At 43.3% G+C, this 288,358-nt stretch overlaps 1 protein-coding gene across 1 annotated transcript; it reads right to left on the bottom strand.

Annotated features, from left to right (window-relative positions):
* Positions 1-103,750: 103,750 nt before the first annotated feature.
* Positions 103,751-285,640, bottom strand: PRG4 (proteoglycan 4). Its single transcript, XM_040408297.1, has 31 exons — positions 285,573-285,640; positions 285,345-285,437; positions 248,328-248,450; positions 247,228-247,344; positions 245,942-246,049; positions 237,997-238,059; positions 230,078-230,185; positions 228,988-229,146; positions 225,293-225,376; positions 220,465-220,554; positions 215,637-215,726; positions 214,864-214,935; positions 203,238-203,324; positions 194,789-194,875; positions 181,110-181,196; positions 158,633-158,740; positions 156,828-156,923; positions 152,667-152,771; positions 145,255-145,350; positions 144,972-145,067; positions 123,916-124,017; positions 123,293-123,415; positions 122,750-123,151; positions 114,764-114,922; positions 113,840-114,625; positions 111,206-111,286; positions 110,432-110,568; positions 108,496-108,652; positions 106,666-106,854; positions 104,340-104,465; positions 103,751-104,154 (listed from the first exon to the last, which is right to left on the bottom strand). The coding sequence occupies exons 1-31, from the start codon at positions 285,595-285,597 to the stop codon at positions 104,054-104,056; spliced, it is 4,257 nt and encodes a 1,418-aa protein (XP_040264231.1). The 5' UTR covers positions 285,598-285,640; the 3' UTR covers positions 103,751-104,053.
* Between the last annotated feature and the right edge of the window lie 2,718 nt (positions 285,641-288,358).

Here is a 288,358-nt window from a genome sequence, read left to right as displayed (position 1 = left end):
TGAATTAACTCTTATGTATATATAGTATAAGTATTTTAGAAGTATTAAGATTATCTGTCTGTGTGAGATGTTGGCCGGGTGGTAAGTTTACGGTCGCATCCCGCTTTGAAATCATTCTGTTTCCATCACTGCCAACATGTAAACTTTGTTGCACGGTCTAGTCCCACAAATTATTTCCTAGTTAACACATGAGTAGACAATTGGGCAAGATGTGAGAATTGACAGTTAAAAATGTGAAACAGAATGTTATGCCAGGCTGGCAGGATTGAAAAGCTGCAAAAAAATCTGTTAGAAGCTTACAGACAGTGTACATCAGAGCTCCTGTGATTGTGAAGGGGGGCTATAGTGAGTGACAAGACACAGCAGAGTCAGGAAGTTAATTCATGGCAAGGGAAAAAGTGTCTCAGTGTTTGCAATTAGAAAGGGCTTGTGTTAAACGTTCAGAAATGAACTGGTTAAGTTTTGTTGCCCTAATGATCTGTGTGTGTTTAAATAGTGACGATTTATAGTCCTAGAATTAGAGATTACAGCACTAAAAGATGGACAGTTAATGCATAAGTGTATTGATAGTTGAAGAGAGAAGTTGTTAAAGGATAATAATAGCCTGGTGCAAGCTGAGTAATGGTGAAAAAGTGTATATGGAAGTGACTGAGAGAACTTGAAGTTAGAGAAATGAAATGAGCAGCATTTCTTATTTCAAGATGGAGGATTTTGAATCCTATAGAGAACAAAGGTTGCCATGAGGCATCCCTCCCCCCCACCACATTCCAAAATGTCACTTGTAGTACTACAAAAAAACTTCTTCCTGTCCTGTTTGAGATGTGTTTTCAGAGAGAACTCCCTCCCATCTCACCCCTCTCCTCTGCTCAGGAATTTCATATGGGGGTTGAGGGGGGAGGGGGGGCTGCTAATTGGTAATGCATAAGCAGCAATGTGAAGATACTAACCTGTGTTATCTATAAGATATTCCAGACAGGGCTCCAGTATTGATTGTATCTTTCCAAATTGTATGTTCCGATGGTTTAAAATGTGCCTGCAGTGATGATGCTAATTAGAAGTGTCCACTCGTATCAATCTAAGGTTGCACCCAATAAGTTCTTATTCAGATGTGAGTAAAAGTTTGAGGAACATGTGGTACAGCTGAATGTCCTTGATGTATTGCTTTACTTCCCCTGTTTCAACACTCCTGAAATAGGAGACGCAAGGCAGAGGAAATGGGGGAAGTGTTAGTTATATACAATCAGTGGCGATGTGTGTAACACTAAAAAAAAAAAAAAAAACAAAAAAAAAAAAAAAAAAAAAAAACCACATGGCATATAAGATGATTTGTTAATTTTAACAAAATGACTGTATGATTAACATGTATATTGTTTTACAGTGACAGACCATCAGCAATTGCTGTGTTTGTCTGTGCTGCAAGTTTTGGGATGTAACAAAGAGATTGTGTGATTGGGTGAAAGATACATGATTCAGTGGAATGTGAATGGGTGTGGCTCTGAGTTATATGTACGTAGCAGAGCTGTGTGTGTAATTCATATTTTATGTATAAGGGCGTGGTTATGAGCTGGTTTGTGAAGATGAGTACATGAAAATGTATATGAATGCGTATGGAATACGGTATTTGTTTTTAAATATGCGCATTAAGAATTTTATTTTATTTTATTGGAAGTTTTTGGGTTTTTTATTGGTACCAACAGCATTGATCAAGCTGTACATTTTTATTTCAATGAAAAGTTTTTATGGGCCCTTTGTGTGTTCATGTCTGTATTGTCAGATCTGTTTGTTTCAATGTTTGCAGTTACATGTTACATGTTCAGTGTTGTGCTTAACATCAGAGCTCTGCTCGTATGGACAGCTAAGATACTAATGGCTGAACAGAAGACAGACCAAAGCGTCCACCAAAAGGGGCGGACTTAGGTGACTCAGAGTGTCAGGAAGGAAATGTGAGCCCTCTATGGGAATAAATGGGGTACTGACAAGGACATACAGAACAGATTCCTTACCAGTAGAAACCATGGACAGGGAATACATCATGTCATGTATTTAGCATTATACTAGATTACCCAGTCAGCCTATTAGGGAGAGATTTGTTCATTAGGCTTAACTTGCAGGTATCAGCAAAGAATCAGGACATAAGAATACACTCAGGTCTCATTCCAGTCTCTACACCAGTGCCACTGATTCTTGCAAACATACAGGACCACCCAGAATAATATTAACCCTGCATTATGGTCCTCAAATGAATATGACACAGGATTCATAGATTGCACACATTACACAGCTACTGTGAAACCAGGTGTCATCTCAGTGTTCCAGAAACAATACCTGCTGTTAAAAGAGAAACTTGATGGGCTTAGGCCAATGATAGAAGAATTCCTACAAAAGGGAATCCTGGAAGAGGTGATTTCACCCTACAGCACGCCCGTGAATCCAGTGACAAAGGCAGATGGTGCTGCACGCTTTGTACAGGATTTAAGGGCCATCAACAACATCATTGTGCCTATAGCCCCTGTTGTACCTGATGTCACTTAATTATTATCTGCCATTCCAGCAGACGCTGTTTGGTTCAGTGTGATAGATCTGAAAAATGCTTTCTTTTCTATCCCAGTTGATAAGATAACCAGACTACTTTTTGCTTTTTCCTTTGACAGACGCCAACTGACCTGGTGCAGAGATGCCCCAGGGATATGCTGATTCACCTGTAGTGTACAGCATAGTCCTCCGAGCGATGTTAGAGTCATGGTACATCCCCCCAAGGTTCTGTGCTGCTGCAATATGTCGATGATTTATTACTGTGTAGCATGTCAGCGGAGGCCAGCATTCAGGATGGTTTATCACTGTTATAATGGTTGTCAGGATGTGGTCACAAAGTGACACTTAAGCAAATGCAATGGTGTAAAATGCAGGTTGAATACTTGGGCTTTGTCCTCACAAAAGGTGAACGGAGAATCAGCGCAGAAAGAGTCCAGTCTATTGCGGGTTTGGTCGCCCCGCACACCAAGAAAGAAATGTTATCTTTCCTTGGTATGATAAACGGTAGACAATGGATTACTGGTTGCTCCCACTATTGACAATGTTTTGAGACAAGCCACTCTGGATGGAAATCCAGATTTGATTAAATGGTCTTCTGAAATGTACAATGCATTTGATTATCTGAAATGTTCGCTCATGTCGAGTCCAGGGCTGGGCCTCCCTGACTATAATATGCCCTTCCACATGTTTGCACGCCAAAATTGTAAAACCATGGCGGGTGTACTGACACAAGAAAACGGAGGCAAGTTGCGTCCTTGTGTGTTTTTCTCAAAGGTAATGCCCACCTCTGTCCAGGGGATGCCGGCATGTCTGCGTTCTCTTGCAGCCTGTGCTATGATGGTAGAGTCGGCAAATTCTTTCACAATGTGACATTACACCATTTTGCACACCACTCATGATGTTGTAGGCCTACTCAAGGACATCCGCACTCAACACAGCAGGCAGCTGAGCTTATTGCACTCACTAGGACATGTATTCTACATGCTGATAGACCTGTCACCATTCATACTGAGAGTAGGTACACACATGGGGTAGTGTGGGACCATGATATGATCTGGCAGAGGAGAGGATTTACGGCAGCAGATGGTAAGGATCATGTCTCACAGGGCAATGCGCTGGCAGTTAAGATGGCGAAATGAGTTGCCAAAAGCAACCTCACAGGTTTGTATAACCATTGGGAGATGCCATGTTTGGCATCTCCAACCCCTGAGATGCTGCAAATACTTACTGATCTTCAGTGGTATGTCACTGAACAGGAACAGCAGGACTGGTGTTATCCAGTATTGCAGAAAAATCCTGAGATAGGATTAGTCTGCGAAGAGGGGAAGTTATGCATTCCCCAACACAGTGCTTCCATCTTAAGTAGCACATTTCCACAGAGTAGGACATTCCACAGAGTAGGACATAAACAGCATTGAGATACTCATGGGTAGGCCTTTCCCCACACCATGGGCAAGACGCCCCCTGGTGGTGCAGGAAGGGGACTTGGACCTGATCAGAGAGAAGTACTAATCTGATCAAAGTCCTCAGTAAAACTGAAGAAAAAGTTGTTTGTAAGTCTCCTTCTCTTTCACAGGAATCAACCCGTTCATTCCGGATAGGCAACCAGGTGATGATCAAGATCTTAAAGAAGGGAAAGGAACCAGGAAGTTTCACCTACGGACAACCCACCGAGGTAGTCGCGATCACCAGAACAGCGGTCCTCACTGAACAATCGCCCACGTGGATCCACGCCACAAGGATTAAGTTGGTGAAGAAAAGAGAGGTACTAACGGGGGCAGACAGCCCTGACCTCCAACGAGGCCCAGAGGTACTAACGGAGGCAGACAGCCTTGACCTCGAAGAAGATACAGAAGGGGTACTAACGGAGGCAGACAGCCTTGACCCCCAACGAGATGACGCAGTCGGGAAATTCCTCGAGATGGCTGAGATGTAGTGCCTTAATAATTGTAATTTTGTGTCTCCTACTTACTGTCCCATGGCTGTGGAACAGACAGATATACCTGGAAACAGAATGCAGAGGGGAAGACAGTCTATGCAAGACAAAGGAGAACTTATGGCTGTACCTGGCCAAAACTCTGAACTTAACTGACTTTTGTCTCCAAACCACTTTATCGGCATCTAACATTTTGGAGACATGTCTGGTAGCAGTCCCCACCCCACTAGACGTATGGACGGAGCTCCTACGTTCCCAATGGAATGACACAGACTTGGAGGATCATGATGTTAAATATGGATATGTAAATCCTTATCATGCTTGTTATGACTGTCCTACATATGAGAATCTGCAGAGTAATATGATAGAAATAATTACAGGTCTTGTCACAGCAGCAGAAATATGTTATAACTTCACCTGTGATGAGACACTATTGCCTCCCTGCATACAAGCAAAAATGCAGAATAAGATTAAGCCAAATATTTGTGATAGAGATTTAGGTAGTTGTAAAAAGATAATATCAGGAAAGAATATGCAATGTAATATTACAAAAACAGTACCATCCCTAGACAAACATGTACCTCTACCAACAGGATGGGTATTGGCCTGTGGGAATACTAGTTACACATACATACCGGCCAATATTACAGAGGGACCCTGTACAATAGCCAGGCTGACATTAGCAATGATACCACTATTTCCAGCAGTGCAGACACGACACACGAGAGACACTTCCCTACAGTTACCGGAAAATTGTGATTATAATGTGAATCTCCTCTCTAGATCAGAATATATGAGTTTAGGGGTATCTTTGATAGGAGTACCAGGGTTGGCCATATATAACCACAGGACAATATCAAAACTTGCCTGTTTTATGGTAAAACAGATAAATGTCACTAGTGCAGTTCTGCAAGATATGCTGCTGGATATACAATCGTATGAAAAGGCTATCTTGCAGAATAGGGCAACTATTGACTATTTATTGTTCCAACATGGTGTAGGATGCTCAGCGTTCGCAGGGATGTGTTGTTTCAATTTATTAGATCACTCCCGTGGAATAAAAGATAAAATAGGCCAATTAGAGGAGATGAGAAAACATATAAAACAGGATGTTGACCAAGGTTGGTGGGACTGGCTTTTTGGCTGAATACCTGACTTTGGTCAAATAAGATATGTTTTAGGAGTGGCACTCGCCGTGGTCGCTGCAATAGTGGGTCTCTGCTGTTGTCTGTAGTGTGTGCCCTCCCTTCTTACCATATGTCAAAAAGGTGGCCGAAAGAGGGGTACACTCAACATTCCTCTATACTCCGGTAGAGGTAGAAGAGGTAAACCCAACCTCAACAAAGCCTGAGGATTATACTGCTGAAGGGTATATGGATTACCTAAAGGCTTATAAGCAAACCAAGGAAGAGCAGAGAAAGAACCATATAGTATAAGGTATATATATAAGGTTCTAAGAGGGGATTTGATGGGATATATGTGACTCCATTTTGTCTCATTTAGCCACGTGTATTACATTTGGTTAGTGCACTACAAAACCTCCCTCCCCCCTATGGAATGTGAGACACTTCCTTAAACTGTTTCATGAAATCCATACATGTTGAAAGTATGAACAGCCTTCTAGCCATAAAAGGACATCTGACTCAAGTGTCTGCTAGCCTATGTGTATATACCTGATTGGTCAAATGCTGTTACTAGGAGTCAGCTATGATGTTAATGCAGAGCTTATGTGTGACCATACTATTGGTCAAATACTAATGCTAACATATGATTGGATGTAAAGGAAGCTCAACCCCCTCTTTTAAAACTGTTTGCCAGCTGTGAATAAACCAGAATGGATTGGAAATAGACATGTGTTCATATGGTCTATCTTCTTCATTCTCCCGGTACCGGTAAGGCTTAATTCAAGCTGGCCACTGAAATCATGTGTTAGGGACACACCGTTAGGGAAGAGAGTAAAAATTTCCTTACAGTAGGCATGGCTATGATGGCTTCTAAGGGCACACGAGTTAAACACTTATTGATTGGTTGCCCTGCAGCCTTTCAAAAAGCGCCATTAAATCGCCGAACACCGGACTCAAACCCGAACTTTTTCTGAAAAGTTCGGGTCCGGGGTCCAAAAATTCTAAAGTTCGTTACGAACCCGAACTTTACAAATTGGGGCTCTATGCTGACAATCTGGTGCTCTTTATGTCAGAGGCAGAGGACACTCTCCCTCAAGCTATTTCTCTAATTGATACTTTTGGTCATTATTCTGGTCTACGGATAAACTGGTCTAAGTCCACTCTATTTCCATTATATGATACTGATTGGGCCTCAGTGGAGAATTACCTGTAGTCTCCCACTTTAAGTGCTTAGGAATAGCTATTACTAAGGATGCCGCCTCTCTCCATACTTTTAATATTCAACCTCTCCTGGATCTTTGACGGAAACTCCCTGCAGACAAATCTGCTCAAAAGGAGAAAGGGTAGATAAAGCTAATGAACCTATGGTTGTTTGGCAATAAGGAATTTGTTGATAATGCAAGGCCGAAGTCTGGCTGTTTGTATTTTTAGAGGTAAGATCCTGAATCAAAATAATCCATCCTGTGCATGGGTCTATTAAAAGGGGTTTTCTCATATCAGACAATGGGGGCATATCTCTAGGATATGCCCCCATTGTCTTATAGGTGCGGGTCCCACTGCTGGGACCCGCACCTATATCCAGAACGGAGCCCCGAAAGTGAAGGAGAGCATACTGCGCATGCGCAGCCGCCCTCTATTCATTTCTATGGGGCCGCCGAAAATAGCCGAGCTCTGCCTCATAGAAATGAATGGGAGCATGGGCCGCGCATGCCCGGCAGACTCCCATTCACTTCTATAGGAGAGGCGGGGATTAGCGCTTGTTGGTGGACGGACCCTGATAAATCTGGGGTCCTCCAGCCACAGCCCTCTCCGCTCTGTTCTCAATATAGGTGCGGGTCCCAGCGGTGGGACCCGCACCTATCAGACAATGGGGGCATATCCTAGCGATATGCCCCCATTGTCTAAGATGGGAATACCTCTTTAAGTCTCCTGAAATCTAGGGCTTAGCCATTATGGAAGTGGCACTGTTGGGTAGGTAAGGGATAAATATAAATGGTGAAAGAAAAGATTGAAGGAGGGTGGCTAGTTGGTATCAAATTCTTCCCCTACCAAATATCCATAGTGAAAGCCATAGGGCCCAGTAAGGCACAGGTGGTATCTCAGCTGGACAACCCCATGCAGTGGCCTAACTATAGGGGTTGTAGTAGTCTCAATTGCGACCAGGGCAGCCCTACGTATTGCCCTCCTTAGGACAGCAATTCAGTTAGATGCAGCGGTGGGACATAGGAGCGATGTCTCCCCACCTTTCCCTCTGGATATGCTACAGGCACTATGCCTGAAGCCTATTAGAGGCCCACACAGGTGGCGTGATCGCGTACTGTAATAATAATTGCCTGAGCCTTGCAGCGCAGAGCTCAGGAAACAAGCCGGTAGATGCTTGCACTGCTGACTTGTCACCATGCTGTTGGGCAGTATGGTGGGGGAGGGTAGTGGAGAGCAGTGCTATGGGGGCATTGCTTCTACTGGCGGCAATAAATAGGGGCATTTTGTACTGGCACATTATGGGGGAGAACTATGGGAACATTGGATCTACTGTGGGTACTAACGGGGCATTTTTGTACTGGCGCAGATAATTTTGGCCTCGACAAAGACATTACTATGAGAGAGAATGTCCTCCAACCAGGTGGGGACACGAAGAAGAATAAATTTGACTCTCCTTGACTCCTCCTCAGTGTCTTCCTGTCCCTCTTGGCAGGGAGAGGTCTTTCTCACAGCATCGCTATGAAGACGTGCTCTGTGTGCACAGCAAGAACATATGTGGGGCCGACATGTACCTGGTCCTAGGCGAGGGACTCTGCTGTCTGAGCAGCCTCGCATGTGGGATTGGGTGCAGCTCATATGTAAGAGCTGCACGGCTGCCTTCCTATTGATTTTGCTGGGCACTGGAGCAGGGAATCCATGTATGGAGCCCCATATCCTCTCAGCTATCTGCCATTGGCATTGCTGGCAGTAACGTCAGGAGGGAGTCTAGTAGAGGTGGCTATGGATATGCCAGCTGGTCTCCGACGTATGGGAGGCCCAGCGCAAGAGGACATCAGCATGGAATACTCAGAAAAGGACGTGGGGTGTCCTTTGAAGCCGTTAGGCGCATGGTTCATGGCGGATGTCGCCCTCTGATCAGGGGTCTGAAGGTAGGATTATTTAAAGAGGTATTGGGCATTTCTCCTTCCTGCCAGCAGTCATGTCTGAACTGTGGGTAGGGATGCAAACCGCTCTAGGCTCCACAGTTGTATCACACCCTTAGAGATTGCCAACAGCTATTGTGGTTTAATCTAATCTAAGTTCTACTATTGTCTCTTTGCTCTGCTGCATGCATGTTAGAGTGAGAAAGAGAGCTCTCATAAACCTAAACCTGTTCCCAAAACCAGGAAATGTACTATGTGTTTATCCAAAATTACAGAATCTGGCGACAATAAAATCTGCAAAAAATGTACTTCTTATTTAGCCAGGGACTTCCCTCTTTTAAAAGAGGAATTAAGGGATGTCATCAGGAAAGAGATGCGTCTGAACCATCATGCTCTAAACGCAGAGTGTGTAAAACACACTCTTCAGATTCCTGGTTGGTTTCTTCTGATTCAGACTGAGGATTTTTCAAGAGAGTTGTAATCAGATGAGTCTTTTGATTCAGACACAGAGTTAAAAAAATACCTTTTTTCCATTTCATCCACCATGATGACCACAAGGAGATTGGACCTTGACCTCTGTAGGGGCAGGAACACAGAGAGGGAGAGTTTAAATTACCCCACCCACCCCTCCCCTCAGTGTTTCCTGTCCCTACATGGGTCAGGTCAGAGAGAAGCATCTATGATGAGGGAGGTGAAGAGTTTATTTTTATTCCAGGATGAGTCTATCAGGGCTGGGAACCCTCCTTCGATTTACCTGTGCAACGTCCTGGATCCCTCTGCCCTCCTGCGGCCTGTGCTACGGTCGCCATGAAGAGAGTCACGTGACAGACGGCATGGCGTCATGGAGGGGGTGGAGTACGGTCCGACACTTCCCTCCGGAAGTGTGGGAGGGCCGGAGAAATGACGTCAGACTCCGGCACCATGCCCAAAAGTGCGGGCAAGCAGCAGGAGAACGGGATTGTCCGTTCAGCATGTCTGCAGCAGGGGGGCGTATGGAGAACCCAGCCCACCCGCAGTGGCTCCTTCCGCGAGTTCCCCAAAGAAAGGGGAGAAAAGTTATGTATACATATACTCTGCAGTATAGTAATGCAAGGTTGTTCTATCTGACTCTCTTAAATAGGGTATAGAGTCAAAGACAAAACTTAGATCTCTAAAATGTGCTACATGCACAAAAAGACTGCCTGAAAATTACAAGAAAAAAGTATGTAAAGAATGTATTCAGGATCTGTTGAAGGAACAACCATCTATTCTATCAGAATTAAAAAAATATCATCCCCTGTTTCTATTAAAAAAAAACTGAATTTCTATCCCATCATCTTCTGATGTAGAAGATGACGACTCTTCATCCAAATGTTTTGGAGAAGACCATCTATCTGAAGGGGAGTTAATTGAGGACGAAAGAAAATAAACATTTTCTATGGAGGAGATGGACGAGCTCTTGAGGGCGGTCAGATCGACAATGGGTATAGAAGATTTACAGAAGCCTAGGAGTGTTCAAGATGAGATGTTAAGGGGCTTAAGAGTTAAAAAAGCCAGAGTTTTCCCTATACACAAAAATATTAGAGACATGATATTGGATGAATGGTTGGATCCTGAGAAGAGGTTGGGAGTCTCCAGAGACTAAAATATTCGATGAGACACCAAAAATTTGCATCCAGGTGGCTAAAGTAGTCAAAAAGACTTTGCTACCTTTTGAGGACTTCTCACAGCTACGGGATCCTATGGACCGTAAAGCAGATAGTCTGCTAAAAAAACGCCTGGGAAGCTTCCATGTTTTGAGTTAAAACAAACATTGCAGCTACTTCAGTCACAAGATCCATGTATCTTTGATTAAACGAGCTTGAGGAACATTTATACAAATAAGACACCAAGGGAGGAATTAATAAATTCCAGCCCTCTCTTAAAATCGGCTACAGCATTTTTAGCGGATGCTTCTGCCGAATCTGTAAGATTTGCCGCAAGGGACGGGGCCCTTTCTAACTCCGCTAGACACGCCTTATGGATGAGGTACTAGTTGGGAGATAAAACATCAAAATTATGCTCTATAGCCTTTTCTGGCTAGTATGTTTTCGGCCCTGTTCTTGATAAAATATTAGAGAAAGCGGCAGATAAAAAGCAGGGGTTCCCTGAGGATAAAGAGAAGAATTGACCCTTTCGTCAGTTTAACCCCAGTATAGATCCTTCAGGGGTAAAGGAAAAATGGGTGTTGGAGCTACCTGAAGGGAGGTAGAGGGTTCCTCCTTAACCCTCAGAACCGTCCACAGAACAGACAATGACTCCAGAGTGGGGTGAGGATGAATTTATTTCTTCCCCAGTGGGAGAACATAACCACAAATCCCTGGGCTTTGCAAATTATAAGAGAGGGTTACAAAATATAGTTCTCCTTAACTCCCCATTACAGGAGTCAGATTACCTCTCATGTGGCACCTGTTTTAACAAAAATCTGGATAGGAATTCAAAACCTACTAGAAGCAATAGTCATTATACCAGTTCCACAAAAAGAACAACGGAAAGGGTTATATTCAAGATTATTTTTTAAATCTGAAAGATCAAAACAAGAGAATCATATACAAAAAGTTCAAGATGGAGTCAATATCCCCAACAGTACCATTGATTCAGGAAGGTTCATTCATGACGTCAGTAGATCTGAAGGACTCAAATTACCATCTTCCAATACACAAAAACTATCAGAAGTATCTAAGATTTGCTATAAAAAACGCAGCAGGTGCAATTTATCACTTCCAGTTCACCACACTGCCATTTGGCATTTCAACCGCACCAAGGATCTTCACGAAGTTAGCAGTGGAGATGATGGCCTTCTTCAGAGAGGAAGTTTTAACAATTTTTCCTTATCTAGACAACTTCCTGGTAATAGGAAGGACAGAAGCAAAATTTCACAGACACTGAATTTTTTTATAGAAAACCTGGAAAATCTAGGTTGGATAGTCAACAGGAAGAAATCCTTTCTGAAACCAGCAACAAGAAGGAAATTCCTCGATATTCTTCTAGATTCGGTTGCCGAAAACTTCGTCTCTGCCAGAAGAAAATTTATCAGACCTGAAAAAGTCCTTTTCAATAAGAGAAGCAATTAGAGTTTTAGGTATCATGACTTCATGCATAACTTCAGTGGCCTGGAGTCAGGTGCACACAAGGGTATTTCAGTCTTGAATCCTACAAATTTGGGACAGGAATCAATTGTCTCTAGGCAAGAAAATACTCATTCCCATATCAGTGAAGTTAAACTTGAACTGGTGAAAATAGAGAATGAACCTACAGCAGGGAATTCTTTGGCACAAATATCCAGAAGTTATATTCCGGGCAGATCCCAGCAAGGCTGGTATGGGTGCGATAGTAGGAAACCAAGCTTTTCAGGGCCTTTGGCCAGAAGAGATGTCTTCAGTCTCTCGAATTTCAGAGAATTACACGCACTTTGGATAACATTAAAAAAGGCTCAACATCTAGTGAAAAGATGCCATGTGAAAATACTGTCAAACAACATTATGACTGTGGCCTATGTAAAGCACCAGTAGAGAAATGAGGAACCGCACTCTGTTTAGAAGTAATATCACCGGTGCCAATCAAGGGCTTATAAGGCCGTATCCAAATGATAAAAATTTGAGGCACTCAGTCCGTAGGTTTTGCAATTCAAATAATTTTTTATTTTAATTATTTTTTCATGTTTTCTGCATCATCCATATGCCCGTAAAAAATAAGGAATGACAGATTTTTTCTGACCAGACGTTTCGGTCACGGAGGACCTTCATCAGTGGTCATGTTATCTGGAATATACATATTAGAATATTTTTCATATAAATGGAAGGCAGAGCATGAAGTCACAAAATTAACAAAATAACATAGAACAATAAATAAATAGATAACAAGCAAAATTTCACAGCGTTTATCACAGCAGAGTGAAGAATGTCCAGGGGTTACTGAAAACACCTATGTGTGCAAAATCATGAAAAATTCATATGTTCATAGCAATCAAATAGTTCGTTAAACATGATTATTAAGATGTAGACTGGGGAGGTGTAGCACATATTCATAGATTTATGGCATACATAGTTGTGGCATAGCAAAAGCAAGACCAAAATATCAGGTATAGCAACCTGTTGTCTATTCTATAAGGGATGTCATGTGGGCATGTGGACATATTCATGGATTCACATATTCATAGATGTATGGCATACATTATTGTGGCACAGCAAGAAAAAGACTATACAGTTCCCTGAGCAGCATCATCCAGATATACAAAGATACACAGGAATAGATACACATGAGTCACATGGACGCAGCATACTGGATCCAAGAGGTTAGTGGATCGAATTTCACAAAGGTAACCCGCTGTGGACAATTTCAGTGCGTCTGTAGAGAAAATGAGAGACACATATGTTAACAAGCATCAACATTTTTACAAGTTTATAAAGAAATCACATTCGCGATTCAATCCGTGTGGTGTTAATGTCCCCAGTTTATGGATCCAGAAAGCTTCCCTTTGTCTAAGGAGGAGCGTCCGGTTTCCTCCTCTCCTTGGCTGGTCAATTTGCTCCAAAATTTGAAAACGTAATTGAGAAATTTGGTGTTTCTTTTCAATGAAATGGTGAGGTATAGGGAGGAAGGTATGGCCTAATCTGATCGTGGATTTATGTTTGCTTATCCGGTCCCTGATGTGTTGTGTGGTTTCGCCGACGTATCCGAGGCCACATGGACATTTTATTAAATAAACAACAAAGCTTGATTCGCAGGTGTAAAATCCTTTAATTGCCATCGCTTTTCCGGTGCGTGGGTGTGTGGCGTATTCGCCTTTAATAACACTGGAGCAATGGGCACAGTGTAAACACGGATATGTCCCTTGTCGTTTACTGCGTAGGAAGGTTTGTTTTAAAGGTCTTGTAAAGCTACCTACATCCGCTTTAATCAGTTTGTCTTTAATGTTAGGTGGTCTTTTATAACAAGTCAGCGGATATTGTTGGAACTCTTTGATGTCCGGATAAGCCTTGGATAGTAGTGACCAATTCTTTTTGAGGGCCTGCTGTATTTTGGGCATAAGGGGATGGTAAGTGGTTACGCATGCTATCCTATTAGAGTTGTCCTGTTTTGTTTCCGGTAACGTGGGTGGGTTTTTTAGATCCAGGAGAGTTTTGTTCAGAATTGCCGACGGGTAGCCTCTTTGTATAAACCTGTCGGTCATGTTCTCGAATCTAGTGTTTTTAGTGGTGGTGTCTGTAACGATCCGATTTACCCGTGTGTATTGGGACCGTGGTAATGATTTTTTCGTGGCTCTAGGATGGCAGCTGTTGTAGAGGAGAAGGCTATTTCGGTCCGTGGGTTTATGGTACAGATCTATGCTGAGAGATCCGGATTGATCAATTTGGATTAGGGTATCGAGGAAACTGATTTCCTCTTGACTGATGTGTGAGGTAAATCCTAGTTCGTTATGGATGTGATTCAGGTCCTGAATGAAGCTGTCTATGGTGGAGGTAGGTCCCTTCCAGATACAAAAAATATCGTCTATGAAACGAAGCCATATGTGGGCGTGTTGTTGGAACAGGGGATGTGTGTAGACATGATCTTCCTCAAAGTTAATCATGAACGCATTTGCGTAGGGCGGGGCCACGTTAGACCCCATGGCGGTACCCCTCCTCTGGCCATAGTAAGTGTCCCCAAATAGAAAAAAGTTTTTTGTCAATACAATTTCAAGTAGTTTTAGGCAGCATTCCTGTTGTAGGTTACTTAAGGTGGAATGTTTACTGAGGAGAATAGCTGTGGCCAGTATGCCTTTCTCATGTGTGATTGAAGTATAGAGGCTGTTTACATCCAATGTAAGTAAATGGCAATCTATTGGGACATCAGTATTTTTTAATTTTTGTAAGAAATCAGAAGTGTCTAGAATGAAGGATTTTGATGTTTTAATCAAGGGGGTCAGAATTTTTTCTAAATAAATTGCTAGGGGAGAGAGGATTGACTCGGTGGAGGCTACAATAGGGCGCCCTGGAGGTTTAGTAAGGTCTTTATGGATTTTAGGTAGTGTATAAAAAACCGGAGTGATGGGATCTTGTTTGGTTAGGAAACTGGCAGTTTTGGGGTCTAAGATACCCAATACCGAGTATGCATCAATAGTATAGGAAATTAACTCCCGTATCTGTGGCGTAGGGTCTCTTGGCAATACTTCATATGTGTCGGTATCGGATAACTGTCTGTTGATTTCTGCAAGGTAGTCCCTCTTGTCCATGACAACAAGAGCCCCACCTTTGTCCGCGGGTTTAATGGTTATGTCTTTATTAGATTGTAGTGAGCTCAATGCTATTTTCTCCTCCTGAGATAAGTTATTGGAATGTCTAAAGTGGCCCTCAGTATTGGCCATAAGGATGTCGCCTACCAGTTTTTGGGTAAGAGAAATATACGTCTCAATGGGATGCTTGTTTTTAGGGGGCATAAAGGAACTTTTGTTCCTGAGTCCCAGGTTTTGGATGGAGAGGGGTCCCGGCGAAATGGTAACGGTCGGTCGTTCCGGTGTTAGCTCCTGGAAATGGGCTTTAAGTCTCACAGTTCAATAAAATTTTTGTAATTCCTGTTCTAACGAGAACGTGTTAAATGTAGGTGTGGGACAAAAGGATAAACCTTTCTGTAGAACCGTGATTTCTATTGGTGATAGGTTGGAAGATGAAATGTTAACGACTAGGTTGTCCTCCTTACCTGGGAACGAGTCTGGATGCGTCCTTCTTGATTTCCTCCCGCCCCTCCTGGTCCTCCTCTTCTTGATTTGCCCCTCCTTGGGGCGTTGCCTAAAAAACGCGGTTCGTAGTGCCCGGATCTGTCGCTGTCCGAAGAGCCGGAGTAGTGTTGATGTCTGTATCCTCGATAGAACTGTTGTTGCTGGTTTCCCTTCCAACGATAGACCCTGTCTAGTCTGTAGTCTTCGGCGTCCCGTATAAATTTCTGTCTTTTCCCTTGCTCTGCGTATTTTTTGTATTCCAGTAGCTGTTTGTCGATCCTTTCTTTGGTTGCAACTAACTCTTCTCCTGGTGTAGTTGAGGTCAATTGGGATTCGGTAGTCTTGATCTGTGAGGATAATTCGGTGGTTGAGGTCTGTAGTTCTAAAAACAAACAGATCCCTAGAGGCCTGAGATCTCATCTCCGACCAACACTCTTCGCGGAGAAGAAAGAATTTTGCGAACGCTTTGAGAGCATTCTAAATAAATGCTCCCTCGACCTCATTCTACTGACCATAGAAGAACTACAGACCTCAACCACCGAATTATCCTCACAGATCAAGACTACCGAATCCCAATTGACCTCAACTACACCAGGAGAAGAGTTAGTTGCAACCAAAGAAAGGATCGACAAACAGCTACTGGAATACAAAAAATACGCAGAGCAAGGGAAAAGACAGAAATTTATACGGGACACCGAAGACTACAGACTAGACAGGGTCTATCGTTGGAAGGGAAACCAGCAACAACAGTTCTATCGAGGATACAGACATCAACACTACTCCGGCTCTTCGGACAGCGACAGATCCGGGCACTACGAACCGCGTTTTTTAGGCAACGCCCCAAGGAGGGGCAAATCAAGAAGAGGAGGACCAGGAGGGACGGGAGGAAATCAAGAAGGACGCATCTAGACTCGTTCCCAGGTAAGGAGGACAACCTAGTCGTTAACATTTCATCTTCCAACCTATCACCAATAGAAATCACGGTTCTACAGAAAGGTTTATCCTTTTGTCCCACACCTACATTTAACACGTTCTCGTTAGAACAGGAATTACAAAAATTTTATCGAACTGTGAGACTTAAAGCCCATTTCCAGGAGCTAACACCGGAACGACCGACCGTTACCATTTCGCCGGGACCCCTCTCCATCCAAAACCTGGGACTCAGGAACAAAAGTTCCTTTATGCCCCCTAAAAACAAGCATCCCATTGAGACGTATATTTCTCTTTCCCAAAAACTGGTAGGCGACATCCTTATGGCCAATACTGAGGGCCACTTTAGACATTCCAATAACTTATCTCAGGAGGAGAAAATAGCATTGAGCTCACTACAATCTAATAAAGACATAACCATTAAACCCGCGGACAAAGGTGGGGCTCTTGTTGTCATGGACAAGAGGGACTACCTTGCAGAAATCAACAGACAGTTATCCGATACCGACACATATGAAGTATTGCCAAGAGACCCTACGCCACAGATACAGGAGTTAATTTCCTATACTATTGATGCATACTCGGTATTGGGTATCTTAGACCCCAAAACTGCCAGTTTCCTAACCAAACAAGATCCCATCACTCCGGTTTTTTATACACTACCTAAAATCCATAAAGACCTTACTAAACCTCCAGGGCGCCCTATCGTAGCCTCCACCGAGTCAATCCTCTCTCCCCTAGCAATTTATTTAGAAAAAATTCTGACCCCCTTGATTAAAACATCAAAATCCTTCATTCTAGACACTTCTGATTTCTTACAAAAATTAAAAAATACTGATGTCCCAATAGATTGCCATTTACTTACATTGGATGTAAACAGCCTCTATACTTCAATCACACATGAGAAAGGCATACTGGCCACAGCTATTCTCCTCAGTAAACATTCCACCTTAAGTAACCTACAACAGGAATGCTGCCTAAAACTACTTGAAATTGTATTGACAAAAAACTTTTTTCTATTTGGGGACACTTACTATGGCCAGAGGAGGGGTACCGCCATGGGGTCTAACGTGGCCCCGCCCTACGCAAATGCGTTCATGATTAACTTTGAGGAAGATCACGTCTACACACATCCCCTGTTCCAACAACACGCCCACATATGGCTTCGTTTCATAGACGATATTTTTTGTATCTGGAAGGGACCTACCTCCACCATAGACAGCTTCATTCAGGACCTGAATCACAGCCATAACGAACTAGGATTTACCTCACACATCAGTCAAGAGGAAATCAGTTTCCTCGATACCCTAATCCAAATTGATCAATCCGGATCTCTCAGCATAGATCTGTACCATAAACCCACGGACCGAAATAGCCTTCTCCTCTACAACAGCTGCCATCCTAGAGCCACGAAAAAATCATTACCACGGTCCCAATACACACGGGTAAATCGGATCGTTACAGACACCACCACTAAAAACACTAGATTCGAGAACATGACCGACAGGTTTATACAAAGAGGCTACCCGTCGGCAATTCTGAACAAAACTCTCCTGGATCTAAAAAACCCACCCACGTTACCGGAAACAAAACAGGACAACTCTAATAGGATAGCATGCGTAACCACTTACCATCCCCTTATGCCCAAAATACAGCAGGCCCTCAAAAAGAATTGGTCACTACTATCCAAGGCTTATCCGGACATCAAAGAGTTCCAACAATATCCGCTGACTTGTTATAAAAGACCACCTAACATTAAAGACAAACTGATTAAAGCGGATGTAGGTAGCTTTACAAGACCTTTAAAACAAACCTTCCTACGCAGTAAACGACAAGGGACATATCCGTGTTTACACTGTGCCCATTGCTCCAGTGTTATTAAAGGCGAATACGCCACACACCCACGCACCAGAAAAGCGATGGCAATTAAAGGATTTTACACCTGCGAATCAAGCTTTGTTGTTTATTTAATAAAATGTCCATGTGGCCTCGGATACGTCGGCGAAACCACACAACACATCAGGGACCGGATAAGAAAACATAAATCCACGATCAGATTAGGCCATACCTTCCTCCCTATACCTCACCATTTCATTGAAAAGAAACACCAAATTTCTCAATTACGTTTTCAAATTTTGGAGCAAATTGACCAGCCAAGGAGAGGAGGAAACCGGACGCTCCTCCTTAGACAAAGGGAAGCTTTCTGGATCCATAAACTGGGGACATTAACACCACACGGATTGAATCGCGAATGTGATTTCTTTATAAACTTGTAAAAATGTTGATGCTTGTTAACATATGTGTCTCTCATTTTCTCTACAGACGCACTGAAATTGTCCACAGCGGGTTACCTTTGTGAAATTCGATCCACTAACCTCTTGGATCCAGTATGCTGCATCCATGTGACTCATGTGTATCTATTCCTGTGTATCTTTGTATATCTGGATGATGCTGCTCAGGGAACTGTATAGTCTTTTTCTTGCTGTGCCACAATAATGTATGCCATACATCTATGAATATGTGAATCCATGAATATGTCCACATGCCCACATGACATCCCTTATGGAATATACAACAGGTTGCTATACCTGATATTTTGGTCTTGCTTTTGCTATGCCACAACTATGTATGCCATAAATCTATGAATATGTGCTACACCTCCCCCAGTCTACATCTTAATAATCATGTTTAACGAACTATTTGATTGCTATGAACATATGAATTTTTCATGATTTTGCACACATAGGTGTTTTCAGTAACCCCTGGACATTCTTCACTCTGCTGTGATAAACGCTGTGAAATTTTGCTTGTTATCTATTTATTTATTGTTCTATGTTATTTTGTTAATTTTGTGACTTCATGCTCTGCCTTCCATTTATATGAAAAATATTCTAATATGTATATTCCAGATAACATGACCACTGATGAAGGTCCTCCGTGACCGAAACGTCTGGTCAGAAAAAATCTGTCATTCCTTATTTTTTACGGGCATATGGATGATGCAGAAAACATGAAAAAATAATTAAAATAAAAAATTATTTGAATTGCAAAACCTACGGACTGAGTGCCTCAAATTTTTATCATTTATGTAAAGCACCAGGGCGGGACAAAGTCTCCAACATTGGAACGACTCACCTCAGAAATCGACCTTTTGCTTCCAAAAGGGAATGCAAAGGGTGGTAGATGCCTTCTCCCTGGTATGGATCTAGCTTATACCTTTCCACCTTTTCCTCTAATAGCCAAGACAATTCAGAAGATACTTCGGGACCCGGTGACAGTAATCCTAATTACCCCTTACTGGCCCAAGAGGTGTTGGTTCCCGGTTCTAAAAGAACCCGGTTCCCGGTTTCAATCAAAGAACCCTGGATATTGCCTCACCAGGAGGATATTCTCAGGCAGGGACCAGTTTATCATCCAAACACAAAATTCTTCATTCTAGCAGCCTGGATCCGGAGGGCGACATCCTTAGACAACAGGATCTCTCTGACAGAGTAATTGGTGCCCTTAAAGCTAGCAGGACGAAGGTTACTTCTGCTATTTACCTTAAGATCTGTAAAAAAGTTCTGTAGCTAGTCGCGACATCCAACTCCTAATGGATCAAAACCAGTCATTCAGAGGATCCTAGATTTTTCACAGCAGGGTCTGGATCTGGGTCTTAGAGCCAGCAACTTAAGGGTTCAGATATCCGCAAGGATACCGAACTTGCGGACCATCATTGGATTAGGAGGTTTATTACAGCAGCATCTAGATTAAGACTTTGAGTTCCTCAGTGCGACCTTAATATTGTCCTAAATAATATTTCCAAACCTCCCTTTGAACCCATCTCAGAGATTTCTTTAAAACACCTTTCATTAAAACCGCCTTCCTTATAGCCATCACCTCTGCAAGGCTGATAGGGGAGCTTCAGGCTCTGTCCTTTAGGGAGCCTTACTTGACTATAACAGATGACAGGGTCTCCCTCAGATTAGAGCTGGGGTTTTTACCAAAGGTAGTTTCCACTTTTCACAGAAATCGGGAAATCATTTTACCCTTGTTTTGTAATTAATCCAAAAAATTTAAAAGAACAGTTTCAATTATTGGATGTTAGAAGGGCAATTATACAGTACATAGAGACCACAAAGTTATTTTGTATAGATACAAACCTTTTAATCCAATTTCCAGGCAGCAATAAGGGTAAAAAACTATCTAAAGCTTCTATAGGTAGGTGGATCAGATTCACTATTGCAATTTGTTATGCTTCCCAGGGTCTTCCTTGCCACCCAGGTATTAAAGCACACTTTAGCAGGGCAGTAGCTATAGGTTGGATGTTTCAAGTTCTGCTAATTTAATGTTCGGAAGATGTGTTTTACAAGCTGTTACCCCCCCCAGATGAGTTATCTGTTAGTTCTCCTTGTGGCCATCATGGTGGATGAAATAGAAAACCGGAAGTAGATTTAACGGTAGTTGTTTCATTAAATCCACCATGATGGCCCCTACTTACCCTTTCCCCAAAAAAAAAATTGGGGTATGAAGGAGGGGGAAAAAAAATCCGGACACCCACCGGGATAATCAGTAAACCCTGAGGGGAGAGGGTAGGTGGGGTAATGTAAATTTTCTCTCTCGCTCTCTGTTCTTGCCCCTACAGAGGTCAAGGGTCAATCTCCTTGTGGCCGTCATGGTGGATTCAAGGAAACCGAACTACTGGTAAGTCTAATTCCGGTTTTTCCTCTAACGACACTAAGGAATTGGTTAAAGCAGTGAGAGCAACAATGAATTTAATTGATGAGAAAGGGACAGTTCATGATGAAATGTTTAGTGGACTGGATCAAAGGAGGATGAGAAAGTGCTACAAAATTATCCAAAAGTCTCCTTGTCGAAATAGAAAATATCCAACACTGTTCCCTTTTGAAGATATGGGCACATTAAAAGACCCAATCGGCAACTGCATTTTAAGCCTAATTTAGCCTCCACATTGGTGTCCAAATCTTTAAAGAGGTGGTTAGTCCAGCTTCAATCCTTAAAGGAAAACACTCCTTATGATGCGTTAAAGGGCTCATTTCCGCTAAAAGCAACAGATTATTTTTTTTTGTCTCACGCAACAGCATAATCTGTCAGGATAGCGTCTAGATCCTCCAAAAAAAGGGGATCAGAGCAAAAGGGGATTCCTGTTTAATCCTCAAAATACCGAGATCGCTAAACAATGATGCCAGACTTCAAGTAGGGAGAAGGTTGAAAAATGTTATACATCAATGGAAAGAGATCACAGAAAATATGTGGGTCCTGAACATAATAAAAAAGGACTACAGTATAAACTCTCATATTCCTCCCCCTCTTCCAGACTTCAAAGTTACTCTGTTACAGAATTCTCCAACAAATATTGGAAAAAGACATATTAAAGCTACTACAGAACCAGGTTATAGTGCCAGTTCCTCAAAATCAGCGCCGGGTGCTATTCAACAGTGTTTCTAGTAAAAAATAAAAAATAAAAGCCAATTTTTAATCATTGAACAAGTACATAAAGTATGACAAATTCAAGATGGAGTTGATAAAATCCACAGTAACTATCTTGAAGAAATTTTTTTATGGCCACTTTAGACCTTCAAGATTCCTACTACCATGTGCCTGTATGTCAGTCAGATCAAAAGTATCTCAGGATTGCAGTACACCTAGCAGGTCAGATTTCCCACTTTCAGTTCCAAGCATTACCCTTCAGAATAACATCTGCTCCAAGGGTATTCACAAAACTAATGACAGAAAAAGTTGCCAATTTAAGAAGGTTGAATGTAATTATAGTTCCAAACTTAGATGACCTTATCAGCAACTCAAAACAGACACTGGAAAACAATGTGTTTTGGACTTGTCAACTTCTGTACAAGTTGGGATGGATTGTCAACGGGGAGAAATCCAATCCCAACCAGAGTCAATAAATAGTGTTTCTGGGGATCCTTCTAGATTCCCTAAGCCAAGAAAGCCTCCTTCCATTCCAAAAAATAGAAAAAGTTACAAAAATTATCTGGAAGCCTTTCTCAGTCTTCCCTATTGCATGATCAGGGAAGGAATGGCTCTGCTAGGAACCACGACAGCCTGTATTCCAGGGGTCAAGTGTGCACAGTTCTACTCCAGAGTTCTACAATGAGTAATTTTTATCAAGTTGGGACAAAATTACCATTTCTCCCTTTATTGGTGGATGTCTGTTTCATTTGAAACAAGGGGTCTCCTGGATAAAAAAAAAGAACTTGCAGGTGATAACAGAAGTCGGTGGAGTTGGGGAGCTCATTGGCTATTTGCAAGGGGAGTGGTCCAGAGCCCAAGCAGAGGAATCTTCAAATTTGAGAGAGCTGTGTGGGAAACATTAAAAGCCTTAGCACCAGAAACAATGGACAAAGATTTCCAGATAAGAACCGACAATACCACAGTTGTGGCCTATTTAAATCGCCAAGGAGGTATCAGGAATGTGTGTGCATGCATAAGATAGCAGAGTTGTTCTAATGGGCTATTTAAAAGGGGGTACAAAACATAGAAGCAGATTTCCTGAACAGCTTTCGTCTGGATTCAGGAGACTGGAGTATCAGTATGACTATTTTCCAGCAGATCGCAAGGAAATAGGGACTTCCTCAGATAGACCTGTTTGCATCAGCCCAGAACAAGAAACTTCCAATGTTTTACTCCCTCACTCTGGAGGATGGGAAGGGAGGGGGGGGGGGGGGATGTGCTGGCCCAGTCCTGAAATTTCCAGCTGGGTTATGCGTTTCCACCTCTCCTGACCAGAGTCTTGAAGAAAATAAGGAATGAGTTCAGGTTATCTTAATAGCCCTAGTTTGGCCCAAAAAGTCCAGGTTCCCTTACGTCCTACCAACAGCACAGATGGGGGTTAACTGCCGCTGTGGACTGGTAGGACCGGCGGAATTTTAATGAGCCCAAAGAACCAATAAACGATCTTCAGCTCCCTGAAAGGGAGGAGATCACCCCCCAGCCCACCGTGTTTTTTTCTGTCCTCTGGACAGGTGGACTGGCGGTGTCGCTCCCCCTCTGGGAGCTGAAGAGTGCTAGGGGCTCTATTTTTTTGTTAGATCTAAAGTTTGCCCTCCATGGCCTCTCATTGCCTTTATTATAGGCTGATCGGCGTTTCTATCTGGGGTACCGTCGGGGTGAGGGGTGTCCCCTCCCCTCTTCTTTGAACCAGCTGTGGTATCCCGTCCTCCCTCGCCGCATGTGAGCGGCGCTATGGCCGTCGGGTGCCGCTGGGGTACTGTCGGGGAGGGGGGTGTCCCCTCCCCTCTTCTTCCACTCGAGTGCTGCGGTATCCCGTCCTTCTCTCGCCGCATGTGGCGGCGCTATGGGCGCCGCCATCTCCGGAAGTGACGCGCACTAGGTGCGCTACGTCACTTCCGGTTTTTCCATAGCGATGCCGTGAGGGTTTAAACCTCACTACTTTTATTAAAGCTTTCTCCCCATGTCACCCTGGGATCCAGGATTAGGTGGGGCAGACATTTAGGGCTTGCTGAGCCTGTTTAGGCTCTGTTATCCCTCTGGGCTAGTTACGATTGAGGCCCCGCCCAGTGCTCTGGTTGCGTCGCTTTCACAAGTTAGCTCCAGAGTTCCCTGTGCCTTGAGATATTTAGTATTGCTTGGCTTGGGATTGTGGTTTCCTCTTTTACAGCTCTATTTTCTGCTAGTGCTGGTGGGCCCCCATAAGGTCTTGTTTCACCACCTCCAGGTAATATTGTAGGTGTTATGACCTGTGTTCTTTCTAATTACACACTATGGCTTCCCCTAAGGATCCGGATCAGCGTAAAGCTGGGGCCAAGAGGAAGCATCTGGCGTGTTACGAATGTAACACCCCCTTAGACGACAGCTGTCCGTACTCTAGATGTGAGAGTTGTCGCACGGCATCCACAGAACCCACGATGCAAGAAATGTTTCAGTGGACGAAGACATACGTGGATGACTCCATTAAGGGAGTGGTGCAGCTGCTGAATGAGAGGCTACCAGGACCCTCTCAGACTCCCATGGAGGTGGTCGCACCGGTCGAAAGACCTACCCCCTGTTCTCCGGGGTCTTCTTCTTCTGAGGAAGAAGAATCTACTTCTTGCTTTTTCCCTCCAGAAAAGACGCAGAAGTTACTCAAGTCCATCAGGTCGGGGGACCATGATGTTGACATGGGGGAGTCCTCCGATCCCGCCGGACGGACACAGCGTGTTTTATAGAGCGGATGAGACCCTTCTCTCCGTGATGCGCACGGAATGGAGAAAGCCTGAGAAAGGTCCAGTTCTCACTAGAAAATTCAAACTGATGTACCCGATGGCTAAACCCTTGGTGGAATCGTGGGGTTCCGTTCCCAAGGTGGACATGGCTATTGACAAGTTGTCCCGGCGCACTCTAGTTCCTGCAGACGATGGGTCTAGTCTGCAGGACCCTCTAGACCGGAGGGCAGAGTGCACCCTTAGGAGGAGTTACGTGGTGGCTGCTGCCTCCGCATCAACTTCTATTGCGGCCACGGAGGTAGCCACCTATTTACGCTCTAAGCTTAACCGAATCCAGACGGATGTTGATCAGAGCGTATCAAGGGATGATATCCTGGCAGCCTTCAAGTCGGCCAATCTGGCCATGGACTTTCTGGTCGATTCTACCCAGATGCAGCTGAAGCTGGCCGCCAAAACTATGGCCCTAGTTTCGGCTGCCCGCAGACCACTCTGGTTGAAACCTTGGATCGCTGATAACGCGTCCAAGTTCAATCTTTGTGGGCTCCCCTTCGAACCGGATAGGCTATTCGGGTCCGAATTGGACAAGATAATGAAGGGGCTCTCCGATAAAAAGGGGAAGAGCCTCCCCCAGCAGCCCTTTCGGGGACGCCCCAGGCAGGCGAAGAAAGGCGGAGGTCGTCCAGGGCAGCAGTCTAGGCGCAGAGATTGGGGGGGACCATCTCGTAAATATTCGAGACGCTCCCGTAAACCCACCAGGGAGGCAAAACCCTCCTGACTATGGGCCTCTTCGAGGCTCTTGGATAAGCCCTGCTGCCCCTGCAGTATCTCCCCTAGATTTTCCCGTACCCCTCCCCCAGATTCCCGTGGGGGGTCGTCTTACCCATTTCAAAGACTCTTGGAGCCGGTTGATTGCAGACCCCTGGGTCCAGGACATAGTTTCCCTCGGGTACCGGGTAGATCTTATCTCTCTCCCCCCAGAGAGATTCATCGCCACACGAAACTTCGGGTCTGCCAAACAAGTGGTCCTAGAAGCTTACATTCAGGACTATATTTCCAAGGGAGCCCTAGAGGAGGTGCCGGCAGGGGAGAGGGGCCTAGGGATTTATTCACCAGTGTTCCTGGTTCCCAAAAAGACGGGAGATCTCCGGATGATCATCGACTTGAGATTTCTCAATCGATTTATAAGGAAAACAAGGTTTCGCATGGAAACCATAAGGTCAGTCAGCCATATCCTCAACCCTGGGGACGTCATGGCTACTCTGGACCTCAAGGATGCGTATCTTCACATTCCGATCCATTTCGCGTCCCGGAAACTCCTCAGGATCGCGGTCCAGATTTCAGGGGTTCGCAGGCACTTTCAGTTCGCCGCGCTTCCCTTCGGAATCTCTTCTGCCCCCCTTATCTTCACCAAGGTGGTGATGTCGGTGGTGGCAGCTTTGAGACTTCAAGGACTGACTATTATTCCTTATCTGGACGATTGGCTTTTCATAGCCTCTTCAGTTCCGATCCTTACCCACCATCTTCAGGTCGCAATCTCTTTTCTCTTCCGCCTAGGCTGGATTATCAACTGGCAGAAGTCGAATGTGAGCCCATCGACTTCAATCCATTACTTAGGATTCGTGGTCGACTCTGTGGAGATGTCCCTCCGGTTGACTCCAGAAAGGAGAGCGCGGATTCAGGACCTAGCAAAGGTCCTTTATGCCCCTCGTCGAGTCTCTATCCGGACTCTCATGAAGATGCTGGGGCTCATGTCAGCGGCTGCGGATGCAGTCCCTTGGGCGCTATGGCACCTCTGTCCTCTTCAGTCGGAGGTCTTACACCTATGGAACGGCAGCCCTGCGGGGCTAGATTCCCTGTGCTCCCTGTCCGGTCAAACCCGTAATTCCCTCAGATGGTGGTTTCAGCTACCACCAGGGAAGTCTATGACCCAACCAGCTTGGGTCATATTGACTACAGACGCGTCCCTTGTAGGCTGGGGCGCTCACCTGGACGGATCCCCAATACAGGGATCTTGGTCTCCTCTGGAGCGGCGTCTTTCTTCCAATCTTCGCGAGATGCGAGCTATCCGGCTAGCCCTCCTTCACTTTGCCCCTCAGATCCGGGGCAAAGCAGTGAAAGTCCAGTCAGACAATATGACTGCAGTTCTCTATATAAACAAACAGGGAGGCACAAGATCATTGCCCCTTCTGTCAGAGATCGGGGTGATTCTTCGGTGGGCAGAGACGAACCTTTCCCATCTATCTGCCGTTCATATTCGAGGCTCCCTCAATATGATAGCGGACCGCTTAAGTCGAGGATTACCGACCATGGAGTGGTCTCTGCATCCGGAGATCTTCAGGCAGCTAGTTCACAGATGGGGTATGCCAGAAGTGGATCTCATGGCAACCAGGTTCAACGCCAAGGTGCTGAGGTTCTGTTCCCTCTACAGGGAAGACAACCCCCTGGCGATAGATGCTCTGTCAATACCGTGGAGGTTCAGGCTGGCTTACATCTTCCCTCCGTTTTCCATGATACTGAGGGTATTGATGAAAATCCGTCAGGATCAGGCCTCGGTAATAGCCATCATACCGTTTTGGCCCAGAAGATCCTGGTTTACCCAGCTCATTCAGATGAGTCGGGGACAATACTGGAGACTCCCCCCGGAGCAGACCCTGGTGTCGTGGGACACTCACCTCTGCCCAGATCTGCACAGGTTCAACCTGACAGCCTGGAGGTTGATCAGTCCCTTCCCAACATAGAAGGGCTTTCCGAGTCGGTCCTGAGAACTTTGTCGCATTCCCGAGCAGAGTCTACAAAGAAGGCCTACTCCAGGATCATGAGAATCTTCGTGGCATGGTGTGATTCCAGACAGGTGGCGTCCGCAGATCCGCCCCTTCCTGCGATACTTCAATTTCTTCAAGATGGATTAGATAGAGGCCTATCTCCAGCTACCTTGAAGGTACAGGTTTATGCCATCTCGGCCTGTCTCAACAGGCCACATTCTCGGGACCCACTCATTAAACGCTTCCTGAAGGGAGCTGAAAGACTAAAGCCTACTATACTGAAACCTATCCCCCAGTGGGATCTTTCAGTAGTGCTCAGGGGGCTAGCATCTCCCCCCTTCGAGCCCTTGGAGGAGGTAAATTTCAAATTTTTGACTTTAAAGATGGTCTTTCTTCTGGCTATAGCTTCAGCCAAAAGAATTTCTGGATTGCAGGCTTTCTCTGCAATTCACCCGTACATTATTTTCCTACAGGATAGAGTACTCCTGAAGTTTTTACCCTACTTCAGGCCTAAGGTGCCTACTTTCCAGAACATCAATCAGGTAATCTCTTTACTAGTTTTGTTTACAGCCTCCTCCTCTGATACTCCAGCTAGAGACCCGCTGGATATTTCAAGATGCCTCCACATCTATGTGGATAGATCTAGAGAGTTCAGGATAGATGAGAATCTTCTTATCCTGTTTGCCGGTAAGTCTAAAGGCCATAAAGCGTCTAAAGCTACCATTAGTCGCTGGATTAAGGAGGCCATTATGGAAGCTTTCGTCTCCCAATCCTTAGATCCTCCTGAGTTTGTGAGAGCCCATTCTACTAGGGCGGTCTCCACCTCGGTTGCGGAGAGAAGACTCCTCCCCTTAGAGTTGATCTGTAAGGCGGCCTCCTGGAGCTCTGAGTCAACCTTCATCTCCCATTATAGGATAGATGCTAGGATGGCAGAGTTTTCGGCTTTTGGGCAGACTGTTCTTAGTTCTGCCAGGCATGAGGACCCTCCCTAGGGGATTCTTCTTGCTATCTCCCCATCTGTGCTGCTGGTAGGACGTAAGGGAATCGTTAATTTCTAACGATAATTTGTTTTCCCTTAGTCCTAACAGCAGCAGTCAAATATCCCACCCTAAATACATTATGCTTGTTAAAAACACGGTGGGCTGGGGGGTGATCTCCTTCCTTTCAGGGAGCTGAAGATCGTTTATTGGTTCTTTGGGATCATTAAAATTCCGCCGGTCCTACCAGTCCACAGGGGCAGTTAACCCCCATCTGTGCTGCTGTTAGGACTAAGGGAAAACAAATTATCGTTAGAAGTTAACGATTCCCTTTGCTAAAATTGTCTATCCAAAATCCTTGGATACTACCCCTGGGAGACCCAAGGTCCGATCCTACATCCACAAATAGAAGCACTTCAGCTAGCAGCATGGTTAATTTAAAAAAAAATATATGTCTCTGATCAATTCATAGATACTACACTGCTCAAAAAAATAAAGGGAACACTTAAACAACACAATGTAACCCCAAGTCAATCACACTTCTGTGAAATCAACCTGTCCAGTTATGAAGCAACACTTATTGTTAATCAATTTCTCCTGCTGTTGTGCAAATTGCACAGACAACAGGTAAAATGATGCAATTTGCAAGACAACCCATATAAAGGAGTGGTTCTGCAGGTAGTGACCATAGATACAAACTAAGAAAACAGGTTGGCATTAGCAGGAGGTGCTTCAAACCCACATGCAGTTGTGCATATATATAGGGGAGCAAATCCTGCACTTGTGGCCCGTTGCTAATGGCAATCCCCAGCAAAATGCATACAATGGAGGATGCCCGCGGCGAACCACAAGTACCACAATAGACATCCTACACAAGGTAACAAGTGCGGATGTAATAATTAATATAACAATATAACAAAACAATAACAAACACAGGTGCACTCTGCAGTATCACTAAATCCTCAAACTGATTTTAAAATTGAGAGATTAGTCAACATGTCCTACGGTGTAGAACATGTCTAAGCCCGGACACCGCGACAAGGTTTCTCAAGTAGCCCGGGACCCTACACTCTCCTACCTGAGCCGTATGGGCGATACCAGGAGCCAGTGGGCAAATTACAGGAGCATAAGGCCGACTCACAAACAACTCACCAGTTACCTCCAGCATGTGGCCATGCTTGCAATGGGAGGAGGGAGGAGTCTGTGAGTCCCACTTAAGACTTGCTGATATGTCCCAGGCCTCACAGGTGCACCTAAATGTGACCTGTAGATGGAAAACAGGCACATTTAAATAGGAATCAAAAAGGAGTATAGTAGGGTACACCAATATCTGGTTCCACACGGACAATTAGTATAATAATATTTATTTTAGCAATATACACTATTAAATACACATACATAAAATATCACACTATAAAATAGTAAAATACATAAAATACATGCAGTAAAAACCATATATCTATATAAATATTTCTATTAATTTCTATAGGTTTTCTGCATTTTTAGTACAGTAGTGTCCTTCCAACTAATTGCCACACTTAATGTCCCAAAAATATAGTTATAGAGATGGGAATGACTGTTTAAGTTTTTGAATGCGGTTTTTGAAGTAGTCACTTGTATTGTTGCGACTTAATAGTCGTTGCGTATATATTGTCGCTCCAATCTCGCTGTCTGTTAATAAAGATAAGCCGAAGCTGTTTTACTCACAGTTTGAAGTAGTATCGGCTTTTAGTAAATCACTGGTGGCGTCCCACGTGTGATGAACTTTTTACAAGCTGCGGTTTGTAGAGATGGTGTAACTTCGGGATCCTCGGTGATCATAGGCGGCGGTGCTGTCTTGGAGATCAGTCGGTAATATACTCCTTCTGCGTTTTGGATGTATATCGCAGGAGTGGACTTTGCCAAAAAAACGACTCTCCAGGAAAACAGATGTCCGGCTTGACTTTACTTTTAAAGATAAAGATTCACCGATCCCTCACTTTTTTCTTTTCTTTCAGCGCTTTCGATCCTCCGGTAATAAACTGTGTTCCATGCGGTAGTTACCAAACGCGTTTCGGAGTGGGCTACGACTCCTTCTTCAGTGGCTAGTTTACCCATGGAATTGACTAACTTTTATACCCCTCAAACAGGTGCGGGCTAATTCATTTAATTTTGAATAGGAAGTGACGTACATTCCTCTTCAATTAAGGATAGCAAGCATGTTGCCTACAAATTCAATCTAAAAACGAATTAAATAGTAGAATAGGTATATCACTTTGAAGAAACTATATAAAATATGTCCATATAAGGTTACAAACAAAAATAGACCCATATGTGTATATATACACACATGGGACCACAAGGTCTTCCTAAAGTATTTAATATTTTTACAAAGTATCCTTACACAATAAAATTCATTCTCCTATAAATAGGGTTCATTCATGCACATAAATATAAAATTGCATAAGGATAGGGGAAATTAGAAGAAACGCATAAACTATGCGGTTGATATTTCCATACATTGCGACTTCATTGCGTCTTTTCTTTTATTCAATTCTTTTTTAATTTTATATAAATAACCGGTATATTAATGAACATATAATATTAATACATATTATTTAAGTTACATGTAATTTAAAAAATTTATATATTATATAAAAAGGGGCTTATTACATAAAAAATAGAAACTTTTTGTAAAAAGTTAAAAGTTGTATATATTACCAACAATTACACATACTAATAAGAGTTGGACAGGTGAGATTTATTTGATTCGACTGAAAGGAGATTTGTCGATTGAGGATATTGAGGAGGGAGTTTATCACCCGGGGAAGACCCGCAGATAGGAAATACTCACGGATCTCCCCCCGGTGAGGAACCCCCTCCCCTCTTAATATCTAGCTATAGAAATCCATATAGTTCGATTTCAGCATTTAATCCTGCCGGTAATAGGGTGTTGAAGTCAAAGATATGTCTTGATTCAATCCTTGACATTCTCTTAATGTGGTCTCCACCTCGCCAATCTACTTCTACTTTTTCAAGAGCCGAAAAAACAAGTCCTTTAGGGTTTTGATTATGTATATTTTTAAAATGATTAGACAGGGTATGTTTTGTATAGCCTTTTTTTATATTTGAGATGTGTTCCGCTATACGAACCTTCAATTGTCTTTTTGTTCTTCCCACGTACTGTCTTTTACAAGGACATTGTATAATATAAATGACGCTATTAGAATTGCACGTAAGGAAGTCTTTGATTGTATGTTGGTGACTGTTTGTTGTAGATTTTTCTATCGATGTCTTTTTAGGGAACAAAGTGTTTCTACACCCCATACATTTTCCACACCGAAAAAAACCTGTGGTATTTGTCCATTTTTGTATGGACAAGTCTACTTTATTTTTATTAATTTTTGGGATAGTAGGTGCTACCATCAGTGCTAAGTTGGGTGCTTTAGTGAACGTAACTTGTGGGAATTGCGGGATTAACTGGCCTATTATTTTATCTTTATTTAAAAAATGCCAGTGTTTTTTTAAAATATACCTCATTTGTTTGTGTTGGGTGTTGAACGGTAAAATTATTCTCATACCTTCATCTTTCTGTTCCTTTTTTATTTTTGTATCAAAAAAAGAATTCCGATCTAATTGTCTAACCGCATTTAAAGCGGTCTCTAAAATTTCTGTGGGATATTGTTTTTCAAGAAATTGGTTTTTCATAATTACAGCTTCTTCTTCAAAGACTTCCAATTTTGAGCAGTTTCTCCTAATTCGTCTGAATTGGCCTGTTGGTATATTTAAGAGCCATTGTGGCAAATGGCAGCTGTTATACAAGATATAACTGTTTTTTGATGTTGGCTTCCGAAATGTATTGCAAATTAGTTTGGATTCTTCTATTTTAATTTCCAAATCTAAAAATTCCACCATTTTTTGACTGGTCTTTCCTGCAAACCGTAGGTTATAATCATTTTTATTAATATCCTCTAAGAATTTATCTAGTGATTCCTGATCATTTTTCCATATGAAGAGGACATCATCGATGTACCTCTTCCAGAGCACCAGGTCTGTCCCCAGCTTGGGATCGATGACCTCCTGCTCCCAATTAGCCATAAATAAATTAGCATAGCTGGGGGCAAACCTGGTGCCCATTGCAGTACCACATATCTGCAGATATATATTCGAATCAAACCAAAAATAGTTGTGGTCCAAAATATATTGTGTAACTGTCTGCAGATATTCAATCTGTTCCATAGGTATCTGGCTATTTTGTTGTAATTGCTGTCCCATAGCTTTTATTCCTTGTTTATGATTTATCACTGTGTATAGGGACTGCACATCCAATGTTCCTATAATCCATCCAGGACTATACTGTATTTTCTCAGCCATTTCTATTATTGAAGTTGTGTCTTTTACATATGATTTAATTGTTTTGACTACAGGTTGCAGTAATTTGTCTATATAATGTGACAAATTTGCTGTAAGCGATCCTATACCAGAAATTATTGGCCGACCTGGGGGATTAATAGGGTCCTTGTGTATTTTAGGGATACAGTAAAATACTGGTAATCTACACTGGCTATTGGTAATATAGTGGTGTTCCTGTTGGGATAGAATACCTAATTTTTGACCCTGTTCACATAAATTTATCAATTGTTTGTGAAATTCTATAGTAGGGTCAATACGTAGGCGTTCATATGTAGTTGTATCAGACAACTGTCTGATACATTCCTTATTGTAGTTATCTTTATCCCATACAACTATAGCTCCCCCTTTGTCTGCTGGACGTATTATTATTTGTTGATCCTTTTGCAATTGTTTAATTGCTTGTATTTCGGCTTTTGATAAGTTATTATCTCTACTATTATTGATTTTTATTTTCCTGATGTCGGATTCTACTGCTTGTCTAAAAGCTGTCATCTCCTCACTAATTTCTTGACGTGGGTATTTGACCGATTTGCTTTTCACATCTGTATGTACATATTTTTTCTTTTCTATTCGGTTACCTCCATTCAATATAGGGTTTTTAATGAAGTATTTCTTCAGGCATAATTTTCTAATGTATTTTTCTATGCCAATTAATGTATCAAACTTATTTAAATGGTTAGAGGGTGCAAATTTGAGTCCTTTATTTAATAATTTTATCTGTGAGGGAGTGAGGGTGCTCGTGCTCAAATTAACAATTGCATCTTTGTCTTCTAATTGTAGTGATTGTTGTGTTTTTTTCGATTTAAGTCCTCTACGTAATTTCCTTTTTCGTGTCTTTGTGATCTGTATTGGTGTCTTTGTGTATTCTGGGACTCCCCGTGTCGTGTTGTTTGTCGTGGTTGGGGTGACTTGTATTGTTGATAAGTTTTGTGATAGTGTTGATCCTGGTTGGTGTCCCTGTGTCTTAAATTGTATCGATGTGTTGGGGATTCTATCTGTGTTGGATATAACTGTGGTGATCGTCTTGGTGTTTTCTGTCGTGATCTTACTTTGTGATGGGGTGGAGTTTGATCTAAAAAATGATTCTCCGTAAATACTTCATATCTATTGGAGGTTGGTATATTATATTCCCCTTGGTCTAAATTCTCTCTTTCTGTAATTTGTTTTGTATGTTGACTATTAGTCTTTTTTTGTATTTGTTTTTTCGGCTCTTTTTTTGCATTTTTAGCATTCCAAATTTTCTTACTTTTTTTAGAGATTATATCATACTCAATTTTATCTATATTTTTACAAATCCTTTCCTGCCATAATTTGTATTCATCATTTTTAGGTAGATTTGTCATAGTTACTTTTAATTCCTCAATCTGGATTGTTAGTTGCTCCAAAATTTGCGATCTCCTCTTTATAACCATTTCCATTAATACAATGGATTGTGTATATAGGAAATCGTCCCATTCTTTTTCAAAATCAATATTATACAGATCGTGTGCTGGGGTTTTGGACAACAACAATCCAGTTGGTATTATTCCTTGTATGATATACTGTCTAAGGGCTCTAATTTCCCATCGTTGTCTTAACTGTTTCTGTAGTAAAGATTCCAGTTCTCTAAATGTGTCTGCTATTGATTTTTCCTTAGTCAAACTCATATGTCCTTCCTCATCTTTTTCAAACATGAAAGTCTCTACCTTCAAACGTTTGTTTTCCATGTGGCTCCAAATATCCATTATTCGAGAAACAGGGAGCTCACTCTCAGTGGGTGGGAATAAATAGTTAAATGCAAGTGTTTAGAGAGGGCTCACCTGGATACTCAAAAATGGAAATTGGTGCTCCTACAAAGAGGATTCACCCAATCCTCTAAAAAAATTGGAATCAAAAAGGAGTATAGTAGGGCACACCAATATCTGGTTCCACACGGACAATTAGTATAATAATATTTATTTTAGCAATATACACTATTAAATACACATACATAAAATATCACACTATAAAATAGTAAAATACATAAAATACATGCAGTAAAAACCATATATCTATATAAATATTTCTATTAATTTCTATAGGTTTTCTGCATTTTTAGTACAGTAGTGTCCTTCCAACTAATTGCCACACTCAATGTCCCAAAAATATAGTTATAGAGATGGGAATGACTGTTTAAGTTTTTGAATGCGGTTTTTGAAGTAGTCACTTGTATTGTTGCGACTTAATAGTCGTTGCGTATATATTGTCGCTCCAATCTCGCTGTCTGTTAATAAAGATAAGCCGAAGCTGTTTTACTCACAGTTTGAAGTAGTATCGGCTTTTAGTAAATCACTGGTGGCGTCCCACGTGTGATGAACTTTTTACAAGCTGCGGTTTGTAGAGATGGTGTAACTTCGGGATCCTCGGTGATCATAGGCGGCGGTGCTGTCTTGGAGATCAGTCGGTAATATACTCCTTCTGCGTTTTGGATGTATATCGCAGGAGTGGACTTTGCCAAAAAAACGACTCTCCAGGAAAACAGATGTCCGGCTTGACTTTACTTTTAAAGATAAAGGTTCACCGATCCCTCACTTTTTTCTTTTCTTTCAGCGCTTTCGATCCTCAGGTAATAAACTATGTTCCATGCGGTAGTTACCAAACGCGTTTCGGAGTGGGCTACGACTCCTTCTTCAGTGGCTAGTTTACCCATGGAATTGACTAACTTTTATACCCCTCAAACAGGTGCGGGCTAATTCATTTAATTTTGAATAGGAAGTGACGTGCATTCCTCTTCAATTAAGGATAGCAAGCATGTTGCCTACAAATTCAATCTAAAAACGAATTAAATAGTAGAATAGGTATATCACTTTGAAGAAACTATATAAAATATGTCCATATAAGGTTACAAACAAAAATAGACCCATATGTGTATATATACACACATGGGACCACAAGGTCTTCCTAAAGTATTTAATATTTTTACAAAGTATCCTTACACAATAAAATTCATTCTCCTATAAATAGGGTTCATTCATGCACATAAATATAAAATTGCATAAGGATAGGGGAAATTAGAAGAAACGCATAAACTATGCGGTTGATATTTCCATACATTGCGGCTTCATTGCGTCTTTTCTTTTATTCAATTCTTTTTTAATTTTATATAAATAACCGGTATATTAATGAACATATAATATTAATACATATTATTTAAGTTACATGTAATTTAAAAAATTTATATATTATATAAAAAGGGGCTTATTACATAAAAAATAGAAACTTTTTGTAAAAAGTTAAAAGTTGTATATATTACCAACAATTACACATACTAATAAGAGTTGGACAGGTGAGATTTATTTGATTCGACTGAAAGGAGATTTGTCGATCCTCAAACTGATTTTAAAATTGAGAGATTAGTCAACATGTCCTACGGTGTAGAACATGTCTAAGCCCGGTGTCCGGGCTTAGACATGTTCTACACCGTAGGACATGTTGACTAATCTCTCAATTTTAAAATCAGTTTGAGGATTTAGTGATACTGCAGAGTGCACCTGTGTTTGTTATTGTTTTGTTATATTGTTATATTAATTATTACATCCGCACTTGTTACCTTGTGTAGGATGTCTATTGTGGTACTTGTGGTTCGCCGCGGGCATCCTTCATTGTATGCATTTTGCTGGGTATTGCCATTAGCAACGGGCCACAAGTGCAGGATTTGCTCCCCTATATATATATGCACAACTGCATGTGGGTTTGAAGCACCTCCTGCTAATGCCAACCTGTCTTCTTAGTTTGTATATATAGATTCCTGGAGGTGTATAAACTCCTATTTAAATGTGCCTGTTTTCCATCTACAGGTCACATTTAGGTGCACCTGTGAGGCCTGGGACATATCAGCAAGTCTTGAGTGGGACTCACAGACTCCTCCCTCCTCCCATTGCAAGCATGGCCACATGCTGGAGGTAACTGGTGAGTTGTTTGTGAGTCGGCCTTATGCTCCTGTAATTTGCCCACTGGCTCCTGGTATCGCCCATACGGCTCAGGTAGGAGAGTGTAGGGTCCCGGGCTACTTGAGAAACCTTGTCGCGGTGTCCGGGCTTAGACATGTTCTACACCGTAGGACATGTTGACTAATCTCTCAATTTTAAAATCAGTTTGAGGATTTAGTGATACTGCAGAGTGCACCTGTGTTTGTTATTGTTTTGTTATATTGTTATATTAATTATTACATCCGCACTTGTTACCTTGTGTAGGATGTCTATTGTGGTACTTGTGGTTCGCCGCGGGCATCCTCCATTGTATGCATTTTGCTGGGGATTGCCATTAGCAACGGGCCACAAGTGCAGGATTTGCTCCCCTATATATATGCACAACTGCATGTGGGTTTGAAGCACCTCCTGCTAATGCCAACCTGTCTTCTTAGTTTGTATATATAGATTCCTGGAGGTGTATAAACTCCTATTTAAATGTGCCTGTTTTCCATCTACAGGTCACATTTAGGTGCACCTGTGAGGCCTGGGACATATCAGCAAGTCTTGAGTGGGACTCACAGACTCCTCCCTCCTCCCATTGCAAGCATGGCCACATGCTGGAGGTAACTGGTGAGTTGTTTGTGAGTCGGCCTTATGCTCCTGTAATTTGCCCACTGGCTCCTGGTATCGCCCATACGGCTCAGGTAGGAGAGTGTAGGGTCCCGGGCTACTTGAGAAACCTTGTCGCGGTGTCCGGGCTTAGACATGTTCTACACCGTAGGACATGTTGACTAATCTCTCAATTTTAAAATCAGTTTGAGGATTTAGTGATACTGCAGAGTGCCCCTGTGTTTGTTATTGATTTGGTAGTGACCATAGACCATTTCTCTGTTCTCATACTTTTTGGCTGTTGTTTTGGTCACTTTTGCATTTTGTCATTGCTCTCACCCCTCGAGGTAGCATGAGGCAGTGTCTATAACCCAAGCAAGTTGCTCAGGTAGTGCAGCTCATCCTGGATAACACATCAATGCGAACTGTGGCAAGAAGGTTAGCTGTGTCTGTCAGCACAGTGTCCAGAGCATGCAGCAGATACCAGAAGACAGGCCAGTACACCAGGAGACGTGGACATAGCCGTAGGAGGCCAACAACCCAGCAGCAGGACCGCTACCTCCTCCTTTGTGCAGGGAGGAGCAGTGGCAGAGTCCTGCAAAATGATCTCTAGCAGGCCACTAATATCCATGTGTCTGCTCAAACTGTCAGAAACAGACTCCATGAGGGCCCGACATCCACAACTAGTTGTTGTGCTTACAGCCTAACACCATGCAGGGCGATTGGTAGTTGCCAGAGAACACCAAGATTGGCAGATTTAACATTGGCGCCCTGTGTTCTTTACTGATGAGAGCAGGTTCACACTGAGCATTAGTGACAGAGTCTGGAGACACCATGGAGAACATTCTGCTGCCTGCAACATCCTCCAGCATGACCGGATCGGCAGGGGGTCAGTAATGGTGTGGGGAGGCATTTGTTTGGAGGACTGCACAGCCCTCCATGTGCTAGCTAGAGGTACACTGACTGCCATTAGGTACCGGATGAAATCCTCAGACCCATTGTGAGACCATATGCAGGTACAGTGGGCCCTGGGTTCCTTCTGATGCATAACAATGCTAGGCCTCATGTGGCTGAAGTTTGTCAGCAGTTCCTGCATGATGAAGACATTGATGCTATGGACTGGCCTGCCTATTCCCCAGACCCAAATCCATTCAAGCACATCTGGGACATCATGTCTCGTTCCATCCACCAACACATTTGGAGGCCACTGGAGAAGGGGGACAGTGAGGGGCCTTTTAAACTCTCTCGCTTTCTGTTCCTGCAGAAACCCATAAGCACAACCTCCCATGTGCTGTCATTTGGACTCCTGGTAAGACTAATTACTGGGTTCTGCACAAGTGACAGGAAAGGAGCAGGAGGAGCTAGAGGGCGATGAGGAAGACCAGGCAGATGAGCCTGACACACCATCGCAGTATGCAGTGTAGATGGAGGCAGGGAGTGCCTCCGAGTCCCTTGCACAAATGGCTAGACGCATGCTGAGTTGCTTGCGTAGTGACAGCTGTATTATCACCAATCGGCACAGGGATGACTACTGGCTCTCCACCATGATAGACCCTCGCTACCACTCCAAAATTGGGGGCCTTTTTTTCCAGCCACTGAGAGAAAGGATAAACTCAACTACTATCGAGACATCCTATGTAGTCGGATGGCCACTGCCTGTGTGTGCAATCGCCCAATCTAATGAAGGTCTGACCAAGGGGGCCCTCTGTGCTCACGTTCCACGGTCATGACTTCTAAAGCAGCTCCATCAGCAGCAGCTGAAGTCTCTAATGAACACTTCTTCACCTGCCTACTGAAGAAATCACCCACCAGTAGGAAGACATGGAGCAGAACCTGAACCAGCAGGTGGTGGCATATTTGGACGACATCCTGCCACCCCACATCCAAGATCCCCAAGGAGAACTCACCTTTCCACCCAAAATGTGGAGAGACTGACCTTTTGTAATGATGAATCAGATGTGGATCAGCCAGTGCCTGATACATCAGACTAGATCATTTGGTGCCACACCAAAAATTTGTGAAAAAAAGACCTGTTTCTTCTGGCCACCTGCTTCAGCCACTGTTCTGATGCTATGACTCACCTGATGCCACACGCCTGCTGCCATGTTCCCCTACTGCCACCCATCATCTTGTGTTGTTATTGCCACTGCTGTTTTCCCCCCACCTTTCCACTCTGTAACCGGGCCATTGTGTTGACTCCTCATGTGTTTGCCACCTCACCACTCTGTGACTGGGCCACTGTGTTGACTCCTCATGCAGTTGCCACCTCACATCTGTGACTGGGCCATTGTGTTGACCCCTCATGCAGTTGCCACCTCACCACTCTGTGACTGGGCCGTTGTGTTAACTCCTCATGTGTTTGCCACCCTCACCACTCTGCAACTCGGCCACTGTGTTGAATCCTCATGCGGTTGCCACCTTACCGCTCTGTAACTGGGCCACTATGTTGACTCCTCATGCAGTTGCCACCCTCACCACTCTGTGACTGTGCATGCGAAATGGGAGTTAAAAAAAGGCAAGGGTTAATCAGATCTTAAGGGATAAATTAATCCAAAAGATAGGAGAAACTGGAGGCGCCAGTAAGATGGAGGTATTCGTGGTGTGTTTAAAGGAAAGATATAGTGAACAAAATAAAGATGAACATTCAGGGTGTATAGCAAGGCAGATACTGGGGTGGCAACGTAGATGTCAGGCTACATGTAAGGACATTAGATGAAGAGTAAACTGAGACATTAAAGAATGGGTTCATCAACTGTACCCATCGATTTTGCCATTTCCGTTTTTGTTTTTAACCGCAAGGGTGAAAGCGCCAAACCCTATTCAGTGGAAATGGTGTATAACCGATCAGATCCAGAGTATAGTCTGTAGATATAGTTCAGATAAAGTGCCGTGGGTTGTTATAGTCGTCAACCTTCTTACAGTTAATAATACCAATGTTGAGATTAGAAAGGAATGATTTGATGAATATATAGAATAAAATCAGATTAAAATAAAGTTAATAATTCACTTTACTAGGGGGTGGCCCGTAGGATAAAGCTCAAGACACTTGCGCGGCTGAAAAAAACCCTAGCCAGAATCACCTGTAGATATTGATGGCAGCACCCTTGGTGGCTTCAGATCAATTTCTTTATTTAGAGATTCTTTTCAACGCATTTCAGGGGTATAGGCGTTCCCCTTCTTCAGGAGCAATAAAAACAAATATAAAAACAAATAGCAGCCCATTTGGCTGTCACTACGCAAGCGGACAGGTATGAGAGAAAAAATGTAGAGGGTTAATAACGAGACTTACTTGGAACCAAATCCAAGAAGTTTATATAATTAGTTGCAGGGCGCCAGAGGAGGTAGGAAAGGAGTAAGTAGGACAAAGAATTAGGTCAAGTGCTTGATAGGCAGCCAGATGTGGTCAGTAGTGTGAACTACACTGCTCAAAAAAATAAAGGGAACACTTAAACAACACAATGTAACTCCAAGTCAATCACACTTCTGTGAAATCAAACTGTCCACTTAGGAAGCAACACTGAGTGACAATCAATTTCACATGCTGTTGTGCAAATGGGATAGACAACAGGTGGAAATTATAGGCAATTAGCAAGACACCCCCAATAAATGAGTGGTTCTGCAGGTGGTAACCACAGACCACTTCTCAGTTCCTATGCTTCCTGGCTGATGTTTTGGTTACTTTTGAATGCTGGCGGTGCTTTCACTCTAGTGGTAGCATGAGACGGAGTCTACAACCCACACAAGTGGCTCAGGTAGTGCAGCTTATCCAGGATGGCACATCAATGCGAGCTGTGGCAAGAACGTTTGCTGTGTCTGTCAGCGTAGTGTCCAGAGCATGGAGGCGCTACCAGGAGACAGGCCAGTACATCAGGAGACGTGGTGGAGGCCGTTGGAGGGCAACAACCCAGCAGCAGGACCGCTACCTCCGCCTTTGTGCAAGGAGGAACAGGAGGAGCACTGCCAGAGCCCTGCAAAATGACCTCCAGCAAACCACAAATGTGCATGTGTCTGCTCAAACGGTCAGAAACAGAATCCATGAGGGTGATATGAGGGCCCGACGTCCACAGGTGTGGGTTGTGCTTGCAACCCAACACCGTGCAGGACGTTTGGCATTTACCAGAGAACGCCAAGATTGGCAAATTCGCAACTGGCGCCCTGTGCTCTTTACAGATGAAAGCAGGTTCACACTGAGCACATGTGACAGACGTGACAGAGTCTGGAGACGCCGTGGAGAACGTTCTGCTGCCTGCAACATCCTCCAGCATGACCGGTTTGGCATTGGGTAAGTAATGGTGTGGGGTGGCATTTCTTTGGAGGGCCGCACAGCCCTCCATGTGTTCGCCAGAGGTAGCCTGACTGCCATTAGGTACCGAGATGAGATCCTCAGACCCCTTGTGAGACCATATGCTGGTGTGGTTGGCCCTGGGTTCCTCCTAATGCAAGACAATGCTAGACCTCATGTGGCTGGAGTGTGTCAGCAGTTCCTGCAAGATGAAGGCATTGATGCTATGGACTGGCCCGCCCATTCCCCAGACCTGAATCCAATTGAGCACATCTGGGACATCATGTCTCACTCTATCCACCAACGTCACGTTGCACCACAGACTGTCCAGGAGTTGGCAGATGCTTTAGTCCAGGTCTGGGAGGAGATCCCTCAGGAGACCGTCCGCCACCTCATCAGGAGCATGCACAGGCGTTGTAGGGAGGTCATACAGGCACGTGGAGGCCTCACACACTACTGAGCCTCATTTTGATTTGTTTTAAGGACATTACATCAAAGTTGGATCAGCCTGTAGTGTGTTTTTCCACTTTAATTTTGAGTGTGACTCCAAATCCAGACCTCCATGGGTTGAAAAATTTGATTTCCATTTTTAATTTTTGTGTGATTTTGTTGTCAGCACATTTAACTATGTAAAGAACAAAGTTTTTCAGAAGAATATTTAATTAATTCAGATCTAGGATGTGTTATTTTTGTGTTCCCTTTATTTTTTTGAGCAGTGTAGTTCAACACGTACATGGAGTATAGGAGGAAAGAAATAGGGTGAGGGACCACAATGTGGGGCGCCAGTCAAGGTAGGGAAAAAATAACAATAACAATATCTATAAGGTAGGTATATTCAACCCGTACGGATCAATACTGATAGTCGCACTAGAAGTATAGAAGGTTAGGACCAGTTCTTGGTCACTGAATAACGGTGATAACAGTGAGAGAGGTAGAAGACTGGATTAAACCCTAAACATTCAGATCCTGGGTAGGTATCGTACTCAGAAATCAAATAGTATTAAAACATTTTTTAGTAAAAAGTATAAGAGTAAAAGCACACAATGGTACCAACAGGTTTCAGACCCATTCAGTACCTATGCATATAAATGGATATAAATGCATAAACTTGATAAAATCAATGAATAATAATGGTCTCCACTCACTTCACAGGGAGGAAATTTTGAGGGATAAAGCTCAAGACACCCAAAAAAGTTTCCTCCCAATCCTGGATCGCTTCAAAGATCTTAGGAAGAGGCGGCAGTTCCCAACTCGGTACTTCTTGCAAATTCCTTTATTTTCAAAAAGCAGGAAAAAAGAGCTCTACGCGTTTCGGGGCACAGAAAGAGTCCCCTTCATCAGGAGCAGAATATTATTACATAAAACAAACAGACATTTTATATATGAAGTGTGGGATCAGACAATATGGTGTCCTGTAACTTGAGTGATGTCACTTCCGGGTCAAACTTTACAGTAATCATTACCTAGCGTTCTTTACAGGGAACAGATGGTGTATATAGATCATATAGTGCAAGCCTATTACCTTAAAAGCCTTTAGATTTGGAAGTCAGAGTGACGGAGCGTGCCGGGGGACTACTTCCGGTATGTGGAACGCACCGCTGGAGCGCACGCTGGATTAGTGCGCATGCGCCAAGCCAGGTACCGGAATTGCGGCGAATATGTCAAGGCTAAAGGGAGATGTGGAACGCATAGTGCGTTCCACTTACGGCATCGCTATCTTATGGGATTAGGGGACTTGGATCTAATGTCTTACAGATGGACATGTATATAGAGCGAAGCCAGATTAATAGAAAAGGGATAAATGAGTACATATAAAAGGGAAATTGGACCACTGTATGCACATATCTCGTGGGACAGTGATGTTAATAAATACCATATATAAAACGGCATTATACTTGCACATATATGAAAAATATGAAAAAATAAATAAAAATCTGTCTCTTTATGTTCGAGCGGTGCTCGTTCATACGTTCCCTTAGGGTCTGTGTTGTTCTTCCTACATAGAAGAGCTTACATGGGCATTCTAGTAGGTAGATAACAGATCTTGTCCCGCAGTTCATGTTATGTCTCACGGTATAGGTATCATGAGTACCTGGGATTTGGATCTCTTTTATCCCATGGGCTATCATCTGGCAGCATTTACATCTTTTGGTGTCACATTTGAATACCCCTTTGGTGATGTCTCCATGGTTGGTTTTTTTATTTTTTACAAAGTTCGGGCAGTACGGGGCCAAAATATTCTTTAGGGTGGGGGCCCTTCTGAACGTGAGGGTCGGAGTGGCAGATAAGATGTCTTTCAAGATGGGATCTTTTAGGAGGATGTTCCAATGTTTGGTTAGGATTTTTCTGATTTCTGTGTGTTTATTGTTGTACTGGGTGATAAGATTGAACTGCGGTGCTTTACTTGGAACTGACATGGTTTTTTTTCGGCAACAGAGCTTCAGTTTGGCTTAGCTTTAAGGATCTTTTCATAGAATCCTGGACTAAGGATCTAGAGTAACCTTTCTCTTTGAAACGGGTGTGAAGAATAGAGAGTTGCTCACGTAGAGCTTGATTATCGGAGCAATTCCTTCTGATCCGTTTCATTTGACTAAATGGTATATTTCTTTTCCATTTAGAGAAATGACAGCTCTTGAATTCGAGGTAGCTGTTGGCATCTACGGCATCGCTATCTTATGGGATTAGGGGACTTGGATCTAATGTCTTACAGATGGACATGTATATAGAGCAAAGCCAGATTAATAGAAAAGGGATAAATGAGTACATATAAAAGGGAAATTGGACCACTGTATGCACATATCTCGTGGGACAGTGATGTTAATAAATACCATATATAAAACGGCATTATACTTGCACATATATGTGTGCTTTTACTCTTATACTTTTTACAAAAAAATGTTTTAATACTATTTGATTTCTGAGTACGATACCTACCCAGGATCTGAATGTTTAAAGTTTAATCCCGTCTTCTACCTCTCTCACTGTTATCACCGTTATTCAGTGACCAAGACCTGGTCCTAACCATCTATACTTCTAGTGCGACTATCAGTATTGATCCGTACGGGTTGAATAAACCTACCTTATAGATATTGTTATTTTTTCCCTACCTTGACTGGCACCCCACATTGTGGTCCCTCACCCTATTTTTTTCCTCCTATACTACGCAAGCGAGCATGCATCGGGCCATTTGTGCAAGTAACTCGGAGGGACTCCCTGCCTCCATCTCCACAGTGTGTCTGGATCCTCTGCCTCATCTTCCTCATCGTTCTGTAGCTCCTCTGCTCCTGCTCCTCCTCTTCTGTCACCTATGTGGAAAAACCATTGCTTGTGCTCCAATGTCCTCCAGTTCAGTCTCCACAGGGCTCATGTGGTCATGAGATCTAGGCGCCACGTCTCCAGTCCCCTGACCAGCCAGATTTTACCAGCATCTGTTCCAGGACATGAAGCAGTGGAATGACGTTCATCCCATAGTCCTGGCAACTAACAAATAACGTGGTCTCCTCTAAGGCCCTGAGCAAATGGCAGGTGTCACGCAAGAGCTGCCACTAGCTGACATCGAAGTTACACAGGGGAGTGCTCCTGTCCGCTTGGATCATCAATTTTTTTTAAATAGCTACAATTATGGTGTGATCATTATATACCGTTATATACCACTGCGAGAACACAACCCACACCTATACCACCAACCCCATTTCCACAAACCACACATATTCAACCCAGATACCGAGTGCCTCCCACATCTATATCTTGCATTTCTTACCTATTTTCTCCGACACAGGGGTGAGTCACGTGGGAAGAGCACCACACCACTGTTTCCCATAGGTGCAGCCACTAACTCTCTATACCAAGAAATTGTTTATGGCCTTTCTCTGTTTGTATAGTCAGTCCAACATAGGGAGGGTGGAAATGTTGTATATCAGCCTATGTTGGGGGATGCTGTTCTGCCACTGCAGCTCAAGGAGGGTGTGCTTTGCAGTGTTCGAGTGGCTGAAGTGCATGCAAAGTTTCCTGGACATTTTTAGGATGTCTTGCAGATGGGTGGAAGACTTCAGGAACCGCTTGACAACCAGAATGAACACGTGTGCCATGCAGGGTGCATGGCTCAGCCATCCTTGACGCAGCACCGACACCATGTTCTTCCGGTTCACCATCTTTTCGATTTTGAGTTGTTGCCGAGAAAGTCAGGATTCACTTTCTTGATGAAGGACACCGAGCTGTTTCTCCCCTGTGTGACTCCGTTCACCCAGGCAAACGAGGTGTAAAACAGTGTGACACTGCTGTGCCCTGCACATGTGGTATGCTGGAGGACACTGTGAATTCTCCCTGCAGTGGAGACTGAGGACACAGTGGAAGATGAGGATGTAGAGGCGGACATTGTCGCAGGATCAACGGCGTGAGAATGTGGAGGCGGAAGCAGCGACACCTGGCCAAGTTGCTGGTGTGGCTGGGCAGGAACCACATTTACCCAGTGGGCCGTAAAGGACATATACACCATAGCTATAGCTACCGACCAATTTTACCCATAAAGGCTGTTTTACAAAAAAAATTGCACCAATGAATGGCTAATCAACGTAATTCGGTCCGTACAGCAAAAGGTCTACAGTCGCCCATCAGTGTTCCCAAAAAAGGCTGTTTCACAAAAAAAATTCACCACTGAATGGCTAATTGACGTAATTCGGTCCGTACAACAAAATTGTCTACAATCACCCATCAATTTTCCCAAAAAAGGCTGTTTCACCAAAAAATTTCATTACTAAATGACTAATCTATGTAATTCGGTCTGTACAGTAAAAAGGAGGTCTACAATCACCCATAAATTTTCCCAAAAAAGGCTGTTTGACAAAAAAAATTCACCACTGAATGGCTAATCGACGTAATTCAGTCCGTACAGCACAAGGAGGTCTACAATCACCCATAAATCTTTCCCAAAAAAGATTGTTTCACCAAAAAATTTCACCACTGAATGGCTAATCGACATAATTCGGTCCAAACAGCAAAAAGAGGTCTACAATCACCCATCAATTTTCCCGTATTCTTTTTCCCATTAATACAAAAATAAATACAGAAATCACAATTCACCACAGAACGTCTAATAGGACGTATGTATCTAACCTATTAATACACCCTGTAAATGGCTGTAGTACAATGGAACTTCACCACTCAATGGCAAATATATTCATTTTTTGCCACAAATACACGCCAAAAAGGGCTTTAGAACATATAACTGCACCGTTGAACAGCAAATATATTTTTATTTTGGCACTAATACACGACAAAAAGGGTTTAGAACAGGGGTGGCCAACCTTACAGACACAAAGAGCCAAAAAAAATAACACAAAAAAAGTATGACTACCAGGAGCCACAAGCTATACACTTACACATGAGTCACCGTATTTTTCGCCCTACAAGATGCACCTAGGTTTTAACAAAGAAAAAAAAGAGACAAAAAGATTTTTCATCTGATAAAAATAATTTTTTCTTATTTTTCATTAGAGAAAAAAATAAAAATATATATTTTTCATCAGAACTCAGATCAGACTCCTAAATCAGATCCCCAAACCTCATCAGACCTCCAAATCAGACCCCCAAAATAAGCCCGCAATGCTCGGATCAGACAACACAAATCAGACTCCCAGTGCTCAGATCTTCCCCCATGCTCAGATCTCCCCCCTTCTCAGATCTGAACCCCTATTGCTCAGATCAGACCCTCCCATGCTCAGATCAGACCCCCGTTGGTGAGATTAGAACCTCCCATGCTTAGATCAGAGGCCCATGCTCAGTTCTATAATTTAAAAAAAATCTCTTCCCTCTCCTGATCAGGCACTGGGCTCCTGCTACTTTGCAGGTCTGACACGTTCCCCACTGTGACCTGATGAGCACGTCGTCAGGTCATAGTGCGTGCCTCCACGTACTATGTTCTTACACTGTGTGCATCAGGACATAGTGGAGAGTGAGCTAGAACTGCAAAGTAGCACCAGTGCCCAATCAGGAAAAGAGATCTGAGCATGGGGTGGAGAGTGAGCCGGCCTGACTGCTTCCCGGCTCCACAGTTAGAGCCGCACTTGAAGAAGCAAAGAGCCGCATGCGGCTCAAGAGTCAGAGGTTGGCCACCCCTGGTTTAGAACATATAACTGCACAGCTGAACGGCAAATAGGCCCTTATTTTTTCCACTTATACATGCCACAAACGGCTTTAGGACATATAACTGCACCGCTGAACGGCAAATATATTTTTCTTTTGCCACTAATACACAACAAAAATGGCTTCAGAACATGTAACTGCACCGCTGAATGACAAATATATTTTTCTTTTGCCACTAATACACGCAAATAGATCACTGCAAATGGTGCACCACAATAGTATGCGACTGACAATACAAGGCTAAACCCTCACACTAATGTTAAAAAATGAGATTTTAGCCAATATATTGCTGTCAGGAACATATCAAAGCCCGCGCACCCCGCCAAGGTATCTCAATGTAGCGCAGGACCTACCGCTAACCTAACTATAGTGTGTGAACACAGGGCCGGCCGGTGTTCAGGCGCCCTGTGCGAGCTAACCTTGGGGTGCCCCCCCCCCCCCAAAAAAAAAAAAATAACACTGCTTGTTGCTGGCATCATGGCATAGGCTGGCTGACTATCCAACCAAGTAGTTACCAGCCCGCACACCCCAAAGGCCGGTGTAATGCTATACTTCCCTACTTCGTGAGATTTCCCTACCTTCGTCACTTCCGGTCGCACCGGACATGACGTGAGGAGGTGTGCAGTGCCGCGCAGGCGCACAACGACAGGTTAGGGAAATTTCACAGCAGAGTGCGCATGCGCCAGGAGCCTCGCCGGCGGTTAGGGTAGGGAAAAACTATGGGCCAGTGCGCAGGCGCAGTGATCGGATGGATGTTCTCAGCTGGACACCGGCCGACACTGCGCATGCACCGGGAGCCTCACCAGCGGTTAGGGAAGGGAAAAATTACGTATGGGCCAGTGCTTTTTCCCTACCCTAACCGCTGGTGAGGCTCCCAGCGCATGCGCAGTTTCAGCCGGTGTCCAGCTGAGAACATCCATCCGATCACCGCACCTGTGCACTGGCCCATAATTTTTCCCTACCCTAACCGCCGGCGAGGCTCCCAGCGCATGTGCACTCTGCTGTGAAATTTCCCTAACCCGTCGTGCGCCTGCGCGGTGCTGAACACCTCCTCACGTTATGTCTGGTGCGACCGGAAGTGACGAGAGTAGGGAAATCTCACGAGGTAGGGAAGTATAACGTTACACCGGCCCTGGTGTGCCATCATTAATTTACCCTACTTTTCCCTCCATGGGCACAACAATGTTAGCACCTGTGCCTATAACATAGTTCAGAAGGTGCTAGAAAACACAATGGGAAGATTTATCATTCCCCCTGCACCAGAATTGTGGCACTAAGAAGCCACACATTTTTGCACAAGCTTTGTTTTGCTCAAACAATTGTGACTTTTTGCTCAATCTTGCCACTTTGCTAAATTGGACAGGGTATGGATCAGTTTTCTAGTGCATGTAAATTACTATAAGGTAACTTACCTTATAGTCCGGTTCGACAGTCTCTGGAGCAGTCCTTCAGTCTGTCTGGGCTGGGGCGGGCTGTAGTCGGCAGACCTTGACGTGGTAAGTGACACAGGAACAAGCGGGATGCGAGTGGAGCGCCTGCTGCTCCAGTCCTACACACTGGTCAATCAGCAGCAGGATCTTTGCGCTGCGAAAAGCTGATTGGCCAGTGTGAACTGTGAAATGGTGCAGACGTGCCAGCATGGGTGTAGGAACCCCCAAAAATCTGGGGGGGACAGCATTTTTGCTCGCCGGGTATATTCTTATTCAGTAAACTGCGAGTTGTTTATATCGCTACATTTTATATCGTTACATTTTAGTTCCTACTCCTCTCACCAACTATTCACCACCTTAAAGATGCACAAATTTAGATCCGACTACTCTGCTGCCTCTGGAGGGTGGTGGGAGTAATAATGCCTTCCTACCTCTCCTTTCCACCTCTAAAAATAAAAATTCTAATTCACATGACTGTCTCCAATTAATAACCACATTTTTGAGTTTCTGGTAGATAATTTCAGGTTCTTGGAAGATGGATCATCTCAGACAGGAGATGCTGTTCCTACTTAATCTGATGTTGTTAAGAAAGAACCCCTCCCTCCAGCAATGTTAGTGCAGGAGACAGAGCTGAAGACACTCCCTGAGGTTTGTAAGATGGCTGAGGGTAAGACTGCTAACATCAGTGTTCCATGGATGGCGCAGGCAGTGTGTGGGGCAACGTTGATCGGCCGGAGCGCGGTGTGATGATTGCTCTGCGCACCGACCAATTCTAGCGCCCGTTATTGTAACGGGCATAATGTCTAGCTATTTATAAATATGTTATTGTAGGGACAAACAGCTGAAATAAATATCCATGTGTCAGTTATTCATTTATAACTTAATTTTTAGTAAGAAATAACAGAGGAACAATATAGAGTTCTAAGGAAAAAAAAAAAAGGAAACAGCCTTGGTATTTCATGAGGAATACGAGTATTCAGTAAAAAAAGGCACTTCATGAGACCTCTTTAACACATATTAGCTTTTGACGTCATTTTTGCAACGTTTTTAAGTGCCTGCTATCACTGGTATGTCCTAGCGGTTTATGCAATTTTAACTAACCAAGATAGTGTATTTATTGTCAAAAGAAAAACGGCATACATTTTTATTTGTTTTACATATCTTTGTTACAGAAAGTTTAGTTATCGTTGTAAATTTTACTATGCCTGTATATAAAAATGTATTTGTATGTAATGTCTGATAATGTTTTACATAACTTTGTTACAGACGTCTTGGTTAACGTTGTAACTTTTACTTTGTATATAAAAATGTATTTGTATGTAATGTCTGATAATGTTGTTATTTGTTTTGCATATCCGAAATATTGAGAAAAACAGTACTACGCAACAAAAGCTATCGGTTCTTACAGAGGCATTGAACCTTATTCAGAATTTGGAATAAGAAAAGACACTGTAAAAATTTGTGCTGCTCGTGCATTAGGCTGACTATACCGTACATTGTAGATTTCTAAATTTGTCAGGTGTTTGTACAAAATGATCGCCAGCTGGCTTATTAGAAGATAGATAGATCTTTTAAAGATTCTAAGAGGTTTGTGTGATTCATACGCTTTTATTTATAGCTTCATAGTAACAGGAGTCGTCCTGGAAGATTGGAAATTGGCAAATGTCGTGCCCATTCACAAGAAAGGTAGTAGGGAGGAATCGAGCAACTATAGACCAGTGAGTCTGACATCAATAGTAGGCAAATTAATGGAAACCCTATTAAAGGATAGGATTGTGGAACATCTAAAATCCCATGGATTGCAAGATGAAAAACCACATAGGTTTACTTCAGGGAGATCATGTCAAACAAATCTTATAGATTTTTTTGACTGGGTGACTAAAATAATAGACGGTGGAGGTGCAGTAGACATTGCATATCTAGATTTTAGTAAGGCTTTTGACACTGTCCCACATAGAAGACTTATCAATAAACTGCAGTCATTGAGCATGGACTCCCATATTGTTGAGTGGATTAGGCAGTGGCTGAGTGACAGACAGCAGAGGGTTGTAGTCAATGGAGAACATTCAAAACAAGGTCATGTTACCAGTGGGGTTCCACAGGGATCTGTACTGGGACCAATTTTGTTTAATATCTTCATAAGTGATATTGCAAAAGGCCTCGATGGTAAGGTTAGTCTTTTTGCTGATGACACAAAGATATGTAACAGGGTTGATGTTCCTGGAGGGAAACGCCAAATGGAAAAGGATTTAGGAACACTAGAAGAATGGTCAGAACTCTGGCAACTGAAATCTAATGTGGATAAGTGCAAGATAATGCACCTGGGGCGTAAAAACCCAAGGGCAGAATATAGAATATTTGACACAGTCCTGACCTCAGTATCTGAGGAAAGGGATTTAGGAGTAATTATTTCAGAAGACTTAAAGGTGGGAAGACAATGTAATAGAGCAGCACGAAATGCCAGCAGAATGCTTGGATGTATAGGGAGAGGTATAAGCAGTAGAAAGAGTGAAGTGCTTATGCCGCTGTACAGAACACTGGTGAGACCTCACTTGGAGTATTGTGCGCAGTACTGGAGGCCATATCTCCAGAAGGATATAGATACTCTAGAGAGAGTTCAGAGAAGAGCTACTAAACTAGTACATGGATTGCAGGATAAAACTTACCAGGAAAGGTTAAAGGACCTTAATATGTATAGATTGGAAGAAAGAAGAGACAGAGGGGATATGATAGAAACTTTTAAATACATAAAGGGAATCAACTCGGTAAAGGAGGAGAGCATATTTAAAAGAAGAAAAACTACCACAAGAGGACACAGTTTTAAATTAGAGGGGCAAAGGTTTAAAAGTAATATAAGGAAGTATTACTTTACTGAGAGAGTAGTGGATGCATGGAATAGCCTTCCTGCAGAAGTGGTAGCTGCAAATACAGTGAAGGAGTTTAAGCATGCATGGGATAGGCATAAGGCCATCCTTCATATAAGATAGGGCCAGGGACTATTCATAGGATTCAGATATATTGGGCAGACTAGATGGGCCAAATGGTTCTTATCTGCCGACACATTCTATGTTTCTATGATGGGATTTAATAGCTTCGGGAAAGATGGGTACTTCAAAGAAACCTGCTAGATAATAGATAAATAGATAGCTTGATAGATAGATAGATAGATAGATAGATAGATAGATTGTTGGATAGATAGATAGATAGATAGATAGATAGATAGAAAGTAGATAGATAGACAGATAGAAACATATATAGATAGGTAGATATATAGATAGACTGATAAAAAGATAGAAATATAAATAATCAAAAATATCCATGGCTCTTCCTTCAGTAAAAAAGTGTAGATTTATTCACCAGTAGCAACGTTTCGGTTCACACACTGGAAGCTTTTTCTCAAGCAGTGATACAATCAATGGGTGCATGTAACATATTTTAAAGGTGATCAATATCAATCAATTACATAATTTACGTGAGAAAAGTGAATACAAATACAGTGTATATCAATACAAAACATGATTGAGAGCATGTGATAATGTAGTACAAAATATGTGCATGATTGTGAAAAATATATAATAAAATTCATAGGTATACAAAACCAAAATTCATGCTGCAGTGTTAATAAATTCATAATTAGTGCACAGGTGTAGCAATAAAAATGATTCAAATCATAAGTTGAACACTGATAACCTGACCCGGATCCTTGCTTCACACGAGATGCTGGAGTGGTAGGAGCACAATCGCGCATGTGCGAGATTACTTCCGCATTAATTGAAGCGCATAGATAGAACGCTCGCACAATATTGTATTTCCGGTCATATGTCCACAGGATCAGGTGGCTGTATATATTGCGATCACATGGCCGGCCTCAACAAACGACGCCAAGGCAACGGCCATGTGGCCACACATACCGAAGTCACATGACCCGTCGCTATCACTTACACATCACCAGAATCTAAAGGGTAAATCGCTGCATCTCATGACAATGTCATTTCATTTAATTAGACCCGCCAATCTAGTTAATTTTGTTGCTGATTCCCCCCAATCCAGTTCATATAAATAATAAGTTGATACATAATGTTAGAAAATCCATATTGGCCAGCAGATTGATGAAACTATACATAGGGGGGAAAGGTACAAAATTATAAAGAGGCAACTACTTCAATTGTGATATATCTATTACAGATAAACATCAAGCATCCTCATGTGTCTCAGGGATCCGTTCCGGTCTGTATTATTCAGTGTTCAATAGTTTTTTATCTGCAAGAGATAAAAATAAGAATATACATTAAAGTTGCACCCCACATATAATCACAGGATGACATAACAGAAAATCTGTGATATGCAAGGCGGTACAGCTTACGTGCAAATCCACGGTCTGAAATCAACATTCAATCCCATCGGTTTAAGTGTATTTAATTTCATAATCCAAAAGATTTCCCTTTTTTTAAGGCTAATACCCTATTTCCGCCTCTACATGACACGGGAATATGGTCAATAGGCATCCATTTGATGTCTCTTTCTCTATGACCCGCTTCTGTAAAGTGTTTTGACACCGGTAGGTCCATCCGTTTTTTGCGGATGGTGTATCGATGCTGATTCGGCCTCAATGCTTTGTACAGGCTCAGTCCTAATACTTCTATGGAATGCCTTCCCTGATCTCATCTCATCACATGGCTTCCGGTTTTAGTGCTCTAAGATACCGTGATCACATTTAACCATGGCATCTGAAGGATTAAATGCATGCAATTGCATTATCGCCAATAGCAGACATTAACCACTGGGTCTCTGCTTAAAACAGCACCCGCTCCACTCTCGAGTGGGCGCCATATTTAAAGGTTGGACTTCTACGGTACATATACAGCGGAGGTCCAGTAGGGGTTAAGCTTTCTCTTGGACCACAAGATTGTCATTATTATTATTTATTTGAAAGCGCATAACATAGTATATAAGGCAGAAAAAAGACATTTGTCCATCCAGTTCGGCCTGTTATCCTGCAAGTTGATCCAGAGGAAGGGGAAAAAAACTGTGGGGAAAAAAAAATTCTTCCCGACTCCAATAAGGAGAATAAATCCCTGGATCAATGACCTATCTTTAGTAGCTATTGCCTGTAATATTATTGCACTCCAGAAATACATCCAGGCCCCTCTTGAACTCTTTTAGTGAACTCACAATCACCACCTCCTCAGGCAGAGAGTTCCATAGTCTCACTGCTCTTACCGTGAAGAATCCTCTTCTATGTTTGTGTACAAACCTTCTTTCCTCCAGACGCAGAGGATGTCCCATTGTCACAGTCCTAGGGATAAATAGATGATGGGAGAGATCTCTGTACTGATCCCTGATACATAGTAATTAGATCTCCCCTCAGTTGTCTTTTTTCTAAAGTGAATAACCCTAATGTTGATAATCTTTCAGGGTACTGTAGTCTTCCCATTCCAGTTATTACTTTTTTTTTTTTTTTTTTAATATGTCTTTATTAATTTTAATGGATACAAGTATATCAGTAGTTAACAATCTTTTTCCAATTATTCCAGTTATTACTTTAGTTGCCCTCCTCTGTACCCTCTCCAGCTCTGCTATGTCTGCCTTGTTCACAGGAGCCCAGAACTGTACACAGTACTCCATGTGTGGTCTGACTAGTGATTTGCCCCTTTTGATGCAACCCATTATTTTATTGGCCTTGGCAGCAGCTGCCTGACACTGGTTTTTACAGCTTAGTTTGCTGTTTACTAAAATTCCTAGGTCCTTTTCCATGTCAGTGTTACCCAGTGTTTTACCATTTAGTATGTACGGGTGACTTGCTTTATTCCTTCCCATGTGCATAACCTTACATTTGTCAGTGTTAAACCTCATCTGCCACTTCTCTGCCCAAGCCTCCAATCTATCCAGATCCATCTGTAGCAGTATACTGTCCTCTTCCGTGTCAATTACTTTACACAGTTACCAAAATTAAATAAGCATGAAACTATTAACAGACTGGTACAGAGGGGAAGAAGACTGCTATAGACACAATAGATAGGGGACCACATTGACTTCTATGGGAGAGTTTTCTAAGCATGCACTGTGGCCTGTGCAGAGGTCAGGAGTAAGCCTACTTTCACATCTGTGTCTTTGCTGAATCTGGCAGGGATCAGCAAAAACGCTTCCGTTATGATTAGAGATGAGCGAATTTTTCAAAAATGTAATTTGCGGGGTCACAAATTGTTCTGAAAAAATTTGGTTCGATCCGAATATATTCGCATCGATTTACGTTAAAAAACGGCTATTTCCTGGCTGCTGAGAGCTTTATAGTGGTGTACAACGCTGTGCCTTGTAGTAACACGCATAGGGAGTCTGCTTTGGAAATTAAATAATGCTGTGATTCCATATGACATGCAGATGACAGGCGTTGCTCTTAGAATCACTGCACACTTCACTTATTAGGGCAGTCACGGGGCCAAAACTGACCAAATAACTCAAGTATGAACTCAACCTTACAGGACGATGTTAGTGCCAAGAAAAGCGCACTCCTTTTACAACGTCGCCAGCTGATTCCACATAGATATTATCAGAACCTGTTCTATTAAATGCTTATACAAGTAGAGCCCCCCGGACAGAGTGGAGAGGGTGTCAGCAGTAAGTTTGTGTTGATGTCACTGATTAATTTGCCCTTCCTCTAATCCGTCAGAACAATAACCCACAAAAAATGGATCCTGTCTGTGGAGCATATGCCTTCACTCGGTTAGCATTTGCTCAATAATACATCAGTATTGCTAATGCTAAAAAAAACAGGACTGGATCTAAAACAGATGACACATGAATGGAATATTTACACTCCTGTACCTACTCCTGCTTTTGGCTACCAAACCATAAGCCAATTCTGATGTGACCATAAAGGCCTTACAGCTGCTACACACACAGGATCCATTATGCGTCTCATTTTTCCTTCCTTCGGAGAGATCAGAAGAAGGGTCAAACAAATTATGTCAGCCAGGCTGAAAGGCAAAATAGTGGCCCAGTCATGAAGTGGGGAGGGTGGGAACAGCATGAGGAGACCACAGAGTGGCCCAATGACAGGGTCTGGAGGTTGCAGCAGCATCAGGAGGCCACTGAGTGGCACAATGACAGAGTCTGGAGGTGGCAGCAGTAGCAGCATCAGGAGAAGGCCACCGAGTGGCACAATGACAGAGCCTGGAGGTGGCAGCAGTATGAGGAAGCCACCGAGTGGCACAATGACAGAGTCTGGAGGTGGCAGCATCAGTAGGAGGCCACCGAGTAGCACAAAGACAGAGTCTGGAGGAGGCGGCAGTAGCAGCATCAGGAGAAGGCCACCGAGTGGCACAATGACAGAGTCTGGAGGTGGCAGCAGTATGAGGAGGCCACAGAGTGGCAAGGTGACATAGTGTGGAGGTGGCAGCAGCATGAGGAGGCCACAAAGTGGCACAACGGCGAGGGATTGCGGAGGTGGCAGCAGCATGAGGGGGCCAGAGAGTGGCACGACGACTAGAAATTGTGGATGTGGCAGCAGCATGAGGAGGCCACAGAGTGGCCTCTTCGTCTATTCATTTATAGGGAATATGGAACAGGTTAAATTTTTGCAACTTTATAAAGTGTTCCTTAGTTCTCCGGCACTAAAAGCTTGGCAAATTGATTGTCCTCGAATTTTCCTCGAAGATTGGGATAATATATTGGCGATTTTAAGTTTACTTTCTTATAATTTTAATCAAGTTTTGGTTCAATTTAATATTCAATATTTAATAAATTCAATGATAAAAATTAAGTGTTGCCTAAGGCAGGAGAGAATCCGCCAGTCTTCTGTTTATTCAACGACGTGGATACGATGGAGAAAGCATTCCAAAAAACAATTTTTCTCCACCTGGAGACGAATCCTGTCAAGATTGATGCAAGTGCATTATCGGCTGCTCATCGACCCAGATACTTCTGGGGGAACCTGCCTGGCATGAACAGGCCTCTAGTAGCTACAGACAATGAGAAGACTAAGCGTCAAGATAGCTTTGAGCCCGGAAGAGTCGCGAAGTTCATCAAGACACGTCACTAAAGATTTTACCGCATATAACCGCAGCGCTGAACGCTGAATAAAATTTTTCTTTTCAACCGAAATACGTCAATAAAGATTTTACCACATATAACTGCAGCGCTGGACAGTGAATAAAATTTGTTTTTCAACCGAAATACATCCCAAAAGGTTTTACCACATAGAACGGAGATGGAGAGGGTCTTCGGATTCCCCCTGCACTATACGGACGTCTCAGAAATGCTCCCGACAGCAGCTCCTGGGAAGGTCATGGAGCGTCCCAGTCAACCAGCATCTATTCGCCCCGCTGAAGGATTATTTAGAAGCCACACAGGGCCCCCATGCTGCAGATTTATCATGGAGATTTTACCGCATATAACTGCAGCACTGACCGCTGAATACATTTTGTTTTTCGACCTAAATACTTTAATAAAGATTTTACCACACATAACCGCCGCCGACGTGAACTGAAAATGTATTTTTCTTTTTGTACTAAAATAGGCCACTAAACGCTTTCAAGACATATAACCGCTGCAACGCTTTCAAGACATAAAAAGCCGCCGCCGAAATGAACTGAGAATGTATTTTTTTTGGTACTGAAATAGGCCACTAAATGCTTTCAAGACATATAACCGCCACCGACGTGAACTGATAATGTATTTTTCTTTTTGTACTGAAATACAAAATAACACATATAACTGCCGCACTGACTGACTGCTACCACCACTACTTCCGTGAACCCCTGGACCACTACTTCCCGGGTAGGTAGGCTGCTGCAAAGCAGGTGGTCTACCCCGGTCACGTTTGGCTTTGTCAGCTTTGATTCTCTCATCTCTAGTTATGATAATACAACCAGCTGCATCCGTTCTGAACGGATCAGATTGTATTATCTCTAAAATAGCCAAGACGGACCAGTCTCTAAAACAATTGTAAGTCAATGGGGGACTGATTCGTTTTCTTTTGTGTCTCTGTGGTCTCTATACAGAAGTGTTACTTGTAATTGTAATTCTGCCTGTGGTGATAATGATAATATCTACTGAAAAGTTACCTGTACAGAATGCAAATCATGACCTATTATTAGGCCTATTATTCTGTGAAAATTGCAGGATTATATACAATAAAAAAAAAATAATTGGTATAGATAGTGACATGGAAATAAATAAAAAAACTCAACAAAACTTCTAAAAAAATATATGTTTAAACATAACATGATTTGAACTATAGTTCATTTTCTGATGACATATTCCCTTTAGGGCTCATGCACCCAACCGTATGTATTTTGCGGTCAGAAAACGGGTGACGTCCGTGATGCATCCGTTTTTTGTAAGAATGCCTGTCCTTGTTCGCAAAATGGACAAGAATAGGACATGCTCTATTTTTTTTTTCGGTACGGACTTGCGGACATACGGTACAAACGGTGGGGCACATTTACTAAGACTGCCGTTTTAGACGCTGGTCTTAATAAAGGCCCATTGCTGGTGGACTCTCCCCCGAAGTTATGAAGAGGCGCTGGCCTCTCCATAACTTTAGCACATCCACTTCTTTTTTTTTTTTTTTAATCAGATCATTTTTATTAGCAATTTTTCCCCAATGTACATATAGAAGAACCCCCCCCCCCAAAAAAAAACAAAAAACAGCACATCAAAGGATACATAAATTGGTAGATACATTCCCATTGGACATTTAGAAAATTATCAGGACATCTTCATATATCACATCCAACTTTTGATACGCAAAGTACATGATACAGAGAAATACCCCTACAACTGTAGTACATATTAATATTACATAAACCACCCCAATCCCTCTCACCCACCCCTCATCCAGCGATGAGACAAGCACAGCACCACTAATATAGGTATAATGTGTCAGAGCACCGAGAAAGATATTGCCAACTCTCTACCTATAAGCCCCACAACCTTCCTTTCCAAGATAAACTATTCACTAAGCTCCTTCTCTCCGGGTCACCCATCACAATTTCCCATCCCAGTTCCGGTCTCGTGTATGCCTGGTCCAAAATCACACATATCTCTGAGGCCACTCCTCCCAACAACTTGTCGTCAAAACAACTTGAACAAGCGGAAATGGCGATACTTAGTAGAGGTTTATCCTTTGTACCTACTTCAACATTTAATTTGTTTAACTGGGTCAAGAACATCAGTCTTTTTGTGAGGAAACTGAGATGGCATAAACATTTTGCTCTCATTAATAAACGGGAGAACTGGGCATTCCACCAGACATCCTACAGGATGTTCAACTGTTGTTCAGTTTCAGTGAGAGTACCCCCCAGGAAGGGAAGGGCCAGTTTACTAGATGCCACTGTTGGGAGACCCTTCTTATATATATGTCTTTATCAATCAGGTCTCCCAAGAATTGGAGAACCTGATGGTAAAGAAACCCATTTTTAACTGTATGAAAGCTGAATTCAAAGCTTTGGCAAATCTCGAACGTTACAAAAACATAACAATCAAACCCTCTGATAAAGGGTGCAACATTGTTATTATGGAATGGACACAACAGAATATAAAAAGATGTGTCTAAATCTATTGTGGGATAGAGACAAATATGAGAAGTTAAAATCTGATCCGACATTGATTTATCAGAGAGAATTGGTTAACATCCTTTGTGAGGCCAAATGTGATGGTCTCAAATCAGAAGAGGAATTTGACTTTATGTACAAGAAACACCCCACGGTGGCAAGGTTCTATAGTTTACCAAAAGTTCACAAGGGGACAACCCCTTTAAAAGGGTGCCCCATTGTGCCTGGAGTGAATAGCCTTAGTCAAAACATGGGGATATATATTGACAGAATTTTTGCCCCTTTTGTTAAAATGCTGCTCTCCTACATCAAAGATATAGGCGAGCTATTGGATCTCCTGGAGGGCGTCTTTCTGGAGGATGACACATCACTGGCATTGATTGATGTGAAGGCGCTATATTCCTCCATTCCACATCACCTTGGAATGAAGGCGGTAGAAACGTTTCTTGCCACTAGGGGATGTCAGTTTCAAGCACATAATCGTTTGGTATTAAAACTTTTGGAATCTACATTAACATCGAATTATTTTTTATTCAGTGGCACCTTTTATCCCCAGTTCAGGGGAACTGCAATGGGGAGTCCTTGTACCCCATCGTATGCTAACCTGTTCCTGGGCTGGTGGGAAAATACCATTGTATTTGGAGACTGATATTCATATAATGAATGTGGTCATATTGACCAGATTCATTGATGAAATTTTTTGGAAAGGTAAGGGGGAGGAATTTGCTGAATTTGTGAATGCTTTGAATATTAACAACATTGACTTGAAATTTACATTTGAGATAAAAAAAAGATATACTTCTGTTTTTGGATACAGTGATTGCAAGGAGTCGTCCGGGTTAGATAAAAGAAAAATTGTTCAGGAAACCAACTGCCACCAATTCATTATTGAGTTGGGATAGTCATCATCCCTTGCCCTTGAAAAGGGGCATTCCAGTTGTGCAGTACCTGAGGATGAGGAGGAATTGTTCCACCTTAAGTGATTATAAACAACAAGCTGGGGACCTTCGAAAAAGGTTCAGTGAAAAAGGTTACCTTGACTCCACCCTTAAGAGAGCATATCAGAGAGCCCGTGTGAATAATCGAACAGAGCTATTATACCCAAAACAAGAACAGACTGCGACCAACTCCATACGTTTGATAGCTAAATTTGATGAAGCAGCGAAGGAGGTGAGAGAGATGATATCTAAATACTGGGGAATTTTACAACTTGATCCAGATATTAGAAATGTGAACTTGGAGACCCCTCAGATCACCTATCGGAGTGCTCGCAGCTTGCGTAATCGTTTGGTCCACGGCCATTTCAGTGAGGCACCAGACAGAATGGGAATGTGGCTTCAACCCGTCTGCGGGTGTTACCACTGTATAGCGTGTGTGTTTGTCACTCAGGGCCGTGAATTCACGAGTAACGTCAATAGTAAAAGCTACACTATTAGGATTTTCATTAATTGCCGTTTAAAAGGAGTCATCTATAAAGCAACTTGCCTTTGTAGTTTGGAATATGCAGGCAAAACAATTTTTGAATTCCGGATAGGTGAACACCTGGGTGACATGCAGCATGGTAGGGACACTCCCCTGGCCAAACATATTAAATTGAGTCATGATGGTGACTACTCAGGAATAAAGTTTATGGGTGTAGAGGTAGTTCCTCCATCAATAAGAGGAGGGGACTGGGATAAGAAGATTATGCAAAGGAAGACATTACATTTAAAATGATACCCCATCTCTGCTTGAAATCCATATAGAAATAATGCTAATACCCCCAGCCATAGTATCCCCCAAATCCACCCTCGTCCCTGGGGCCATGTGTTGTAGACACATATCATCTGAATATTTGATTCCTTTTGATTGATGTGATGAACACATAGGCTAACTGAACAATTGACCTATGGTTCATTTTTTGTTTGTTTAATTGAGAGATGTGTGTATATATATTTTGCTCATGTGAGCCTAACTGAATATACCTTACCAGTATATTGACTGTGAACCGGCCCTTTAAATATTCTAGTTGCTCCACCAGCTAAACTTGCCTGTTAATTAGCACAACTGTCACGGCTGAGGATGGGGGAAATCCTCAGCCGTGTGAAGCCCGGTGATGTTACGGCTGCTTGGCCATGAAGACAGGATTAGGGAGCAGGTCACCTCCTAAGGCATCCCTAACCTGACCCTAGCTCCTAGCTACATGGGCCAACCTTGATGGTAGGAGGGCCCATGCTCCGGAACCTAAAAGTCCCTGCTAGCCCTCAAGATGACCCTCACCTAGGAGCTGAGTAAGACAAGCCCACTCCTCCTAGACACGGAGGAGCAGGAGTCTCAACGGCCAAGCTGCAGGAAAAGGGGAGACATAAACAGCTCTATGGATATGGCAGGTGAACAAGGAGTTCCACCTACCTGCCACAGCCTTGCTGACTGGATCCCTGTGTTAGCAGGGTGCAGATCACAAGCGCATCCCTACACAGGGACCCAGATCCATAGCTGCACAAAATCACATATAAAACATCACACGGACATCACACATAACTGGAAATAACTAAAGCACAATATGGTTATGACATTAAGGTTTATGACCACAGGGGTGGCTCTTACTGGCAGGTAACAAATACATGAGGCTGCTCTCAGCTAAGCATGGCTGAAGCAACCCGCAGGCCTACAAAAGCAATGAGGCTTTATAGGCCAAGAAGCCACACCCCACAGTCGGACACACCCAGTGATCACACACACTAGGAAGGGGATTAACCCTTCCAACACCAGGGAAGGGAAAACACCACTTAAAGGGGACGTGCACACAATAACATAAAACACAGTGCACACATCCACACATCACACACAAAACCGCATGCGCAGCGTAGCGAGCTGCATGGCACAGCTCAGCCTGCTACGCTGCCACATACATACTGTTGCCAGCGGCAACCACAGGTGAGGCCAATACCACAGCCCTCACCTGTGATTGAACACCAATGAAAACCGCTGACAACCGCATGCGGTTCAGGAGTCACGGTCATAGCCATGGCCGTGACAACAACACAATGTATTGCTGTTTACTTGTGCAGCCGGGGGGCGTGTTTGTCCTATTCCTTCCTCCCCACTCCCGCCCACCTGTGACGTTACCCTGTGAGATGTGCCTGGGCCACTTATGCCCGCCTTTTTTTTTTCTAGGGGGCATGTGTGAGCGATGCAGGCGCGCCCCCCCTGGATTTGGTGCCGATCACGTGACTAGTTTGGTCATGTGGTTCGTCACATTATCAATCATGTGACTAGTTTGGTCATGTGGTTCGTCACATGATCAGTCATGTGACTAGTTTAGTCATGTGGTCGCACACATGGTAGGAGGGGTGGTCCTTCAATTAGTCAGCGCAGGTTTAAAACCAGCCAGTACGGACACCTACACTGTCACTGCCGCACGCAGGATGTGAACCAAGCTTGAGCCATGGACATCAGCGCATGGAGAGCTAAGTATTGATAGATGCAGCGATTGATCACCGCTGACTTTTTATTTCCCAATTGCTCATTTATTAGCCCAGGGTTTGCTAGGGCTTTATTGAGTATTTGGTTACAATTGCTGATTTACTAGCCCAGTATGTACTAGGGCTGTATTGAGTATTTGGTTACTCTTGGTTATTACCTTTAAAGGAAGTCTTTCACGCAGATTCACCCTATTAACCTAATAACAGTGTTATGTCCACCCTATTAAAACTTAGCTTACCGTTAGTTCCTTACTAGCATCGTTGTGCAGAAAAACACTTTTAATCCGTATGCAAATGAGGCTGTGAAGGTGCCCAGGGGCGGCGTTACAACGGCCAATGCCCAGGCCCCTGGGTCATTTTCATATGAAGCCACTCCCCCTCCGCCGCGTCTGCCCGCCCTTAGTCTCTGCTCTAACCTCCCTCCTCCCGTCCGTAATCCCGCGCATGCGCCGATGAACGAGCACAGTCGGGCCGGGGCATCGCAGTTTACCGTGCGTTATCGCGTTTATCGGCGCATGCGCGGGATTACGGACAGGAGGAGGGAGGTAAGAGCAGGGGAGTGGCTTCATATGAAAATGACCCAGGGGCCTGGGCACTGGCCATTGTAACGCCGCCCCTGGGCACCTTCACAACATTTGCATACGGAGTAAAAGTGTTTTTCTGCACAACGATCCTAGCAAGGAACTAATGGTAAGCACAGTTTTAATAAGGGGGATGCCGTGGACATAACACTGTTATTAGGTTAATAGGGTGAATCTGCGTGAAAGACTCCCTTTAAATATACCAGTCCCCTGATGATTTGGCCGCTGGCAATTGAAACGCGTCGGGACGTATTGTGGAATTGGTATGAGTGTATTCTTGGTCTTTGGTCTCCCTGACGAAGCTGGGCAGTCATCTCCGTTATATAGGGATGACTAGGGACATCTGGAGAGAGGTGGTGTGTGGAGCAAGTTACAGGGATTTATAGGGGAAGAGACCCAGTACCTGTGTCCCTCTAACCTTCTCTTTCAAATACCCTATTACATTATAGCCTCCTCTCAGTATTCCTAAATACTCTTATGCATTTTTTTGTCTTCTGCGTATGCGTGATTAATTTATGCATACATGTATTTTTAGTAATTGAGATTTATTGAATGGGCTTATCTTAGTGTAATTATTTATTAAAAGTAAAGTTTTAACAAGGTCACCCACCTAATTGTTAAAGGGTTTCTACCACCAGAAATACTGGAAACAAAGAGAGGATTTGCACCAACAAGAAATGCTACTGACTAAACAGGGGAGTCATACATGCAGATATTAAAAGCTGAGACTTCCGCCAATATGTTCCAGTCAGGAAGATATCAGAGCCCATCACTGCACCACGTCACGGTCACTCAGCATGGCAGAGGGTCCTAGCCGCTGCTCTAACTATGGTGTGAACACAGTCTGGGGGTGTTGTAATTCAGCACACAGCCAAGCCTCCACACAAAGGCCCAGCATGAATACTGTGGCAGTGCAATGTGAATGAGGCCAGGCCGTGAGCCACACCTATACCAGACCATGTGATGGAGGTTACCAGGTGCAACAGAGTGTCCAAACACACCCAAATCTAACAAGACAAAAACACAGAAATGAAGTGGCAATTCTGGAGGAGCTGCTCAGCCCCTGACACTGTGGCGTGTCTATTTAATGGAGGAGCAGCCCCACCGCATGTGGACCGCAATAATCGACTAACCCCAGCAAAATATGCATACAATGGAGGACGTCGACGCGGTCCACATGCACCACAAGAGCAAACTACACAGAATGTAGTAAATAAACATAGGAAACAAAGAGAGGATTTGCACCAACAAGAAATGCTACTGACTAAACAGGGGAGTCATACATGCAGATATTAAAAGCTGAGACTTCCGCCAATATGTTCCAGTCAGGAAGATATCAGAGCCCATCACTGCACCACGTCACGGTCACTCAGCATGGCAGAGGGTCCTAGCCGCTGCTCTAACTATGGTGTGAACACAGTCTGGGGGTGTTGTAATTCAGCACACAGCCAAGCCTCCACACAAAGGCCCAGCATGAATACTGTGGCAGTGCAATGTGAATGAGGCCAGGCCGTGAGCCACACCTATACCAGACCATGTGATGGAGGTTACCAGGTGCAACAGAGTGTCCAAACACACCCAAATCTAACAAGACAAAAACACAGAAATGAAGTGGCAATTCTGGAGGAGCTGCTCAGCCCCTGACACTGTGGCGTGTCTATTTAATGGAGGAGCAGCCCCACCGCATGTGGACCGCAATAATCGACTAACCCCAGCAAAATATGCATACAATGGAGGACGTCGACGCGGTCCACATGCACCACAAGAGCAAACTACACAGAATGTAGTAAATAAACATAGGAAACAAAGAGAGGATTTGCACCAACAAGAAATGCTACTGACTAAACAGGGGAGTCATACATGCAGATATTAAAAGCTGAGACTTCCGCCAATATGTTCCAGTCAGGAAGATATCAGAGCCCATCACTGCACCACGTCACGGTCACTCAGCATGGCAGAGGGTCCTAGCCGCTGCTCTAACTATGGTGTGAACACAGTCTGGGGGTGTTGTAATTCAGCACACAGCCAAGCCTCCACACAAAGGCCCAGCATGAATACTGTGGCAGTGCAATGTGAATGAGGCCAGGCCGTGAGCCACACCTATACCAGACCATGTGATGGAGGTTACCAGGTGCAACAGAGTGTCCAAACACACCCAAATCTAACAAGACAAAAACACAGAAATGAAGTGGCAATTCTGGAGGAGCTGCTCAGCCCCTGACACTGTGGCGTGTCTATTTAATGGAGGAGCAGCCCCACCGCATGTGGACCGCAATAATCGACTAACCCCAGCAAAATATGCATACAATGGAGGACGTCGACGCGGTCCACATGCACCACAAGAGCAAACTACACAGAATGTAGTAAATAAACATAGGAAACAAAGAGAGGATTTGCACCAACAAGAAATGCTACTGACTAAACAGGGGAGTCATACATGCAGATATTAAAAGCTGAGACTTCCGCCAATATGTTCCAGTCAGGAAGATATCAGAGCCCATCACTGCACCACGTCACGGTCACTCAGCATGGCAGAGGGTCCTAGCCGCTGCTCTAACTATGGTGTGAACACAGTCTGGGGGTGTTGTAATTCAGCACACAGCCAAGCCTCCACACAAAGGCCCAGCATGAATACTGTGGCAGTGCAATGTGAATGAGGCCAGGCCGTGAGCCACACCTATACCAGACCATGTGATGGAGGTTACCAGGTGCAACAGAGTGTCCAAACACACCCAAATCTAACAAGACAAAAACACAGAAATGAAGTGGCAATTCTGGAGGAGCTGCTCAGCCCCTGACACTGTGGCGTGTCTATTTAATGGAGGAGCAGCCCCACCGCATGTGGACCGCAATAATCGACTAACCCCAGCAAAATATGCATACAATGGAGGACGTCGACGCGGTCCACATGCACCACAAGAGCAAACTACACAGAATGTAGTAAATAAACATAGGAAACAAAGAGGATTTGCACCAACAAGAAATGCTACTGACTAAACAGGGGAGTCATACATGCAGATATTAAAAGCTGAGACTTCCGCCAATATGTTCCAGTCAGGAAGATATCAGAGCCCATCACTGCACCACGTCACGGTCACTCAGCATGGCAGAGGGTCCTAGCCGCTGCTCTAACTATGGTGTGAACACAGTCTGGGGGTGTTGTAATTCAGCACACAGCCAAGCCTCCACACAAAGGCCCAGCATGAATACTGTGGCAGTGCAATGTGAATGAGGCCAGGCCGTGAGCCACACCTATACCAGACCATGTGATGGAGGTTACCAGGTGCAACAGAGTGTCCAAACACACCCAAATCTAACAAGACAAAAACACAGAAATGAAGTGGCAATTCTGGAGGAGCTGCTCAGCCCCTGACACTGTGGCGTGTCTATTTAATGGAGGAGCAGCCCCACCGCATGTGGACCGCAATAATCGACTAACCCCAGCAAAATATGCATACAATGGAGGACGTCGACGCGGTCCACATGCACCACAAGAGCAAACTACACAGAATGTAGTAAATAAACATAGGAAACAAAGAGAGGATTTGCACCAACAAGAAATGCTACTGACTAAACAGGGGAGTCATACATGCAGATATTAAAAGCTGAGACTTCCGCCAATATGTTCCAGTCAGGAAGATATCAGAGCCCATCACTGCACCACGTCACGGTCACTCAGCATGGCAGAGGGTCCTAGCCGCTGCTCTAACTATGGTGTGAACACAGTCTGGGGGTGTTGTAATTCAGCACACAGCCAAGCCTCCACACAAAGGCCCAGCATGAATACTGTGGCAGTGCAATGTGAATGAGGCCAGGCCGTGAGCCACACCTATACCAGACCATGTGATGGAGGTTACCAGGTGCAACAGAGTGTCCAAACACACCCAAATCTAACAAGACAAAAACACAGAAATGAAGTGGCAATTCTGGAGGAGCTGCTCAGCCCCTGACACTGTGGCGTGTCTATTTAATGGAGGAGCAGCCCCACCGCATGTGGACCGCAATAATCGACTAACCCCAGCAAAATATGCATACAATGGAGGACGTCGACGCGGTCCACATGCACCACAAGAGCAAACTACACAGAATGTAGTAAATAAACATAGGAAACAAAGAGAGGATTTGCACCAACAAGAAATGCTACTGACTAAACAGGGGAGTCATACATGCAGATATTAAAAGCTGAGACTTCCGCCAATATGTTCCAGTCAGGAAGATATCAGAGCCCATCACTGCACCACGTCACGGTCACTCAGCATGGCAGAGGGTCCTAGCCGCTGCTCTAACTATGGTGTGAACACAGTCTGGGGGTGTTGTAATTCAGCACACAGCCAAGCCTCCACACAAAGGCCCAGCATGAATACTGTGGCAGTGCAATGTGAATGAGGCCAGGCCGTGAGCCACACCTATACCAGACCATGTGATGGAGGTTACCAGGTGCAACAGAGTGTCCAAACACACCCAAATCTAACAAGACAAAAACACAGAAATGAAGTGGCAATTCTGGAGGAGCTGCTCAGCCCCTGACACTGTGGCGTGTCTATTTAATGGAGGAGCAGCCCCACCGCATGTGGACCGCAATAATCGACTAACCCCAGCAAAATATGCATACAATGGAGGACGTCGACGCGGTCCACATGCACCACAAGAGCAAACTACACAGAATGTAGTAAATAAACATAGGAAACAAAGAGAGGATTTGCACCAACAAGAAATGCTACTGACTAAACAGGGGAGTCATACATGCAGATATTAAAAGCTGAGACTTGTGGCTCACGGCCTGGCCTCATTCACATTGCACTGCCACAGTATTCATGCTGGGCCTTTGTGTGGAGGCTTGGCTGTGTGCTGAATTACAACACCCCCAGACTGTGTTCACACCATAGTTAGAGCAGCGGCTAGGACCCTCTGCCATGCTGAGTGACCGTGACGTGGTGCAGTGATGGGCTCTGATATCTTCCTGACTGGAACATATTGGCGGAAGTCTCAGCTTTTAATATCTGCATGTATGACTCCCCTGTTTAGTCAGTAGCATTTCTTGTTGGTGCAAATCCTCTCTTTGTTTCCTATGTTTATTTACTACATTCTGTGTAGTTTGCTCTTGTGGTGCATGTGGACCGCGTCGACGTCCTCCATTGTATGCATATTTTGCTGGGGTTAGTCGATTATTGCGGTCCACATGCGGTGGGGCTGCTCCTCCATTAAATAGACACGCCACAGTGTCAGGGGCTGAGCAGCTCCTCCAGAATTGCCACTTCATTTCTGTGTTTTTGTCTTGTTAGATTTGGGTGTGTTTGGACACTCTGTTGCACCTGGTAACCTCCATCACATGGTCTGGTATAGGTGTGGCTCACGGCCTGGCCTCATTCACATTGCACTGCCACAGTATTCATGCTGGGCCTTTGTGTGGAGGCTTGGCTGTGTGCTGAATTACAACACCCCCAGACTGTGTTCACACCATAGTTAGAGCAGCGGCTAGGACCCTCTGCCATGCTGAGTGACCGTGACGTGGTGCAGTGATGGGCTCTGATATCTTCCTGACTGGAACATATTGGCGGAAGTCTCAGCTTTTAATATCTGCATGTATGACTCCCCTGTTTAGTCAGTAGCATTTCTTGTTGGTGCAAATCCTCTCTTTGTTTCCTATGTTTATTTACTACATTCTGTGTAGTTTGCTCTTGTGGTGCATGTGGACCGCGTCGACGTCCTCCATTGTATGCATATTTTGCTGGGGTTAGTCGATTATTGCGGTCCACATGCGGTGGGGCTGCTCCTCCATTAAATAGACACGCCACAGTGTCAGGGGCTGAGCAGCTCCTCCAGAATTGCCACTTCATTTCTGTGTTTTTGTCTTGTTAGATTTGGGTGTGTTTGGACACTCTGTTGCACCTGGTAACCTCCATCACATGGTCTGGTATAGGTGTGGCTCACGGCCTGGCCTCATTCACATTGCACTGCCACAGTATTCATGCTGGGCCTTTGTGTGGAGGCTTGGCTGTGTGCTGAATTACAACACCCCCAGACTGTGTTCACACCATAGTTAGAGCAGCGGCTAGGACCCTCTGCCATGCTGAGTGACCGTGACGTGGTGCAGTGATGGGCTCTGATATCTTCCTGACTGGAACATATTGGCGGAAGTCTCAGCTTTTAATATCTGCATGTATGACTCCCCTGTTTAGTCAGTAGCATTTCTTGTTGGTGCAAATCCTCTCTTTGTTTCCTATGTTTATTTACTACATTCTGTGTAGTTTGCTCTTGTGGTGCATGTGGACCGCGTCGACGTCCTCCATTGTATGCATATTTTGCTGGGGTTAGTCGATTATTGCGGTCCACATGCGGTGGGGCTGCTCCTCCATTAAATAGACACGCCACAGTGTCAGGGGCTGAGCAGCTCCTCCAGAATTGCCACTTCATTTCTGTGTTTTTGTCTTGTTAGATTTGGGTGTGTTTGGACACTCTGTTGCACCTGGTAACCTCCATCACATGGTCTGGTATAGGTGTGGCTCACGGCCTGGCCTCATTCACATTGCACTGCCACAGTATTCATGCTGGGCCTTTGTGTGGAGGCTTGGCTGTGTGCTGAATTACAACACCCCCAGACTGTGTTCACACCATAGTTAGAGCAGCGGCTAGGACCCTCTGCCATGCTGAGTGACCGTGACGTGGTGCAGTGATGGGCTCTGATATCTTCCTGACTGGAACATATTGGCGGAAGTCTCAGCTTTTAATATCTGCATGTATGACTCCCCTGTTTAGTCAGTAGCATTTCTTGTTGGTGCAAATCCTCTCTTTGTTTCCTATGTTTATTTACTACATTCTGTGTAGTTTGCTCTTGTGGTGCATGTGGACCGCGTCGACGTCCTCCATTGTATGCATATTTTGCTGGGGTTAGTCGATTATTGCGGTCCACATGCGGTGGGGCTGCTCCTCCATTAAATAGACACGCCACAGTGTCAGGGGCTGAGCAGCTCCTCCAGAATTGCCACTTCATTTCTGTGTTCTTGTCTTGTTAGATTTGGGTGTGTTTGGACACTCTGTTGCACCTGGTAACCTCCATCACATGGTCTGGTATAGGTGTGGCTCACGGCCTGGCCTCATTCACATTGCACTGCCACAGTATTCATGCTGGGCCTTTGTGTGGAGGCTTGGCTGTGTGCTGAATTACAACACCCCCAGACTGTGTTCACACCATAGTTAGAGCAGCGGCTAGGACCCTCTGCCATGCTGAGTGACCGTGACGTGGTGCAGTGATGGGCTCTGATATCTTCCTGACTGGAACATATTGGCGGAAGTCTCAGCTTTTAATATCTGCATGTATGACTCCCCTGTTTAGTCAGTAGCATTTCTTGTTGGTGCAAATCCTCTCTTTGTTTCCTATGTTTATTTACTACATTCTGTGTAGTTTGCTCTTGTGGTGCATGTGGACCGCGTCGACGTCCTCCATTGTATGCATATTTTGCTGGGGTTAGTCGATTATTGCGGTCCACATGCGGTGGGGCTGCTCCTCCATTAAATAGACACGCCACAGTGTCAGGGGCTGAGCAGCTCCTCCAGAATTGCCACTTCATTTCTGTGTTTTTGTCTTGTTAGATTTGGGTGTGTTTGGACACTCTGTTGCACCTGGTAACCTCCATCACATGGTCTGGTATAGGTGTGGCTCACGGCCTGGCCTCATTCACATTGCACTGCCACAGTATTCATGCTGGGCCTTTGTGTGGAGGCTTGGCTGTGTGCTGAATTACAACACCCCCAGACTGTGTTCACACCATAGTTAGAGCAGCGGCTAGGACCCTCTGCCATGCTGAGTGACCGTGACGTGGTGCAGTGATGGGCTCTGATATCTTCCTGACTGGAACATATTGGCGGAAGTCTCAGCTTTTAATATCTGCATGTATGACTCCCCTGTTTAGTCAGTAGCATTTCTTGTTGGTGCAAATCCTCTCTTTGTTTCCTATGTTTATTTACTACATTCTGTGTAGTTTGCTCTTGTGGTGCATGTGGACCGCGTCGACGTCCTCCATTGTATGCATATTTTGCTGGGGTTAGTCGATTATTGCGGTCCACATGCGGTGGGGCTGCTCCTCCATTAAATAGACACGCCACAGTGTCAGGGGCTGAGCAGCTCCTCCAGAATTGCCACTTCATTTCTGTGTTTTTGTCTTGTTAGATTTGGGTGTGTTTGGACACTCTGTTGCACCTGGTAACCTCCATCACATGGTCTGGTATAGGTGTGGCTCACGGCCTGGCCTCATTCACATTGCACTGCCACAGTATTCATGCTGGGCCTTTGTGTGGAGGCTTGGCTGTGTGCTGAATTACAACACCCCCAGACTGTGTTCACACCAAAGTTAAAGCAGCGGCTAGGACCCTCTGCCATGCTGAGTGACCGTGACGTGGTGCAGTGATGGGCTCTGATATCTTCCTGACTGGAACATATTGGCGGAAGTCTCAGCTTTTAATATCTGCATGTATGACTCCCCTGTTTAGTCAGTAGCATTTCTTGTTGGTGCAAATCCTCTCTTTGTTTCCTATGTTTATTTACTACATTCTGTGTAGTTTGCTCTTGTGGTGCATGTGGACCGCGTCGACGTCCTCCGTTGTATGCATATTTTGCTGGGGTTAGTCGATTATTGCGGTCCACATGCGGTGGGGCTGCTCCTCCATTAAATAGACACGCCACAGTGTCAGGGGCTGAGCAGCTCCTCCAGAATTGCCACTTCATTTCTGTGTTTTTGTCTTGTTAGATTTGGGTGTGTTTGGACACTCTGTTGCACCTGGTAACCTCCATCACATGGTCTGGTATAGGTGTGGCTCACGGCCTGGCCTCATTCACATTGCACTGCCACAGTATTCATGCTGGGCCTTTGTGTGGAGGCTTGGCTGTGTGCTGAATTACAACACCCCCAGACTGTGTTCACACCATAGTTAGAGCAGCGGCTAGGACCCTCTGCCATGCTGAGTGACCGTGACGTGGTGCAGTGATGGGCTCTGATATCTTCCTGACTGGAACATATTGGCGGAAGTCTCAGCTTTTAATATCTGCATGTATGACTCCCCTGTTTAGTCAGTAGCATTTCTTGTTGGTGCAAATCCTCTCTTTGTTTCCTATGTTTATTTACTACATTCTGTGTAGTTTGCTCTTGTGGTGCATGTGGACCGCGTCGACGTCCTCCATTGTATGCATATTTTGCTGGGGTTAGTCGATTATTGCGGTCCACATGCGGTGGGGCTGCTCCTCCATTAAATAGACACGCCACAGTGTCAGGGGCTGAGCAGCTCCTCCAGAATTGCCACTTCATTTCTGTGTTTTTGTCTCACCAGAAATACTGTTATGTAGCTGACTGACATTAGCGATGCGCTAATGTCAGCACTACATAACAGTATGTTTTTTTACATTTCTGCCTGCAGCCGTTGTATAATATGCTAATGAGCCTCTAGGTGCTACGTGGGCATAAAATCAGCACCTAGAGGCTCCGTCTACTCACCCTTTATCCCGCACAGGTCCCCTGTTCTGCCCGCCCCGCTCTTCTTGATTCATGTCACGGTTTGCAGCATCGCTCACGAAATCCTGCGCCTGCGCCGTTCACTTCTGTATTCGGCACAGGCGCAGTGAGTGAAGGCCGCTCTCCTGATGCCGGCTTCCTCACTATGACGTAGTTGGCGCAGGCGCAGTGAGGAATCCGGCACCAGGAGTGCATCACTCACTCACTGCGCCCGCGCCGAATACAGAAGTGAACGGCGCAGGCGCAGGATTTCGTGAGCGATGCTGCGAACCGTTACATCAATCAAGAGGGGCGGGGCGGGCAGAACAGGGGACCTGGGCGGGATAAAGGGTGAGTAGACGGAGCCTCTAGGTGCTGATTTTACGCCCACATAACACCTAGAGGCTCATTAGCATAATATAAAACGGCTGCAGGGAGAAATGTAAAAAACATACTGTTATGTAGTGCTGACATTAGTGCATCGCTAATGTCAGTCAGCTACATAAAGGGTTTCTACCACCAGAAATACTGTTAATTAATGAATTCACTCCTCCCAACACAGCCAAAAGATCCATAAGCCAAACTATATCGCCATGGTCCTATACTCTACCCATTTGTCCCAAATTTTGGTAAACTTGGCTAAGCATTGCCTTTTAGTTTATACACTTTTTTCCAGGCGAAGGATTTCGGCCATTCTGTTCAAAAATTTGGCCCCAGATGGGGGCTGTGGTCTAAGCCAGTATTTAGCAATTCATTTCCTTGCCTGGATGAGCAGACGCTGCACTCCCAGGCGTGAATTTCGGTTTTTAATGTCCAATATTCCCAACACACGCCCTCTGACCAGGCGGGATCACAATTTTATATGCGTCTTTAATACAAGTTAGCACGCCTGTCCAAAAAGTCCTAAGCGCCGTACACTCCCAGAATAAGTGTATCAGGGATGCAGGACTCTCCCCACATCTAGGGCAGGAGGCATCGCTCCTAACCCCGATCTTGAACAAAAAGGATGGAGTCCGATATACCCGGTGAACAAGGAATAATTGGGACATACGCTGGCCCTCGCACAGTGATATCTGAGGTGACAGTGCCAATATTGCTTTCCATTGTTCCTCTGAGATAGAACCAACCTCCCTCTCCCATTTTTGTTTGACCACTAAGGAATCATGTTTCACAGATTTCACAAACAGGTTCCTATATATGGATCATATTAATCCACTCGAGGTGTCACTGGTAAGAATCTGTTGTAACAAGGGAACTGTTGTGCATGTAAGCGACACAGACTTTGCCTGAGCCTGGAATGCGTGTCGTAACTGCAAAAATTGATAAAAGGTAGTATGGGGAGGGCAAACTCATCTCTGAATTGCTCAAATAATTTAAGCACACCATCTCTTTGCAGCTAATACAAAAATCTCACACCCTTTCGTTCCCAAAGAGAGAACCCTTCCAGGCAAAATATTTCAGATAAGGCTCCATTCACACATCTGCAATTTCGTTCCGCATTTTGCAGAACGGAATTGCGGACCCATTCATTTCTATGGGGCACTTTCGGGTCCGCACTTCCGTTCCGCAAAAAAATAGAACATGTCCTATTCTTGTACGCAATTGCGGACAAGAACAGGCATATTCTATTAGTGCCGGCAATGTGCGGTCCGCAAAATACGGAACGCACATTGCCACTGTCCGTGTTTTGTGGATCCGCAAAACACGTTGCGGACGTGTGAATGGAGACTAACTGAGGATTTCTCCATAGAGGAGTGACCGGAGTGAAGCCCAGTCTCAACAGCAAGGCACGACACCTATGCCAAACCTTATGTATCAAATTAGATGTAGGATGTCCCATCAACTTGTCAGAGAGACTGCTATGTTCCAATAGGGATTCACGAGAATCATTTTCTATGATGTGTGCTATCAACCGCGCAGATGCGTTATTCCCAGGAGTCCTCCACCAACCCCTCAAGTGCTGCATCTGTGAGGAAATAAAATATAGCCAGGGATTAGCAATAGAGAGACCCCCTGCATCTTTCCCTCTGTGTAAAGTATCCGGATCATGGCCCGTTTTTTGCGCCATAACAGGGTTCTAAACAGCGTTTGTATTCTAAAAAAGATTTGTTGTGGAATCCACACAGGGGAGTTATGTAGAACATACATAATCCTTGGCATAAGAACCATTTTGAAGAGATTACTTCTACCTATTTCAGACATTGGTAGTTTACACCACACATTGATTTTTTCAGACATTTTGTTCAGGAGTGGATCTATATTTTTCACGTAATGCCCAATGCTTGATAAAACCACGATTTCCAAATACTTGAAGTTACGGGCAACCTGCAGCTGGGTGGACAAGAGGGAGAGGCCAGCAGGGATCGGGTCTAACGGAAACAGAACTGACTTGTCCCAATTTATATGAAGACCAGACCTGTCTCCAAAATCCTGTATAAGGGACATTATGGGGCCCAACGACACTTCCACATCTCCCACATATATGAGCATGTCGTCTGCATACAGGGACACGCGTTGCTCTCTGGCTCCCACAGGGAATCCCACAATTCTATCCAAAGATCGGAGTAGGCATGCAAGTGGCTCAATTGCAATGGCAAATAGAAGGGGGGACAGCGGGCATCCCTGACGTGTACCTCTTCCCAACTCAAAGACTTCTGATGTACCACCATTAGCTCTGATCCTAACTTTGGGACCGCAATATAATAGTTGGACCCAAGATATAAAGGTGTTCCCAAATCCCATGATTTGCAGCACCTCCCATAGATATTTCCATTCGACACTATCAAAAGCTTTGGCAGCATCCAGGGATAAAATGGCCTGAGCTCCTTCCGATTCTGACCGCCTCTGAATGTTAAGAAATAACTGTCTAAGGTTAATCGAGGTAGATTTATCAGGCATAAAACCAGCTTGATGACTATTAGAGATGAACAATTTTTTTTTTAATTCGATTTGCCAGTTCGCCGAATTTTTTGAAAAAATTAGGTTCGAGACAAAATGGCTATTTCCTGGCTGCAGAGAGCCTTTATAGTAGTGTAGAACACTGTGCCTTGCAGTAACACGCATAGGGAGTCTGCTGTGGTAGTGAAATTATACTTTGAGTCAGTATTACATGCAGATGACAGGAGTCGCTCTTAGAATCACTGCACACTTCACTTAATTGGACAGTCACGGGGCCAAAACTGACCAAATAACTGAACTCAACCTTACAGGTCGATGTTAGCGTCAAGAAGAAGCGCACTCCTTTTACACCGTTGTCAGCTGATTCCACATAGATACCTACAAAACGTGTTCTATTAAATGCTTATACAAGTAGAGCCCCCCGACAGAGTGGAGAGGGTGTCAGCAGTAAGTTGGTGTCGACGTCACTGATAGTGATGGGCGAACATCGGCCGGGACGATTCACGAACGCGATCAAATGTTTGTGAACTGCAAGTTCGCAGTGGGCCCATTCACTTTAATGGCAGGTGAACCTGAAAAACCTTCTGGTCATATTTGCAGCCACCAAATACTTACTAGAAGTGTACAAATCATTCCACAACATGGACAGTGACATACCAGAGGGGGATCAATGTCAAAAATATGTATTTTAATCAGGGGTCATTTTTATGCGTCTTAAAGGGAAACTCTCAAAAATGTGCCCTGCTGGAGCCTAGAATTTTTTTTATTTTAGGCCATGGGAGTACAGGCCTCAAACATTAGACATTCACCGGACAGAAAACATCAAGTGATTATGTGGCTGGAGGTACATTAGCGGTCACCGTACAACAAGTTTGCGGTTGGCCAGTTAGATTACAGGCCCCAAAAATTATGCATTCACCGTAAAGAAAAGAACAAGTGATTATGTTGCTGGAGGTACATTAGGCGGTCACCGTATAACAATTTTACTGTTGGCCAGTGTGGCAATGTGAATGTGATGGGTGCAGTAAAGTCCCGGGGAAGCATGAAAAAGGGGTGTTGTTTGCACCAGGAGCGTGTCACCAAAGGGCCCGGCCTTGGTGGAGTAAAGGCCCTAGATATACAGTAGGTGGCCATCAAGTTAGTTGGTGGACACCAAGACAGTTAGCTTACCTGGCTCCAGCTAGTCCGGGGCTGGCTTTTACTGGGAACAAGCAATGTATTGGGTGGGTGCCTGTTCCCCATGCTCCAGTCCGGGATTTTGGAATATGCCCATGTCCAGGGATGGTATTTTATCCTGTTGCTGGACTTGGGTGTGGCTCCCAGTCTGGGGAAGGAGACAGAGTTTTTGTGAAACCCAATCCTGCTGGAGGCTCTGTGAGTGTGGACTCAGCTGGACAAGGCTGAGAGACCAAGAGGCTGGGAGATAGTCTGGACTAACCGTGCTACAGCCTGGGGGCTGGTGGACTACTGGCTGAGAAAGCCGCACCAGAGACAGTGTGTGAACTGCGCTCTGTATAGATAAGTCAGGGATTTATGTTATATGTTTAGGTAGAGCCCAGACGGGCAGGTTATCATTTTGCACCGTGTTTGTTGGTGCTGGTGTCAAAAATAAATGGTTGTCAGCGAGTATTCTGTGACTGAGACCCTGGAGATAGAGCTACAGACCCCAAAAATTATACATTCACTGTACAGGAAAGATCAAGTCATTATGTGGCTGGAGGTATATTAGACGGTCATTGTATATCAATTTTACTGCAGGCCAGTGGAGTACAGGCCCCAAACATTAGGCATTCACCAGACTAAAACATCAAGTGATTATGTGGCTGGAGATATATTAGACTGTCATTGGATATCGATTTTACTGCAGGCAAGTACAAATACTGTATATGTCAAATACATATGTTTAAAAGAACTAAAAATATAAAATTGGATTAAAAACATGGCTAATGAAATCCCCCCTCTTGAAAAAAAAAAAACAATGGTAATAGGTGAAATTCACATGTGTTGAATTCCTCCGAGATCCATGCCTCATTCATTTTTAGAAATGTGAGGTAGTCCACACAACTTGCCTAGATCAAGACAATTTGTCACGATCCCCCCTGCTGTTCTGAACGTCCTTTCGGACAGGACACTCGACGAGGGGAAAGCCAAGAGTTCCATGGCAAATTGTGCCAGCTCTGGTCACAGGTCAAGCCTGCACACTCAGTAGTCAAGGGATTCCTCGCTTCTCAGAGCGCCCACATCAGCCGTTAACCCGATGTAGTGGGACACCTGTTGGTCTAGGCGTTCCCTGAAGCTGGATCCGGAGGGCAGCTGTCGATGGGTTGGCTGCAAGAATGATCTCATATCCGAAGTGACCAACACATCTTCAAACCGCCCTCTACTTGCATGCACTGTAGGATTGGTACCCGGAACTGTTTCTCTGTGGGTGGAAATTCCTCTGCCAGCGCCCGCAACAGCAGAATGCAGCATCTCTCGAAGCAAGGCCTGGAAATGCTGCATTCTGACAGCCCTCTGTGATGCTGGTAACATGTCCGCCATTTTGTGTTTGTACCGGGGGTCTAAGTACGTTGCCACCGAGTACAGGTCCTTGCCTTTTATGCTTTTTATACGGGGGTCCCTCTTCAAACATTGGAGCATGAAGGCCCCCATTTGCAGTAAATTGGAAGTGGTGGAGCGCCCTGGCTCCTGCTCATTGCCCAGGAGAATGTCGTCCTCGGTCTCTTCCCCCATCCACGGACAACACCAGCGATCCCAGAAAAGTTTAAAGCCTGCTCTTGCTCCTCCTCCCCCCAGGAACCATCCTCCTCTTCAGACTCCTGATGACTTGTCTCAGATGGAGTAGCCCCCCTGGGAATTCATTCAGCATTGCGACTTCCTCATCTTCCTGCTCCTGCTCCTCGACGGCTTGATCAATGACACAACTCAATGCATGCTCCAGAAAGAAGGCGTAAGGTACGATGTTAATGATGGTGCCCTGGCTGCGACTGACCAGTTTGGTGATCCCATCAAATGGCCGCAGAAGTCTGCATGCATCGCGCATGAGCAGCCACTGGCGCGGTGAAAAAAAAACAAGCTCCCCAGAACCTGTCCTGCCGCAGAGTTCGTGCAGGTAGTCGTTAACGGCACGTTATTGCTGGAGCAGCCTATCAAGCATATACAAGGTGGAGTTCAAGCACGTCGGGCTGTCACAAATCAGACCTCTGACGGGCAGGTGGTGTCGCCGCTGAACCTCAGCAAGGCGAGCCATGGCCGTGTAAGATCTTCTAAAATGTCCAGAGATATTCCTGGCCTGCCGCAAGATGTCCTGGACCCAGGGGTATTTGGCAACGAATCGCTGCACGACTAAGTTCAGGACGTGTGCCATGCACGGCTTGTGTGTCATTTTGCCCTGTTTCAGCGCGCTCAACAGATTAGTACCATTGTCGCACACCACTTCACCAACTGTCAAATTGAGCGGGGTTAGCCACTGATCGGCCTGTGACCGCAGAGCTGAAAGGAGTGCAGGACCGGTGTGGCTTTTGGCTTCTAGGCACAACAGCCGCAGCACAGCATGGCAACGTCTCACCTGGCACGTCGAATAGGTTCTGGGGGGGTGCAGCGGAAAAGGCAGTAGCAGTGGAAAAGGAGGAGTCAGTCGAGGAGGAGGAGAAGAAGAGGCAGGCCTGCATGCAATCCGTGGCGATAATACCAAATCCACAAGGGTGCCACATGTTGCATGCTTGACAGTCGTCAGAAGGTTCACCTGCCCGTGTTTGATAGACCACGTGTTTGTGTGCCAGAGACACAATCACTTGCCGCTGAACATGGTCATATAGCTTTGGGATGCCCTTCTGAGAGAAATATTTCCTTTAGGGGACCTTCCATTGTGGTGTGCCAATGGCCACAAATTTTCTTAAGGCCTCCAAGTCCACCAGTTTATATGGCAGTAGTTGGTAGGCTAGTAGTTCCGACAAGCCAGCAGTCAGCTGTTGGGCAAGAGGGTTATCCAGCGTCATCAACTTTTTACGTTCGAACATTTGGGCCACGGAAGCCTGCCTTTTGCCAGATGAACGCGATGATGGCACTGTGGAAGGTGGAGTGGAGGACAAATGGGAGGAGAGAGGAGAAGAGGCAGGATGTGGAGCATCAGGAGTGTGGTTTTGTGGGTTCTGACAGTGTTGCTCCCTCTGGGCTCGGTGATGGGAGGCCCGGTGCCTTCTTAAGGCAGTCATCCCTAGGTGAGTGTTGGGCTTACCGTGACTTATGCGTTCACAGCACAGACTGAAGATAGCAACACTATTTTCAGCAGCTGACACGTTAAAAAAAGCCCACACTGTGTAGCCATGTGCCGGCGTCCTGGGAGCACCAGATGTGACCGTGCATGGTGGATGACTCGCTCCAGATACATATGCAGTCTGCTTTTTGCCTTTTTATGCACTGAGAGTTCTGCCTGCTTCTCCTCCTTCTCCTCCCTATCTGCTGCTCCATCTCTCAGTCTGAACTCCCCTCCTCTTCCTCTCTTGTGGGCACCCATGTGACGTCCATCGACACGTCATCATCATCACCTTCACCACCACTGACATTATAGATCTCGGAGTAGGCAGCAACAGCGGGGACCACACTCTTCGGGCTGATCTGGGTACTGTCGTCAGACCGCTGGGTGGCGGCCGTTGCTACCTCCTCTTCTGATCCGATGCCAAGAATAAGATGGGAAAATAATTCCTCTGACTCGAGTGGAGGGGCTATGGTTGGAGGTGTCTTTGGGGGTGCACACAGCAGAGAGTGAGGAGGGTGCTGATACAGAGAATGAAGATATTGCAGAAGGGAAGGCTCAGTGAGCAACTTAACCGTCTCTGGTGCGTCCTTTAGCGTAATCACATGCACCTTCTCCAACTTCACACTTAGGCTCCGGCCTGGTGCACCTGCCCGACCCCTACCACCCCTGCGGAATGGCCTGCCTCTTCCTCTGCCTGTCATTTTCTAAATTACCCTTTGACAAAGTCCCTATAAAAGAGCAGTATTTGTGAAGCAGATATATAGAACCCCTTAATGAATATTCGCTGGTAGCAGGTATATCAAACCCTTTAATAATTTTTTTTATATATGGTATATCACGCCAGTTGCAATTAGTTGTTCCAATAGCGTTTGTCCCTCTGTATAGCTGCGGTATTTCAGCAGAACCGCACACAACTTCTGCACAATTCAAATGCACTATATAGAAATTATATTATAGGTATATCACACCCCTGCCTCAATCAGTTTTTTTTTGGGGGGCAACTGGTATATCACACCAGTTGCAATTAATTGTTCCAATAGCATTTGTCCCTCTGTATAGCTGCGGTATCTCTGCAGAACCGCACACAACTGCTGCACTATATAGAAATTATATTATAGGTATATCACACCCCTGCCTCAATCAGTTTTCTGGGGAAGGGGGGCAACTGGTATATAACACCAGTTGCAATTAGTTGTTCAAATAGCATTTGCCCCTATGTATAGCTGCAGTATCTCAGCAGAACCGAACACAACTGCTGCACAATACAAATGCACTATATAGAAAGTATATTATAGGTATATCACACCCCTGCCTCAATCAGTTTTTTTTGGGGGGCAACTGGTATATCACACCAGTTGCAATTAGTTGTTCCAATAGTGTTTGTCCCTTTGTATAGCTTTGGTATCTCAGCAGAACCGCACACAACTGCTGCACAATACAAATGCACTATAATATACTTTCTATGTTAGAAAGTATATTATAAGTATATCACACCCCTATGTATAGCACACCTATACCAGTCCTTAAAAGGACTTTTTTGGCCCTATTAGCTAGCGTTTGGTGTCCCTAACAGTCTGTGCCTGCTCCACACAGCAACCTCTCCCTACACTGGCAAAAGACTAAATGTAAAATGGTGGCCAGATTGGGTTTATTTATAAGGTAGGGGTTATGTCCATGTGCTGAAACATCTCAATTGGCAGTCCTGTCCCACCTGATGGATGTGTTATGGGTCAAAGTTCTGCACAATGCAAAAGAATATGGCGCCGGCAGACATCGTCATATGTTCGTCGAATCGCAAATGAGCAAAGTTTGCCACGAAACAAACGCTGGGTGAACCGCAAGGCCATCTGTAGTCACTGATTATTTTACCCTTCCTCTGATCCGTCAGAACAATAACCCACAAAAAACGGATCCTGTCTGTGGAGCATCCGGCTTCACTCGGTCAGAATGTGGTCAGTAATCCATCAGTGTTGCTAATGCCCCCGAAAAATGTGCATTTCTTCTGTGTTTTGTACCCACTCCTGCTTTTGGCTACCAAATCACAAGCCAATTCTGATGGGACCATACAGGCCTCACAGCTGCTACACAGACAGGAATGGTTGTGCGTTTCATTTTTCATTCCTTCTGACAGATCAGAAGAAGGGTCAAATAAATGATGATGTCAGCAAGGCCGAAAGGCAAAATAGTGGCCCAGTTATGAAGTGGGGTGGGTTGGAACAGCATGAGGAGACCTCAGAGTGGCCCAATGACAGAGTCTTGAGGTGGCGGCAGCATCATGAGGAGGCCACAGAGTGGCACAATGACAGTGTGGAGGTGGCAGAAGCATCAGGAGGCCACAGAGTGGCAAGGTGACATAGTGTGGAGGTGGCAGCAGCATCAGAAGGCCACATAGTGGCAAGGTGACATAGTGTGGAGGTGGCAGCAGCCTCAGGAGACCACCGAATGGCAAGATGACATAGTGTGGAGGTGAGTGGCAATACCAGTAGCAACTGAAGATAGTGGGTGAAAGAAGGAGCTCTTAGCATCAGGCGGGTGGCTGCATCAGAATATTAGCTGAGGCAGTTAGCCAGAAGAAACCAGTCTCTTTTGTCAAAGTGTTGGTGTGGCACCATGGATGATCTAGTCTGATGCATCAGGAATTGGTTAGTGGAAATCCTGGCTGATCCATGCCCAATTCATCTTGACAATGGTCAGTCTCCACATTGAGGTAACTATGGCCCCCGCCGCACTAAACACCCGCTCTGATGCCACACTACTGGCCGGGCAGGACAGCCTTTCCAGAGCAATCTCAGCCAGTTTCAGCAACAAATCCCATTTGGCTGCCCAGTAGTCCAGCGGATCTTCAATGACAGCTGGCAGGATGCACTCGAAGTATGCCACCACCTGCTGGTTCAGGTTCTGCTCCAGGTATAGATGCTGCTGCTGGTGAGTAGTTTCTTCCCCAGGCGGGTGAAAAAAGCTGCTCATCAGCAACTCTAGACTCAGGCTGCTGCGGATGGAGCTGGTACTGCTCCTGCCACCTCACCCCTCCCCAGCAGCAGCTATGGCAGTGGAACGTGAGCACAGAGGGCCTCCCTGGTTAGACCTACGAGAGGATGGATGATGGTGCAGATTGGAGAGTAGGTTGTGTGGGTGCTCACCAATCTTAATATCATGCAAGGTGCTCTAGGTCTAACTGGCTCACCCAGCCAGTGACAGAGTTACAGAGTGATAGGTTTGAAAGACGGACCGGCACACTCAATATCTGGGATCCAGTGACGGAAGAAGAATGAAAGGCGGAGAGAACTAATTTATTAACCTAAAATGGCATTAGAGGTAGAATGCCAGGGGTACCGATAAGGGTGGGTATACAATTAAATAAAATAAAAATGGTAAAAAAAATCGTATAAAAATCATATAAAAATAGTACAAAAAGTACAAAATTCCGGATAGAGATAGTCTTATAGTAGTCCAGGAAAAATTTATAGTATTCCGGAAAGGGGGGAAGAAGAAGAGACAGTCTTAGTGCATCAGCCGTGTTTGGTGGTTAAAGTGATCTGTGCCTGTATGGCGAAAGACCCGCTTACAGAGGACACCGACCACCATTAGGAAGCGCTTCCCTATCATCTTTCCAGCCGGCATATCCCTCACAACAGGATTCACTTACAGCGGTCCTGAATCACGTGGGAGGCCGCTCGTTTTGGACCACGTGGGACGCCGATCACACATCACGTGAGATACCAAGACCACGTGGGGCGTCAGAGTCCATTGTGCACTCCGTTCACAAGCCGGATACAAGGAGACCTGCACACCCGATCTGCCTGCCACATAACTTTTTAACAAACTCTCACCACCTTATACGACCTACTTGCGATCTTATGCATTAATCTTTGCAATTTAAACGCATCTATCTATTTTGTATGCAGCAACCGCTATTGACATTATGCATTAATTTATGCACTATATATTGTCCCTGCTGCACCACAAACAGTACCTCACACTGTGCACCACAACTACCACTCCAACACACTATACAGTGGATTATTCTCGGACATACAGGCACAGATCACTTTGATCACCAAACACAGCTGATGCACTAAGACTGTCTCTTCTTCTTCCCCCCTTTCCGGAATACTATACATTTTTCCTGGACTACTATAAGACTATCTCTATCCGGAATTCTGTACTATTTTGCAATATTTTTGTACTATTTTTATACGATTTTTATACGATGGTGCAGATATGCAGCGGCCAACAGACTACATAGGATGTCTGTATAGTAGATCAGTTTGTCCTCCCTCTAAGCAGCTGTAAAAATGGCCCCCACTTTGGACCAGTAGCGAGGGTCCAACATGGTGGAGAGCCAGAAGTCAACCCTCTGCCGAATGGTGACCCAAGCAAGTGAGCATGCAGCGTACCATTTGCGCAAGTGACTCGGAGTGACTCCCTGCCTTTATCTCCACTGCATACTGCCACGGTGTGTCTGGGTCTTCTGCATCATTCCCTGTAGCTCCTCTGGCTGGTTCTGCTCCTCCTCTCCTGTCACCTATGTAGAAAATCCAACCATTTTGCTACACATTGCTTGTGCTCCAATGTCCTCCTCCAGTTCAGACCCCACAGGGCTCATGTGGCCGTGAGATCTAGGCTCCAGTCCCCTGACCAGCCAGATTTACCAGCATCTGTTCTAGGACATGAAGCAGTGGAATGACATTTAGCCCAGCTCAAATACAATTATTACAGAGGGGATTGTCATTTAGTACTACCGCAACTCTTGATACCTTTAATTTGGACATGGACCTTCAACGCTTCTTCCGGTCTATGCGGTTAAAAGCTCACTTTTCTAAGGAGGGGGAGACCACATCACAGGACATTAGACATTCTGACGAAACCACTGGTGAATTAACCTTGAAACAATTTGGTTTACGGCTGAAAAGCCAATACATGCCTCCTAAAAACGAACACCCAGTGGAAACATATGTTGCCTTAGTAAAAAGGGATATAGATGCATTGTTAATTCAATTTAAACAAGGGGGACATTGCCATCTACACCACAACCTTTCTATTTTAGAAAGACAGACCATCTAACCATCTGTTAGATGACGATACACTTATGTTTAAACCCGCAGACAAAGGGGGAGCCTTAGTGATACTAGATAAGGATTACTATGTACAAGAAATTTTGGGCCAATTATCTGACAAGGATACATATGCAACTCTGTCTAGAGATCCAGTATTCGATATCAAACATGAGTTACAATCCCTTATACGGGAATGTGAGGATAAGGCCATTATAAATCAGAAATTAGGAGAATTCCTAATTAAACAACGCCTGTATGCTACACTCTCCCTAAGGTGCATAAGTCTATGGAGTGTCCACCTTGGCGACCCATAGTTGCGGCATCAGACTCAATACTGACCCCCCCATCTATTTTCCTTGAAAAAATCTTGACACCTTGACACAAATTGCTCCCTCCTATTTGAGGGATACCCAACATTTTTTAGAGGACCTTTAAAAAAATGAATATTGATATAGAATGTGTTCTGGTGACCTTTGATGTGTGTAGCTTATACACCTCTATAACACACACTAAAGGCTTAACTGCTGTGCAGACACTGTTGGATACTAGCGATTACACATCACAGCAAAAATATTTTTTTCTTGCCCTTTTGACCATTGTCCTAAAACGAAACTATTTTCTTTTTCAAGATACCTACTACAAACAGTGCCGCGGGACCGCGATGGGGTCTAACGTCGCACGGCCATATGCAAATTGCTACATGGCTCAGTTTGAACAGGATTTTATATATCCTCATACTTTTATTGACGATGTGTTTTGCATATGGCGGTGCGACGTAGAGACCATCCAGGAATTTTTCTTGTATATTAACAATATATGGCCCGAGCTAAAGTTTACGGTACATTATGATTTTTTTAAAATACCTTTTTTGGACACTTGGGTCATAAAAGGCCAAGATGGTAAATGTATCACAGACCTGCACACCAAAGATACAGATCGTAACAGTTTACTTAGATATTGTCACGGAACCATGAACCAGACGTACAACAAGAGATAAGTGAAAATAAGAAGGCTTTATTGAAAATAAAGCTGTAAAGCAAAAGTCCAAACGGATGGTGAAACCGAGCAGAGTCTTTGCGAAGCCAGAGGTCAGGAACCAGAAGGGTAGTCAGACGAAGCCAGGATCAGGAACCAGCAGGGTAGTCAGACGAAGCCAGGATCAGGAACCAGCAGGGTAGTCAGACGAAGCCAGGATCAGGAACCAGCAGGGTAGTCAGACGAAGCCAGGATCAGGAACCAGAAGCAGCAGCAGTCTTAGAAGCATGTGAACACAAGAGGACCAAGCAAGGAACTGAAGCCACAGACCTCCTATATATATGAGCTAGGCATCCAGCTCCTCCCAGGGGAAGGAGGAGCCGCAGGGTGGAAGGCTACAAGAAACCCAGAAACCAAGATGGCCGCCAGCACATGTCAAACGAAGGAGAGCAGCAAGCAGGTAAGACCATGACAGTACCTCCCCCTCAAGGGCCCCTCCTCCGCGGAGCACAAAACGGTTTCTGAGGGAAGCGTGCGTGGAAGGCTTGGAGCAAGGCAGGAGCATGGACATCTGCGGAGGGAACCCAGGAACGCTCCTCTGGACCATAACCACGCCAATGGACCAAAAACTGCAACCGACCGCGGACCAGGCGTGAGTCCAGGATATTGCTCACCTCATATTCCTCACGATTGCCCACTTGGACCGGACGAGGCCGAGGAACCGAGGAAGTGAAAAGATTACACACCAGTGGCTTCAACAGGGAGACATGAAACACGTTGGAGATCCGCATGCCAGGAGGAAGCGCAAGGGCATAGGCTACCGGGTTTACCCTGCGAAGCACTCGGAAGGGACCAACAAAGCGAGGCGCCAGCTTGGGAGTGGGCACTCGAAGGTTGAGGTTGCGGGTGGACAACCATACACGGTCTCCGACCTGGTAGGAAGGAGCAGGCGCTCGTCTGCGATCAGCCTGGAGTCTCTGGCGCTGCGCAGAGACCTCAAGGGACTTCTGGATCTGTACCCAAGAAGCACGTAGGACGGAAAGGTGATCCTCCACAGCCGGAATATCCTGGGGAGAGAATACCTCCGGTAACACGGCAGGTTGGAACCCATAATTGGCCATGAAGGGAGACGTCCCAGAGGAAGAGTTCACCGCCGTGTTCCTGGCAAACTCAGCCCAAGGCAGGAGGTCAACCCAATTGTCTTGGTGATCGGAGACATAGCAACGAAGGAATTGCTCCAAGGCCTGATTGGATCGTTCTGCGGCCCCATTGGACTGAGGGTGGTAGGCCGAGGAGAAGGAGAGATGAATCCCCAACTGGGAGCAAAAGGCGCGCCAGAACCTGGACACAAACTGACTCCCCCGATCCGACACAATCTCCTTAGGCAAACCGTGCAACCGGAAGACCTCCCTGGCAAAAATCGTGGCCAACTCTTGTGCAGAGGGTAACTTCTTGAGAGGAACACAGTGGCACATTTTGGAAAACCGATCCACAATCATGAGAATGACCGTATGGCCTCGGGATGCAGGGAGGTCCACAATGAAATCCATCCCCAGGTGTGACCATGGGCGCTCCCCGGTGGCTATGGGTTGCAGAAGGCCCAACGGAAGGTGCCGAGGGGACTTACTCTGGGCACAAACGGAGCATGCCGCTACATATGCGGCGATGTCGGAACGTAGGGAAGGCCACCAGAACAGACGTGAAACAGCCCAGGACAGCTGATTCTTTCCAGGATGCCCCGCGGTCTTGGAGTTATGGTAGGTTCGCAACAACCGAGTGCGCAACTCCTCAGGCACAAAACATCTGCTGTTGAGTCTCCCAGAGGGAGCACCAGATTGAGCCGCCAAAATCTTCTCACCCAGGGGAGAGGTCAGGCTGGTGCGAATGGCGGCCAGGATCTGATTCGGAGGTATGACCGAAGTCGGAATCGACTCCTCCCTGGACAGCTCGGAGTACTGCCGTGATAAGGCATCCGCCCTGATGTTCTTGGAACCGGGTAGGTAGGAGACCACGTAATTAAAACGTGACAAGAACAGAGCCCATCTGGCCTGACGTGGTGTCAATCTCTTGGCCTCAGAAAGGTAGGTCAGATTCTTGTGGTCCGTCAGGATGAGAACCGGAACCACCGAACCCTCGAGCAAGTGCCTCCATTCTTTAAGGGCCTGCACGATGGCCAATAACTCCCTGTCACCAATCTGATAGTTGCACTCCGCGGAAGACAGTTTCCGGGAGTAAAACCCACAAGGAAGCAGAGGACCCTCTGGTGTTCTACGCTGAGACAGAAGGGCGCCTACTCCCGTCTCTGACGCGTCCACCTCGAGGACAAAGGGCAACCCAGGGTTGGGATGCGACAGAATCGGAGCCGACACAAAGGCGGACTTTAGGGCCTCAAAAGCTCGGATGGCCTCGAGCGGCCAGACCTGGGAATTACTGCCCTTCCTGGTCAGATCCGTGAGAGGCTTGGCCAGCATGGAAAAGTCCCTGATGAACTTCCGATAATAATTGGCGAAGCCCAAAAACCGCTGCAGGGAACGAAGACCACTGGGCTGGGGCCACTGTAAGACAGCCGAAACCTTCTCAGGATCCATGGAGAACCCCTCAGCGGAAATGATGTAACCTAAGAAGGTTACCTGGGATCGGTGAAATTCGCATTTCTCAAGCTTACCGAACAGCTTGTTCTCTCGTAACCGTTGCAACACTCGTCTGACATCCAGAATGTGGGCCTCCATGGATTCAGAATATACCAAGATGTCATCCAAATAGACTACCACACACTGCTGCAACAGGTCACGGAAAACATCGTTGATGAATTCCTGAAAGACTGCGGGCGCATTGCACAACCCAAAGGGCATAACCAAGGATTCGTAATGACCGGTCCTGGTGTTAAACGCGGTCTTCCACTCATCGCCCGCCTTGAACCTTACCAGGTTATATGCCGCCCTCAGGTCGAGTTTGGTAAAGACCGTGGCCCCTTTAAGGCGATCGAACAGCTCGGAAATCAAGGGTATCGGGTAAGCGTTCTTGATCGTGATGCGATTGAGACCCCTGTAATCGATGCAAGGCCTCAACTCACCGCCCTTCTTTTTCACAAAGAAAAATCCAGCCCCTGCCGGGGACGAAGATTTGCGAATGTGTCCGCGTGAAAGCGCCTCCCTCACGTACTCCTCCATGGCCTCATTCTCCGCTACCGACAGTGGATAGACTTTGCCACGAGGAGGAACGGCACCAGATTGTAACTCTATGGCACAATCGTATGGGCGGTGCGGAGGTAGGGCAACCGCGCGCACCTTATCGAATACATCCCGGTACTCCTCGTATTCAGGAGGCAACAGAGAGTCCGAGGAAGTACACAGCAACTTGACAGACCCATGGATGCAACTAGCCCCACACTGCGGTGACCACGAGAGGATCTCGACCGATCTCCAATCGAAAGTCGGATTATGCTTCTGGAGCCAGGGGTACCCCAAGACCACCGAGTAGTGTGGAGACGAAATAACCTGGAGGCAGACCGACTCTCTGTGAACAGCACCAATGGCTATCCCCACTGGAAGGGTCTCATGAGTCACGTGTGGCGGCAGAAGGGGTCTGCCGTCTATCGCCTCAAGAGCCAGTGGGGAACCTCGAGCCTGCAGAGGAATGGAATTGGCGGCAGCGAACACACTATCAATGAACAAACCACCAGCACCAGAGTCCACCAACACCTGGGTCGTCACCGGGCCCCCGACCCAGGAGAGGACAACAGTGATCAGTGGTTTGTCAACACGGGAAACCGGGGACGAGGAGACTCCACCCAAGATCTGCCCCCGACAGGATCTCAGGGTACGAGCGTTTCCCGGACGGTTCGGACATGCCAACCGAAAATGCCCACCGAGACCACAGTACATGCATCGGCCCTCGCGTCTCCGGAGTGCCCTCTCCCCCTCGGACAGGCGAGCAAACCCCAGCTGCATGGGTTCACCCCCAGACAAGTCATCCCCAGGAGGCGTGGGAGGAGAGGGAGGCACGGGTGGGACAGCAAACGTAGGCACCAATCTGTTAGAAGACCTCCGCAGGTTCTCCTTAAAGGAAGGTCTCTCCCTGAGTCTGGTGTCAATCAAAATCAGGAAAGAAATAAGAGACTCGAGCTCAACTGGTAGGTCCTTAGCTGCAACCTCATCCTTCAAGGCATCCGAGAGACCATGAGAGAAAGCAGCGACCAGAGCCTCATTATTCCAGCCCACCTCTGCTGCCAGGGTACGAAACTCAATGGCGTATTCAGCTACGGATCGTGAACCCTGTCTGATGGACATAAGGAGCTTCGCAGCAGAGGAAGCACGAGTCGGCACATCGAATACCTTCCGAAGAGAAGCAACAAAACCGGAAAACTCGGCAACCACCGGATTGTTGTTCTCCCATAAAGGGCTGGCCCAGGCCAAGGCCTTGTCCGAGAGCAGCGAGATCAAGAAGCCCACCTTTGATCTCTCAGTAGGAAAGGCATGTGGCAGCAACTCGAAATAAATGCCCACCTGGTTAAGGAAACCTCGGCACTGAGTTGGCTCTCCCCCAAAGCGCTGTGGAAGAGGGGCAGAACCGGTCATACCCCGAAACACCGCAGGCGCAACAACAGGTGTCGGGGTAGACTCTGGCGCAACAACCGGAGCGGCAGTAGGAGCGAGCCCAGGAGCGACAACCGACCCATCGGCAACGGGAGCGAAATGAGCCGTGCGTTCAAGCAGGGTTTGCAACGCCACAGCGAACCGACCCAACAGGTGATCCTGCTGATCAAGTCTGGCAACCAGCGTGGGTAGCGAGGATGGCCCTGTACCGTCAGAATTCATGGCTTGGTCCTAATGTCACGGAACCATGAACCAGACGTACAACAAGAGATAAGTGAAAATAAGAAGGCTTTATTGAAAATAAAGCTGTAAAGCAAAAGTCCAAACGGATGGTGAAACCGAGCAGAGTCTTTGCGAAGCCAGAGGTCAGGAACCAGAAGGGTAGTCAGACGAAGCCAGGATCAGGAACCAGCAGGGTAGTCAGACGAAGCCAGGATCAGGAACCAGCAGGGTAGTCAGACGAAGCCAGGATCAGGAACCAGCAGGGTAGTCAGACGAAGCCAGGATCAGGAACCAGAAGCAGCAGCAGTCTTAGAAGCATGTGAACACAAGAGGACCAAGCAAGGAACTGAAGCCACAGACCTCCTATATATATGAGCTAGGCATCCAGCTCCTCCCAGGGGAAGGAGGAGCCGCAGGGTGGAAGGCTACAAGAAACCCAGAAACCAAGATGGCCGCCAGCACATGTCAAACGAAGGAGAGCAGCAAGCAGGTAAGACCATGACAGATATGAGAGTAATCATCCACCAGCTACCAAAAGGTCCTTACCCTACTCACAGTTCCAAAGGGTGAACAGAATTGTCAGTAACCCCTCCACCCGTAGAACCCGTCTTGAATAGATGACTAACAAATTCAGGCAAAGAGGATATCCAGAATTGTTATTACAACAACAAAGAAATAAATGTGAGACAGCACCAGTAGGTGATGCAAGAATACCTCAAAAGAGACTCCCCCTACTTGTACAATATCATCCCTGGATTAACCGTGTAAGGGCCATTATCAATAAACATTGGAATGTAGTGACCAGGTCCTATCCGCAGATTCCAGAGTTTCAAAGCCCCCCAATGCTATGTTACAAATGGGCTGGCAACTTAAGAGATGAAATCATTAGAGCAGATATAGGTACCAACAGAAAGGGCCCCCGATAAATGGTATTGTCAACAGTCAGGAAAGGCACCTTTTCTTGCTTAAGCTGCATCCATTGTTCTAGCATAATAAAAGGCCCCTACATCTCACATCCACACACTGGGGAACAAATCCCAATAAAGTGGCATTTCACCTGCAATAGTACTTTCATTGTAAATTTGTTGAAATGTCCATGCGGCCTCTGCTACATAGGTGAGACTATGATGCGCATGAAAGACCGCTTCGCAAAGCACAAATCAACAATTCGCAATGAAAACTTGCTATTGCCCTTTCCACTACACTTTCATCAACAGAGACACAATGTGTCTCAACTTTGCTTTCAAATCATTGAAGAAGTATTGCCACCTAGAAGGGGAGGTAATAGAGTTGAGTTGTTACTTAAACGTGAGGCTTACTGGATCCACCGCCTACAAACGATGACACCTAAAGGGTTAAATCGAGAGTATGCGGTGACCAGCTTTTTGTAATGTCTCACATTTAATACAAGAGTATTATTGTTCCATATATTTATCTTCGTTGCCTGATTTATGTAACTTATATTCTACAATATGTCTCTGCAGTGTAATTAATTTACTTACCGCGATCATCGAGGAAGCGGGAGGATCGCAACTATTAATTGTATCTTTGCATGAGATTAGCCATGGTGTTTGTAAACTATTTCAGTTACCTTGCCAACATGATGTCATAGTCACATGACTTGAATGCTTTTATCATGTGATCGAGGGCGGGCCCTTTAAATACATGCCCATGTTAATTTTCATGTATCTTGCTGCTCAATTGTGTTTGACAAAGGCACTTGCATGTGCCGAAACGCGCATCCACTTTTTTCATGAGTGGCGAATAAAGAAATTTCTATTGCATCGCAAGGAGTGCCGGTCCTGTTTCTTATTGTTCATCCCGTAGTCCTGGCGACTGACAAATAACATGGCCTCCTTAACCACCTCCGGACCGCTGTACGCACAGACGCGTCCTGGAGGTGGTTGTTTCATTCCGAGTGGACGCGCCGGCGCGTCTTCTCGCGAGACGCGAGATTTCGGTCACAGCCGGCCCGCGCATGCGCATCGCGGGCCGGCAAAAGTTCGAGGAGAGTTGCATCAGCAACCTGCCAGCCAATGATCGTCGCTGGCAGGTTGCTGATTTTTAAAAAATCGAATCACAAACCAGATAACAGATCATATTAGTAAATATGATCTGTTATATGGCTTCTCTGCTCCTCTGCTGGTCCTTTTCGTCGGTTGGATCCAGCAGAGAAGCAGACTTCACAGTGAGTACACCAAACAGCACACCTTAGCCCCAGATCACCCCCCTGCACCCCAATTAACCCTTTGATCACCCCTTTGATCGCCCCTGTCAATCACTAGTGAAAGGAAAAAAAGTGATCAGTGTAAACTGTCACTTTTTTTTTTTCACTGGTATTGGCTGTTAGGTTTTAGGGATAGTTTAGGCCCTATGGTTAGGTAGTTAGCGTCAGTTAGCGCCCACCCCACCGCACCGCAGTCACTTTTATTCGCTGATTAGCGTATCGCTAATCAGCATTTGTACTTTTATAGTATCTGTAAGTGATCAAAACTGATCACGGTCAGATCTATAATAGTATTAGTGTCACTTTAGTTTGCCCTCCACCCAAAACGCAGTGTTTGCCCGATCAGGCCTGATCGGTCGCCCACACGTGCGTTCACCCACGCCCGCCCCACCGCAGTGACAAAAAATTATTATTTTTTGATCACTGCACATTCACTTTACACGCACTGCGGCGATAAAAAAATCTGTTTTGATATTTTTTATCAACCGCAGCGGCCTCCGGTACTTCGCTAGCCTCCCCTTTGTAAGACAGGTTTGCTTTTTTTCTTGGGTAGTCTCAGGGAATACCCCTAAATTTAGTAGTCCAAAATGTCAAACAGGGGGTATTCTTCTGAAGAGGCCTACAGGATTCTGACCCAGTCGGATGAGGAGTGGGAACCCTCATCTGACGAATCTAGCGGGTCAGAATATGAACCTGTAGAAAGCAGTGGCTCTCTGACCCAAAGTTCGGACGAGGAGGTTGAGGTCCCTGGCAGCACCAGGCGTACCCGGCCCCGTGTCGCTAGACCACAGGTTACGCAGGATCCGCTTCAAGAGCAGCAGAGTGGGGCTGTCGCTGCCGGATCACGTGGTGAGGCATACACCAGCAGCGCAGCCCTTCCTGGACCTAGTACCAGCACTGCCGTACAACATGGTGAAGTAGCGAGCACCAGAAGGGCAGTTGAAGCTGGTACGGTGGCACGTGCAGTAGTTACCCCGTCGCAGCCACCGCGCAGACAGGCCCGTAGACCCCCTAGAGTCCCTGAGGTGCTGGCAAACCCTGATTGGCAGTCACCAACTTCAGCCGCACCTGTAGTTCCCCCTTTCACCGCCCAGTCTGGAGTTCGGGTTGAGACGGCTCAAATCGCTTCGGCCCTGGGATTTTTTGAGCTGTTCTTGACTGCGGAGCTCTTGGACTTAGTCGTGGCAGAGACCAACCAATATGCCACACAATTTATAACCGCAAACCCGGAAAGCTATTATGCCCAGCCTTTCCGGTGGAAACCAGTCCAAGTTTCCGAACTTCAAATTTTTCTGGGCCTTCTCCTCAACATGGGCCTGACAAAAAAGCATGAATTGCGGTCATATTGGTCCACGAACCCAATTCATCACATGCCCATGTTCTCTGCTGCTATGTCCAGGACACGATTTGAGACCATCCTGCGTTTTCTGCATTTTAGCGACAACACCACCTCCCGTCCCAGAGGCCATCCAGCTTTTGACCGGCTCCACAAAATTCGGCCCCTCATAGACCATTTCAACCAGAAATTTGCAGATTTGTATACCCCTGAGCAAAACATCTGCGTAGACGAGTCCCTAATACATTTTACCGGGCGCTTTGGCTTCAAACAATACATCCCAAGCAAGCGTGCCCGGTATGGGGTCAAATTGTATAAGCTCTGTGAAAGGGCCACAGGCTATACCCACAAATTTCGGATCTATGAGGGAAAAGATCAGACCCTGGAGCCGGTCGGTTGCCCTGACTACCTGGGGAGCAGTGGGAAGACAGTCTGGGACTTGGTGTCACCCTTATTCGGCAAGGGGTACCATCTTTATGTGGACAATTTTTACACAAGTGTGGCCCTCTTTAGGCATTTGTTTCTAGAACGGATTTGCGCCTGTGGCACCGCGCGAACTAGTCGCGTGGGCTTCCCCCAACGGCTTGTAACCACCCGTCTTGCAAGGGGGGAGAGGGCTGCCTTGTGTAACGAAGAACTGCTCGCGGTGAAATGGAGAGACAAGCGTGACGTTTACATGCTCTCCTCCATTCACGCAGACACGACAATCCAAATTGAAAGGGCAACCCGTGTCATTGAAAAGCCCCTCTCAGTCCACGACTATAATGCGCTCATGGGAGGGGTGGACTTCAATGACCAGATGTTGGCTCCCTATTTAGTTTCCCGCAGAACCAGACGCTGGTATAAGAAGGTGTCTGTATATTTAATTCAATTGGCGCTGTACAATAGTTTTGTTCTCTACAGTAAGGCTGGGAGAACAGGATCCTTCCTCAAATTCCAGGAAGAGATCATCGCGAACCTCCTTTACCCAGGAGGTTCCGTGGCCCCATCCACCAGTGTAGTTAGCCGTCTACACGAGCGACATTTCCCCAGTGTCGTTGCTGGTACCTCAACCCAACCGCCACCCCGAAAAAAATGTTGTGTCTGTAGCAGGAGTGGAATAAGGCGTGACACCCGCTATTTCTGTCCTGACTGCCCTGACCACCCTGCCCTATGCTTAGGTGAGTGTTTCCGGAAGTACCACACACAGGTACACCTAGCATAGGGATTGCATCTCACAGGACAGGCACACAGGGCTATTAGGGCCCTTTTACTCACAGCTGCTGCAAACCTCTCCTTTCACCTGGGATAAAGTGCATAACGTACTTCGCCACATCTTTGGGCGATTTGCGCTTTGCACATTGTCCCATGGGGAAGGAGAGGTTTGTTCTATAAAGGTAAAAAAAACTAAACAAAAAAAAAATTACCGGTAAGTAAAAAAGTTACAAAAGTTAAAAAAAGTTAATATGTTCTGTTCTAAAGTTAATAAAGTTATTGCTTTGCGGCCTGGTTTTTTCTTTTTTTTACCTTTCAGGTGGACCAACCGATCGACTAGCTGCAGCACTGATGTGCATTCGGACAGAAGCATTGCGCTGCTGTCAGATTACACGCAAGTCGGTGTATGCGGCGCTGCAAGACGAGATTTCTCCTCTGCAGTAAAAGATACGTTTGCCGAGGCATATGAGCTGAGGAGGTGGCGGTGTTCATATACTTTGGCAAACACTTTGTATATATAAAAAAAAAAATCCCGGCAATGATTTATTCATCCACATCGATTGATGTGAATGGAGAAATCGGGTTTGCCAGGGCATACGAGCTAAGTGGGCATGGATGTTGGGCGGAGCTCCTATGTCCTGGCAGACGCCTTTCCCCTCCTTTTTCTTTTTTTGGCAGAGATTTTTTCATCCACATTGATCGATGCGAATGAAGAAATCTGTGCCGTTCATTTTTTTCTTTCAGCCCAGCGGCTGAACGGAAAAAAAAAATCTCATTACCTGTATGCTCAATATAAGGAGAATAGCAGAAACTCCTAATGCTGGGCATACATGTAATGATTGCGGAGACCCTCAAATGCCAGGGCAGTACAAACACCCCACAAATAACACCATTTTGGAAAGAAGACACCCCAAGGTATTCGCTGAGGGGCATATTGAGTCCATGAAAGATTGAAATTTTTGTCCCAAGTTAGCGGAAAGGGAGACTTTGTGAGAAAAAAAAATAAAAAAATCAATTTCCGCTAACTTGTGCCAAATTTTTTTTTTTCTATGAACTCGCCATGCCCCTCATTGAATACCTTGGGGTGTCTTCTTTCCAAAATGGGGTCACATGTGGGGTATTTATACTGCCCTGGCATTTTAGGGGCCCCAAAGCGTGAGAAGAAGTCTGGTATCCAAATGTCTAAAAATGCCCTCCTAAAAGGAATTTGGGCCCCTTTGCCCACCTAGGCTGCAAAAAAGTGTCACACATGTGGTATCTCCGTATTCAGTAGAAGTTGGTGAATGTGTTTTGGGGTGTCATTTTACATATACCCATGCTGGGTGAGATAAATATCTTGGTCAAATGCCAACTTTGTATAAAAAAATGGGAAAAGTTGTCTTTTGCCAAGATATTTCTCTCACCCAGCATGGGTATATGTAAAATGACACCACAAAACACATTCCCCAACTTCTCCCGAGTACGGCGATACCAGATGTGTGACACTTTTTTGCAGCCTAGGTGGGCAAAGGGGCCCACATTCCAAAGAGCACCTTTCGGATTTCACAGGTCATTTACCTACTTACCACACATTAGGGCCCCTGGAAAATGCCAGGGCAGTATAACTACCCCACAAGTGACCCTATTTTGGAAAGAAGACACCCCAAGGTATTCCGTGAGGGGCATGGCGAGTTCCTAGAATTTGTTTTTTGTCACAAGTTAGTGGAAAATTATGATTTTTTTTTTTTTTCATACAAAGTCTCATATTCCACTAACTTGTGACAAAAAATAAAAACTTCCATGAACTCGCCATGCCCATCAGTGAATACCTTGGGGTGTCTTCTTTCCAAAATGGGGTCACTTGTGGGGTAGTTATACTGCCCTGGCATTCTAGGGGCCCAAATGTGTGGTAAGGAGTTTGAAATCAAATTCTGTAAAAAATGACGAGTGAAATCCGAAAGGTGCTCTTTGGAATATGGGCCCCTTTGCCCACCTAGGCTGCAAAAAAGTGTCACACATCTGGTATCTCCGTACTCAGTAGAAGTTGGGGAATGTGTTTTGGGGTGTCTTTTTACATATACCCATGCTGGGTGAGAGAAATATCTTGGCAAAAGACAACTTTTCCCATTTTTTTATACAAAGTTGGCATTTGACCAAGATATTTCTCTCACCCAGCATGGGTATATGTAAAAAGACACCCCAAAACACATTCCCCAACTTCTACTGAATACGGAGATACCAGATGTGTGACACTTTTTTGCAGCCTAGGTGGGCAAAGGGGCCCATATTCCAAAGAGCACCTTTCGGATTTCACTCGTCATTTTTTACAGAATTTGATTTCAAACTCCTTACCACACATTTGGGCCCCTAGAATGCCAGGGCAGTATAACTACCCCACAAGTGACCCCATTTTGGAAAGAAGAGACCCCAAGGTATTCGCTGATGGGCATAGTGAGTCCATCGAACTTTTTATTTTTTGTCACAAGTTAGTGGAATATGAGACTTTGTAATAAAAAAAAAAATAAAAAAAAAAATCATCATTTTCCGCTAACTTGTGACAAAAAATAAAAAGTTCTATGAACTCACTATGCCCATCAGTGAATACCTTAGGGTGTGTACTTTCCGAAATGGGGTCATTTGTGGGGTGTTTGTACTGTCTGGCCATTGTAGAACCTCAGGAAACATGACAGGTGCTCAGAAAGTCAGAGCTGCTTCAAAAAGCGGAAATTCACATTTTTGTACCATAGTTTGTAAACGCTATAACTTTTACCCAAACCATTTTTTTTTTTACCCAAACATTTTTTTTTTATCAAAGACATGTAGGACAATAAATTTAGAGCAAAATTTATATATGGATCTTGTTTTTTTTTGCAAAATTTTACAACTGAAAGTGAAAAATGTCATTTTTTTGCAAAAAAATCGTTAAATTTCGATTAATAACAAAAAAAGTAAAAATGTCAGCAGCAATGAAATACCACCAAATGAAAGCTCTATTAGTGAGAAGAAAAGGAGGCAAAATTCATTTGGGTGGTAAGTTGCATGACCGAGCAATAAATGGTGAAAGTAGTGTAGGTCAGAAGTGTAAAAAGTGGCCTGGTCTTTCAGGGTGTTTAAGCACTGGGGGCTGAGGTGGTTAAAGGGCCTGAGCAAACGGCAGGTCTCACGCATGAGCTGCCACTGACTGACATCAAAGTTACACAGGGGAGTACTCCTGTACGCTTGGATCATCAGAAAATAGTTTATGGCCTTTCTCTGTTCGTACAGTCGGTCCAACATATGGAGGGTAGAATTCCAATAGGTAGAAACTTTGCTTATCAGCCTATGTTAGGGGATGCCGTTCTGCCGCTGCAGCTCAAGGAGGGTGTGCTTTGTGGTGTACGAGTGGCTGAAGTGCATGCAAAGTTTCCTGCCCTTTTTTAGGATGTCTTGCAGATGGGTGGAAAACTTCAGGAACCGCTTGACAACCAGATTGAACATGTGTGCCATGCAGGGCGCATGGCTCAGCCCTCCTTGACACAGCGCCGACACAATGTTCTTCCCGTTGTCTGTCACCATGGTTCCGATTTTGAGTTGTTTCCTGTGTGACTCCATTCGCCCAGGCAAATGACGTGCCCTGCACATGTGGTATGCTGGAGGGGCACTGTGAATTGTCCCTGCAGTGGAGGCTGAGGACATGGTGGAGGATGAGGAGGCAGAGGCAGACATTGTCACAGAACCAACAGCATGGCAATGTGGAGGCGGAAGCGGCGTCACCTGGCCAAGTTGCTGGTGTGGCTGTGTAGGAACCACATTCACCCAGTGGGCCGTAAAGGACATGTATTGTCCCTGACCATAGTTACAGCTGCACACTTCGGTGCTGCTGTGCACTTTGGCAGACACCGACAGGCTCAAAGACTAGCCCACCTTCTGTTCTACATGTGTGTGCAGGGCTGGTACTGCCTTTTTGGCAAAGAAATGATGGCTCCGGACTCTCCACCTAGGCTCAGCACACTTGGAAAGGTTGGGACTGCAACACCAGCAACTTGGACAGGAGCACGTTCAACTTCTGCGCCATTGTTTCAGTGCACCCATACTGTTGTCTCTTGGCAATCGCTTCAGTGATCGATTGCTGACAGGATTCCTGACTAGGAGGAGCAGGAGGGCGATGAGCAGGAGCATCAGGACCAGCAGATGATGGGAAGGACAGACAGCTTCCTTCGGCTGAGGTGGTGGAGCCTTGACTGCCTGAAATCAGGTGCGTGTCACTGGGTGATGCAGCAGGCTGGACCACCACATCGGAGCAACGGTTCTCTCAGGCCACTTTATGGTGATGCTGCATATGTTGATGTAGGGCCGTAGTGCCAACATTGGCACCCTGGCCACGCTTCACCTTCTGCCTACAGATTCTACATATGGCTGTATTCACCTCCTCCGGCGGCTTAACAAAAAACTGCCACACCGCCGAGTAGGTGATTTTACCCCCAACACTATGCACTGACTGACTGCTACCGCCGCTGCCTCCGTGAACCCATGCACCACTACTTCCCGGGCAGGTAGGCTTCCGCGAAGCAGCTGGTCTACCCCGGGCACGTTTGGCGCCCAACCTTACCCTGCTGACTCCCAGCCACACTAGCGACTTGCTAGTTCTGCTGCTGCCTCACAGGAAGCTGCCACCCTCTTCTCCTGATGATGATGAAGCCCCTTCATTACCCGCCTCCCAAGTGCGATCGGCTACATCATCATCATCGAGTACTGTCTGCACATCACTGATGCCCTCCTCAACCGTCTCTGGGTCAGGAGCCTGACCGCTCGCAACACCAGCTCCCATGCTACTCTCCTCAGCACTACTTGTACGCCTTCCACAGGAAGCGGCGGATGTCTCCTCAAGATCTTGGCTGGGCAGTAGCTGCTGACTCTCCTCTAGTAGCTTTTCCTACAGCATATAATACTTAATAATACTTATAATACGCTGAGTGACCTGAAAATGACAGAGGAAGGTTCAGGACAGGTGGGGGCAAGGGGCCTGTTCCCTGGCCATGCCAATGAAGTGTTGTGTCAAAGAAACCCACCGACTCCTGGCTGGGGGTGTCTGATGTCACTTGGGATAAAGTGGATGACCGATTCAACTATTCAAGACCCACTGGGTTGCTGGTCAAGCCACGACCGCTAGTTGACACCGGGAGCTCAGTCCTCTCGCTGCGACCCCTGCTGCCATGCCCACTTTCACTGCTGTGACCTCTGCCTGCACCAGAAACATTTAGGCTTCTGCCACTCCCCTGTGCAGGGCCTGGCACTTCTCTGTCTGACATATTGTTAGATCTAATAAATAAATAAGGAAATTAAAACACCCCAAAATAAATAAGGAAATTAAAACACCCCAAAAAATTCAGTAATTTTCTCACTTCAGCACACAACGGCTAATAAGCCCCTTTTTTTTACCACTAATACACGACAAAAAGGGCTGTAATTTTCTCACTTAACCATACAATGGCAAATACTTTTTTGTGCCACTAATACATGCCAAAAAGGGCTTTAGAACATATAACTGCACCGCTGAGCTGCAAATATATATTTATTTTTTCCACTAATACACGCCGCAAAAGGCTTTACGACAGATAACTGCATTGCTAAGCGGCAAATATATATTTTTTTCTTTTTCCGCTAATACACGCCATAAAAGGCTTTACAACAGATAACTGCACCGCTGAGTTGCAAATATATTTTTTCTTTTTCTGCTAATACATGCCAAAAAAGGCTTTAGAACAGATAACTGCAGCGCTGAGCGGCAAATATATATTTTTAATTTTCCACTAATACACGCCACAAAGGGCTTTACAACAGATAACTGCACCGCTGAGCGGCAAATATATTGTTTCTTTTTCTTCTAATACACGCCACAAAAGGCTGTAATTTTAGCACTTCACCACACAACTGCTAATAAGCCCTTTTTCCCACTAATACAATCAAAAAAATGCTTTAGAACATATAACTGCACTGCACGAGAGCAAATAAGACATATAAATATTTCCTTGTAATAACCCCTTTTAATGCCTGGATCAATCAACACTTGCACCCTAATAAGAACGGTTTGCTGGAATTACAGAGCTCTATAATGGCAATTTGGATCCCCAGTCAGTGCTGCAAGGTGTAATAGGAATGTTCCTATTATCCAGGCTGTAACCTCTCCTACTGAACCCTTTTCAACATAAAAGCTGTGGAATGATTCCTCCCTATCCGTTCCCTACACCTTGAATAATCTTTCCCTGCACTTGGAAATAGTTTTTTTTAGCACAATGAAGTCTTTCCTAGCACTGTCCCTAGCGCCTGCAGATGTCTCTCCTTGCACTAAGTACACTGGTAAATGGCAGAATCTAAGATGGCTGACACAATTTATAGGGCTGTGACATTACAGGGCTGGCTGGCTGCTGATTGGCTGCATGCATGGCATTATGGGTGATCCAGCCTTTTCAGAGTTCCTTTCTCCATGTCCTAACACGTGTAGCAGCCATTTTAGGAAAAAAATTGATTCGTTAGCATGAAGCGCGAGGAAATTCGGCTTCGGTGCGAATCAAATTTTTCCTGAAATTTGGATCAGCTTCAATTCGCTCATCCATAATCACTATGTATAATGGTCAAGAAGATATCTGCTTGCAACCTATTCGCTAGGACCTTTGCCAATATCTTAACATCAGAAGTTAGCAAGGAGATCGGTCTATACAACTCTCAGCACATCCACTTCTAAATGTAAGACAGCTTCTGATCTGTCTTACATTTAGACCATTTTCTATGCCTAAAACAGGTGTGGAAAACAATGAATAAGACGAGACTGCCGGCCCGTCCCCTTCCCAGCCCACACCCATCCTCCAAATTTTAGACCTGGCGTGAGCGGGCCAAGTTGCAGATAGTGGCGCAACCAACCGTTGCGCTGCCATGTGCACCTGAAATACACCTAATGTAGTCGTATTTCAGAATAGTAAATGACCCCCGATATGTTTGTGTACATGAGTCCTTAATGTGTGAATGAAGTTCTGCCTTGGAGAAACAGGATATATGACTTGCAGGATCTGTATTATGTTCTATTGACTATGGCAACCTGAGTGTCAAGAGAGATGAGGCGGTAAAGAAAGTTATGTACAGTGCTTGGGACAAAATGTGGTTAAGCATTACCAAGTATTCTAGAAGAAAAGCTCTGGGAATAATTGTGTTATGGGCATGATATGCAGAGATTATGAGGCTTATTTTACTAGCACAGCTTAACTGATAGAAATAGGAAAGGAAATAAGATAGACATATAGGGCATTGTTTAATTCAGCTTTTATTTCTTTTGCCTGGAATGTGCCTTTAAACATGACTTGTCACCAGTATTTATTTTATGTTCATGGGTTCCCCATTTGTTAGATGCAGTCCCCTTTAGTCTTTAGTCCCTATACTGTATGTATCCAGGGTAGTATGCCAAGGGGGATCTACAGGCTGTTTTCTCCTAGGTGCAGTCATGCATTGCTCTGACTCTGTCCAATTAGTGGGGACAACATCAAAGCAGCATCTTCTCGGTTGGAGTAAGTAAGGCAACAATCCATGAGCCTCCATTTAAAGTACCATCAGTATTCCCCCCAAACACAACAGTGCAAAATTGCCTCTTATTGCTGCATAAGTTAATCTATGGATGGATACATAACAATGCATGTGTGCATGCTGTTTTAAACACAAGTGACTTTTTGATTGCATCTAGCACTGCACATTAACATGCAAATACACATACTAATCCATAGACTATCATTCACAGTAATATCACACACATGCATTTTGTTGTGTTTATGAACTTCATTCCAGTTTGAAGTTGGAAAAGTACAAAAAGGCACAGGTTTAATAAGAGAATTTTTACTGCTTAAGTTTGAGTGCAGAAGAATCAACAGTACATTTATGAATCTTTTGTTTCACAGGCTATACATAATCAGGAAATATTGCAAAATAATGGGACCATAAACTAAACAATAATGTCTGATAGTTATTTATAAAAATCTTATTCCAAATTGTAGACATTGGGGAGGACTACTTTTATGGTTTCATAATAAATAGTATTCTTATTTTCAGAATTGATTACAATATTACATTGTTGTCAAAGTAAAAAGCAAAGTACTTTATTGATAATGTATTTGACTGTTATATTAGGAGCCTCACGCGCCCTCTCATTCTTTGCATTTGTACCAGTCCTTTGACGTTTTTTGCTCAGAGCCAGGTGGAGGTTTCACTGCTGTTTTGCTTGACATATTAATGTTGTAGTATTTATCTGGGGAAAAAACACACCATTAAATGTGTACTTTTAATAAGTGAAAATGGAAACAACCCCCCTTTTCCATCCAATGAACTGAGAAAAGGGTTTTCTGGGGCTGCATTAAAAAAACTGACTTCTTTAATAAGTATTTTTTTTCTAATTGTCAATAATATTTCATACTGGAAATATATAATATTTACCTTTACTGAAGACGTAATAGTCAAAGCCATCCTGCTTTTTGGAATTTGGCAATGATACGGCAGACATAATGTTATTTGGAATACCTCTCCATGTTGAACTTATTAAAGTCTGTTCATGAAGAACACCTAAAGATAGACATTAAAGAACTGTAAGTACTTACCCTAAATACATATAATTAATGCTGCAATGGCCAGTTGATGTTAGATAAGTAATATTTGTTTTGTTTTCTGAAAATGATGGCAAAACCATAAAGTATGAACAAGGCAATAGGACTAAGGCCATATTCACACGACAGGGAAAAACAGATGTGTGACTTTTTTTAACGGACTTCTATAACTGGGCGTGTATTTTGCTAGGAAAGCAAAGAGAGAGAGCGCATCATAGGATAGTAGGTTCCAAACTGGTGGAACAATTCAAGAGATTAAAAATTGGAGGCTCACCTTATAAAGTTGTGCTATAAATAGGCACAACTCTACTGTGCGTTTGTCGAAATTACGTGTCCGGAAGTCGGGTATCCAGCCGTCCCGCAGGTTCAGAAGATGAGGCCCAGTCTTCTCCAAAGGAATTTGCAATGTGAAAAAGTAGCCGGACTGCAGTATGGCACAACAACACCTTGCAAGATGTTGTTGCGCCATACTGCGGTACTACTACTTTTTCACATTTTTGTTTACGGACGTCACACATCCATTTTTATAAACAATGCTAGTCTATGGGGTTATTCACATTGCCATTTTTTTTTTACGGCCAGTGAATAACAGACATAAAAAATTTGAACATGTTCTATTTTGTCCGTTTTCATGGACTGACAGCCACCATACAATTGAAGGGGACCGTTTTTCAGAAAGGTAACAGTTAAAAAAAAAGTCTGTTAAAAACTGACTGTTTTGCAATTTTTAAGCTTTTTTTGTTACTTTCATGTGAATGTCATCTTAGACAGTAGATCCTGTTAATAGGGTGCAGCTTCACACAGCTTACATCTTAAACAATCTTATGGAGACTTTAATGAACATCTGTCAGCATGATAAACCCTAATGACCTGTTATACTGTATGGTATGGTTGATCATGTGCAACAACCTCTGTCTTGTAGCAATCCTATATGTCATTTTGGAGTAAATACTTCTCTTATAGTATGTCCAGGCTCGGACTGGCCCACAGGGGTACAGGGGAATCCCCCGGTGGGCCCCTGGGCAAAGTGGGCCCCTAGTCTCCCACCACCTGCTCAAGTGGCACATAACACATTAGACTTGCTGCACTACATATATATATTTAATGTACAGCACCTCCACCAGCCTATGTTCATATAAAAAACGTGTTAGATTATTTATTATATTTGAATGTATCCGTATGGTGGGTCCCCAAAATAAATTTTACTGGTGGGCCCTAGGTACGCCAGTCCGACACTGAGTATGTCTATGCTACTGAGGTGCTTGGGACACCATTTAGAGTACCACATCACCTCTGCTTTTCAGCCTTAATCACTCCCTCTATTCCAGTCATTGACAAGGCCAAGCATCATCACTGTTCAGGTGCATGGCCTTGTAATCGCACACGTTTAATAGGTGCATGAGCAGTAGATCTCATTCAGCTGTCCCTGCTCCTGAGATCCAAACTGTGCCAACTGAACTCTTTGAACAGCTGGAGAGGAGTGATTAAGGCTGAAAGGCAGAGGTGAAGCAATGCTTTGAGCACCTCATTAGCATAAAAGTATAAGGCTACATGCACACGACTGTGCAGCTTTTTGCGGTCCGCAAGCTGCGGATCCGCAAAAAACGGAATCCGCCCGTGTGCCTTCCGCAATTTGCGGAACGGGCGGCCCATTGTAGACATGCCTTTTCTTGTCCGCAAAACAGACAAGAATAGGACATGCTATATTTTTTTTCCGGGGCCTCGGAACGGAGCATTGGATGCGGACAGCACACGGAGTGCTGTCCGCATCTTTTGCGTCCCCATTGAAGTGAATGGGTCTGAACCCGAGCTGCAAAAACTGCGGCTTGGATGCGGACCTGAAAAATGGTTGTGTGCATGAGGCCTAACACACAGGTTGTTGCACTGAGCATGGAGAACAATACCAGGCTGAAAGCCTGGTTTACTAGGGTTGATCATGCTGACAGATGCTCTTTGACATTGATGTGGCCGTTTTTTGGAATTCAGATTCCAAAATGCAATGATCTAACATCCACAAAGGTTGTGACCTACCTGAATGCATCTAGAAGTATATCAATTATTTCATCTTAAAAAACGTGTAACAATAATAAGAAGCAGCATAGCAGCTATGGGACATTCATATATGTTTTATGTTCTTTTTCACAACCCAAGCAAATTACCTAAAGGTTGCTGTACAGCAGTGAAAGTCCGATGTATCTGGATCCGATGTCTTACTACATCCCGTGGAAAACGATACCTTACAGTCTGAATGTTTTGTGGGTAAATGGGATATTGAATGCTAGGACGCTTCTTCTTTGTGCATCTTTTGGCTTGTTCCTGCCGGAATGTGTATTTTTGAACATTTCCACCTATGGAACAGTAATATTATTCATAGGCATGATTATAAAGTCATGGTATTGGAGTTTTATTTATTTATTTTTTGAATTATCTTAATGGATGTGAGAAGTCCAACATAACAGGTTATTCTGTTGTCTCATTTACTGAGATGTGTCCTTTATAGATGTGATAAGAAGAGATAACCATGACATGTGGACTATCAAATTTCAAAGAGTGTATGTCATGACATTTTAGTTTTTTTGTGTCTTAGGAGCAATTATTTTAAAATCATATGAGAAATATATTCTGCTACATATATCTTAACAAAATGACTTCTCAAGGGTTTCCTTGCTTGACCAACCTTCTTACAATGCAGAATTTAGTAGCTGATTGGCTTATTATAGAGATATTACATGCAGCGATCTCCTCCAGAGTATGGGTAATCGCCAAAAAATAATATAAAGTATCAGGGCACAGCCAATGTTTCAGTTTGACCCGGACCTTCGTTACAGCCGATCAGGCGCCATTCACTCCCCATGCTGCAACAGATCTGAACCAAAACGTTGGCTGTGTCAACTAATTAATTTTGGATGGAATAAAAACCTAAGGCCCCTTGCAGACGAGCATGTCCGGATTAGGCCCGGATGCGTTGCGAATGCATTCAGTGAAAAATGCGTGATTTCGCAGGCAAAGTCATTCAGTTTTGCCTGTGATCGCATTCTGTTTTTATCGCGCAGGTGCTATGCGTTTTGATGCGTTTTGCACACGCGTGATAAAAAACTGAATGTATACAAACAACATCTAGTAGCAACCATCCGTGCAAAACGCATCGCATCCACACTTGCTTGTGGATGCGATTTGATTTTCATGCACCTCCATTCACTTCTATGTGGCCAGCGTTGCGTGAAAATTGCAGAATATAGAACATGCTGCGATTTTCACGCAACGCACAAGTGATGCATGAAAACCAATGCAAATGTATACAGCCCCATTGAAATGAATGGGTCCGGATTCCATGTGGGCGCAATGCGTTCGCATCATGCATTGCACCCGTGTGGAATACTCACTCGTGTGAAAGGGGCCTAACAGCCTGTCTCTCTATGCTGACTGCTACTGAAGGAAAATATTTTGTATGTCATTTTCAATATCATTGAGAAAAAGTACTGTAAAACTGAAAGAAAAAAACTGCCGAAAAAATGGTTTCTATTAATATTTAGTATAAATATTTGTGACAGAAGTGTCCCTTTAATTCTGTTTTGAAAAATAAAACACAGGGGTCGTTGATCCAGGGAGTTATTCGGATTGCCTGATTGGAGTCGGGAAGAAATTTTTTATTCCCCTGAAGTGGGGAAAATTGGCTTCTACCTCACAGGGTTTTTTTTTGTTTGCCTTCCTCTGGATCAACTTGCAGGATAACAGGCTGAACTGGATGGACAAATATCTTTTTTCAGCCACATAAACTATGTTACTATGTTACAACAATGATGGCTTCGATTAGTGAAATGTCTCTACTGTTAAATGAGAATAATCCATCAAATGACTTTTGTTGAAAAGCTCACTCTTTATATAATGCACTGTATGTTCATTACACTCCCTGCTCTGCACATGGCAAGTTGTCTTGGACTGACCAGACAGTGGGTTGCACATACAAGTATATAGTATATTCTACTTACCTGGTTTGAAAAAATAAACAGACTCTGGCCTTGTTCTGTATCCAGCGACGGGCAGTATAGCAGTTACTTTACCTCTGAGTCCCCCAAACCCCTTAATACTTTCTTTTGGATAGCCTTTGTCCATAACATCATTAGTAAAACGCCAATATCGAGAATCCTATCCAATAAAGAAAAACAAACCATGAATAAGAACTTTCACCTTTTTGCATTATGTATTGCTTACAGTCCTGAATGCATGGCAGTAATGTATGTTTTCATTGTGGACATAGCTACAGGTAGCAAAATGTATATGCTGGATGTGCACTGTAGTTTATTATGTAGATAAATTATACCTGGTAAATTTCTGTGAGTGCAAAGAGGGACATGGTGAATGCTTAGTGTGCTGCTGCAGGTTTATCAGACTTTGTCCTCTCTAGTAATGCAGCATCCCACATATGTGTGTAAAAGGGACACTTTAAAAATCTGCCTATGTATTTGCTTTGTATGGTATTTCCTATTATCGGGCTGGCATTGTCATTTCACCCATTCGCCCCTAGGTGGTGCTGGCACCACATAATATATATAGCTTGGGTGTGTTTAGTACAGGAAGTGAAGTTAGTAAGTACAGTGTGTACGGAGGAGAGAAACGGGCATCGTCCACCATGTAGTCTGCTATTTCTACCCCTTGGTCATGGCCAGGCTAAGGGAGTACAGCGAACATTTATCTACAGCAGGCAAGCACAAGACCATAAGTCTATGTATAAATATGAAGCAAGCCTAGTGAGGGTTACAGCTAAGTCTAACCGATGGACCTCGCCAGCACAAGTGCCTGAGAGCAACTTTCCAAGTGTCGGGACATGAATGGATAATTAGTGCGCAGAATTGTACTTATTCACTAGAAGCCTTCCGGGATATAGTGGAAACCTAAATCCTTCAGGAGAGCATCCTGCAAATAATGTAGCAGAAGACTGATGCCTGCCACAAGGGAGAACACGCTTATTGGATAGCTCAAGATAAGTAGAAAACAGCATATTTAGTACCAGAATGCTATAGTTGGGACTTAAAGTAAATATACTCAGTCTTTGCCTGTCAAGTAACAGCATTACATAAATAAATCCCTCTATTGATAATTGCCTAATCCTGATATAAGGATTACAATTACCTTAACATCTGAATCATTACTGGTGCCATATGAATGCACTTTATTGATGGACTGTAACATCTGCCTTGAGACTATTGATTCAAGTAAATGTTCAATTGTTTTACAACAACTGACTCTTCATTACTACTACTACACTCAACATTTGCACCTTACGGTGCTGGCGTCACGAACACAGGGGCCCAGCCACCAAAGCACCTTAAACACCTATACCATCAAGGGCACCTCAACTTCCATCTGGCTGGTGTTCCCTGCAATAGAGAGTGCCCCAGAGAATTTTGTGCTGTCTTCCCATCCACTGCACTGCCGGCCCAGGAAGGCTCTGCTAACTGTGAGTACATGAACTACTACCCCCATCGTCCCACTGTAGCCTCACATGTTTCCCCTGTGGACCCAGCTCGTTGCAGTAATTTCTGTGTGATTGTTAGGGATCTGACTGCTGTTTTTGCTTTTTTACAATGAGTGGGAGAAATTTGCAAAGCAGAGTGCTCTTGTGGCATACCTAATCAGAATGTTGTAAATGTCTCTAGTGAGAAAACCCATTTAATATTTTGGTGTGCGTGTATTAATGATCAGGACTGTCTTCTGTATTCACCCAAACCATAATTATAATACAATTAGACATTATAACATCTAGCAAAAGTAGATAGCCTTTTTTTTCTAATCTGTATAATAAACCATAAAATGAGTGCAAAATAGGGTAATGGAAATATATTAGATGGGTGCTAGATTTTACACTTCCTGACCTTACTGCCAATGGCATTAGGGACTCCTTTTTGAACACGTCAAAATTCTTACCTTGAAAAAGAAGGTTTTGCCACCACAATTACATCTAGTAAATACTGTGTCAATTGGCGATGGAATACCCCATACTTCGGTAATTTTGCGTGGACACCCCATTACACCTCCTTGATTTAGAGTCCAAAAGTAGTGACCTGAAATTACCCAACATTTTATCAGAAAGAAATGGTTAGCATGGGATTTTATATGGGTGCTTATGCACAGTAAGGTTTACTAGACTAGACTAGTTATATACACGAATATGCAATTGTTGAATTCTTAAAAAACATTTTCTGGTACACATATAGTATATTACAAATTATCCATATGTACAAGTATTAATAAACTATGAGAGCTGCCGTTCTTCTTTGGACTAAGGCTACTCCTAAGGCCGCATTCACACAACCGTTGTTTTGGTCCCCATCCGAGCCGCAGTTTTGGCGGCTCGGATGCGGACCCATTCACTTCAATGGGGCCACAAAAGACGCGGACAGCACTCCATGTGCTGTCTGCATCCGTTGCTCCGTTCCGTGGCCCCGGCAAAAAAATATAGCATGTCCTATTCTTGTCCGCGCTTTGCGGACAAGAATAGGCAGTTATATTAAAGGCTGTCCGTGCCGTTTCGCAAATTGCGGAACGCACAGGGACGCCATCCGTGTTTTGTGGATCTGCGATTTGCGGACCGCAAAACACACCGGTCGTGTGTATGTAGCCTAAGGCTTATAGTAGTGAAACCTTTTTTTCTATAGGGTAGACAATTTGATAGCTATCTCATAAGATCAAGTGACATACCTCGAAAGACCACCATGGATCCATTCTGCAGAGTAGTCATTCCATCTGCTGGTGGCCCAATGCACAAATTCTTCTCCGGATCTAGGGTTTAATATCAAGATGTTTGTTAGATATATTTCACTTTCCTGTTGGATGGAATGTGCAGCCACTAACTATATTTGATCTGGTGTTTGGGAGATTTTTCATAATATTACATAATAGTAATGATAACTCGTAGATTGTAAGCCCTTGTGGGCAGGGCCCTCTCTCCTTCTGTACCAGTCTGTAACTCATCTTGCTCATGCTTAGTGCAACTGTCTGTATTATGTATGTGCACCCCTTATCATATGTACAGTGTCATGGAATGAATTAATAATAAATAATAATAATGTGATCTAGTGTCATTTTTCAAAAGGCCACATAATATGATTTACCATCTACTCATAGGTTCTTACAGAATTGATAGGTTACAGTTATATTATGTTTTAAATTATTAGTTTTTATCATTTAGAGGGGTGGACTGGCCATAGACACTACAGGAAAACTTGCTGGAAGGCCATTGCACAGGGGACTACTTAATATGCCGATTCCACTTTTCATTTTTCAGGGCTCCTTTGAAAAATGAAAGGTGGGATCTGATTGATTGCTATGGGCAACCAATTTACATCAGTTTTAATAAATTTCCCCCATGGTGTTAAATGGTAGTGTTGATCGTGAATATTTTAATCGCAAATTTTTATCGCGAATATCGCCACCTTGAGAATTCGAGAAGATGTAGAATATAGTGCTATATATTCGTAATCGCGAACATTCTAGATTTTATTTTTCATCAGTAACCTCCCTTCTTGCTTGTGGGCCAATGAGAAGGCTGCAATATCTTTGTCTGAGCTTAGCAACATCCCTAGCAACCAATAGGAAAGTTGCCTACCCCTTACTATATAAGAACCTCCCCAGCAGCCATTTTCTGCTGTTTTTTTTTTTGCAGTTCTGAGAAAGAGAGAGAGAGAGAGAGAGCAGTGACATTGCTGTGCTCTGTGCTTTCATCTGGATCCTATTCCTTATCCAATTACATTAGATAATTAGCTCATATACCGTATATAATACAGATAGTGGGAGATAGTCAGTGTAGGTTAGATAGTGGTATAGTGTAGCTGATAGGTTCCAGTGCAGGGTGTTAAGCAGTGTGATAGGAATCACTGTTTCTCTGCTGTCCATACATACATGCTACAGACATAGTGCTGTGATGTCACAACAATACTTAGTGCACCAATCAGTAATATCTACTCAGACATGATAAAATGTGAAGTTTCATGTACTGCGCAAAAAATATGCGCATCATTAGTGCCGATTTGCGCAATCGCGAAAATAATGACTGGAAATCACGAATTCTAGAATTTGGTAATTTATGCGAATATTATGCAAAAAAAAAGCAAAATATAGTGAAAACTAATATTGCCTATGCCGCTCATCACTATTAATTGGCAGCAAGATTTATAGAATCATGAATAATTAAGAAAGATGAGGAAATAGTATTGGGCTCTGTTCACATTTGTGTTGAGAGTCTCCATCAGGGACTCGGTTTTCACCCTTTACAGTGTTTTGATAGCAATGGGTTCATCAAGGTTTGCGACTATCATTCCCCAGTTATAAACAGAATTCATGATGCAATGTAAGGCTATTTTCACACTTGCGGCAGTGTGATCCGGCGGGCAGTTCCGTCGTCGGAACTGCCCGCCGGATCCGCCAATCTGCATGTGACTGAAAGCATTTGTGAGACGCATCCGGATGCGGATCTGTCTCACAAATGCATTGCAAGAACGGATCCATCTCTCCGCTTGTCATGCGGACAGATGGATCCGTCTTGTATCTTTTTTCACATTTTTACCAATCTGCGCATGCGCAGACCAGAAGGACGGATCTGGCATTCCAATATTTTGAATACATTCCTATGGAAGAAAAATGCTGATTTCGGCAATTCTTCCATTTTTTTCGCTGGAGATAAAACCGTAGCATGCTACGGTTTTATCTTTTGCCTGATCAGTCAAAATGACTGAACTGAAGACATCCTGATGCATCCTGAACGGATTACTCTCCATTTAGAATGCATGGGGATATGCCTGATCAGTTCTTTTCCGGTATAGAGCCCCTGTGACGGAACTCTATGCCGGAAAAGAAAACCGCTAGTGTGAAAGTAGCCTAAACCGAGTCTTACCTGTCAAGCAAAATGAGCTTCTCAGTAACACAAAGGATATGATAGATATATGAAGTATAAACAGTCACATCCAGTACAGACTTTTCTGTGGTTAACAATGTGAATGAAGTCCCACAGCTCCTCTGTATTTCTGGGGTGCCATGCCCCCTTTCATATAAGGAACATTGTGCTATATGCTCTCTAGACTCCTATGAACTAAGCTCTGAACTTGGGATTGATAACGGCTGAGAGTGTGTGGAAAGTGAATATAATGAATACCAGTAATGCTAGTCATCTGTACTTCTGTTAACTGGTACAGAAGAATGAACTTCAGCTAGATACATATTTATATTTCATATCTTGATGCACATTGAAACCTCTAAAAATGGAAAAAGGAGGATACATGAAGTGAAAATATTTTGAAAAAGTTAGAAATGAAGATAGCAATAGAAGATTGTACTTACCATTTGAGCTTTTGATTTTATTAAGCAGCAATAACCATTTTGATGGCTTATGTATCGTGTAGCCATGTACTACTGTGATATTCATCACTGGGGAACTATTCATCCTCCGATATATTTCCTCCACTATCTGAATGATTCTTGTTCCTGGTTGTTGGTTCCAGTTAGGTGTTATCGGATGTGGGTAGCTGGCGGGTATATTTCTATCATCTGCATTAGGCTGCTTTATATCTGGAGATGGTGTACTTACAAGTGGATACTGATACTGTTGCTGCATCTCAGTACATATTTCAATGATATGTTGAAGGTCATTATCTGATATTCTCAGTTTTATTGCTTCGTCTTTCAACAAATCACAAACATGATATTGGTTAGTTGTGGAAGGCTTGGTGGATTTAGTATTCTCCATCTCTTCAGGTTCCGTTGGTTTGTACGTAGGAAAACCTCTAGGGTATGGTCTTTTTGTTGGATGCATGGACTTCGTGGACATCTCGGTGTCATCCTCATCTGTATGTTTAGTTGTTTGAACAACAATACTTTTGGTTGTAGTTGGTCTGTCATTACCAGTGCTCATTGTTGTAGAAATCTCAGATTCATCTTCAGATTTTTCCGTTGTTACTTTGACCAATTGCTCTGTTGTCGGTTTCTGCTGTGGTTCAGTACTTGGCTCTTTTGTGGTGGTTTTTGTAGTGTGATCTGAATGCCGTGTAGTTGATTCTGTAATCACTGTGATATCACTGTAGGCTATTGTTTCCATGGTTTGTGCTTGTTCTCTTTTCTGTGTTGTAGCTGTGGTAGAGAAAGGCATTATATTAGTATGTGCCATGAAATAGCCAGTGCTTTGGTCAAGTGGGTTATCTGTAAATTCAGAAGGCACATTTGCATTGTGCCATGTACCAGTCGCTTGTTTAGAACTGATATATTTACCATCATAGGTGATAGGAACTGTATGTTTTGTTGGATCCACTGGTTCACTATTAAAGGACAGTGTATTTGTGGTTCCCTGGAGTTTTCCAGAGACTGTTATAAGAGTTATATCACTAGAATCGACTGTGCTTTGATCCTGGGGAGTTTTCAATTTGCTCACTGTAAAATTAAAAGAAGGGTCATGTAAATTCATGTATGATGTGCTTGTAAAATGTTTGCTTGTGTGCTTAGAATTTGTGACATTAGGCTCAATTACTGAGGCAGAAACTGCATTTATAGGGACATGTTGGTCAGTACTACCACCCCAACCTTGCCTACTAGAGCTAATACCTTCAAATCCATGTTTTCTGCTTGTGATATAAGGAAGTTGTGAATACTTTGGACTTACAGAGCTATCAAGAGGTGTCAGTCCATAAGCATTCCTTATTCTGCTAGTATCTATATCAAGAAGAGTACTCAGTAAGTAGTCCTTTCTTGTAGCTGAAAACGCTTCAGTAGGTTCACTGGTTACTTGTTCATTTTCATTATTTGTTTCCCCTATGTGTAAACCCTGAGCTCTAGTGGTGTCCATAATAGACAATGTCTTGGCTCTAGAAGAATCTGCAGTCCCTCCAGTTGTGTAATATTTGTCTAACAATTTAAAAGATGTGGACATTGGTGTATCCTTGTTTGTTGTGGCTACAGTGGATTTTGTCAGGTCTGCTGTCGAGGAAGTAGCATAAGTAGCTGTATCTCCCTGGCTACTGAGTTGTGTTGTCAAAGATTTGTTTTTTTCAGTTGCCATTATAAAAATTCCTTCTGCATTCCTCGTCATATAGTTTGAGTGGCCATCACTGGAATCTTTATCCAATACAGTAGTTAGAACATTAGCATCCTCAGTAGTGGCAATGTGTTCTTTTGCAACTATTGTGGAGATGCTAGTTTCCAGTTCTGCATTGGTATCCCCTGTAACCAATTCTGGCTTTATAGTATCTTCATTTGACATAAATGCATGGTTGCTTGTTCCTGATAAAGACATTCTTGAAATTAGACTAGTTTCCTCACTGTCTTGGGTACTAAACAATGTAGGAGCTTCAGTAATTGTTGACATCTGTTCCTCACTTAATGGCTGTTCTGCTACTGTGTTCGTTCCAACATGGGTTAGCATAGGTTCCTCATTTGTCACAATTGGTAGAGTAGTGCTTGCTTCCTCTCTAGTCATGCTACTAACCATAGTGGCACTGGATAATGGTGGGTCAGTTACATTTGTAGAAAAAGGTTTTCTCTCAGACTGCTCTGTGCTAACCTCAGTGTGTGGCCATTGGGTCGCATGCACAGTTTCAATCACTGTAAGTGCTGTAGTGTCTTTTTGTATCTGTGTTATTTTGGCAAAAAAAGGAGAAGAGCTGGATATGCTATGTGTGAATGTTTCTTTTGGCACTAGAGTGGTTACTGTTATACTTTTCATACTGTCAGAACTAGTTAATAGGTCTTCAGTGGGCCTTATATAATGCATTGATGTTTTTACTGAAGCTAAGTCTACTGTTTCTTGTGTTTTAACCAGTACTTGTTGTGTTGTTTGCTGCAATGCATTATTTCTATTTGGTATTGTTATTATTGGGAACTTACTTAAACTTACATTTCCAGTGACAATGTTGTCATCCCTATTGGTGATAGATTGGGAATGAGTTATCTCATCAGGAGATTGAAACTTTGTGCTAGTTCCTTCAATTAATTGTGTAGGCTGTTCTTCTACATTAATCAATGTGATATCTATAGACTTATCTTTTTGGCTAAATGTTAATGGTGCTCTTACACTTGATGTTGTGCCATCACCTGGCATTACACTAGAAAATATTTCCTTTAGAGGTTGTTTAGTTTCTTCTTTAAGCAATGAATTTGTAGGTGACACATCTGGCTTTTGGTATTCTGAAACATCTGAGGGTGTTGGTGTGTCTGATGTAGCTAAATTAAATTGAATATCTGTAATTCCCATTAATGTGATAGTTGCTGAGTCTTTTACAGTTTGTGCACTTACTGTTTGCTTCTCGTGCTCTGTTTCATTGGGATTTTTTGGAGTATAATCAATATCATTGGTAAGTGATACTGTAGGATTATTAGATTCTTCTACTGTAGATGGCGTTAATATTTGATCTGTCTTTAAGTCATTGGGTAATGAAGTAGGGTATGTAGAGCCACCATTATGGTGGTCTGTAGTAACTGAGAGCAATGAAGTTTGCATGGTGGTTCCACCTAAGCTTTCTTTCTCTATTATAACATCTTTTGGTGTTTGGGAGCTTTCATACATTCTCTCTGTCTGTCTTCCATTTGCTGATTTAATTTCTGAAGCTGAAACTTCTTTATCAGAGAAAACAGTGCTATAAATATTATTACTGTTTGTTGGAGCTGTAGTAAGAGTAAAGGTCTGCTCCCTGGAGGATAAATTATGACTGCTTTCACTTGATGTAGTACCTTTTCCTATTTCTATATCTTCAGCAGTTGTAGATAAATATATTGCAGTTTTTTGACTGGGAAATACAGTCGACTGAATGCCACCTGTGTTTTGTTGTTTAGTGTTGTCTGTGGTCTGCAGTGCTTGTGCTGTGTTAGATGTTGCTATTATATTGTCTTTAGATGTATGTGCAAGATGAATTCTTTCCACTGAGAAAGATTCTACATTCTCTACTGTTGACAAGCCTTCTACTACAGTTGAGAGTATGTACGTAGCTGGCTTTTCATCAGGTCCCTTTACAGTAAATTGTGAAACTGTTTTATTATCTACTTCTATAGCTTTAGACAAAACTTCTGTCGTTTTGGTGGGAGTTGGGTGAGCTTCTGTTGACTTTGTCCCTTCCCTTACTTCTACTCTTTGTGTAGGGAATTTCTCTGTGTTTGCTGTGCCAGTTAATAGAGTTCCTACCAGTATATTTGTGGTCTTATGTATGGTGCTTGTAGGTATCACATCTGGTGAAACTGTGGCATCTTTAGACATTGTGAAATTTGTGAAATGTGTACTAGTTCCTTGTATGTTTTCACCATCTTTTTCCCTTGGTGCTTCATATGTTCTGAACTCTACTGGAAGTGGAGTGTTGTGTAACTGATTTGTACTTTTTTCAGCTTCTCCAGATGAGGTGACAATTGCTATGTAACTAATTGCTGTTGTCTTTTCAGTAATTAAATCTACATTATTTAAACTTGTTGGACTAAGGATCTCGTTTGAAATGTCTGCAGTTTGTGATTTAGTAGTTATTTTGCTAGAATATGTTGTCATCTTAACGTCATTTCCGTCAGGACCTTCACTAGTGGAATAACCATTTGTAAGACTGTTTGGTACAGAAGATGTAAGTAAGGGTTCCGTACCTATTCTTTCCACTTTTGTTATGTCAGTGGCAAGTGTTCCTATATGATTTTTAATATCTTCTGTTAAAGACTTACTTTCTGCTGTCACACTTACAATGTGACTCAGTGTATATTCAGTTACTGCCATGTCAGAGCTTGTTTTGACCTCTGTTGGACCTACAGTTTCAATGAGGTCAGTGACCGTCCCCTTAGTAATTTCTGTTCCTACAGTTTGCCCTGTACTCTGTGTTATTGTGGTTTTTACGGATGTTGCATCAACTGATGTTTGTTCTTCCCTCAGCGTCTCAGATGTTGACTGTACCTCCCTCACTGTAGTTAAGGGTGTCACCTCGGTCATTGATTTAGATTGCTCTGAGCTTTCTGCAGTAAAAGTATTGTTTGATATGATTTCTGCTGAGGTCTTAATGAGTCTTTCAGACTCTGTGATTCTTGTATTAGCTGTTGATGGTACTGTATTTATGTTGATACTCAAAGTAGTGGCCTCGGGATCTATAGTGTCAGGGAATATGTCACTTATTGATTCTGATGTATTTTGCTTTTCATTAACATTTCGAGCTTCAGTAAAAGTTGATGGCTCAATTGGAATTGTTTCTACAGTATTCAGTGTGGTCCCTATAGGCCTCCCATCTAAAACTGTGACATCTTTAGACATTGTGATAGTTGGGGGGGAGGTGTTAGTTCCTGGTATGTTGTCATCAGATGCTTCCATTGGTGCCTCATGTGTACTTAACTCCATTGGAAGTGGAGCGCTATGTAATATAACTGTACTTTTTTCAGCTTCTGCAGATTTGGTAACAAATGATGTGTAACTAATTGGTATTTTCTTTTCAGCAGTGGAATCACTCTCGGACTTGCTCTGTGTTGTATGTTCAGTTACTGCCATGTCAGAGCTTGTTTTGACCTCTGTTGGACCTACAGTTTCAATGATGTCAGTGACCGTCCCCTTAGTAATTTCTGTTCCTACAGTTTGCCCTGTACTCTGTGTTATTGTGGTTTTTACGGATGTTGCATCAACTGATGTTTGTTCTTCCCTCAGCGTCTCAGATGTTGACTGTACCTCCCTCACTGTAGTTAAGGGTGTCACCTCGGTCACTGATTTAGATTGCTCTGAGCTTGCTGCAGTAAAAGTATTGTTTGATATGATTTCTGCTGAGGTCTTAATGAGTCTTTCAGACTCTGTGATTCTTGTATTAGCTGTTGATGGTACTGTATTTATGTAGATACTCAAAGTAGTGGCCTCTGGATCTATAGTGTCAGGGAATATGTCACTTATTGATTCTGATGTATTTTGCTTTTCATTAACATTTGGAGAATCAGTAAAAATTGGCTCAATTGGAATTGTTTCTACAGTATTCAGTGTGGTCCCTATAGGACTCACATCTGAAACTGTGACATCTTTAGACATTGTGATAGTTGGGGGGGAGGTGTTAGTTCCTGGTATGTTGTCATCAGATGCTTCCATTGGTGCCTCATGTGTACTTAACTCCATTGGAAGTGGAGCGCTATGTAACATAACTGTACTTTTTTCAGCTTCTGCAGATTTGGTAACAAATGATGTGTAACTAATTGGTATTTTCTTTTCAGTAGTGGAATCACTCTCGGACTTGCTCTGTGTTGTATGTTCAGTTACTGCCATGTCAGAGCTTGTTTTGACCTCTGTTGGACCTACAGTTTCAATGATGTCAGTGACCGTCCCCTTAGTAATTTCTGTTCCTACAGTTTGCCCTGTACTCTGTGTTATTGTGGTTTTTACGGATGTTGCATCAACTGATGTTTGTTCTTCCCTCAGCGTCTCAGATGTTGACTGTACCTCCCTCACTGTAGTTAAGGGTGTCACCTCGGTCACTGATTTAGATTGCTCTGAGCTTGCTGCAGTAAAAGTATTGTTTGATATGATTTCTGCTGAGGTCTTAATGAGTCTTTCAGACTCTGTGATTCTTGTATTAGCTGTTGATGGTACTGTATTTATGTAGATACTCAAAGTAGTGGCCTCTGGATCTATAGTGTCAGGGAATATGTCACTTATTGATTCTGATGTATTTTGCTTTTCATTAACATTTGGAGAATCAGTAAAAATTGGCTCAATTGGAATTGTTTCTACAGTATTCAGTGTGGTCCCTATAGGACTCACATCTGAAACTGTGACATCTTTAGACATTGTGATAGTTGGGGGGGAGGTGTTAGTTCCTGGTATGTTGTCATCAGATGCTTCCATTGGTGCCTCATGTGTACTTAACTCCATTGGAAGTGGAGCGCTATGTAATATAACTGTACTTTTTTCAGCTTCTGCAGATTTGGTAACAAATGATGTGTAACTAATTGGTATTTTCTTTTCAGTAGTGGAATCACTCTCGGACTTGCTCTGTGTTGTATGTTCAGTTACTGCCATGTCAGAGCTTGTTTTGACCTCTGTTGGACCTACAGTTTCAATGATGTCAGTGACCGTCCCCTTAGTAATTTCTGTTCCTACAGTTTGCCCTGTATTCTGTGTTATTGTGGTTTTTACGGATGTTGCATCAACTGATGTTTGTTCTTCCCTCAGCGTCTCAGATGTTGACTGTACCTCCCTCACTGTAGTTAAGGGTGTCACCTCAGTCACTGATTTAGATTGCTCTGAGCTTGCTGCAGTAAAAGTATTGTTTGATATGTTTTCTGCTGAGGTCTTAATGAGTCTTTCAGACTCTGTGATTCTTGTATTAGCTGTTGATGGTACTGTATTTATGTTGATACTAAAAGTAGTGGCCTCTGGATCTATAGTGTCAGGGAATATGTCACTTATTGATTCTGATGTATTTTGCTTTTCATTAACATTTGGAGCATCAGTAAAAATTGATGGCTCAATTGGAATTGTTTCTACAGTATTCAGTGTGGTCCCTATAGGCCTCACATCTGAAACTGTGACATCTTTAGACATTGTGATAGTTGGGGGGGAGGTGTTAGTTCCTGGTATGTTGTCATCAGATGCTTCCATTGGTGCCTCATGTGTACTTAACTCCATTGGAAGTGGAGCGCTATGTAATATAACTGTACTTTTTTCAGCTTCTGCAGATTTGGTAACAATTGATGTGTAAGTAATTGGTATTGTCTTTTCAGTAGTGGAATCACTCTCTGACCTGCTCTGTACTGTATTTTCAGTTATTCCTATATTGGAGCTTGTTTTAACCTCTGTTAGACTTATAGCAGTGATGTCACTGACAGTCCTCTTAGTAATTTCGCTTCCTATTGTTTGCCCTGTACTCTGTGTTAATGTGGTTTGCATGGATGTTGTATCAACCAATGTTTGTTCTTTCCTCAACATTTCAGATGTTGAATGTAGTTCCCTGCCTGTTGGTAAGTGCATTTCCTCAGTCATTGATTTAGATTGCTCCGAGCTTGCTGCGCTAAAAGCATTGTTTGACATGTTTTCTGCTGTGGTCATGCTGAGGTGTTCAGACAATGTGATTATCAAATTAGCTATTGATGGTGATGTATTAAAATTGATACTAGCAGAGGTGGTGTTAGGTAAGACTTTGCCTATTGACTGTGATGTAATTTGCTTTTCATTGATATTTTGAGTTCCAGTATAAGCTGGTTGCTTGGATGGGATTGTTTCTACATTATCCAGTATGTCTAACGTGCTTATCTTTTCCTCTCTATGGGTATTTCTGTCTGTTTCAGTTTTTGGCTCTTGACTTGGCTCTGTTGTTATCAAAGTACTTAAAATATTATTTGTATTTATTTCTGTAGAAATTATGCTGTCCTTCAATCTTGTCCATGTAGAGCTTTCCAAAATTATATTTGTTGAAACTCTAGAATATGCTGGTGAAGACACATCATTGGAAGGGGTCGTATGAGATGCTCTAGCAGAAACCAGCAATCGATTAGAAGCATATTCTGTTGCATCAGTGGTAGCAGGTGGTAAATCATATGAACCTTCAGTCAAACCTTGTGGTATATTTTGTGCCTCAGCTAAAGTATTGAATTGTTCAGTTTTATGCATTTCATCTGAAACTGTTGTACTTAATTTATGTTCAGTATCGGTAGGTTCTGTAGCCATGTTAAACATGCTGGTGGAACCAGGTTCTACAGAAGGGGATTTGTTCTCTTCAGTTAATTGCATTTTCTGCATTGTTTCATTTTGTGTGGGTGTTTGTGTGACTTCAGGACTGATCAACTGCTTATTTACTCCTGATGGAGTTGTTTGTATAAATCCTCTCATTTCTTCCATTGTAGATTTCATATCTTCTGCATTGCCTTTTTCAGACACTGTATTGGCTGTGCTTTCAACAACTATGGATGTTCTTGCTGTTGATTCTGCAGTATTATATCTAGCTATAGGATATGGTGACATTTCCTCTTTTGCTTCTTCGGGTGTCTCATTATTTGATACACTGTCTGTTTTAAGTTGTGTAATTCTTGGGGTTAATGTACTTTCTATACCTTTTTTACCATCAATTGTTTCTGTTGCAGCCATCTCCATCAAACTTGGAGGATTCAGAGAACTAGTTATGTCTTTGCCTACAGTATCATTGTCCAGCTGTTTCACAGTAGGTCCATCATCTGGTGATGACACTGTGGTTACCTCATTTATTTTTCCAGCTACAGTATGTGTTACAATAGCTGGTGCTCCCAAATCATTAATTGCAGTTGTGTATTTAAGAATCTTACTTTGTTGAAGTGTAGTATCTGTTGTCATGTCTTTTCCTGTGGTTGTATCCTCTGCTATTGGACTTTGAGTGGAGGCATTCATCACATTTGTGGTTTTTTCAGGTCCTTCTTTGGTTGGCTGAATATTCGGTGTAGTAGATCTTCCATTGTCTAAAGTTACATCAGGAATTTTTGTTGCTGACTTTGATGGATTTACTGTGCCTTCAGTCTGATTTTTTTCCCTTGTAGTCTGTGATAATGTGGTTGTTGAGTGGACAGTTGTTGTTGGGGTAGTTGTTGACAAAAAGTCCATTCCACTGCCATCATCTCCAGAACCTTCATCTTTAAATGTGGGTACAGGGGTTGGAGGTGACCCTTTGTCTTTTTTTGTTTTTGGTGGCATTAATGGATCTTCTGGTATGTCTTGTTAAAGAAAAAAAAATATGTTAAAATAGTATACATCTCGCATTTCCTTTTTATAAAAAATTTAGATGCATTCCCATATGATTATTACAAGTACAGCTACAGTAAGTGTATGTTACCACAATGTGTGCCCTTTCTTACCAGGAGTCTTCTTTTTGTCTTTAAGTTTTTTCTTGTTTTTGCCTGTTAACCTTCTGGTAGATTTACTTCTAGTATGTGAGGATGATGACTGGGAAGAACTTGAGAATGCACTCTCCACTGTTTCTAAAATCAGTGATTAAATAAAATAGCAAAAGTTACAAATTTAAGTGCATGTATTAGGTAAAGCTGCCAGCTTACACTACCTAATTCTTCAGGGCAGTGGTGGAGAACAGGCAACCCACGTGATCAACCAGTAGTCCCTGCCGCTTATTATCCATGTGCACTGTCACCCTCTTTTTTAGTGAACAAGGAATATAGAAACTCCAATTTATTCTCACTGATCTGCTTCTTTATTTTAAATGCACATTAATTAACAATAACTGCAAGTCTGGCCACCTCTTTGCTGAAACGGGACACAAGACATTAAATGCAATATACCGGCAAATAATGGAGTCAAGGACTACATCTGAAACTCCATTAGTGAAATAGGTTGGCCACTACGAAAATAGACTGTTCCCCAAATTTGTGAAATTACAGAACTTGCCAGAACTTGCTACTATCTGTTTTATACACGGTTTTCATTTAAAAAAAAAAACAACATAAAAATCCTAACCCTTTATTACCTTGTCTTTCTTCTTCTGAGTCAATCTTCTTTTTTAGTTTTGTATTTCCTTTTGGATTAGGCTTCTTTTTCCGGTTCTTTTCTTTTCCAGGTTTTGATGGCTCTGGTGGAAAACTCAGATGTCATTACAATTTTCATCTCATGGTTTCAAATCAAAACACAATTATTGGCAATATCACTGGATAGGAATTAGATTGAAAGGGTTTCCCATCTTATAAAAAGATGGTATATCTCTTCAACACTGAAAATTAAGGGGATGCAGTGTTGGTTAAGCACTGAACCCGTTTACTATTTTTCCCCTACAGAGCGGTGTCACTGTCACAAGTGAGGGGTGCTGGAAAAACATAGAAGAGAACAAAGCACTTAACTATTACTGCACCCATTCATTCTCAGGATTTATTAGGATCCCTAAGATCCCACACCAATCATAAAGTAGTGGCATATTTCATCAACTTTATAACATGAGAAAGTCCCTTTAATAAAATAAAGATTTTACTAATAACTATAATTATATATATATATATATATATATATATATAAATATATATCAATCAAAGAAAATCATTTACATAAACTATAATAGCTATTTATTATAAGTAGAGATAAGCAAATTTTAGAAAAATTCGTTTAGGCCGGTTCGACAAATTTTTTGAAAAAAATTGGTTCGATCCGGATTTATTTGCAGTGAATCGCATTAAAAAAATGACTATTTCCTGGCTGCAGAGAGCCTTTATAGTGGTGTAGAACACTATGCCTTGCAGTAACACGCATAGGGAGTCTGCTGTGGTGGTGAAATTCTACTGTGGGTCAGTATGACATGCAGATAACAGGCATCGCTCTTAGAATCACTGCACACTTCACTTATTTGGGCAGACATGGGGCCAAAACTGACCAAATAACTCAAGTATGAACTCAGCCTTACAGGTCGATGTTAGCGCCAAGAAGAAGCACACTCCTTTTACACCGTCATCAGCTGATTCCACATAGATGTCTGCAGAACCTGTTCTATTAAACGCTTATACAAGTAGAGCCCCCCCCCCCCCCGACAGAGTGGAGAGGGTGTCAGCAGTATAAGTTTGTGTTGATGTCACTGATTATTTTGCCCTTCCCCTGATCCGTCAGAAAAATAACTCCCAAAAAACGGATCTGTTGAGCATCCGCCTTCACTCGGTCAGCATTTGGTTAGTAATCCATCCGTATTCAATTGTCCCTGCAGTAGAGGCTGAGGACACGGTGGAGGATGAGGAGGTAGGACCAACAGTGTGAGAACGTGAAGGCGGAAGTGGCGTTACCTACCCAAGTTGCTGGTGTGGCTGGGCAGGAACCACATTAACCTAGTGGGCCGTAACGGACATATATTTTTTTTGACCATAGTTACAGCTACCGACCAATTTTCCCAAAAAAAGGCTGTTTCACTAAAAAATTTCACCTTTGAGTGGCTAATCGACGTAATTTGGTCCATACAGAAGAGTCTTCAATCACCGATCAATTTTCCCAAAAAAGCTGTTTCACAAAAAAACTTCTCCAACGAATGGCTAATCGACGCAATTTGGTCCCATACATCAAAAAGAGGTCTACAATCACCCATCAATTTTCCCAAAAAAGGCTGTTTCACAAAAAAAGTCACCACTGAATGGCTAATTGACGTAATTCGGTCTGTACAGCAAAAGGAGGTCTACAATCACCCATAAATTTTTCCCAAAAAAGGCTGTTTAACAAAAAAATTTCACCACTGAATGGCTAATCGACATAATTCGGTCCAAACAGCAAAAAGAGGTCTACAATCACCCATCAATTTTCCCGTATTCTTTTTCCTATTAATACACCCCAAAAAAATAAATACAGCAATCACAATTCACCACAGAACGGCTAATAGGACGAACGTATCTATCCTATTAATACACATTGTAAATGGTTGTGGCTGTAGTACAATGAAACTTCACCCCTCAATGGCAAATATATTAGTTTTTTGGAACTAATACATGCCAAAAAGGGCTTTAGAACATATAACTGCACTGCTGAACGGCAAATAGGCCCTTATTTTTTTCCACTTATACACGCCACAAAAGGCTTTAGAACATACAACTGCACCGCTGAACGGCAAATAATATATATTTTTTGGCACTAATTCATGCAAAAAAAGGCTTTCGAACATATAACTGAACGGCAAATAGGCCCTTATTTTCTTCCACTTATACATGCCGCAGAAGGCTTTAGAACATATAACTGCACTGCTGAACAGCATATATGTTTTTCTTTTGCCACTAATACACGCCACAAAAGGCTTTAGAACATATAACTGCACCACTGAATGGCATATTATATATATTTTTTTGCCAGTAATATGTGACAAAAAGGGCTTTAGAACATATAACTGCACCGCTGAACAGCAAATATATATTTCTTTTTCCACTAATACACACAACAAAAGGCTTTAGAACATATAACTGCACCACTGAATGGCAAATAGGCCCTTATTTTTTTTCACTTATACACGCCACAGAAGGCTTTAGAACGTATAACTGCACAACTGAACAGCAAATATATTTTTCTTTTGCCACTAATACACGACAAAAAGGGCTTTATAACATGTAACTGCACCGCTAAGTGCCAAATATATTTTTTATTTTGCCACTAATACACGACAAAATGGGCTTTAGAACATATAACTGCACCGCTGAATGGCAAATATATATATTCTTTTGCCACTAATACACGCCACAAAGGCTTTAGAACATATAACTGCACCGCTGAACAGCACATAACATTGTGAAATCTGATCTAGCCACATCCAATGTCTGTGTCAGTTTCCCTGAGCGCTCGAATCCCTTTCATTTGGATTCCAACAATTATAGGATAAAGGGATATTTCCCTAACAAAAACTTAGTGCTCAACATGGGGCTCGACTAAAGGACACTTCATCTGGTCTCCGACAAATTGGACGTTCTGGTCCGGGATTTGCAGATATAAGAAGGTTTTGATTGGTTAAGAATCTCAGTAACAGAATACACTAGGTAAATATAGTGGGGAAATTCTGAGGAAACTGAGGGAAATGGACATCTGAATAATTGTTTAACTTTCTGTGGAAAAAGATTGACATACAAAATGGGGAACAATTCCAGTATACCAGAGAGTAACAAAACAGCTAAGACTTTAGTTAGTCAAAGAGAGGGAAGAAAAAGAATGTTTGAAAAATATTGACAGGGTGTTGAAGAAGGAATGAAGCATGGAAATTTGAATGTGGATACTTGGGAAAGATTCAGAAGGACACATTGTGGTTGGATAAAGGATCATGGATGTGAAGAAGTAGTTAATACCTGGGTTAAAGTGGCAGGGGAAGTTGAAACTGAGGGGTGGCAAGAAGAAGTAGTCAGAGGTAGACTGTTGTATAATCAAAAGACAATGACGCTGACGAGCGACCTTCTTTATATCCAACTGCCCCTAGACCTCCAAGAGGGAATGGACTGGCAGGATGGACTTATAATGTCTGTGGCAATCAGAATCCAGACTGGGCCGAAGCATGTCGAGCCTGTGGTGCCCCCCGACCCCACAGACCTGTAGGACGCTACCCTGTTTTGACTAAGACAAGCATCCTACCCAGACCCACAACAGGACAACAGGGGGCAACGGGAGGAGGATCTGATACAACCTCAGGACCACCCGGACATGTCATTGGAGCGACCAGCCGGAATCAGGAACCTGAATTTCTTTACGCCAGTGTGACTGAGTACCACCCCTGGAGTCCGAAAGACCAACTCAGACTTTTGACCCGACTGCCCGACCCTCTGACGAGCCTTATGTCTACTTCTAGGACTCTTCAACAGATACAGGTGAAGTTATGGGGCTATGTGGACTGACTTGAAGGATCTGATGTTTCTGAAGATGGGCGAGTCACAACATCAAATGGTGAATGACTATATGAATGAACACAGAAATGTCCCCATGGATATTATGACTAGAGACTGGGTCAAGGCTTTACAGTCTGGGACTGAATTTGTCAGGGTTTTTACAGAATAGGCATGTACAAGGGAGGAAGTAAGTTCCTGAAGTCTTAAAGACATAGTACAGGGTCCTCAGGAGACTGTAGAGACTTATGCTGCAGGACTAAGGACTATCTGGACCGACATGGGTTGGGATCAAGCTGGAAACATGGGAGAAAAACTGTTGACATGTGCATTCATGGAGGGGCTTCGACCCGCCCTCTAGGCTAAGCTGAAAGCTTGCAAACCTGAATGGCATGTGACCCCTTTAACCCAATTAATTGCTGCAGCCAAAGCGTTAGAACTAGACATGAAGAAAATCCCTGCACGGGTCCCAAACCCAAATGTGATTTTAAATGTTACAATTACGCAGTGGCATTGCGAGGGGGGTGCAGCGGGTGTGGGCCGCATCAGGTCACACCAGTCTGATGGGGTAAGTCACCCGCCACACCCAGTGGTGGATTATAATAGGGGTGTTCAGGTCGGTAGCCCCGGGCCCGGCATCCCTGGGGGGTCCAACGCTGACCCGAACGCCCACATACTGCGGCGAGGCACGGGAGCGAATAGTTCCCTGCCCCGCCGCCGATCATAGCCATAGGCTTCAGGCCTTGTAGGTCTGAGGCCTATGCGGTAGTGAAATCACAGCGTAGGCGTGTGTGATGACGTCATAGCACACCTGTGCCGGAAGGGACGCAGGACAATGAAGAATGCGCGCCTGCCTCACCATGCCGGACACAGGTAAGTATTATCTTTTAATTGTGTTTTTTTTTTTTCTGTGTGTACCAACTTTGGGGGGGCAGAGGAGGACATGGGTCAGTTTGGTAGCAAATCAGTTCAGTGGGGGCAGATTATTATTAAATGGGGGCAAATCACTTCACGTGGGGCAGTGTGGGGGCAGATTATTACTTGGGGCAAATTATGTAATGGGGGCAGTGTTGGGGTAAATTACTTTATGGGGGGGTGGGGGGGCAAATCACTTCAGGGGGTGCAGTGTGGGGGCAAATTCTTCATGGTGGGCACGCAGTGTGGGGCCAAATCCCATTAGCAATAATGGTGGAAACGTGGAGATAGTTCAAAGTTTCAGATTCTTGGGAGTACATATTAGTCAGGACCTGTCATGGATAAAAAACAGAACAGAAATTACCAAAAAAAGGCCTTCAGAGGCTTTATTTTCTGAGGAGTCTGAAGAAAGCACAACTCCCAAAACAGCTGCTAGTCAATTTTTACAGGTGCACCATAGAATCTTTTATCACATACTGCATTACAGTGTGGTACTCCGGCTGCTCTGAATCAGTGTGTATACAGTTGCAAGAAAAAGTATGTGAACTCTTTGGAATGATATGGATTTCTGCACAAATTGGTCATAAAATGTGATCTGATCTTCATCTAAGTCACAACAATAGACAATCACAGTCTGCTGAAACTAATAGCACACAAAGAATTAAATGTTACCATGTTTTTATTGAACACACCATGTAAACATTCACAGTGCAGGTGGAAAAATTATGTGAACCCTTGGATTTAATAACTGGTTGAACCTCCTTTGGCAGCAATAACTTCCACCAAACGTTTCCTGTAGTTGCAGATCAGGCGTGCATTCCTCTTTACAGAACTGTTTTTAGTTCAGCAATATTCTTGGGATATCTGGTGTGAATCGCTTTCTTGAGGCCACAGCATCTTAATCGGGTTGAGGTCAGGACTCTGACTAGGCCACTCCAGAAGGCGTATTTTCTTCTGTTTAAGCCATTCTGTTGTTGATTTACTTCTATCCTTTGGGTTGTTTTCCTGTTGCAACATCCATCTTCTGTTGAGCTTCAGCTGGTGGACAGATGGCCTTAAGTTCTCCTGCAAAATGTCTTGATAAACTTGGGAATTCATTTTTCCTTCGATGATAGTAATCCGTCCAGACCCTGATGCAGCAAAGCAGCCCCAAATCATGATGCCCCCACCACCATACTTTACAGTTGGGATGAGGTTTTGATGTTGGTGTACTGTGTCTCTTTTTCTCCACACATAGTGTTGTGTGTTTCTTCCAAACAACTTAACTTTGGTTTCATCTGTCCACAGAATATTTTGCCAGTACTGCTGTGGAACATCCAGGTGCTCTTGTGAAAACTGTAAACGTGCAGCAATGTTTTTTTTTGACAGCAGTGGCTTCCTCTGTAGTATCCTCCCATGAAATCCATTCTTGTTTAGTGTTTTACGTATCGTAGATTCGCTAACAGGGATGTTAGCATATGCCAGAGACTTTTGTAAGTCTTTAGCTGACACTCTAGGATTCTTTTTCACCTCATTGAGCAGTCTGCACTGTGCTCTTGCAGTCATCTTTACAGGACGGCCACTCCTATTGAGAGTAGCAGCAGTGCTGAACTTTCTCCATTTATAGACAATTTGTCTAACCGTGGACTGATGAACAGCAAGGCTTTTGGAGATACTTTTATAACCCTTTCCAGCTTTATGCAAGTCAACAATTCTTAATCGTAGGTCTTCTGAGAGATCTTTTGTTCGAGGCATCATTCACATCAGGCAATGCTTCTTGTGAAAAGCAAACCCAGAACTGGTGTGTGTTTTTCATAGGGCAGGGCAGCTGTAACCAACACCTCAAATCTCATATCATTGATTGGACTCCAGTTGGCTGACACCTTACTCCAATTAGCTCTTGGAGATGTCATTAGTCTAGGGGTTCACATACTTTTTCCACCTGCACTGTGAATGTTTACATGGTGTGTTCAATAAAAACATGGTAACATTTAATTCTTTGTGTGTTATTAGTTTAAGCAGACTGTGATTGTCTGTTGCTGTGACTTAGATGAAGATAAGATCACATTTTATGACCAATTTGTGCAGAAATCCATATCATTCCAAAGGGTTCACATACTTTTTCTTGCAACTGTATATACTCATAAGTAGGGATGAGTGAACCCGAACTGTATAGTTCGGGTTCGTACCGAATTTTGGGGTGTCCGTAACACGGACCCGAACATTTTCGTAAAAGTCCGGGTTCGGTGTTCGGCGCTTTCTTGGCGCTTTTTGAAAGGCTGCAAAGCAGCCAATCAATAAGCATCATACTACTTGCCCCAAGAGGCCATCAGAGCTTTGCCTACTATTGGCATGGCTGTGATTGGCCAGTGCAGCATGTGACCCAGCCTCTATATAAGCTTGGGTCACGTAGCGCTGCACGTCACTCTGCTGATACAAGCGTAGGGAGAGGTTGCAGCTGCGACGTTAGGGCGAGATTAGGCAGATTAACTCCTCCAAAAGACTTCATTCAGTGATCGATCTACAGCTGTGGATCATTGAAGTGCTGATATTCAATTGCTCACATTTTTTAGGCTGCCCAGAGCATTTTTATATCACTTTTTTCTGGGGTGATCGACGGCCATTTTGTGGCTTGTGGTGCGCCAGCACAAGCTACCACCAAGTGCATTTAACCATCAATAGTGTGGTTATTTTTTGCTATATCCTACATCAGGGTCAAGCTTTCATCAAGTGCATTTAACCATCAATAGTGTGGTTATTTTCTGGCCATATACTACATCAGGTGCAGGCTGAGCCTGTGTCACCCAAGTGCATTTAACCATCAATAGTGTGGTTATTATTTTTTGCTATATCCTACATCAGGGTCAAGCTTTCATCAAGTGCATTTAACCATCAATAGTGTGGTTATTTTTTGGCCATATACTACATCAGGTGCAGGCTGAGCCTGTGTCACCCAAGTGCGTTTAACCATCAATAGTGTGGGTATTTTTTAGCCATATACTACATCAGGGGCAAGTTGAGCCTGTCACCCAGCGCCTCAAAAATAGGCCTGACATTTATATTCCTCCAAATCAGTACTGTTTTAGCTGGTCAAGTTATTTTTAGTGACCGTAAAAGCACAGTTTTTGTTCTGGGTTGAAAAACAATTCCCAAATTTGCCATTCTCAAAATTAGTGGTTTCTGCTGTATCAGGCCTACTTTAAATCTATCCCTCAAAGGGTATATTAGATTCAAGGTGCTGATAGGGTCATTCTGAAAAACTTAACACACACGCTACAGTGCAGATACAAGTCTAATTCTGTGATTAAACGTATTCCTGTCACCCAACGCCTAAAAAATAGGCCTCACATTTATCTTCAGCTAAATCTGTCATTACTGGTGTGCCTGTATTAGTGTAATACGGTACCTAAATAGATAGCCAGACAGTGTTAGGTGTCTGTAAAAAAAGGCCTGAATTTTAATTCAATACATTGGCCCGAATAATATTTTTCTTATTGTGGTGAACGGTAACAATGAGGAAAACATCTAGTAAGGGACGCGGACGCGGACGTGGACATGGTCGTGGTGGTGTTAATGGACCCTCTGGTGCTGGGAGAGGACGTGGCCGTTCTGCCACAGCCACACGTCCTAGTGTACCAACTACCTCAGGTCCCAGTAGCCGCCAGAATTTACAGGGATATTTGGTGGGGCCCAATGCCGTTCTAAGGATGGTAAGGCCTGAGCAGGTACAGGCATTAGTCAATTGGGTGGCTGACAGTGCATCCAGCACGTTCACATTATCTCCCACCCAGTCTTCTGCAGAAAGTGCACAGATGGCGCATGAAAACCAAGCCCATCAGTCTGTCACATCACCCCCATGCATATCAGGGAAACTGTCTGAGCCTCAAGTTATGCAGCAGTCTCTTATGCTGTTTGAAGACTCTGCTGCCAGGGTTTCCCAAGGGCATCCACCTAGCCCTTCCCCAGGGGTGGAAGAGATAGAATGCACTAACGCACAACCACTTATGTTTCCTGATGATGAGGACATGGGAATACCACCTCAGCACGTCTGTGATGATGACGAAACACAGGTGCCAACTGCTGCGTCTTTCTGCAGTGTGCAGACTGAACAGGAGGTCAGGGATCAAGACTGGGTGGAAGACGATGCAGGGGACGATGAGGTCCTAGACCCCACATGGAATGAAGGTCGTGCCACTGACTTTCACAGTTCGGAGGAAGAGGCAGTGGTGAGACCGAGCCAACAGCGTAGCAAAAGACAAAGAGGGAGCAGTGGGCAAAATCAGAACACCCGCCGCCAAGAGACTCCGCCTGCTACTGACCGCCGCCATCTGGGACCGAGCACCCCAAAGGCAGCTTCAAGGAGTTCCCTGGCATGGCACTTCTTCAAACAATGTGCTGACAACAAGACCCGAGTGGTTTGCACGCTGTGCCATCAGAGCCTGAAGCGAGGCATTAACGTTCTGAACCTTAGCACAACCTGCATGACCAGGCACCTGCATGCAAAGCATGAACTGCAGTGGAGTAAACACCTTAAAAACAAGGAAGTCACTCAGGCTCCCCCTGCTACCTCTTCTGCTGCTGCCGCCTCGGCCTCTTCTGCTGCTGCCGCCGCCTCGGCCTCTTCCTCGGCCTCTGGAGGGACGTTGGCACTTGCCGCCCAGCAAACATGGGATGTACCACCAACACCACCACCTGCGTCACCAAGCATCTCAACCATGTCACACGGCAGCGTTCAGCTCTCCATCTCACAAACATTTGAGAGAAAGCGTAAATTCCCACCTAGCCACCCTCGATCCCTGGCCCTCAATGGCCCAACATGGCCAGTGGCGATGACGCCGTTATCAGCGTTACAATACCACTTCTATGTCTCCTTGAGAAAACACTTAGGGCGATGATGGAAGAGGAGGTGGCCCAGGAGGAAGAGGAGGAAGAGGGGTCATTTTTAGCACTTTCAGGCCAGTCTCTTCAAAGTGACTCAGAGGGAGGTTTTTTGCAACAGCAGAGGACAGGTACAAATGTGGCCAGACAGGGCCCACTACTGGAGGACGAGGAGGACGAGGATGAGGAGGAGGTGAGGGAGGATGAGGATGAAGCATGTTCACAGCGGGGTGGCACCCAAAGCAGCTCGGGCCCATCACTGGTGCGTGGCTGAGCGACTACATGCTGCAGTGCCTGCGCAACGACAGCAGAGTTGCCCACATTTTAACGTGTGCGGACTACTGGGTTGCCACCCTGCTGGATCCCCGGTACAAAGACAATGTGCCCACCTTACTTCCTACACTAGAGCGTGATAGGAAGATGCGCGAGTACAAGCGCACGTTGGTAGACGCGCTACTGAGAGCATTCCCAAATGTCACAGGGGAACCAGTGGAAGCCCAAGGCGAAGGCAGAGGAGGAGCAAGAGGTCGCCAACGCAGCTGTGGTACGGACAGCTCCTCTGAGGGCAGGGTTAGCATGGCAGAGATGTGGAAAAGTTTTGTCACCACGCCACAGCTAACTGCACCACCACCTGATACGGAACGTGTTAGCAGGAGGCAACATTTCAATAACATGGTGGAACAGTACCTGTGCACACCCCTCCACGTACTGACTGATGGTTCAGCCCCATTCAACTTCTGGGTCTCCAAATTGTCCACGTGGCCAGAGCTAGCCTTTTATGCCTTGGAGGTGCTGGCCTGCCCGGCGGCCAGCGTTTTGTCTGAACGTGTATTCAGCACGGCAGGGGGCGTCATTACAGACAAACGCAGCCGCCTGTCTACAGCCAATGTGGACAAGCTGACGTTCATAAAAATGAACCAGGCATGGATCCCACAGGACCTGTCCATCCCTTGTGCAGATTAGACATTAACTACCTCCCCTTAACAATATATTATTGTACTCCAGGGCACTTCCTCATTCAATCCTATTTTTATTTTCATTTTACCATTATATTGCGGGGCAACCCAAAGTTGAATGAACCTCTCCTCTGTCTGGATGCCGGGGCCTAAATATGTGACAGTGGCCTGTTCCAGTGGTGGGTGACGTGAAGCCTGATTCTCTGCTATGACATGAAGACTGATTCTCTGCTGACATGAAGCCAGATTCTCTGTTACAGGACCTCTCTCCTCTGCCTGGGTGCCTGGGCCTAAATATGTGACAGTGGCCTGTTCCAGTGGTGGGTGACGTGAAGCCTGATTCTCTGCTATAACATGAAGACTGATTCTGTGCTGACATGAAGCCAGATTCTCTGTTACGGGACCTCTGTCTGGGTGCCGGGGCCTAAATATGTGACACTGGCCTGTTCCAGTGGTGGGTGACGTAAAGCCTGATTCTCTGCTATGACATGAAGACTGATTCTCTGCTGACATGAAGCCAGATTCTCTGCTATGGCATGAAGAGACTGATTCTCTGCTGATGTGAAGCCAGATTCTCTGCTATGGGACCTCTGTCCAATTGATATTGGTTAATTTTTATTTTTTTTATTTTTATTTTAATTCATTTCCCTATCCACATTTGTTTGCAGGGGATTTACCTACATGTTGCTGCCTTTTGCAGCCCTCTAGCTCTTTCCTGGGCTGTTTTACAGCCTTTTTAGTGCCGAAAAGTTCGGGTCCCCATTGACTTCAATGGGGTTCGGGTTCGGATCCCGAACCCGAACATTTCCGGGAAGTTCGGCCGAACTTCTTGAACCCGAACATCCAGGTGTTCGCTCAACTCTACTCATAAGCACTTCCTACTTTGCTCTTGCTATATATATATATATATATATATATATATATATATATATATATGCTGTGAACTGTGAATAGTAATGCTTTCTAGTGCAATGTTTTTTTTTTTCTAGTATAATGCTTTAGTTTAAATGTCAGTTCTTGTTCCTCTGTCCATGGCATCTAGGATTGCTCCAAACAACATTTCATTGTATTGTACATTGTATTACATTGTATTGTACAGTGACAATAAAAGGCATCTTATCTTATCTTATCTTATCTCTCTTATCTTACTTTAGGGGGTGCAGTGTGGGGGCAAATTACTTCATGGGGGCAATGTGGGGGCAAATTACTTCAGGGGGTGTCACATGGTGCCCGGCACCTTGCCCCCCAACAAAAAGAGGCAGTGGAAAAGATACAAGTGCCCAAAGGAGCACAGAATTTGAGAGTATTTTGGGGTCTTGTCTCATACTGCCGCCCCTGGATATGGCACTTATCTATGTTAATGCAGCCCCTCTATGACTGTTTGTCTTCTGATCCCTTGCATCTTACAGAAGAAGCTGTTAATAACTTTCATACTTTGAAACTGTGCATACTGTCTGCCCCCGCTCTTGTCATTCCAAAATATAATGAACCTTTCTGTTTGTTTTATTCTGAAATGCAGGGGCATAGCACTGCATAGCATAGCACCCCGTTGCCTTCTTTTCTGCTCGCCTCGATCCTGTTGCCAGAGGCGCCCCTCTTGTGTCAGGGCAGTAGCATCAGTGCAAGCCATGATTGAAGAAGCTTCTGAAATTGTTCTGGACTACCCTGTAACTGTTTAAACTCCTCAGGACATTTAAGGCATTCTCATTCAAGTGCAACCAAAACATATTTCCATGGCCAGACAACTGAGACTACAGTGTGCACTTCTCATGCCTGCAAACATCTCATTCAAACGTTGTACTACTCTGAATCCTGCTACTCTGTTACTGATTACAGATTCAGAAATGGGGGAGGGAGGTGTATCAGAACTTTTAACTGATCTTGTTGAACATGACCCTCATGATTGCGTACCACTAATGCAGCAGGAAACGTCTGGGTTTGAACATGTTCATTAAAAACCTCTTTCTAATCCTGACTGAGTATTTTGTAGATGGAAGCAGATTCATGGGAGAGGATGGCCGGTTCCATACTGAATATGCAGTGGTCACACAGCACGAGGTAGGTACAGCTGAGCCACTCCCACCTCTATTGTCAGCACAAGAGGTGGAGTTGAAGGCAATCACTGAGGCGTGTAAAATGGCCAAGGGGAAGAAGGTGAACATCTACACAGACTCAAGGTATGCTTTTGTTATTGCACATGACTATGGACCTATTTTGCGGGCCAGGGACTTCCTAACATCTGCAGGCCAGCCTATCAAGACTAAAGACTCGGTACTAGAATTTATGAACTCTCTGTTGTTACCAGAGGAAGTTGCTATCATCAAGATATAAGGCACACACCAGGCACACCACGGTGGAGGCAAAAGGTAATGATCGAGCTGACGAGACGGCCAAACAAGCCACCCAACAGCCCGTAAAGACTGTCCCCACCCTGGTAAAAATCCTGAAGCCTGAAGACGTCTCTGTAAGTATGCTCCAGAAATTTACTGATCAAGCCCCTCCCATAGAAAAAGAACTTTGGGCAAAACACGGGGCCAAGGTTGATAAAAAAGAAAAAAAGAAAGGACTTGTTTACCTCGTCTAATGTATCCTGCTATGGCACAGGAGGTCTGTCTAAAGGTGCTATGGTAAGTGTTGTAAATGCTGGTTGGATTGCACCAGGTTTTTCCACAGTAGCAGCTCGGTTTATAAAAGGGTGCATGATTTGTGCATTAAATAATCCCGGTCAAGTGGTGAAGACTCCAAGCAAGCACACCCCGAGGCCATTTACCCATTTCAGAGATTGCAGATAGACTGTTTTGTTCTTGTGTGTGTTGATCTCTTTTCAGGATGGCTGGAAGCCTTCCCAGTAGCAAGGGTAAATGCAAAGAATACCGCCAAGAAATTGGTCAGTGAACTGATATGCAGGTACGGTGTTTCTGAAGTCACTGGGTCAGATAGGGGGTCCCATTTCACAGGAGAAGTAATGAGGGAGGTCATGCAGGCGCTAGGGGTCCCCTATTTCCACTTATACATGCCACAAAAAGCTTTAGAACATATAACTGCACCGCTGAACGGCAAATATATTTTTCTTTTTCCACTTATACACACCACAAAAGGCTTTAGAACATATAAGTGCACCGCTAAACGGCAAATATATTTTACTTTTTCCACGTATACACGCCACAAAAGGCTTTAGAACATATAACTGCACTGCTGAACGTCAAATAGGCCCTTATTTATTTCCAATTATACACGCCACAAAAAGCTTTAGAACATATAACTGCACCGCTGAACGGCAAATATTTTTCTTTTTCCACTTATACACGCCACAAAAGGCTTTAGAACATATAAGTGCACCGCTAAACGGCAAATATATTTTACTTTTTCCACTTATAGACACCACAAAAGGCTTTAGAACATATAACTGCACTGCTGAACGTCAAATATGCCCTTATTTATTTCCACTTATACATGCCACAAAAAGCTTTAGAACATATAACTGCACCGCTGAACGGCAAATATTTTTCTTTTTCCACTTATACACGCCACAAAAGGCTTTAGAACATGTAATTACACCGGTGAACTGCAAATATATTTTTCTTTTGCCACTAATACACGACAAAAAGGGCTTTATAACATGTAACTGTACCACTGAACGGCAAATATATTTTTCTTTTGCCACTAATACATGACAAAAAGGGCTTTATAACATATAACTGCACCGCTGAACGACAAATATATTTTTCTTTTGCCACTAATACACCCCAACAAAGGCTTTAGAACATATAACTGCACTGCTGAACGGCAAATAGGCCCTTATTTTTTTCCACTTATACACGCCACTAAAGACTTTAGAACATATAAGTGCACCGCTGAACGGCAAATAGGCCCTTATTTTTTCCACTTATACACGCCACAAAAGGCTTTAGAACAATTAACTGCACCGCTGAACAGCAAATATTATATACATTTTTGCCACTAATACATGCCAAAAAAGGCTTTAGAACATATAACTGCAACTCTGAACGGCAAATAGGCCCTTATTTTTTTCCACTTATACACGCCACAGAAGGCTTTAAAACATATAACTGCACAACTGAACGGCGAATATATTTTTCTTTTTCCACTTATACACTCCACAAAAGACTTTAGAGCATATAACTGCACAGCTGAACGGCAAATATATTTTTCTTTTGCCACTAATACACGACATAACGTGCTTTATAACATGTAACTGCACCGCTGAATGGCAAATATATTTTTCTTTTGCCACTAATACATGACAAAAAGGGCTTTAGAACATATAACTGCACCACTGAACGGCAAATATATTTTACTTTTGCCACTAATACACGACCAAAAGGGCTGTAATTTTAGCACTTCACCCCAAATGGCTAATAAGACCTTTTTTGTCCCACTAATACAAGCCAAAAAATGATTTAGAACATATAACTACACCACACAAGAAGCAAAAAAGACATAGAAATATTTCCTTGTAATAAACCCTATTAATGGCTGTATCAAACAGCACTTGCACCCCAACAACAAGAACGGTTTGCTGCAATTACAAAGCTGTATAATGGCAATTTGGATCCCCAGTCAGTGCAGCAAGGTGTAATAGGATTGTTCCTATTACCCAGGCTGTATCTTCCCCTACTGAACCCTGTTCAACATAAATGCTGTGGAATGATTCCTCCCTATTCTTTCCCTACACCTTGAATAATCTTTCCCTGCACTTTCAAATCGTTTTTTTTTTAGCACAATTACATTTTTCTAGCATTGTCCCTAGCGCCTGCTAATGTCTCTCCCCTCACTAAGTACACTAGAAAATGGCAGAATCCAATATGGCTAAGGCTATTTATAGGGCTGTGACATCACAGGGCTGGCTGGCTGCTGATTGGCTGCATGAATGGCTTTATGGGTGATCCCGACTTTCCTGAAATTCAGATTAAATTCCACTTCGTCAGCTTTGATTCGCTCATCTCTAATTATAAGTTATAAATGATAAATTTGGTAAAAAAACATAATTACAATCCTCAGTCACTGCTGTCATTTTTGTAAGAAGGATTAAAATATAAGCACGCTAAATATCAATCCAACAATTTTTCAAAATTTTTCCTGGCTGTTCACATAGCCGTAGAGGGCTTTTTAAGGACACAATTTAATTTATAATATTGTTTATTGAAAGATGGAAAAAAAAATCTTTGTGGGGTGAAACTGAAAAAAAGTCCCAATTCTGCCATTGTTTTTTCGATTTTGTTTTGATTAAAAAATGTATGAAGTTTTTAATGTTTTACATAATAAATCGTAAAAGATAGTAAATAGTAAAAGATCTAAACCTTTGAAAAATTTATTTGCATTGCCATATTCTGACATTCATAACTTTAAGACACCCTGTAAAGGCTTGTTTTTTTGTGAGATTGCCTGTAGTTTTTATTAAAATATATGACCTTTTGATCACTTATTCAAATTTTTTGTGGTGAAAAAGTGACCACAAAAATGATAATTCTGCAATTTAGATATTTTTTTCCCATATGGCATTTACCATTTACCATTTTTAAAAACTTTTTTTTTTTACTTTAATTGTTAGTTGCCTTAGGGGACTTTAACCCGCAATTGTTGAATTGCTTATATCATAGACGGCAGTGGTCTACTATTGCAGTCTATAGGAATTCTTCACACCGCCTATTCAGCCTTGCCCGAAGCATGGCTTAACAGGCAATTTTGCTGTGTCAGGCATGGGAGCTTTCACAAGACCGAACCCCAGTGGCAACTTTGCAGTGGGGTTCTAAATGAAGACAGGGGAGCTCAGTCTAACCGATTAGATGCCCCAGTTTCAATTGGCTGCAGTATTGACTGCAGTTAGAGATGAGCGAATCGAAGCTGATGATGTGGAATTAGATCCAAATTTCATAAAAAATTCGATTCGCAACAAATGCAAATTTTCTCGCGCTTCGTGGTAACGAATAGCAATTTTCCTAAAATGGCGGCTACACATGGGAGGACTGAGGATATGGGGCAAGGAACTCTGGGAAGGCGGGATCACCCAGATTGACATGCCTGCATGCAGTCAATCATTCAGCCAGTCAGCCCTGTGATGTCACTCACAACCTTATAAATATGGCAGCCATTTTAGTTTCTGCCATTTTCCAGCATTCAGAGTGCAGGGACAGACGTGTGAAGGCGCTAGGAACAGCAATTGGAAAAACCTAATTGTGGAAAAATAAAGACAGAAAAAACTATTTATAAGTGCAGGGAAAGGATAGGGAGGAATCATTTCACAGCATCTGAGTCCAGGGAGAGACGTCAGAAGGCACTATGGATATTGATAGGAAAGCGATTTACAAATGCAGGGAAAGATTATTTGGAGAGCCAAATAGCCATTAGGCAGTTCTGTCATTCCAGCTATTTGTTATTGGGCTGCAAGTGCTATATTGAAAAGCATTTAGTGGCTTATATCTTAGTATCTTTAGTATCTTATATCAGTACTACAAGAAAAATATATACGCATTTGACTTCTGCAGTTATTTCTGTTGAAAGCGTATAGGGGCGTATTACAGTAAAAAAAGAAAATAAATATACGCACTGCACTGTTGCAGTTATTTCTGGTGAAAGCATATAGGGGCGTATTTCAGTACTACAAGAAAAATATATTCTCAGTGCATTTCTGAAGTAAATTCTGGTGAAAGCGTATAGTGGCATATTTCAGTCCAACAAGATAAATATATTCTCAGTTTACTTCTGCAGTTATTTCTGTTGAAAGCATATAGGGGCGTATTTCAGTAAAAAAAGAAAAATATTTACGCACTTCACTGGTGCACTTATTTGTGGCAAAAGCGTTCAGTCGCCTATTTCAGTACAAACAGAAAAATACATTCACAGTTCATGTCGGCGGCGGTTATATGTCTTGAAAGTGTTTAGTGGCCTATTTCAGTACAAAAAGAAAAATATATTCTCAGTTCACATCGGCGGTTATATGTGTTGAAAGCATGGCTGGGAGTCAGCAGGATGGCAGCAGTGGGAGGTCGCAGCAGCCTCCCTACCCGGGAAGTAGTTGTGCAGGGGTTCACGGAAGTAGCAGTGGTAGCAGTCAATCAGTGCGGCGGTTATATGTGGTAAAATCTTTATTGAAGTATTTCGGTCGAAAAACAACATTTATTCAGCGGTCAGCGCTGTGGTTATATGCGGTAAAATCTCCAGGATGTCTCCGTGATAAATCTGCAGCGTGGGGGCCCCTTTTGGCTTCTACACACTTTCAAAATCATCCTTCAGCAAAGCGAATAGATGCTGGATGACCGGGATGCTCCATGATCTTCCCAGAAGCTGCTGTCGGGAGCAGCAGTTCATTTCTGAGACGTCTGTATAGTGCGGGGGGAATCCGAACACCCTCTCCATCTCTGTGCTCCGTTATATGTGTTCAAATTTTAATTTACGTATTTCGGTCGCAGTTATATGTGGTAAAACCTTTTGGGATGTATTTTGGTGGAAAAACAAATTGTATTCAACGTTCAGCGCTGCAGTTATATGTGGTAAAATCTTTTGTGACGTATTTTGGTGGAAAAACAAATTTTATTCGGCGTTCAGCGCTGTACTTATATGTGGCATAATCTTTACTGATGTATTTCGGTGCAAAAAAAAATTATATTCAGCGTTCAGCGCTGCAGTTCTATGTGGTAAAATCTTTAGTGACGTATTTCGGTGGAAAAACAAATCTTATTCAGCGCTGCAGTTATATGTGGTAAAATCTTTATTGAAGTATTTTCGGTTGTAAAACAAAATTTATTCTGCGGTCAGATGGGGTAAAATCTTTAGTGATGTATCTTGATGAACTTCGTGGCTTTCCGGGCTCAAAGCCAGGGCCGGCGCTTCCATTAAGGCCAAGTCCTAGGGGCCCCCGCCGGCCCGCAACTAAATATATTTTCGTGGGCCTTGTCCCCCGTGGCGACAAATGGGGGCAGCGGCGGCAGGGCACAGGGAGATGAGAGCTTCCATTCTGGAAGCGCTCATCTCCATAGTCATCTGTATCGCTGTTCTCAGGACAGCGATACAGATGGCTGTGCGGCAGGGGATGAAGAGGTATGTCCCTCCCCTGTTCCTCTGATAGGCTGCAGGCACTAGGCCGACAGCCTATCAGAGGCCGGTGCAGGCTATGTGATGACATCATCGCGCCGCCTGAGCCGTACAGCGCGGGACACAGGTCGGAAGAGGCCTGCATCGCATCGCTGACATGGAGGTAAGTATAAGTGCTTTTTTTTTTTGTGTGTGTGTGTGTTTTTTGTGTACAATACTGGCGGCTACTGATATGAAGGGGGTCTCTGGCTACTGGCACATTATAGGGGGGGGCTCTGGCTACAGGCACATGATAGGGGGGCCTATGGCTACTGGCATATGATAGGGGGGGCTCTGGCTACTGGCACATTATAGGGGGGGCTCTGGCTACTGGCACATGATAGGGGGGGGCTTTGGATACTGGCACATTATATGGGGGGCTATGGCTACTGGCACATAATAGGGGGGCCTATGGCTACTGGCACATTATAGTGGGGCTCTGGCTACCGGCACATTATAGGGGGGCTATGGCTACTGGCACATTAAACGGGGGGCTTATGGCTACTGGCACATTATAGGGGGGGCACTGGCTATTGGCACATTATAGGGGTGGCTCTGGCTACTGGCACATCATAGGGGTGGCTCTGGCTACTGGCACATTATAGGGGGGCTCTGGCTACTGGCACATGATGGGGGGGCTATGGCTACTGGCACATTATAGGGGGGGCTCTGGCTACTGGCACATTATAGGGGGGCTCTGGCTACTGGCACATGATATGGGGGGCTCTTTTTACTGGCACAAGATGGTGGGGGGGCTCTTATTACTGGCACATTATTGGGGGGCAACTATGGGGGCACTTGTTACTGGCACATTATTGGTGGGCACTATAGGGGCATCTACTGAGGCCACAAAGAAGGGGTATTTTATATGGGGGGCTCTGTACAGTAGCATTTTATACTGTGACACATTATGGTGGGTACTATGGGGAAGGGGGAGAGGAGTACTATGGGATCATCTACGGGGGCGCTAAGAAAGGGTATTTTATACTTGCAAATTATGGGGGACACTGAGGGCATCTACTGGGGCACTATATAGGGGTATTTTATACTGGCACATTATGGGGGGACTATTTGGAACATTAGCTCAACTGGGGGCATTACAAGGGGGTATTTTATAAGGAGAATTATTTCTACTGGGGGGGGGGCATTATGGTGGGCTTCATTACTCCCCCATGGTATGACCCCCTAGTAGCAGCACCAGCCTCTCCCTGCTCTGCTATCCCTCTGCCCCTTCTGCAAATCCTTATTATGAAATCTTTCTCATTAGGATAAAACACAACATCAACTCCGCCGAGCCCCCGGCCAAAGTGTTGAAGTGGCGTCCGAGATCCCCAAGGGCCAAGCCAAGTAACTGTAAGTTTTCATGTGAAATATGTTTGTTATACACATATAGCATACACTGTGCCACACAATATAGAGTTTCTTCTGTATGAACGTCCACAAATTAAATCTCCATAGTCAATACAGGACGTTAAAGTCAGCAAGTGTCGGGAGGGGTGGGGAGGCCCTTATTGTTTTTCGCCCAAGGGCCCCATTTCACCTAGAACCGGCCCTGCTCAAAGCTATCTTGACTCTTTGTCTTTGTCGTTGTTTGTAGCTACTAGAGGCCTGTTCATGCCAGGCAGGCTCCCCCAGAAGTATCTTGGTCGACTAATACTCGTTGTGCCACTGGCCTACTCCTGCTGCTGCCACCTTCAGGCTCGGTCATTAGGCCACTATGTGACCTCCTACTTAGGCTGCTGCCACCTCCAGAATCTGTCATTGTGCCACTCTGTCGCCTACTCATGCTGCTGCCACCTCCAGACTCGGTCATTGTGCCACTCTGTGGCCTCCTCCTGATGCTGCTGCTGCCACCTCCAGATTCTGTCATTGTGCCACTCTGTGGCCTACTCATGCTGCCACCTCCAGACTCGGTCATTGTGCCACTCTGTGGCCTGCTTATGCTGCTGCCACCTCCGGACTCAGTCATTGTGCCACTCAGTGGCCTACTCATGCTGCTGCTACCTCCAGACTCTGTCATTGTGCCACTCGGTGGCCTCCTCATACTGCTGCCATCTCCAGACTCGGTCATTGTGCCACTCAATGGCCTTCTCTCAATGCTGCTGCTACTGCCGCAACCTACAGACTCTGTCATTGTGCCACTTGGTGGCCTCCTCATGCTGCTTCCACCTCACCACTATGTCATAGGTCTACTCTGTGGACTTCTCGTGCTGTTCCCACCCTTCCCCACTTCATGACTGGTCCACTATTTTGGCTTTCGACCTGGCTAACATCATAGTTTATTTGACACTTCTTCTGATCATATTATGTATATTATATAAATGTTTGACCCATTTAGTACAATAATGACTTGGTTAGTACATGGTACTGTACTCCATAAATGTTTTCCTTACCATCTCCATCGTCATCTGTAGGCTTGCCCTTTTTCATGTTTGGTTCTTTGGAATTAGGCTTCTTTTTCCCTTTGTCTGATGGGTTTTCAGATGGATCTTTTCAGATAAACAGAAAACAAATAAGAACAGAACTCACCCCATTACATGAAGGTATTTAGCCTAATATTACATAATATTATATGTTATTGTGATCTAAATATTTGGATCTTTTCAGTACCAGAATAACTAGATACATATATAATTGCTGATGCAATATTAGGACTACCATGAATGTTTTTCTTACCATCACCATCTGTAGGTCTAGCCTTTTTCTTGTTCGGTACTCTGGAATTGGGTTTCTTTTTCTTTCTGTCTGATGGTGATGGGTTCTGAGAAGGATCTTTTACAGAAAAACAAGAAACAAATACCTGTTAAAACCAACACTGATCCCAAACACCAATGTATTTTTATATGAATGGTCTTTAGTTCTTCTGAATGTCTGAATCTTCTAAAAATCTATTTCCATAATCATGTAGTAATTGATTCTCATCAGTTTTATCAAATCAATCTATTATTTCCAATACTCTTGTATGTATATTTTTTGAAAAAGGCAAGTCAGTTGTTAACAGTGTGCTGTAATGTATTACATGGAAAACTGAACACAGTGTGATACTCATGGCTTGTTAGATACTAGAGATGAGCGAATCGAAGCTGATGAAGTGGAATTCATTACGAATTTTAGGAAAAATTAGATTCGCACCGAATGCGAATTTCCTCGCACTTCGTGGTAACGAATCGCATTTAGATTCTGCCATTCACCAGCGTACTTAGTGCAGGGAGAGATGTGTCTGCAGGTGCTAGGGACAGTGATAAAAAAAAATCGTCATTGTGCTGAAAAAAAAACATTTACAAGTGCAGTGAAAGATCATTCAAGGTGTAGGGAAAGGATAGGGAGGAATCATTTTACAGCATTTCTGTTGAACAGGGTTCAGTCGGGGAGGTGACAGCCTGGGTAATAGGAACAATACGATTACACCTTGCCTCACTGACTGGTGATCCAAATTGCCATTATACAGCTCTGTAATTCCAGCAAACCGTTCTTATTAGGGTGCAAGTGCTGTTTGATACAGGCATTAACAGCGTTTATTACAAGGAAATATTTCTAGGTTTTATTTGCCCTTGTGCGTTGCAGTAATATGTTCTAAAGCATTTTTTGGCTTGTATTAGGGGGAAAAAGGGCTTATTAGCTGTTGTGTGGTGAAGTGCGAAAATGACAGCCCTTTTTGTTGTGTATTAGTTGCAAAAGTTAAATATATTTGCCGCTCAGCGGTGCAGTTATCTGTTTTAAAGCCCTTTTTTGCGTGTAATAGTGGAAAAAGGAAAAATATCTTTGCCACTCAGCGGTGCAGTTATCTGTCTTAAAGTCCTTTTTTCTGAGTACTAGTGGAAAAAGAAAACATATATTTGCCGATCAGAGGTTCAGTTATTTGTTTTAAAGCCCTTTTTTGCATGTATTAGTGGAAAAAGGAAAAATAGCTTTGCCACCTAGCGGTGCTGTTATCTGTTTAAAGTCCTTTGCATGTATTAGTGGAAAAAGGAAAAATATCTTTGCAGCTCAGCGGTGCAGTGAGATATTTTACAGCCCAGTTTGCCATTTATTAGTGGCGAAATACAAATATATTCGCCGTTCATCTTTGCACTTATCTGTTGAAAAGCCTTTTGTGTAAAAATAGAATAAAATTTGGGCCTAATTGCCGGACTGCGGTGCAGTGAGATATTTTACAGCATAGTCTGCCGTGTATTACTTGTCAAATACAAATATATTTGCCGTTCATGGTTGTACATATCTGTTGAAAAACCTTTTGTGTAAAAATAGAAAAAAATTTGCGCCTAATTGCTGTTCAGCGGTGCAGTGAGATATTTTACAGCCCAGTTTGCCGTGTATTACTGGCAAAATACAAATATATTCGCCTTTCATCATTGCACTTATCTGTTGAAAAGCCTTTTGTGTAAAAATAGAAAAAAATTGGGCCTAATACCCGTTAAGTGGTGCAGTGTGATATTTTACAGCCCAGTTTGCTGTGTATTACTGGCGAAATACAAATATATTCGCCTTTCATCGTTGCACTTATTTGTTGGAAAGCCTTTTGTGTAAAAATATAAAAAAATTAGGGCCTAATTGCCGTTCAGCGGTGCAGTGAGATAATGTACAGCCTAGTTTGCCGTGTATTACTGGCGAAATACAAATATATTCACCTTTCATCGTTGCACTTATCTTTTGAAAAGCCTTTTGTGTAAAAATAGAAAAAAAATTGGGCCTAATTGCAGTTTAGCGGTGCAGTGATATATTCTGAATCCCTATTTGCTGTGTATTAGTGGCGAAATAAAAAATATTTGATCTAACATTTGGTTATTTGATCTAACAGTATGTCAGGCAGGGGAGTGGCAGAGGCCTAAATGTTTCTGGCGCAAGCAGAGGTCGCAGCAGAGTAAGGGGCCGTGGCAGCAGGGGTCACTTCGAGAGGCCTTAGCTCCCAGCTCCTCAGCTAGTGGTCGTGTTGTGACCATCAACCCAGCGGTTCTTGAATGGTTGATTTGATCTTCGACTTTGTCGCAAGTGACATCAGACACCCCCACCGAAGAGTCTGTGGGTTCGTCAGACACAACCCTTAGTTCTCATGGCCCGGGAGCAGGCCCTGTGCCCTCACCTGTCCTCAACCTGCCTTTGTCCTTTTCTGTTTCCTCACCGCGAGAAGTATTATATGCTATAGGCCCTGCTCCACTTTTCCGCGAGGAAGAACTACTAGAGGACAGTCAGCAGCTACTGCCCAGCCAAGATGTGGAGGAGACATCCACCGCTTCCTCCGCTAGGGGGGCAAGTAGTGATGAGAAGAGTGGCGTGGGAGCTGGTGTTGAGAGCGGTCAGGCTCTTGACCCAGAGGCGGTTGAGGAGGATATCAGTGAAGTGCAGACACTACTCAATGATGATGATGTAGCTGATTGCCCTTGGGAGCTGGGTGACAAAGGGGCTTCATCATCATCTGGAGAAGACGCTAGCAGCTTGCCCGTGAGCCAGCAAGTCGCTAGCGTGGCCGGGAGTCAGCAGGGTGGCAGCAGTGGGAGGTCGGGAGCCAAATGCACCCGTGGTAGACCACCTGCTTTGCGGGAGCCTACCTGCCCGGGAAGTAGCGGTGCAGGGGCTCAAGGAGGCAGCGGCAGTAGCAATCAGTCAGTGCGTAGTGTTGGGAGTAAAATCACCTACTCGGCGGTGTGGCAGTTTTTTTTTAAGCCGCCGGAGGAGGTGAACGTGGCCGTATGTAGAATCTGTGGGCAAAGTGTGAAGCGTGGCCAGGGTGCCACTGTTGGCACTACAGCCATGCGTCAACCTATGCAGCGTCGCCATAAAGTGGCCTGGGAGAACCATAGCTCTGATGTGGTGGTCCAGCTGCATCAGCAAGTGGCACGCACCCAGTTTCTGGCCGTCAAGGCTCCACCACCTCAGCCGAAAGGAGCTGTCTGTCTTTCCCATCATCTGCCAAACCTCCTCCTACTCCTCGTTACACATACCATCAGCAATCGATCACCTAAGCGATTGCCAAGAGACAACAGTATACATGCACTCATCCAATGGCGCAGAAGCTGAATGTGCTCTTGTCCAAGTTGCTGGTGCTGCAGTCCCTCCCTTTTCAGGTGGTGGACTATGCACCTTTCAGAGAACTGATGGCTTGTGCCGAGCCGAGTCCCAAGCTGTCATTTCTTTGCCAAAAAGGTAGTACCAGCCCTGCACAAATATGTAGAACAGAAGGTGGGCCAGTCCTTGAGCCTGTCAGTGTCTGTCAAAGTGCGCGGCAGCGCCTACGTCTGGAGCTGTAACTACGATCAGGGACAATACATGTCCTTTACAGAACACTGGATGAATGTGGTTCCTGCACAGCCACACCAGCAACTTGGCCAGGTGACGCCGCTTCCGCCTCCACGTTGCCACTCCGCTGGTTTGCGACAATGTCCACCTCTGCCTCCTCATCCTCCACCGTGTCCTCTGCCTCCACTGCAGGGACAATTCACAGGGGCCCTCCAGCATACTACATGTTCAGGGCACGGCGGTGTCACACTGTTCTGCACAAACAGGTGAGGAAATTCTCTGTGTCCTTCAGTAAGAAATCGAATACAGGCTTTCTCCGCGACAACTGAAAATTGGAACCATGGTAACCGACAACGGGAAGAACATTGTGTCGGCGCTGCGTCAAGGAGGGCTGAGCCATGCGCCTGCATGGCACACATGTTCAATCTGGTTGTCAAGCGGTTCCTGAAGTCTTCCACCCATCTGCAAGACATCCTAAAAATGGGCAGGAAACTTTGCATGCACTTTAGCCACTTGTACACAGCAAAGCACACCCTCTTTGAGCTGCAGCGGCAGAACGGCATCCTCCAACATAGGCTGATATGCGACGTTTCCACCCGTTGGAATTCCACCCTCCATATGTTGGACCGACTGAGAAAGGCCATTAACGATTTCCTGATGATTCAAGCGGACAGGAGTACTCTGCTGTGTAAATTCAATGTCAGCCAGTGGCAGCTCATGCGTGACACCTGACGTTTGCTCAGGCCCTTTGAGGAGGCCCCATTATTTTTCAGTCGCCAGGACAACAGGATGAACAATGTCATTCCACTGCTTCATGTCCTGGAACAGATGCTGGTTAATATGGCTGGTCATGGAACTGGAGACGTGGCACCTAGGTCTCACGGCCACATGAGCCCTGTGAGGGCTGAACTGGAGGAGGACGTTGTATCACCAGCAATGTGTAGTGAAATGGGTAGTTTTTCTACACCGGTGACAGGGGAGGAGGAGCAGGAGCAGCCAGAGGAGCTGCAGGGCGATGAGGAAGATGAGGCAGAAGACCCAGACACACCGTGGCAGTATGCAGTGGAGATGGAGGCAGGGAGTCCCTCCGAATCACTTGTGAAAATGGCCTACTTCATGCTCACTTGCTTGGGTAGTGACAGCCGAATTGTCACCATTCTGCAGAGGGACGACTTCTGGACCCTCGCTACTGGTCCAAAATGGGGGCCTTTTTTACACCCGCTGAAAGGGAGGAAAAACTACTATAGAGACATCCTATGTAGTCTGTTGGCCGCTGCCTATCTGTGCCATCATCCATTCTCTTGCAGGTGTCACGGCTGAGGATGGGGAAAACCCTCAGCCGTGCTCTGATCGAAGATGGTGGTCGCTGCTCGACCAGGAGGACAGATTTAGGGAGCAGGTCACCTCCTAATCGCATCCCTAATCTGACCCTGACTCCTAGCTGCATGAGCCGACCTTGATGGTAGGAGGGCTCATGCTCCGGAACCTTATAGTCCCTGCTAGCCCTCAGGACGGCCCTCAACTAGGAGCAGGGTGAGACGACCTGTTCCTTCTGGACACGGAGGAACAGGAGTCTCACTGGCCAAGCTGCAGGGAAAAGGGGAACACAAACAGTCCTATGGATATGGCAGGTGAACTGAACTAGTTCCACCTACCTGCCACAGCCTTGCTGACTGGATCCCTGTGAGGGCATGCTGATGTCCACACAACATTCAATGAACCCAGCAAACACACATCCACACACAGGAACCCAGATCCATAGCTGCACCAAATAACAAAAGGAAAATATCAACTGAACATCACATAGACATAAACTTATGACCACAAGGGTGGCCCTCACTGGCAGATCCTATATGTGACCAGGAGAGTGCCTCCAGCTTACTACAAGGCTGGAGTACCCCTCAGACATCAGCTCTTAACTGAGGCTATATAGGCCCAAGTAGTCACACCCACACAGACACACCCAGTGTTCAGACACACAGGGAAGGGAGTTAACCCTTCCAACACCAGGGAGTGTAGTGGAACCACATAAAGGGGAATACACACACACTCTCACTGCAGCTGTTACCGTTGACAACGACATGCGTGACAAACGTGTCCTGGGAGCCGGCCAAAAGGCCGAGACACTGCCACCACATGTACAAACACCAAACGTTTCCACGGGCAGCCACAGACGAAGGGAAACTGTCAGAGTGCATACAAAACATAAAACACAGTGCACACCAGACATTTAGAAGACACACCTAACAGACAGGTTGCCAGGTGCGACCGCATGCACATTGCAGCAAGCTGCCTAGCATCAGCTCAGGCTGCTATACTGCAACAATACAAAACAACTTGTTGCTCGCGGCAACCACAAGTGAGGCAACACACTAGCGGCCCTCACCTGTGGTTGAACACCCAAACCAAACCGCAGGCAACAGCATGTGGTAAAGAGTCACGACCATGACCATGGCCGTGACAGCAGGTCTGACCGGGGGGGGGGCCTCTGCGCTCACGTTCCACTGCTAACGCTGCTGGGGTGGGGTGGCAGGAGCAGTACCAGCTTCATCAGCAGTAGCCTGAGTCTAGAGTCGCTGATGAGCAGCTTTCTTCACCCGCATAGTGAAGAAACTACTTATCAGCAGCTAGACATAGAGCAGAACCTGAACCAGCAGGTGGTAGCATAGTTGGAGTGCACCCTGCCAGCCGACCTTGAAGATCTGCTGGACTACTGGGCAGCCAAATTGGATTTGTAGCCGCAACTGGCCAAGTTTGCCCTCGAAAAGCTGTCCTACCCGGCCAGTAGTGTGTCATCAGAGCGCGTGTTTAGTGCGGCGGGGGCCATAGTTACCCCAAGAAGAACTCGCCTGTCCACCCAAAATGTGGAGAGACTGACCTTTGTCAAGATGAATCAGGCGTGGATCAGCCAGGATTTTCACCCACCAATTTCTGATGCATCAGACTAGATCATCCATGGTGCCACACCAACACTTTGACAAAAGAGACCGGTTTCTTCTGGCTACCTGACTCAGCTACTATTCTGATTCTGTCACCCACCTGATGCCACACATTTGATGCCAAGTGCTCCTTCTTTCACCCACCATCTTCAGCGGGTACTGGTATTGCCACCCACCTCCACACTATGTCACCTTGCTACTTTGTGGCCTCCTGATGCTGCTGCCACCTCCACCTTTTTTTCTATGGATCAGAGGAAGGGCAAAATAATCACACGTCAACACAAACTTACTGCTGACACCCTCTTCACTCTGTCGGGAGACTCTACTTGTATAAGCGTTTAATAGAACAGGTTCTGCAGACATCTATGTGGAATCACCTGACGACAGTGTAAAAGGAGTGCGCTTCTTCTTGGCGCTAACATCGACCTGTAAGGCTGAGTTCATACTTAAGTTATTTGGTCAGTTTTGGCCCTGTGACTGCCCTAATAAGTGAAGTGTGCAGTGATTCTATGTGCGACGCCTGTTATCTACATGTCATACGGAATCACAGTATTAGTTCACAACCAAAGCAGACTCCCTATGCGTGTTACTGCAAGGCACAGTGTTCTACACCACTATAAAGGCTCTCTGCAGCCAGGAAGTAGCCATGTTTAACATAATTCACCGCAAATTTATTTGGTTTGAACCTAATTTTTCCCCAAAAATTTGGTGAACTGGTGAATCAAATTTTTGAAAAATTCGCTCATCTCTATTAGCTACCAAAGAATCAGGATATTCAAGAACAAAATGCTCTTGAAGATCATATAAGCCTAAAATAACAAGCAAAATCTGTTTGTCTTTATGTATATATATAACAAGTAGCAGAATATATACTGCATAGGTTTATTTTCCCTATGGTAGCACCACATTATTCACCATCTGCGTCATCCTCTGGTTTCTTTGGCTTCTTCTTTGAATTTGTAGGTGAACGCTTTTTTGTGGCCCTTTTATTAGACTGAGATGTGTTCTCTTCAGTATTGGCTATAGAAACAACAAAGTGAACGTCATTTTTCAGTACAGTAGAACTCTGCTCGTAACAATTCTCAGTCTACAGTATTTTTTATAATATATATACAGTATATATTCAAGAAAAATGGCGGCACTGGCCTAAATGAAAAAAATAGGGTGCACGTTCCAGGGGAATGGACTTCTTACCCCAACCAATGGATCCAGAAAATGGACAGCACTCCAGTAAGATGAAAGCAAAAAATACCTTTTATTCACCCATGCGGTGCAAAGTTTCGGCTCCAAAAATGAGCCTTTCTCAAGCATATATACAGTATATATATATATATATATATATATATATATATATACAGTACAGACCAAAAGTTTGGACACACCTTCTCATTCAAAGAGTTTTCTTTATTTTCATGACTATGAAGGCATCAAAACTATGAATTAACACATGTGGAATTATATACATAACAAACAAGTGTGAAACAACTGAAAATATGTCATATTCTAGGTTCTTCAAAGTAGCCACCTTTTGCTTTGATTACTGCTTTGCACACTCTTGGCATTCTCTTGATGAGCTTCAAGATGTAGTCCCCTGAAATGGTTTTCACTTCACAGGTGGTTTTCTCTTCACTTCACACTTGTTTGTTATGTATATAATTCCACATGTGTTAATTCATAGTTTTGATGCCTTCAGTGTGAATCTACAATTTTCATAGTCATGAAAATAAAGAAAACTCTTTGAATGAGAAGGTGTGTCCAAACTTTTGGTCTGTACTGTATATATATGTATCCAAAGACGAGGCAGCACTCCAGTAAATGAAGTGAAGAAAAGTGGACCCTTTATTGACCCCTCTGCAACATTTCAACCTCTCAATGCAGTCTGGACTAGTGCTGCTGTTTGATTTTTTTGTTTTATATACATATATATATATATATATATATATATATGTTTTGTTGTAAAGCTGTCTCTATACAAACTTAATACACATGACTGAACAACCCACTATTTACCACCCATATATGTGATCGATTAATTGACTAGCTTATAAATAGTAAACTTAAATATATCCTGAATATGCACAGAGAGGATTTAACTAGCTGGATTGAGATACATTGTATAATGAAATACTGCAATACTGAAAATAACAGCAATCATGTCATTATATGTTTATTACCAATTATATTTATTATTCCTTTTAAACTTCTATTGCTTAAAGATAACTAAACTTTTGAATAACTTTTTGTTAAAATGTAACTAATCTTACAACATTTTGTAATATACTTTATTAATGGATTTAGTATTTTTAATAGATCCCCCCTCCCCCTAAAGCGCACCTTTCCCTGTGCACTTAAATTTGACTTTTCTGTACACTGCTGACTTGTCACCCTGTACCCATGTGCTATGTCAGGATTAGCTGAGCGATTAGGGCTCCTGCCTGTGCCTGCTTCACTAAGCTAAAAGCTTACATGTAGGACTCTTAGCTTAGTGGAGCAGGCAGAAGCAGGAGCCCGCTCCGCTTAGCTAATCCTGGCATAGTACATGGTTACTCATGTGTAGGGCTGAAATGATTAATCGATTAAATCGAGTAACTCGACACAAAAGAATCCTTGAAATTTGCATCAAGGGTTCGTTTGTGTCATTTGACCATGGAGCGGAGTGAAGCGCTTACTATTACTCATGCTCTGTGGTCACCCGCTGGCATATGTCAGTGTCATTCATAGTACTGCAAGGCTGATAATATCCACTGTTGTTTCCAGACTGTGTTTCCTATAGCTTTCACTTGAAGCTTCTTCTAACCCACCAGCTACTGCAGCGTCTCTCACATGACAGCATATACCACACTCGTCAGTCAGCACATTCCCAGTTATCGTCCATTACTTTGCCGGGAAATGTATCTTGGTATATGTAGTTACAGTGTCTGCCAGTAGCGCTTGCATCTTACTCGGAAAGACTACATTGTCCCTAATACAAAGTTTACAGAGCCGTGAGAGTTCTGTGATTGATCGCTGCTCTGTAGAGGCTGTGCGGACGCGCGTTAGTTGTATGTGAGCGCTGCTGTACAAAGCAACTCCAGTATAGTCACTACCCAGATAATACAGCGTGGTCTATGCCTAGTACACAGATATACAGGGCTGCTGTCTGTGAGGAACTACCTAACTACTGTGTTGGAAAGTGTTACTGTTCATTATAAGAGGTGTTTTGCATCATAATTATTTTAAAGAGGCAGTAGACTTTGTGTCTAGCCTGATGGCACTCGGGAAGGGGGGCAGCTGATGGCACTGCGGGGGCAGCTGATGGCACTAGGGGAGCAGCTGATGGCATGGGGAGGCTGAAGGCAGGGGGATCTGATTGCAGTGGGAGGGATGATGAGTTTTTATTTAAGGAAAGCATTCTTTTAATAGTTTTTTTCTTATTAGAGTACTCGATTAATTGTTGGATTAATCAATAGAATACTTGATTAAAAAAATAATGGAGAGCTGCAGCCCTACCCATGTACTATGCCAGCAGTTAGTAAACCTCTGGAGGGCACAGGCAGGAGCAGCATTATGCGCTCCTACCTGTAGTCCATGCACTGCGGCCCCATTGAGAAAATATGTACTCCGTACACCGCTGATAAGTCAGCGGTGTACTGAAAAGTAAATTTTAAGTGCACAGGAAAGGTGCACTTTAATAATAAAGTATATTACAAAATGTGTTATTAAGACATTAGGGACATTTTAACAAATATTTATTCAAGAGTTTAGTTACTATTTAAATACTCGGGTTAGTCTAAAAGCAGTTTTATAATAAACAAAGTTCATGACATATGAATAACAGGTCTCTAAATGGGCCCTGGTGAAGACCCTCGGGATATACCCTGAAACAAACAATGCCGGTCGAATGGCCGGAAATTCCCTGTAGGGGTCCTACCTATACTTATAAGATGTAACACTTTATTAATATCATTAAAACCAAAACCTATACTAATAAGGTTAAAACTATCAGGCTATGTTTGGGAAAGGTTGGCGATGCACTATTGTAAATTGCAGAGCTTTATTAAAGGAATTACTCCTGTGGTATTTTCACAGGGGTGAATAATAGTATTGTGGAATGATCCACAGTATTGGTGGTATCAGTGTTTGTATACTGTGGCACTGGATGTCCCTATATGTGTACTTATGAAAGGAGCTACTCCTCCCTGCTAAACTGTCACCACAATGTTCACACACCTCTGCAGAACCTATGGCAGTCCATGGAACTTATTTGTCTCAATTATTTCTTAACATCTTTTCATCCTACTCTGATATCTGCTCTTTCTCATCTGCAACCTTTATTTTTTCAGATTTAAATAATCAAAAATAGAAAGTGAAGCAGTTTGGCAAATAGTCTCTTGATTAAAATGATCCTACCAGATAGCATTGTGATGCAAGACATACAGAACAAGCTATCCCATATTGCTGAGAGCTGTGTCGGGAGCCATACTACAGTATAGTGAAAGAGACACAAAATAATTGGCCATGCACTAAGTATTAACTAAGCTGTCTTTCTTCCACAGATTAGAAGGAAGGGTACATTTTATATAAAGTCATGAGAAACCATTTTAAAAGGCACTGCAGCAATTTCTATATAGAGCAGCATGGGCAATTATTAAAAAAATAATGTTGATGCTCTTGTGTATACCGGTTTTAATTTAAGTGCAGTTTAAAGGTTATATGGCATCTTGATTCTTTCTTCCCCTGAGATATGCTTCTCCTCATCCTACATTTTCCATCTTGCCTCTTATCTTGGATTTTCATCATTAAAGGTGTACACCCATCTCGGACATTGGGGCATACTGCTAGGATATGCCTTCAAAGTCTAATAGGCACGGGTCCCTCCTCTGGGACCTGCACCTATACTTAGAAGGGAGCATGAGCGGTCTCCCTCCCTTCATTTCTATGGGACTGCAAAAAATAGCCGAGCGCTGACCCAGCTAAAGTATTTTTATGCTACAAGTACTGCTAGTTATTTTAAAACAGCTATTAGCTTTCAGGATTTTTGCTTTAGAAATTATTTATCGGATAACCCATTCAAAAATGTATAATATGCAGGCTTACCTCTGTTAACATCTGTGCGCTCTTCTATATCTTCTTCGACTTCAAGAGAGCTTGATTTTGATTTTCTGGGTTTCTTTTTCTCTTTAGGGTTAGGTTCTGGTGATGACAGCAAATATGTAGCTTAGAATAGTATATATGTTTAGTATATATAATTGTTAGGTAATTAGATATGTAATGCAGTTTATTTATCTGAATGAAACCCATATCCTAAATGACTGCTTTGATTAAGTTCTATTGGAACTAATTTTTCTTACAAGGATGTGCTTGCAGTTGCTTTGAAAGTAACCAGCTTGCACATTCATTAATTGGGTACAATCTCAAACAATACATACTACATAGGCATTAGAAACTAAGCCACTAGTGACTGCCCATACATGTTTTTATGGTGGCCACTAATAGACTTTAAACCTGCACCATAGCCTTTTTACAGCAGTTAAGCTTTAGCAACCACAAGCATCTAAATCAGGCATGTCCAAACTGCGGCCCTCCAGCTGTTGCAAAACTACAACTTCCAGCATGCCTGAATAGCTTACAGATATTAGGGCATGCTGGGAGTTGTAGTTTTGCAATAGCTGGAGGGCCGCAGTTTGGACATGCCTGATCTAAATGGTTTCTGAGGGAGGGAGATTTGTCTGTCACCCAGTACCTTGCAAATGCGGTCGTCGGGGGGGCGATGCCTTTACATGGCAACCAAGGGGTTTATTGAAGGCTGAGATGTTAAATGGTAAAAGTAAAAATTTAAGTTTTATTAAGAAAGTCCCCAAGTAAAAATAGAAAAATCTAACTTTTCCCTTAAAGTTAAAAAATGAAAAAAAAGGAAAAAAATTGGATTGCCTCCACATATTTGGTATCACTGCATCTGTAACTAACTGAAGTATACAATGATAATGTAATTTATCCCACATGGTGACTGCTATAAAACAATACATCACATGAAGAATAGAATAAAAAGCAATGAAAATGCCTTATGTGCCCCAAAATAGTGCCAATAAAGACAAGTCATCCAAAATCTGGCGCCTGCGCCGTACCTGTCTTCAGTCGGCGCAGGCGCACTGAGGAGAGGACACTCGCTCGGCCGCTCCATCCTCAATGCGCCTGCGCCGATGACGTCACATCTACACCCGGCGCAGGCGCACTGAGGAAGGAGCGGCCGAGCGAGCGTCCTCCCCTCAGTGCGCCTGCACCGACTGAAGACAGGTACAGCGCAGGAGCCAGATTTTGAATGCAGACAGGGCCAGCCAGAGAACAAGCGCGTTCGCTGGCCCTGTCAATCAACATGAGAGGGCGTTTTTTTTAAAGGAGGATGCGGCTGCTACCAGCAAGTAGCCGCCCTACTGAACCAAAATGATTAATAACATTATGTATTGATATATCGCAGTATAGGGATTATAAGTAGCCCAAAAAAAAAAAAAAGGACTTTAGTGGGGTGACAGAAGCCCTTTAATCATTGAGTTATATGTACCACAAAATGGTGCCATTAAATCTACAGCTTGTGCCACAAACTCAGACCCTCATACATGAAACTAAAAAAGTTATAGCTCTTGCAATGCGATGCTTCTTCCCTAAGAGGTTAATGTGCTTGCACAGCACTTTATAATATACAGTTAGATTGGTACAGAACCCCTTGCTCTCCATAAGGCATAGAGGGACTTGATATGTCACTGTGTAGCTAAAATGTAATAATAATAATAGTATAGTAATGATCTAGGGGAGCTCAACTTTTCTCTTGCAGTCAGTTGGCATAATCATCCATATTATCCTGCACAGTTACTGCTATTTTTCACATTTTCATTCATCAGGATTACCATTAGGTGGCTTTCCTGTAGCCTCAGGATCATCACCTTCATTTTCTTTTGGAGTTTTGGGTTTTCTTGGGTTATCATCATCATTGTCAGGAGCTCCTTGATTTGGCTCTGAAAATACATTGATGTTGAGCAGGCAATTATCAGGAAGGACCCTTTCTTTTTTTGATAACTGCCTGCTTGTCGCCACTGTATGGGAAAAAGCGAGGCTACTGCCATGGCTTGTCCTCATACAGAATCATTGGTTCTGGGCAGCAGATCTGATTTAATGTGCTGCATCAACCATTAATTCACCCGATGAACAAGCGTTTGCTCGTTCATTGGGTGATTAGCAGCACATTTACACAGGCCTATTATCAGGAACAATCGTTTACAGTAATGTTCATTCCCGATAAACAGCCGAACAATTGTGCGGTGTGAATGACAATCAGGGCTGGTGCAAGGATTTTTGCCACCCTAGGCAAAAGCTAATTTTGCCGCCCCTTTGACTCCACTCATTGACCACGCCTTTTGACCCTCCCACAGACCCCCCATCAGACCTCAGATCATCCCAAAAAAAAACACTCAGCCCCCTTCAGACCTCAGATAAGCCCAAAGACCCCCCCACTTAGCCCCCAATGCCCCCCATCAGAACTTAAATCATCACGGCATGCAGAACTAACTACATACTACAATACTTACCTAGAACGCTGCGGCTCCTCTTCTTCGCGCTCCAGTCTTCCCGCCGGCGCTGCACTGTCACCTGACAGCGTGCAGCGTCATATCATAGTGTGCGTGCTGGGACAGTGTAAGTTTAAAGGGGCGGCCGCCGCTAGGGAGCTGGGACAGTGTAAGTTTAAAGGGGCGGGGCTGGCTGCGCAGGCGTGCGTTTTGGGTCCGGACCGGGATCACCCCATCAGACATGTCACCCGGTGCGTCCCAAACCCACCGCACCCCCCTTGCAACTCCACTGCTAGTAGCAGTCTGCTACTGTGACTTCTATTGCGGCCAGACTCCAGGGCGCCCCAGCAAGAGTGCACTCTACGCGGTGGCCTACTCTGCTTATGGGTGGCGCCGGCCCTGATGACAATACTGCCTTTGTACCAAACGAGCTCGGTATTTACTTCTGCTATGCAGCTGTAGATTCTCATTGACTTGCACAATGTGAAAGGCCACTGGAACTGAAGAGCCCTCTAACAGACTCACAGAAGTTGAATGTGATTTTATTTGACTCCATGAAGCTTGTGGTATCAGCAGTAAGTCTTTTCAGCCAGTCTATTCAGTCTGTATTTTGCCAGATGTGTTTCGTAGCTCCTTCCCCAGTGGCAATTTTAATAAATGTTAATGTTTTTTTTCCATTAACATTGGCACTGAGAAAAAGCTGAAACAGTTCCGAAACACGCCCGGCAAAATACATAGATAAAGAGTGAACTGTGCAAAGTTATAGTGAATATTGCTGTATTATAATCTGTTGGCTACCACTGACAGCGCAACACAGCACACAGCCCCACATTTAAGCTACATTGTGTTAAAGCCTGTCAGGAACTATTTCGGCTAGCTACCGCATGCGCACTACAGACTGAGGGACACTGTGGAGCTGAAGAAATGTCTGGGTGTACAGACTTACTGCTGACACACAGGGTTCAGGGCAGTGAGAGACGCTCCAGAGCTCCTGTTTCTGTCTGAAATACATTATAGTGACTGTCAGTATCAAATGTGAAGGTGACATCTATTAATCTAAGCGTGGCCGAGCTGCTAACAGAAACATAACTTGTTTTTTTACTAACATTTGAAAGTAGCTACATTATTAATTTTCAAATACTACAATTCGTGCACAGCAGGATTGGTAACAGCGATTTTACTGCATATTATTTTTTCCATATAATTGGATTAAATGCTGTTATCACAATGATATTAAAACCAGACAACTATTTTTGTGACATATATTCACACACTAAACACAAGATAATTATGTATGACTTGGTTTGGAAAATACTGATTTTTTTAAGATACAAATCAGTGGCGATATACAGAGATGAGCTTATCGAAGCTGACGAAGTGGAATTCGATCTGAATTTCATGAAAAATTTGATTTGCAACTAATGCAAATTTTCTTGCGCTTCAAGGTAACGAATCTCAGAGAGCAGGGACAGACGTGAGAAGGCTCTAGTGACAGCAATTGGAAAAACCTGTATGTTTAAAAAAATTTAAAAATTATTTATAAGTGCAGGGAAAGGATAGGGTGGAATCATTTCACAGCATTTTAATGCAGGGAAAGACGTCAGAAGGCGCTAGGGACAGTGCCAGAAAAGCATTTTACAAGTGCAGGGAAAGGATAGGGAGGAATCATTTCACAGCATCTTCGTGCAGGGAGAGACGCCTGAAGTTGCTTGGGACAGTGCTAGAAAAACCTCATTGTGAAAAAAAATGCGATTTACAAGTGCAGGGAAAAATTATTTGGGGATCTAAATAGCCATTATACAGCTCTGACATTCTAGCTATTTGTTCTTGTAATTGGGGGTGCAAGTGCTTTGTTGAAAAGCCTTTAGTGATTTACATCTGTACAAAAAGGAAAAATATATACACATTTCACTTCTGCAGTTATATTTGTTGAAAGGGTTCAATGTCTTATTTCAGCACAAAAAGGAAAAAATATACACACTTCACTGGTGCATTTATTTGTGAAAGAGTTTAGTGGCCTATTTCAGTACAAAAAGGAAAAATGTATACGCATTTCACTTCTGCAGTTATATTTGTTCAAAGGGTTCAGTGTCCTATTTCAGTGCAAAAAAGGAAAAAAAATATATGCACTTCACTGTTGCATTTGTTTATGAAAGAGTTAAGTGGCCTATTTCAGGACAAAAAAGGAAAAATATATACGCATTTCCCTTCTGCAGTTATATGTGGTAAAAGCGTTCAGTGTCCTATTTCAGTACAAAAAGGAAAAAAATATACACACTTCACTGGTGCCTTTATTTATGCTAAAAGCGTTTATTGGCCTATTTCAGTACAGAAAGAAAAATATATATGCACTTGACTGGTGCATTTATTTATTTCTGCTAAAAGCGTTTAGTGGCCTATTTCAGTACAGAAAGAAAAATATATACGCACTTCACTGTTGCAGTTATTTGTGGCGAAAGCGTTTAGTGGCCTATTTCAGTACAGAAAGAAAAATATATTTGTCGCTTTTAGGGGTGTTTTAAATTGCTTTTAATTTATATAGTTCAGCTAAAAGTATGTCAGACAGAGAAGTGCCAGGCCATGCACAGAGGAGGGGAAGAGGCCAAAATGTTTCTGGTGCAGGCAGAGGTTGCAGCAGAGTAAGATGGGGTGGCAGCAGGGGTCACAGCGAGAGGCCTGAGCTCCCGGTGTCATGACCAGCAACCAAGCAGTTCTTGATTGGTTAACTGGTCATCCACTTCATCCCAAATGACAGCCAACAGTCGGTGGGTTCGTCAGACACAACCCTTAGTTGGCATCGCCCGGTAGCAGGCCCTGTGCCCTCACCTGTCCTCAACCTGCCTCTGTCCTTTCCTGTTCTCTCAGCCAGAGAAGTAATGTATGCTGTGAGTTCAGCTCCACTATACAGCGAGGACGAGCTACTAGAGGACAGTCAGCAGCTACTGCCCAGCCAAGATCTGGAGGAGACATCCGCTGCTTCCTCTGCTAGGCGGGGAAGTAGTGATGAGGAGAGTGGCTTGGGAGGTGGTGTTGCGAGCAGTCAGGCTCCTGACCAAGTGACCATTGAGGAGGGACATCAGTGACATGCAGACACTACTCGATGATGATGAAGCCGATCGCACTTGGAAGCCAGGTGCAGAAGGCGCTTCATCATCATCAGGAGAAGAGGGTGGCAGCTTGCCCGTGAGGCAGCGGCAGAGCCAGCAAGGTGGTAGCATGGCTGGGATTCAGCAGGGTGGCAGCAGTGGGAGGTCAGTAGCCAAACATGCCCGTGGTAGACCACCTTCTTCGCAGCAGCCTACCTGCCTGGGAAGTAGTGGTGCAGGGGTTCAAGGAGGCAGCGGCGGTAGCAGTCAGTGAGTTTGGACTGTTGGGGGAAAATCACCTACTCGGTGGAGTAGCAGTTTTTTATGAAGCTGTCAGAGTAGGTTAACGTGGCCACATGTAGAATATGTGGGCAGAAGGTGAATCATGACCAGGGTGCTAATGTTGGCACTATGGCCCTGCATCAACATATGCAGTGTCGCCATGCAGTGGCCTGGGAGAACCGGCTGTATCACCCAGTGGCACGCACCCGGTTTCAGCCAGTCAAGGCTCCACCACCTCAGCCGAAGGGAGATGTCTGTCATTCCCATCTTCTGCTGGTCCAGATGCTCCTGCTCCTCCTCCTCCTACTCCTCATCGGTCATCGATCACAGAAGCGATTGCCAAGCAAAAACACTATGTGTGCACTCCAACGGTGCAGAAGCTGAACGTGCTCCTGTCCAAGTTGCTGGTGCTGCAGTCCATCCCTTTCCAAGTGGTGGACTCTGCACCTTTCAGTGCACGGCAGCGCTGACGTGTGGAGCTGTAACTACGGTCAGGAACAGTACATGTCCTTTACGGCCCACTGGGTGAATGTGGTTCCTGCACAGCCACACCAGCAACTTGGCCAGATCACGCCGCTTCCGCCTCCACGTTGTCACACTGTTGGTCCTGCGACAATGTCCGCCTCTGCCTCCTCATCCTCCACCATGTCCTCAGCCTCCACTGCAGGGACAAATCACAGTGCCCCTTCAGCATACCACATGTGCATGGCACCGAGGTGTCACGCTGTTCTGCCCCTCATTTCCCTGGGCGAACGGAGTCAAACAGGGGAGGAACTGCTCTGTGTCTTTTGTCAAGAAATTGAATCCTGGCTTTCTCCCCGGCAACTCAAATTTGGAACCATGGTGACCGACAACGGGAAGAACATTGTGTCGGTGCTGCGTCAAGGAGGGCTGAGCCATGCGCCCTGCATGGCCCACATGTTCAATCTGGTTGTCAAGCAGTTCCTGAAGTCTTCCACCCATCTTCAAGACATACTAAAAATGGCCAGGAAACTTTGCATGCACTTCAACCACTCGTACACCTTCTTGAGCTGCAGCGGCAGAATGACATCCCCCAACATAGGCTGATATGCGACGTTTCCACCCTCCATATGTTGGACCGACTATATGAACAGAGGAAGGCCATCAACGATTACTTGATGATGCAAGCGAATAGGAGTACTCCCTGTGTAACTTCAATGTCAGCCAGTGGCAGCTCATGCGTGACGCCTGTCGTTTGCTCAGGCCCTTTGAGGACGCCATGTTATTTGTCAGTCGCCAGGACTACGGTCTGAACGACGTCATTCCACTGCTTCATGTCCTGGAACAGATGCTGGTAAATATGGCTGGTCAGGGGACTGAAGACGTGGCGCCTAGATCTCACGGCCACATGAGCCCTGTGGGGGCTGAACTGGATAAGGAGGAGGAGGAGGGGGAGGAGGACATTGGAGCACAGGCAATGTGTAGCCAAATGGGTGGTTTTTCTACTTAGGTGACAGGAGAGGAGGAGCAGGAGCAGCCAGAGGAGCTCCAGGGCGATGAGTAAGATGAGACACAGGACCAAGAAACACCATGGCAGTATGCAGTAGAGATGGAGGCAGGGAGTCCCTCCGAGTCACTGCGCAAGTGGCCCGATCCATGACAGTGACAGCCGAATTGTCACCATTCGGCAGAGGGATGACTTCTGGCACTCCACCTTGTTGGACCCTCGCTACCGGTCCAAAATGGGGGTCTTTTTTACACCCACTGAGAGGGAGGACAAACTGAACTACTACTACATCCCATGTAGTCAGTTGGCTGCTACCTATCTGTGCCATCATCCATCCTCTCGCAGGTCTGACCGGTGGGGCCTTCTGCGCTCATGTTCCACTGCCATGGCTGCTAGGGAGGGGTGGGGTGGCAGGAGAATTACCAGCTCCATCAGCAGCAGCCTGAGTCTACAGTCGATGATGAGTAGCTTTCCACACCCGCATAGTGAAGAAACTACTCACCAACAGCAGCAGCAGGTAGACCTGGAGCAGGACCTAAACCAGCAAATGGTGGCATACTTATATAGCACCCTGCCAACCCACATTGAAGATCCGCTGGACTACTGGGCAGCCAAACTGGATTTGTGGCCGCAACTAGCAGAGTTTGCCCTGGAAAAGCTGTCCTGCGCGGCCAGTAGTGTGGCATGTTTAGTGTAGGTGTTTAGTGCGGCGGGGGCCATAGTTACCCCAAGGAGAACTCGCCTGTCCACCCAAAATGTGGAGAGACTAAGCTTTGTCAAGATGAATCAGGAGTGGATCAAACAGGATTTCCAACCACCAATTCCTGATCCATCAGACTAGATCATCCATGGTGCCACACCAACACTTTAATAAAAGAGACCGGTTTCATCTAAATACCTGTCTCAGCTACTATTTTGTTGCTGCCACCCGCCTGATGCCACACATCTGATGCCAACTGCTCCTTCTTTCAACCACTTTCATCAATGGGTACTGGTATTGCCACCCACCGCCCCACTCTGTCACAGGGTCCTTTTGTGGTCTCCTGATGCAGCTGCTGCTGCCATCTCCACACTATGTCACCTTGCCACTCTGTGGTATCCTCGTGCTGCTGCTGCCATCTCCGCACTATGTCACCTTGACACTCTGTGGTATCATACTGCTACTCCTGCTATCTCCACACTATGTCACCTTTCCACTCTGCGGTCTCCTGATGCTGCTGCCATATCCACACTATGTCACCTTGCCACTCTGTGGTCTCCTGATGCTGCTGCCATTTTCACACTATGCCCCCTTTTCACTCTGTGGTGTCCTCCGGCTGCTGCTGTATCCACACTATGTCACCTTGCTACTCTTTGGTATACTCCTGCCGCTGCTGCCATCTCCACACTATGTCACCTTGCCACTCGGTGGTATCCTCCTGCTGCTGCCATCATCTTCACACTATGTCACCTTGACACTCTGTGGTATCCTCTTACTGCTGCCATCTCCACACTATGTCACCTTGCCACTCTGTGGTATCCTCCTGCTGTTGCCATCTCCACACTATGTCACCTTGCCATTATGTGGTCTCCTGATGCTGCTGCCATTTTCACACTATGTCACCTTGCCACTCTGTGGTATCTTGCTTGCTGCTTCTGTCATCTTCACACTATGTCACCTTGCCACGCTGTGGTATCCTCCTGCTGCTGCCATATCCACACTATGTCACCTTGCTACTCTGTGGTATCCTCATGTTGCTTCTGTAATCTCCACACTATGTCACCTAACCACTCTGTGGTATCCTCCTGCTGCTGTCATATTCACACTATGTCACATTGCCACTCTGTGGTGTCTTGATGCTGCTGCTGCTACCATCTCCGCACTATATTACCTTGCTACTCTGTGGTATCCTCCTGCTGCTGCAATATTCACACTATGTCACCTTGCCACTCTGTGGTATCTTCATTCTGCCGCTGCCATCTCCACACTATTACACCTTGCCACTCTGTAGTATCCTGATGCTGCCATCTCCACACTATGTCACATTGCGACTCTGTGGTATCCTCCTGCTGCTGCCATTTTCACACTATGTCACATTGACACTCTGTGGTGTCCTGATGCTGCTGCTACCATCTCCACACTATGTCACCTTGCCACTCTGTGGTACCCTACTGCTGCCATCTCCACACTATGACACCTTGCCACTCTGTGGTATACTCTGCTGCCATATCCAAAGTTTATCACTTTGTTACGCTGTGGTATCTTCCTTCTGCTGCTGCCATCTCCAAACTATGTCACCTTGCCACTCTGCGGTATCCTGATGCTGCTGCTGCCATCTCCACACTATGTCATCTTGCCACTCTGTGGTCTCCTGATGATGCTGCCATATCCACACTATGTCACTTTCCCACTTTGTGGTATCCTGATTCTGTTGCTGCTGTCACCATCTCCACACTATGTCACCTTTCCACTCTGTGGTATCCTCCAGCTGTTGCTGACATATCCATACTATGTCACCTTTCTACTCTGAGGTATCCTTTTGCTGCTACTGCCATCTCCACACTATGTCACCTTGCCACTCTGTGGTCTCCTGATGCTGCGGCCATATCCACAAAATTTCACCTTGCCACTCCTTGGTATACTGATGCTGCTGCCATCTCCCAAACTATGTCACCTCGCCAATCTTTGGTATCCTACTGCTGCTGCCGCCATCTCCACACTATGTCATCTTGCCACTCTGTTGTTTCCTTCTTCTGCTGCCATATTCACACTATGTCACCTTTCCACTTTGTGGTCTCCTGATGCTGCTGCCATATTCACACTATGTCACCTTGCCACTATGTGGTATCCTGCTGCTGCTGCCATCTCCACACTATGCCACCTTTCAACTCTGTGGTATCCTCTTGCTGCCGTGTCCGCACAATGTCACCTTGCCACTCTGTGGTATCCTACTGCTGCTGCTGCCATATCCACACTATGTCACCTTGCCACTCTGTGGTATCCTCCAGCTACTGCTGCTATATTCACACTATGTCACCTTGCCACTTTGTGGTATACTCCTGCTGCCATCTCCACACTATGTCACCTTGCCACTCTGTGGTCTCCTCCTGCTGCCATATTCACACTATTTCACCTTGCCACTCTGTGGTATCCTGATGCAGCTGCTGCCATTTACACACTATGTCCCCTTTAAACTCTGTGGTATACTCCTTCTGCTGCCATATCCAAACTATGTCCCCTTGCCACTCTGTGGTATCCTGATTCTGCTGCTGCCATCTCCACGCTATGCCACGGTGGCACATTGTGGTATCCTCCTGCTGCTCCTTCCATCTCCACACTATGTCACCTTGCCAAACTGTGGTCTCTTGATGCTGCTGCCATATCCACAATATGTCACCTTACCACTCTATGTCATCCTGATGCTGCTGCTGCCATTTCCAAACTATGTCACCTTGCCACTATGTTGTATCCTCCTGCTGCTGCCATATTCACACTTTGTCAACTTGCCACTCTGTGGTATCCTTCTGCTGCTGCCATCTCCACATTATGTCATCTTGCCTCTCTGTGGTATCCTGGTGCTGCTGCTGCTGCTACTGCCATATCCACACTATGTCATCTTGACACTCTGTGGTATCCTCCTGCTATGTCACCTTGCCACTCTGCAGTCTCCTGATGCTGCTGCCATATCCACACTATGTCACCTTGCCACTCTGTGGTCTCCTCATGCTGTTGACATCTCCACACTATGCCCCCTTTTCACTCTGTGGTATCCTCCTGCTGCTGCCATATCCAAACTATGTCACCTTGCCACTCTGTGGTATCCTTCTGCTGCTGCTGCCATCTTCACGCTATGTCACCTTGACACTCCGTGGTCTCCTGACGCTGCTGCCATATCCACACTATGTCACCTTGCCACTCTGTGGTATCCTGATGCTGCTGCCGCTGCCATCTCTGCACTATGTCACTTTGCCACTCTGTCCTATCTTCCTGCTGCTGCCGCCATCTCCACACTATGTCACCTTGTCACTCTGTGGTATTCTGATGCTGCCATCTCCACATTCGCCAAAAGAAAAACACCAATTCTAATAGTATCAAACCCTTAATGTCCTCTCACCCCCATACATCTCAACAAAATCTCCAGATTGTGAATAACTTTCACTCCACACATCAATTTCCTAAATCTGCCGTCATTAACACTATAATGAACGACGAGATACATACCAAAGAACTGACCCCCACTGATCATCCCACTGATCATCTCACTAATATACCACTTGCTCTGTCTCCCAATGCAGATATTCATATTTCCATACCAGGGGATACTCCTATCATATCACCCATGGATCCATCCACCACCTTGCCTGCGAATAAATTGGAAAAAATTGACCTTAATATATCCACCTATTCTACATCCTCTACCAACTCAGATCAGTTTTTAGCCCTTCCATCTAATCTGACAGAGGATTCTTTTTTAGATTGGTTTCCCCCACAGTGCGTACACCAAACCCCACTCCACCTTCCATAAAGATCCTCACCAGCATCCTATCCCTCTGTCCTCTCATCAAGCCTCTGGAAACACCTCACCTCAGTACTCTGTTTACTTCCCGGTCACTCAAAATCACTCATTTTTACACCCCATTATCGAGCATAAAGAAAAAACGACCAAACGCAGATTTAGAGGATGCAGAGGAGGCCGAAAAAAACGCACCACTAAACAAACGACAAAAACCCAAAAAATGACAATACCGATATATTCCACCCATAAGGATAATGAAAAAGAAAAAGGCATATTTAATCTTTCAAAACATCCCCTTACTCCCATTGAAATAGAACTTTTAGGGAAAGGATTGTCCTTTTGTCCAACTAATGGACAAAACTCTTTGTGGATTTAAACCAATTTGTTAGAAAACTCGCTCTACACAGACATTTCACTACAAAAAACTCCAGCCTCCCTGAGAGTAATATAACTCCACATACATATACTCAAATGGGTACTACCCTCTCTCTACCCCCTATTTCTTCGATGATCAATAGTACAAATGATCCACTTCCAGCTCAGAAGATGATTCCATCCAACATCAAACCTAAATCCACTTTCTACCCTGTTGAAAGTAGGGGCCCCCACATCAAAACCTTCACCAGACATAAAAGAAGCTTTCTTCACCACACCTGCCATACAATATGTAAACAATCTTAATCCTTCACTCACCTCTGACCTAAGAACATTAACTAGGAGCAAGGATATTGTCATAAAAAGTGCAGACAAAGGCGGGGGCATACTCATTATGGACACTAGTTTCTATGTTTCTGAATCCCTACGTATTCTGTCAGATCAAGATTACTACAAACTCCTCGAAGATGACCCTACTCAGGTATACAAGAAAGAATTATATCAACTCATAGATGAGGGCTATAGTATGGGAATCATAGATAAGAAAATGAGGACATACCTCAAGATACCCCATGCCTCCATAGCTAAATTCTATTTTCTTCCTAAAATTAATAAGTCACTCACAAATTCCCCTGGTAGACCTATTATCTCCAGCATAGGCTCCCTTACTACTAAACTTTCAGAATATATTGACGGCATTTTGCAAAATTATGTAGTAAAATTACCATCCTATCTAAAAAATACTGCCCATCTCCTGAACATCCTAGAAAATTTCAGATGGAAAGACACTTTCCATTGGGTAACTCTTGACGTATCTTCCCTGTATAGTAACATTCTTCATTCCCTTGGCTTAAGAGCCATAGAAAATACTCTCACCTCTGACCCAGACATGCCTAAAATACAGTGTTCCTTCATTTTACAATCCATCAACTTCATCCTCAACCACAATTACTTCTCATTCCAAGACCAAATTTATCGCCAAGAGAAGGGGACTGCAATGGGGACTATATTTCCCCGGCCTAAGCAAACCTCTTCACGGGGTCCTTCAAAGAACAAATGGGCCTCCTTGCACACCCCAATATTAAATTATACAAGCGATACATCGATGACATCATACTAGTATGGGATGGTAACTATGAAGATCTTTTAGTCTTTGTAAAGGGCCTAAACGAAAACAGTTAGAACCTGTCATTCATCCTTGAACACGACACAGTATAGTTAACAACCGAATTATGACCAAAACACACTTCAAACAAGTTGATACCAATAGTTACCTGGACTATAGGAGCTGCCACCATCACCGGTGAAAAAACAATATTCCCTATAGCCAAATGAGGTTGAGAAGAAATTGCTCCAACGATAAGGTTTTAAAAGAACAGTTAAAAATTGTCAGTAAAAGGTTTCAGGAAAAGGGTTACCCTAAAAACTTGATCACTGAATCTATAATGAGAACCCTACTTGTTAACCAGAAAGAGAGTTTACACAAGAAGTGTGTGGAACCACCTGACCCGAAACATTTCCCACTCAACATGATCACTCGCTACAATGCCCAACACACAGCTATTGTCACCGCCAGCTCTGTGAGAAGGTCTGGCAGATGTTCTTCTCTACCTGTTGTATGATGTTCTTTGTTTTGGTTTCACTTTCTCATCTCCTTTCCTTCTCCCAGCTGTTATCTATTTGCACTGATTATCTCCCTTTATATTCCCTCCCATACTGCCTCACTTTACGGTTTATACTTCTTCCTGGATTGTGTTCACTGCTGGAGGCTGCTTCTCCTGATTCCTCAGAGAAGTCTGTTTCCTTTATTTGTGTTTTCTTCCTGGCTTGATTGTAGGTGACCCTGACTCCGTCCATATTAAGTGCAGGGAGCCGGTGGTCGTGTCCCCTCACTATTATAGGGTTTTCAGGTGTCACATAGTATAAGGTACGAGGGCATGCAATCGACTACCATAAAGATCTTTGCATGGGCATAGCAGTCAGGGAGAGCTCTAGGGGTTTTATAGGGTTCACCCATATGCTCCTTAGTTTGGGATCAAGCCAGTCGGATGTTTATTTATAAGTTCCAGCTTTCTGCAACACCATCCGTGACAGCTATTTGACAAATTCTAATGAAACATTGGTCAGTACTATTATAGGTAAAAAAATCTCTAAAACTCCTAATCTCATTTTCCGTAGAGCCAATACCCTGAAAGAAATACTAGCACCATCCTGCCCTAAAATAAAAACACCAGAGGATGAACTACTATCCTCTAGAACCACTACCTACCATCACAAAATAGGATCCTACAGGTGCAAGAAGAATAGGTGCAAATGTTGCACCATGATCTCTGATAACATTAAAGAAATAACTCTCACTATGCTAGAAGACCCTATTCCCCTACGACATTCCATGAACTCTGGCACATCTTACGTGATTTACCTGCTACAGTGTCCCTATAACATGTACTATGTTGGCCGCACCACCCAAACACTACGCGAGCGTTTGAATGAACACAGATCTAATATACACCGCAAGGTCCTACCCATAGTGTTTCCCGCCACTACTCAACCCACCATGAAGGGGACCCTACCTCCCTTAGGGTTACCCCCCTCGAATCGGTACCACATTCATATCAAACACTCTGCCCTAAAGAGATGTATTGGATTTACAGACTCAATACCTTGGTCCCCTTCGGGTTGAACGAATCATTAGAATACGTCAACTACTAAATACCGATAACTATAAGTACTATACTGAAGGAACTATAGACATAAGATACAGGCTTTCTATGACCGTATACATATTTACACTGCCCTTTAATTTCCCTTCTACACACGATATTAGGAATGTATTAGGTATAATACCAGTACCTGTAGGACCTCGTTACCTCATCTAAACGTCAATTATACACTATCAGATATACACTCACCTAAAGAATTATTAGGAACACCTGTTCTATTTCTCATTAATGCGATTATCTAGTCAACCAATCACATGGCAGTTGCTTCAATGCATGTAGGGTTGTGGTCCTGGTCAAGACAATCTCCTGAACTCCAAACTGAATGTCAGAATGGGAAAGAAAGGTGATTTAAGCAATTTTGAGCATGGCATGGTTGTTGGTGCCAGACGGGCAGATCTGAGTATTTCACAATCTGCTCAGTTACTGGGATTTTCACGCACAACCATTTCTAGGGTTTACAAAGAATGTTGTGAAAAGGGAAAAACATCCAGTATGCGGCAGTCCTGTGGGCGAAAATGCCTTGTTGATGCTAGAGGTCAGAGGAGAATGGGCCGACGTATTCAAGCTGATAGAAGAGCAACGTTGACTGAAATAACCACTCGTTACAACCGACGTATGCAGCAAAGCATTTGTGAAGCCACAACACGCACAACCTTGAGGCGGATGGGCTACAACAGCAGAAGACCCCACTGGGTACCACTCATCTCCACTACAAATAGGAAAAAGAGGCTACAATTTGCACGAGCTCACCAAAATTGAACTGTTGAAGACTGGAAAAATGGTTTCTTGAACATGACAATGAGTTCACTGTACTAAAATGGCCCCCACAGTCACCAGATCTCAACCCAATAGAGCATCTTTGGGATGTGGTGGAACGGGAGCTTCGTGCCCTGGATGTGCATCCCTCAAATCTCCATCAACTGCAAGATGCTATCCTATCAATATGGGCCAACATTTCTAAAGAATGCTATCAGCACCTTGTTGAATCAATGCCACGTAGAATTAAGGCAGTTCTGAAGGCAAAAGGGGGACCAACACCGTATTAGTATGGTGTTCCTAATAATTCTTTAGGTGAGTGTATACCAGCCAATGTACAGCTGACTAAATATAACCAAGAACCGCACGTTTGATATAACCATGGATAATACTGGTTGTGCCCCTTATGATTCTACACATAAGAGACCACACTATCTTATCGAATACTCTATACTAACTTATACATATGCTTTTATCCATTTTTTATTAACTTTTTTATCCACTCTTCATGTACTATTATGAATCATTAATTTTAATTTACTTACGAATATCTATTATTAACTATTTATAACTATTAACTATTAGGTAGACTATATTTTCCTACGGATTGATTAGGAGCACCATCACTATCATCACCATTCCAAATACCTTTATAAATATATTATTCATCTGCATGTATCTATGTACTTTTACGTGTATATACATGTGTATGTGCTTACTGTGTTCATCATACACATATGTGTATATATTTGCTGTGATCAGTATTATTATTATTATTTTTATCATTAGTCTTACTGTTAATTTTATTTTTATCTTTAATTCTACGTCTATCACCAATTTTTATTAATATGAATATAGTATACTATTTATTATTTATAATGTTTTTACAATACTCTGAAATCTTTTTTCCTTATAAGTACCTTTCGTCTATTGTTTATTTTTTATTTTTTATATCATATGTTTTAGATGTCAAGCTGCATGTATACCTGGCACTGTATATGTTGTGTACACTTTATATAGAACTATATTACATACAGTATACTATATGTGGATATATATATGTATATATGTGTTTCTTACCCCGTTTATAACTCCTTATATTTACAGCAGACAATCACAGTAATTCTGTGTAACTTGCGGGGTGTCTATATACAAATATATATATATATATATATATATATATATATATATATATATATATATATGTATAGGTTCTTACAATATATTTGCATCTTTACAATTTATTGTGCCTATATTGGGCAATTTTAGAATATTATGCCACCATCTATTATCTATTTGCTATTGATTCTTTTTCATACACAGCCATCTCCTTTTAATCCTAACTTCAATTTGATAGAACCAGCCTATCTGTCTTAGATATAGCCATATAATCAATCGATTCCCCTATTATTCCGCATATTGGCTCCCTTAGCCGCTACATAGGAGCCAGACCCAGGAACTAGAGCCGCTATACATTAGCCAAACGACTCTGGAGTTTGTCCTGCCGTGGTGGAACGCATTCTTGCATTCCATTGGCCGGATATGACGTCCTGATACAGCTCTGGCCCCTCCCACATGTCCGACCGCCATGGAGCGCAGAATGCATTCCACAGGCATGCGGATGTGGTACCGGATTACTTCTGATTCCTGACCAGTGAGTCCGACTGCCGTGGAGCGCAGAGTGCGTTCCACAGGCGAATGGATGTGATGCCGGGTCAATTCCGGTTCTGGCCAGTGAGGCCATCCCTCCGTCACACCCGGAAGTAAGCCTGTATGCCGTTCTCCACCCCGTTGTTTTCCTGCAATATTTTTGGGGGTATTTATACACATATTAGCCTGCTGTACCTGTTAGTTTGTATTTGCTCCTGAGGAAGGGGAACTGTGGTCCCTGAAATGCGTTGAGCCCGTCTACCTATTAAAGTGATTGATCTGAAGCCTTCCTGAATGTGCTGCCATCTATTACTGACATTCTTCATGCGATCCTGGCCAGGTTTTTTTTTTACGTCACAGGTGTTATATGCTTATCCTGATGACTACCCCCCAGCGAAGTGAGTACACGCATGATTTGGTACTGTTTTCATGGACACTCTCTGTACTTTTATGGCTTTTAATATCAAGTATCTGTGGGTACTGGCCTGTGAACCTGCACTGTGAGATCAGTATCTTATATAATTATCCACTATCCTGACTACACGGGAGAGCTGGCGCTTAACTACTACCCTTCCCCTTTTTTTGTGTGTCCTGAGGGGATATGTGTGCACTATAGGAAACCCCTTTATGAGCACCACCCCTTCATCACACTACCCCCATCATACACCTACTAAGTGTTTTGATTTTATTAAACACTCAGTTGAGCTGCCTAGCCCGTTGTTAATCTTTCTTAAGTGGCCTCTTCTCTCTATATCCTACCACTGTTGGCGCCCATTGTATTTCACCCCTTTTTTCTTTTATCCCTAAAAGATTGGAATAACCTTCCACCTTCTTTTTTCTCTTTTTTTGTTCATTATCTCTACACTATGTCACCTTGCCACTCTGTGGTATCCTCCTTCTGCTGTTGCCATCTCCACACCATGTTACCTTTCCACTCTGTGATATCCTCCTTATGCTGCCATATTCATATTATGTCACCTTGCCACTCTTTGGTATCCTCCTGTTGCTGCCATATCCACACTATGTCACCTTTCTACTCTGTGGTATCCTCCTGCTGCTGCCATCTCCACACTATGTCACCTTGCCACTATGTGGTATGCTCCTACTGCCATCACATCACTATGTCATCTTGCCACTCTGTGGTGTCCTCCTGCTGCCATCTCCACTCTGTTGGATATTGATGCTGCTGCTGCCATCTCCACACTATTTCAGCTTGCCACTCTGTGGTATCCTGATGCTGCTGCCATCTCCACACTATGTCACCTTGCCACTCTGTGGTATCCTACTGCTGCTGCCATCTCTACACTATGTCACCTTGCCACTGTGTGGTATCTTCCAGATGCTGCTATATTCACACTATGTCACCTTGCCACTCTGTGGTATTCTGATGCTGCTGCTGCCACCATCTCCACACTATGTCACCTTGCCACTCTGTGGTATCCTCCTGCTGCTGCCATATCCACACTGTCATCTTGACACTCTGTGGTATTCTCCTGCTGCTGCTGCCATCTCCACACTGTGTCACCTTGCCACTCTGTGGTATCCTCCTGCTGCCATAACCACGCTATGTCACCTCACCACTCTGTGGCATCCTGATGCTGCTGCTGCTACTGCCATCTCCACACTATGTCATCTTGCCACTGTGTGGTGTCCTGCTGCTGCTGCCATATCCACACTATGTCACCTTGCCACTCTTTGGTATCCTCCTGCTGCTGCCGCCATCTCCACACTATGTTACCTTGCCACTCTGTGGTATCCTGATCCTGCTTCCCCCTCATCAATATGTCATAGGTCCACTCTGTGGACTTCTCATGCTGTTCCCATCCTCCGCACTTCATGACTGGGCCACTATTTTGCCTTTCGGCCTGACTGACATGATTTATTTGATCTTTCTTCTGATCTGTCAGAAGGAAGAAAAATGAGACGCACAACTAATCCTGTCTGTGTAGCTGCTTTAAGGCCTGTATGGTCCCATCAGAATTGGCTTATGATTTGGTAGCCAAAAGCAGGAGTGGGTAGAAAACACAGAAGGCATGCAAATATTCCATTCTTGTGTTATCTCTGTTTTACATCCACTAACATTGAGTTTATACTTGAGTTATTTGGTCAGTTTTGGCCCTGTGACTGCCCAAATAAGTGAAGTGTGCAGTGATTCTAAGAGCGAAGCCTGTCATCTGCATGTCTTACTGACTCACAGTTTTATGTCACTACCAAAGCAGACTCCCTTTGCGTGTTACTACAAGACAAAGTGTTCTACACCACTATAAAGGCTCTCAGCAGCCATAAAATAGCTGTTTTTTATGGTAATTCACTGCGAATATATTCGGATCAAACCAAATTTTCCCCGAAAAATTCTGAGAGCCGGCGAATTTAATTTTTGAAAAAATTGCTCATCTCTAGCGATATATATAGATATAGTGATAGGGTAGTATTACTATGTGATCACTAAAGAAATTCCCTATTCTAAAAATAACTTTTATTCAACAATATACATAAAATAAAAATAATATTCAATGTAAGACAGGAGATCCTATGGGGATGTAAACAAATAAATTACCACAGTGTGGTCACTCACAGTTCAACTGACGGATGGGGGGTAGGCGTGCTCTGTCTTCCAGTTCAATATTTGGATGGGTGTCCCAGTTCGTATCCACTTTTCAGGCAGAATTCACAGGAAAATTCACAGGGTCGCACTTGGGACCTTCTGCACTAAGCTATTAGCAATAAGCCATTGTGCTTTACATTTATTATGTTCCCTGATGAACCTGTTGGATCAATGTAGCAGGGGAAACACGTCGGGACTGAGTCACTGATTCACTTTTCCCGTGAATTCTCCCGAACAGGGACAACCATCCAAATATTAAACTGTAGGACACAGCATGCCATTTTTAACAAAAAGGGTGGATGAATACATACCTACTCCCAATCCATCAGCTGTACCATAAGTGACCACCCTGTGGTAATTTATTTGTTTACATCACCATAGGATCTCCTGTCTTACATTGAATATTGTTTTTATTTTATGCATATTTGTGGGTGTATATATATATATATATATATATATATATATATATTAAAATAACTTAATAAAAGTTATTTTTTTAGAACAGAGAATTTTTCAGTGATAACATTTTTTAAGATACAACAACAATAATTTCCAATTACATGATCAGTCTGCTAATGATAGAATTGGACTAATGTTCTTGTGATAATATTGGTGCAAATTAGACACACCAGTAGGAATTTGAACATACACCAATGCAATTTTGATCTTTTTTGCCATTGAAGCTCAGCTCTGTGGACTGCATACCAGCTTGTTTATACATTGAAGATTTTAGTGTTTTATGTATCAGAAATATATTAGTTTGCCTAATCATTTTATATAGGATGAACTAATGGATTTTATGTGTCCGTTAAAACCAATGTACACTGGCAGAGGACAACAATGTCCATTTCAGTGTCATGATTGCACCTCCCATGCTGAAAAACCTCTCTGAGATGACACTGAAGGCCGGACAAAACAGTATAAAGAGAGCATACTAGGGCCAGTTCCTACCACTTTTTTAATCTGCCTGCCAGAAGGCCATGGGGACAGGGAATACCATATACACCAGAGAAAGCTCAGTATCCAAGTAGGACTCACGGAAGTTATCAACAGAAAGACTCTCTTGAGTATCTTCCATAGCGCTTGGTGGGGTTTTGCTGCCTCTTCTTAGACAAAAAAAGGTTCCCCATTAGGAAGGGGCAGTGAAGACAGAGATAATGCATCTGAAAAGTTTTTCTGAGGCTACAAGGAGGAGGAGCAGGAGGAATGCTGTGATCCCTGACTCTAAGGCAGAGTGTTAGACTCAGAGATGACCTCAACATCATCCTGTTGCGAATGAGAAGAAGCGTGAGCCATCCAGTCCACAATGTCATCCTCTTTGTCCTCAATAATAATGTGGCACTTATAGGAAGCCAGGAAGAACTGTGGCCTACTACTACTGGCTGGATGGCTGGAGCTGCTACTGCTGATTTTCCCATAACACTGTGTGTGTTTATACACCATCTGCCCCAAATAAGGGCCAATTTTTGGAAGCTCTCTTTAAAAAAAAAAAAAAAAGCAACACAACACATGCAGCAACACAGTGTTTTTTTAACACACTATTTATTAACCACTTAAGGACCTTGACATTTTTCACCTTAAGGACCAGGCCATTTTTTGCAAATCTGACATGTGTCACTTTATGTTGTGATAACTTTAAAACGCTTTTACTTATCCAGGCCATTCTGAGATTGTTTTCTCATCACATATTGTATTTCATGACAGTGGTAAATTTGAGTCAAAATATTACATTTTTATTCATAAAAATACCAAATTTACCAAAAATTAGCAAAAATTCACAATTTTCAAAATTGCAATATCTCTGCTTTTAAAACAGATAGTGATACTTCGTAAAATAGTTATTACTTTACATTTCCCATATATCTACTTCATGTTTGGATTATTTTGTAAATGACATTTTCTTTTTTTGGAACGTTGGAAGGCTTAGAAGTTTAGAAGCAAATCTTGAAATTTTTCAGAAAATTTCCAAAACCCACTTTTTAACAACCAGTTCAGGTCTGAAGTCACTTTGTGAGGCCTACATAATAGAAACCACCCATAAATGGCCCCATTTTAGAAACTACACCCCTCAAGGTATTCAAAACTGATTTTACAAACTTTGTTAACCCTTTAGGTGTTCCACAAGAATTAAAGGAAAATAGAGATTACATTTGAGAATTTAACTTTTTTGGCAGATTTTCCATTTTACTAAATTTTTTCCAGTAACCAAGCAAGGGTTAACAACCACAAAAACTCAATATTTATTACCCTGATTCTTTAGTTTACAGAAACACATCATATGTGGTCGTATGCTGCTGTACGGGCACACGGCAGGGCACATAAGGAAAGGAATGCCATTTGGTTTTTGGAAGCCAGATTTCACTGGGATAACTTTAAGTTGCCATGTCACATTTGAAGACCCCCTGATGCACCCCTAGAGTAGAAACTCCCCAAAAATACCCCATTTTGGAAACTATGGGTTAAGGTGGCAGTTTTGATTCCACCATTTTAGGGTACATATGATTTTTGGTGGCTCTATATTACACTTTTTGTGACACAAGGTAACAACAAATTGCTGTTTTGGCACCATTTTTATTTTTTGTTATTTACAATGTTCATCTGACAGGTTAGAGCCTGTGGTATTTTTATAGAACAGGTTGTTACGGATGCGACAATACCAAATATTCCGTTTTTCATAATAAAGCTTTTTTGAAAAAAATGATTTTTTTTGGTGTCTCCATAATCTCAAAGCCATAGTTTTTTTAAATTTTTTGGGCAACTGTATTATGTACGGGCTCATTCTTTTGGGTATAAGATGACGGTTTGATTGGTACTACTTTAGGGTGCATATGACTTTTTGATCGCTTGGCATTACACTTTTTGTGATGTAAGGTGACAAAAAATGGCTTTTTTGACACCGTTTGAATTTTTTTACGGTGTCCACCTGAGGGGTTAGGTCATGTGGTATTTTTATATAGCAGGTTGTTATGGACGCGGCGATACCTAATATGTATACTTTTTTGTTTATTTAAGATTTACACAATAACAGCATTTTTGAAACAAAAAAAAATCATGTTTTAGTGTCTCTATATTCAGAGAGCCGTAGTTTTGTTATTTTTTGGGCATTGTCTTAGGTAGGGTCTAATTTTTTGATCGCTTGGTATTACACTTTTGTGATGTAAAATGACAAAAAATAGCTTTTTTTTAGCACAGTTTATATATTTTTTTATTTTTTTCAGTGTTAACCAGGCGGGGTGGATCATGTGATATTTGTATAAAGCAGGTTGTTACACACACGGTGATACCTATTATGTCTGTTTTTTTATTTATTTTTTCTATTTTTGACAATTTTATATGTCTCTTTTTATGGGAAAGGGGCTTTTTTATTGAAACTTAATTTTTTTTATTATTTAAAAACACTTTTTACTTTTATATTTTTTTTTATTTATATCTCACTGTGGGACTTCAACATTACAGGGTCTGATCCCTGTTTCAATGCAACACAATACACTGTATTGTACTGCATTGACTATCAGTGTATTACACAGTGTAATACACTGAAAGTTTGCCTATGAGACCCAGCCTGGGGGCTGGGCCTCATAGGTCTCTGTACATACTGGGCTCCAAGGCCTTGGAATGGCTTGGGGCTACCATGACAACCATCGGGTCCCCGCCACCGCAGCTCGGGGACCCAATGGCTAAGGAAAGGGAGTGCAAACCTCCCATTTGCCGTGGTCAGCGCTGACCGCGGAATATGAGGGGTTAATCCACTGGCATCGGCGTTATCACCGATGCTGGTGGATGCAGCAGGGATCCGGCTGTCCTTAACAGCCAGATCCGTGCTGCTGATTGCCGGACCGCACATGGGGGGGGGGGACCGCAGGACGAGAATGCTTGTCCTGAGGCGCAAAGTATCGGCCATTTAGGACGAGCATTCTCGTCCTGGGTCCTTAAGGTGTTAATGCCATCAAACATGCATTTACCCGTAGCTATATATGTCAATGTCACTCTGACATTATTTGCCATTGTCATTGCGTTCAAGAGTTTAGGGGAAAATTCAAAAATTCAAAAATTCATAAAAAATTAACAAAAAGAGATAACATCTTTTCCTAAAAATTCCCAGGAGACTAAAGGGAGTTATATACCAATTTGGGGCAATTGGAGCAACTTTAGTTTGGGTAGAATTGATTTGTGTCTGAACCAAACTTTTTGAATATTTCGTCAAACCTCAAACAAACCAAATGTCAAAAGTTTCACTTATCGCTACTCGCCAAACTTTGTCTCAATAGATATATACATTCTTAAACTTATATCACCTGAAAGATAGACTGATAGGAGGAAAGTAAGATTGAATGCAAATGTACACCTCTTCTAAGTCTTATGAGTAAGATGAAAAGTACCTTTAGGAGGTAAATCTGGGTCTTCAGGGCCATCTCCAGTTCTTTTAGGAGTTTTGGGGTTTCCACTGTTGTCATCAGAGGTTGGCTCTGGTGATAATAAAATGGCAACATCTAAAAAATATTTTTGATATGTGCAAGATTCTTGCATATTAATTGGCTATTTGAATGCTATGTGAATGACCAAATAAGAGATCTGATTAGTGAAGATGAAATGTGAAGACAGTGGCAAAGGGTGCCCTAAAGAAGCAGCAGAAAAACAAAGGCAATTGTTTGTATGAATGAAACTCCACATATTGATTAAAATAAATAAAATTATTAAAACACGATTCATCAGAAGACAAGTTCCAGCATCCCTAAGATAAACATATTCCAGCCTTTCTTTCAGACTTTGATTAAAATACAACACAGAATAACTACTACTTCTGAATTTCGAGTATACTTTGCACACTAACTCATAGCAAATTGGTGATAAGACATGCACACATTTTTTACAGCCAATAGCCAAGCAATGAACATTAGAAGCAGAGCGTCTACAAAAGACATATAAACAAGTATATAAAAACAATTATATTTTAGTGTTATTGTAAAGATGACAAATTGTGGTAGATATTATTAGTTATAAAAAATAAGGTCTTGTCTGGCATCTATAGATGAGTGAATTGAATCTACATGAATCAGATTTGTTAAAAAATTTCAAAATTCTACTTCCAAACAAATTAACCAAAGTTTTGGTGATGTAATATGGACAAATCACAGTAAATGGTGTCTACAATTTTACATTTCAATGTCAGTACACTAGTGAGGAAAACAGGGCAGGAAAGATCAGATTGATCACATGAGTTTATAGGTGTACAAAATTTTTTATTTTAGTGTGTCAACAGCAGCATATTTTTTGGTCACAGGGGCTAATTGTGCCTTTTTTTCAGAAAAACCTGCTGCAATGTTTCCTCATTTAATAATCAGTATGCCAAACCTGTGACTTCGTATTGTTTAAATAGGCTTCATAATAAACTAGTTAACAGTGTGGTAATGGGTGAGTAATTGAAAACATATGACAAAAGTGAGAATGTAAGTAACTGCAATAGAGCGAACAACGGCAGCACAGACGACACCAACTGTCCAGTCAGCAGTGATAACAGGCCACAGTTCTCCCTTGCTTCTGCTAGGTGACAGATTATTATTGAGGACCAAAAAAGACATTGTGGGCTAGATGGCTCACGTATCATCCCAGCCACAGCAGGATGGTGTCGGAGTCACCTCTGAATCAGACACCATGCCTTTGGGCCAGGGTTCAGTGCATTCTTCCTTATCCTCCTGCTTGCAGCCCCAGAGAAGCCTTTCATTTGCATCATCTCTGCCCCCTCCTAGTGTGGGTGCCTTGTTTTTTCATAAGAAAATCTGAGAGACACCTATTAAAATAGGGCCCAATATACACATTCCCAAGATAGAAAACACTGATAAACCAAAAATTAGACACTGCTTCCAGTATTCATCAAGAAAACACATTTTTATTGAAGAACATATAGTTAAAAAGACATACACATGGTATAGATATCCAAAACCACATGGCGGTGCAAAACCGTGGTCATATAACAAGTGCTGTGGGATATAAAAGGCAAGTATAAACAGATAAAACCACACTGTGGTATATCCACACTAACCAAATATTGCACAATACAGACCCAAAAGAAAGCACCTCCACAGGACACCCCAACACGTGTTTCACATTAGCTTCCTCAGGAGGCCTCCCCTGAGGAAGCTAATGCAAAACATTTACTTCCTGCAATACTTGTTTTATAACCAACGCTTTGTACCTCCATGTGGTTTTGGATATCGATACCATGTGTATGTCTTTTTAACTATGAGAAAAGTCAACAACATTCCATGTGCTACAAAAAATACTCAAGATAGTTTTCCTGTTGCTAAGTTTTTTGAGAACAGTCAGTGTTTGGACTGCCATGAGAAGAAGGTTCAGGTAGAGGGGGAGTCCTGATGACTAAATTGCATAGCTGTGTGAGTGGGGGTGGTAGAAGTAGTGGCACTTGTAACCATGGTTTTGCAGTAGGGGCACTTAGGGCAAATACAGAGGAAGGAAGGGTGGGAAAGAGAATGATTGTGTGTTGGACAGGACCTGAAAACTCAGACTGATGAGGAGGTGGTGACATCAGATGGTGGCAGAGGCAACATACAGCCAAAACACCAAAAATACTATAAGGGTCACATTTGGGGGGAGAGAGAAAATTCAAAAAATATATATTGCTTATTACAATAGGCTGTGATGTGTTTAATGCCATTAGAAATAGAGCTAAATTGTTTTGATGCATACATTTTCAACATCTGCATTTATTATGCTCACATTTAAAAGTTTCTTTGTAATGCAGCCATCTCTTTTCTGGTGTTGGTGTTGTTCTCAGAGAAGATCACTTATATCCCATAGTGGACACTTTGGAGAAACACACTTGAAACTCTGATAAATCAGGGACTCTTCTTTCTTGTCCTCAGCTTCATCTTGAGATATCAATAATGGGATTTGTGAACATGGGAAAAATATTTGCAACCAGCAACTAGCTTGAGTGCAGGCTCAGGTGTGGCGGAGCAGTTGCTGCCGTGCCACTTAGTTGTGGTAAATTCCACACCACCCAAAATTCTAAGTGGCACGGCAGCAACTGCTCCACCACACCTTGGCCAGGTGGGGGTTCAGCCTGCACTCAAGCTAGTTGCTGGTTGCAAATATTTTTCCCATGTTCACAAATCCCATTATTGATATCTCAAGATGGAGCTGAGGACAAGAAAGAAGAGTCCCTGATTTATCAGAGGTACTAAAGCAACGTTTCAAGTGTGTTTCTCCAAAGTGTCCACTATGGGACATAAGTGATCTTCTCTGAGAACAACACTAACACCAGAAAAGAGATGGCTGCATTACAAAGAAACTTTTAAATGTGAGCATAATAAATGCAGATGTTGAAAAAGTATGCATCAAAACAATTTAGCTCTATTTCTAATGATATTAAACACATCACAGCCTATTGTAATAAGCAATATATATTTTTTGAATTTTCTCTCTCCCCCCAAATGTGACCCTCATAGTATTTTTGGTGTTTTGGCTGTATGTTGCCTCTGCCACCATCCTCCTCATCTGATGTCACCACCTCCTCATCAGTCTGAGTTTTCAGGTCCTGTCCAACAGTACTACTACTTCTGGACAGCTGTCTATAAAAATGTCTCGCTTTTATAATGTCGTGTAGTTCGACGTACATGAGGCAGCATCGCTAGATTTAATGGGAAAATAGAACTGGTCAGGAATCAGGACAAGTCTATTCTCTGTCTTCTGGTCTTCTTTGTGGCAGCTAAGCCCTGTCCACAACCAGTACTCTTTTGTTGTCATCGTCCTAATCAGTTACTTCTTCTTCCATTAAGACTTCTCCTCCTCCACTCTGTCTTCAGTCATTGAAAATGGAATGTGTGGCCAGAAAAGAACTCTACACACAGCAATCCAGTTGTGAACAATTTGAACTCTTACGTGGTCAAGATGCTGGCAGGGCTGTGGAGTCGGAGTCGAGGAGACTGAGTCGGAGGCAATTTTGGGTGCCTGGAGTCGGAGTCGGCAAAAAATTAACCGACTCCGACTCCTACTAGATTTAAATTGGAACAAAAAAAAAAAAAAGCAAGTTTAAATGTCCCAATTCACAAAAAGTTATAATTAATTACCGTATTTTTCCACCCATAAAACGCACCTGCCCATAAGACGCACCTAGGTTTTTGAGGAGGAAAATAAGAAAAAAATTATTTTGAACCAAAAGGTGTGCTTTTGGTGGGTTTTGAACTAATGGTGGTCTGTGGATGACACTGTTATGGGGGCATCTGTGGATGGCACTGTTATGGGGGCATCTGTGGATGGCACTGTTATGGGGCCATCTGTGGATGGCACTGTTATGGGGGCATCTGTGAATGGCACTGTTATGGGGTCATCCGTGGATGGCACTGTTATGGGGGCATCCGTGGATGGCACTGTTATGGGGTATCCGTGGATTTCACTGTTATGGCGGCCTCCGTGGATGGCACTGTTATGGGGATATCCATGGATAGCACTGTTATGGGGGCATCTGTGGATGGCACTGTTCTGGGTGCATCCGTGGATGACACTGTTATAGGGGCATATGTGGATGGCACTGTTATGGGGGCATATGTGGATGGCACTGTTATGGGGCATATGTGGATGGCACTGTTATGGGGGATCATTGTGGGGGCATCTGTGGATTGCACTGTTATGGGGGCATCTGTGGATGACACATATATAGCATCTTATCTTATGTGTCATCCATAGATCCCCCCATGACAGTGTTCCTGTGTAGTGAATGGGGGCTGGAATCTGTTTCTGTAATGGCAGCGGGGCCCGGTGCCTGCTTCATTCATAAAGTGGGCGGAGCAGGCGCGTGACGTAGTGAGCTACGCTACGAGCGCCCACCCAGCCTCCTGACTGCCAAGAAGTTAGTAGTAAGTAGCACAGTGCTAGATTTAAGATGATTGGAATACTTTAACAAAACCCACAAGTTAGATATGATTATATTACAGTGAGCGGGGCCCGGTGTAGTAGAATACAGTGACTGCAGGGCCCCGCTGCCATTACAGAAACAGATGCTGGCCCCCAGCCCCTCCTCCCTCTCATCCTATTCACCGGACGGTCGCAGCATTCGCCCCCATAAGACGCACTGCTATTTTTCCCCCACTTTTGCGAAAAATACGGTACTTCTCTACTATAAGAATAAAGGCCAATGCATGCAGTGCGTCACGTTACCGCAAAACGAACACGTTAAGTGACCATGAAGAAGCATGCTTTTCACATGCTTCACTATATGGCATGCAACGCACAGTTAAGGAACGGCAATACTTACACTTTCCATTGTGTTGTCTTCTGCTGTTACAGGGAACGCAACGCCCATGGTTAACCTAGCCTCTCACTGATTAAGTAAATATGTTTTTTGCAGGACTAGACACTTGTACAAGTGAAGGGAATGGATAGTCAATAGCTCAAGACTGAAGCTGTAAACCATTTGAAAAACTGCTGTCATTCAGCTAAGGCTATAAAAACTTGTAAACTCAGATTGTTAGCTTAAAGGGATTCTGTCACCTGCTTTTACCATTTTAAGCTGGCACCATTTGGTGACAAGCAGTCACCAAATTTAATATTCACGCTTCATTTTAAATTGTCTTGCTTTCAAAATGAATGTGGCCTTTTCCCAGCATATGCCCTGTTCACTGACCCTATGGACTTTTGGGAAATCAGATTGGAACATTGGCCAGAACTGTCTGAGTTTACCTTCGCCATAATGTCTCGTGCAACCTCCATTTATCTGTGTCAGAGGCCAATAAATAGATCTGACATTGCGGGTGGTAGCTATTGATTGCCAGCCCCATCCTGGCACTGCCATCTTTAACTTTAAAGCAGTGCTATCCTGTTTACTACCTTACAATCAAGCTGCAGTAACAGGCAGAGCGGTCGGCGGCGTAACGTCACTCATTCACGCGCCTGCTCCTCCCACTTTATGAATGAAGTTACTTCAGGTTAAGGATTACTGTTTAGATATGTATACTGCTGTGAGCGGCGGGGCCCGGTGTATTGGGGGACACTGTTATGGGGGGGATCTGTGGATGACACATATAGCATAAAATGCTATATAGTGTCATCCACAGATCCCCCCCATAGCATGGTCATCCACAGATCCCCCCATAACAGTGTCATCCACAGATCCACCTCCCCATAGCAGTGTCATCCAAAGATCCCCCTCCCCATAACAGTGTCATCCACAAATCCCCCTCCCCATAACAGTGCCATCCTCAGATCCCCCATAACAGTGCCATCCACAGATCCCCCATAACAGTGCCATCCACAGATCCCCCATAACAGTGCCATCCACAGATCCCTCCCAAAACAGTGTCATCCACAGATCCCCCATAACAGTGTCATCCACCGATGCCCCCATGACAGTGTCATCCACAGATCCCCTCTATAACAGTGTCATCCACAGATCCCCCATAATAGTGTCATCCACAGACCACCATTAGTTCAAAACCCACCAAAAGCACACCTTTTGGTTCAAAATATTTTTTTTCTTATTTTCCTCCTCAAAAACCTAGGTGCGTTATGGGCAGGTGCGCCTTATAGGGTGAAAAATACAGTATATGCCAAATTTCAATAAGATTGGATAATATTTAGAGGTTGCACACTTTAATCAGTTTTGTAAAAGTAGGCAAAAAATAAGATTTTTCAATGTTAATTACTTTTATTGGGAAAACTAGAAATCACAAACTTAAAATAATATTAAAACTAGACACTTTGAACGACGCAATCCCTTCTTTTGTTAGCTTGGTAACGACTTTTCTGTGATGCTTCACTACCCTCAAAAAGAATTGTTTTTGTTATTCGTCCCTGACCAATTCGTTAAACTTTTTTATCAGAGCAATTCCTCTTTCTGCATTGACTACCATTGACCAACATGGTTATAACGAAAAATAATAGTATTAGCTTTTTCAGATCTGAGTTTTCACTATCGTGAAAACTCAGATCCGACAGTATATTCTAACACAGAAGCGTTCCCATGGTGATGGGGATGTTTCAAGTTAGAATATACTAAGAACTGTGTACATAACTGCCCCCTGCTGCCTGGCAGCACCCGATCTCTTACATGGGGCTGTGATCCGCACAATTAACCCCTCAGGTGCCGCACCTGAGGGGTTAATTGTGCGGATCTCAGCCCCCTGTTAGAGATCGGGTGCTGCCAGGCAGCAGGGGCCAGACCCCCCTCCCTCCCCAGTATTAAAATCATTGGTGGCCAATGCGGCCCCCCCACCCTCCCTCCCCAGTATTAAAATCATTGGTGGCCAGTGTGGCCCCCCCACCCTCCCTATCAAAATCATTGGTGGTTAGTGCGGCCCCCCTATTAAAATCATTGGTGTCCAGTGCGGCCCCTCTCCCCCCACCCCTAATTAAAATCATTGGTGGCAGTGGCCACAGGTTAACAACCCCCCTCCCCCATCATTGGTGGCAGTGGAGCGGCAGTTCCGATCGGAGTCCCAGTTTAATCGCTGGGGCTCCGATTGGTTACCATGGCAGCCAGGACGCTACTGCAGTTCTGGCTGCCATGGTTACTTAGCACTTTTAGCAGCATTATACTTATGTGCGCTGTCTGTGGCCGGCCGGCGCTCCTCCTACTGGTAAGTGACAGGTCTGTGCTATAAGCAATGCGCCGCACAGACCTTTCACTTACCAGTAGGAGGAGCACTGGCCGGCCACAGACAGCGCATGTAAGTATAATGCTGCTAAAAGTGCTAAGTAACCATGGCAGCCAGGACTGCAGTAGCGTCCTGGCTGCCATGGTAACCGATCGGAGCCCCAGCAATTAAACTGGGACTCAGATCGGAACTGCTGCTCCGCTGCCACCAATGATGGGGGGGAGGGGTTGTTAACCAATGATTTTAATTAGGGGGGGAGAGGGGAGGCAGCACTGGACACCAATGATTTTAATAGGGGGTGGGGGGGCCGCACTCGCCACCGATGATTTTAATAGGGGTGGGTGGGGGTGGGGGACCGCACTAGCCACAAATGATTTTAATACTGGGGAGGGAGGGAGGGGGGGCCGCACTGGCCACCAATGATTTTAATACTGAGGATGGAGGGGGTCTGGCCCCCTGCTGCCTGGCAGCACCTGATCTCTTACAGGGGGCTGTGATCCGCACAATTAACCCCTCAGGTGCGGCACCTGAGGGGTTAATTGTGCGGATCACAGCCCCTGTAAGAGATCAAGTGCTGCCAGGCAGCAGGGGGCCGTTATGTCCACAGTTCTCAGTATATTCTAACTTGAAGCGTCCCCATCACTATGGGAACGCCTCTGTGTTAGAATATACTGTCGGATCTGAGTTTTCACGATCGAACTCAAATCCGATGGTATATTCTAACATAGAGGCGTTCCCATGGTGATGGGGATGCTTCAAGTTAAAATATACCATCGGATTAGAGAAAACTCCGATCCGATGGTATATTAATATTACCCGAACACCGAACCCGAACTTTTACTGAAATGTTCGGGTTCGGGTGCTGAACACCGTAAAGTTCGGTACGAACCTAAACTTTACAGTTCGGGTTCGCTCAACCCTAGCCATAACAGCTCTTTTGTGTCACCTCGCCTCCCAAAAACATAATATCAACGCTCAAAAATGTATATGTACCATATCATATATACTACAAGGTGAACATCATAAAAACAAAAAAATTATTGTTTCCACAATGTGGTCACTTTTTGGGGGCTTCCACTGTAGGGGTACCTCAGGGTTTGTTCAAATGCAACATAGCACCCAAAGATCGTTCCAGCAAAAACCATATGGTGCTCCTTGCCTTCTAAGCCCAGCAGTGTGCCCATACAGCAGTGTACGACTACATATGGGGTGTTTCTGTAAACTGCAGAATCAGAGTAATAAATGTTAAAGTTTGTTGTTAACCCTTGATGTTTTACAAGAAAAATGTATTAAAATGGAAAATGTTTAGTAAAAAAGGGAAGTTTTTAAATTTCACCCACAATTTGCTTTAATTCCTATGGAATATTTAAAGGGTTAACAACATTTCTAAAATAAGTTTTGAGGGCTGTAGTTTCTAAAATTGGGTACTTTATAGGTGGTCTCAATTATGTGAGCTCCTCAAAGTGACTTCGGAACTGAATTGGTCATTAAAAAAAATTGATTTTGGAAATTGTCTTGAAAATTCAAAATTTCTTCTACAATTCTAAACCTTCTAACATCCCAAAAAAAACAACAACATTACCAAAATGATGCCAACATAAAGTAGACATATGGTGAATGTTAATTAATTTTTATTTTATGAGGTATCACTTTCTATCTTAAAACAGAGAAATTCAATTTTAGAGAATAATGAAATAGTACATTTTAAATTTTTAAAATAAAAAAATGTAAAACATATTGACTCAAATTTACAACAAACATGATGTACAATGTGTCATTAAAAAACTAAATCTCAGAATGGCTTGGATAAGTAAAAGTATTCCACATAAAGTTTGTTTTATGTGGTTACTAGCAGAAGGACCTGGCTTTGCACGGGTATATTTCATTTAATGTTTGTGTGTGTCATTAAAAGATATCGACAATATCCACTATAACAGTGACATCTACAGTACCCGCCCCTTTAACAGTGATCACAGCGGCCATCCCTTTATTAGTGAACTCCACAGTACACCATGTAGTGTGGTTTCCACAATAACCCGCCCCCTTAACAGTGACCTTCACAAAGCTCCATAGCGGATCGTCCCCTTAACTGTGACATCCACCGTTTCCTGCCCCCTTAACAGAGACCTCCACAGTGCCCTCCCCTTTGACAGTGACCTCGACAGCATCCCCCCCCTTAACAGTGTCCTCCACAGCAGCCCACCCCTTTAACAGTGACCTCCACAGCAATCCGCCCATTTAACAGTGACCTCCACAGCGGCTGTTCCTTTATTAGTGACCTGTACAATACCCCATCTCCTTAACAGTGATTTCCACAACACTCCATCCACTTAACAGTGGGGTCTACAGCAATCTTCCTCTTAAAGGGAACCTGTCATGTGGATATTTGATTATAATCTAACAAATTATATACAATCAGGGGCGTACATAGAAATCATTGGGCCCCATAGCAAGAATCTGAATTGGGCCCCCTAACTCCGCCCACTACCCACCCCTGGCCCATCCCACTACCTACCCTGGCTCCCCCCCTGCCACACCCCCATTGTATTCCTACTGACCCAGAGAATAAAAGGCACAGGTCAGTTTCGCCGCAAAGGGTACCCCCGTAGGAACAAAACCCGTAAAATGGTAGAGGAATTCAGTTTTTTTCTCCAATTCCACCCCATTTGGAATTTTTTGCCCGCTTCCCACTACATTGTATGCCATATTAAATGGTGGCATTAAAAAGTACAACTTGTCCTGCAAAAAAGTAAGCCCTCATATGGTTATGTGACCGGAAAAATAAAAAAGTCATGGCTCAAGGAAGATAGGGAAGAAAAATAAAAATGAAAAAATGAAAAATAAAACTCTGGTATCCTGTTAAAGTGGTTATACAACCCCTATTTTGCCCCCCAAAATGCTTGGCCACCGCATACAGGTAATACTTATGCTGAGGGGGGTGCAGCCAATAGCAGTTCGTGAAGGAAATGAGTCTCCCTAGCGTCACCCGTGATGCTAAGGAGGCTCGTTCCTATTGTGGCTGGCTATTGACTGCCCCCCACGTCTCTGGATGTTTTCATTCATGTGACAGGGGGATGCAGTGGTGGCCATGTGGGCATCAGTGACGCGGGTGCCGGGAGCGGGCAAAGTATTACCTGTATGAGGTGCCCTGGCATTTTGGGGGGCATTATAGGGTTTGAATAACCCCTTTAACTAGTTGCTGCTGATGCTTAGTTTACCATGAGAAAAAATAGCCATTTATCATGAATAATGACTTGAGTATAAGTTGATATTGCTGTCATAACGTGCAAGAAATAAAAGCGTGAACTTCATACGTTATACACAAAAAACATGATCTATTACACTTTACACACCAATAATGTTGTTAAACCTTGCACACACCAGTAACTCCACCATATAGTGCTTCTCCCATACACTATGCACAAATAATAACATAATATGCTATACAGATAAATAATCCTGTTAAGGGTCCATTCAGACGTCCATAGTGTTTTGCGGTCTGCAAATTGCGGACCGCAAAACACTGACGCCGCACATCACCGGCACTTAATAGATCATTCCTATTCTTGTCTGCAGCTGCGGACAAGAATAGGACATGCTCTATTTTTTTCCGGAGCCGCGGACCGGGGCAGTGGACAGGAAATGCGGATGCGGACAGCACACTGTGTGCTGTCCGCATCTTTTCCAGCCCCATTGAAAATGAATGGGTCCGCAACCGTTCCGCACCCATTCAACAGATGTCTGAATGGACCCTTATACAATGTGCACAGATAAAGCCACCATATCCTGCACACAGTGGGACAGGGCAGCTATTAGCAATTTTTTGTCCCATAATTGCCACAGAGTCAGTGCCACTAGGCACTGTTAGAAGTGGCAGATGTCAGGGACACTGCAGTGGATGGGAGATTAGAAGCTGCTAGAGGCTCTATGAGGGGAGTGTGTTCTGTCAGAATACTATACCTTATCAGGCACCACTTAATGCGTATGCGCGAAACCGGCCAGGACACACTGCGCCTGCGCTCAGAGCCACGGCTGGGTAGGAGAGGGTGTGCACTTGCGGCTATATACTCCCATCCGCCACACACATCAGGATTACACCACGCGTGCGCACTCAGGGGTAAGTAGATTTGGACCGGAGTATATAGCCGCACGTGCGCACCATCTCCTACCCAGCCGTGGCTCCAGGCGCAGTGTGTCCCGGCCGGTTTTACGCATGCGCATTAAGTGGGTACTTCTCCCGTGGCGCTGCTATAATTTTGACTTACCCGTGGATCTGTGCTTGCGCAGTGCCGCACACCCCCTCCTCCAGCTGATTCTCGTCAGAAGTTGACAAGGGGTTTGTGCTAAGGGATTGGGCACATCAAGTCCAATAGGTGATAGGGGCTCAGTTACTGATGGGTGGACAGAAAGAGATTGGAGGAGGACAGAGGGTTCCATGGGCTTTGTGAGTGGGTGGTGGTGACAAGGAATACAAAAAGTGGCAGGGGCTCTGTTATGAGAAGGGGGCACAGAAGCTGGTACAGGTTCTTTGGGTCACAGAAGGTGGCAAGGAGTCTCTGGGGACTTCAGGGAACATAGGAGATGATGTTTGCAGGCTTGCAGCTATTCTGTGGGGAGAGTAGTAGAGGGGCATACAAGAGAGGTTCTGTGGGGGTCAGGAGGGAGATAATAGGTAACAGCAGGCTAGAGGGAGGTGGCAGACAGCAAGTTTCCTACCTCAGATTCTTTCCTGCTGCAGTATTTTTTTGCGACTGGTGGTGGGGGCGTGGCTTCATGGATGTGGGCGTGGCCGGTGAAGTTCTGTCTGTTTGAGTCTGACACGGAGGGTCGGGACATCAGCAGAGTGTGCTGTATTGTGTACAGAATGGGGGGGGGGGGAGGTTCGTATGGGTCCTGAGCATAGAGGAAGCAAGCAGGGCCCGGCCAGGACTGAACTGAGGACAAATGGGCGTGCTTCCTCAATGCCCGATAAACTGTCTGCAGATGTAGGGGCGGGGCCTTCCATGCGCACCGGGCCCCCCCATGCCATGGGCCCCATAGCAGCTGCGTGGTCTGCCTATATGATAGGTACGCCACTGTATACAATCATTAACTACTGAAAAGTACCTTAGATGTATTCACTTACTGGTGTGACAGATGGTTACCTCATAATATACACACAAAGATGCCATATGCCGCATGCTAATGAGCTGATTTGAATCCAGCATGATGTCAGTGAGTCCAGCGTTTTTTTAATTCAGAGCTATAGCCACTCCCCTGCCCACCTGCTGCTGATTCACATGGAAAATAACTGTCAATCAGCAGCAGGTAGGCGGGGAGAGTCAGGAGCTCATAAATATTCAGGACTCATCATTATCAGCTGGAGCTTTTCAATACAAGATGCTGGCAGATTGACTGGGTCAATTAAAGAAAGTGAACCAGCATTTTGCTAAGAGAATCAGTCACTTATTTATGTTGCCCTTAGTTAGGACACCATAAAACTGGTGACAGGTTCCCTTTAACACTGACCTACATAGCCGAGCGTCTCCTTAACTGTCACCTTCACAGCAGCCTGCCCCTAGGGTGGCCAGAGGTCCGGTTTGAGGCCGGACAGTCCGGCTTTCAGACTCCCTGTCCTCCATCCGACGCAAGGCCTAGACAGACACAGGGATTTCCTTTTGAACAGCTCACTCTCAGACAGCAACACTGTGCTGTCTGAGCGTGACCTGCAGCGAGAAAGACACCCTCCCTGCAGCTGACAGAAGTTGATTTTTTACTTTACTTTACTTTTCAATCCCTGTCGGCTGCGGAATGGCCACCCTACCTGCCCCCTTAGCTCCAACCTCCACAGCACTCGGCTCCCTTAACAGTGTCATCCACAGCGCCCTGTCCCTTTAAAGCTGACCTACAGCAGTGAAGAAAAATGGCCAGGTTGTTAAACCTGGTGTAAAACTGTGTGTATGTTGGGACTAAGGGCCTGCAAGCTTCTCTTGGCTGATAAGGGTCATGTGACCAGGCTTCTATGGGCTAATGCATTTTTTTGGGAATATCTCAGGAACGTTACGTGCTAGAGGGCTTGAGACCAAGTATAGAACCTTCCCGGACACCTGATGTACCTGTGTGCCAAATGTCGTGATTGTAAATGCGATGCTGCAAATTCCTTTAGCGGACATACACACACACACATACATAGACTCAGCTTTATATATTAGATTACCACATGAAGTGACACATGTCAGATTCAGAAATTAGGCTGGTCAGTAAGGGGGTAAATGGCCTAGTCTGAAAGTGGTTAACCTATCAATATGCTGCTTTTGTGCAGCAAAAAAGGCCTTGCTAAGTGTTTGACATGACAAGTAAAATACAGCGAGCATTAACAAATAATACTTTATTCTTTGCATGTGTAAGATAACATTTTTTTCAGTTGCAACTTTTTCCCTATGAAAAAATGTAAAGGTGAAAACAAGTACCTTTAGGGGTTACATCTGGTTTTTTGGTATCATCTCCAAGTTCTTTTGGCTTTTTAGGGATTCTGTCCTTGTCATCAGATGTTGGGTCTAATGATAGAAAAATATATATCACTAATTTGGATAATCTTTTTGTATGCACTGAAAATGTTATTTTAGGAGAGAGGAATGTAAACATAAGACGAGTATGATTTATTGAATAACTCTAGCAATGGGTGCTGTAAAGAGGAAGCAGAAAAATAAAGTTAATGTGTCAATGCATGTAAATGTTTAGATATATAAAAACTTTCAAGTGCAGACAATTTTGCCATAATGTGGAGGTTCACAAATATTCTGACAATATAGTGTTGAAATATGTATTCTAAAATTTACACCGCCAAATAATTAATCCAATATCAAATATGATGCTGGTATTACAATACAAATGTGCATGTGCACAGTGTATGCCACTTTTTTGAGATAAAAAAAATGTTGTTAAGGGGGTTGTCTGAGTCATCATAAAATACACCCACTGCCACTAAATGCCTTAAAATAAAAACATCCTAAAGTCACCTGTTTCTCCCTCACTGCTTTCGGTGACACAGCTTTGGTCCCCCTCCCATTAACTGTAAACAGGGCAGCAGTGGTGATCTAATGGCATGCAGCATGTGACCACTTCAGCCAATCACAGTTCTCAGCGCTCTTGTGCCAGTTACTGCTCAGGACAGTGATTGGCTGTAGCAGTCACATGCCATATAACTATATGTCACCACTGATGTCTTGTATACACAAAGTAGGAGGAGAACCAAAGCTGAAGCATTGAGAATGGTGGGGAGAAACAGGCAAGAGTAGGAATTTTTTATTCTACGACAGCGGTGCAACCCCTTTAAAACGTTTATGTGGAAGTAAAAATCTTACTGTATTCATAGTCTGATTAACATATTGCAATAAGTATTAATAATAGTGACATAATAAAATAATGTATTAAAAGAATCCCTGGGGAAAGGTTAAAAAATTACAAAAATAATTAAGGAACACTAATTGCTGTTCAAGTTTACAGAGAACATGAAAAACATACTGCAATAAGTATTAATGATAGTGACAAAATAAAATTACAGAGAACATGAAAAACAGAGTAAACATAGACCAAGCCTCTTCTCAGGGGATCATAAAAGCTGATTTTGCTGCCCCAATAGACAGATTTAAAGTTTACATACCCTTTCAGATAACTTTTTAGAATAAACTGCCATATGAGTATACATGAATGATCACACTATAAATTACCATTATATGACTGGTATCTGGCATGTTTTAGCAGTTTTTTCCTTTGAATGCTATATCTCTGTAACAGCGACCTGTGTGTGGCGCTGTTCCCCCACTCATCACCGTGGTCCCAGGTGCCGTGCTTATCTGTGATCTCTACTTCCAGCCTCTGTTGCAGCTCTGGACTCTGCCTGTGCGGTTGGTATTACCTAAGTGGATTCCGCTCCACAACTTCCATTTAACCTGGACACTGCTTGTATCCTGACACTGCTGATGTGGCAGTACGCATCACTCCCCGGCTGGGGCTGGGCCATGTCATGTGATCTCGTTAACCTACTGTACCTTTGCATTGCTGCAGGTATTTTAGTGGCTCAGCCCTTTACCTAGACGCCTCAGAGTCAAGGTCCTAATCTTGTGGTAAAGAGCTTGCTTATCACTCATGTTTCTGACTTCAATACTTCGTTCCTGGACTTCGTTTTTCGTCTGATCCCTGCCTGCTTGCATCACCTCTCCCGTTGCCGATCCGGATTGTCTGACCTTGTTCCTGTGCCGCCTGCCCTGACCCATTACTTGCTCTGACTACATCTCTGCCTCTTCCTCCAGTTCTTGCTCCTGGTAACGACCCTGCCTGTCTGACCACGTCTGTACTGTCGGTAACTTCACAGGTACCTCCTGGTCTGCCTGGACCAGCTGCCACTGACTGGTTAACGCTCTGGAGTAGTCCCTGGCAATTACCGATGGTCAAGCCTATCCTCACCATTTGAGGCTCTAGTGAAATCCGGATAGTTGCTTAGTTACTCACCTCCAGAGTATTGCTAGTCAGGGGCACAGTGGGTTCACATCGCTGATCCGTGACAGTACTCTGAGGCCATGGACCCCGCTGGTCATCCCAAGACGGTCATTCATGATCTCTTACAGGAATTAAAGCGCCAGAGTGAACGACAAGACATATTTATGTAGTTCATGCAAAATGTCACTGCTCCCTTGGATACCGTCTCTTCTCCGGGCCATAGCAGGGTTGCCAGTCGCTCCTCCACCTGCTACGATGCCACCGGTGATTCTGGAACAAAGTACTGCCGGAGTGCAACTCCTGCTGCCAACCTGCTATGGTGATAATCCAAAGATGTGTCAGGGATTCCTAAATCAGTGCTTGACCCACTTTGAGTTACATGGGCAGAGGTTCCCTACGAAGCGGTCTAAGGTTGCCTTCATCATATTCCTGCTGTCTGATGAGGCCCTTGCCTGGGCAAACCCTATTTGGGAACGTGGAGGTCCAGAGAAGACTAATCGGCAGTCCTTCCTGACTACATTTTTGAAGGTCTTTGAGGAGCCGGGTTGCACGTCCTCTTCTGCCTCAGCTCTGCTGCATCTACGTCAAGGTTCTGCGTCTGTGGGTCAGTACGCCATTCAGTTCCGTACCCTGCCGGCCGAACTGGCGTGGAATGATGAGGCTCAACTGGCGGTGTTCTGGGAGGGTCTTTCTGACTGAATTAAGGAAGAATTGGCTGGGTGCGACCGCCCGTCATCTCTGAACAACCTTCCGCTGATCCGTGACAATCTCTAATTTTGGTTGTCTCTGAGGTAGTGGGTAGAGGGTAGCTATTTCTCATGCCACATAGAGATAGCAAATTATGGTTCCTAACTCTTTCACACTCGCTCAGAATCACCACATAGGGCATTATAGAGAACTACTGAGTTGTAGTAAAGTGAATAAAGCACTTGGGGTGAAATATAAAAGTTAGAATTGGATGCTCAACCTGCTGAATCAGGTCTGTCTGCTTGTTTCTCTCTGCACTTCTTTCCTCCACCCTCCCCTCTCTACACCCTTTTAAGGGGTGACATAATCTAATCTTACAATGATTAGACAGCCCATGTTGGTCTTACAAGATGGATTTCTCACAAATTAAAGTGAGAAAGTTTCTGTTATTTATAAAGTGGGGAGAAGCATTTTCTCTTATAAAATATGTTACAAAGTTTCTCATATTCACCTACCAAGTTGTGTGAAAGTACCGTGACCGTTTAATACTGCTGTTTATGCTCTACTAGCAGAAGGACCCGGCTTCGCACAGGTATATTTCATCTATTTCATTTAATGTTTGTGTGTGTCACTAAAATATATCCATAGTATCCACTATAACAGTGATATCTACAGTACTCCACCCCTTTAACAGTGACCTCTACAGTGGCCACCACTTTATTAGTGACCTCCACAGTACCCCGTCTCATTAACAGTGATTTCCACAATAACCCTCCCCCTTAACAGTGACCTCCACAGAGCTCTGTTATCTTAAAATGCGATCTCTACAACACCCCACCCCCTTAACAGTGACCTCTATAGCACCCGGCCCCTTAACAATGACCTCCATAGCGGAACGTGGCTTTAACTGTGAACTTCACTGTTCCCTGGCCCCTTAACAGAGACCTTCACAGTGCCTGCCCCCTTAACAGTGACCTCCACAGCATTACGCCCCCTTAACAGTGACCTTCACAGCATCTCACCCCCTTAACAGTGACAATCCACAGCAGTCCGCCCCTTTAACAGTGACCTCCACAGTGGCCGCCTCTTTATTAGTGACCTCTACAATACCCCATCTCCTTAACAGTGATTTGCACAACACTCCGTCCCCTTAACAGTGGGGTCTACAGCAATCTACCCCTTAACACTGACCTCCACAGTGGACCGTCCCCTTAACTGTCACCTCCACAGCAGCCTGCCCCTAGGGTGGCCAGAGATCCGGTTTGAGGCCGGACAGTGCGGCTTTTAGACTCCCTGTCCTCCGTCCGGTGCAGGGCCTGGACGGACACAGGGATGTCCTTTTGAACATCTCACTCTCAGACAGCAGCACTGTGCTGTCTGAGCATGAGCTACAGGGAGAAAGTCACCCTCCCTCCCACCCCTGCAGCTGACAGAAGTTGATTTTTTACTTCATTTTTTCAATCCCTGTCGGCTGTGAAGTGGGAGGGGGCATGACCTAACCGGTTGGGGGCATGGCTTAGTAGGACCTGGAGGTGGGATTTTAAAGTCCGTCTTTTGAGGGTGGCCTGAATGGCCACCCTACCTGCCCCCTGAACTCCGACCTCCACAGCACTCGGCTCCCTTAACAGTGTCATCCACAGCGCCCTGCCCCTTTAAAGCTGACCTACAGCAGTGAAGAAAAATGGCCAGGTTGTTAAACCAGGTGTAAAACTGTGCGTATGTGGAGACTAAGGGCCTGCAAGCTTCTCTTGGCTGATAAGGGTCATGTGACCAGACTTCTATTGGCTAATGCATTTTTTGGGAATATCTCAGTAACGTTACGTGCTAGAGAGCTGAGACACAGTATAAAACCTTCCCGGACACCTGATGTACCTGTGTGCCAAATGTCGTGATTGTAAATGCGATGGTGCGAATTCCTTTAGCGGACATACACACACACACATACATAGACTCAGCTTTATATATTAGCTGTCACAAAGACCGTGATCGCCGAACAGTGTGCTGTCTTCCTGGCGCTAGAGTTCGACACATCGCGGATCGGGTTGACAGATTACTGGGAGGGGCTGGAGAAGATCCTGCGGTCATGGTCCATATCGGAACCAATGACAAAGTTAGAGGTAGGTGGAGAGTCCTTAAAAATGATTTCAGCGATTTAGGTCAAAAGCTTAGGGCAAGGACCTCAAAGGTAGTATTTTCTAAAATACTGCCTGCACCACGAGAGCCACACAAGAAAGGCAGTGGGAGATTAGGGAGATTAACAAGTGGCTCAAAAACTGGTGTAGGAAGGAGGGGTTTGGGTTCCTGGAGAACTGGGCCGACTTCTCTATCGGCTACAAGCTCTATCGTAGGGACGGGCTGCACCTCAATGGGGAAGGGGCAGCTGTGCTGGGGAGAAAGATGGCTAGAAGGTTGGAGGAGTGTTTAAACTAGGGACTGGGGGGGAGGGAAATTACACTATAGGAGGGGAAGATAGTGCAGATAGAGACCGGGGGCAAGGTAGAGGGACTGTGGGAGCAATGGAAGGAGGGACTAGAACAGTTCAGAAGGAAAGGTGTAGGGTAAAAAATATACATAAACCTCTCAAATGTATGTATACTAATGCCAGAAGCGTGACTAATAAAACTGGTGAACTGGAATTAGTGATGTGTGAGGAGGACTATGACATAGTGGGAATAACTGAGACATGGCTGGATGATAGCTATGACTGGGCAGTTAATGTACAAGGTTACAGTCTGTTTAGAAAGGATCGTCAAAACCGAAGAGGGGGAGGGGTCTGCATTTCTGTAAAGTCCTGTCTAAAGCCCACACTTCGGGAATATATAAGTGAGGGACATGAACAAGTGGAGTCACTGTGGGTAGACATACATGGAGCTAAAAACAACAATAAATTACTAATAAGAGTTTACTATAAACCACCTAATATACCAGAGTCCACAGAAAATCTACTACTAAACGAGATAGACGAGGCGGCAAATCATAATGAGGTGGTCATTATGGGGGACTTCAACTACCCAGATATAGACTGGGAAACTGAAACTTGGATATCTCATAAGGGAAACAGGTTCTTGGCAATAACCAAAGACAATTACCTCTCCCAACTGGTTCAGGACCCGACTAGAGGGACGGCCATACTGGACTTAGTATTAACCAATGCCTGACAGAACAACAGATGTGCAGGTTGGTGGACACCTGGGAAATAGTGACCATAAAGTAATAACCTTCCAATTATCATTCAAAAGAGCGTTTCTACAGGGAGGAACAAAAATACCAAACTTCAAAAAAGCTAAATTTAGACAACTAAGAGAGGCCATAGGCCTAACTAACTGGGACAAAGTCCTCAAAAATAAAAATACAGCCACAAAATGGGATATCTTTAAAAACATCCTAAAATCTCATTGTGAGAGGTACATACCGTATGGGAATAAACGGTTAAGGAACAAAAAGAAACCAATGTGGATAAACAGAACTGTAAAGAAAGCAATAAATGACAAAAAGAAAGCATATAAATCACTAAAACAGGAGGGTAGCACGGAAGCACTGAAAAACTATAAGGAAAAAAATAGAACATGTAAAATACAAATAAAAGCGGCCAAACTAGAAACCGAGATATTAATTGCCAAAGAGAGTAAAACTAACCCTAAAATGTTCTTCAATTATATAAATGTTAAAAAGTATAAATCTGAAGGTGTCGGCCCTTTAAAGAGTATTGAGGGGGGAGTCGCAGAGAGCGACGAGGAGAAAGCAAAGCTGTTAAATATTTTTTTCTCCAATGTATTCACTGAGGAAAATAAACTGTCAGATGACATGCAGAATGTAAAATTAAATTCCCCATTAAAAGTGTCCTGTCTGACCCAGGAAGAAGTACATCAGCGACTTAAAAAGATTAAAATAGACAAATCGCCAGGACTGGATGGCATACACCCCTGTATCCTAAGGGAATTAAGTAATGTCATAGCCAGACCCTTATTTCTGATATTTGCGGACTCTATACTGACAGGGAATGTCCCACAGGATTGGCGCATGGCAAATGTGGTGCCAATATTCAAAAAGGGTCCAAAAACAGAGCCTGGAAACTATAGGCCGGTAAGTTTAACATCTGTTGTGGGTAAACTGTTTGAAGGTTTTCTGAGAGATGCTATCTTAGAGCATCTCAACGGAAATAAGCAAATAACACCATATCAGCATGGCTTTGTGAGGGATCGGTCATGCCAAACTAATTTAATCAGTTTCTATGAGGAGGTAAGTTCTAGACTTGACAGCGGCGAATCAATGGATGTCGTATATCTGGACTTCTCCAAAGCATTTGACACTGTACCACATAAAAGGTTAGTATATAAAATGAGAATGCTCGGACTGGGAGAAAACGTCTGTATGTGGGTAAGTAACTGGCTCAATGATAGAAAACAGAGGGTGGTTATTAACCGTACACACTCAGATTGGGTCACTGATGACACTAAACTGTGTAAAGTAATTTACACTGAAGAGGACAGTATACTACTACAGAGGGATCTCGATAGACTGGAGGCTTGGGCAGATAAGTGGCAGATGAGGTTTAACACTGACAAATGTAAAGTTATGCACATGGGAAGGAACAATGCAAGTCACCCGTACATACTAAATGGTAAAACACTCGGTAACACTGACATGGAAAAGGATCTAGGAATTTTAATAAACGGCAAACTAAGCTGCAAAAACCAGTGTCAGGCAGCTGCTGCCAAGGCCAATAAGATAATGGGTTGCATCAGAAGGGGCATAGATGCCCGTGATAAGAACATAGTCCTACCACTTTACAAATCGCTAGTCAGGCCACACATGGAGTACTGTGTACAGTTCTGGGCTCCTGTAAACAAGGCAGACATAGCAGAGCTGGAGAGGGTCCAGAGGAGGGCAACTAAAGTAATAACTGGAATGGGGCAACTACAGTACCCTGAAAGATTATCAAAATTAGGGTTATTCACTTTAGAAAAAAGACGACTGAGGGGAGATCTAATTAATATGTATAAATATATCAGGGGTCAGTACAGAGATCTATCCCATCATCTATTTATCCCCAGGACTGTGACTGTGACGAGGGGATATCCTCTGCGTCTGGAGGAAAGAAGGTTTGTACACAAACATAGAAAAGGATTCTTTACGGTAAGAGCAGTGAGACTATGGAACTCTCTGCCTGAGGAGGTGGTGATAGTGAGTACAATAAAGGAATTCAAGAGGGGCTTGGATGTATTTCTGGAGCGTAATAATATTACAGGCTATAGCTACTAGAGAGGGGTCGTTGATCCAGGGAGTTATTCTGATTGCCTGATTGGAGTTGGGAAGGAATTTTTTATTCCCCTAAAGTGGGGAAAATTGGCTTCTACCTCACAGGTTTTTTTTTTGCCTTCCTCTGGATCAACTTGCAGGATAACAGGCCGAACTGGATGGACAAATGTCTTTTTTTGGCCTTATGTACTATGTTACTATATGTACTATGTTAGATTACCACATGAAGAGACACATGTCAGATTCACAAAGTAGGCTTGGTCAGTAAGGGGGTAAATGGCCTGGTCTGAAAGTGGTTAACCTATCAATATGCTGCTTTTGTGCAGCAAAAAAGGCCTTGCTAAGTGTTTGACATGACAAGTAAAATACAGCGAGCATTAACAAATAATACTTTATTCTTTGCATGTGTAAGATAACATTTTTTTCAGTTGCAACTTTTTCCCTATGAAAAAATGTAAAGGTGAAAACAAGTACCTTTAGGGGTTACATCTGGTTTTTTGGTATCATCTCCAAGTTCTTTTGGCTTTTTAGGGATTCTGTCCTTGTCATCAGATGTTGGGTCTAATGATAGAAAAATAGTAATAGCATAAAACAATTATTTCCATTTCCTTTTATTGCAGTACAACTTAATGTACTGTATGGTGATAGGTTATGTGCTATATATCACTAATTTGGATAATCTTTTTGTATGCACTGAAAATGTTATTTTAAGAGAGAGGAATGTAAACATAAGACGAGTATGATTTATTGAATAACTCTAGCAATGGGTACTGTAAAGAGGAAAAATAAAGTTAACGTGTCAATGCATGTAAATGTTTAGATATATAAAAACTTTCAAGTGCAGACAATTTTGCCATAATGTGGAGGTTCACAAATATTCTGACAATATAGTGTTGAAATATGTATTCTAAAATTTACACCGCTAAATAATTAATCCAATATCAAATATAATGCTGGTATTACAATACAAATGTGCATGTGCACAGCGTATGCCACTTTTCATAATAAAAAAAAAATGTTGTTAAGGGGGTTGTCTGAGTCAGGGCCGGTGTCAGAACCCGGCAAACCCGGGCAAGTGTCGGGGCCCACTGTAAGTTAGGGGGCCCACTCGTCTCCACGGCGGCCCCTTTAAAATGTTTGCATACAGCCAGGTTCATTTATGCTGCGCAGCGCCCGCCGCCCGGCCCCTCTCTCACGTGATCTTCTGACTCCAGGCAGTTTCCATAGCAGCGCATGCCGCACAGATCATCATCTGAGTCTGACTGTAAGCCCGCCCCCAGCCAGCAGCAGGACTCGTCTCGGCGCAGCTGCAGAAGACAGGACTCATAGCCGAGCCCAGAGCTGGAAAGCATTGCAGCCCAGAGGAAAGCAGACAAAGCTGAATGCTGCTGCAGTGCTGCTGCTGCTGCTGGATTTCGTTTTAAATTTAGAATTCTGGTGAACTAATAAGTTACTAGTAGTCAGAGAAAGACCAGTTCTTGTAGTATGTATGTTACATGGGGGGCCTTCCGCCTGGGGCTATCTACAGTGAGTGTCACGACTCACTAGTCACTGTCTACACCAAAACACCTAAATAAAGGCTCAAAGGAGCCAATAATTGAATAAAGAACAATTACCATGTGTTGCTTTGCTCTTGCTCAGCATCAGCAGCACACATCATGCCTGTAAGGCCAAATGCACACGGCCGTGAGCGGTCCGTGGTATCCCGGCCTGGCATCCTGCTGAGAGCTGGAGCGTACGGCGTCATTGGTTGCTATGACGCCGTGCGCTTCATGCCGCCACTGCACTACAGTAATACACTCGTATGATCTATATGAGTGTATTACTGTAGTGCAGCGGCGGCATGAAGCGCACGGCGTCATAGCAACCAATGACGCCGTACGCTCCAGCTCTCAGCAGGATGCCAGGCCGGGATACCACGGACCGCTCACGGCCGTGTGCATTCGGCCTAAAACACAATATAAACTCCTATAAGAAAATACCAGAACGCATGAAATCAATTATACAGTTTATTGGCAAAAATTCATAAGAGGAAATTTTCCTCTTATGAATTTTTGCCAATAAAGTGTATTATTGATTATTATTTTCTCCGCACTCCAATAAAATAGAACTTATACAATTTTTTTGCGGGGGCGGACGGTTAACGGACCCATCCCGGCCGCTGCACGGACGTTTCCCGTGCATTGGGGACCGCAACAGATGCATAACAGCCGTGTGCATGAGGCCTAAGGGCTCTTTCATACGAGCGGGTGCCGTGCGGGTAATCTGCTGTGTGAAAGACAGCCAAGCCCCACTCCGGACAGCAAAGACACGGAGCAGTAACATGATTGATAATGCTCCGTGCCTCTGATGATCACAGAGAGGCAAAGAGCATTATCAATCATGATACTGCTCTGTGTCTCTGCTGTCCGGGACGGGGCTTGGCTGTCTTTCACGCAGAGGATTACCCACACGGCATCCGCTCGTATGAAAGAGCCTTTAGGCCCCTTGCAGATTAGCGTTCATCCCGAAGCGAATCCACATCGCAGCACCCAGCGCTGCCGGAGGTCACATAGCATTATATTGATTTATGATCTAACCCTTAAAGTTCTGGAATGTATTGGATAACACTGGCATAATGCTGTTAGTGTCATCTAATACATTCCAAGACTGTAAAGGGTTACATAGCATCATAAATCAATATAATGCTATGTGAATCATTCCCGTCAGTACTGGGAGATCACGTTGGTCTTTGTTTCTCCCCTACACTGGCAGTGGCAAGTAAGGACCTAATTTATGACAATGTCTTGGCCCCCACCACTGCCAAGTAGGGAGGATAGCACAAAAACAGGGTCTTGCGATTTTTTTAATGCCTAAAACTGGCATGGCGCACTTTGAAAATCACCCACATAATCTGTAAATAGTCAGAAGTCTCTTCTGTCCCAAAAAATAGAATTCAGGGAGAAGTGTAGAAGTGGTGGATGCAGCTGCAGTCTCTCTCAGTGTGTCTGTGAGACTGCATGCTGTGAGAGGGAAGAGAGAGACATTGCTTCAGCCAGATATTAGTAATGACAGACTCACTGCTGGCTGAGACTTGTAGTTCTCTCAGAGACCTGTCTACAAGGCTCAGCATGTCCAGTCTGTTATTGCTGATTACCAGAGGACAGTACAGGGAAGGAGTGTAAGATGGGCAAAGAACTATAAGTCCCCTTTCACACGAGCGAGTGAACGCATTGCACCTGCACTGAATCCTGACCCATTCATGTCAATGGGTCTGTGTACATGAGCGTTGTTTTTCACACATCACTTCTGCATTGCGTGAAAATCACAGCATGTTCTATATTCAGTTTTGATTTACGCAGCCCTGGCCCCATAAAAGTGAATGGGGCTTCAGTAAAAAACGCATCGCATCCGGAAGCAACTGCAGATGCAATGCGTTTTTCACTGATGGTTGCTAAGAGATGTTGTTTGTAAAACTTCAGTTTTTTATCATGTGCGTGAAAAACGTCTGAAAACACATTGCACCTGCGCGGAAAAAAACTGAACGCAATCGCAAACAATATTAACTGAACCTGCTTGCAAAATGGTGCGAGTTTTACGGAAAGCACCCTGAACGCATCTGGAGCCAATCCGTCACGCTCGTGTGAAAGAGGCCTAAGGCTCAGCATGTCCACTTCAGCCTTTGTCATAGTAGTCTGCTGCAGCCTGCCCTGCTGTGCCCCAAATTAAAATATCATCATATTGATATTTATTGGGCATTGGGGGCACAGGGGCAGGCAGCAGCATAGTGCTATCAGCATTCATATTGATATTTATTGGGCTACATCACATCACATATGTATAGCTGATATATACATATGTGAAGTGAAAAATTTACCAATTTTCTTATATATGGTGACACAGATCAATGTCATGCTGGTAGGGAATAGCTTCCCAGGGTTGACCTTTTGAGGTGATTACCGTGGAAGGGACTGAATAGGTGATATTGGTAGGGGCAGTTTATCTACATTGTGTTTACTTCAAATACCTCCAGGTACTGATGCACACAAGCTTACAGATACCAAGTCATCTGAAGCTGACCATCTGAAGCTCACCATCTGAAGCTCACCATTTTTGCGTGATAACAACGTGTTACCGCAGTCACAGAAACCTATATTTCTTATCTGGGACCTACGATCTATACGTGGATTGGTGAGTGACCTATGGTTATGTCTGGCATTATTTGCTAAATTATGACATTGTTGTTTACTCATTTTGCACTTACCACGGAGGAGAAAAAAAAAACACAGCTGCCACCTGTATGCGTCCATGTGCTGTCCAAGGTTTCCTTAGACTGCGCATTGACACACCTATTCTGATCCGTAAAATACAGATCACAATAGGACAGGCGGTGAGTTTTTTCACATGGACTTGAATTCAATGGGGCTGTATGCCGTCCGTAAAATATGGCCTGAACAACGGCTGTATTTCACGTTGTCGTGAGCCCTTACTAAGTGAACAGTAGGGTTTTCATTCTGTCATTCCAATCTTATACATAATACTATCCTATGTGAAGTATGGGCCTCCCAACCTTCCCTTTATGATGTTGGGGAGAAGTAAGATTAATTATTTTGAATTTGGTCATGCTTGTTACTATCTTCGCCTTTGTCTGACAGCATCTTACACTCCTCTCCACTGTTAAAACAAACGTATGCTCAGCAGAGCATGCTGGAGTCAGGAGGCGTTTGGCTGAACAAGTGTTTGGTTGACAAGTATTTATGGTGTTTGAGCACCTTCTTTAATCCATTTGTGCTGATTTCAAAGAAGTACATTACATTTTTAATTGTAAAATACTGCCAAATTAAAAAGAACACATATTGGAGGGTTAATTATGCTATGTGTTGCCAAATGGCATTATGAATTGTCTCACACATGAAGCAGGGACTTTACTAGAAGTTATATCTGCTACCAAAACAAATTGACAAAAGCATGAATACATCATTAAGAAGCTTGAAGAACCAAGCAGAAGACACAAGTTTGGGAGAAACAGAATGACTGCAATAAATGTTGCATGGACACAGCTACAGAAGAGAATGGCCTTCATTTTATTCATTTTTTTAGGCCAAAATGAATAGCAATCAAGACCAAGAATTGGCAGGTCAACAAGCACCTCCCACCAAGAAGCACAAGTCTGGAAGCCAAAAAAGAAAAGAGAAGCAGATACTGGAAGACAAAATCAAGAAGCTAGCTTCCATTGACCGCTTATTCAGGAAAAGTACACCTGAAGAGTCCTCCATTTGCAGTACATCAGAATCAGATATTCAACCAAGTGTCACTACCTCTCAAGAAGCATGTTCGAGCATTGAAGAAGTCAGTGATCTGGTTGTAGACCCTCCAGACCAGCAAACCGTGTCCTGTAATTCTGGACCTCTTCCAGAGCTTAGTGATGATCCAGCAGAATGGGCAGATGTAATCACCGATCTACTGAGATGCCAAACTATCAAAAGGGGCCCTAAGCAAGTGAAGCTGGAAGATTTTCCACTTACAGATTTTCCAGATGGTACAAAAAGAAGATTCTCATCTGGTCATTATTACAGATTGCTGGGTAGTGGGAAAAAGGTTCCACGAGATTGGCTCATTTACTCAGTGCTTGGAGATTCCATATATTGCTTCTGTTGCAGGCTATTTGACAATGAAGCTAAATCAAATTTCTCAAGCCCACATGGATTTAAAGACTGGAAGCATGTCAGTGGTAAGGGATCCTTGCATTCCCATGAAATATCTAGCAGCCACCTGTCTAATTATGCAAAATGGAAAGATCTGGAATCTGGCATAAAAAAAGAAAATACCATTGACAAAGATTTGCGTCGACAACTCCATATGGAAGAACAAAGATGGCGCAAAGTATTGTTGCGTTTACTGCAAATAATTTGCTGGATGGCAAAAAACAATCTGCCATTCAGAGGATCATCAGATACTGTTCACAGAACATAACTGTATTTTTCTCCAATTACTGGAGCTGACCTCTGAATTTGATCTTATTCTGAAGGAACACTTGCAACGTGCCAAAGAAGGAACCAATGCGCAATATCTGAGCAAGGATATGCAAAACAAATTTCTGCGTTTAATTGCTGATGCAGTAATTGAAATAATCATAAAAAAGGTGAGACAAGCTAAATATTTTAGCATCATTGTAGACTGCACACCAGACATTTCCAAACAAGAGCAGTTGTCACTTGTGCTGCGATATGTGGACATCGATGATGTTAGCAAAACAGTGGAAGTCAAGGAAAGCTTTCTGGAATTTCTGGCTGTCACAGATACAACTGGAAAAGGTCTTGCAAGTGTTGTTTTGGAAAGACTGACAGAACAACATGGGCTGTGCGTGTCAAACATTCGAGGTCAGTGCTATGACAATGATGCTAATATGAGGGGACAATACAAAGGAGTTCAGGCAATTGTTTTAGAAAAAATCCTCATGCCTTCTTTGTACCATGTTCTCCACATAACTGGAATCTCGTAATAGTGCACGCTGCAGAGAGCTGAAAGCCGAGCAAAACATTTTTATGATCTGTTGAATCGCATTTATGTGTTCTTCTCCGGAGCAACTAAGAGGTGGGAAGTGGCTTCAGAGCATTTGTCACATCTGTCACTTAAAGCTCTGTCTCAGACACGATGGTGTGCTCGCCTTGAATCAGTGAAAGCTATTTTGTTACAGTTTTCACAACTTGTTGATGCTTTAGAAGTTTTTTACATGGTACCCAATATTCCAGTGACACATACAGTGAAGCAAAGATTTTATTGGATTCCATATGCACATACCCCTTTGTTGTCTCTTTATGTGTATGGTATGACATTCTCCTCCAGGTCAACCAAATTAGCCTGGCTGTACAAACAAAAACCATTAATGTTTCAAGCGTTATTCCACTTGTAAAATCTATTACCACAGCTTTTAAAGAATACAAGGTGTCAGGTTTCAAACAAGCTGAATGTAAGGCAGCAGGTATTTGCGAAAAGCTGGATATACCTACTGAATACCCGACACACAGGGTTAGGAAGAAAACTCGGCAATGCAGTGACCAAAACTGTCAAGAGCCAGCATGCCAGCAGGCAAGTGGAACATCGTTTTTAGATGCAAGGCAAGAATTTGAAGAAATATTCTTCAAGCCTCTGCTTGAAACTGTCCTTGGTGAAATTGAAATAAGGTTCAATTTTTTGCAAACATTTACAGACAAGTTTGGATTTCTATATGACATCAAGAAAGAAGCCGCTGACTTGTCTAACTTACAGCTCCAGTGTTTAAAATTCTCTGACCCAGCAGTTGATGGAGAAGTTATGCTCGAGGAGATCAAGACACTGGCTAGGATGTTACCTGAACATCTGTGCCCACAGGAGACTTTAAAGTATATATTCTCCCACTCACTTAATCTGGCATTCCCAAACCTTGTTTTGGCATTACAGTTGTTGTTAACTGTGCCTGTTTCAGTTGCATCTGCTGAAAGGAGCTTCAGTAAATTGAAGCTAATTAAAAACTACCTAAGGTCCCAAATGTCGCAAGACAGATTAAATGCACTGGCGGTTCTTTCAATTGAATCTCAGGAAGCAGAATGTGTAGATTTTAATCAGGTGATCCATGTTTTTGCAGCTGAAAAAACACGTAGAAAAGTGTTTTAACTGATTTACACAAGATACCACTTTTGTGTTCTGCCAAAAAAGTTGGACCATCAATGCTGGACTCCAACAAGACATTCCATAGTGTTCTGCATCAACTTCCTTTCGTACTTTTTCAAATGTTTTATGTCTTTACTGTATGTTCAAATAAAATATTTTCATATTCAATGCCTATCTGTTTCTCTTTAGGGGGTGTACAGGAAAAACGGAATACTGTGAGTAGACCTGAGGGATAAAAACACTGGGTAGATAAAAATTAAGTAGGGACATAAGGATTCATTCACATATATTCACGCTGTAGCATGTTCTGTCCATTGTATTTAGCACCATACATAAGACATGCAGTTTTATTGCACGTGTGTTATGCAAAATGCCACAAGGGGTCCCACTGAGGCTTTATTGCCCACATGAACCTGGAGCCGGCCCTGGTCTGAGTCATCATAAAATCCACCCACTGCCACTAAATGCCTTAAAATAAAAACATCCTAAAGTCACCTGTTTCTCCCTCACTGCTTTCGGTGACACAGCTTTGGTCCCCCTCCCATTAACTGTAAACAGGGCAGCAGTGGTGATCTGATGGCATGCAGCATGTGACCACTTCAGCCAATCACAGTTCTCAGCGCTCTTGTGCCAGTTACTGCTCAGGACAGTGATTGGCTGTAGCAGTCACATGCCATATAACTATATGTCACCACTGATGTCTTGTATACACAAAGTAGGAGGAGAACCAAAGCTGAAGCATTGAGAATGGTGGGGAGAAACAGGCAAGAGTAGGAATTTTTTATTCTACGACAGCGGTGCAACCCCTTTAAAACATTTATGTGGAAGTAAAAATCTTACTGTATTCATAGTCTGATTAACATATTGCAATAAGTATTAATAATAGTGACATAATAAAATAATGTATTAAAAGAATCCCTGGGGAAAGGTTAAAAAATTACAAAAATAATTAAGGAACACTAATTGCTGTTCAAGTTTACAGAGAACATGAAAAACATATTGCAATAAGTATTAATGATAGTGACAAAATAAAATTACAGAGAACATGAAAAACAGAGTAAACATAGACCAAGCCTCTTCTCAGGGGATCATAAAAGCTGATTTTGCTGCCCCAATAGACAGATTTAAAGTTTACATAACCTTTCAGATAACTTTTTAGAATAAAGTGCCATATGAGTATACATGAATGATCACACTATAAATTACCATTATATAACTGGTATCTGGCATGTTTTAGCAGTTTTTTCCTTTGAATGCTATATCTCTGTAACAGCGACCTGTGTGTGGCGCTGTTCCCCCACTCATCACCGTGGTCCCAGGTGCCGTGCTTATCTGTGATCTCTACTTCCAGCCTCTGTTGCAGCTTTGGACTCTGCCTATGCGGTTGGTATTACCTAAGTAGATTCCGCTCCACAACTTCCATTTAACCTGGACACTGCTTGTATCCTGACACTGTTCCTGACTTCATACTTCGTTCCTGGACTTCGTTTTTCGTCTGATCCCTGCCTGCTTGCATCACCTCTCCCGTTGCCGATCCAGATTGTCTGACCTTGTTCCTGTGCCGCCTGCCCTGACCTATTGCTTGTTCTGACTACATCTCTGCCTCTTCCTCTTGTTCCTGTCTTGTTGCTCCTGGTAACGACCCTACCTGTCTGACCACGTCTGTACTGTCTGTACAGTGATGTCTTGTATACAAAAAGTGGGTGGTTAAAGCTCTGGAGTAGCCCCTGGCAATTACCGACGGTCAAGACAATTCTCACCATCTGAGGCTCTAGTGAAATCTGGGTAGTTGCTTAGTTACTCACCTCCAGAGTATTGCTAGTCAGGGGCACAGTGGGTTCACATCAGCTGATCCGTGACAGTACTCTGAGGCCATGGACCCCGCTGGTCATCCCAAGACCGTTGTTCATGATCTCGTACAGGAATTAAAGCGCCAGAGTGAACGACAAGACGTATTTATGTAGTTCATGCAAAATGTCGCTGCTCGCTTGGATATCGTCTCTTCTCCGGCCATGGCAGGGTTGCCAGTCGCTCCTCCACCTGCTACGATGCCACTGATGATTCTGGAACAGAGTGCCGCCGGAGTGCAACTCCCGCTGCCAACCCGCTATGGTGGTAATCCAAAGACGTGTGGGGATTCCATAATCAGTGCCTGATCCACTTTAAGTTACATGGGCAGAAATTCCCAACGGAGCGGTCCAAGGTTGCCTTCATCATATTCCCTTGCCTGGGCAAACACTATTTTCGAATGTGGAGGTTCAGAGAAGACTAATCTGCAGTCCTTCCTGACTACCTTCCGGATGGTCTTTGAGGAGCCTGGTCGCATGTCCTCTGCTGCCTCAGCTCTGCTGCATCTACGTCAAGGTTCTGCGTCTGTGGCTGAGTACGCCATCCATTTCCGTACCCTGGCGGCCGAACTGGTGTGGAATGATGAGGCTCAACTGGCGGTGTTCTGGGAGGGTCTTTCTGACTGAATTAAGGATGAATTGGCTGGGCATGACCGCCCGTCGTCTCTGAACAACCTTCTGCTGATCCGTGACAATCGCAAATTTTGGTTGTCTCTGAGGTAGTGGGTAGAGGGTAGCTATTTCTCAGGCCACATAGAGATAGCAAATTATGGTTCCTAACTCTTTTACACTCGCTCAGAATCACCACATAGGGCATTATAGAGAACTACTGAGTTATAGTAAAGTGAATAAAGCATTCTAAAACTTAGAATTGGCTGCTCAACCTGCTGAATCAGGTCTGTCTGCTTGTTTCTCTCTGCGCTTCTTTCCTCCACCCTCCCCTCTCTATACCCTTCTATAGGGTGACATAATCTAATCCTACAATGATTAGACAGCCCATGTTGGTCTTACAAGATGGATTTCTCACAAATTAAAGTTGTTTATGTGTTATTTATAAAGTGGGGAGAAGCATTTTCTCTTATAAAAAAATGTTACAAAGTTTCTCATATTCACCTACCAAGTTGTGTGAAAGTACCGTGACCATTTAATACTGCTGTTTATGATCTACTAGCAGAAGGACCCGGCTTCGCAAAGGTATATTTCATCTATTTCATTTAATGTTTGTGTGTGTCGTTAAAAGATATCCACAGTATCCACTATAACAGTGATATCTACAGTACTCCACCCCTTTAACAGTGACCTCCACAATGACCTGCCCCCTTAATAGTAACATCCACAGCACACACCCCTTTAACAGTGACCTCTACAGCGGCCGCCACTTTATTAGTGACCTCCACAGTACCCCGTCTTATTAACAGTGATTTCCACAATAACCCGCCCCCTTAACAGTAACCTCCACAGAGCTCCGTTCCCTTAAAATGCAATCCCCACAACACCCCACCCCCTTAACAGTGACCTCTACAGCACCCAGCCCCTTAACAATGACCTCCATAGCGGACCTCAACTGTGACTTTCACTGTTCCCTGCCCCCTCAACAGATACCTTCACAGTGCCTGCCCCCTTAATAGTGACCTTTACAGCATTACGCCCCCTTAACAGTGACCTCCACAGCAGCCCACCCCTTTAACAGTGATCTCCACAGCATCTTTCCCCCTTAACAGGGACCTCCACAGTAGTCTGCCCCTTTAACAGTGACCTCCACAGCGGCCGCCCTTTTATTAGTTACCTCTATAATACCCCTTCTCCTTAACAGTGATTTGCACAGTGGGGTCTACAGCAATCTGCCCCTTAACACTGACCTCCATAGCGGACCATCCCCTTAACTGTCACCTCCACAGCAGCCTGCCCCTAGGGTGGCTAGGTGGCCAGAGCAGTCCGGCTTTCAGACTCCCTGTCCTCCGTTCGGCGCAGGGCATGGATGCACACAGGGATGTCCTTTTGAACAGCTCACTCTCAGACAGCAGCACTGTGCTGTCTGTGCGTGAGAAGCAGGTATATAGTCACCCGCCCTCCCAACCCTGCAGCTGACAGAACTTGATTTTTACCTTCATTTTTTAAAATCCCCGTCAGCTGCTGAGTGGGGGGGGGCGGTACCTAACCGGGTCAGGGGTATGGCTTATTAGGACCTGGGGGCAGGGTTCTTAAGTCTGTCTTTTGCCCCCTGAACTGTGACCTCCACAGCACTTGGCTCCCTTAACAGTGTAATCCACAGCGCCCCAGCCCCTTTAAAGCTGACCTACAGCAGTGAAGAAAAATGGCTGTGTTGTTATAGAAACCTGGTGTAAAACTGTGTGTATGTGGAGACTAAGGGCCTGCGAGCTGCTCTTGGCTGATAAACGTCATGTGACCAGGCTTCTATTGGTTAATTAATTTTTGGGAAATATCTTAGGAACTGTAGGTGCTAGAGAACTGAGACCTGTTCTAAAACCTTCCCAGAAACCTGACGTACCTGTGTGCCAAATTTCGTGTTTGTAAATGTGACGGTGCTGATTCCTTTAGTGGAAATACACACATACATACACTCAGCTTTATATATTAGATAATAATAACTGTTACAATGGTACCTTCTCTAGTTCTGGGTTCATTGGTGTTTCCATCTTTTCCCTCATTAGGTGAGGAAGGTTTTAATTTTGGATCTGTGGATTAATATTTTTGTGACTATCTGTGTTTTACAATGGACTATATTAGTTTATTGTAAATAAAAATCCATATCTGTTTGGTTTCACTAGACTAATATGATTTATAAGTGAGAAAACAAAAATGAATCAGCAGCAGGTGGGCAGAGATAACCATGAGCTCATGAATATAGGGCCTCATTGGCATGTGAGGGAGCTGTTCAATACAAGATTTTGGCAAAACGGCTGAATCAATTAGAGAAAGCGACCCAGCATTTTGCTAAAGAGATCTGTCACAAATTAATAGGACACCATAAAACTGGTGACAGATTCCCTTTAAATACTCCATTTCAGGGCTTAAAGTGCTTCTTCGTTGGGTTACAAAAAAACAGTGATGCACAGTAAATGCCAACTTGCATTTTACATCCAGAAAAAAGCACCAAGGATTTAAACTGCAAGTTTGCATGTACCATATTACCTGCCTTTTGTAACCTGACAAAGAGCCACCACTAGCCTCAAAATTTGTTGTTTAAAAATAATTCAATAAAGGAACCAATTTTTGTTGTTTGCGCCTGAATAGATGTCTGCTTATGGGTTTTCACTTTCCATCAATCCCTTACCATTGCACTGCATCTACAAGGCAGGCTCCTGTCTGCCAGGGTTTACAGGGTTTATTCTTTTATTAGGCAAGTACTTGAATTGATTTCATTTAATCTCCTTACCTTCTGGAGGAGATTCAGGTTCATCATCGTCTTCCTTTGTCTTTGGTTTCTTTGGCTTCTTGGGTTTGTCTTTGTCTTTAGATGTTGGATCTAGAATTGCACAGTTTAAATCCATACATTCAGATTAGAATTTATAAGTGACTTTACAGCAGTAAAATAAAAATAAAAATGGCACTGGCTACATTTTCCCAAAAGTTTGTGACTTTTAGCCATCTGTGAATCTCTCGTCACTTTTTGTAAGTGGTCAGAAATGTGGGTAGGGGCTGGTGGGAGGCAATGTAACCTTCCATGGACTGACAGATTTGTCATAATGTCCATCAGAAACTGATGTAAATCATGTTGTTAATCAATGCTTGCTCATAGAAGGTTTAGCCATAACAACCATTTTGCCGTACACACTAGGATTTTAATTTTTATCAATTTTTATGGGTTGAGGGAATGAAGGACAAAAATTCTCCAGGGATACCAAATACTGTTTTGTGAAATTTCATAATAGGTATGTTACAAAAACACATTTATTGTAAGAATTTTTGCCCTGTTATTTATTTTTAGTAACATTAACTTTGCAGAAAAATGTAACTTTTACCGTAAAAGAAAAATAAGTTCCTTTTTTCTGCCATAACCTTTAATAAATAAACTATTTCACAGGTATGTTCTGGAAATTGCACCACAGACCTTCTGTATAGCCGGCAGCAGCCTTAGTCACTACTTTAAAGAAGGGCACTGTAGTAACCATAGGATTTTCTGTGTCAAACTAGTACTACTGTTTATTTTCACAGGCATAATATGAATTGTCATACTATAGGTGCATCTCAATAAATTAGAATATCATTGAAAAGTTAATTTATTTCAGAAATTCAATTCAAATAGTGAAACACTTATATTACATATATTAATTATATACAGAGTGATCTATTTCAAGTGTTTATTTAATGTTTTTGAATGAATTACTGAAATAAATTAAAGGGCATCTGTAAGCAGATTTGTACCTATGAAACTGGATGACATGTTACATGCTCAATTGGTAGCTGAAGGCATCTGTGTTGGTCCCATGTTCATATGTGCCCACATTGCTGAGAAAAATGATGTTTTAATATATGCTAATGAGCCTCTAGGAGCAATGGGGGAGTTGTCGTTACACCTGAGGGTCTTCTCTCTCTGCAATTGCCGAGCTTCCTGCACTTTGATTGTCAGGACCAGGTGTGATGACGTTTTAACTGCCTGGCCCTGTCAATCAAAGTGCAGAGGGTGTGGCAGTTGCAGAGAGAGAAGAATCTCAGGAGTAATGGCAAGACCCCCGTTGCTCCTAGCGGCTCATTTGCATATATTAGAACATCATTTTTCTCAGCAATACCGGCACTTATGAACATGGGACCAATGCAAATGCCTTAAGGTGCCAAGAGCACATTTAACAGGTCAGCCGCTTTCATAGGTACGAATCTTCTGACAGATGCCCTTTAACTTTTCGATGATATTCAAATTTATTGAGATGCACCTATATTTAGTAACTGTCAGACACAGAAAATCCTACTCTTACTACAGAGCCCATTGATACAAATGGTCTGGGGTTCAGTTCACAATATACACCTATCACATCAATTATTTATTAAAAGTTATGCAGAAAAATTTAACTTTTATTTTCCATCTTTTCCTTTATGATAAGAGTTATTTATATTTCTAAAAAGTTAAAGTTACTAAAAAATTTAAGAGCAAAAACTATTATAAAAATGTCTTTTTGTAACATACCTATTATTAAATATTACAAAAAACTATTTGGTATCCCTGTAATCATAATAACCTGTACAATATAGGGAACACATTATTTATGGTGATCAGTGAACAGTGTAGATAAAAATGGTGCAAATTATTTTAGCTACATTTAAGTAACATACTACTTAATTAAAGGGAACCTGTCACCAGGAATTTGTGCATAGAGCTGGGGACATGGGCTGCTAGATGGCCGCTACCACATCCACAATACCCAGTCCCCATAGCTCTCTGTGCTTTTATTGTGTTAAAAAACCATTTTGATCCATATGCAAATGAACCTGATATGAGTCCTGTGTCCGGAGATGAGTCCAGCAGAAAGGAGCCCAGCACCGCCCCGCGCCCTCCGAATCTCCTCCTTGCTGGCTGACGTCACAGAGCTGGAGCGCCGAAATCTCGCGATACGCGAGTTAGCGCATGCGCAGTGTCGGCATCATGTTCATTCCCTGTGCTGGCATCAGCACAGGGAACGAACTACGCATGCGCTAGCTCGCGCATCGCGAGATTTCGGCGCTCCAGCTCTGTGATGTCAGCCAGCAAGGAGGAGATCCGAATCAGGTCTGTCTGCTTGTTTCTCTCTGCACTTCTTTCCTCCACCCTCCCCTCTCTATACCCTTCTATAGGGTGACATAATCTAATCCTACAATGATTAGACAGCCCATGTTGGTCTTACAAGATGGATTTCTCACAAATTAAAGTTGTTTATGTGTTATTTATAAAGTGGGGAGAAGCATTTTCTCTTATAAAAAAATATGTTACAAAGTTTCTCATATTCACCTACCAAGTTGTGTGAAAGTACCGTGACCATTTAATACTGCTGTTTATGATCTACTAGCAGAAGGACCCGGCTTCGCACAGGTATATTTCATCTATTTCATTTAATGTTTGTGTGTGTCATTAAAAGATATCTACAGTATCCACTATAAAAGTGACATCTACAGTACTCCGCCCCTTTAACAGTGACCTCCACAATGACCTGCCCCCTTAATAGTAACATCCACAGCGCCCACCCCTTTAACAGTGACCTCTACAGCGGCCGCCACTTTATTAGTGACCTCCACAGTACCCCGTCTTATTAACAGTGATTTCCACAATAACCCGCCCCCTTAACAGTGACCTCCACAGAGCTCCGTTCCCTTAAAATGCAATCCCCACAACACCCCACCCCCTTAACAGTGACCTCTACAGCACCCAGCCCCTTAACAATGACCTCCATTACGGACCTCAACTGTGACTTTCACTGTTCCCTGCCCCCTCAACAGATACCTTCACAGTGCCTGCCCACTTAACAGTGACCTTTACAGCATTACGCCCCCTTAACAGTGAACTCCACAGCAGCCCACCCCTTTAACAGTGATCTCCACAGCATCTTTCCCCCTTAACAGTGACCTCCACAGTAGTCCGCCCCTTTAACAGTGACCTCCACAGCGGCCGCCCTTTTATTAGTTACCTCTATAATACCCCTTCTCCTTAACAGTGATTTGCACAGTGGGGTCTACAGCAATCTGCCCCTTAACACTGACCTCCATAGCGGACCATCCCCTTAACTGTCACCTCCACAGCAGCCTGCCCCTAGGGTGGCTAGGTGGCCAGAGCAGTCCGGCTTTCAGACTCCCTGTCCTCCGTTCGGCGCAGGGCATGGATGCACACAGGGATGTCCTTTTGAACAGCTCACTCTCAGACAGCAGCACTGTGCTGTCTGTGCATGAGAAGCAGGTATATAGTCACCCGCCCTCCCAACCCTGCAGCTGACAGAACTTGATTTTTACCTTCATTTTTTAAAATCCCCGTCAGCTGCTGAGTGGGGGGGGGCGGTACCTAACCGGGTCAGGGGTATGGCTTATTAGGACCTGGGGGCAGGGTTCTTAAGTCTGTCTTTTGCCCCCTGAACTGTGACCTCCACAGCACTTGGCTCCCTTAACAGTGTAATCCACAGCGCCCCAGCCCCTTTAAAGCTGACCTACAGCAGTGAAGAAAAATGGCTGTGTTGTTATAGAAACCTGGTGTAAAACTGTGTGTATGTGGAGACTAAGGGCCTGCGAGCTGCTCTTGGCTGATAAACGTCATGTGACCAGGCTTCTATTGGTTAATTAATTTTTGGGAAATATCTTAGGAACTGTAGGTGCTAGAGAACTGAGACCTGTTCTAAAACCTTCCCAGAAACCTGACGTACCTGTGTGCCAAATTTCGTGTTTGTAAATGTGACGGTGCTGATTCCTTTAGTGGAAATACACACATACATACACTCAGCTTTATATATTAGATAATAATAACTGTTACAATGGTACCTTCTCTAGTTCTGGGTTCATTGGTGTTTCCATCTTTTCCCTCATTAGGTGAGGAAGGTTTTAATTTTGGATCTGTGGATTAATATTTTTGTGACTATCTGTGTTTTACAATGGACTATATTAGTTTATTGTAAATAAAAATCCATATCTGTTTGGTTTCACTAGACTAATATGATTTATAAGTGAGAAAACAAAAATGAATCAGCAGCAGGTGGGCAGAGATAACCATGAGCTCATGAATATAGGGCCTCATTGGCATGTGAGGGAGCTGTTCAATACAAGATTTTGGCAAAACGGCTGAATCAATTAGAGAAAGCGACCCAGCATTTTGCTAAAGAGATCTGTCACAAATTAATAGGACACCATAAAACTGGTGACAGATTCCCTTTAAATACTCCATTTCAGGGCTTAAAGTGCTTCTTCGTTGGGTTACAAAAAAACAGTGATGCACAGTAAATGCCAACTTGCATTTTACATCCAGAAAAAAGCACCAAGGATTTAAACTGCAAGTTTGCATGTACCATATTACCTGCCTTTTGTAACCTGACAAAGAGCCACCACTAGCCTCAAAATTTGTTGTTTAAAAATAATTCAATAAAGGAACCAATTTTTGTTGTTTGCGCCTGAATAGATGTCTGCTTATGGGTTTTCACTTTCCATCAATCCCTTACCATTGCACTGCATCTACAAGGCAGGCTCCTGTCTGCCAGGGTTTACAGGGTTTATTCTTTTATTAGGCAAGTACTTGAATTGATTTCATTTAATCTCCTTACCTTCTGGAGGAGATTCAGGTTCATCATCGTCTTCCTTTGTCTTTGGTTTCTTTGGCTTCTTGGGTTTGTCTTTGTCTTTAGATGTTGGATCTAGAATTGCACAGTTTAAATCCATACATTCAGATTAGAATTTATAAGTGACTTTACAGCAGTAAAATAAAAATAAAAATGGCACTGGCTACATTTTCCCAAAAGTTTGTGACTTTTAGCCATCTGTGAATCTCTCGTCACTTTTTGTAAGTGGTCAGAAATGTGGGTAGGGGCTGGTGGGAGGCAATGTAACCTTCCATGGACTGACAGATTTGTCATAATGTCCATCAGAAACTGATGTAAATCATGTTGTTAATCAATGCTTGCTCATAGAAGGTTTAGCCATAACAACCATTTTGCCGTACACACTAGGATTTTAATTTTTATCAATTTTTATGGGTTGAGGGAATGAAGGACAAAAATTCTCCAGGGATACCAAATACTGTTTTGTGAAATTTCATAATAGGTATGTTACAAAAACACATTTATTGTAAGAATTTTTGCCCTGTTATTTATTTTTAGTAACATTAACTTTGCAGAAAAATGTAACTTTTACCGTAAAAGAAAAATAAGTTCCTTTTTTCTGCCATAACCTTTAATAAATAAACTATTTCACAGGTATGTTCTGGAAATTGCACCACAGACCTTCTGTATAGCCGGCAGCAGCCTTAGTCACTACTTTAAAGAAGGGCACTGTAGTAACCATAGGATTTTCTGTGTCAAACTAGTACTACTGTTTATTTTCACAGGCATAATATGAATTGTCATACTATAGGTGCATCTCAATAAATTAGAATATCATCGAAAAGTTAATTTATTTCAGAAATTCAATTCAAATAGTGAAACACTTATATTACATATATTAATTATATACAGAGTGATCTATTTCAAGTGTTTATTTAATGTTTTTGAATGAATTACTGAAATAAATTAAAGGGCATCTGTAAGCAGATTTGTACCTATGAAACTGGATGACATGTTACATGCTCAATTGGTAGCTGAAGGCATCTGTGTTGGTCCCATGTTCATATGTGCCCACATTGCTGAGAAAAATGATGTTTTAATATATGCTAATGAGCCTCTAGGAGCAATGGGGGAGTTGTCGTTACACCTGAGGGTCTTCTCTCTCTGCAATTGCCGAGCTTCCTGCACTTTGATTGTCAGGACCAGGTGTGATGACGTTTTAACTGCCTGGCCCTGTCAATCAAAGTGCAGAGGGTGTGGCAGTTGCAGAGAGAGAAGAATCTCAGGAGTAATGGCAAGACCCCCGTTGCTCCTAGCGGCTCATTTGCATATATTAGAACATCATTTTTCTCAGCAATACCGGCACTTATGAACATGGGACCAATGCAAATGCCTTAAGGTGCCAAGAGCACATTTAACAGGTCAGCCGCTTTCATAGGTACGAATCTTCTGACAGATGCCCTTTAACTTTTCGATGATATTCAAATTTATTGAGATGCACCTATATTTAGTAACTGTCAGACACAGAAAATCCTACTCTTACTACAGAGCCCATTGATACAAATGGTCTGGGGTTCAGTTCACAATATACACCTATCACATCAATTATTTATTAAAAGTTATGCAGAAAAATTTAACTTTTATTTTCCATCTTTTCCTTTATGATAAGAGTTATTTATATTTCTAAAAAGTTAAAGTTACTAAAAAATTTAAGAGCAAAAACTATTATAAAAATGTCTTTTTGTAACATACCTATTATTAAATATTACAAAAAACTATTTGGTATCCCTGTAATCATAATAACCTGTACAATATAGGGAACACATTATTTATGGTGATCAGTGAACAGTGTAGATAAAAATGGTGCAAATTATTTTAGCTACATTTAAGTAACATACTACTTAATTAAAGGGAACCTGTCACCAGGAATTTGTGCATAGAGCTGGGGACATGGGCTGCTAGATGGCCGCTACCACATCCACAATACCCAGTCCCCATAGCTCTCTGTGCTTTTATTGTGTTAAAAAACCATTTTGATCCATATGCAAATGAACCTGATATGAGTCCTGTGTCCGGAGATGAGTCCAGCAGAAAGGAGCCCAGCACCGCCCCGCGCCCTCCGAATCTCCTCCTTGCTGGCTGACGTCACAGAGCTGGAGCGCCGAAATCTCGCGATACGCGAGTTAGCGCATGCGCAGTGTCGGCATCATGTTCATTCCCTGTGCTGGCATCAGCACAGGGAACGAACTACGCATGCGCTAGCTCGCGCATCGCGAGATTTCGGCGCTCCAGCTCTGTGATGTCAGCCAGCAAGGAGGAGATCCGAATCAGGTCTGTCTGCTTGTTTCTCTCTGCACTTCTTTCCTCCACCCTCCCCTCTCTATACCCTTCTATAGGGTGACATAATCTAATCCTACAATGATTAGACAGCCCATGTTGGTCTTACAAGATGGATTTCTCACAAATTAAAGTTGTTTATGTGTTATTTATAAAGTGGGGAGAAGCATTTTCTCTTATAAAAAAATATGTTACAAAGTTTCTCATATTCACCTACCAAGTTGTGTGAAAGTACCGTGACCATTTAATACTGCTGTTTATGATCTACTAGCAGAAGGACCCGGCTTCGCACAGGTATATTTCATCTATTTCATTTAATGTTTGTGTGTGTCATTAAAAGATATCTACAGTATCCACTATAAAAGTGACATCTACAGTACTCCGCCCCTTTAACAGTGACCTCCACAATGACCTGCCCCCTTAATAGTAACATCCACAGCGCCCACCCCTTTAACAGTGACCTCTACAGCGGCCGCCACTTTATTAGTGACCTCCACAGTACCCCGTCTTATTAACAGTGATTTCCACAATAACCCGCCCCCTTAACAGTGACCTCCACAGAGCTCCGTTCCCTTAAAATGCAATCCCCACAACACCCCACCCCCTTAACAGTGACCTCTACAGCACCCAGCCCCTTAACAATGACCTCCATTACGGACCTCAACTGTGACTTTCACTGTTCCCTGCCCCCTCAACAGATACCTTCACAGTGCCTGCCCACTTAACAGTGACCTTTACAGCATTACGCCCCCTTAACAGTGAACTCCACAGCAGCCCACCCCTTTAACAGTGATCTCCACAGCATCTTTCCCCCTTAACAGTGACCTCCACAGTAGTCCGCCCCTTTAACAGTGACCTCCACAGCGGCCGCCCTTTTATTAGTTACCTCTATAATACCCCTTCTCCTTAACAGTGATTTGCACAGTGGGGTTTACAGCAATCTGCCCCTTAACACTGACCTCCATAGCGGACCATCCCCTTAACTGTCACCTCCACAGCAGCCTGCCCCTAGGGTGGCTAGGTGGCCAGAGCAGTCCGGCTTTCAGACTCCCTGTCCTCCGTTCGGCGCAGGGCCTGGATGCACACAGGGATATCCTTTTGAACAGCTCACTCTCAGACAGCAGCACTGTGCTGTCTGTGCGTGAGAAGCAGGTATATAGTCACCCGCCCTCCCAACCCTGCAGCTGACAGAACTTGATTTTTACCTTCATTTTTTAAAATCCCCGTCAGCTGCTGAGTGGGGGGGGGCGGTACCTAACCGGGTCAGGGGTGTGGCTTATTAGGACCTGGGGGAAGGGTTCTTAAGTCTGTCTTTTGCCCCCTGAACTGTGACCTCCACAGCACTTGGCTCCCTTAACAGTGTAATCCACAGCGCCCCAGCCCCTTTAAAGCTGACCTACAGCAGTGAAGAAAAATGGCTGTGTTGTTATGGAAACCTGGTGTAAAACTGTGTGTATGTGGAGACTAAGGGCCTGCGAGCTGCTCTTGGCTGATAAAGGTCATGTGACCAGGCTTCTATTGGTTAATTAATTTTTGGGAAATATCTTAGGAACGGTAGATGCTAGAGAACTGAGACCTGTTCTAAAACCTTCCTAGAAACCTGATGTACCTGTGTGCCAAATTTGGTGTTTGTAAATGTGACGGTGCTGATTCCTTTAGTGGAAATACACACATACATACACTCAGCTTTATATATTAGATAATAATAACTGTTACAATGGTACCTTCTCTAGTTCTGGGTTCATTGGTGTTTCCATCTTTTCCCTCATTAGGTGAGGAAGGTTTTAATTTTGGATCTGTGGATTAATATTTTTGTGACTATCTGTGTTTTACAATGGACTATATTAGTTTATTGTAAATAAAAATCCATATCTGTTTGGTTTCACTAGACTAATATGATTTATAAGTGAGAAAACAAAAATGAATCAGCAGCAGGTGGGCAGAGATAACCATGAGCTCATGAATATAGGGCTTCATTGGCATGTGAGGGAGCTGTTCAATACAAGATTTTGGCAAAACGGCTGAATCAATTAAAGAAAGCGACCCAGCATTTTGCTAAAGAGATCTGTCATCAATTAATAGGACACCATAAAACTGGTGACAGATTCCCTTTAAATACTCAATTTCAGGGCTTAAAGTGCTTCTTCGTTGGGTTACAAAAAAACAGTGATGCAAAGTAAATGCCAACTTGCATTTTACATCCAGAAAAAAGCACCAAGGATTTAAACTGCAAGTTTGCATGTACCATATTACCTGCCTTTTGTAACCTGACAAAGAGCCACCACTAGCCTCAAAATTTGTTGTTTAAAAATAATTCAATAAAGGAACCAATTTTTGTTGTTTGCGCCTGAATAGATGTCTGCTTATGGGTTTTCACTTTCCATCAATCCCTTACCATTGCACTGCATCTACAAGGCAGGCTCCTGTCTGCCAGGGTTTACAGGGTTTATTCTTTTATTAGGCAAGTACTTGAATTGATTTCATTTAATCTCCTTACCTTCTGGAGGAGATTCAGGTTCATCATCGTCTTCCTTTGTCTTTGGTTTCTTTGGCTTCTTGGGTTTGTCTTTAGATGTTGGATCTAGAATTGCACAGTTTAAATCCATACATTCAGATTAGAATTTATAAGTGACTTTACAGCAGTAAAATAAAAATAAAAATGGCACTGGCTACATTTTCCCAAAAGTTTGTGACTTTTAGCCATCTGTGAATCTCTCGTCACTTTTTGTAAGTGGTCAGAAATGTGGGTAGGGGCTGGTGGGAGGCAATGTAACCTTCCATGGACTGACAGATTTGTCATAATGTCCATCAGAAACTGATGTAAATCATGTTGTTAATCAATGCTTGCTCATAGAAGGTTTAGCCATAACAACCATTTTGCCGTACACACTAGGATTTTAATTTTTATCAATTTTTATGAGTTGAGGGAATGAAGGACAAAAATTCTCCAGGGATACCAAATACTGTTTTGTGAAATTTCATAATAGGTATGTTACAAAAACACATTTATTGTAAGAATTTTTGCCCTGTTATTTATTTTTAGTAACATTAACTTTGCAGAAAAATGTAACTTTTACCGTAAAAGAAAAATAAGTTCCTTTTTTCTGCCATAACCTTTAATAAATAAACTATTTCACAGGTATGTTCTGGAAATTGCACCACAGACCTTCTGTATAGCCAGCAGCAGCCTTAGTCACTACTTTAAAGAAGGGCACTGTAGTAACCATAGGATTTTCTGTGTCAAACTAGTACTACTGTTTATTTTCACAGGCATAATATGAATTGTCATACTATAGGTGCATCTCAATAAATTAGAATATCATCGAAAAGTTAATTTATTTCAGAAATTCAATTCAAATAGTGAAACACTTATATTACATATATTAATTATATACAGAGTGATCTATTTCAAGTGTTTATTTAATGTTTTTGAATGAATTACTGAAATAAATTAAAGGGCATCTGTCAGCAGATTTGTACCTATGAAACTGGATGACATGTTACATGCTCAATTGGTAGCTGAAGGCATCTGTGTTGGTCCCATGTTCATATGTGCCCACATTGCTGAGAAAAATGATGTTTTAATATATGCTAATGAGCCTCTAGGAGCAATGGGGGAGTTGTCGTTACACCTGAGGGTCTTCTCTCTCTGCAATTGCCGAGCTTCCTGCACTTTGATTGTCAGGACCAGGTGTGATGACGTTTTAACTGCCTGGCCCTGTCAATCAAAGTGCAGAGGGTGTGGCAGTTGCAGAGAGAGAAGAATCTCAGGAGTAATGGCAAGACCCCCGTTGCTCCTAGCGGCTCATTGCATATATTAGAACATCATTTTTCTCAGCAATACCGGCACTTATGAACATGGGACCAATGCAAATGCCTTAAGGTGCCAAGAGCACATGTAACAGGTCAGCCGCTTTCCTAGGTACGAATCTTCTGACAGATGCCTTTTAACTTTTCAATGATATTCAAATTTATTGAGATGCACCTATATTTAGTAACTGTCAGACACAGAAAATCCTACTCTTACTACAGAGCCCATTGATACAAATGGTCTGGGGTTCAGTTCACAGTATACACCTATCACATCAATTATTTATTAAAAGTTATGGCAATAAAATTAAACTTTTATTTTCCATCTTTTCCTTTATGATAAGAGTTATTTATATTTCTAAAAAGTTAAAGTTACAGTGCTGGGCTCCTTTCCGCTTGACTCATCTCCGGACACAGGACTCATATCAGGTCATTTGCATATGGATCAAAACGGTTTTTTAACACAATAAAAGCACAGAGAGCTGTGGGGACTGGGTATTGCAGATGTGCTAGTGGTCATCTAGCAGCCCATGTCCCCAGCTCTATGCACAAAATCCTGGTGACAGGTTCCCTTTAATATCACAGAAAATTATAGCTTTCAAATGTAGCAGGTCTATGGTATAACGGTAAATCTTCTGCCTGCTATACGAGGTCTGGGGTTCAAATCCAAACAGAACCTCTATATTTGTTTCTTTAGTAAAAGTCTATGTGCTAGGAGAGGCCTCTCCCCCAACCCATGACACACAGTATCATTAAAATTCAGTGCACTTCCAGGCGACTGACTCCAGTAAAGCCAGTACTGCCCTGATGATGGCTCTGCCAGTATCTACTAGGTATGCAATCCAGAAGTTCTAAAATGTGGATACAGCAAAACTCAATTTTAATGTGTTATTTAAAAAACGCTGTAGGAATCTTTTTTTGCTTGTTTAACATGTTGTTTTATTCTTTCCCTTGTTGTGTCCCTTTTTACTGTCCTCTGAACTGTATTTCTTTTTATTAATTGGAAATATCTTGTGAGATCTTTTTACTTTAGAGAAAAAACAACAAAGGAAAAATAGATATAATTGACCCTGAAAACATGCACATTTCTTCTATATTAATACAGGCCACTAGAAGCTATACAATTATACATTATATAATTATCCATGAAGCCTTCCTTCACTTATTAATTGGGGGTATTTTACTAAAGATTGCAATTTCACAGGCCAGCCGTAGTAAAACATCTGCTGGCATAACATGTGACCAATTTATTGAGAGGCACAGGCATCTTAATGAATTTGCTCCATATGTGATGTTTGCACACTAGAAACTGAAACCTACCCTTGATGCTGGTGTAGATAAATGTGTTGGGTTGTGTGACCGAGCCCCTTTCCACTAAGCTCCACCCACCATTAAAGAGTGTGGCGAGAGTCGTGTAAAAACTCAAAAAGTTGCTAATTTTTGTGCAACATACTATGTACAAAAAAATACTGTGACTTTTGTACGCCAGAAAACTGGCGTACCTTTTGTAAATTACCCCCATTGTGATTCATATTGTAACCAGGGGCACACATGGAGGATAACAAAGCCAATAGAGAAGCCACTAGCAGCTAGTTAGCAGCATCATCGCCCTCCAAGACCCAACCATTATCAGTCATCACAGGACTGGAATCAGCATAGATGTAGAGTGTATCATGAAGTGCTGACACTGCTTATGTTAGAGAGGAGGTAGTAACCTTACCAGGATTAATATGCATCTCATTTAACAACCCTTTCTACCTCAGAAGTTTTTTCATTTTTGCGTTTTCATTTTGCGCTCCCTGCCTTCCAAAGCCATAACTTTTCTATATTTCAGTTCACATAGCCATGTGAGGGCCTGTTTTTTTGCAAGACAAGTTGTACTTTCTAATGCCACCATTTAATATTGCATAGGAGTTAGTGGGAAGTGGGAAACAAATCCAAATGGAGTGGAATTGTAAAAAAAACACTATTTTGCCACAGTTTTACTTTTTTTTTTCTTTTGTGGCATTCACTATGTGGTAAAACTGACTTGTGCTCTTCATTCTCCAGGTCAGTACGAATTTGGTGATACCACATATGTATAGTTTTTCTTGCATTTTGATACTGAAAAAAAAATATATATAAAAAAACTTGAAAACTGAATCTTTTTTAAGGCGCCATCTTTAAAGACCCAACAGTAATAGAAGGAGGTTAGAAAGAACCTGTCACCATGAAATACAATGCAATATGTAGGCAGTGTGTTATAGAGCTGGCAAAGCTGATTAGACTGATCACTGATGTGTAGTTTTTGCGGGAAAATGATCAGTTAAACTTGTAATTTATACTTTTTAATATCCGTCTTATCAGTGACTGACAACTCTCTATGAATAGACACATGTATACCTCCAGGGTCTCTATCCGGATTGTCTGGATCAGGTTCATCATCATCCTTAATTTTCTTTTGATTTTTCCTTGAAAGCTTTTTGGTCTTTTTGCTCCCTTTTACACTTGATGAAGAAGATGATGAGGAGAATGATGAAGAAGACATATTCTCTTCAGATTCTGTAAGCAAGATTTATCAACAATCAATGAATCCTGAAAACTAGTTTTTGTACTTTGTATAGACACAATGTTAATTAGGCTCATAGATTGTTCTTCATATTAATACCATCATTGAATTTTACGCCAGAAGCATGTTACATAAAATAACAACAAAACAACTAAGAGGAGAAGAATTTTAGCAGATGAGATTCATTATTCCCTGCTCAGTTCTTTACCTTTTACTGTGAATAATTCTAAAACTAACCTTAACTTCTAGTTATGGAGTGTCCACTCCTGGAAGAGCCATTGAATGGCTATACTTGATATGTTAGGTAATGGTCAGTATACACAACACAGTAAACTTTTATAGTATATGATAATAGTGTTACGGTATAGATTCAGTTTTAGACACATTTTTGTCTAGATATAATCTATATAAGGTTATATACACCTTGCCATGGAAAAATATATATATTGGTGATTACCTTGAGTTCACAAAGTTACATTAAAAGTGTTTTCCAGGAGTTTACTATTGATCACCTATCCTTAGAATAAGTAATCAGATTGACAATAATACAACTCCTGGCACCCCTGCTGATCAGATGTTTTCAGGAGATGAAGATCACAGCTACATACAATATTAAGTGGCCTTCCCTTGTTACTGCAGCATGCCTCAACCAATGACTGGCTCAGCAGCAATCCAAGCCATTCCCTCTGGCAACTTTGGGAGCAGGAAATAGAGAGCAGTCTGGATTGGGGCTCAGCAAGTTATGATTATTTATAATTTTTAAAGGGAATGGGTCATCAGAAAAAGACCTATTGTTTAAGTCATGTTTTTATGTTAAACATTTTTAAATCATATTAGGGATAGGCATGTATATAGCAGTTTTCAAACTTCACTTAGAAATACTTATTCATCATTATTACATCAAGTAACTTGTAAATACACTACCTTCAATTTCTTCTTCTGACTCAAGAACTTTCTTCTTCTTAGGATTTTTTCTGGACTTTTTTGTAGGTCGTTTTTTATATTTTGATGACGGTGACTTCTGATTAGAATCTAAAATGTATCAAAGTGAGACAGCTATTTTCATATAACATATAAATGCTGCAGTTGGCCACTACAGGTGAATTGAAGTGCTACATGAAAGCTATTCAGATGATTGACAATACTTATAATACAAGGACAGCTGCAGTTCACCAGAATTGTAGGCACTCATACAGTGTCACTTTCTGTTCTGGCTCATAAAGTGGCAGGTGAGCCCTTTATGATGTCTATATGCCCAAAAATGGACCAGGTTTGTCTTCATGAGAGGTTGCCCCACAACTGAATTTTAAATTATGCTTTTAGATCGGGAAAAATATAGCAAGTTTTCAAATAGAATGAAAGAAAAGGCTCCTGTGTCAATGTGTCTAGTGCTTAAAAAAGCCTCTTCAAGTGCACTCATTTTTGTTGGCTGGCTTGCACAGTAAGAATAATCACTCCACTAGCCTTGTAGAGGAAGGACTGAACTACAGAGTGTGACCAAGACCAATGAAAGTAAAAAGTGAATTTTCTAAGAGGTAATCAAAAGAGCAGCAGGGGGACCATAATGAGTATGTGACAACAATATACATATAGACACAGGAACATTTTTGCAAATAATTCCAATGGAAAACTTATGTTTTATGTGATCTAACAGATAAATGTCATATTTATTCATGGGACCACCACTTTCACATACTCAGTTTGTATTGCCCATGTTGTCATTTATTTTCTGAATGCTTATCAATATATATTCACGATTTTAACTGTTTTTTAGTTTCTTAGTGCAGACACTCGTACTAAGCATGCTCCACAGAATCTAATTAACAATATTTTCTTTGCGATAAAATACAATTATCGATAATGGAAACTCTTGCCTACTTACCTTATCATCTTGCAAGTCATTATTTTCTCTAAAACCACTAGAGACCTTTAAAGGTTTTGAGCTAATCTCAACAAGACCTTGCACATTTGAGCACAGAGATCCAAGTCAGACATGATATGACTCAAATCTATGTTCTTTGGGGCCAATATTTTGCACCCAAACATGCCCATTTTACAAAATACCTTCTTGTTCGTCTTCATATTCTACAATAGTCTTCTTTTTCTTCCTTCTTGGTTTTTTAGATGTAGAGTATTTTGAATTCTTTTTATCCTTTTTGGGGGAAATTTTTTTATGACGTGGAGATGGTGCGTTTCCCTCATAGGGATCTAAATTAAAGTGAATACATGCTCTTATTTTTAAAATCAACACGACTGAACATAAACAGTCAACCATGCTGAAACTAGGTCTGATCAAATCATCACTTTTTTTTTTGCTTTTTGGCAAGGAATGTCTATAAATAAAGATATCAGTGAATAAGAATTGAATTGAATATTTTAACAATATAACAATGTTATATTTGTTATAGCTAGAAAACTCAAATCAAGAGAAAACTTTTTAAAAGTTCCAAATTCAGCAGCAAAAAGTCAATTTAAAGATATTGATGGTATCAATGACAAACATATTATACTGCAGTGAAATGCGTTCAATTTGACATCACACTTATTACTTGCTCTGCTCAAAATCTGTTATTGTGATTGTAATATATTAGAGATGAGCTAATCGATTCTAAACAAATCAAATGTTACAAATTTCCCAAAAAGTTCAGTTTCCAATTAATCTAAAGTTTTTGTGATTCAACCCACACAAATTAATCAAAATGAAGGACACTGTCTGGGCAGACTTGCTCATAATGCCTGGCAATCAGCCTCAGCGAATCATGAGAGACTGTAGTTTTAATGTCAGTGGACATGCCATAGATACTATATAAAATACCAGCCAGGATCTGTCATGTTTTTTAGGCTTGCACATTGGACAGATATCAAGGCTTTTATATAGACGAAAGTAAACTTAAAGGCTATGAACACCTTTGGGGGAAATCTTTTTTATTCTATTTTATCCTTTTTGGGCTAAAAATCTTTTTTTCAATTGGTCTTTAATAAAAAAAAATGTCAGCAGTTTTTGTTCTACAGCATTTGTTCTACAGTCACTTTCTGTTTCAGGTTGTTCTGACGGCTTGACGTATAGCCCTTATGTCTGCATTTCGGATATTGAATTTGGACGTTGATGTTAGTAAATTTTGCATAAAATATACAACTCAATATATTATTAATGTGAATCGTCCCAATTTTCATCATATGATTCATAATCACAACAAATATTTTACAATGGTAATTCTGGTGCTGATAGTGTGCCACCTGATGTACTAGTGTGCATCATAGTTACTGACCATATATTGTAATGGACTCTGTCTAATTGACCTTTTTAAAATACAAAAATCATAGTTTATTAAAACATTCAGTATATTAAAAAATGCAGTTGATCACCTGGGGCCACCACTGTCTTCACTGAGGCCTTTTTGTGGGTCCTTTTCTCCAAAGAGACTAAGTTTTCCTGTTGATGAATCCTTTGTGAACAGTCAGCGTTTGGACTATCATGAGGAAGAGGTTCAGGTTGAGGAGGAAGATATGATTACTGAAATGTATAGCTGTGTTGGTGGTGGTAGTAGTGAAACTTTTAGCCATGGTGGTGGTACTGATAGCCATGGTGATTTTGGTGCTTGAGCAAAGATGAGAATCTTGAGGAGGGTCAAGGAGCCCATAACATATTACAGTCTGAGAAATATGGTAGAGATGATGACAATGAGGACTATGATGACTTTCTATTGGACAGGGCCTGAAAACAACAATACGCTCCCAATAATCCATGTGCAAACTGACCTCTCACTTGGCCAAGTTGCTGGCTGTGCAGTTGCTGCCATAAGACTTAATGGATTAATTCCACTGCTATTAGGCAATTGATGATGTCAGATTAGCCTTATTGGAGGATGCCTAGCTGCCATTATTTCTCAAAAGAGGCTTTTCTGCCTTGTACTCTTATGTGGAGAATGTGAGCCATTCCTCGGAATTGTCACTGTGAGGAAATGTAATTTTCCTTGATATTTATATTGTAGCAAATGCACACATGTAATGAGGGATGGTGGAATAAGAACAGCTTTCTCATCTTACTCTCTGTCCTGTGACTGTTGAGTACCCGCACAGACAATGTTGCATATGGGAGGAAGTGGAACAGGATCAGGAGCTAAGACCTGAGGAGGAGTTGGTGGTGTAGGGGAACATGGAGTGTTCACTAATTCACCTAGTGGACGAGGCTGCCACTCATCATGGCACACATGGTGATGACGATGCTGGCCATGAACAAACATTCTGGACTGAAACAACTGGCTCCTCTGCTTGGTTGCTTACGTCCTGACAAGCATTTCATTAGCCTCAAGAAAAGGGAAGGCTATTGGATAGCCATGATTTTAGACCCTTGCTGTAAAAGGAAGATGGTAAAATTTTAAGCTGTCTTCGAAAGGTAGGCAGTATTGGCATATTACCAAGATACACTCTGTACCCAGCTTTCCACAGCTTTTACCTCGCAGACGCCCATCATTGCCCACCCTGAGTCACTTCCTTATCACATCTACCAGCATTACTGCTATTAGAAGTAGCAGAAGCAGCAGCTAATACAGTTTGTTGAACACAGCAAACTGTTTTTTCATTTGCTGTCCCAACCTGAAGCAATTTATAACAGCCTTATAATGCCTTTGTCACTGTCTGCCTGTCTGTCATTTCCATACTGTGCTGCTGTGGTTGCTGCTACTACAACCCCTACACATCTGCACATCTCAGTTTCATACTGTGCTGCTGCTGCCACTACTACAGGCCTACAAAGCCACACATTTCCTGACTGATCATTTTTAACTGGATTTTTGGAAAAAGCAATTGCTTCTTCACTTTCCAAAATTATATGCTACTCTCCAAAAAGGATCATTTTTGAATCAATAATTAAAAACAAGTCATTACTTCTTCTTATACTACCATGTGTATAAAAACTGTCAGGCATTTGCCTGAGTAATTTTTGGACAGTTTTTTTTTTACTTTAAAAAGAATAACTGAATCAGTCTGTTTTTTACCCATAGTCATATATGTCGCTTTCATTACTAATGCTGTCTTCTCATTAAAGAACTTGAAAATAGTTAGGTAAAGTCATAGGAGAGACCAGAGTGTCAGGGCAATCAAGGACTTTCATTTTGGGTCGAATCCAAAAACGATAGAATCGGAACAGAAACTAATTTCAGGAAATTCACTCATCTCTAAATATCATCTAAGTAGGCATGCTCTGCAGGTTCTGGAGATATTACAGTGGAGTGCAACTATGGAACCACTGAATATCATCACAGAATAAAGTACCTTCATCATCATCTTCTAGATAAATTAATTTTCTATATTTCTTCTTTCCTGGCCTTCTAGGTCTCTGTTTTCTATTTTTTTGGGGGGAGGACAATGATGATGTTGGTCTGTTCTGTGAAGGTTCTATAAGAAGGTATAAATTGTTTAACCAATGTTCACATTATGCTTGTCACTGCATTTTTAAGTCAAATGCATTCAATTTTACCACAGTATAGGTACCACCAAAAATGTTAAAATCCATAAGATTATCATAATTGGAAAATATAGAATAAAATATGTACAGTATTTAAAAATTTATCTCAAGGAGTGCTCCAATAATGTAAATATATAGAGGATCACTTATCAAACTGGTGTAAAGTAGAACTGGCTTAGTTGTCCATAGCAACCAATCAGATTCCACCTTTAATTTTGGACAGGAACTTTGTAAAGTGAAAGGAGGAATCTGATTGGTTGCTATGGGCAATTAATCCAGTTCTACTTTATGCCAGTTTGATAAATGACCCTCATAATGTATGCCAGTCTGTATTTTCACTTTAGTTTGACCAGTATTCTCAAGACTTTGCACATCTATAGAGGAAAAGCTAGTGACCTATGCTGGCTATGCATATTGTGGTTCACTATTACTTTTCAACATTGAAAAATATAAGAACATTTTTATAAATCAGTTAAAATACATGCTTCTACACATACCGTACACAGTTTTACTTGGTGTCACAAATCAGCTTGTAGATCTTAAATTCTCACAAGCAGGGTCCTCTCTCCTGCTGTACCAGTTTGTAACGCATCTTGTTCATGCTTATTGTACTTATTTTTGTATTATGTGTTTATACCCTTTTCTTACATATGATGCCAGGGAATAAATGACTTTTTAATCTAATATATATTTGTGTGTGTGTGTGTATGTATGTCCGCTAAAGGAATTTGCACTGTCGTATTTACAATCACGAAATTTGGCACACAGGTACATCAAGTGTCCGGGAAGGTTTTAGACCAGTTTCAGCTCTCTAGCATGTACCGTCCTGAGATATTCGCAAAAAATGCATTAGCCTATAGAAGCTTGGTCACATGACCCTTATCAGCCAATAGAATCTCGCAGGCCCTTAGTCTCCACATACACACAGTTTTACACCAGGTTTCCATAACAATCGAGCCATTTTTCTTAACTGCTGTAGGTCAGCTTTAAAGGGGCAGGACACTGTGGATTATACTGTTAAGGGAGCGGAGTGCTGTGGAGGTCACAGTTCAGGGGAAGGTAAGTTGGCCATTCAGGCCACCCTCAAAAGACGGATTTAAAAACCCCACCCCCGATCCCTCTAAGTCATGCCCCTGACCCGATTAGGCCACGCCCACTCCCACTTCCACTCCGCAGCCGACAGGGATTAAAAAAATGAAGGTAAAAATCTACTTCTGTCAGCTGCAGGGGTGGGAGGGAGGTTGACTTTCTCCCTGCAGCTCACGCTCAGATAGCACAGTGCTGCTGTCTGAGAGTGAGCTGTTTAAAAGGACATCCCTGTGTCCATCCAGGCCCTGTGCCAGACGGAGCACAGGGAGTCTGAAAGCCGGACTTTCTGCCCTAAAACCTCTGGCCACCCTAGGGGCAGGCTGCTATAGAGGTCACAGTTAAGGGGACGGTCCGCTATGGAGGTCAGTGTTAAGGGGCAGATTGCTATAGAGGCCACTGTTAAGGGGGCGGGGTGTTGTGGAAATTACTATTAAGGAGACAGGGTACTGTGGAGGTCACTAATAAAGGGGTGGCTGCTGTGGAGGTCACTGTTAAAAGAGGCAGGGGCTGTGGAGGTCACTGTTAAGGGAACGGAGCTCTGTGGAGGTCACTGTTAAGGGGTGGGTGTTGTGGAGGTCACATTTTAAGGGAACGGAGCTCTGTGGAGGTCACTGTTAAGGGGGCGGGTTATTGTAGAAACCACACGACATGGGGTACTGTGGAGGTCACTAATAAAGGGGCGCCTGCTGTGGTGGTCACTGTTAAAGGGGAGCACGCTGTGGAAGTCACTGTTAAAGGGGCAGGGTACTGTAGATATCACTGTTATAGTGGATACTGTCAATATCTTTTAACGACACACACAAACATTAAATTAAATAGATGAAATATACCAGTGCAAAGCCGGGTCCTTCAGCTAGTACATAATAATAATAATAATAATAATAATAATAATAATAATAAAGAACCATTTTCATCTTCATTTTAAATAATTCCTTTAAGGACAGTTTCATGCAGACAAGCCCATCCTGTGCATCTGCAAGTCATCCCTGGTTGCCTTGGTCACTCATATGTGTCATGATGCAAAGTAAAGAAAGTCCACCTTTCAAGACATCCCACTGAGTTTCACATGCAGATGTGATGACATTATAATGATTCTTCTGTGTAGCCACCATTAAATGTCATCACTGTATGGTACCTTGTGTATCCTCTCCTGGAATTAAATTATATTTCTTCTTTTTCTGTCTTCTTGGGCTCCGTTTAGTTGTTTTTTTAATAGGATGAGAAACTTTTGGAATTGCTTTTGAAGGGTCTATAAAGTAAATGTAAAGGCAATAACCTAGCTTCATGTTTTATTAAATAGGGTAGATATATCATATGTATCAACACAAGCATATGTTTGTCCCCATGGAGTTCAGCTGTATGGAAATTAATATGGTGTGAGCCTTAATAAAGAACAGTAGGACACCCCGTTATTAACCCTTTAATTTTCTTACAATACATGATTTTACCGACCAACATATGTTATGAAAATACAGACGGTGGTCTCCAAGGCAAATATATATATAAAAAAGGCCCCTTTCCTGCTTATTTCACACTACCACACTCATAGCAATTTGTGACAGTAGGTTTTTGGGTGCAGTTTTCATGACTTCATTTTTTTTTCCATTCCCTCTTTGCTAACAGTGCAGCATCTGTTAACAACATATCACTGTGCAGGTTCATGAAAGTTGGAAGGAGGCCATCCTGGAATGATCCTCTTTCTACACACTGTGCCACATCCTCTTTTACCCTTTGTGGTAGTAAAAGTGACAGTGGCTACACATTGGTCCATATTTATCAAGACCAGTGTGTGTTAATAGGGCCAGTGGTGCCAGAGGAGGCATTTAATTTGTGAGGAGGCACAGGCTTTGTCATAAATTACATGGCTCCTCTGGCAGTCTGTGCTCTAGTTTGAAATCTACAGTTGCTTGGATCTTCTGTAGATTTTAGTCATTTAGTTACACTGGTTTCTGGCATAAATAATGATGAATGTTCCAGGACCAATAACACCACCCAAACACCGTCCTCATGATGCACCTTTTCGTGAACTTGACGAGGGCGGCATAAAATGCATATTGCGACTAAAAAAGTTGGAAAACCAGGGGGCATGGGGCAAGCCAAAAAGGGCACGGGGGAAGTTGAATTGATCCCATTGTGTGCTCTACTCATTGCTATGGTCTTTTAGGCCAAGGTTTGATAAATTTTATATAGCTATGTATTGAAATGTACCTTTTGGCTTTATTTTGCAGATGCTTTTATATACATCTTATTAGAATAATATTCCTAAAATAAAGCCATTACAAGTTACCTTTTCTGTCTAGGGGCACTTTATTAGCTCTCTCTGGCATTGCTTCATCTTTCTGAATGCGATCTATATTAACATGAATAACGTAATGAATATGAGCCATAATATACAGTATATTAATGCAATAGACACCCTTTGAGGCAACAGCTCATAACTCATTTACACTAAATCTAAATAAAGAGTGTGAACGTGAAAACTGTAGGAGAAAAACAGTTGAAAACTTGTAATAAGGACCAATTTAAAAAAAATATTAATTTTAGACCAAAAGTAAATTGCAAAATGCCCCCAAAGGGGTTCATAACCTTTTAATAAATACATAAATATACTGAAGTGGAAGTACCTCAAACCCCCAAATTTCAAGTTCTATAACAATTGTGTTATACATAAAAATTAGGGTTCCCCTATTTGAACTGTGAAAAACAGAACTAAATAGACATCAGCACCCATTAAAGGGGTTGTCTGATTTTGTAATACTGATGACCTGATAGCTCATCAACATTAGATTGGCGGGGGGCTGTGTGCCAACACTCCCGCCGATCAGCTGTTTGAAGAGAATGCAGGGCTTGTATGAGTGCAGTGTTCTCTTTTCTGTTTATCTGATCATCATCGATATTGCAGTGACGAGCAGGTGTAATTACAACAACTCCATCCTATTCACTTTGATTGGATGGCTCCTTCCTATTCACTTGAACAGGAAGGAACTCTTCCATTGAAGTTAATGGGGATGGTGGAGTTGTAATTACACCTGCTCACCACTGCAATGTCGATGGTGATCAGGTAAACAGAGAAGAGAAGGCAGTGCTCATTTGAGCACTGCATTCTTTTTAAACAGCTGATTGTGGGGCTGCAGGGAATGGGCCCCCTACCGATTTGATATTGATGACCTGAGGATAGGTCATCAATATAGAAAAGGTGGACAACCACTTTAAATTGTATACATATTCCAAGCCTTTCTGTTATTTTTGCTTCACAGAAAAACTAAAGCCAGCTGACATTAAGTCATAGACATTCCAAACAGTTTAAAGAGGGGTGAAGACATGTAACAGTTAGTAAAACATTGAGGGTAATTTGTGATTTTATTTTCTTATATTTATTTTGGGTGTTTCCCCAGATTTAAAGGGTTTCTGTCACCAGAATTAACCCTATTAAACTAGCTGACATTAGTGATGTGCTAATGTCAGCTGAACCTAACTAGCCTATACCTACTTTTATCTATGCCCCGTAACGCCAGAAATATAACTTCTAGAGGCTCCCTTCTCCCACCTCTGGCCACACCCTGCTACACTAGATTGACAGGGCCAGGCAGCTTTCACCTCCAACTGCCGACCCTGTGCGCTGGGGTTCAGTATTCGGCGCAGGCGCAGTGAGGAAGCCGGCAGCCAGCGAGCACCCTTCACTCACTGCGCCTGCACCGAATACTGAACGGGCGGCGCAGGCGTGAGATTTACATGGCAGACAGGGCAGGCAGTAGGAGACCAACACTGCCTGGCCCTGTCAATCTAGTGTAGCAGGGCTTGGCCAGAGGTGGATGTCCTGGTACTTAAGGACACAGGGCGTACCTGTACGTCCTGTGTAGTCCCGATCACCGCCGCGTGGCGGGCGGTGATCGGAACTGGGTGCCTGCTCAAATCATTGAGCAGGCACCCTGGGACAATGTGCCGGGGGGTCCTGTGACCCCCCCGTGTCGGCGATCGCAGCAAATTGCAGGTCAATTCAGAACAGGATGTTGATCGGTGGTGTGATGATATACCACTAATCACCATCCTGCGATCCTGAGAGGTGATGGTGACATCACCTCTCAGGATCAGCTCTGATTGGTTGCAGGGGCGGGCGCTTCAAATTATTGCAGCGTTCCTCTCCTCCTCCTTTTGTGTCCGGGAGCCGAGGAGAGAGAAGCAAGCTGCACGGATCTCCAGAGCCAGCACCCCAGCACCCCCATCTGTGCCCCAGCACCCATTTCTGACCCTCCACAGTAAAAGGTATTTAGGGAAAGATAAGGGACAGGTTAGGCAGGGATATTCAGGGAAAGTTAGTGGGAAAAAAGTTTTAGATTGCATCACCCTAAATCGGGTGTCTGTGGTCGGGTGTCGGGCGCAAGCATTTTTTTTTTTTTCTGCGTACGCTGACTGTGGCCGGCACTCTTAGCGTCCAGCCACTGTTAGCACATCGCTCACCCCACCTCTGATCAGCTGATGGGGCGAGATTCCCATATTGAACCCCCAGAATGTCCCCCCCTCTGGGTGTTAGCAGGAAACTTGTGTGGGACCTTATGCACCCACTGCTAGATAAGTGTTACCACCTGTACGTGGATAAATTTTATACTAGTATCCCCTTGTTCCAGTCCCTCGCCGCCAGATCCACGTCCGCTTGTGGGACCGTGTGGAAAAATCAATGCGGCCTCCCTACCCACCCCCTCCAGGTACCTATCCCCAGGGGTGCGACCCGTGCCCTTACCAGTGGAAACCTGTTGCTGGTCAGATATAAGGATAAGAGGGATGTCCTTGTACTGTCCAATATTCACAGTAATGGCATCACCCCTGTCCCTGTGCGAGGTCCTCAAGCCCGAATGTATCATCAACTACAATCGGTATATGGGAGGAGTTGATCTCTCTGATCAAGTCCTCAAGCCATATAATGCCATGCGCAAAACCCGGGCATGGTACAAAAAAGTTGCGGTCTACTTGGTACAGGTTGCCTTGTACAACACTTTTGTGCTGTCCCGAAGCGCTGGCAACACAGGGACATTCCTTCAGTTCTATGAGGCAGTCCTCAAGGCCCTGATCTTTTCTGACCGGGAAAGAGCAGGCCGGAGTACCTCGGGAAGTGGAGGCGCTCGGATCGTCCCTGGCCAACACTTCCAGGTGTGGTCCCCCATACTGGAAAGAAGGGACGGACCCAAAAAAAGTGCAGAGTGTGTCAAAGGAGGGGGATACGGAAGGACGCCACCACTGAGTGTGACACGTGCCCCGATCATCCGGGCCTCTGCATTGACGGTTGCTTCAGGGAGTACCACACTTCCATGGAGTACTAAATTTATAATCGCCTTCCACAATTTTAGCAACTGACAATTGGAAAAAAACTATGGTTCTCAGACTTGAGACACTAAAACGGAAAAACATTTTTTTCAAAAATATTATTTAGTAAAACTAAAATAAATAAAAAAAGTAGACATATTAGGTATCACCACGTCCATAAGAATCTGCTCTATAAAAATACCCCATGACCTAACCCCTCAGATGAACACGGTCAAAAAAATAAATAACAACAGTGCAAAAAAAGGTATTTTTTTGTCACCTTACATCACAAAAATTGTAATAGCAAGCGATCAAAAAGTTATATGCCCCCCAAAATAGTGCCAATAAAACCGTCCTCTCATCCTGCAAAAAATTAGCCCCTACCTAAGATAATCAGCTAAAAACTAAAAAAAAAATGATTCTTAGACTATGGAGATACTAAAATGTTTTTTTTTGTTTATAAAAAGATAATATAGTGTAAAACATAAATACATTTGATAAAAGTAGACATATTAGGTATCGTCGCGTCCGTAAGAATCTGCTCTATAAAAATACCCCATCACCTAACCCCTCAGATTAACACGGTCAAAAAAATAAAATAAAAACAATGCAAAAATTTTTATTTTTTTGTCACCTTACATCACAAAAATTGTAATAGCAAGCGATCAAAAAGTCATATGCCCCCCAAAATAGTGCCAATAAAACCATCCTCTCATCCCGCAAAAAATTAGCCCCTACCTAATATAATCGGCTAAAAACAAAAAAAAAACTGACTCTTAGACTATGGAGATACCAAAATGTTTTTTTTTTGTTTAAAAAAGATAATATAGTGTAAAACATAAATAAATAAAAATAAAGTAGACATATTAGGTATCGCCGCATCCATAAGAATCTTCTCTATAAAAATACCCCATGACCTAACCCCTCAGATGAACACAGTCAAAAAAAATTTATAAAAAAGGTGCCAAAACAGCAATTTTTGGGCAAATTTTCCATTTGAATCAGTTCTTTTCCAGTAACAAAGCAAGGGATAACAGCCAAACAAAACTTAATATTTATTACCCTGATTCTGCAGTTTACAGAAACACCCCATATGTGGTTGTAAACTGCTGTATGACCAAACGGCAGGGCGCAGAAGGAAAGGAACGCCGTATGGTTTCTGGAAGGCAGATTTTGATATCTTATTTTTTTGGGCACCATATCCCATTTGAAGCCCCCCTGATGCACCTCTAGAGTAGAAACTCCATAAAAGCGACCCCATCTAAGAAACTACACCTTTAAGGTATTCAAAATTGATTTTACTAACTTTATTAACCCTTTAGGTGTTCCTCAACAGTTTATGGCAAATGGAGATGAAATTTCAGAATTTCTATTTTTGGTAACCTTGCCTCACAAAAATGTAATATAGAGAAACCAAAAATCATATGTATTCTGAAAATAGTCCCAACAAAAATGCCACCTTATCCCGTAGTTTCCAAAATGGGGTCACTTTTTTTTTCTACTCTAGGGGTGCATCAGGGGGGCTTCAAATGGGACATGGTGTAAATAAACCAGTCCAGCAAAATCTTCCTTCTAAAAACCACACGGCACTCCTTTCACTCTATGTCATACTGTGTGCCTGTACAGTAGTTTACGGCCACATATGGGGTGTTTCTGCAAACTACAGAATCACAGCAATAAATATAGTGTTTTGTTTGGCTGTTAACCCTTGCTTTGTAACTGGAAAAAATATATTAAAATGCTAAATTTGCCCAAAAATCTAAATTCTGAAATGTTATCTCCATTTGCCATGAACTCTTGTGGAACACCTAAAGGGTTAACGACGTTTGTAAAATCACTTTTGAATTTTTGGGTGGTTTCTATTATGTAAGCCTCACAAAGTGACCTCAAAATTGGGTTTTGGAAAATTTCAGAAAAATTTCAAGATTTGCTTCTAAACTTCTAAGTCTTGTAACGTCCCCAAAAACTAAAATGGCATTCCCAAAATGATCCAAGCATGAAGTAGACATATGGGAAATGTAAAGTAATAACTATTTTTGTAGGTTTTGCTATGTATTATAGAAGTAGAGAAATTGAAACTTGGAAATTTGGAAATTTTTCCAAAATTTCGGTAAATCTGGTATTTTTTTTACAAATAAAAATGAATTTTTTTGACTTCCTTTTACCAGTGTCATGAGGTACAATATGTGACAAAAAACTATCTCAGAATGGCCTAGATAAGTCAAAGTGTTTTAAAGTTATCACCACATAAAGTAACACATGTCAGATTTGCAAAAAATGGTGAAATATGGCCGTGTCCTTAAGGGGTTAATAGCGTTAATTCTGGTGACAGAAACCCTTTAAGGAAACCCCTTTATCAAGAGAACAGTCCACATGAGTATTTCCATGTCTGTGTTGAAGCTGTACAATTATGTGCAGATTCAATATGGTATTATAGTATTTACACATTACGCTAGGGCTTTTTCCTTCTATACTCCCAAACTGCATCCAAGTCACCATAATTGCATCCAGAGTAAACAAAATGTTCATAGCAGAGGAGGAGAGCATCTAGGCATGAGTAAATATTAAAAGCAAAAATTTTTCTGCCAAATCAGTTACTTTATTTCTGCGAATAAGTACCTTTAGTGTCTAGTGCTTCATGAGAGGCAATGCAGAAATAGCTGAAACCTCTCTTCTCTATGTAAGTAGTTCTCCAGCTTTAGGGCTCGTTCACACGAACGAGTTCATACGGAATTATTCATTTCAACGGGTCCAAAAAAGATGCGAACAGCACTCTGTGTGCTGTCCGCATCCGTTGCTCTGTTCTGTGGCCCCGCAAAAATGATGAGTTCTGTCCTATTCTTGTCCGTTTTGCGGAAAAGAATAGGCATTTCTATAATGGGCCTCCTGTTCCGTTCCGCAAATTGCGGAAGGCACACAGGCGGCATCCGTTTTTTGTGGATCCACAATTTGCGGACCCCAAAAAATGGCACAGTCGTGTGCACAAGCCCTTACACTGTGATTCACACAGCTCCTCATTGCATATCAAACAATTATTATATGAATGGCATATTTTCAAGGTTTTCCAAAAGACCCTATTTGTCAGCTTTGCATACACCTAACCAAGAATATAGTGATGAAGAGCACAATGCAAAACAGGGATCTTCATCTATCACAAGGTGGTGTCCATAAATTGGCATCAGAAGAAATTGCAGAAGTGCAGTTGTATACATTCCTTACATGGAATGGTTTCTTCTCTAAACAAAATTAAATATTTGGCAAAGGAAACTAGTACATACGTAATTATCGCTCTCTTTTTATGGAACAACACTCTTATTACTACTATAAGAAACGGTCCCTATAACCTCCCTCCCTTAATTCCTGTAGTATTTTCGTACCCGAAGCGGTACGTTCTTCCGGAGCTGCGGCTGGAAGTTCGCGCCGAATAGTCTCATAGAAAAAACAGCAAGACTTCTTGTCATCTAGCTCTGCTAGAGGTTCGCATAGGTATGACACCAAGAACTTCAAGTAAGTGTGATACCTTTTTATTCTACAGTCATCAAAAGGGGTATCCCCCAAATTTAATGAGCAATATCTGCAGTACACACCATTATTTTTACAATATCAACACTGCGCTCCAGTATAATTTTAACCCTTTTTCTCTTTTTGCTCACTTTATCTGGAGGATCTTGTCTTTCCTTTCTGCGCAGGTCAGTAGCTTGTCACATGAGACAACAGTGCATCAGCATTGTTATCCCCTTCCTCCGCTGCATAGAAAATAGTACCTCACTGTAGAGCTATGTAATGCTACCTCCTTCCCCTTAATTTCCAAAGAGAGATATTGGTTTATACTTCTATGAATTTTGAAGAAGTAGCAAATGAATAAAAATGTCTGGGCCGCTTTGCTGTGAGATCACAGTTCCATCACTTAAAAAAACTGTAGAGAGCAGGGAAGCTACTGAACATGTTAGTCCGTCCAATTAGGGAGCACCCCGTTCTTCTGTTTCTAAATTCCTTTAAACATAGTAACTGGCTGCACCACATGAAGCCAAAATGAATAAAAGGAGAGAGTTCAGAACACTTCTTTGGAGGACGGCATTAAATCATATATGTTATTGGTTTCACCACATTCTAATGATTTGTATTTGCTTTATATGAGATCTAATAGATCCTGTGTAAGGGTATTTTCACACTAGCATTTTTTTTTTCCGGCATAGAGTTCCATCCTAATGCTCAATACCGGAAAAGAACTGATCAGTTTTATCCTAATGCATTCTGAATGGAGAGCAATCCGTTCAGGATGCATCAGGATGTCTTTAGTCTTTTTGCCTTTTCGGGACGGAGATAATACCGCAGCATGCTGCGGTTTTATCTCCGTCCAAAATTCTGGAACATGTCTGACAAATGCAGTGAAATGCTTGATCCGTTTTTCCAGATGACATCGGAGAGATGGATCCTGCATTTCAATGCATTTGTCAGACTGATCAGGATCCTGATACGTCTGACAAATGCCATCAGTTTGCATACGTTTTGATGGATCCTGCAGGCAGTTCCAGCAACGGAACTGCCTGCCGGATTCCTCTGCCGCAAGTGTGAAAGTACCCTAAAGACTCATAAAACAATATCCTAAAAATCCACAGAATTGTGTGGAGTGACTTCTTTGCCTAGATTTCATAGAATTCTACTTTGTTGCAGAACATGCTGGTTTTACTGTTTAGAGGGGGGATATATATATATTTATTTTTTTCTTCATTTTATTGAACCATGTTTTATCGTGCATATTTGAGTCAAATGAAATGAGCACAGTCTCTCAATCTGCATTACCCCGGCAAATCAAATCATATTCTAGTAAAGTGTATTGTATTCTTATTGCTTAAAAAAAAAAAAAAAAAAATCATATAAAATTATACAATTATAAGTATGAAAAATCAAAGACCACAATCAAAGGCCTCTACCTTTTGGTACATCTTCTGCCACTGTGTCTGGTTTCCTAGTGGGTCTTGGAAGTCTTACTTTTTCATCATGAACCGGTTGATCTTGAGATGAAGGAGGAAGTTCTGGTTCTTTGATAGAAATATTAATAGATTAGCATAGACAGTATCACAAGCAAAGCATATTTGTCATTTAAGACGTCAAGAAAGCTGGGAGATGTAATGTTTACCATATTGTTTTTCTCTAATCTTACCAAGCGATAGGTTATATTCAGAAATTGTATGAAATATTCACCAATTTGGTAAACAAGGTCCATTTAAGATCTGTATAGATGTCTGGTTTCAAATTATACTGTGTAGAAGAATCCCACAAACACTAGGTGTTTCAAAGCATAAGCCTTTGAAAGACCTTACGTTTGCCAAGACTCTTCTACACAGTATTACTGACCAGATTCATCTATATACTGGTTTCAAATTATAGACTAGAGAGTCTAGCCAGACTAGAGAGTTAAAAGTGTTCCTGGAGTAGAATATTGAAGACCTATCCTCAAGATACCATCAATATCTGATCGGTGAGGTTCAGACACCTGTGACTGTCACCGATCAGCTGTTTGAAGAGGCAGAGGGCCTCCAGTGGGCAATGTGGCTTCCTCACAGCATACCAAGCACAGTGTCGTAAACTGTATAGTGGCTGTGCTCGGTATTGCATTCTAGGTCCATTCATTTGAATGGGACTAAACTGCTCCTAGGCCATGTTAACAATTAACTTGACATTACCAGCCTAAGATGAGGCTGCAGCAGTAACCAGAGTGCCATGGCCTCTTCAAACAGCTGATTGATGGGGGTATCAGGAGTCAGACCCCCACCAATAAGATATTGATGACCTATCCTGAGAATAGATAATCAATATTTTACTCCTGGAAAACCCCTTTAATCTCAGTGCATGTGTCCAGTAGTAGGTATGGAAAACAAATAGCCTGTCAGTAGAACTTCATGAGAACCTCCTTTCTGGATACATGCTCTTTCCCTAATTGATTTCAATTCATGAAAATGATAGTTCAGTTTGGGAATCTGTTTAAATATATTGCGGGCAATTTAACAAAACCGGTGTAAAGGAAAACTGGCTTAGTTACCTAAAACAACCAATCAGATTTCAAATTTCATTTTCCAAAGGAGCTCTGAAAAATGAAAGAGGTGGAATCTGACTAGTTGCTATGGGCGACTAAGCCACCTCTACTTTTGATAAATCTCCACGAATTTCTGTATTAAGACTTCTCTTTTAAGAAATTATGTTTATATAAGATACTTACTGACACAATATTCTTTATAATCTAGGCAGCATCTCCCAATTTCTGTACAGCTAGCATCACAATCGCATGTCTGTCCTCTTATAAAGCCCTCATGACATCGTCCTTTGCACGAACCCTCTGAATAAAATATTTAGTGAGTCAATAACCAGTTCACACACCTTTTATTTTATACCTGGAGAGAGAAATTGGGCCCTCTTGTTTCTTGCCTCAATGCCTACTTACTATACCTTGTACTTCCTGAGCAGTAAGTGAAATATCTTATCTTATTTGCAAATTATATGGTAATCCATTAAAGCTAACATACTTCTTTCATAAACTACTTGGTATAAGGAACTTACCTGTAGTTCAGAAGAAAGCGGTCCAGTTGCACTAGAATATTAGCATGAAAGGGAGAGATACCTGAAAGTCTTCGCTAGATAATTGCAGTGTATGGGTCACACCCCACAGTGATATTATGCACAGCAATTATTGCACTTATTTCAGTAAATATTACATGTTATAGACAGTCATATCAGTCTATGGAAAGAGAATGCATCCAATGTACCCTCCTGTAGACTAATATTTATTGGCAACAACTCTGCAATCTACCACAATCGGGTAGCACGGAAATCACTGCAGTGGAACTAGACTTTTATGCACATAGTAAATGCAGAGTCCACGTAAATATTTCGGGATTTTCACATATTGACATACGGTATTACCTACAAATAGACAAACAGTAATTGATGGCCATATTACTACAGAATAGCAATATATTCCATTTGCAGTTTTCTACTTGTTCCTGAATGTTTTTGTCTACCTAATTGCTGGAAGGGTTAACACTAAATAATAAGGCTGCCAGCATCTGCTTAATGTTTCTTATTTAGTAAACTTAATAACTTTCTTATTATGTCTTATGTTGACTGTAATAAAGTCATTAAAATGTAATAGGTAGTATGAACATATATAAATGGTGTTCAGAGACATAGTTCCTGCTCTGAAAGAATATGGAAATGCCAGTGAGCAGCTCCTCTTTTTAGCTTGTAGTTTCCATAGATTCACTGACATGGGGATAGTGAGTTGCATTGGAAATCATGCTGCTTGTTAGTTTTGCCAGTTACCTGTTGTGCAAACTTTCTTGTAGTCGTGACAACATTCCAAAAAAGACATGCAGTTATAATCACAGTGGCATGGGTCTGCTCGAACATAGCCTTGACCACATCTCCCAACGCAGCTTCCTTCACCTGAAATTGAACACAATGAAAAAACACCAATTTTTTTTTAGCCAAAGTTGAAAAATGGTAAGCTGGGGTATGGACTGAATGTCATATGATGGCAAATACTTAGGATCCATAATCCTAGACATGTTGTAATAATGGTGTAGATTTTTTAATCTCCATATTCCAAGAACCATAACTTTTTCCATCAATGTAGCAATATGTTTTTTTGCAGGATGAGTTGTATTTTAATGGCACCATTTAATGTACCATTTAATTATTATTTTTTGATGGGATTCAAAATAAAACAAAATTCTGCCATTGGTTTTTGCGTTTCATTAATGTTATGGTGTTCACTGTGTGGTAAAACTTACACGCTACCAGTATTTTGTAGGTCAGTACATTTACAAAGATACCACATTTCTATAGTATTGGTTATGTTTTACTATTTAAAGGGAATCTGTCACTCCAATGTTGGACTATTATCTACTACAGTAATACATGAATAGTATTGCAGATAAGGAGTCCAGATTACTATTTTATTTTCTTTTTCTACTGCCCCTTATTCCTCTGCTGTGCTGAAATACATGTATCTCAGTGAAGCTTTAGGCACTGACAGCTGGGTAATGTGGGGCAGTAGGAAAATAAAAAATTGTGATTTGGACTGCAGGGCTACTCATGTATTACTATAGATAACAATCCAAAATCGGGGTGACAGATTCCCTTTAAAAAATAAAAACAAAGGGGCTCATTTATGAACTGTTATACTCCATTTTTGTAGCATGGGATTTTTGCAGCAAAATCTGTGACTTTTCCCCACTAACGCCACACGGCCTGTGGGAGGAAGTGGCAAACTTATGTAGAGACCTGCACTTCAATATAACTTTGACACTTCCTCCAGCAGCACAGGGGGACTTAAGACCGGCATGGAAACGCAAGTCTTAACCACCTCAGACCCCTAGCTTAAACCCCCTTAATGACCAGACCACTTTTTACAATTCTGCACTACACTATTTTCACGGTTTATTGCTCGGTCATACAACTTACCACCCAAATGAATTTTACCTCCTTTTCTTCTCACAAATACAGCTTTCTTTTGGTGGTATTTGATTGCTGCTAAGATTTTTTGTTTTTCCGATATTAATCAAAATAGGCCGCAATTTTCTCAAAAAAAGTGTATTTTTAACTTTCTCTGGTTAAATTGTTCAAATATAATTACATTTCTATACAAGTTTGTGTCAGAATTTATTGTGCTACATGTCTTGAATAAAAAAAAATCCAATAAGTGTATATTTATTGGTTTGCGCAAAAGTTATAGCGTTTACAAACTATGGTACAAAAAGTAGAATTTCCGCACTTTGAAGCAGCCCTGACTTTCTGAGCAACTGTCATGTTTCTTGAGGTGTTAGAATGCCAAGATAGTATAAATACCCCCCAAATGACCCCATTTTAGAAAGAAGACACCCCAAAGTATTCGCGGAGGGGCATGGTGAGTTCATGTATGATTTAATTTTTTTTCACAAGTTAGCGGAAAATGACACTTTCTGAGAAAAAAATTTAAATAATAAAGTTTCCATTTCTGCTAACTTCTGGCAAAAAAAATAAAAATCTCCCACGGACTCACTATGCCCCTCAGTGAATACCTTGGGGTGTCTACTTTTCGAAAATGGGGTCATTTGTGGGGTGTGTTTACTGTTCTGGCATTTTGGGCGGGGCTAAATTGTGAGCAACCCTGTAAAGTCTAAAGGTACTCGTTGGACTTTCGGCCCCTTTACGCACCTAGGCTGCAAAAAAATGTCACAAATGTGGTATCGCCGTACTCAGGAGAACTAGGGCAATGTGTTTTCGGGTGTATTTTTACATATACCCATGCTGGGTGAGAGAAATATCTCTGTAAATTGACAACTTTGTATAAAATTTTTTAAAAAGTTGTCATTTACAGAGATTTTCTCACACACAATATGGGTATATGTAAAGATACACCCCAAAATACATTGCCCTACTTCTCCTGAGTACTGCAATACCACATGTGTGACACTTTTTTGCAGCCTAGGTGCACAAAGGGGCCCAAATTCCAATGAGTACATTTAGGATTTCACAGGGCATTTTTTACGCATTCGGATTCCAAACTACTTCTCACGCTTTAGGACCCCTAAAATACCAGGGCAGTATAAATACCCCACAAGTGACTCCATTTTGGAAAGAAGACACCCCAAGGTATTACCTGAGGGGCATGGCGAGTTCCTAGAATATTTTTTTTTTTGGCACAAGTTAGCGGAAAATGTTTTTTTTTTTTCTCTTACAAAGTCTCATATTCCACTAACTTGTGACAAAAAATTAAATTTTACATGAACTCGCCATGCCCCTCACGAAATACCTTGGGGTGTCTTCTTTCCAAAATGGGGTCACTTGTGGGGTATTTATACTGCCCTGGTATTTTAGGGGCCCTAAAGCGTGAGAAGTAGTTTGGAATCCAAATGCGTAAAAAATGCTCTGTGAAATCCTAAAAGTACTCATTGGAATTTGGGCCCCTTTGCGCACCTAGGCTGCAAAAAAGTGTCACACATGTGGTATCGCCGTACTCAGAAGAAGTAGAGAAATGTGTTTTGGGGTGTATTTTTACATATACTCATGCTGGGTGAGAGAAATATCTCTGTAATTGACAACTTTTCCCATTTTTCTATACAAAGTTGTCAATTTACAGAGATATTTCTCTCACCCAGCATGGGTATATGTAAAAAGACACCCCAAAACACATTGCCCTACTTCTCCTGAGTACGGCGATACCACATGTGTGACACTTTTTTGCAGCCAAGATGCGCAAAGGGGCCGAAAGTCCAACGAGTACCTTTTAGGAGGGCATTTTTAGGCATTTGGATTCCAGACTTCTTCTCACGCTTTAGGGCCCCTAAAATGCCAGGCCAGTATAAATACCCCACATGTGACCCCATTTTGGAAGGAAGACACCCCAAGGTATTCCGTGAGGGGCATGGCGAGTTCATAGAAGATTTTTTTTTTTGGCATAAGTTAGCGGAAATTGATTTTTATTTATTTTTTCACACAAAGTCTCCCTTTCTGCTAACTTGTGACAAAACGTTCAATCTTTCATGGACTCAATATGCCCCTCAGCGAATACCTTGGGGTGTCTTCTTTCCAAAATTGGGTCATTTGTGGGGTGTTTGTACTGCCCTGGCATTTGAAGGTCTCCGCAATCATTACATGTATGGCCAGCATTAGGAGTTTCTGCTATTCTCCTTAGGCCTCATGCACACGACCCATTCATTTCAATTGGGCCACAAAAGATGCGGACAGCACTCCATGTGCTGTCTGCATCCGTGGCTCCGTTCCGCGGCCCCGCTAAAAAAATATAACATGTCCTATTCTTGTCCGCGCTTTGCGGACAAGAATAGGCATTTATATTGCAGGCGCCCGTTCCGTTCCGCAAATTGCGGAAGTCAACACAGGCGCCTTCCGTTTTTTGCGCATCCGCAGTTTGTGGACCCCAAAAAACGGCACGGTCTTGTGCATGAGGCCTTATATTGAGCATACGGGTAATGAAATTTTTTTTTTTCGTTCAGCCTCTGGGCTGAAAGAAAAAATGAACGGCACAGATTCTTCATTCACATAGATCAATGTGAATGAAAAAATTTCTGCCAAAAAATGTGCAAAAAAAAAAAAAGCTGCGATCGCTAATAAAGATCTAAAAAGCTCAAAAGTGATCTTTATAGCGCCGCAGCGATTTTACTGTGTTTTTGCAGTGATCAGAAAAAAAAAACATTTCTGTCACTGCGGTGAGGCGGACTGAACGCAAGTGTGCGCACAAGATCAGGCCTGATCGGGCGAACACTGTGTTTTTTTGTAGAGCCTAAGGTGACCCTAATGTACTTATATAGATCTGATTGCGATCAGTCTTGATCACTTACAGATACTATATAGTGCTAGTGCTGATTAGCGACAGCGATGATGCTAATCAGCGACTAATCAGTGACTGTGGTGCGGTGGGCGCTAACTACCTAACAAGTGGCTAACTAACTGGCGGTGATAAGGGACCCTTAGGCCCCATTCACACATCCGCAATTCTGTTCCGCATTTTGCGGAACGGAATTGCTGACCCATTCATTTCTATGGGGACAGACTTTGTCCCGCTCGGATCCGGAATTGCGGATCTGTACTTCCGGGTCCGCACTTCCGTTCCGCAAAAATATAGAACATGTCCTATTCTTGTCCGCAATTGCGGACAAGAAAAGGCATTTTCTATATAGTTCTGGCAATGTGCGGATCGGCAAAATGCGGAAAGCACATTGCCGGTGTCCGTGTTTTGCGGATCCGCGGAGGATCCGCAAAACACATACGGACGTCTGAATGGAGCCTTACAAGGGGGTGATCAATGACAGGGGGGTGATCAGGGAGTCTATATGGGGTGATCAGGGGTTAATAAGGGGTTAATAAGTGACAGGGGGGGTGTAGTGTAGTGTGGTGCTTGGTGCTACTTACAGAGCTGCCTGTGTCCTCTGGTGGTCGATCCAAGCAAAAGGGACCACCAGAGGACCTGGTAGCAGGTATATCAGATGCTGTTAACAAAACAGCGTCTAATATACCTTTCTGATGTTAAAAAAAAATCGCATCTACAGCCTGCCAGCGACTGATCGCCGCTGGCAGGCTGTAGATCAACTTGTTTAACTTGCGATCCTGTGACGCGCCGATGCGTCCAGGAGGAATAACCCGGCCGCCCGCAGGACGCATCCCTACGTTAGGCGGTCGGGAGGTGGTTAATAAATGTCACCCAAAAATGTTAAAAACTTGCTTTATAATTGTACATTTTTTTAAAATAAATGCTCTATATTCTGAGACTTATAACTTTTGGTTTCCATTGAAGGGGCTTGTTTTTGGTGAACAAGTTCCAGTTTTTAATGGTACCATTTTGCGGTACATAAAACCTTTTGATTACTATTTATTCAATTTTTTGGAGGTAAGGTGATCCAGTAACAGCAATTTAGCATTGTGTTATGTATATAGCATTTACTGGTGGGATAACTAACATGATATTTTTAATAATTAGGAATGCAGCAATACTAATTACTTTTGTTTTGTTATTGTTTACACTTTTTTTTATATACAAACCGGATTCCAAAAAGTTGGGACACTATACAAATCGTGAATAAAAACTGAATGCAATGATGTGGAGGTGCCAACTTCTAATATTTTATTCAGAATAGAACATAAATCATGAAACAAAAGTTTAAACTGAGAAAATGTACCATTTTAAGGGAAAAATATGTTGAATCAGAATTTCATGGTGTCAACAAATCCCCAAAAAGTTGGGACAAGGCCATTTTCACCACTGTGTGGCATCTCCCCTTCTTCTTACAACACTCAACAGACGTCTGGGGACCGAGGAGACCAGTTTCTCAAGTTTAGAAATAGGAATGCTCTCTTATTCTTGTCTAATACAGGCCTCTAACTGTTCAATCGTCTTGGGCCTTCTTTGTTGCACCTTCCTCTTTATGATGCGCCAAATGTTCTCTATAGGTGAAAGATCTGGACTGCAGACTGGCCATTTCAGTACCCGGATCCTTCTCCTACGCAGCCATGATGTTGTGATTGATGCAGAATGTGGTCTGGCATTATCTTGTTGAAAAATGCAGGGTCTTCCCTGAAAGAGATGACGTCTGGATGGGAGCATATATTGTTCTAGAACCTGAATATATTTTTCTGCATTGATGGTGCCTTTCTAGACATGCAAGCTGCCCATGCCACACGCACTCATGCAACCCCATACCATCAGAGATGCAGGCTTCTGAACTGAGCGTTGATAACAACTTGGGTTGTCCTTGTCCTCTTTGGTCCGGATGACATGGCGTCCCAGATTTCCAAAAAGAACTTCGAATCATGACTCGTCTGACCACAGAACAGTCTTCCATTTTGCCACACTCCATTTTAAATGATCCCTGGCCCAGTGAAAATGCCTGAGCTTGTGGATCTTGCTTAGAAATGGCTTCTTCTTTGCACTGTAGAGTTTCAGCTGGCAACGGCGGATGACACGGTGGATTGTGTTCACTGACAATGGTTTCTGGAAGTATTCCTGAGCCCATTCTGTGATTTCCTTTACAGTAGCATTCCTGTTTGTGGTGCAGTGTCGTTTAAGGGCCTGGAGATCACGGGCATCCAGTATGGTTTTACGGCCTTGACCCTTACGCACAGAGATTGTCTGAATCTTCGGATGATGTTATGCACAGTTGATGATGATAGATGCAAAGTCTTTGCAATTTTTCGCTGGGTAACACCTTTCTGATATTGCTCCACTATCTTTCTGCGCAACATTGTGGGAATTGGTGATCCTCTACCCATCTTGGCTTCTGAGAGACACTGACACTCTGAGAAGCTCGTTTTATACCCAATCATGTTGCCAATAGTTGGCACTATTGTCTGTGGGGAACTAGTTAAAACCTAGAAGATTAGATTAATTTCCAACTCCCATAATTTTAGCCGCAATTTTTAGAGTGGCCTATCATATCTCTTTATCTTACTCTTCTCTATTCACCTCCATTCAACATTATTCCTTGATCCCTTATTCAACAGTATCCACCACACTCAATGCACCCAGAAGCAATGCAGATACTGGCTGATGACTGGCCATATACACTCCCCTATTTTGCTAAGATGGCTGGACCATTGTACAAAACAGGCATTTTTTTACCTTTTGTGCCACCCCTACTTCCTCATAGATTGTAAGCAATACATAGTATCATAGTAACATATGGCTGAAAAAAAGACATCTGTCCATCCAGTTCAGCCTGTAAACCCGCAAGTTGATCCAGAGGAAGGCAAAAAGGTGGATGCCAATTTTCCTCATTTTAGGGGAAAAAATTCCTTATGTTTTGACTTGATTATTACTATAGGATGCCTGATCATAAATTGCTACGAAATATGGATTAATATTATTCATAAAACCTGTGGCGTTTAAGGAGTTATCCCATACAAAACATTTATCATCTATAGACTGCTGGGAACCCCACTAGAATGGAGGTTACCAAGCCTCCATTATGGAGAAATTTCAATGGAGCACTAGTCACATATGCATCCTGCTGCGTCATATAATGGGGGAACTTATCATGAGGAGAATATTTGAAGTCAGTTTGGCTTCATTCTGCATTGGAGTACTTTATGCCACATTTCTCAAATGTCTCATGTTGTTTGATACATTTTTCTTATCCTTAAACCTAAAACTTTTGTCTAGAAAAGCTACTCCTGTTTTCCTACTCCACCCCACTCCTGGAGCGGGATTGTGACTTTTTTTTACGAATTTTTAAAAAAGTCTCAATGATAAATCTGCAGTGAAACTCATTCACATAGATAACCCCGCCAACTTTAACACCCACATTATGAAACTGGAGTGTGTGGTGTAAAAATGCAAAACTACGTAAAAATGCGTAAACCAGTGCAAAAAGCCAGTGCAGAATTCTGGAGTGAAGGAAAGATAAATCAGGGACAATGTCTTTGGAACTGATGGAGAAAGCTGATCCGTTTAGTAGACTATCTTCATTAAATTAGAATTTTACAGATTTGTTTTGCCAAATTTTGTAAATAAAAATGATGTAAATAATAGATACATAGCTCTAGGGGATTTGACTGATGCAGAAGTGTATTGGTGTGGACAAGTAAAGTTAGGATTATTTATATTTTTGTGTTTTTGCAAAAACTATAAAATACAGCAAGAAGCGTCTTTGGGTCTTATAAATACATCCAGAACAGAAAAATTCATATACAAAATGAAAAAACTGAAAGGCATGCAAAGGAAAAAATGAACTGTTCACGTGGCTTCTTATGTCTATTCTTGGAATAAAAAACAATGGTAGGTGGATTCTTTGTGTCAGCCAGCTGTTATTTCTGATGACAAAAGACACCATGTGAACAGGGCCTTAGGCCACTGTCAAACGTTTATATTTTGGTAAGTATGTTGCATTAGTATTCGGAAACCAACGCAACTTAATGGAACAGAAGCTGAGAGCAATGGAAAGGTTAATTCTTCAATGTTTTGCACTGGATCCTGGTTTTGGTTTGCACACATTTTGACAAAACACTCAGTGGTCTTAGTGTAAGGCATAATTAGTCTTTTCATTTTTGTTCTGAAATGTTCAGTTTAACTAAAATAATCATTCTGCGTTTTACAATTAGATTTTAAGATGATCAGATACTCAGAACATGTGCAGTAATGGATTACAAAAATACATATTACAGCAACATCATCTTTTTAGAGTCACAGCTTTTTAGTTTATATGACAGTTGTATAGTAGCATGATATGAACTCCATTGATTGGACTTTAAAAGGTTGCTGTCGTACAGAGGGAATCCCGGGTGTTGGACCCCACCAGTCAGATACTAATACTATCCAGAGGATCAGTTAGAATATCTTGGAAAACCCCTTTAAAGAGAACCAGTCATCAAGAAAATGCAGTGCGGTCTGCAGACAGCATGTTATAGAGGAGAAAGTGCTGAGCAAATTGATAGTTTTATGGGAATAGACTTACTAAAATGTGTAATGTATTCATTTAAATCTCTTCTTTTTCTATGCTTAGGAGTCATGTGGAGGAGGCCTACTTACTGACTGTCAGCTAACTCACTGCTTAATCAAGCAGATTTAGCTGTCAATCTCTGAGTAGAACCGTCCACATGATTTCTAAGCTTAGAAAATGCAGAAATTTAAATGATTACACATTTTAAGGAGCCTTTTCCCATAAATCTATCAGCTCCTCCTGCTCTATAACATTAAGCCCACAGATTGCACTATATTTTTTATTGTTCTTATTAATAAAAATATTGCAGCAGTGGGTTGTCTAATAGGACGTAACAGTATGGCTTTATTTATAACAAGTGAATAGGAACATTGAAAGTAAATGGCTTATTTTCATAAAATTACATACCTGTTAGCACTGCAGTTGCAAATGTAAGACCTGAACAGAATAGTACTGAATTCACAAATTTACTACACAGATTAGAATTCAATAATTCACAATTTATATCACTCAAGATCGAAACGAGGTTGTCGTCCAAAACGAGTAAGCATTTATCTCCCAGCAACTTCACATATATGCTTTTAATTTATTAATTTTTTTTTTAAATTAATGTGTTATCAAGTTTTGTATGTGTATCTTATTTAGCAATTAGTGTATACAAGGACCCAGGCATCCATATGGGTTAATATACCTTTAGCAAGGGCGTTATAAGGACAGGCAGTTGAGGCACGTTGACAGAGTGCTCCTACCATCCAGGTGCATCTCTGGGCTGAGGATATTCTGAGGGACACCCTAGGGACAGACATCAGGGACCTATATGTGTTGCCCCTACCTCCTTCCGTCAGCATCAGTCCTCTACCTGGTCCTAAGCTCTTTTCTGTGTTTGTCCATGTCTATATTGGTCCCCCTGTTAGGGACCTTGATTTATTCATCGAACCTCATACCACTCTGTGGCACTGTAGACGTTAACTCCCTCTTGCTCTGTGTATACATGCTAGGCTGTGTGGTGCTGATAAGCCCTGCTATATATGCTTGGCTCTGTCTCTCCTCTTGCCTGTGCAATAGGTCTCAATTGAGGTCACTCTGCCTACTAGAGCTATAATCCATTTGTCTGTCTCTGTACCCAGTCTGTCTGCATTATGACTTAACCTGTGCCCGAGACCTTGATCTGTTCATCGGCCTGTACTTTGACCTAGTTCCATCTGCCCAAGCTCAGCTTGGTTCAGTCTGTGTGCTTTGCCTATTCCTGTGGTATTATGCAATGGTGTCTTTGACCTCCGTGGGTCATTTGCCAACTACACCAGGAATATTTGAAGAGGTATTGGACTGGTAGCTCCACCGCAGCAAAGACCAGATCTCTTTATTGTAATTAAAGTGTGAAAACCAGGGGTTTGCCAGGACACTACCCTCAGGAAAAGCTCAAAGTCAACCAGGTTAGTTGGCACCATGGTTCCACAACCATTGTCTCTAACAGTTTGCACAGGCCATGGAACCCACTGGCCCATCCATGATGGTTTGTCTGAAGTTTGTTTGGAGTTGGCCACTCTGTGTGTTCACCAGGATCTTCTCCTGCAGTATCTAGACTCCATTTCTGCCTACCTGGATGTCTTGACAACTTTCTTACCTGTATCTGCTTTACCTCAACTGTTTGCTGAAGAAACTGTGTCTGAACGTCTGCTGAATTTTGTCTGCCTGTTCTGTTTTTTTTCAGAACTGCTTTGCGGGGCTTCTGTGTGTGTCTTTTATGTCCGAACTGTCTACTGTACTGTATTTTCTGTTACCAATATGTACAGTATGGTATATTTAACCCGTGTGGAGTACTTGTTGGATTTGGGGCCTTGAGCGACCTCTGTCCTTAATAGTGATGATCGAGCATGCTCAGCCGAACATCTGTTTCGCTCGAGCATCTCGATGCTCGGCAAATGGTGGTATTCGGCCCAATACTGCATGTGCTCGAGACGCAATGTTCGAGTCTCCGCCCCGCACGTTTCTTGGCTGCTACGCAACCAATAAATGTGCAGGTAAGTACTGCCCTCACTGTAATGCTGTAGCCATGTTGACATTAGCTGCACCACATCTCCAGTGTAAAGTGTGCGCATCCCAAAAATATCTGACACCCAGTGTACTTTTTCCGTAGACGGTGTCCGCTTCTGACAGTGACATTAGCTGCGCAACATCTCTAGTGTAAAATGTGCACATCCCAAAAATATCTGTGACATCCAGTGTACTTTTTCAGTAGACGGTGTCCGCTGCGGACAGTGACATTAGCTGCGCCACATCTCCAGTGTAAAGTGTGCGCATCCAAAAAATGTCTGTGACACCCAGTGTCCTTTTTCCATAGACGGTGTCCGCTGCGGACAGTGAGATTAGCTGCGCCACATCTCCTGTGTACCGTGTGCGCATCCAAAAAATATCTGTCACGGCGGGGAGTGGGGGAACCTCCCATCACTCAATGCTCTTGCTACCAGGCTGCAATGCAGGGAAAAGGGAGCTGGTCACCTCCTAACGCTTCCCTCAACAGGCCCTAGTCTCCTAACTGTATGAGCCCCCTTCAGTGGTAAGAGGACTCATACCCACGTGCCTAGAGATCTAGGAATCCCTGCATTGCCCTACAGATGATGACAGGGCAGAGAATACCTGTGCATCCACGACACAAATGACAGGCGTCTCCAGAGGCCCAGTAGCTGACAGGATGCAAAACTATGGGTGAAACAGTACGGCAGGTAAGTCACACAGCAACATAACAATGCTATCAACACTTACCTGCCGCAGCCAAGATGGACGGAGGCTCCAGGCTGGGAAACCCACAGTCTTGCCTTCGCTTAAACCCCTCCGGGAAAGCAAGCCCCTTCCGGAGAAATCACACCACCATGCGAACCTCCAAACAGGGACCACATCAAAACTACATACACCAGGTGGGGGAGGAATAACAGAAACACACCGGAGGGGACAAACTAACACAACAAAGGAAACAGAATCCCAAATAAGGGTGGCTCACACAGACATCAAACATACAGCCAGGGAGCAAAGCTCCAACACAGGCTGACAAGCAAACTCTGACCTCAGGCAGCAACACACCAACATATAAAGAGGCCAGAGGTCACACCCACCACAAAACATTAACCCTGTGCAAACCAAAAATGGAGAAACACCACAACCCAGGGAAAATGCCTCACATGCAACACCGTTGCCAACAGCAACCGCACGTGGAGACACAGAGTCACGACTTAACCAAGGGTCGCAGGGGCGTAGCGTGGGGGGCCAGGGGGGCCGTTGCCCTGGGCGCCAAATTGTAGGGGGCGCCAGGCAGAAGGCAGTAAAATGAGGGTGATGGAAGCCTATGGCTCCCATCCCCTCTGTTCTGCCTGGCCTGAAGCTTTAAGAAGCAGCAGAGCGGCGCAGGAGTCCAGGAGTTCGCGATTATATCACCGAGACCTCCTGCGCTGGGTCTCACGAGATGACGCGATGACGTGATGAGGGCAGGGTGATGTGTTCCTGACCACCTGCGCCCAAGCAAAGACTACAAGAGGTGATGAAGAGAGGTGAGTATTATTTTTTTATGTAAGTACTGGGGGCCATACTGGGGGCACTATGGAGGTGGGCAGAAGAGATACAAAGGAGGCCAGTATATTTAGAAAGAATGGGCACCGTTTTATATTATACAGAGGGGCCATGATATATTATACAGGGGGCCATTATATATTATAGTTATACAGTGGGGCCATAATATATAATAATTATACAAGGGGGTCATAATATATGATAATTATACAAGGGGGCATCATATATTATACATAGGGGCTAGAGATGTCGCGAATATAAAATTTTCCATTCGCGAACGCCGAACGCGAATTTTCGCAAATGTTCGCGAACGGGCGAACAGGGCGAACCGCCATAGACTTCAATAGGCAGGCAAATTTTAAAGCCCACAGGGACTCTTTCTGGCCACAATAGTGATGGAAAAGTTGTTTCAAGGGGACTAACACCTGGACTGTGGCATGCCGGAGGGGGATCCATGGCAAAACTCCTATGAAAAATTACGTAGTTGACGCAGAGTCGGGTTTTAATCCATAAAGGGCATAAAAATCACCTAACATTCCTAAATTGTTTGGAATATTGTGCTTTAAAACATCAGGTATGATGTTGTATCGATCAGGTAGTGTAAGGGTTACGCCCGCTTCACAGTGACAGACCAAACTCTGACAGACCAAACTCCCCAATTAACGCACCGCAAACAACCACAAACAGTCCATTTGCACAACCGCAAACTCCCCATTTGCACAAGGTTGGATACCAAGCTAGCCATGTCCCGTTCCTTGTCCTCACTGACGTCATTGAAGGTCTCTTCTCCACCCAGCCACGTACAACACCAAGGGTCCCTGAAAGGTGACAACAAGCCCCCTGGGACGCCTGCTGTGGTTGGTCTTCCACCTCCTCAAAGCCCCCTTCCTCCTCTGACTCCTCTTCTTCAGACTCCTCTCTCTGCGTTGCCGCAGGTCCAGCAATCGACGACGACAAGGCTGGTTCTGGTGGTGATGGTGACCACAACTCTTCCTCTTCATGCTCATCTACGGCCTGATCCAGCACTCTTCGCAGGGCACGCTCCAGAAAAAACGCATATGGGATCTGGTCGATGATGTTGCCTTGGGTTTGACTGACCAGGTTTGTCACCTCCGCAAAAGGACGCATGAGCCTACAGCCATTGTGCATGAGCGTTCAGTAACGCGGCCAAAAAATACCCAACTCCACAGAGGCTGTCCTCTTTTTTTTTTTATTAAAAAAAATCTGTTCTTAACAGTTTAATCTCTGTTACGTCCCCTATCAGGGACCGGTGTATGGAATAGATTTTAGGAACCGGGAGATGGAAAAAGCTGCTTGGTCGGTCCTCTTACTTCCAATTTGGGGCACTGCGCGTACGGCTTGCAATGTACTGTGCCACCAGATATGAGTGGTGTGTTTAAGTAGTACTATTCCTATCAGTTTAATCCCTGTTACGTCCCCTATCAGGGGACGTGTATGGAATAGATTTTAGGAACCGGGAGATGGAAAAAGATGCTTGGTCGGTCCTCTTACTTCCAATTCGGGGCACTGCGCGTGCGCCGTGTAATGTACTGTGCAATCCCAATATGAGTGGTATGTTAAGTAGTACTATTCCTATCAGTTTAATCCCTGTTATTGTTCAAATTCTTTTATTAGAGAGAGCCAATATAAGAACAATACAATGAAAAGCAGCTTGAATACAAATCAAGGCTGAGAACAATATTTGTGCACAATTATCTGATCACATTTACAGTATGCATATAACTTTTTAGAAGACTGGATGTGGAAATATAGCTCGTGATCCCATCTTCCATTGTAAAGGCATCTCGTAATCTTAGTTTTAAGTGGAGAGGTATAGAAAGCTCCAACGTATACTGCACATCAAGTGACAACAAACAAGGACAAGACCACATAGGGAAAGGAGGGGGAGAGGGGAGGGGACTTCCTGATAATACAAGTAGTATTGTATAAAACAATGTGGAGTAATTCCCAAGGCACTCAAACCTCTAATAAAATACTCCATAACTTGGACGGAACTGTTAGTGTAGGTAGAGATAATAAAATCCTGCAAGGAAGATGAAGTCTTCCTAAGAAGTTTAATCCCTGTTACGTCCCCTATCAGGGGACGTGTATGGAATAGATTTTAGGAAAAGATGCTTGGTCGGTCCTCCTACTTCCAATTTGGGGCACGGCGCGTGCTCTGCCACCAGATATGAGTGGTGTGTTAAGTAGTACTATTCCTATCAGTTTAATCCCTGTTACGTCCCCTATCAGGGGCCGGTCTATGGAATAGATTTTAGGAACCGGGAGATGGAAAAAGATGCTTGGTCGGTCCTCCTACTTCATTAAAGGGAACCTGTCACCTGGATTTTGGGTATAGAGCTGAGGACATGGACTGCTAGATCGCCGCTAGCACATCCGCAATACCCAGTCCCCATAGCTCTGTGTGCTTTTATTGTGTATAAAAACCGATTTAAAACATATGCAAATTAACCTGAGATGAGTCAGAGCTTGAAAATATGACTCTTCTCTGGTCACACTAGTAAGATATGACTCTTTTATGTTAATTTGCATATGTATCAAATCCATGTTTTTACACAATAAAAGCACACAGAGCTATGGGGACTGGGTATTGCGGATGTGCTAGCGGCCATCTAGCAACCCATGTCCTCAGCTCTGTACCCAAAATCCTGGTGACAGGTTCCCTTTAATGATCACCTTAGATGATCACAAAGAAAATTAATGTTTTTTCTATGCAAAGTTATCCAGCCGATCGCTTTTGGTCTGTTCACAATGAAGCAACGACCTTATCATCTGGGGTGTGCCAACATTGCTATTGCCAACACACTCATAGAGGTGGTCGCTTCATTGTGATACGCAAGCCCCTTCACCACAACAAGGTAACGATCACGAAGGGGAATTGACACATGTATGTGCCTTTTTTTTGTTTTGTTTTTGTAGCCACAGTGCAGCACCAGAGGCCAGAAAAATTAGGCATGTACACATGCCTGAAAAATTAGGTATTTCCAGGCAGAAAGTGCACTAAAACATTGTGGCTTGAACCCTAGTTGGTGGCAGATAAGTCACACAAGTCATCCGGCATGCAGAGATAAAATACAGCAGCGTGTGGACCATTTTTAGCCCAAGGCAGCTCATCTCATCACCAGGCCTTTATTAGTCAAATGTATCGCCCACTGTCAGTCCCTTCGGGATCCATGCCTCATTTATCTTAATAAAGGTGAGGTAATCTAGACTTTTTTGACCTAGGCGACTTCTCTTCTCAGTGACAATACCTCCTGCTGCACTGAAGGTCCTTTCTCACAGGACACTTGAAGCGGGGCAGGCCAGAAGTTCTATCGCAAATTGGGATAGCTCAGGCCACAGGTCAAGCCTGCACACCCAGTAGTCAAGGGGTTCATCGCTCTTCAGAGTGTCTATATCTGCAGTTAAGGCGAGGTAGTCTGCTACCTGTCGGTCGAGTTGTTCTCTGAGGGTGGACCCCAAAGCGCTGTGGCGATGAGTAGGACTTAAAAAGCTCTGCATGTCCTCCATCAACAACACGTCTGTAAAGCGTCCTGTCCTTGCCGGCGTGGTCGTGGTAGGAGGATTACTTTCACCTCTTCCCCTGTTAGATTCCCGTTGTGCTGTGACATCACCCTTATATGCTGTGTAAAGCATACTTTTTAATTTATTTTGGAACTGCTGCATCCTTTCCGACTTGCGGTAATTTGGTAACATTTCAGGCACTTTCTGCTTATACCGGGGGTCCAGTAGCGTGGCAACCCAGTACAGGTCGTTCTCCTTCAGCCTTTTTATACGAGGGTCCCTCAACAGGCACGACAGCATGAAAGACCCCATTTGCACAAGGTTGGATGCCGAGCTACTCATGTCCCGTTCCTCGTCCTCAGTGATCTCACTGAAAGTCTGTTCTTCCCCCCAGCCACGTACAACACCACGGGTACCAGATAGATGACAACGAGCACCCTGGGATGCCGGCTGTGGTTGGTCCTCCTCCTCCTCCTCAAAGCCACATTCCTCCTCTTCCTCACATTCCTCTTCCAGCGTTGCCGCAGGTCCAGCAAGCGATGCTGATAAGGCTATTTCTGGTGGTGGTGGTGACCACAACTCTTCCTCTTCCTCTTCACGCTCATCTACAGCCTGATCCAGCACTCTTCGCAGGGCAGGCTCCAGGAAGAAAACAAATGGGATGATGTCGCTGATGGTGCCTTCGGTGCGACTGACTAGGTTTGTCACCTCCTCAAAAGGATGCATGAGCCTACAGGCATTGCGCATGAGCGTCCAGTAACGTGGCAAAAAAATTCCCAGCTCCACAGAGGCTGTCCTAGCACCCCGGTCATACAAATACTCGTTGACGGCTTTTTCTTGTTGGAGCAGGCGGTCGAACATTAGGAGTGTTGAATTCCAACGTGTCGGGCTGTCGCAAATCAAGCGCCTCACTGGCATGTTGTTTCGCCGCTGAATATCTGAAAAGTGTGCCATGGCCACACACCTTCCTGGCCTGCTTGAGGACGTCCTGTAAGCCTGGGTACTTATGCACAAAGCGTTATACAATCAGATTCAACACATGTGCCATGCACGGCACATGTGTCAACTTGCCCAAATTCAATGCCGCCAACAAATTGCTTCCGTTGTCACACACCACTTTACCGATCTCCAGTTGGTGCGGAGTCAGCCACTGATCCAACTGTGCATTGAGGGCGGACAGGAGTGCTGGTCCTGTGTGACTCTCTGCTTTCAGGCAAGTCAACTCAAAGACGGCGTGACACTGTCGTATCCGGGATGTGGAATAGCCCCTGGGGAGCTGGGGGGTGCCGTTGATGTGGAGCAAGACGCAGCAGCAGAAGAGTACTCAGCCGAGGAGGTTATGGAAGAGGATGAAGTAGGAGGAGTAGAGGAGGTGGCAGCAGGCCTGCCTGCAAGTCGTGGTGGTGTCACCAACTCCTCTGCAGAGCCACGCATTACAGCCGGTTTACCCAATGCGCAGTGTAGGTGATATACCTGCCCTGACCGTGCTTTGCAGACCAGGTATCAGGGGTCAGATGGACCCTTGCCCCAACACTGTGTGCCAGACATGCCATGACTTCCTTTTGCACAATCGAGTACAGGTTGGGGATTGCCTTTTGTGCAAAGAAATTTCGGCCGGGTACCTTCCACTGCAGTGTCCCAATAGCTACAAATTTTTGGAACGCCTCAGACTCCACCAGCTTGTATGGTAAAAGCTGGCGGGCTAAGAGTTCCGACAAGCCAGCTGTCAGACGCCAGGCAAGGGGGTGACTTTGTGACATTGGCTTCTTACGTTCAAACATGTCCTTGACAGACACCTGACTGTGGGCAGATGAGCAGGAACTGCTCAAGGCGAGAGACGGAGCGGCGGATGGTTGAGAGGGGGCAAGGAGGACAGCAGTGGTTGACGTGGCTGAAGATGCTGGACCAGGAGGAGGATGGCGGCTTTGAGTTTGTGTGCTGCTTGTACTCATGTGTTGATCCCATAGGCGTTTGTGATTTGAGATCATGTGCCTTCGCAAAGCAGTTGTACCTAGGTGGGTGTTGGACTTCCCACGATTCAGTTTCTTTTGGCACAGGTTGCAAATGGCATCGCTGGTGTCAGAGGCAGACACACCAAAAAAATGCCATACTGCTGATCTCTGCAATGACGTCATTCTGGAGGTGACAACAGCATGCGTTGATTGGCGTGCTGTCTGGCTGACCCCGGGTGCCGATGCATGCTGTCTGACTGTGCCACTAGCTCCTTGCGACGACCTCCCCCTGCTTCCAACTCATCTCCTCCTCCTCTCTGTCTCCCCATCTAAACTTTCCCCCTGTTCTTCTTCTCTTCGAGCGGGCACCCACGTGACATCCACAGACACATCGTTATCATCAACCGCTTCACTTGTATCTGACAACTCAGCAAAGGAAGCAGCAGCGGGTAAAACATCATCATCATCACACCGTACATCCATGTGTGCAATGCTGCTTGACTGAAACATATCCCTGTTATCTACATCCTCTGGCAATAATGGTTGCGCATCACTCATTTCTTCCAACTGATGTGTACATAACTTCTCTGACAGATCAAGTGAAGCAGCTGTGGTGGCGGCAGGCGGGTGAGTGGTAACTTGAGAGGTGCCCGAAGCTGAGCTGGAGGAGGATGGTGCGTCAAGGTTCCGAGTGGAAGCTGTAGAAGATTGGGTGTCCTGTGTTAGCCAGTCAACTATGTCCTCAGAACTTTTCAAGTTCAGGGTACGTGGCCTCTGAACACTGGGCATTATTCTAGGGCCAAAGGGAATCACAGCACCACGACCACGACGGCCCCTGCAGGGTGGCCTGCCTCTGCCTGTCATTTTTTTTCCGATTAGTGGTACTATGCGTGCAAGCTACTGTGACACCAGATATGAGTGGCACTGTGCACTGGCAGAAGTTGGCAGAATAGACGCTGTAGGCCTGACACACACGCTTGCAGACAACTAACTGCTATTCAATCTATTATAGTCAAAATATTATTATATTTTTTAAATGTAATCTACTGTGACACCAGATATGAGTTGCGCTGGTGACACTATGCACTTGCAGAGCCTGAAACACACACGCGTGTGAGGCAACTGACTGCTATTATTTCACAGTCAAATAATTTTTTATTTTTTTTGATGTAATCTACTGTGACACCAGATATGAGTTGCACTGGTGTGACACTGTGCACTTGCAGGGCCTGAAACACACACACGTGCAGGCAACTGACTGCTATTATTTCACAGTCAAAATTTTTATTTTATTTTTTATGTAATCTACTGTGACACCAGATATGAGTTGCGCTGGTGACACTGTGCACTTGCAGGGCCTGAAACACACATGCGTGCAGGCAACTGACTGCTATTATTTCACAGTCAAATTTTTTATATTTTTTTTATGTAATCTACTGTGACACCAGATATGAGTTGCGCTGGTGACACTATGCACTTGCAGGGCCTGAAACACACACACGTGCAGGCAACTGACTGCTATTATTTCACAGTCAAAATATATATATATATTTTAATGTAATCTACTGTGACACCAGATATGAGTTGCGCTGGTGACACTATGCACTTGCAGGGCCTGAAACACACACGCGTGCAGGCAACTGACTGCTATTATTTCACAGTCAAAATTGTTGTTTTTTTAAAAATTGTATCTACTGTGACATCAGATATGAGTTGCGCTGGTGACACTATGCACTTGCTGGGCCTGAAACACACACACGTGCAGGCAACTGACTGCTATTATTTCACAGTCAAAATTGTTGTTTTTTAAAAAATGTAATCTACTGTGACACCAGATATGAGTTGCGCTGGTGACACTATGCACTTGCAGGGCCTGAAACACACACACGTACAGGCAACTGACTGCTATTATTTCAAAGTAAAATTATTATTTTTTTTAAATGTAATCTACTGTGACATCAGATATGAGTTGCGCTGGTGACACTATGCACTTGCAGGGCCTGAAACACACACACACATGCAGGCAACTGACTGCTATTATTTTACAGTCAAAATTTTATTCTTATTTTTTTATGTAATCTAATGTGACACCAGATATGAGTTGCGCTGGTGACACTATGCACTTGCAGGGCCTGAAACACACACACGTGCAGGCAACTGACTGCTATTATTTTACAGTCAAAATGTTATTCTTATTTTTTTATGTAATCTACTGTGACACCAGATATGAGTTGCACTGGTGACACTGTGCACTTGCAGGGCATGAAACACACACACGTGCAGGCAACTGACTGCTATTATTTCACAGTCAAATTATTATTATTTTTTTTATGTAATCTACTGTGACACCAGATATGAGTTGCGCTGGTGACACTATGCACTTGCAGGGCCTGAAACACACACACGTGCAGGCAACTGACTGCTATTATTTCACAGTCCAAATTATATATTTTTTAAAATGTAATCTACTGTGACACCAGATATGAGTTGCGCTGGTGACACTATGCACTTGCAGGGTCTGAAACACACACACGTGCAGGCAACTGACTGCTATTATTTCACAGTCAAAATTATTATTATTTTTTAAATGTAATCTACTGTGACACCAGATATGAATTGCGCTGGTGACACTATGCACTTGCAGGGCCTGAAACACACACACGTGCAGGCAACTGACTGCTATTATTTCAAAGTCAAAATTTTTTATTTTTTTTTATGTAATCTACTGTGACACCAGATATGAGTTGCGCTGGTGACACTATGCACTTGCAGGGCCTGAAACACACACACATGCAGGCAACTGACTGCTATTATTTGACAGTCAAAATAGTTGTTTTTTTTTAATGTAATTTACTGTGACACCAGATATGAGTTGCGCTGGTGACACTATGCACTTGCAGGGCCTGAAACACACACACGTGCAGGCAAGTGACTGCTATTATTCCACAGTCAAAATTGTTCGTTTTTTTTAAATGTAATCTACTGTGACACCAGATATGAGTTGCGCTGGTGACACTATGCACTTGCAGGGCCTGAAACACACACACGTGCAGGCAACTGACTGCTATTATTTCAGTCAAAATTGTTTTGTTTTTTTAAATGTAATCTACTGTGACACCAGATATGAGTTGCGCTGGTGACACTATGCACTTGCAGGGCCTGAAACACACATACGTGCAGGCAACTGACTGCTATTATTTCACAGTCAAAATTATATATATTTTTTAAATGTAATCTACTGTGACACCAGATATGAGTTGCGCTGGTGACACTTTGCACTTGCAGGGCCTGAAACACACACACGTGCAGGCAACTGACTGCTATTATTTCACAGTCAAAATTGTTGTTTTTTTAAAAATGTAATCTACTGTGACATCAGATATGAGTTGCGCTGGTGACACTATGCACTTGCAGGGCCTGAAACACACACACGTGCAGGCAACTGACTGCTATTATTTCACAGTCAAAATTATTTAATTATTTTTTTATGTAATCTACTGTGACACCAGATATGAGTTGCGCTGGTGACACTATGCACTTGCAGGGCCTGAAACACACACACGTGCAGGCAACTGACTGCTATTATTTCAAAGTCAAAATTTTTATTTTTTTTAAATGTAATCTACTGTGACATCAGATATGAGTTGCGCTGGTGACACTATGCACTTGCAGGGCCTGAAACACACACACGTGCAGGCAACTGACTGCTATTATTTTACAGTCAAAATTTTATTCTTATTTTTTTATGTAATCTACTGTGACACCAGATATGAGTTGCGCTGGTGACACTATGCACTTGCAGGGCCTGAAACACACACACGTGCAGGCAACTGACTGCTATTATTTTACAGTCAAAATTTTATTCTTATTTTTTTATGTAATCTACTGTGACACCAGATATGAGTTGCACTGGTGACACTGTGCACTTGCAGGGCATGAAACACACACGCGTGCAGGCAACTGACTGCAATTATATTACATATTTTTTTTTAATGTAAGCTACTGTGACACCAGATATGAGTGGTGGCACTGGGCAAGTGGGCACAGTATACGCTGTGAGCCTGACACACACGCTGGCAGGCAACTGCAATGCTGGTGACGGCATTGACATTATCTGCGGGATATCTCCAGTGTGACGTTTCCACATCCCAAATACCTTTTTAAATTTGTTTGCACATACACTTTCAAATCCTATTTTACTGTACGTGTGACAGACTCTCAATCATATATAACATTTAATATGAAGAAGGCGAGCAGTAAGGGACGGGGCAGTGTCCGTGATGCTGATGGTGCCGTGGCCCTGGGCGCGGTGAAACTGCGCCTGCTGCCAGTGCACAAGAAAAACTATCATCCACATTACCTAGCTTCATGTCCCAATTTGCAGGGTGGTGCAGGACACCACTCTTGAAGTCAGACCAGTGCGACCAGGTGGTCGGTTGGATTTCAGAAGATAATGCTTCCAGTCGGTTAAGCACCACCCTGTCTTCCACCAAGCCCTGTCTCAGTAGCCAAGAGTCTGCTCAACACAATCCTCACCCTGATCCTCCTTCCTCCCACCATGGAGAATCTGGGCAAACAAGTGATCCCACACTCGGATATTCCAAGGAGCTCTTTTCAGTAGCTTTTCCTTGCCTGGCTATGAGCTGAGCGCTGCCATTGGCCAGCGCTACAGCATAGGAGAAGAAGACGCCGGCAGGATCAAATGGGTGGAGCCTAACTCCTTACATACCGGAGGCTGTACCGGGCGAACGGAGCGGCGCCCGGGGATAACAGTAAGTGCAGGGGGATCTCTGGGCGCCGCTCTACACCTCTGTATAGTTAGTTTAGAGGCTTTCCTCTGGTGAAAGGTCCTCTTTAAGTCCACAATACGGACTAAGAATTTGTTGTTACCAATACCAGCCCATTTTCATTCGATCTCTCAATTGAGATTCCAAGTATTGGAGCAGGTCACAAGGCATAGGAGAGGCGGAGACATTAAGAAACGATTATTACGCAGGGAAGCCTATTGGATTCATACCCTGGGCATTTTACAGCCCAGGGGACTCAACAGGAATTATGAAATTACTCAATTGGATGATATATGATATACACTCACCTAAAGAATTATTAGGAACACCTGTTCTATTTCTCATTGATGCAATTATCTAGTCAACCAATCACATGGCAGTTGCTTCAATGCATTTAGGGGTGTGGTCCTGGTCAAGACAATCTCCTGAACTCCAAACTGAATGTCAGAATGGGAAAGAAAGGTGATTTAAGCAATTTTGAGCGTGGCATGGTTGTTGGTGCCAGACGGGCCGGTCTGAGTATTTCACAATCTGCTCAGTTACTGGGATTTTCACGCACAACCATTTCTAGGGTTTACAAAGAATGGTGTGAAAAGGGAAAAACATCCAGTATGCGGCAGTCCTGTGGGCAAAAATGCCTTGTGGATGCTAGAGGTCAGAGGAGAATGGGCCGACTGATTCAAGCTGATAGAAGAGCAACGTTGACTGAAATAACCACTCGTTACAACCGAGGTATGCAGCAAAGCATTTGTGAAGCCACAACACGCACAACCTTGAGGCGGATGGGCTACAACAGCAGAAGACCCGACCGGCTACCACTCATCTCCACTACAAATAGGAAAAGGAGGCTACAATTTGCATGAGCTCACCAAAATTGGACTGTTGAAGACTGGAAAAATGTTGCCTGGTCTGATGAGTCTCGATTTCTGTTGAGACATTCAAATGGTAGAGTCCAAATTTGGCATAAACAGAATGAGAACATGTATCCATCATGCCTTGTTACCACTGTGCAGGCTGGTGGTGGTGGTGTAATGGTGTAGGGGATGTTTTCTGGGCACACTTTAGGCCCCTTAGTGCCAATTGGGCATCGTTTAAATGCCACGGGCTACCTGAGCATTGTTTCTAATCATGTCCATCCCTTCATGACCACCATGTACCCACCCTCTGATGGCTACTTCCAGCAGGATAATGCACCATGTCACAAAGCTCGAATCATTTTAAATTGGTTTCTTGAACATGACAATGAGTTCACTGTACTAAAATGGCCCCCACAGTCACCAGATCTCCACCCAATAGAGCATCTTTGGGATGTGGTGGAACGGGAGCTTTGTGCCCTGGATGTACATCCCTCAAATCTCCATCAGCTGCAAGATGCTATCCTATCAATATGGGCCAACATTTCTAAAGAATGCTATCAGCACCTTGTGGAATCAATGCCACGTAGAATTAAGGCCGTTGTGAAGGCAAAAGGGGGTCCAACACCATATTAGTATGGTGTTCCTAATAATTCTTTAGGTGAGTGTATATAATGTATTAATGGTTATTTGTTTCCTTTTCAGACTGCGTATTCAAGATGACACTTGTGATTTTGCGGTATCGTTTTATATTTGATACTTTATCTTTATTATTATTTTGCAAGTTTGTATTTGATTTTGAGCAACTTTGTGATTAGATTGTGATACTTTGTATATATATGTATCCTGTTACTTGTTGTGTAGGCTGGTGTATACGTCTACCACTTGTGATTGACAGATGGCTATGGCTGCCTTACCTGGGCGTCTGACGCCATCCCACGTGTGTGTGGGGAGTCACTATAACTTGAGATTTGGATCAGTTTGTGAAATGTTTGCTGACGAAGGCTGGACGGGCAGAAACGCATCCAATTACTGTAAATATTGATGGAATAAATATCAGCATATGAATTAAAGAAGCCGTTGTCAGCCAAGCTGGACACGTAGCACGAACTGGCGCTCTACGCCTTAGAGGTGCTGGCCTGCCCTGCCGCCAACGTTTTGTCAGAGCGGGTATTTAGTGCTGCTGGTGGCATTATAACAGATAAGCGTATCCGCCTGTCAACTGAAAATGCTGACAGGTTGACTCTTGAAAATGAACAAGGCCTGGATTGCCCCTGACTTCGTGCCTGATGAACATAAAGGCACTTTAAATGTGTTGTTTATAATGTACTGAATACACTGAATTCCCATGCACCCCTTCCACCACAAACAAGGGTATATGGTTGAATCTTCCTTTTCTCATCCTCCTTCTCCTCTTCCATCATATCAACATGCCTATTTGTCGCATATATGCCCTTTGCATATAATGGTTTACAGGGTCAGCTCAGCTGCAGGCCCTCATATATAATTTTTTAGAGGGTCAGCTCACCAGCAGGCCTTCAACTGCAATCTTTTACAGGTTCAGCTCACCTGAAGGCCCTCGCATATAATTTTATACAGGGTCAGATCACCAGCAGGCCTTCAACTGCAATCTTTTACAGGTTCAGCTCCCCTGAAAGCCCTCGCATATAATTTTTTAAAGGGTCAGCTCATCTGCAGGCCCTCACCTACAACCTTTTAGAGGGTCAGCTCACCAGCAGGCCCTCACATATAATGTTTTACAGGGTCAGCTCACCAGCAAGCCCTAAGCTACAATGTTTTACAGGGTCATCTCACCATCAGGCCCTCGCATATAATTTTTTACAGGGTCAGCTCACCAGCAGGCACTCGCATATAATATTTTACAGTGTCAGCTCACCAGCAGGCCTTCACCTGCAATCTTTTACAGTGTCAGCTCACCTGAAGGCCCGCGCATATAATGTTTTAAAGGGTCACCTCATCTGCAGGCCCTCACCTACAACCTTTTAGAGGGTCATCTCACCAGCAGGCCCTCGCATATAATTTTTTACAAAGTCAGCTCACCAGCAGGCCCTTGCATACAATATTTTACAGTGTCAGCTCACCAGCAGGCCTTTAGCTACAATCTTTTACAGGGTCATCTCACCTGAAGGCCCTCGCATATAATTTTTTAGAGGTTCAGCTCACCAGCAGGCCTTCTCCTGCAATCTTTCACAGTGTCAGCTCACCTGAAGGCCCTTGCATATAATGTTCTAAAGGGTCAGCTCATCTGCAGGCCCTCACCTACAACCTTTTAGAGGGTCATCTCACCAGCAGGCCCTCACATATAATGTTTTACAGGTTCAGCTCACCAGCAAGCCCTCACCTACAATGTTTTACAGTGTCATCTCACCAGCAGGCCCTCGCATATAATTTTTTACAGGGTCAGCTCACCAGCAGGCCCTCGCTAATATTTTACAGGGTCAGCTCACCAGCAGTCCTTTACCTACAATCTTTTACATGGTTAGCTCACCTGAAGGCCCTCGCATATAATTTTTTAGAGGTTCAGCTCACCAGCAGGCCCTTACCTACAATCTTTTACAGGGTCAGCTCACTAGCAGGCCCGCACCTAAAATCTTTTGCAGGGTCAGCTCACCAGCAGGCCCGCACCTCAAATCTTTTACAGGGTCAGCTCACCAGTAGGCCCTCACATATAATCAAGGTGCCTAGTTGTATGTTGTTGCTCTAGGGCAGCAATTCCAGGCGCTTAAAAAATCATATTTATACCAATAATGTGTTTGGCATCTCTTTAGATGAATATATACATAGATAACCGTATATATTGAATATCACGATTTTCTAGTATCATTAAGACGACACATTAAGAGCAATTACTTATCAATATACAGGGCATCCACAGCTGTGATGCTCTATTGCTCCTTGTACGGCAATTTTGTTATTTTTTGTACCTAGACTAGACCATCATTAAATGGGCATCCAATACGGCTCTGCCTATAATCTTGTAATAGAGTCAGCCTAGGGCATTTCAGGAGGTTCCAGAATACGGGATCGCCCCTATCAGGGCGGCCATTCCGTTTCTAGGCAGGGCACATGTAGTAGAGGGCCAAACCTAGGGACAGGCCCAAAATAACATACGACTACCCTGCCTATATCTTGATGTCCTCAAATTATAACTGAGGAACAGGAACACTGCCGCAGAGTACACACAGTATACATCCACCCCTGATGTGTAGTTTTTTCAATTCTTTTCTTTTTTCTGTGTTTTGTTTGTCTGTGGGAGTTTGTTATTTTATATGTGACTAATATTAAAGGCTACGTTTTATAACAGGACGTACCCTGTGACTAAATAATTTTATGTACAGTACAGACCAAAAGTTTGGACACACCTTCTCATTCAAAGAGTTTTCTTTATTTTCATGACTATGAAGGCATCAAAACTATGAATTAACACATGTGGAATTATATACATAACAAACAAGTGTGAAACAACTGAAAATATGTCATATTCTAGGTTCTTTAAAGTAGCCACCTTTTGCTTTGATTACTGCTTTGCACACTCTTGGCATTCTCTTGATGAGCTTCAAGAGGTAGTCCCCTGAAATGGTCTTCCAACAGTCTTGAAGGAGTTCCCAGAGATGCTTAGCACTTGCTTAGCACTTGTTGGCCCTTTTGCCTTCACTCTGCGGTCCAGCTCACCCCAAACCATCTTGATTGGGTTCAGGTCTGGTGACTGTGGAGTCCAGGTCATCTGGCGCAGCACCCCATCACTCTCCTTCATGGTCAAATAGCCCTTACTTTCAAAGTTTTCCCAATTTTTCGGCTGACTGACTGACCTTCATTTCTTAAAGTAATGATGGCCACTCGTTTTTCTTTACTTAGCTGCTTTTTTCTTGCCATAATACAAATTCTAACAGTCTATTCAGTAGGACTATCAGCTGTGTATCCACCTGACTTCTCCTCAACGCAACTGATGGTCCCAACCCCATTTATAAGGCAAGAAATCCCACTTATTAAACCTGACAGGGCACACCTGTGAAGTGAAAACCATTTCAGGGGACTACCTCTTGAAGCTCATCAAGAGAATGCCAAGAGTGTGCAAAGCAGTAATCAAAGCAAAAGGTGGCTACTTTGAAGAACCTAGAATATGACATATTTTCAGTTGTTTCACACTTGTTTGTTATGTATATAATTCCACATGTGTTAATTCATAGTTTTGATGCCTTCAGTGTGAATCTACAATTTTCATAGTCATGAAAATAAAGAAAACTCTTTGAATGAGAAGGTGTGTCCAAACTTTTGGTCTGTACTGTACATACCACCCGTAATCATTACTCCCTCTGACAGGATATTGTCTTAGCTGCGATTCAATCTTTTACAGGGTCATCTCATCTGAAGGCCCTCGCATATAATTTTTTAGAGGGTCAGCTCACTAGCAGGCCCTCACCTACAATCTTTTACAGGGTCAGCTCACCAGCAGGCCCGCACCAAAAATCTTTTACAGGGTCAGCTCAACCATACAATTTTTTTACAGGGTCAGCTCACCAGCAGGCCTTCACCTACAATCTTTTACAGGGTCAGCTCACCTGAAGACCCTCGCGTATAATTTTTAGAGGGTCAGCTCACCAGCAAACCCTCACCTACAATGTTTTACAGTGTCAGCTCACCAACAGGCCCTCGCATATAATTTTTTACAGGGTCAGCTCACCAGCAGGCCCACACCTAAAATCTTTTACAGGGTCAACTCACCTGCAGACCTGCACTTAAAATCCTTTACAGGGTCAGCTCACCTGCAGGCCCGCACCTAAAATCTTTTACAGGGTCAGCTCACCTGCAGCCCCTCACCTAATTATACCTAATAGATAATTTGCGTGCATGCTGCCTTGCTTGGATGTGGTAGCCATAGCCGTTTCTCAGGCTCCCTCTCCGGAATCGAACCATGATTACACGTGGTCACCATGGTTTGCGCAGAAAATAACATTGAAAGTTAATAGGGAAGACATCCAAATGGATCGTCGCCGTCACGGGGATGTGCAATCGGCCCCAGGTTATCTAGAGTCACCAAAGCGGCAGCAGGCCCTCGCCCATAATGTTTTTGAGGGTCACCAGCAGGCCATCAATCATAATTTTTTCAAGGCTGTGTATGATGCCCTCCTTTATGTGTAACAAAGGGTCTATTGGAGTGCCGGTCCTTGGAATTTTTGGCAGCCTTTTCACTTAGTGCATAGGCTTTATGAGTGTAGGAGTCCCACTACATGAACAATTGTACCACAATGTGAATGAGGCCCGCCTTTATGTGATATACAGGTTGTATCGGAGTGTCTCTTCCTTGTACTTTTTGGCAGCACTTGCACTTTATATGCAAGTAAATATACAGGAAAGAATGTCCTCCGCATGCTGTTCCCGAACCATTTCGGTGGTGTTTCCATCAATTTCTGACCTTTTCCTATGAAGCAGACACCCTCCTCTCTTCAGAGCAGGGGGTGCCTGGTTTCATGCTCGGGTTCTCCCATTGAATTCCATTATACTTGGGTGCTCAGTAGAGCACCCAAGCATCCCGATGTGTTCGGCCCGAGCACCAGAGCACTTTGATACTCGATCAACACTAGTCCTTAACCTTTGGTCTTTCTTTTGCAGGGGAGGTGTCCTTGAGGTATAAACCTCTGTTATGTTTCTGCATCCAGAAAAATGTATGAGCTTACTTTGCAGAGAGGGGGCTCTAGGGGTATAAAATTGTGTTCTTGTGCCTGTGTCCTGTACCCTGTATATGTTCTGTATTCCTGCAGGTGTCAGACATAAGAAAAGAGGGCCTTTCTGTGTGTGAATTTGGGTTTATTCATTGAATCTCACACCACACTGTGGCACAATAGGGGTTAATTCCCTCTTGCTCTGTGTATAGGTGCTAAGCTGTGTCATGATGATTAGCACTGATATATATGCTTGGCTCTGACCCACTTCTTTCCTGTGTAATAGGTCTGCTGGAGCATGTACTAGAGCTATAATCCCTTTGTCTGTCTCTGTACCCAGTCTGTCTGTCATGTGACTTAAGCTGTGCCTGTGACCTTGATCTGTTCATCGTCCTGTATTTTGCCCTAGTTCCATCTGCCCTGGCCCTGGACTGTCCTTGGATTTGCATGTACTCAGCCTGCCTGACCTCAGCTCAGTTCTATCTGCTTTGCCTGTTCCTCTTGCTTTTCACTGGTGTCTCTGACCAGCGTGTGTCAGCTGCCAACTACAGCAGGACTATTCAAAGAGGTAGCGGCCTCGTGGCTGTCCCCCCCCTCCCCGCCGCAGAAAAGACCAGATGACTGTATTGTGGTTGAAGAGTGAAAACCAGGGGTTTGCCAGGAAAATGCCTTCAGGAATATCCCACAGTTAAATTGGTTAAATTGGTAAGTTGGCACTGTGGTTCCACAACCATTGTCATAACACCTTCGACACAACTTAAGTCTCTTCATCATCAGGCATAAAATACAGTGAGGAACAGAAGTATTTGAACACCATGCGATTTTGCAAGTTCTCCCACTTAGAAATCATGGAGGGGTCTGAAATTCACATTTTAGGTGCATTCCCACTCGGAGAGACAGAATTGAAAAAAATATATATCAGGAAATCACATTGTATGATTTTTAAAGTATTGATTTGTCTTGCACTGCTGAACATAATTATTTGAACACCTGAAAAATCAAGAATTCTGTCTCTCAAAGACCTGTTAATGTGCCTTAAAAAGTCCACCTCTACTCCACTCATTAATATAACTTAGTAGCACCTGTCTGAGTTCTTTAAAGACAATCAGTCAGACGCCAACTACTACCATGGGCAAGACCAAAGAGTTGTCAAAAGACACCAGAGACAAAATTATTGACCACCACAAGACTGGAAAGGGCTACGGGGCAATTGCCAAGTAGCTTAGTGAAAATAGATCAACTGTTGGAGCAATTGTTAGAAAATGGCAGAGGCTAAAGACGACTGTCAGCCTCCCTCGGACTGGGACTCCATGCAAGATCTCAACTTGTGGGGTATCACTGATGATAAGAAAGGTAAGGAATCAGCCAAGAACTACAAGGGAGGAGCTGGTCAATGACATGAAGAGAACTGAGACCACAGTTTCAAAGGTCACTGTCGGTAGAACACTACGCTGTCATGGTTTCAAATCATGCATTGCACGGAAGGTTCCCCTGCTCAAGTTATCACATGTCCAGGCCCGACTGAAGTTTGCCAATGACCATCTGGATAATCCAGAGGAGGCATTGGAGAAAGTCATGTGGTCAGATGAGACCAAAGTATAACTTTTTGGTCTAAACTTCACTCGTCGTGTTTAGAGGGAAAAAAAAGAAGAGTTGCATCCCATGAATACCATCCCTACTGTGAAGCATGGGGGTGATAACATCATGCTTTGGGGGGTTGTTAAGGGAAATATGGCTTTCAGCCTGAACCTCATCCTGATGACCACACAAATATGCCTAATAGTTGGACCCAGTGGTATTCATCCATTCAGTATGGCCAGTAGCATTGTGTCCCTTGTTAGCATATCTAAGGCAGGAAGGGCACATTGTAAAAGCAGTTGAACAACATTCTCTTGTCCAAGCGATGGGGGAAGATATTTGGGTGGTCACAGGGTGGAGTCTATGTTGGGGGGCTGGGACACAGGAACATATAGGTAAAAGTTGGGAGTAGGGCTTTCTCTTCTCTTCCTGGACACCCTTGGATGAACAGCATTTCAGGAGCAAGCTAGGTTATATGTGTGCTTATGTGGGTATGTTTATAAGTATAATATCCCAGTAGACTTTATATGTGTACATATAGATATTTGTAGTCTGCAATTGTATTACCAATAGATTATATATGCTGTTTATGCATGAGTCTCTATATGTACATGTACTAATGGTCAGGTACTGGATGTGAGTTGGTTAGAAGAGTAGATCCAGTAGACTGTAAATTGGTGGACTCTGGATATACTGTATATACATACACATTATTAGCCACATTTTCTTAGCATCCAGGGTGGGCAGGAATGGAGGTGGCTGTGTGTGGTGGTGTCCTCTGTGTATTGTGTTATCTGTATCTTTATGTATAATGTCCATTGCTTTGTCATCTCTATGTTATCAGTAAACTATTTTTATATATATACCGGTAAGTATCTGCGAGGGTTGTGTGTTGCTCCTGGGTTATATAAAGGACTGGAAGAGGCGTAATAATACACAGAATAATTGGGTTATATGGGAAACAAGGGCAACATGCTAGGAATGGAATAGGAGGGACGGAAAACTGAGATATACCTAAATCTCCAATCTCCAATAAGCTAAATTCCCCTCATCAGGGTGCTTTTCTGTGAAGGGGAAAGGACGAATGCACTGTATTAAGGAGAGGATGAATGGGGCCATTTATTGTGAGATTTTGAGCAACAACCTCCTTCCCTCAGTCAGAGCATTGAATATGGGTCATGGCTGGGTCTTCCAACATGACAACAACCCAAAGCACACAGCCAGGATAACCAAGGAGTGGCTGCGTAAGAAGCATATGAAGGTTCTGGAGTGGCCTAGCCAGTCTCCAGACCTAAATCCAACATCTTTGGAGGGAGCTGAAACTCCGTGTTGCTCAGCGACAGCCCGAAACCTGACAGATCTAGAGGAGATCTGTGTGGAGAAGTGGGCCAAAAGCCCTGTTGCAGTGTGCAAACCTGGTCAAGATCTACAGGAAACGTTTGACCGCTGTAATTGCAAACAAAGGCCAAATATTAACACTGATTTTCTCAGGTGTTCAAATACTTATGTTCAGCAGTGCAAGACAAATAAATTCTTTAAAAATCATACAATGTGATTTCCTGATTTTTTTTTTTTAAATTCTGTCTCTCAGAGTAGGAATGCACCTACAATGTGAATTTCAGACCCCTCAATGATTTCTAAGTGGGAGAACTTGCAAAATCCCAGGGTGTTCAAATACTTCTGCTCCTCACTGTAACAGTGTAATATAAGATTCTTAAAAATACTTATACAGCTTATACACAAGAAATGCAGAGACATGGGGTAATAGATACACATTTAAAACATCAGAAAAACAAAACGTTGTTGGAGAATTAATTAGTGTACAGGTAAGAGGTCTGAAAGTTTGTTTTGTCTCTGAATTGATGTTGGTTCAGAAACCTTGTGCCTTATTATCTTTCTTTTCTAAATGAACATTTATTATCCCATGTCTCTGCTCTTTTGTGTATATTTGTGTTTCTTCAGACACTTAGGCTACTTTCACACTAGCGTTCAGAGAGGATCCGTCTGGTGTCTGCACAGACGGATCCTCTCCTATAATGCAGACGTTTGGATCCGTTCAGAACGGATCCGTCTGCATTATAGTTTAAAAAAAATTCTAAGTGTGAAAGTTGTTCAGACGGATCCGTCCAGACTTTACATTGAAAGTCAATGGGGGACGGATCCGTTTGAAAATTGTACCATATTGTGTCAACTTCAAACGGATCCGTCCCCATTGACTTACATTGTAAGTCTGGACGGATCCGCTTGCCTCCGCACGGCCAGGCGGACACCCGAACGCTGCAAGCAGCGGTCAGGTGTCCGCTCACCGAGCGGAGCGGAGGCTGAACGCTGGCAGACTGATGCATTCTGAGCGGATCCGCCTCCACTCAGAATGCATTGGGGCAGTACGGATGCGTTCGGGGCCGCTTGTGAGAGCCTTCAAACGGAGCTCACAAGCGGAGCCCGAACGCAAATGTGAAAGTAGCCTTATATTATTCCTGATGAAGAGACCTAAACTGCTATTCAACATAATTGCTTTCATTTTTAGCCATTAAAAGGTATCATACCTGCAATGCTCATTTGTCTCTTAATGAGAGCGATAAACAGTTTATTGTTAGGGCACGCTTTCACCGAAAAGGAATTGTTCAAAGCAGCCAACCCTTTTAAAATTTGGTAATTTGGGAGGTCATTTATTAAGCTAAAATACACCTATATTAGCCAGCATTTAAGTAGCATCAACACTAAGGCAGACACATCCATCTCCAGGCATGTTAGGGCCTATCATGGTGGAGATCACAAGGCACTTAAATTCTGGGGAATTTGCAAAAAAAAAACTGGGTGCGAGAAAGGGAGATCTAGATGCCATACTTTTGAAAGAAGAGACTAGGTGGATCTACCGGCTTGACAGTCTCAGTCCCAAAGGGCTCAATGAAGGGTTCGCCTTTACGGCCTTCCTCTGAGAAACCAAGGAGGGGTTTCAAGGTGGCATTTCGAGTGCATCAATGCACTCCATTTTAGGGTTTCTACCATTCAAAATTTGATGGAAACCAGATGTATATACACAGAGCCAAAATTTCAGTGTTCCCTATGCACTAGCATGATTGATTATGTCCGTAACTAGAAAACATAGTGTGTAATTACCTGATATGACCACAAGGATATAGCCTCTGTCTAAAGGTAGCAATTAATAAAAAATAAAAATCATAAAATTTAAAAATAATACTATGATTTCAATAATATTGCAGCTACCCAAAAGGATGTTGCAATATATGGCCAACTGGCTTTTGGCAAGAGAGAACATGTTTTATTATTCCAACTAATTATGCCATCATTCCAATAGTGGCTTAATGTGGTTCTGTGGTTCATTGCGACACTCCTGGATATTATAGATCTGTCCATCTCATGCTGCATATAATGTAGTAAGTAGCCTTTAAGGCACTTTTTCTGCGCATGAAAGATATTTCATTAGGGTGAACCATCTGGTTGGCCCAGATGGTTATCTGAGCACTCAGGGAATGTACATATATCCCCCAACACATGTGATGTTAAATCTTAAGCGGTGTATCCACAGTGGAGATTTAAAATCATCCACCATGTCCCCCACTTAGTATTTGCGCAGCCGCAGTAGGCAGCCGCAGGAAGCTGTCTTACATTTAGAACTGGCGCTGGATGCTGGACGAACTCCGGCGAATCCACTGCTAGTCAAGGGGTTTATTAAGACCGTCGTCTAAAACACCGGTCTTAATAAATGTACCCCATAGTCTATTCACTACATGTATTTCAATGTAGCAAAATTAAAAAAACATTAATACAGTTATAAACCATACCTTTCTTCAATTAACTCACCATAAACAAATAAACTGTGGAAAACCTCAAATGTCTATGTTTTTTAAGGAGAGCTGCCAGCTTTTATAGAGACCTACAAATCTTGCCTAAGTACTAAGCATTTCTTGCCTCTTCTTGAAAGATATATTCTACTTTCCAGTAAAGATGTGTATGTCAAGGGATGAAACTTAAACAAGTGAGTGAGTGGCATGCCTTCCTCGCAATACCCCTTCATTGTCAGGAAGTAGGCCCTGGCACTCCAAATCAATGGAATTGCTTTTTGTTGCTTAGACATGTCATGAAACTCTTTTTAAACATATGCCAACACCACTTTGCCACTTAGCACAATTATGAGGGTAATTGTAAGCTTAAATATTTTCATTGAAACATGAAATAGCCATTTTAGCAAGGAAATGATGCAACAAATTAGCCTTGAGTTATAGACAGCTACTTCACACTTTGGATGTAATGGACATTTCAAAATAATTGGGCACATTTAGTCTGGCCAATCTTTTCCTACAAGCGATCCTGGTGGGGGAGGTTTTGGTCATTGGGTGTTTGGAACTTCATCCCATTGACCTCCTCCTCGGTGACTTACTACTCTTTTATTAGACCAGAATTGATTTCATCACTTTTATCTAATATAGCAAGTAGATCTTGCTTCTCTTATCCTCTTTCTAATTTTTTGGTTTTAATATTTCCATTGACATTTTTTCATCATTTAGTCTATTTGTTCTTCTGTCCCTTCTTTGGGACCTCATGGGGTTGGCGCCGTCAGGGTGGTAGACCCCCCTCTTTTTTGGATATACCATCTTTTCCGTGACACCCACTGAACTGAATTGGGTTTTAGCATGACTCACAGGTTACCGTGCTCTCATGGCAACTTGTGAGTCACAAAAGTTTCAATATGGTCTTCCAACATTTTAAGGCAAGTTCACATCGCCGCTTAGCTTTTTGTTCTTCTGATCTGTCAGAAGAACAGAAAAAAACTGATCTGTAATTTTAAGCATCAGTTATGATCACTTTCCATCAGTTTATGTCACTTCCGTCAGTGATCAGTTATTTTTGGGGGCAGAAAAAGTCCTGCATGCAAAAATAACTGATCTCTCATAGAAGTGACACAAACTGATGGAAAGTGATCATAACTGATTTTTAAAATAACGTATCCTTTTTTTCTTTATTTTTATGTTCTTCTGATGGATCAGAAGAACAGAAAGCTAAACGGTGATGTGACCTCAGCATTACATAAGACAAAGAAGTCCTTTAATTTATTTCATATGAACTACATCTAAGGCTACTTTCACACTCGCGTTTGGTGCGGATCCGTCATGGATCTGCACAAACGGATCAGTTTAAATAATACAACCGTCTGCACCCGTTCAGAACAGATCCGTTTGTATTATCTTTAGCATAGCCAAGACGGATCCGTCTTGAACACAATTGAAAGTCAATAGAGGACGGATCCGTTTTCTATTGCGTCATAGAAAACGGATCTGTTCCCATTGACTTACATTGTGTGTCAGAACGGATCCGTTTGGCTCAGTTTCGCTAGACGGACACCGCCTCCAAAGCGTAATGGAGACGGAACAGAGGCAAACTGATGCATTCTGAGCGGATCCTTATCCATTCAGAATGCATTAGAATGCAAACTGATCCGTTTTGGACCGCTTGTGAGAGCCCTGAACGGATCTCACAAATGGAAAGCCAAAACGCCAGTGTGAAAGTAGCCTAAACTAGACTGAGTGCAGAGGAGGGCAAGGTTTAGGAAACAGGTTGGTCATATATTTTATTCAAACATAAAAATATAATTTTAATCTTTGTAATTGAATGGAATGGTAAAAAATTTATTTACTTGTTTAGTACACAGTTGACTGCACATTTTAAGCAACTTAAATGCAAAGGGAACATTATCATGATTTCAAAAGCATTTCATTTACATCTTCACCACAATATATATAACCAGCATGCAAATTAGAAATGAGGTTACATCTGCCGGAAGTCATTTGTCACCATATCCAATGACCCGCCAGTGTATTCTCAAGCATACCAATTATTTGCTTCTCATACCAATACAATATCATTCGTGACCTCAGCATTACAGAAGACAAAGAAGTACTTTAATTTAGTTCATATTCGAGAAGGTAGGTATGATACCACATGTATGCTTTAGATATTATTTTGCCACCTTAAATCTGTTGCCAACTAGTGGCTCTCAGCAAACTGCATGTCACTCTTCAGCCATTGACAGCCCAAAATATCATTGTGGAACTAGGGATAGAGCAGTATTAACAAGACTTGGGACCAGGCCTTGTGGGGTAGATTCTTACTATCCATAATTAATAATTCAATATAAGAATAATTCAGCTCAGTCGTATTGTATCAAACTGAATATTTAGATGAAACACCTTCAAATGACCTATGTGTGCCATTGGCGGGATCTCACATATACAACAGCCACATTCCTGCACTAATGGCTCCCCTTGTCCAGTCCCTGTCAGCCCTGGCAGGGTATACCTTAGGTATTGTATCATGTGCAGAATCACATAGTACATTGCTAGAGCACAGCAACCATCATAATTACAAAATAACTACATTTTTTCCCATTTAGATACTATCATGTAGGAACCTCATTCAATTAATAGTTTATCTAATAAATGCTCTCTTACTTTGAGAAGACACTGATGAAATTGAGATTATAAAGCAGAAGACTAGGGGGGTGCTGTAGATCTTCATTTCACGAGCACACCTGGGTGTAATACCTGTATTTTACAATAAATAATAAAGTAATACATTACAGCAAATTATTAAACATTGATTCAAATAACTGACATTATTATGTATGCTACTATCAGTGATCATTTTATCAGCATATGCATTCATGTTTTCCCACTCACCTTGTTTAGGAGATGTACTGGACATTTGGCTGAGCAGAATATTTCTAAGCTTATATAGTCCTGGAAATATTGCATCTTTGTCAGACCAGTAAAAAAATGGAGAGTGGGTGTTGACTACTCACTTAATGAAAGTTAACTTTCCACTAGTGCTGGAAAATGTACCAGAGTACCTAGAATTGAGCAATATGGTGAATCACTTTGAACAAGTCATCATCTGAAGTATTGCAGCTGTTTATTGATCTGAAAATGATGATTTCCAGAGCTTTAAAGTGCTGAGAAGGTGTAAAAGGTATTGATTTCTTCTAGTTTTGCATATCTGAGACTTTATTGTTTCAAATCCAAAGTCAGATTAACTATAGGATAAAGTAAAAATGCAGCTTTTGAGAAAAGAAAAGAAAACATCTAACACTAACTAGCTCTGTGTGAGAACGCAGCCGGCAACTATCCCTCCCAACTCGTTCATACTTGACTAAACCAAGCATGCATGTGTTCTCAGTAGTGAGTAGAAAGTAAGCCACTATCAGACTCAGCAGCAGCTTATCACCCGTGAGAAAAAAGAATAAGGCATGTTGAAATCTAACATGACCAATCCTTCTTTTCTCATATGATCTGGTAAGAAGAGTGGGTACTGCCGACTTTGCTTTAATATGTATGGGCACCTTTAACTTGGGTTCTATATGCGTATTTCAGTTTGCAAACAACGGATCCCCAAAATAAAGACACCTTCTGTGTGCAATCCCTATTTCTTTCACTCCCATGAATAGAAATGGCTATTCTCATCCACAATACAGACAAGAATAGGACATGTTCTATAATTTTCGAAACAGCCACACGGATCCACAAAAAATATGGATGTGTGCATGGACCCATAGAAATGAATGCAGATGGCACACAGATGAAAAATACTATCAAGTGTATGAAGTCTTACTCAGTCAACCAAGTGACCTTTTTGCTGCATTGTAAAGGTTTCCTTTTTAGTTTCTCAGTGTACCAAAAACATGTGGTTTCTTTTTTGTGGGACTCACGTAGCTTTCTTATCATTTAAACCCTTAAAGCAATATATCCCATACACATAGGTCATTTGTGTGTAGATATATGGGTATGTATGGAATGAGTTTAGGAGCTGAGCCCTTACAAGCTCTGTAGATGGAATGATATGAGATGTGTGTCAGATTATGGTGATGCAAAGGCAATTTTGCTTTATTTAAAGGTTCTTATTTTTTGTAGGCCTCTGACTGGTACAGGTATTTTCAGGGGGACTATCTATATGGCTTTGTAACAGATCTCCTGGCACCCCGACTTGGTACCTCAGTTGATGGATGCTCCTAGTGCTTCCCGAGGGCCCCAAGCACTCAACATGACACTATAACCACCACAGACCCCACGAACCGCCGCAGCTTGGTTGGGGTCTCACCATCCTCCACCCACGCTGGACCCAAGACTGGGCTTCAGCTTCCAGTGGGTGAACCTCTCCTAAATCCAGAGAGCAGAAACCATGAACAAGCTCTAACAAGAGCTTATACTCAGGGGAGTATTGTGATATAGCAATCCCCAAGAGTGTAGTTATCCCATCCCCCAAACATGAGCCAAAACTTCATGAAGGGGTAAAGCAGGTCTCTTTATTGAACACACAAGCATTGACTTATATACACATTTTCCAACAAGGGTACCACCCCCGTGGACCTGGTTGGGAACTGAGGACATAACATAGCAGCCAATCCTTTACAGTTTTACAGTTTAAACACAAAAACTATACATTCAACAAACACAATGGCATTGTCTGTGATGCAATTAACAAACACAATGGCATTGCCTGTGACGCACTCAATAACAGAATAGGAATTGTCTTTGACGCAATCAACAAAATACAATTACCAAAACACAATGGGCTCTGCCTGTGATACAATTACCAAACATAATGGGCTAACTTAATCACTCACAGGCAGAAAACAATTTTTTTTTCCCCAAAACACAGAAAACACCTCAAAACAGCACATATCCCCAAAAATCACCCAGATCCGAGCAGGGGTTCCCGAATTCCATGGAAGTCACATTTGGCCGACCGCAAGCATGCCTTTCCTGCCCAAAACAGTTCCACAGATTTAGGCTGTGTGGCCGGTCTGTCTTCTCCTTCAAAGTTAGTATGTGGGCCATAATCCTGAGGCAAGAGGCTGGCCAACAGGCCCCTCCAAAACCCAGTGGCGAAGTTATTTTTGCCACAGGCTTTATTATTTCTGCAATATAGTATTTGTAGGTATTGATGAGCATAGCAGACTCACAGAATAAGGTCATTTCATGTTTAGAGCACAGTGAACACCAAGGACAATACAATATTTTTCAGTACAAGCTAATGATACTTTAAATGGTGCCATTAAAAATAACAGAAAACACAAATCCTTGAATATGGAAAGTAAAAAATAGTATAGGGAAAGTAAAGTAAGTTATCGCTTTTGGAAGGCCAGGAGGAAAAAAAAAAGCAAAAATGGCCTGGCCTGGTTCTTAAAGAGGTTGTCCGGGTTCAGAGCTGAACCAGGATGTATCGCCATCTTCACCCCTCCGGCCCCCCTCATATGAGCTCCGGTGCTCTTCTTTGCCTTGTGCTAAATCTCGCAGGCCAAAGGCATTGTTTGGAGGACTGGTGATGTACTGTTTTAATTCTATTTTACATTTTAATCTTGTTTCTGATTTTATTTTTGATTTATTTATTAATATTCTACTTTATTAATTCCATTTGGGTGCACAGGTTAGTAGAGAACACATTATCTATGCATTCTCCACTGCCCCCA

This window comes from Bufo bufo, chromosome 9 (genome assembly GCF_905171765.1).
Source record: "Bufo bufo chromosome 9, aBufBuf1.1, whole genome shotgun sequence".
In the NCBI taxonomy this organism is placed as follows: Eukaryota; Metazoa; Chordata; class Amphibia; order Anura; family Bufonidae; genus Bufo; species Bufo bufo.
The sequence above is the reverse complement of the archived record's forward strand: the minus strand, read 5'-3'. Positions and strand labels throughout refer to the sequence as shown.

Bases quoted from the DNA above. Each gene is read 5' to 3' on its own strand.
- PRG4 (XM_040408297.1), bottom strand. From the start codon at position 285,597: ATGTCCAGTACATCTCCTAAACAAG. The intron at 158,741-181,109 runs GTACTTTTCATC...ATGTATTTTCAG, and splicing joins CCCAGATTTACCTCCTAAAG to AGCCAAATCAAGGAGCTCCT. The intron at 123,152-123,292 runs GTAAGAAAGGGC...TTCTTTAACAAG, and splicing joins AGACAAAAAGAAGACTCCTG to ACATACCAGAAGATCCATTA.